This window comes from Callithrix jacchus, chromosome 4, assembly GCF_049354715.1.
Source record: "Callithrix jacchus isolate 240 chromosome 4, calJac240_pri, whole genome shotgun sequence".
Classification (NCBI taxonomy): Eukaryota; Metazoa; Chordata; class Mammalia; order Primates; family Cebidae; genus Callithrix; species Callithrix jacchus.
In genome coordinates this window covers 18,477,377-18,763,697 of record NC_133505.1, presented here as the reverse complement: position 1 = coordinate 18,763,697, position 286,321 = coordinate 18,477,377, and the positions used below count along the sequence as shown (strand labels likewise).

Here is a 286,321-nt window from a genome sequence, read left to right as displayed (position 1 = left end):
ACCTTGCTAATTCCCAAGTACCTCCTGAATCACAAACCAAAGGAGAAGCAGGAAATGAATGCTGAGCAACATTGAAAAACAGTGTTTTGTTGTACAAGAATAGAAGGATTGGGCTGGGTGCGGTGGCTCACACTTGTAATCCCAGCATTTTGGGAGGCCAAGGTGGATGGATCATTTGAGGTCAGGAGTTCGAGAGCAGTCTGGCCAACATGGCGAAACTCCATCTCTATTACAAATACAAAAATTAGCCAGGTGTGGTATTGGGCTAATTTTTGTATTTGTTTGTTGGTTGAGGAATTGCTTGAGCCTGGGAACCAGAAGTTACAGTGAGCCAAGATTGGGCCACTTGAACTCCAGTCTAGGTGACAAAGTAAGACCCTGTCTTAAAAAAAAAAAAAAAAGGAATTGAAGGATTTGGCAAATTAATTAATTTACCTTTTCTCTCTCTCCCAAATGATCTCACCACTTAAATTCTCCCTATACTCTGGAGTAGCGCTTTTGTATGTGCCAACAGCAGGGATGCAACCCCAAAATTTCCATAGCATTGAGATGCAGTCATTTACCATTTCAAGGACATTAGACAAGGATGTTGAGATGCATATCCCTGGGGCACGAACAATGTTAGTCATTAAAAGGGATATTTGAATTTGAGCTGTGGCATATCTGGGTCCTCAATCCTAGCCCGGTGTCTAAGAAGGTGCTGGTTACTCTTGATAAAGGTAAGAGAGGCTGCATTGAGAAGGAAGGTCACTGCAAGCATCCCAATCTCACTGGAGCCTGGTGCACCTCAGGCCATTGGCTGGACACAGCCACATGGACGTCTGGTGACCAAGGCACGGTGCACTGCATCTGAAGTAGCTGCCTGGGTTAGCTATAGCTCTGATCTGAATTAAACGTGTTCTGTCTGGAGCTGAGTTTCCTGCTGTTAGCATAGTAGAAGACCCTTGCAGGCTTAAGTACGAAATCAGGTAACATTTTGAAACGTTTAATGTTGTCCATGTGATTTTTGGAGGGCACCTAACCATAGATTCGTGTTCTGTTGATTGGCCAAGATCTATTGCCTCTTCCAACCCTTGGAATTAAAGAAACGCTTTTATTTATTTATTTTTTGGTAACTGACTGACTTACTCCTTCCACCTTAGACAGCCAATTCCTCTCTGTTTTCCAAATGTAGCAACATATACTCTTTCCTAGGGTTCCTCACATTAATGGCAGCAAGAACAACAGCAATAAAGGCAAGAGTTTCTGGAATGCTTACTGAGTGAAAGGCAGTGTTCCAAGCAGTTGAGATGTCTGCACTAATTTGTCCTTAGAGCAAGCCCAATAGATGGGCACAATTTTACCAAAGAGGAAAGTGAGGCACAGAGAAATTGAAGGGACCTGTCAAAGTAAGGTTGCACAGGCAGTCTAACTCTAGTTCAAGTTCTGATGCAATTTGCTACCTGATATTATGGGAGATGAAGAAATGGTATATTTTTTATCTGCCATAGACACGCTTGGTTGGTTTTACAGAAAAAATAGATTTTCCTGCAAATGGATTGAAAATAATACATACCAAGAAATAGCATTGCTATGTGCACACATGGCTTTTCCTTCTGGGAGATGATGCCGCTGTTGATACCATTAATATCAGAACTGCCTTCTATTTAGAACTCCTTGTTAGCATTTTTTTAAATAAAGGGCCTCAGGTGTTGATGTAGAAGAGTGAACAGAAGAAAGAACTCCATGCAACTCATCTCTGGTCAAAAATCTGCAAAGAACCTACCAACCTCAGGAATGTGTTTGCAGTGCCCCCGAGTGTCACAGTTCATGGGGCAGGAAACAGTTAAATAATTTCTCCCAAGGTCACCCCTAATGTCAGTAGAAGAGCTGGGCATGGAGCCCAGGCCCCTGGCTCCCCTCCCTGAGTTTCAGGAAGCAAACTACACTGACATTCAATTGGTGAGACATTTTGTTTGTGTTTAAGCATTCCCTCTCAATATTTGCAACCCAAACCCTGTAGCATGGAGTCAGTGCCTGAGAAACTGGGAAGAAAATCTGACCCGAAGCCAAACTGCCGGTCCTAGATGCAGGAGGAATAAAGTTAAATCTAGTCATGTTCAATAAATGGTGCCATTAAAAAATCATCTTTTAAGACTTTCTCCTAATCCCCAATGTAAAAACAAGTCAAATAACATTATGGCAGATGTGGTCATTATAATAAGATTCCTGATCCTCAGCCAATAGCCCTCTCTTATTTCAAGCAATATTTTACACAACCAAATTCTAGGATATTCTCTGAGAATTTGTTACAGAGGGATTTGATCTGTATCCTAGCCAGGTACCATCACACATCTTGAAGAGTAGAAGGAGTGAGTGGATGGCGACTATCTATTAACAGGAGGGAGAACTGCATGGTCTATTTTTCAGAACTCTGAGTGCTGAGCTAAGATTAAAGCAAGAGAACTGTCATGAAGGATTGGTGTGCTAGGCCTGAGGCTGCTTTGGTTTCATCTTGTCTACAGTTATGGAAAGGCCTACATCTTGCCTGTTCTGGGTGGAAGAACAGGCTGAAAAAAGTTTACCCACCTTACAAAGCAACTACATTTCCCTCTTGTTTTTAAAATCCCACCTTCCCCTTGGCGAAGACCCTGTCAATTCAGTCCCGAAAAGGTACTTTCTTTTAGAACAGCTTCTTCCTGGTGCTCTCAGTCCTTGACACTGGCCAAAGGTCCTCTTTGCCTCCACGGAATGGGTCCATCTTCCACCACCACTCCCCCACCTCCCACCATGGAGACCATGAGAAGAAACATGGAGACACGAGGAGGCCTCAGTTAGGCTTACACTGGAGTCATCTTGTTGGATCGCTTTGTTTTCATACAGACTGTCTGCAGGTTTCTGACTCTTTGTATCCCAGGGACTTTCTCTGGAGTCTTCATCACTGCCTGAACTGTCCTTTGGGCCCCAGGATATGCCTCCCTGGGTCTGTGGAAAGTCACTAAGCCCTGGAAGACTGGTGGACTTTCTCATTCATCTGATTCAGAGTGAATGCAACTTGCATATGTGACGTCCCAGACTGGGCCACTCTCAGTATATGCTGTCCAATCTTAACACAGTATTAGTGAGCAGGAGCCACCCATATAAGAATGTAACTGGAAACTCCATCATGGGCTCAACAATCCCCTGTCAATATGCGACGGTCACTTTGTGCCATATTGGTCTGCCTGACACCACAGAGCCCACCATTGTGTGCCCCATTGTATAGTAGGCATGCTTTAGACTGTCCCTTCAAAGCTCCTTCGTAGTCCTTTAGAGATTGTTTTCATGGCCTTCCCTGGAGTGTTCTAGTTTGAGTCTCCTTATATTCTCTGTTGGACGTAAAGTCAGTTGGTAAGTCTCCAAAAACACATGGTGTGTGTTTTCATTTGCATTTTCTACTGACAACACAACCCAGACAATTTGTTACCCAAACATGACAGAATTAAGTAATAGTTTAGTGTTTCCTATTAGCCATATGACTCTCATCTATTAAACAGGATACCTATTTTAGTCCATTTTCACACTGCTGATAAAGACATAGCTGAGACTGGACAATTGGACTTGTGGTTCCAGTGCCTGGGGATGCCTCACAAACATGATAGAAGGAAAAGTGGAACAAGTCACTTGTGCAGGCAAACTCATGTTTTTGAAACCATCAGATCTCGTGGGACTCATTCACTATCATGAGAACAGCACTGGAAAGACCCATCCCCATAATTCAAACACCTCCCACTGGGTTCCCCCCACAACATGTGGGAATCATGGAAGCTACAAGATGAGATTTGGGTGGGGACATAGAGTCAAACCATATCAATATCCAAATTGTTCATTCTGGGAATCTTTCTCCGGTGCCCTAGTTTCCTTCCTTTAAATAAATAATTGCTTTTTTTCTTGTAAATCCCACATTTAAAATGATAACATTGAACTATTTCCAATGTCCATTGGATGCTTAGATTTCCTTCCTTCCTTCCTTCGTTCCTCCCTCCCTCCCTCCCTCCCTCCCTCCCTCCCTCCCTCCTTCGCTCTCTTCTTTCCTTCCTTCCTTCCATTTTTTGTTCCTTCCTTCCTTTCTTCCTTTTCACAAATTGAATGGCACCTATTAGTCAGGTACCGGGAGAAGAGTCACTTAACATATGGCTGTATTTGAAAAACCTCCTACTTTTTAACTTAAAAAAATTAAATGTTAATTTTATAAGAAAACATAATTACTTGTTTAAATCATCATAAATAATTTATTTTAGATAATTTACACCCTCTGTTATGTTTATTAATTATGTTTGTGGGCTGATTGAATTGAAAGTTGCTATATTACATGCCAACCTATTGCTAGGTAACAACTAATAAAAAAATAACAGCTAATAACTAATAACAACTCATAATAAAAGTAATGTACTCCTGTGCACACACACACATATATATATATACACACACATGTATATCCTGATTTATACAAGTTCATGTCTACAGATGAATATCTACATATTTATACATACATATTTCTTTACCCCAATACTTAGAAATCAAACCATAGTTAAACCACACATGTATAGAGATAATTACAAATAGGTAAATACAGAATGTTCTCTTGAAGGTCACTATCATGGCCTCAGTAATCATTAAAATGATTCAGTTGATGCTATTTGTTAACTGCTCCTGATGCTGGCAGTGCATTCAAAGTGCACTCATCAGTAATCAGAAGTTCTGGACAGCCCTGTCAAGGTTATGTCGTGGTGTGTGGAGACATGGATGGTGGCCTTTGAGTCTTAGTCTTCTGTCCTTGATCAGTAAGCTAAAAAAGGGTATTTATTGATCTAAGTAGATATATATTATATATATTTGTGTGTATAATGTATTTATATTTATGCTTATACATAGGTATGGTTTTAGCGACTTTTGTTTTATTGTTGCTATTATTTGCTTTGTTTCAAATGAAGTTGATTCCTGAGCTAAGCAGTGCCTGCAAAATTGACTCACCCAAATGATGTTGTGACTTTCAGCCGAAAGAATAGTCTTTACATTTTCTGAATTCATTTTTCTTGGTTTACTTCAATGTGTGGGGGGTTTTTGGGAGGCCGGGGTAAATAATAGCAAATTAAAACTTTGTATTTTTTTGTAACTTTGTATTTTCATTTATTCCTCATAAATATATGACTTAAAAAAAAACCTAAGCATCCAATGAACATTGGAAATAGTTCCATGTTATCATTTTAAATGTGGAATTTATAGGAAAAGAAAATGTAATTACTTATTTAAATCATCATACATTATTTATTTATTATAAATAATTTATAATTTATCTACTCTGGGAATTATACTTAAAGCAATCTTTAAAAATTTTAATAATCTAGCAATTGTAATACTTCATTATATCTAATTTTATGGTTTGTAGAATAAATAGTATCAATTTATTCCTTCCTTCCTTTCTTCCTTCCTTCCATTTTTTGTTCCTTCCTTCCTTTCTTCCTTTAAGATACTTAAAGCAATCTTTAAAAATTTTAATAATCTAGCAATTGTAATACTTCATTATATCTAATTTTATGGTTTGTAGAATAAATAGTATCAATCATCTGAAAGTAAGAAGAAAAGTTAAAAAGAATTTGAAGGGAAATGTAATACTTTCTGAATAAGGAGCTTATGGAATATTTCCTTTTTTCTTTTTTCATATACTTTTTACCATTATCAAGGAAGTATGCTGTACAAAGTCAAACAGTAATCTATTTTATGATGAAAAACATGTTTCCAACCCCCATTCTTCCCCACACCCTCAGAGACTATTCATTCATATTTCTAAATAACATATTTTCTCAATATATCACTTTTTTTTTTTTTTGAGACAGAGTTTCGCTCTTGTTACTCAGGCTGGAGTGCAATGGTGCAATCTCGGCTCACCGCAACCTCCGCCTCCTGGGATCAGGCAATTCTCCTGCCTCAGCCTCCTGAGTAGCTGGGATTACAGGCATGCACCACCATGCCCAGCTAATTTTTAATTTTTAGTAGAGATGGGGTTTCACCATGTTGACCAGGATGGTCTCGATCTCTTGACCTCGTGATCCACCCACCTCGGCCTCCCAAAGTGCTGGGATTACAGGCTTGAGCCACCGCGCCCGGCCCAATATATCACTTTTAAGCCAGTCTTTCCTGACTTTCTGTTACAGTAGATCAGGACCTGGGTCTCTTACGTTACCGCCACCTTCCCTCCACTCTTCTCATTTCCCAATAAAGATGAAATGGCATGTTTGCTTAATCAATATCCAGCAATGACAGTATCTTGATTCTATAAATATTGCTTATTTCTGAGCCAAGATTATATTTTCTTACTCCAACAACTTTTGGGTTTATTTTTCTAATGGTGGTAATAATCACGTTACATTTTTATTGCTTAGTTTTCTGCATACCTAATTCTTCACCAGGGCTCCAACAGATTCAACTATTTGTTTGTTCATTCAAAAAATACACGAATGCCTCTATGTTGGGCACCATTCTAGGTTCTACAGATTCATCGGCAGACCAATGAAAACAAAAATCCCTGCTCTTTGACAGTTTACATTCTAGTGGGGGGAAAGTCAACAATTTAAAGTAAACATAATGACCTAGTAGGTATTATATTTTTAGAATATAAAATATCTTCTGGGAAGATGTCAGGCAAGTTACAGATGAAGACCAGGGCAAACCAATGAATCCATGTCCATGCTCAGTAGAGGTGGGAGAATCAGGAGTGCTCGGGAGAGTGGGGGGGCTACAATTGTAAATAGTTTGGCAGTATGGGCCTCATGGAGGTTGAAAGTGAGAAAAGAGTAAAAGGAAGTGAAAAAGTGAGCCAGGTAAGTGTGATGTGAAGGGCTGAGGCAGGAGGATTGCATGAGGCTAGGAGTTTGAGACCAGCCTGGGACACATAGTCAGATCCCATCTTTACCAAAAAAAAAGAGTGGAGAGGATTGTCCCGCACCTAGGGTATATCTAGGGCAATGTGGGCCCAGAGAAAGGGGCATGCTAGGGTGTTCAAGGACCTGCAAAGGGGCAATGATTGCCAGGACAGAGTGAGGGAGAGTGTCTGGGGTCCATTTTGTTGGTTTTTATAAAGCATACATTTTTATGCAGAGAGAGACTGAAATATTTTGTTTCAGCTTCAAACAAAAGTTGTTTCATCTGAAGACAATGAAATCTGCCTTTTATCTAACAGATTATAGCTACATCCAGTGGGTTTAATGGATAGATAATAACCCATCTACGTCATAAGTGGCCAAAACCTCCAAAAGTTCCATTGCATGCCATACATGAGATCAGTAGTTTCAATGGAAATAGCTGAATCATTCAACCGTGCATGTCTGTCTACACCACAGCTGGCATTCCACTTATCTTCCCTAGGTGCATGGCCTCCAATCTGATGTCAACATCATGTACATAATTTCTCTCTTCTCTTTCTGGAAGATGCAATCCCAGACATATACACAGTTATTTTCTTCTTAGCACAGACCCTGAACTTACTCTTCATCATGAAACTCATCAAAGACAAATCATACCCTTCAAGAAGCAACTGTGATGAAATGTGTTTCAGATTGCCCTTTAGAACAAAACAAAAGCTGCCTCTCTTAGTGGGGTAAACCTTTCTCCAGCTCCCTTGCTTTAATTAGTGCTACTTACATATATTAAAAGCTGTTTGTACAGGACGTAGACTCAGTGTCACATAAATAAAGAATCATGAAGAGACCAGCAGAAAGGTATAGCAGCAAAGAATTCGCCTTTTGGCTTTTTAACATTTTGGTTAATTCAACAAGGAATCTTTGCAGGGTATTGTCAGAAAAATGCCAAGACTCCATCAAACGCTATCTCTATCTCTGCCACTCCAGCTAACTGTGGAAGTCCTGTGGCCACTCACTCAAGATCTGTAGATCATTTACTCCAACTTTCAGAAGATTAATATAGGTTTGTTTTGTAAAAGTAAGTATGTGACAAGGTGGGCTGCAACAAGAATCAGCAGTCCTGGGTCCAGCCCTTGCTCTGCTAAGAAACAGAGCCCTTCTTTCCACCTAGAAAGCAAGGGGCGGTTGACCACCCTCCCTCCAAGCCCACAAAAGCACAATCCAATTACTTGCCCTGAATACTATGAGCTTCTATGAATACACTCCTAGGCACAAGCTTAGGACTTTATGGTCTCAAAACAATTAGTCCCAAGGACTCCTGGGAAAGAGGTTATTTGTGAGGCAATTTGCAGAAAGGAAAGATTTGTTCAAAATCAGTAGTATGATAAAGCACACTGAATGCTACAACTCAAATAATCATATTATTTCAAACAGAAGGATTTTAATAACCCTATACGTTGTCCTTGGATAACGAGGAGCCTGCTTGTCTAGCACTCCGAGGTCCTGACAGAATTCTTGATTATAGTTCAGTCAGAAATAAATTGTTCTTTCTTAAGGCCAGGACAGGAAATATACACAGTTTCGTCCAGAAAAACCTTGTGGGACCCTGTGCTAACAAGTCTTCTTAGCAGTTCACAGTACACCCACGTCATCAAGTGTACTATGAGGACCTTCGTTGTTAGTATGCATTCCCTAATGACTTCTGAAAAGTTGTAACTTTAAGAGACTTTGTCTTTTAATTGAGGCACAATTAGCTTCTAGTATTAGACGTAAAAAAAAAAAAAAAAAAAAAACCTGACAGTGAATTGAAGTGAAGGCTGATTTTTAAAGGGAGACCAGAAATGCTGTATATTTATGCCAATTCTGCTTTGTTGGAAGTTCCATAATTTCACCTGTTATGTGTTCTGAAATCCTTATTAAAGTTTTGATTCAAAACCAAAAAAAAAAAGGAAGGAAGGAAGGAGGTAGGAGATGAATGGAGGGAAGGAAGAAATGAAGGAAGGAAGGAAGGGAGGGAGGAGGGAGGGAAGAAGGGAGGGAGGGAGGGATTTAGAAACCAGAGCAGACTGACCATTAATATGTACGAGACTGTCTCCAACCTTTCTCTGGGTATCACAGGGTCAGTGGAAGGCAAGCTAGTCTTGGCTCCTGTCCAGGGGACTCATTCCTGCACATCTTGGAAAATATCTTGTCATAACAAATTTATTGTATATCAGAAACACCACTATGAAGAGTTAACTCAACAGACCTTTTATAGAGGAAAAGAGTTGAGGGCAATTTGTAAATTCTAAAATGTCTCAAAAAGGAGGGTACCCAGCAAAAGATTTTGCAGTCCCTATGTTTTAGAAATAATGTGATTCTCTAAGGTAGCCCATAATAGAAACCACCAGACAAGAGTCGTCCAGCTCCCCAGGGCTTAGCCTGATGGGGCAGAACCATTTAACTCAGAAATACCACTTCACAGTTCAGCACCAAAACACAGACATGTGTCCTAGGAAATAAAGGAAGGACACAAAGAAATGCTGTGGTTCTCTTTTTCTACCCTAAAAGATTCAGATATTTGGGGGTTTTCGCACAGCTTAGTTTCATAAATAGTAGACTAGGAAGGTTTGCTCAACCACTGAAGACTATCTACCATACCTCTCTCTGACTACTGTGAATTTGATGTTAAGTGTCTGGTGGGATTACTAACTGAAAATCTGTGGGCTTTAGTATCACCAAAAGCTTTCACTTCCCATCTTGAGTCCCAAAACGCGTCATGAACTCAACCCTGAACTCAGGCAGCAGGCTGCTTCAGAGAATTTTGAGGACTTTTCTCTCTAAACACAGGCGGCTTAGACAGTAGAGCACCTGCAAATAGGTTAATGAGCCTCAGCATTGCGGAGTTGTCAAGACCAACTGTTGAGAATTCCCGTGGAGTTAAGTAGGATGTGAATCCGGCTCGCAGTAGATATCATTACCTACGCTGTCTGACTTCCTGCTTACGGGTTTTGCAGCACACTTGGGCTTTTACCCTTCAGCTCAACTGTTTGGTGGCAGTTGGACTGGGGGTGGTTGGGAGTATTGTTTAAAATGCCTCTCTTCGTGGGCAGAGGCCCTGGTGTTTATTCTTGGAGCTGTCTTAGGCATAGAGTGCTTTTTGAAAAATTCAACACACTCGATTCATGTTTGTGTACCAGGAAAGCAAGCAATCGGCTTATGTTCTCAGATAAAGAACTGTGACTGGTCACTTACAGCATGGCATTTGGGTGTTTAATAGTCATGAGACACAAAAAAGAAAAACAGCAGCAATAACCTCTTAGGTCCAAACCCTCAAATCCTTACTATCCTTATGACCTGCGTGAAGACCATTTTCAGTGTCAACCTCTGAAGTGTATGATACAAACAGAAAGTGCACGTATTGTAAGTGTACACCCCATACGTCCTCATGAAGTGAACACACCCATGTAGCCATAATGAAGACCAAAACTCAGGACAGTATCAGCACCCAGAAACACCACTCACGCCGTTTCTAGTCTAGCCCCTCAGGAGTAATCACTACTCTGGCTTCCAACACCTGGGATTCTTTTGGTTTTGAACGCTACACAAATGGAATCACACAGTATATATTCTTTTATATCTGGCTTTTTTCAAGTATGTAGAGATTTTACAAATATGTCCTTATTAACAAGCCTTTTCCATCATTGTCCTGTTGACAAGGAAATCATTAATCTGCAACAGTTTGCTCTCTTCACAATGAGTAAAGACATTCACACTGGAAATAAATGTATATACACGGCTGCATTATATGCTTCAGCCTGCCAATAAACACATCCAGTCTCCAACAGGGGGAAAGGAACTCTCACAGTGCCTTTTCCAAAAGAGTAAGATAACATGAGCTTTGCTATGCAGCCACAACAAAAAGCTGAACGACAGGAGGATGAGTTGGGGAATTTTACCCTCTGAGCTAAAGCATAAAGCTAGTGACGTACAAGAAACTCAGATTTTGTGGTTGAATGTTGATGTTTCAGAATGGAAAATCAGAGCTTGCTGTCTAATTGCAGGGAGAGCTGTTTTCTACCACTTTATTTTAGTGTGTTCCCAATAAACAGGCTACTGGAGGTGATATCTGACTTCTTAGTTTGTAGCTGGCTTAATCAGACAAGTGACTTTTTTAGCCTCTGGTCAAGGAAGGGACAAGCATAATAATAATAATAAAATCTCTTTCATGCCTGAGCTCAATTAAAACAGTAAAGCTTTGTCACTAATGATAAAGCAAAGCAAAGGATTTAGAACAGCCTGTAATCCCAGCACTTTGGGAGGCCAAGGTGGGTGGATCACGAGGTCAACAGATCGAGACCATCCTGGTCAACATGGTGAAACCCCGTCTCTACTAAAAATACAAAAACTTAGCTGGGCATGGTGGCACGTGCCTGTAATCCCAGCTACTCAGGAGGCTGAGGCAGGAGAATTGCCTGAACCCCGGAGGCGGAGGTTGTGGTGAGCCGAGATCGCGCCATTGCACTCCAGCCTGGGTAACAAGAGTGAAACTATGTCTCAAAAAAAAAAAAACAAAACCAACAGTCAGAGTCATAATTGCAAGTTGCAAAATGATTAAACATTATTGCAGTGTGCAAAAAATATTTAGGAGCCAGCTTTACAGCAAATGAATTATGGGATTTTCTAATCACATGCACAGGAACAACATATGCAATTGTAGGTTTTTCTGACCATGCATCACACCTAACAACTGGGTTGCGAGTGAATCAAGCAGTTGTTTAAAAGAAATACAATCAAATACGGATTATTTCAACAACAGCCAAAGAGTTTCTTCCTGAGTTTCCTGCCGGCAAAAAGCAGGGGATTTATGCCACTCATTTCTGAGCAAACCACATTCCTCGTATGTGGCTGGTCCCTCCCAGTCTAAACATTATTTTTTAATGTGAAACCCTGCAATTAAATCTTCCTTCCTGAAAAAAAGAAAGTTCACTGAACAGAGAAACCAACTGCATCCCCCATTGAGAAGTCTGCAATGGGAAGGAGGAGCGTTTTCTGTGGAAAGACCCACTGACTGGGATGGAAACATAAGTGGGGAAGAGAAGAGGAAAATGCTTGTGCACATCTGGGGATTTCATGTATTCAAACATACACTCGAGTGTGTGTGTGTGCACGCGTGCGCTTGATCCTGAGAAACAGAAAACTGCTAATACTTAAAATGTTTTCTATGACAAGAATCAAACTTAAATAAGCGTTGTTTTTGATCATATTCCTTTGCCTCATGTTTCGCCTTGCTAAGGAGAAGCTTTACTAAGGAAAACAATGGATTTCTGAGTGAAATGATGAAGTGATTCATTGGATTGAAAATGGTGTCTTATGTTTCACAAACAAGATTTTCCCTTCTTGAGAATTGTACTTCCTTCACACTGAGCCATGGTGGTTGTTTCACTTTGGCTTCCAAAGAGGATCACTTTGCAAGAGGTCCAGAAATACGCTTTTTCTCCTGTCCATTGCATTGATAATAGCCAGGGGATGCTTGGAAACAAGGCCCACCCACTAGAACATAGTAAGTCTCATAAAAATCATACATATTTATGTCACCTCCCAAAAACATGCCCTCGTTATCTTGCTAATTTAGGAGGCCTGATTCCTCAAATGAGGGTAATTTAAGACAAACTATCTCTAGAATATCCCACAGTTGAAATATGTTCATTTTTCTCCCACTAGACATTTATCAGGCCACCAGGTATGTATGGGGCCAGGTATAAGGGAAAGGAAGAGAATGCATCAGTTGAGACAGCCACAGTCTCACCTCTGGGAGGCCTTTTTAGCTGGGAAGTGGCCTGATTTTGTATTTTAGGAAAATCACCAAAGTGGCAACTTAGAGGCTGACTGGGGATTAGGAGAGGTGAAACACGGAGAAGATTTGAAAAGCTATTGTAAGAGTCCAGGTATGTGAGGATGAAGGTCTGGTCCCAGGTAATGTGTTAGTCTGTATTCACACTGCTGATAAGACATATCCGAGACTGGGCAATTTACAAAAGAAAGAGGTTTAATTGGATTCACAGTTCCACATGACTGGGGAGGCCTCGTAGTCATGACAGAAAGCAAGGAGGAGCAAGTCACACCTTACGTGGATGGTGGCAGGCAAAGAGATAGCTTGTGCAGGGAAAATCCCATTTTTAAAACCATCAAGTCTCATGAGACTTATTCAGCATCGCAAGAACAGCACTGGAAGGACCCACCCCCATGATTTAACCATCTCCCATCAGGTCTCTCCCACAAATGAGAATTATGGGAGCTACAAGGTGGGATTTGGGTGGGGACACAGAGCCAAACCATATCAGTTAGTAATTACTGGAATAGGAACTAAGGTAAGAATTTGTCACATATTATAGCCTACACTGTTCATTACGGTAGCTACTAGCCTTATATGCCTACTTAAATTTAAATTCATTAAAATTAAATAATATTAAACATATTAAGAGCATATAAATTTCATAGTCACATTAGCCATATTTCAAGGATTAAATAGCCACACTTAGCTAGTGGCAACCTTACTGGCCTGTGCAAATATAGAATATACTGCATTTGCAGAATATTCCATTTACAAAGGTTATGTAAAGTTTTGTTCTTTCAAAAATTTATGACTAACTGTGAAGGAAGCCAAGAAATAGGAAATATAAAGTGGAATCAAATGAAAATTTCAGTACTGAATATACAATAACTGAAAATTTTTAAATGCTATAGACCGACTTAACAAAAGAATGGAGAGGACAGAGGAAAGATTCAGTGAACCTGAAGATAGAATAGAAATTACTCAGTGGTATCAACAGAGTAAAAATAGACTAGAAAAAAATGAAAAATGAACAGAGCTTCAGGGAAACATGGAACTATTGTAAGAAATCTAATGTTTGTGTCATGAGAGTCCTAGAAAGAGAGGAAAAAAAAGTTTGAGACTGAAAAATATTCAAAGAAATAATGACTGAAAACTTTCAACTTTGATCAAAGACATAAACTTACAGCTCAAGGAGCTGAGCAAAACCTAAATAAGATAAACCCAAAGTAATCCACACTCAGGTATGGAGTCAAACTTCTGAAAGCTAAAGACAAAGGAAAAATGTTGGAAGCACTGGGAGGGAAGCAGCTCCTTACTTACAGGAGGAGAACAATTGAATAATTATGGGTTTCTCATCACAAACCAAGGAGGCCAGAAAGAATCGGCACATTTTTCAAGTGGTGAAAGTAAAGAACCATCAGCCCAGAATCCTACGACCAGTAAAAATATCTTTAAGGAATGAAGAGGAAATCAAGACATTCTTAGCTGAAGAAAAGCTAAGTGAATTTGTTACCAAAAGATCTATTCAAAAATAATGTCTAAAAAAGCACTTTAGACAGAGAAGGAACAATGTAAAACAAACATACAATGTCCGTAATGAAAAAAGAACATAAGAAAAAATATAGGTAAATGCAATATATTTTTCTCTTCTCTTGAATTCCCCAAATCATATTTGAGGATTGAAAGAAAAAATATGACAGTGCTTACTATGTGTGCAACACATGTAAAGAAAATATTTTAAATAATTATGTTACAATGGGGGAGGGTAAAGGGACATAAAAGAAAGTAAAGTTCTTATACTTCACTTGAACTGGGAAATGGTGACACCAGTAGACTGTGATTACTAATGTGTATAGAATGCTATAACTTGAGTAACCACTAAATAATCTTTTTATTTATTTATTTATTTATTTTTAGAGGGAAAAAGAGAAACAGAAGGGGAAAAAAAGCAAAAGAGGGAAGAAGGAATATTACTTCATTCCTAAAATGGGTTTCAATAATGGCCGATCAATATTTTGAGTGTTTAAAGTGGTTAATGCATATTTTATGTGTTTAAAATGGAGACCTCTATTGTGTTTATTTGTTCTGGCTCTGAGTTCAAGTCCTAGATATCATTATCAATTTTTTGTCTCATTGAATCTAAATCTCATTATGTGTCTTATGTATCTGGGTATTAAGATCTCTTATTGTTACATTAATCCTTTTACCCTTGCATCCTTGTAGCTTTGAAATCTATTTTATTAAGTGTGAGAATTGCAGGTCTGCTTTTTATTTATTTATTTTTGCTCTCCATTTGGTTGTTGAGTTTTTTTCCATCCCCTTGTTTTGAGTCTTTGTATATCTTTAGATATATCATTAGATTTTATGGATAATGTATATTTTGTGTGTTTAAAATGGAGCGCTCTATTGAGTTTATTTATTCTGGATCTTAGTTCCAGTCCCGGGTATCGTTATCAGTTTTCTGTCTTGTTGAATCTAAATCTCATTATGGGTCTTATGTATCTGGGTGTTAAGATCTCTTATTATTACATTAATCCTTTACCCTTGTATCCTTGTAGCTTTGAAATCTATTTTGTGAAATATGAAAATTGCAACTCCTGCTTTTTATTTATTTATTTTTGCTCTCCATTTGGTTGGTACGTTTTTTTTTTTCCAACCCTTTATTTTGAGTCTATGTATATCTTTGGATATACCGTTAGATTTTGTCTGTATCTTTTGATTGGGAGATTTGGTCGATTTAAATTTAGGGTTGCTGCCATTTGATATTAACTGGCTATTTTGTCCTTTCATTGACGAAAATTCTTCTTTATGTTAATGCTCTTTAAATAATCTTTACAAAGAGATATATTTATGAATGCAACAAATAAATCAAAATTGAATTCTAAGAAATGTTCAAATAACCCACAGGAAGGCAGGAACAAGTAAACAAATGAAAACAGGAGCAGAGAGAAAACAAAAACTAAGATGGCCGCCTAGCATAATAATTCCATTAAACTTAAATGATCTAAACCTCCCAATTAAACAACAGAGACTGGCAGAATGAATTTTAAAACATGACCTAACTGTATGCTTTTTGTAAGAATATCACTTTAAATGTAATAATACGATCATATTGAAAGAAAATGGATAAAAACAGTCAAGCAAACACTACTCAAAAGAAAGCAGGAGTGACTTTAGTAGTGTCAGATAAATTAGACTGTAAAGAAAATTACCAGAAACATAAAGGGACGTTTATAATAATAAAAGTTTCAATTCACCAAGAAGACCTAACAATCCTGTATGTGTATACACCAAATAACAGAGCTGCAAAGTATGTAAAGCCAAAACTGATAGAATTTAATGGAGAAAGAGATAAATCCACCATCATAAGACCTTAGCACTCTTATCTCAACAATTAATAGAATGACTAGACAGGAAAGCAGCATGGATATTAAAGAGCTACTCACCCTCAACTAACAAAAGCTAATGGGCATCTATAGAACACTTCACCTAGCAACAGCAGAATGTCAGTGCCCACAGGACATAGACCAAGATAGACCACATCCTGAGTCATTAAACAAATTCCTCAAAATTGAAAATAATTGAGATGTAGTGTAAGACCTAAAATGAAGGCTCAATATGGTGTGCTGCCTTGCTAGCTGGTAAAATTGAAAGAGCTTCATCTGGCCTAACCACAAGTTCCCCTTCCCACTCTGCTCTTGTGGATAAGGTCCCCCTCTGCAGCCAAACAACCCTCCTATGCAGAGGAACGGTTGCAGTTTCTGCACATCCCTGAATAGCAAGCTACCATTCCAGTTATGGAATTACTCAAACATGCCAATCACATATGCCTGTGGAGATCAGGGGTTACCCCATCCTCTCAACACTACAAAGCCTGCCTCACATAACCCCTAGTTGTTCACTCTTTTCCCACCTGTATGGCCCTGGGTGGTGTGCAGTGCCCCTCTGCTGCAGGCTATGGGATATGTAACTGATAAACTGCTGTCAATTCATCTGTACAGTGTTGAGTGTCATAAGTTTGGCCATCACAGAAATCCTAGAGTAGAAATTTCTCCCTCGCCAATGGGATAAATAGAGGACAATAAAAACATGGAATTATTCAGAGCTGTGTTTTCCAATCACAAGGGAATCAACCAAAAATGAGTAACAAGAGGCCGGGCGTGGTGGCTCAAGCCACCAGCGCTTTGGGAGGCTGGGGCAAGCTGATCCCTTGGGGTCAGGAGTTTGAGACAAGTCTGGCCAACGTGAGGAAACCCCCGTCTCTACTAAAAATACAAAACAAAACAAAAATTAGCCAGGCATGGTGGCTCACACCTGTAATCCCAGATATTCGGCAGGCTGGGGTAGGAGAATCACTTGAACCCACGAGGCAGAGGTTGCAGTGAGCTCAGATCGCCACACTGCACTCCAGCATGGGCAACAAAGTGAGACTCCCTCTCAAAAAGAAAAATTAAAAAAGAACAACAGGAAGACCAAAACAATTTCCTAACAACGAAAAGGTAAGCAGCAAACTTCTAAATAATCTGTGGGTAAAAAAGAAAATCTGAAGGGAAGTAAAAAAGACTTGATGAGTAACCAAAGATGAAAAATAATAATGAAAGACAAAGGAGTTGAAGATGATTTGAAGTTTAGATGATGAGAGAAGATGAGCTAACCCTCATAGATCATCGTAAGAAATCGGTGCAGGCTGGGCACAGTGACTCATGCCTGTAATCCCGGCACTTTGGGAGGCCGAGACCTGAGGTCAGGAGATCGAGGACAGCCTGGCCAACATGGTGAAGCCCCGTCTCTACTAAAAATACAAAAAGTAGCCTGGCCTGGTGCTGTGCACCTGTAATCCCAGCTACTCGGGAAGCTGAAGCAGGAAAATCGCTGGAACCTGGGAGGCAGAGGTTGCAGTGAGCTACATAGCAAGACTGTCTCCAAAAAAAAAAAAAAAAAAGCCAAGGTGGATTTGTGAATTGCATCAACTAGTTAGTCAACTTTCCAAGTAGAAGCAGGTACAGAGTTCTGAGAGAAAAGATTGATAGGTGGAAGACAGAAGGAGAAAGCTGAAGCAAAACTATGGAATACTGACCAGAAACCGACCCTAGTGAGTTGCCTTTAGAGGACACAGCAATAAGGTCACTGAGGAAGGTGGGAAACAGCTGAAGTTGCTGTGTGACACTAAGACATTCTTCCTTTTCTCTGATGTCCAGTATCCCATTGTTTAGCTCTTTTTGGTTGGAATTCTGACAAGGAACGTGAACACTTTAACAATATGATGGAAGTTCTCTGCCAAGTGGTCCACTCTGGGCAAACGCAAGTTATTATCTTTCCTTTACCTTCACGGGAGATTAGGTCCTTTTACGTGTCCAGAATTTACAGATATTTGGGAGATTATTTTGCAATTATGACTACAAATATACGAGATGAGGCCAAAAAAACCCTCCACAAACAGTTTAATTAACATTTTTCATTATTTTATAATTTAGTACTTCACCCAATATATTCAACTTGACTTTTTATATTCCCATCAAGTAACCTTTGCTCAAAACAGACAAACGTTTTCTTGTTCATGAGTAACCCAAGCTCATTTCTATTCCCAAATTTCTGAAAGTTAATTAGTTTTATTCTCTGACAGGGTAGCAATGACTAACTTTTAAAAGCCAGAGTAGTGTAATTGAAATAGCACTGATTATATGCAATACATATATAATTATATGTATAATTATCTCTATTTAAATATGCATAAACCTATATCCAGATATATGCACAGGTTTATATGTTTACAATATTTATATGTTTATAACTGAAAGGATAATTATAGAATGTGATTAATATTTGTCTCTGGGTTATGGTTTACATGTTAATGCCAAAGGCAAAGAAGAATTCAGTCACCAACTGCTACACACATAACAGCCAAACCAACTAGTGCAAGAATGCCCATGGGCGTGTGTGCACACTCACATACAAGCATACATAATTCATCTCAATTCTCTTTCCAGTTTTCTTATAAACATCTCTATCTGCAAAAAATTCTAAAAATTTTTACAAAGTTATGACACACGAGTTAGGAAATCATAATGTTCATTATTGGTAACAACATTTACCATGATCGAATTATGATCTAAGTGTGTTGGAGTAATGGAGAAAGATTCATAGTCTCAAGGAGGATTATTTTATGGCTAATCTTTCTATTGTCCTTTCTATGCCATTCTAAGAATAGGTAAAATACTTTCATCCACTTTTCTGTAACTTTTCTGGTGTCTAATTGTGGTAAAGAACATCAAAAATTATTGCAGAGAAAATTATTCTTCACAAATCCACCATTTTTATGTTTATTTTTTACATTCTAGTTTTCCTTTAAACATATACAAAGCAATTTAACACAAAAACCCAATTTTAAACATTCAAGCTGTTTAAAGAAGAATGTAGCAGAGTCAACAGGTAAATAATGTATTTATAAATATGCATGTACATAATCTCTATCATAATATTATTTCTATTTAATTCACATTTTGGTAACTACCAATTATTTTCAAATATGTTGGAAGTGCTTTAGTAGCTTAAAAGAAGAAAGTGAAGAAGAGTGAAGGAAGGCATAATTTACAAAAGTTTTCCATATATTAAAAATGCTGATGATACAGTTCATTTAAAATGTGTCATACAAAATTGTATCAATATAAAGGAATTGTAAGATCATAGTTGTGCAAATCTAGGCATATAATATAAATAGCAAGAACACTAGAAGGAAATACATCAAATTATCATTTGTTATAGGTAGAAATTAGTGGATATTTTTCTTTAGCCCACTCTCTTGTAGTTTCAAAGTTTTTATTAATAATACACTTATCTTTTTTTCTGTTTAACAAAAAGATTGTCTTTATGTAAGGTAAAATAAAACCAATCTCAAGAGTTAAGATTGTTAAGTTAAAAAAAGAACATTGTCTGTTTAAATCTTAATTGGATATAGTTTCTTCTAGAAGAGATGTCGAACCTTGAGAAAACAATTTCTGGTGTAAGCCAATATTTTTGTACTCTAAGTTCTGTAACTAAAGCAATTTTATATTTAATCCTGTGGTAGAACTGGTTGCTAGGGTACTAAATTACCAGTTTATATAAGAAAACCTAAGAAGACCCAGCTAAGGCATTGATTAGAAATGAGGCAAAAATGTGGGGAGTGCTTTCTAAAAAGGGAAAAAAAGGAAAACCCTCATGGAAAAGGCTCACAAATTTTCAGAGGTGAACATGGTCATGATGAGACATTTTTGTATAATCAAAGCAAAGCCATGGAGATCACACAAAGGAATAACATGGGACAGTACAAATAACATAGACATTAGAGTCAGACAAGCCAGTGCTCAAATCCCTTTCCACTCCTTGCCATGATTTTCTACAGGTTATTTACCATATCAAGCCTTAGCTTTCTCATCTATAAATGGCAAATAATCATAACTGTCTCATGATAGAGTTGGGAAAACTAAATAGAGCAAAATAGATATATATGCCTCGTATGAGGTAGATATGGAGAAAATTCCTTCCAAGAAGGAAGCATAACCAGTGGTAAGTTTTGGAGAAGTTATCTCTTTGCCTGTTTACAAAAACCTTTTACCTTTTCTTCTCATATCAGTTAGGAATGCAGTTGTCTTCAACTAACAGTCTACTTTAGCTGATGGCACATTCATTCCAGCTCTCTTATGCTTGCTGTTTGAATAATACTTTCAGTCTATTTTTTGAATCAAATATGTGTCTCCTATGTATTGAACATAGTTGAATCTTGTTATTTTTCAATTCAATCTGGCAATCTCTTCATTTGATTGGATTGTTTAATCCATTCACATTTAATGTCATTATTTATATTTACATTTTGTTGTATTTACATCTGCCATTTTACTGTTTCTTTTTCCTATTTTGTTCCTCTCTTACTCCTTTCTTTTGCATTATTATCTAGTGTAACATTTTAATTAATTCTTTTAATGATTTTTCACTATAGTTTTTACTTTTTTCTTAATGGTTGCTCTAGGCTTGCAATATATACATTTTAATTTATCAGAATTTACTTTAGATTTCTCCCACCTTAATTCCAGTGGAATGTAGAGATGTTACTATTCCTTCTCTTGTACTTGCTGTAATTTATTATGTTTCATACATTTCAACTCCAAATATCCATTGTTCTTTTTAATGATTTCTGTCTCTGATTTTTATTCTCCACATGATGATATTGTCATCATGTCTTCTTTTATTTCTTTAAGCATTGTTTTCTTTAGTTTTTTTACCGTATCTATAATACCTGCTTTGAAATCATTGGCATCTAGGCCTTCTCATAAAACATTATATTTTTCTCCCCAACCCCCAACCTACAGGTCACACTTTTCCCATTTCTTTGTGCGTCTTGTATTTTTTTTTTAAACTAGACATTTTAGATAATATACTGTGGTGACACTAGATATTATCTTTCTCCCACAAGGGTTGTTGTTTTGTTTGCTTGTTTATTCATTTAGTGATTTGACTGGGCTATTTCAGTGAAATGTATTTGCCTTTTAGTGTGTAGCCTCTGATATTTCTCCTCAGAGGACATAGACTTGAGTGTGCCTATGATTGATTACCTTGGGAGGACAGTGGTTTTACCAGGATTATATTTAAATGTCTCCTTCCTGTGATCTCTCTATTAAGCTTCTATTCGTCTGCCTCTATTAGTATCACAATGACAGTTAGCCTCCTCTAATATCCAGCTGATTGCTCTACTGTTTTCCACAAAATCATGCATCACACATTTCTCCACAGAAGATTCAGGCCCCTTTGCAGAAATAGTCTTCGAGGCCAGAAGGTGAGATTTTTTTCTGACCCCAGAAGGGCTCTTCTTAGCTGTTTCTTTCTTTGGTTCTCTCTGTCAAACTTCTAGCTGGTCTACAGTTGAGCTTGTTGCTATCGTGAAGCTCTCCTCTTAATTGATTACCACCAAAATCACCATTGATTTAAATATCACACTTAGGTTTGAACTTCCCCATGTCTATTCTTATGGCCTGCCTCTCCCCTGAGCAAAACCTTTGCACCACAGCTGTGGTGCTAGAGGAACAATGGCACACTTCTTTTAGAGTAACACCCCTGATTTACAAGGGGTATACTGGATGGGGGAGGTAGCTCTCATGGCTTACATTAGGGTCACTTTTGGCATTGTGCATTCTAAGGATTTCAGCAAATGTACAATGACATGTATGCACCGTTATAGTATTATCCAGAATACTTTCACTGCCCTAAAATCCTGCATGCCCCACGTACGTATTTCCTCCACACAGCACCTGGCAGTCACTGATATTTTTACTTTCTGCATACTTTTGCCCTTTCCAGAATATCATGTAGTTTAAATCACAGTATGTAGCCTTTCAGAGTGGCCTCTTTCAGTTAGTAATATGTATTTATGTTTCCTTCATGTCTTTTTCTAGCTTCATATGAAGTTCATTCTTTTTAGTAGCGAATGATACTCCATATTCTGGATATATCTGTTTGTCTACACGTCCACCTACTAACGGATATCTTGATTGCTTCCAAGTTTTAGCAATCATGAATAAAGCTGCTATAAACACCTGTGTGCAGGTTTTTGTGTAGGCTTAAGTTATAATCTCCTTTAGATAAATATCAAGGAGCATGATTTCTGGGTCATATGTTAAGAGTTTCTTTAGTTCTGTGAGAAACCACTAAACTATCTTCCAACACGACTCTACCATTTTGCATTCCTACCAGCAATAAATGAGAATTCCTTTTGCTCCACATCTTCATCAGCATTTGTTCTCGTCAGTGTTTCAGACTTTTGCCATTCTAATAGGTATACAGTATTATCTCATTTTTTCCCTAATAATATGTGATGTAAAGCATCTTTTCATATGCTTATTGGCCTTCTGTCTGCCTTCTTTGATGATGTATCCGTTAAGGCTTTTGACTCACTTTTTAGAGTTCTGCCTCCTCCACTCACTAGAACTGGCTGGCTCTTTTGGGGTTTCCCAACAGTGAAGCTACATGCACTTGACTCACAACACTTCGCTGCTATCCTACTGGGCAAAATTGAATGTGAAAACACCTAGGTATACAACAGGCCGAGAAATGCAGTTTTTATTCTGGGTGAGTCCAGCTCAGCTAAAACTCAGGAGGTTTAGTTTTGAGAAACAAAGGAAAAAGAAATACTGACAGATTAACAGCAATCTTTTACATAAAAATTTTCTACCCGCAAGTGACAATAAGTAGCAGTTTCGCTTTATCAAAGTCTTTAGACTATTTTGTTTCCTAGAAATGTATTTACTTTCATTAATAGATGATGGGGTATGACCTCCAACTCAGATAAAGCCATTGGATTCCATTTGTTATTATCCCTATGAGTTCTAGCCTAAGAATATGAAATCATTCAAGATTCCATTAAGTCAGGCACAATTACATTTTAGTTGTATGAGCATTCTTTCATCAAAAGTCTTTAGAGTGAAAAAGAAAATACATAAACATATAAGAAAAGCCAAGAAAATGCAAAACTACTCATTCTGGGCAGGAGTCGCAGGTTTCTCTGAGTTCACAGATATTTACGTAAGATGTGCTTAGAAGACCAATATCTTTTTAAGTTTTGCATCCTGTGACATATTAATAGTATACTTTTTTTTTTTTTGAGATGGAATCTCACTCCATCTCCAGGCTTCAGTGGCATTATCTCAGCTCACTCCAACATCTGCCTCCTGTTCAAGCAATTCTCCTGCCTCAGCCTCCTGAGTAGCTGGGATTACAGGTGTGTGCCACCACACCCAGTTAATTTTTGTATATTCAGTAGAAACAGTGTTTCACCATGTTGGCTAGATTTGTCTCGAACTCCTGACCTTGTGATCCACTCGCCTCGGCCTCCCAAAGTTACAGGTGTGAGCCATTATGCCTGGTCCAGCAATAAACTTTAAAAGGGACTCAGTAATCAGCAAAATTACTATGTGAGAATGTTCACAACTTTTTTCTTTTTTTTTTTTTTTTTTAGGGAAAAAGAGAAAAAGAAGGGGAAAAATGAAAAAGAGGGAAAAAGGAATATTACTTCATTCCTAAAATGGGTTTCAATAATGGCCGATCAATATTTTGAGTGTTTAAAGTGGTTAATGCATATTTTATGTGTTTAAAATGGAGACCTCTATTGTGTTTATTTGTTTTGGCTCTGAGTTCAAGTCCTGGATATCGTTATCAATTTGTTGTCTCATTGAATCTAAATCTCATTATGTGTCTTATGTATCTGGGTATTAAGATCTCTTATTGTTACATTAATCCTTTTACCCTTGCATCCTTGTAGCTTTGAAATCTATTTTATTAAGTGTGAGAATTGCAACTTCTGCTTTTTATTTATTTATTTTTGCTCTCCATTTGGTTGTTGAGTTTTTTTCCATCCCCTTGTTTTGAGTCTTTGTATATCTTTAGATATATCGTTAGATTTTATGGATAATGTATATTTTGTGTGTTTAAAATTGAGAGCTCTATTGAGTTTATTTGTTCTGGATCTTAGTTCCAGTCCCGGATATCGTTATCAATTTTCTGTCTCGTTGAATCTAAATCTCATTATGGGTCTTATATATCTGGGTGTGTGTTAAGATCTCTTATTATTACATGAATCCTTTTACCCTTGTATCCTTGTAGCTTTGAAATGTATTTTGTCAAATGTGAAAATTGCAACTCCTGCTTTTTATTAATTTATTTTTGCTCTCCATTTGGTTGGTACTTTTTTTTTTTTCCAACCCTTTATTTTGAGTCTATGTATATCTTTGGATACACCATTAGATTTTGTCTGTATCTTTTGATTGGGAGATTTGGTCGATTTAAATTTAGGGTTGCTGCCGTTTGATATTAACTGGCTATTTTGTTCTTTCGTTGATAAAAATTCTTTATGTTAATGCTCATTACTTTTTGGTGTATTTTTAGAAAGGGTCACACTGGTTGTTCCTTTCTGTGTATAATGCTTCTTTTAGAAGTTCTTGTAAAGCAGGCCTGGTGGTAATAAAATCTCTGAGTACTTGCTTGTTCCTAAAAGATTTTATTTGTCCTTCAAATGTAAAGCTTAAATTGGCAGGATATGAAATTCTGGGCTGAAAGTTCTGTTGATTAAGTATATTGAATATTGGCCCCCACTCTCTTCTAGCTTGTAGGGTTTCCGTTGAGAGATCTGCTGTAAGCCTAATAGGCTTACCTTTATGGGTAACTTGATCTTTCTCTCTGGCTGCCCTTAAATATTTTCTCCTTCATTTCGATCTTGGTGAATCTAACGATTATGTGCCTTGGGGTTGGTCTTCTTGAGGAATATCTTTGTGGTGTTCTCTGTATTGCCTGGGGTTGAATAGTGTCCTGCTTTGCTAAATTAGGAAAATTTTCCTGGATAATGTCCTGGAGAGTATTTTCCAGCTTGAATTCATTCTCTCCGTCACATTCAGGTACACCAATCAAGCGTATATTAGGTCTTTTCACATAGTCCCATATTGCCTGGAGACTTTGCTCATTCCTTTTTATCCTTTTTTCTCTATTCTTGTCTTGTCATTTTGTTTCATTAAGTTGATCTTCGACCTCTGATACCCTTTCTTCTGCTTGATCCATTCGGCTGTTTAAGCTTGTACATATTTCACTAAGTTCTCGTGTTGTATTTTTCAACTCCATAAGTTCATTTGTATTCCTCTCTATATTGTCTATTCTTTTCAACATTTCATCGAACCTTTTTTCCAAGTTCTTAGTTTCTTTACATTGGGTTAGAACAAGTTCCTTTAACTCCCAGAAGTTTCTTATCATCCACCTTTTAAGCCTACTTCAGATAATGGAACACAGTCCTTTTCCATCAGGGCTTGTTCCGTTACTGATGAGTCCTTTTCCATCAGGGCTTGTTCGGTTGCTGATGAGTCCTTTTCCATCAGGGCTTGTTCCGTTGCTGATGGGTTCTGATTTCGAGTATACTCGGCCTTCTTAGGCTGTTTTTTCCCCTTCATTGCAGATGAACCGCCTTTCTAATTAGGTTTCTGAGTCGACGTCCGACTTATTGATTCCCAGTGCTGGGATCCGAGCAACCCACTGTGGCAGCCTAAATAGCAGCGATAAGACTGATGGTGCTCTTCTGCCCGGGAATCTCTGGTCTGGCTTCCCTCTTGAGTCCGCAACAAGCAGCTCTGACTTCCCGGAGCTCCAAACTCCGGTCAGTAGGGGAAGCAGTTCCATTGGCTCTGCATGAAGAGCTGCTGCACCGAGACGCCGGCAAAACCACTGCGGCGGCCACAAGAGTCGCTCTGGCGACCCGTGGGGCTCCTCCACTGGGAATCGGCTAATTGGTGAGTGATGAAAATTCTTCTAAAGATGTGGTGTCGTCTCGTTCTCTGAGCTTTCACTGGGAGCTACAATCCTGAGCTGTTAGTGGTCGGCCATCTTGGATCGATCTCCCACAACTTTTTTCATACTAACCAAAACCTGGAAATGGTCCAGGACACATTTATAGGTGAACAGATTAGTTGTAACATATGCATACGACAGTATATGCGTACTCATCAATACAAAGAAACAAACTACTGATACATGCAACAACATGGGTATGTCTCAAAAGCATTGTGCTGGATGAAATATGTTTTATACAAAACAGTACATGCTGGCTTTACTAATATTAATGGGTGATTCCACTAATATTAAGCTCAAGAAATGGCGAAATTAACCTATGCTGGAAAAAAAGGTAAAACAGTCTTTTTGGTGGGGGTAGGAATTGACTTGGAAGAGGCATAAGGAAACTCTAAGGGGAGATGATAATGTTTTATATCTTAATAATAGTTTTGATTATACATGACCATTGGTCAAAACTCAGTGACTATACATTTAAAACTTACGAATTTGACTGATTGATTGACAGTTAATTTCGTATCAAAAGAAGAAACTATATATCAATATTGAATTCTAGTTAGTATTATGTCTGCTGAAATACTTAGGAGGAAGTACATTTATGTCTACAATTTCCTTTAAAATACATGGAAATACTGAGGTGATTGGAGGACAGAGGGATGGATGAAGGAAAAACGGGATAAAGCATGTGTAGTAAAATGTTAATAGTATAGTCTTGGTGGCATCTATAGGAGTGTTCACTGGACAAGTCTTTTAATATTGCAGTTAACATTTTTTATAATATATTGGAATGAAAAAGTGAGTGTGGGGTAGCTTTGAGGCAAATATCCAGATAGAATTTTTAGCCAGAATAACTTCAGTAAACTAGGATAGTGTTTGTCTTCTTTAAAGTATGTGACTTTTTTAGCCTGTGGGGGAAAAGGGTATAAAAAGGATTATACAGTCAAAACCACAGTTTAATATTCCCAGAGTGAGAAGGGTTCTGTGCATATTTAGTATTTCATGTTAATATAATGTTTAAGAGAATGTGACCTAATAGAATGATAATCTCATAACTCCAATTTGAAACATGTAAGTAAGTAACTGAGATAGACTTCTAATTTTTTTGAACTTTTATTTTAGATTCAGGCATACATGGGAAGGTTTGTTACATAGGTAAATATGTGTCATAGAGGTTTGTTGTACAGATTATTTCATCACCCAGGTATTAAGCCCAGTAACCAATAGTTGTCTTTTCTGCTCCTCCCCCTTTTTCCACCCCCCACCCTCAACTAGACCCCAGTGTCCGTTATTTGTACGATGATGATGAGTTCTCTCATTTAGCTTCCACTTATAAGTAAGAATATTTGATATTTGGTTTTCTGTTCCTGTGTTAGTTTGCTGAGGATAATGTCCTCCAGTTCCATCCATGTTCCTGCAAAAGACATGATCTCATTTTTTTGTGTGGCTGCATCGTATTCCATGGTATATATGTACCACATTTTCTTTATCCAGTCTGTCATTGATGGGCATTTAAGTTGATTCCATAACTTTGCTATTGTGAACGGTGCTGAGATGAACTTTCACATACATATGTCTTTATAGTAGAATGATTTATATTTTGGCGTGTGTATAGCCTGTTATGAGATTGCTGGTTCAAATGGTAATTCTGCTTTTAGCTCTGAGGAATTGCCATACTGCTTTCCACAATAGTTGAACTAATTTACACTCCCACCAAGAGTGTATAAGTGTTCCTTTTTCTCCACAACCTCGCCAGCATCAGTTATTTTTTGGCTTTTTAGTAATAGTCATTCTGACTGGTGTGAGATGGTATCTCGTTGTGATTTTGATTTGCTTTTCTCTAATGATGAGTGATATTGAGCCTTTTTTTGTATGCTTGTTGGCTGCATGTATGTCTTCTCTGAAAAGTGTCTGTTCAGGTCCTTTGCCCACTTTTTAATGGGGTTCTTTTTTTTTCTTGTACATTTGTATAAGTTTCTTATAGATGCTGGGTATTAGACCTTTGTCATATGCATAGCTTGCAAATATTTTATTCCATTCTGGTCCTTTGAAGAACGTCATTGGTAGTTTGATAGGAATAGCACTGAATTTGTACATTGCTTTGGGTAGTATGGCCATTTTAATGACATTGATTCTTCCTATCTATGAGCATGGGATGCTTTTCCATTTGTTTGTGTCTTCTTTGATTTCTTTGAGCAGTGTTTTTAATTCTCATTGTAGACTTCTGATTTTAAACTAAAATTTTACTTAGTTTAGTATTGGAAATTTTATAATATATAAGACTTAAATGCTCAGAAAGATTTTGTTGTTGTTGTTGAGAAAATTGAAATACATGTCCTGTGAAACAAAATTAAACATGTCACATTTATAAATAAAATTTTAAATGTTTGATGGTTTAAACATTTTAGCAAATTCTGTAAATATGACCAAATTGAATGTAAAAATTTCTTAAAGTAAGTGATAAAATTTACTAGACTTAAAAATAGAGTAAGATTTGTAAGCTAAATTGAAAGCCTATGAATTGCATTTTTAAATCTGCCTTCAAGTTTTCCAAAAAGCTCATATCAATAGAAAGAAGCTTCACTTCCAAAATATTTTTCAGGGAATATTTTGGCTCTCAGAGGTAGGCTGACATAGCTAACTTTTCAATAGATTTTTTAATGCTCATAGAAGATATCAACCGAATCCTCACCTAGGATATCTTCTAAAGTATACAGAACTATATTTAATAAGCAAAATATTCCAGGACTCTTTTGAGGAGTTTAACAATATAGCTAACTTCAAAATCACTGCTACTCAATGTTAGCAAAAGTTAAGGGAGAGAAACACTATTTACGAAAGATTGCCTAAAGTATGTGCAATCCATCCATTTCTCCAAGTAACCTAAACCTTCTTCAGAATTAAGCCAGACCATCAGAAAGCTGAACTCCATTCTTCTTGTCCTTCCCATTTAACACCATAGAACTTCTTTTAATAGACTTTTTTCAAGATTGTGGCATTAACCTGCATGCATTGCATTGTGGGAAAGAAATCAATGAAATTTGATGTTGGGCATACTCTCGATTAACCAAGGACTCCATTCATTGCAACACATAGGGTCTTCTTGCCAGAGACCCACAGGAGGAAATTTGTTGGAGACGTAAGTACAAGGGAAAGTTATGTCTTGTCCTTAATTATTTTATGAATCAGGTAAATAATCATTACATAATCTTTCTCTGTATTGGCTGCTAGAAAGCTCAGAGTCACATCCAGGGACTTCTGCAAATTGTGGTGATTCTCATGGCCCACATATTATAGACTGATCTTTCCTTTGACTTGGCATGACTTGACTGTTTAAACTTACTTTTATTTCACTAAATCACATGTACTTATTTTTACCTTGTGTTATAATGTATTAATAAGTATACATAAGTATGTATGCTATAAGTCTGTAAATCTCTCTTAGAATGATTAATGGAATATAGTAACTCCTAACTCTATAGTTCATCAGTAAAAGCAAAATTTCAAAACCAAAGGGAAGCAATGCAGGCAGAGATGAGACAGAGGACTCTATTTGACAGCTGAAAGTAGGTTAAAAAACCTATTTAAAAGATGCATTGTTTTTAATTGTCTTCTGAAAAGAAAGTGAAAGGTTGGGGGTTGAGGGAGCAGGGCATATGTGAAAATTCAATAAACTTCTCCTTTCACACAACTACCACTTATTATTCTGTGCACATTTCATGTTTCAAAACATCTAGAGAAATGCCGATTTATATTTTTTCTGGGGTTTCAGGTACAGGCAACCTTCAGTTATTGTAAATCCTATCTCTTGCTAAATTCAGATTAATCCCACATTTGCTCAGGGAGGTCAAGACCAAGTCACAGTGCTGGGCCATCAGCATATAATCCTTCGTTTCAGTGCTCACCTCTTTCATGCAGGAAAAATCTTGTGGTCGTTCTTGGTCTTTCAATATTCAGAAGTGTTTCAATGTGTTCTAAAGCACACTCACTGCTATGATAAAAAAATTTTCAGCATACATTATTTCTAGTGGACAATCAAGATTTTATGTCCTGGGTAGACCACATGTGTTGCATGTTGTTTGCTAAACAGAATTTTCTTTGGAAAATCACAGCTATCCCACATCAGTCCACAGACTTCCAGATGGAGATGAGTCCTTTCCTAGCCCCAGTGATGGGATATCCCTGGCCTTTTAGCCAATTAACCAACCTGATACTCCTGGCCATAGTGATTGGTTCATATTACACAGCCAGTAATACACGTTGGCAAGCCTGCTGGGAAAGGCAGAAAGCAAACATTCTCTCTCTTCAGCTAGATTTAATGATGTGAGATTTTAACATTTGTAGCTGCTTTAACCAACTGGAGAAAGCCTAGATCTACTGGGAACACCACATATAGCCTGGCTTAAGGCTAACCCAAAAGAGAAAGCAGGCCTTGGAAGAGAACAAAGTGATATGTTCTGAAGAAGATAGTGCCTGAAGCTACCCTTGCCCATAAACAATCCTAGGTAATCAAGTCAATACATTTATTTTTGCTTAAACACACTTTAAGTGGATATTTCTGCCAATTGTGTACTACCTAAAGATATCCAGAGTTAAATTTAATTTTGCCTCCTTGCCTACCATTGGCAAATAGAAAAAAAGTTTATTTTCTTTTTCTCTGTATCTGTTCTATCGATGTCCACATACCATACTTGTTTGCATTATCTCCTTCATTCTTATAGCTCCTACCCTTTCAAAAAGGTGAGCTGTAAGTATGGCATTTTTCTTCTATCAAGTAACTCTTCTTCGACAGTGAGATTCAGGCAGTTATTTGAAGGCTGCTAAGAACAGGTGAGGACTTATGTATGAGCCTGTTGGCTGAAAATAAAAGGAAGCATGCTGAAGTCCTTCTCACCTTCCTTCCTTCCTCTCAATCTCTCTCTGTCTCTCTTTCTTGCTTTCAGGGTCTCAGTGCAGTGGCATGATCATGGCTCACTGCAGCCTCGACCTTCCAGGCTCAGACGAGCTCACTTTCTTAAATTGCTCTTACCAAGGCATTATGAGAGATCGTGATCCAGTTTGCAGCAAGTCTAGACTCCCACAGTTCAGAGTAGGCAAGGAGTGGTCCAAGGTTCCTTGGCATCACCATCACCTGGTGGCCTGTGACAAAGCAGTTCACCGGCTTTCTCCCAGCCTGGAAACGCTAATCCATAGGAGCCTAGCCCGTTAATCTCAGTTCTAACAACCTAGGTGATTCATATGCATGGAAATCTTAGAGAACTCCTACCCTAGCTTTATCCTGTCAACAGTAGCAACATGAAAATTACTTCCATAATAGTTTTCTATCACTGTGAAAAATGCATCCCCCTCATTTATGGGTAATGTAGCTGCTTTTAAATGTAAAAGTTATGTAATTACAGTAATGGGAGAATTTTAACTGGTTGGAATTGAATGAGATACAAGGAAAACTAAAGGACTTTCGAAAACACTTCGCACCAAATCACTTATTTTGAATGACTTTCTTTATCTAAATCAATTATTCTTAACCTCGGCTTTATGTCAGCTTTTTCAAATGCTGCTGTCTAGGCCACACACCAGAATGATGAATTCAGAATCTCTAAAGATGGGATTTAGTCTTTAATATTGGAACTATGGCCAGTTTAGTCTTTAGTATTGGAACTATGGCCCATAGAGAAGAGTATTTTCAAGATTCTAGAGGCAAAATTCATTATTAAGAAGACACCAGACCTGAAAATAACCCCAAAGAATATAAAACTCCATTGAATGGGAGATCCTGGTCTATCTCCATTACTGTAATCCCTGCGATTGCCTCCAGAATCTCTATCTCTTCACTTCTGTATACCTTTCCAAACCCAGTTTTTCTGAGATTATTAAGGCAGATTTCAGAGCGAATTACTACATCAGTTTCCCAAGCCCGTAATCACATCAGAAACAGGTTTATGTTTTTAAAGATTTACTGTACCCTCATCCAGTGACATTCATATCACAGAAATACACAGTTGACCCTTGGGGCTGGGATTAGGAGCATCCACGTCCCACAAGTCAAAACTCCACGTGTATCTTTTGACTCCCCCAAAACCTAACTGCTAATAGCCTACTGTTGAACGGAAGCCTTACCCATAACATAGTCGATTAACACACATTTTGTATGTTACATATATTATATACTATATTCTTAAAGTAAATTAGAGAAAAGAAAATCTTATTAAGAAAACATATTTACTATTCAGGGGTGAGGTGTGGTGGCTCATGCCTGTAATCCCAGAACTTTGGGCGGCCAAGGCAGGCAAATCACTTGAGGTCAGGAGTTAAAGACCAGCCTGGGTAACATGGTGAAAACCCCCCTCTACTAAATAAATTAGTGGATGTGATGGTGGACACCTGTAATCCCAGCTACTCAAGAAGCTGAGGCAGGAAAATTGCTTGAACCCAGGAGGCGAATGTTGCAGTGAGCTGTGATTGAGCCACTGCACTACAGCCTGGGCAGCAGAGAGAGATCCTGTCTCTCTGTATTTGTCTCTCTCTCTCCCCCTGCCCTCTCTTTATGTATAAATATGGAGGAAGTGGATGATCAAAGGTTTTCACCCTTGTCATCTTCACATTGAGTAGGCTGAGAAGGAGCAGAGAGAAAGAGTTGGTCTTGCTGTCTCAGGGATGGCAGAAGTGGAAGAAAATCTACATATAAGTGGAACCACAAAGTTCAGCTCATTTCGTTTAAGGTCAGCTGTATGTACAGACAGTCCCTGACTTAGGATGGTTTGACTTACATTCTCCAACTTTACAATGGTACGAAAGCAATACACATTAAGTAGTAACCTTTCTTCAAGTACCCACACAACCATTTCAGTACAGTATTCAATAAATTGCATTATATATTCAACATTTTATCATAAAAGAGGCATTGTGTTAGATGATTTTGCCCGACTGTGCAGTAATGTAAGTGTTCTGAGCGCATTTAACCTAGGCTAGGCTAAGCTATGACGTTCAGCAAGTTAGGTGCATTAAATCCATTCTTGACATAATATTTCAACTTATGGTGGGTTTATAGGGATGTAATCTTGTAAGTCAATAAGCATTTATATTTTTAATTCACTATTCCCACTTTAGCAAACAAAAACTGGAGGAGATGAGTCAGCCTTTCACAGAGCCATTTCAAGAGGCCGAGGATGTTAGATGGATAAGATCTCTGTCAAAGACCTAATGGCTTTAATGAGCTCAGCAAAGTAAAAGTACATAGGCAAAAATTGCTCAGAATGCACAAGTAGTTCCTTTTTCCTGATGTCAGAATACCACAGCATTATAGCAGAGTTATAGCTTGATTAATCGATTCAGAATGATTCCTGTTGAGCAATTGTCTTCTTGAAGGGAATGCCAATGCAATCTGCTAACAACTGTCACTTTATATTAAGTGTGAATTATGCTGTATAATGGGTTCAGGTGCTTGTATAAATTGACTGTCATAAAATCCTTGTGTGTGATGTTTCAGTGAAATCATCTCATTCAGATGATAAAAACAAAGGAACGGAAGAGGACCAGACTATAAAGGTGTTATCCTTCCCAGTGTTGATGAGAAAAACACGGTCTAAAATTGCACTGATTTATTGTTCACCCAGCTCGGTGATTAGCGGCCCCCTTCCCCAAAGAGTCTTGGGCACGGAGATGATGTTATGAGAAAAGACAAGATAGGAAACTCTCATGCACTGTTGGTGTGGATTTATTACAACCAATCATCAATGTGTGTCAAAGTATGCATCAAGGTGTAGTACTGCACACCCTTTGACCCAGTAATTTCTGCCTCTAAGTATTTACCCCAGGAGATAATACCACAAGTGCAAAAATGTTTATGCATAAGAGTCTTTATTATGGCATTCTTTAGATCAGTAAAAATCGACAAACAACAAATATTTTTGGTTTTGTTCTTTTGCTTTCTTTGTTTTTTTGAGGGTCTTGCTGTGTTGCCCAGGCTGAAGTGCAGTGATGCAGTCTCTGCTCACTGCAATCTCCGCCTCCCAGGTTCAAGCAATTCTCTGCCTCAGCCTCCTGAGTAGCTGGGATTACAGGCACCTGCCACCATGTCCTGCTAATTTTTTTTATTTTTAGTAGAGATGGGGTTTCACCATCTTGGCCAGGCTGATCTTGAACTCCTGACCTCATGATCCACATGCCTCAGCTTCCCAAAGTGCTGGGATTACAGGCGTAAGCCACTGCACCTGGCTGAGGAACAAATGTTTATAGCAAAGTGTTGTGTATAGCAGGGGTCCCCAATCCCGGGGGCCACAGTGTGATACCAGTTAGGAATGGGGCCACACAGCAGGAGGTGAGTGGTCAGTGAGCATTACAGCCTGAGCTCCACCTCCTGTCAGATCAGTGGTGGCATCAGATTCTCATAGGAGTGAGAACCCTATTGTGAACTATGCACGTGAGGAACCCTATTGTGAATCTCTGCTCACTGCAACCTCCACCTCCCAGGTTCAAGCAGTTTGCCTTATGAATTGCATGCTCCTTATGAGAATCTAATGCCTGATGATCTGAAGTGGAACAGTTTCATCCCAAAACTATCTTCTGCCCCCTTCTGGTCCGTGGAAAAATTGTCTTCCATGAGACCTGTCCCTGGTGCCAAAAAAACTGGGGACTGCTGGTAGAACATGCACATGAGGTATTATGAAAACACTAAACATGATGAATAACTATAGTAAATTATTCACATGGAAAGATGCTCAATACATTTAATTGACTACAAATGAAGTTTATAGAACAGTATATATGGTAATGCCTCGTTTGTATAAAATTATATACATGTATCTACATGTGAATATAAAATAATATCCAAAAGCATGGCCATTAAAATTTTAATGGTAGAATCTAGAGTGATTTCTACTTTTTTCATTACTTTTCTTTGTTGCTGGATTTTTTACAATGAACACTCAGCAATTTTACAAAAACAATAAAGCTATTTAAAAAGAAATGAATATGATAAGAAACTTTGTGTGAGTACAAATGAGGTGGAGGAATTTGAAAAGGTTCTAATGATTACACCTCCATTCAGAGAGGATGATAATGACAATGATGGATGAATTGTATAATAATCAGGTATGATAGCAAAAACATTAATTTACAATTTATTGGGAGTAACATTAGGCACTAAGCACTGTAGAAATAATAGTAATAAATGGACTTGGAGCTGAAATTAAATAAACACAAGCACAAAAGCATTTGCAAGCATATCAAATGGGGCAAGGGAGGCCATTCTGTGGGGGAAATACGACATGACGTCTGAGAATGGCAATGTCAGAGTAACAAGCCAGGTTTAACACAATTCAGGAGAGTTTGCCTTGGCACGGGAAGAGCTTTTGAGAGGAAATGAATGTGAGAGGTGAATTTAGAAGTGTGAGGTAGACAGCTTGTTGGAGAGGAAGCCAAATAGAATATTTCATAGATCCCAAAGTAAGGAAAAAGAAAATTTTTGCGTCGGGATTTCCAAAGAATAAACGTGAAATGTGTCTCCATTCTGTGGTCATGGCCGAAGTCCGCAGCCTAGCTCTCAGCCTTCATACTTTCCTTCAAATGCTTTGGCAGGTACATTGTATAGAAACTACTGGAGAGAGATTCCCCACGTAAGTGAGTCCTTCGGGAAGCCTGTGTTGTCTCTTTCAGACCACAAAGCTATTACCGAAGGCACAGCTGAAGCACTTAAAGGAATGTTTTGCATTACCATGTAACAGTCTTACAAGCAGGCTGAATCTCTTTCTGCTTAAGTGTTATTTCGATGTCCTCAACCATTTCCTTCCTTCCCTGGCAGTCCTTTGCTAGAGTCTGGAATCCCTTTAAATATCCCTTTTTTGGGAGCATGATATTATTGCATATCTAGACAGGGGTCAACAAAATAACTCTTTATCAGCCAGCAATGACTCAGCATCATTTCTTTCATGAGAGAATCAGTAGTAACCCCCTTATCCGTGGTTTTGCCTTCTTCAGTTTCCATTACCCATGGGCATCTGCAATCAGAAAATATTACATGGAAAATTCTAGAAATAAAAATTTATAAGTTTTAAATTGCATGTTGTTCTGAGTAGCATGATGAGCTCTCACTCCAGACCACTGGGATGTGAATCCCCCCTTGGTCTACTGGGTCCACACTGTATAGAGTACCCACCCACAAGTCACTTGTAGCCATCTAGGTCAGTGGTCCCCAACCTTTTTAGCACCATGGTTTGGTTTGGAAGACGATTTTGCCACACAGTAGGCTTCGAGCTCCTAGAAGAATCTAATGCCCCTGCTGATCTAACAGGAGGTGGCGCTCAGGCAGTAATGCTCCCTCCAGCCACTTACCTGCTGCTGTGCAGCCCAGTTCCTAACAGAACACCGACTGGTACCTGTCCATGGCCCAGGGGGTTGGGAGCCTGTGGTCTAGGTGATATGATCTGAAAAATAGTGTATATAGGGTTGGAGACTATCTGTGGTTGTAGGCATCTCCTGGTGGTCTTGGAACACATTTGTGTAGATAAGGGAAGCTCTACTGAAGCAAGGAAGTGGGATCAATTAAGATATTTTGGTGGATTTGGAGGGTAATGGCCAGTCCTTTGGATGCTGCCTAGCTAGTGCTGTACAAAGAACTAGAGGGGGAGATAAGTACAGCCAAGACTATTTTTTATCAAATACAATCTTTTAATATATACAATATATTTCAATTGAACATGTATATAATTTTGTTCAAATGTCAAAAATAGACAAATTAGTTTAGCAGCTCAGACCTAAGCACAGCACTTAACACAGTGTGTTGCTATTTAGTTTCTATATGATTATAGTTGTGATTATTCTCTGCCTTCTCCTCTAGCGAATAAGCTCAATGCAGGTTGGATTCCATCCATCATGCTCACCTCTGCACCCCACAGCCGCAGAGCGCACCTGGCAAAAAGTAGGTGTTCCTTGGAATTGAACGAGTGGTAGTAGAATGAATGGTACCCTGGGCAAAGAAGAGAGCAAATATTCAAGAATTGGGAGGAGTGGGGAGAAAGAAGTTGGTAGAAAGAGGGGCCCCAAGGTGTAATCACCTACTTTGGGATTTCACCAACTGGTATAAATATATGTATATATTATCCTGATTTTGTAAAAAGACAGTTTTTTTTGTTTTTTGTTTTTGAGATGGAGTTTCGCTCTTGTTACCCAGGCTAGAGTGCAATGGCGCTATCTCGGCTCACCGCAACCTCCGCCTCCTGGGTTCAGGCAATTCTCCTACCTCAGCCTCCTGAGTAGCTGGGATTACAGGCACGGGCCACCATGCCCAGCTAATTTTTTGTATTTTTAGTAGAGACGGGGTTTCACCATGTTGACCAGGATGGTCTCGATCTCTTGACCTCGTGATCCACCCGCCTCAGCCTCCCAAAGGAGCCAGTTTCTTTCTCCTCCCATATTACTTCTATTTTTTCCTGTCATGCAACTTTTAGATGACAGTTGCACTTTCCCTACAAAAATCAAATGAATTAACATTCACAGAATAGAATTCAAAAGGTCAAGGTCAAAGAGAATATGAGGCTGTTTAGTACTCGTGGTTCTTTTCTTTTAGATGTGTATTAGCATATATGTTTTGAAAACATTCCTCTTCCTTTCTTTTCTCATTTTTTAACCTCAAAATTTTGTTGTAGTAAGTATTTAACAGTTTATTTCCTGTATGTCAATAATGTAGATATCAGATTTTTCTACATTTCAAATACTGTTTTCCTAGAGCATGTCTTTATTCTCTGCTATATTATCTGTAGAATGACACATGGGGAGGGGGAAGGTATGAGAAGGAAGCGACAACACTGTTATCCCTGTCATGAGTCACCCCTTCCCAAAATACATTCATTTATTTAACAAATATTTATAAAATGCCCAATACTATATGCTGGGTCCTGGCTTTCGCACTTGGGGACACAGCTGAAGACAAACGAAGTCCCTGAGAGCTGCTAGCATCCCAATCCACTTGGAGCTAGTTTTCTCAGAGTGGGGATTTATTTCTTATATAAAAGTTTGCTGAAATATTGACAATTACTTATGTACCACTGGGTTTTATTTACATTTCACGTTGCAGAGACTAAAACAGTAGTGTCACAGGCAGCAGTTGTTAGTCATCATGCATTGGATGGGGGATACTTGTTTTTTTTGTTTTGTTTTGTTTTGTTTCTGAGATAGGGTCTCACGCTGTCACCCAGGCTGGAGTACAGTGGTGTGATCACAGCTCACTGCAACTTTGGCCTCCTGGGCTCCAGTGATCTCCCCACAGTGTCTCCTGAGTAGCTGGGACACAGGTGTGTGCCACCACACCCAGTTATTTTTTCTCTTTTTCTTTCTCTGTAGCGATGGGTATCTCACTATGCTGCCCCGGCTGCTCTCGAACTCCTGGCTTCAAGTGAACCTCACACCTCAGCCTCCCAACGGGCTGGGATTACAGGTGTGAGCCACCGCACCCGGCCAAGATACGCTTTTTAACCTGAAGATGAGGAAGAGTAGGGTTTGTAGTGAATCCCCAGAGCCTCGTGTAGGGAGTGACCTGCAGTGCTGTTTCCAAGGCGAGGGTGTTAAAAAGGATGCACCCTCTCCCAGGATGCCATTCAGGGGAGAGAAGGAGATGTGGGTGACATTCCTTCTTTTACGTGCCTCACCTGCAGCCTCAGGGTTTATCCTGAGGGCTGGAAGATCAGGGAAAAGAGCTAAGTGTTCTGATTCTCTCATCTTCTCCCATTCCCACTCACAGCTTTCCAGTGACTGGAAATATGAGAGCTTTCCATTTGTGCCTTAAATATCCCGATTCCTCATGTCTAGGTTTGTGTTCCCCTAGAAGCAGATCCTCAGAAGAGGCTTTGAGTTCAAGAGGTTTATTTGGGACTGATCTCGAGAAGCATGGCTGAGGGCGGGAAGAAGTCAGTCAGGAAAGGCAGGGCAGTGAGTTCCACATTTGTGTCTGCTGTGGAGAAAGTGCACAGCACGCCCCGCAACCTAGTCCAGCCCGGTGCTTGAGAGAGCTAGATATCAACACCTCAGGGAAGATGGTTTCCCAACGTGGGGACCGCAGTTCCTCCCAGCCCTGTATGCACGGATCTGCCATTCCTCCCCATGAGAAGTGGAACATACTTCTCCTCTATTTATACCCGGACTAGCCTGTGATATGCTTTTATCAGAAGGTAGCAGATACCAGAAGGGATGCTGGGCCCGTTCTGAGACATCTAGAAGCTTCCATTTCCATGCTGTCTGGGGAGGCCAGCTGTCATCCTGTAAAGAATCTGGACTCATCTACTAAAAAATGAGATACCATGTAAAGAGAAAGAGGCCACAGGGGCTGAGCACGGTGGCTCATGCCTATAATCCCAGCACTTTGGGAGGCCAAGACAGGCAGATCACTCGAGATTGGGGGTTCGAGACCAGCCTGACCAAAATGGAGAAACACCATCTCTACTAAAAAAAAAAAAAAAAAAAAAAAAAAAAAATTAGCCAGGCATGGTAGATGCCTGTAATCTCAGCTACTCGGGAAGCTGAGGCAGGAGAATTGCTTAAACCCAGGAGGCGGAGGCTACAGTGAGCCAATATTGCTCCATTGCACTTAATGCCTGGGCAACAAGAGTGAAACCTCATCTGAGAGAGAGAGAGAGAGAGAGAGAGAGAATGAGAAAGAGGTCACAGGGAGGAACACCCAAGTGCCACCCTTGTGAAGGAAGCCTCCTCGGACCCTCCGGTCCTCTAGGGTCCAGCTGAATGCAATTGAACGAGTGACCCAAGGTCACGGAGACCTGAAGCCAGCTGAGCCCTGCCCAGATTTCTGACCTACAGAATCATAAGAAATACAAAACTGTTTGTTTTACAAAGTTACTGCACATTATTTTTTTAGGAAGCAGAGATATCCAATACATACACCAGTGGTCAGTCATTGGCTGAGAGTTGCTCCCAGGGGTGTGAATTTTCTGGAACTTCTGGCTTGCTTCATAGGTGGGCAAAGCAGCCTTCACACTGTTCAGAGAAAGCCTCGGGCAGTGAAAGGAAGGTTCTCTGGCCGATGGAGGGAGGGCTAGTGTGCAGGGAGCTGGCAAAGGCATGGGGATGCCGGTGGGACCCAGAGAGCCAGAGGTCTCCACTGCTTCTGATGTCAAAACGCACTCCTTCCAACTGGGCAACTGCGTTCTTCATGTCCCAGGGCAGATTCTTGCCTCTCTAGAAACTGCAATGTGGCCTCTCCCTACTCTTGATCCCGTGAGGCTTCTAATCTCCCCATTTCTTTCCTGAAACATTTAACACTTCTATGCCAATCAGTTTAACAACAAATAAATTCTAACTCAGCATAAAGAAGTGTATGAGGTAATGTGGAGTGTGTGTGTGTGTGTGTGTGTGTGTGTGTGTGTGTGTGTGTGTTGGAAGAGCATAAAATCAAATATATATCTATACTCTCTCTTTTCTAAAGAGTCCAAAGGCTACAAAGAAACAAAAACCAATTCAGAAGCAGCTACCATCCCGCACTGTTATCAAGATAAAGTCACCCCGTAAATGTGTTGCTTCATAGATAAATGTAATGCTCCATCTAAGACAGAGTGCCTGCTATTTTCCTTGTTTGTCTGTTTGGGGCGATGAGGTCACCCAGAGGACTCAGTCTCTCCCCTCGTTGCCCTGGTAATCAAAAGCATGTAATTAAAAGCTGGCTGGTGAGAGCAACAAATGTGATTCTGTGACCCAAGAACAGTTTTTTCCTAGGCAAAGCTCATTAGACCACATTAAATTCACAATAGGTTTAAATTCACCAAGTGTACACTGGAATGATCATAAGCAGGGGGTTTTAGCCAGAGAATTCCCTAAACACAGAGCACATTTGGAGCCTGACTCTTTGAAAATGTGAAGAACCCAAGTAGAGTTCGGCTTTTCTAGCCCTTAAACAAGGCAGGAGTCAGGTGCCGGGGGCTCTTTGCAGGGGAGCCTGATTCTGAGGCTGGAGGCTGGGGTGAGGCAGGAGTAAAGGGATGAGGGACCATTAGCTGTCTCTGCCCAGAGGATCTATGGTGACGGATGTCTGGCAGATGACACAGTGGGACTGGGCTGGAGATGACTTGCTCCTGGATCACATTTGTGTTTAGATGATCAAGCCAAATCACAATTTACTATTTTCTATCACCTAAACAGCTGGCTCAGGTCACTGGGCCCAAAGATGGGGATATATGTGATTTTTTAAAATGCATTCACTTCTGTCCCTGAGGCAGTAGCCCTTCCTCTTTCATTGTAGTACAGATTGAATGCTTCTAATCCAACAGTCCTAAATGCTCAAAATTGGAAACTTTTTAGGTGCTGTTATGACACAAGTGGAAAATTCCACACTGCACCTCATGTGACCAGCAGCAGTCAGAACACAAGTGCACACCCCAGGGTTATCCAGTGTCCTTAAGGGAAAAATAAAAGAACCTTCAGGCTTATGCGCATAAAGTGTTTATGAAACATAAATGAATTTCCTGTTTAGTCTTGGGTCTCATCCCCAGGATATCTCATTATGCATATGCAAATATTCCAAAATCTGAAAAAAAAAATCCCCAAATCAAATGTAGACACTTCTGGTCCCAAGCTTTTTGGATAAGAGGTATTCAACTCGAAATTGTTTTTAAAGAAAATTTCGAAGAGAGAAAAAGCTGTGGAAGTTCCACATGCCTTTAAAAAATAGTGGATCCAAACTTTTCTGTTTTAACCAGATCTCTCTAATCACCCTCCTAAATGCTCCCAGAACGAACACCCTCAAGCAGCCACTGGATTTTCCTTCCCCAGATGTTTGCCCAGAGGGCAAAAAGGAGTGACTAGTGAGCAGAGCAGATATTGCAGCCTGCAATCTCCAGCCCAGCAGCCGTAACTCAACTTTCAAAGGGCCGACTATGGACTCCTCATGGAATTCTGCATAGAGTGAAATGGCTTCATAGCTTCCAGGGTTTGAACCTGTGTGACTTTGAGCCAGTTATTTAAACTCTCTCACTTTCACTTTCTCACCTGAATAAAGGGATTGATAATGATAGCTGCCTCAGAGAGGTTTTGTCAAAGTACTTTGCATGGTGCCTGTGAAATAGTGAGCAGTCGTCTGTGACGACTAGTCAACGCTGGTCATCTGTGATGTCATCTACGAAGTCATCTATGACGACTAGTCAACGCTGGTCATCTGTGATGTCATCTACGAAGTCATCTATGACGACTAGTCAACGCTGGTCATCTGTGATGTCATCTACGAAGTCATCTATGACGACTAGTCAACGCTGGTCATCTGTGATGTCATCTACGAAGTCATCTATGACGACTAGTCAACGCTGGTCATCTGTGATGTCATCTACGAAGTCATCTATGACGACTAGTCAACGCTGGTCATCTGTGATGTCATCTACGAAGTCATCTATGACGACTAGTCAACGCTGGTCATCTGTGATGTCATCTATGAAGTCATCTATGACGATTAGTCAACGCTGGTCATCCGTGATGTCTACGAAGTCATCTATGATGACTAGTCAAAACCGGTCATCTGTGATGTCTACGAAGTCATCTATGATGACTAGTCAGTGCATCTAGTCCATGCTGGAAGCTACTATCATTATTATTAGCACTGTACATGTGCTAATAATGTGTGGGGATCAATGGCACGGTGTGCTTTGAAGGGGAAATTTCTCAGTCAGCCTGTTTTTGTTTATTTGTTTAAGAGACAAGGTCTCGGCTGAGCACCATAGCTGACGCCTGTAATCCTGACACTTTGGGAGGATGAGGTGGGTGGATCACAAGTTCAGGAGTTTGAGACCAGTTTGACTAACATGTATTTCTCTACTAGAAATACAAAAATTAGCTGGGCGTGGTGGCAAGTACCTGTAACCCCAGCTACTCAGGAGGCTGAGGCAGGAGAATCACTTGAACCCAGGAGGCGGAGGTTGCATTGAGCCAAGATTGTACCACTGCATTCCAGCCTAAAAGATAGAGCAAGACTCCATCTCAAAAAAAAAGAGAGAGGCAAGGTCTTCTTCCAAAACCCAGGCTGGAGTACAGTAGCACAATCTTACCTCACTGCAGCCTTGAACTCCTGGGCTCAAGCAATCCTCCCACCTCAGCTTCCTGAATAGCTACAACCGCGCTTCACCACGCCCAGCTTCAGCCAACCTGTTCTCCATGCCTGCAGTCCCTTATTAGAGAATTTCTCTGGTTGCCTAAATATTGCTCCTTATTTAAAATGCAACTTGGAGTCTCTGGAAGTGCCTGTAGTGCTCCCTTGTCCCCATAAATGAATATGCTGTGTTCCAAGACATGTCCCACCATGGGCTGAATGTCCTGGGTTTCTCAAGACAAATGTCAATGTTAGGGCATATGTGTCCAGGAGGTTTTGGTGTGGCCCAATCTTCTTGTATATATCAGTGCATAAGCATGGTGTGACACAGAAATGTTTAACCAGTGGGGCCAAAAACAGGGCATTAGGAGATCTATGAGTCCCCTGATATTAGATGCAAAATTACCTTGGCGCCCTTGTACCTTACCTCTTTGGAACCAGGAAATCCATAGCTTTCATTGGATTCTCAAAGGGCTCTGTGATTAAAGAGCCACCACCATGGGAACAGCTACCTGGAACCAGCCTCCCACAGCCTCTTTCAGGTAGAGGGGGTTTGCTAGAGGGCCTGGAGATAGAGATCTTGAAGTGGTATTCCAGCCTGGGACCAGGAAAGGATGGGTGGAGAGGCAAAGTGATGAGATCAGTGACAGGCAGATAAGCCCAAGGGCCCTGAGTGTCCTGGTGTGCCAGGATGAGAAGCAGACAATCCAGGGCCATGCCAGACCCTGCTGACTCATAGCTTTCCTCTGGAAGCTGTGTTGCAGTGAGTGTGAAGACAGTGAAGACATAGCTTCCAAGCAGCCTTAGAAGGAACAAGCGCTTTCTCAGCAGGCAAGGGCGAGGCTGTGGCTGAGAGTGGAGCCTCTGGCCCTGGTGCAATCCTGGGCCTCAGGGGCACTGAGTTCTAGGACCAGCCATCATCTGATCTCACACCAGTTCCTCTATCTACAAAGAAGGGGATTGAGGGGCTGACACTAGAGTTTCCTTAAAGTTTCTTCCGATTCTAAAAGAATGATTCTAATGATCCCATAAGTTTCCTCCTTAAGTCTTTCTTACCCAGAAGGAAAATCTAGTAGATTCAGGTTTTGTGAAGCCTGAAGTATACGTAATTTGGGGATAGAGTTATCAGAGGAATTCCTGGTACCCCGTTAAATTTGAATTTCAGCCAAACAAATAATAAAATTTTAATATATGTAGGTCCCAAATACTGCTCTTGACACACTTATACTAAAAGGTTATTCACTGTTTACTTGATTTTCATATTTAACTGGGAATCCTGAATTTTATTTGCTAATTCTGACAACTGTATTTGGAATGAACTCCAAGTAAACAATGTAAAATTAGAATTATAGAATTAAATACAAATGTGAAGGTTTATTGGCATGAGAAAAGAAATCACAGCAAATCACTGGAGCTTTGAAGATTTAGGTCTATGTCAGCAATTGGAACATCCTGTAACTCCTGGAACTCGCAGGGATCCCTATAAGTGAGAGGCCTCAAGCCTCAGGTTTATAAGCATCACAGCCAATTCACATTTCCTGGGATGCTGGCATCTTTTCTAAAGCCTTCTCTATTACCCTCATTTTATTGGTTCTCATGGCAGCCTCTCAAATTACACAATTGTGTATTTTTGTAACTCCCTCTCTTCATCTCTTATTTTTTAGTCTTTTTTTTTCTCTATTGGAGTTTGGATTTTTAGCTTTTCAATTTCATGAACAAAAAAAACAGATTTTAAATAATGTTTATAAAACAGAATAAGCCTTTCTGTTTAGACTATTTTAGAAACATCAGATTATATTAGTTATATGGGAAACTGGTAATTTTTGTTTGCTTGTTTTTGTTTTTTGAGACAGAGTCTTGCTCTGTCGCCAGGCTGGAGTGCAGTTGCATAATCTCGGCTTACTGCAACCTCTACCCCCTGGGTTCAAGCGATTCTCTTGCCTCAGCCTCCTGAGTAGCTGGGACTACAGGCACATGCCACCATGCCCAGCTAATTTTTGTATTTTTAGTAGAGACTGGGTTTTACCATGTTGGCCAGGATGGTCTTGATCTTTTGACCTTTGATCCACCCACCTCAGCCTCTCAAAGTGCTGGGATTACAGGTGTGAGCCACCGCACCTGGTGGTAATTTTATTTTCTATATTTTATAAAGTCTAAAAAGAGAAACAAGAAATAATAAATTTTTCTTTCACTCAGAAACTGTTTTAGAGAAACGTTTAATTTTAACTGTAGCCTGCAGATAGGTCAAGATTTTTGTGTACATAAACACATATCCATATGTAAATGTTTCTGAATTCTATGCAGGATTATCTTAAAGCATAATTAAGGCCTCCAAAATGATTGACCAATAGGAAATCAGTCAAATCAGACAAAATTATTTTGTCCTAAGCATATATTAAAATTTTTATGAGTAAAATGTATGTATATTTTAATTATACATGAAGTGTCCATGGAAGATATTTTGTTATCTTTCATTTTAAATTTAAACTAGTAGTTTCAATTTTTTTCTTGTTGAAAGAAGGTATTCTTGGGCACTGTTACACTGATTTCACATTATTATAGCAGATAAGGTTTTTGGCCTTGAAAGTCCTTAATCTCTTCCTAATGGTGCTAGCAACTGGCTTAAAATGTAATATGATAGAAAATTAAAGTGACTCTAAAAGAAAATAAAAGTAATTTAAGATGGATAATATAAGCAATCATGGAGGGAGAACAATTCAGGATAAGATAAGCAGAAAGAAATAGAGATAAAATATCAAGAAATGAAACCTATTATGTAATTTTCAAAAAATGGTTTGAAATACGTTGTGTACTGTATTAATGGATTCACAATGGTAATTGGTAAACTAGTTCACCATTCTGGATATACCAGTTTAATAATGTCAAAATTTGTGCAGCCATTTACTCGCCTTTTCCCTCTAAAATATTTAAGGCACTCCACTGGGGTGTATGTGTATAAGCATATAATGATGGTGGTGGTGGTGGTGCTGGAGTATATAGCTGTGTGTAAGCATGTAGTAGTTGTGATGATAGTGATGTGTGTGTGTGTGTGCATGTGTGTGTGTAGTAATTGTGGTAGGGCTGGTGAATACCACATAATTTCTCTAATTACTTCATGATATTCATCTTGCTTTTTATTGTACAAATTAATAATTATAATTAGGTATTACTAAGGCTTTCTTTTTCTGAAATATTTAACAAGGTGTAGACCTATATCATCTTTAATCTTTAAATTTGCCTGTCTTTTTCAAAAGGCAATTAATTAAATGCCCAGTAGTTACCTATACTAACTTAAGGTTTCCACCTTGTCTGCTTGCTTTAAATTAGCTTATTTCTTGTGTAATTAATTATTTGGGCATCTTTTATACATGCATATGTAATGTTTGTGATTTTTTGTTCTTAAACTGAATATACAACTGCTAATGAAATTTTTATTCAGGGGCCACGGTGGCTCCAGCCAGTTGTCCTGGCACTTGAGGAGGCGAGGCCATGAGTTCAAGGCCAACCTGAGCAACGTTACATGCTCTCATTGATTGACGAAAAAATAAAAAATAAGAAATAAAAAAATAAATTTTTATCCATGTATACAGCTTTAGCTAGGGGAAAATAAATAGCAAATATTGCCTCACCAAACATACTTTTCCTTATTGTCTGGCCCAAAGATATTCTACAGCTTAAAGTTGCTGAAAATACCCCCTCTTCTTTTAGGACTATTATCTCTTTACTTACGATGCTGCTAATATATTTGTTTTTTTCTCTGAGTGTATCTGCCCGAAGTTTGGTTATTATTTAGTAGTCACTTGTCATTGAGGTCATTGCATTTTCAAAATTCTTCTTAATTACAGTTATTCAGCTTTAGGTATAGTGGATTTCTGGAAATCCTCTTCTCCAACTTTGCACAATAAATCCTAATATAACTTAGCTGCAGTAAATGATGTTTCACTGAAAGGCTTATAAATGTATATATATAGCTAAAGGCAAGGATTGCGGGATACATTTTCCATCTTTTAAAAATATGCAAAAGTCTAATCCGAAGGTAACTATTTGCACGCACAGAGATATGTTGTTTCAATAATAGCTCAAAAATAATGCATTATACAGCATTTGGACACTAAAATGAACATTACATTTAGCAATAAGAGAAATCTGTGTATCGGTCTAGAAAACGTTCAAGTCTTTTATTGTTTGTTGTGGGACTTTTCAGATGCAAGAAAATGTTTTTGAAAGGATAAAAGCTGCTTGAAGACATAGGAAAGAATAGTTGAAGAATCTGACAGTTTTTGCCACCATTAGATTGGTAAAATGTTAGCATTGGACCAGTCCAAATTTAAGAGGACTCTACTCCATTGATGGTGGGAGTGGAACTAAAACAACTACTTTAGGGATAATTTGACAATACCAAATCAGCTGGAAGATGCTTGTACCCTACAGCCCAGCCAATTGATTCCTAAATATATGCCCTAGAGAAATTCTAGCCTACGTACACAAGGAGATAAGAGTGCTCATTACAGTTATTTTTGCTATTTTTAAATAGTACAAAATGAAACGAACACTGAAATTTGATTTATAAAGTCATTTAGTATATTCATATAATGGAATGTTATGGAGCAGTTAATACGAATAAACCACATGGATTACTATAGAGAAATATCAGAAATATAATACCGAGGATGAAAAGTAGGTTACAGATCTCAGCTGAGAGTGAGAGCATTTATATGAAATTTAAAGCAACATAAGCAGTATTGAGTGTTTAACTGCTGGTCCTGCTAATATATTTGTTCCTTCTCAACACCAGGACTTGCAGTTGAAGTGTTAAAAATGTACAAGAGAAACAACAACATAAAATTAAAGGACGGTGGTTATTCCTGGGGAGAAAAGGGGGACATGGGATCTGGTATATAGCGTATGTTGCCTGTGTGTGTAATAGATAATTTCTTTTTTAAAAAAGGATACCTCAGCAAGGCAGCAGTCAGAGGGGAAAAAAGTGAAATGTTCTCCTTATCATGAATGAATGAATGAATAATGAGTAAATTAAAAAATGAATACAGATGAAAGCAGGCACTATTGATAAGAGAGAGATAACTTCATTTTATACACTTGATACAACAGAGATAAAGATGGCTAACCTTGCTACAAGTGATGATTCTTTATTCACTAGATTTGATCTGATGGACTGCTTTCGGTTGTGAAGGAGACACAAAAAAGGAATGACATGCTGGAAATATATCATCAAGCATTGTATCTAAAAGGGAAGTAATATTATTAAGGATGTTTTAAGAATTAATTTTTGGGCATAATACTTCTTCTCTATTAACATAGAAACCTGTGGTTTGACTTTATCATATCTGACTTTCAGATGTGTTTTCAGGAAACCTCTACGTCAGGAAGATGCTACCTGCCAGCTCCCAAGAGTTATTTTATCACATCTTAATAAAAACAGCAAAATGATGATCACACGTCCCTCCCCTGCCCTCAGCGCTATTTCTCTCCCTTTTCTCTGCCTCCTCCTCTCCCACTGCAGGCACTCACCCAGGCATGCAAGCTAGAATCTCAGGGCCCTGGCCCTATTTACCCTTCACCTGCCCCTGGGCTGCCAACCACAGTCTTCTTGCTGATTTTGCCCCCTGTTCCCTGCTTCCACCACAGCCTCTCTCAGGCACCAGCAGCACTGAATTGCAGGTGGTAAAAGCCCCACTAGGCTGTCCACAGCCTGAGACCCACATCTGGGTCTCTGATGTTCTGAGACCCAGAACATCAGAACGTTGCATGAGGGAGGGAGGGAGGGAAAGGAAATGCATAGTGGGTGCTATCCTATTGTCAAAATCCTTAAGTGATCAGGTGCTCAGCCTGCTTCCTCTTTTTCGGTTGTTATTTTGACTCGCCATTATCTTCTGAAATTCCCTTTCTCATCTACCCCTTACATTCATTTGAACTGAAATACTCATTTCCATGTATCTGGGCTGATAAAATAATTGCAGATTTTTCATGCAGTTAACTCAAAGAGTAGACTGTTGGATTTTCTATAGCATCACATACTGCTAAGTCTAATTTGCAACCATGCAAATCCATGACATGTTGGAATTTAAGGAGGTTCATTAGCCACAATGTTTACTCTGCAAAAATGTTTGCTGGAATTAAAAAAAAAAAAATAACCTCCTTCGCTTCACAGAAATCATTGACTCCCTTTCTGTTGCTTCAGGGCAGTCGCCAGATACACTTCCCCACTTGCAGTACAGAAATCTGGAATGTTGGTTGCTTGATCTTTTCTAGATATTTAAAAGGGGCTACAATGAGGCAGACAGTAAATCACACATAGATGAAACCTGTCTGTCCCACACTGGAGCTTATTTAGGTCACCATATTGTTGCTGGGTCTATTTCCAAGAAATCTCTTTGGAAATGGGAAGTTATGTATGGAAGTCAGGTGGCAGAAGGCCACCCGTGTGCCTCCTGTTTGGAAGTCAGGGATGGAGGAGGGGACAGGAAAGCACATTGCATTGGCACCACCAAAATAATGCACTCTAATCTGAGACCACACACACCACACACATACATGCTTCTACACGGTGCATGCCAATCCTCTAGGCACATCTCCATGCTCATTCATAGGTCCTGAAAGCCAGCCCACTGTGAGGCCAGGAAGGGTGTTTTAGAAGAGAATAAAAACACAGGATCAGGCAGTGATAAGGGATGAAAAGGATGAACAGAGACTAGTGATGAAATAGAATAAGGGCAGAGGAGAAATCTATTGAGTGTGTGGGCAGAACCATTAGGAAGTGTAGGATTGCAGAGGTACGTATGGTGTACAGGGGTCCCGACACAGCAGTGGCAAAATGATGCTCAGAGCTTCTGTGGCCAGGACGTGACTGTTGTCAGAAGAGAAGAACAGCTGCCAGGGACGTTGCTGACTGAGAGGGACAGGGCGCTCCTGCAGCTCTTTGGGATAGGGAAGTAATTCCCTCACTGGGGCAGTTCTTTGTAGCGAAGAGAAGTTCTGAGGTCAGTATTCTTATTTAAGAATATATTGAGGTTATGGAGATTCCATATTATTAGGGAAATAATAGTTGTGACATTTAGTACTTCTGTTAAAATAATATAATCAAGTCTATGTATAATAATAAAAAGGTTTTTATATATACAAGTTCATTTTTTTTAATCAAAGAAATTTTCTTCAAATTAGGCTTTAAAATAAAAATGGAGAAATGTGGGCATTAACTGCAAAGATAGGAAAAAGGACCAAAATTTCAAAATCTAAAACAAATCTTAATTTCACTTAATGTGCTTGAATACACACATTCTGATCAATTTCTGTCTACAAGAAAGTGGATTAGCTTTTAAATGTTGACACAGGTATGATAAAAAGGTCAGCTTTTTATTACAGTTCTGTAACTGCAGAATGGTTAATGGAACCTGCGTGTCTGGATATGAACACATACACATTTGCAATGAAGACATGTTTGCTATCACTTCTGATTGGGGGATAGCTGTGCATAGAGCAGAGGCCCGGAGCCTGTAGCCATCCCATGAGAAGACACCCTTACACCCTTCCCACATGCACCCTGATACCACAACTCCCATTAAAACCAGCGCACTTAACGTAAGACAACCTGACCCAGAAACTTTTTATTTTAGTTTAGATTATTGAGATGGCATCTCATTTTGTCACCCAGGTTGGAGGGCAGTGGTATAATCATAGCTCACTGCTGGGCTCAAGTGACATTCCTGCCTCAGTCTCTCAAGTAGCTGGGACTACAGGTGCCTGCTACCATGCCCGGCTAATTTTAAAATTTGTTTTATTTTGTTAAATGGGGGCTCTCTATTTTGCCAGGGCTGGTCTTGAACTCCTGAGCTTAATGATTCCTCTCTCCTTAGCCTCCCAAAGTGCTGGATTACAGGTGTGAGCCACGATGCGCAGTCCTTTTCTTTTTAATTGGAATGTTAATTACAGCAAAGAACTATATACACAGGTGTAGAGAGAAGAGACAAGTTATCCATCAACGAAAGCAGAATAAATAGGCTTGCCATTGGAATGCAACTAAGACACATTACTTTAAGCTATATTTTCCCAGAACCTTTTATACTTGTATCATGAACATGTATGTGTCACAATACTGTGAACCACTGCATCACACCCTCCAACACACACACACACACACGCACACACAGAGTTTGTTCTCATGCAGTTGTTATATTAGCCACAAGGTTAATTATAGACTTCCATGATTGCTCTATTCTTAATCTTCAGTGGACTGGGTAAGGGATATCCTTCCACTACTGACATTTATTTAGCAAGCAAAATCCAGCTGCTGTTCCATGACGCACCATTCCAACTCGTCAAAACTCATCTCCAGAGTGAATTATGCCCCAGGGAGTCGAGTGAGTCACACCTTCCTCCATCATTTATTATCAACTCCTAGATTCCTTATTTAATTCCCAGAAAGTCTAGGCTTTTTGAAATAGAATGTCGTCTTGAAAGAATCAACATGACATTAAATTCAACTCATGAAGATTATTCAACACAGAGACATTTGCAAAAGAAGATGATTTTCTTGTGGCCGAGTGTGGTGGCTCACTCCTGTAATCCCAGCGCTTTGGGAGGCCAAAGTCAGGAGTTTGAGATTAGCCTGGCTAACGTGGAGAAACCCCATCTCTACTAAGAATACAAAAATTAACCGGATATGGTGGCACAAGCCTGTAATCCCAGCCACTCTGGAGGTTGAGGCAGGAGAATCGCCTGAACCTGGGAGACAGAGGTTGCAGTGAGCCAGGATTTCGCCACTGAACTCCAGACTGGGTGACAGAGAGAGACTCCATCTCAAAAAAAAAAAAAAAAAAAGAAAGAAAGATGATTGGATTGCTCCACTGAACTCCAGCCTCTGTGAAAGAAAGAGACTCCATCTCAAAAAAGAAAAAAGATGATTTTCACACAACTGAAACATGTTTCTTTTAGGACATTCACAAAAGTGGGTAAGCTGTGTTCACAAAGAAAAGTATTCCAGTTTATCTACACATAAAGTCCTGTCCGTACAGGGCAAGACAGGAAGAGGGGGATGAGCTATCTAGTGGTTCTCAAAGTGGGGGTGCCAAGATCCCCATAACCTTTTCAGAGGCTCCTCAAGGTCAAAACTGTTTGATAAGAATGTCAAGACATTATTCAGCATTATAAATATCATTGCCCCATGAGTGTGTAGGGCGTAATCAATATGAACTGTGACATCACAACCAACTCAACTGACTGAATACAGAAACAGATATGAGAATCAAGCTCTCTTCTCTTAATCCAGATGTTAAAGAGATTGGTAAAAATGTAAAACAATGCCATTCTTCTTCCTCATTATTGTTGTTTGGGAAAATAAAATTATTTTGCATAAAATATGTTATTGACATGAAAGTAATGGTTTATTATTGTTATTTTAAATGAATTAAATAAAGATTGAAAATATTTCTTAGGTTTAGGCTCGGCGTAGTGGCTCACGCCTATAATCACAGCACTTCGGGAGGCTGACGTAGGTGGATTACCTGAGGTCAGGAGTTCAAGACTGGCCTGGTCAACATGATAAAACCCCATCTCTGCTAAAAATACAAAAATTAGCCAGGCGTTGTGGCACACGCCTGTAATTCCAGCAGCTCAGGAAGCTGAGGCAGGAGAATCGCTTGAACCCAGGAGGCAGAGGTTTCAGTGATCTGAGATCATGCCACTGCACTCCAGCCTGGGAGAAACAGTGAGACTCTGTTTCAAAAAAAAAGAAAGGAAGAAAATATTTCTTAGTTTTAATTTCTAATACAATAAATATTTATAGAAACAGCCTGTATATAATAAAACTCTCTGGGGTGGTCAATTATTTTTAAGAACATAGGCTTCCTGAGACCAAAAAGTCTGAGGATGGCTGAACCTACAAATGGCTGGGTACATTTATTGTCAACTTGGAAGCATTCTCTCCTAAAAAACAGTGTTTCGAAAAAATGTGTTCTGTGACTCAGAGGGGAATTTTCTGTAGAGTAGCCTCTCGCCTGGCTGTCAGTTGGCTGCACCAGGGCTGCTTTCCATCTGACCTTATCTCTAACATCCTCTATAGCTCCCTTCAGGCAAACAAAGCAGGACTTTGTGGGGGGTTGGACCCAACAGCGTATTATTCTTGGAAAATACTTGCCCTGGGTCTTGAGCCTCCTCAAAGCTTAATTAGTTTAAGCCAGTGTTTCCGAAGAAGCTCACCTTCTTCAACTGCCTATCTAAAATTCATCATATTTGAGCTTTTCTTGGAGTATAAGCAGCCATTTGAAAATATATATCTGGTTTCTGATTGCACTGGAATTACCTGGGACGTTTTTAAAATATGGAAGCTCCCAGGCGCCATACCAGACGTGAGTAATCAATAGCACAGAGCTGAAAGGAGCGTGTCTGCTCTCTATGACAAGCTCCCTCCATGACTTGTGATGCACATCATCCCCAGAAGGCACAGCCTCTGCCTGGAGATCAAAGGAAGTTAGAGACCCAGGCAGCTCCCAGCACCTACCAGTGAAGTCAGGAGCCGGCGCAAGGAAAGGTGGGCCAGGTGCTCCAGGGCTTTGGAGAGTCTTTTCATCAGGAAGAGTGACTAACAGAAGGTAAGAGGAAGAAAAGGGATATCAACACGGAACAAATACCAGGTCGAGAGAGAGGTTCCAGATACAAGGGCCCAGGAGGGCTACACTTTGAATATTCCACACCCCTAGTTTTGTTTAGAGCCAGCCCCAAGCCTTCATGTAGTGAACACTCAGTTTAGACTCTGAATTCAGTCCAAAAGAGCAGCTCTGATGAAGACTCCCAGGAAACATAAGCGGAAAAAAAAAATTTCTTATTTTCTATTTTTTTAAATTTGTGGGTACTTAGTAGGTGTATATACTTGTGGGATACATGAGATGTTTTGATACAGGCATGCAATATTAAATAAGCATATCCAATTATATTCTCTAAGTTATTTTAAAATATACAATTAAGTTATTATGAAGTCTAGTCATTCTATTGTACTATCAAATAGTAGGTCTTATTTGTTCTTTCTATTTTTTTGTACCCATTAACCATCCCCACCTCCCTGCCACAGAGAAAATTTTAAAATCAGGAAGAGTCATCCGAGAAATATGAGCCAGAATGATTACGTAAATAAGCATGAAAGTGGCCATGGAAAAAGTCCGACAGAAGATCCAAAGTCAACCACATTTTCACCTACAAAGTGAGAAAGAAACCCTGTGTCTGCATGTTCTCCTGGCCGAGTGGTACAGGAAGCAGGAAGCCAGAGGGAGAAAGTTCTAGGCTCCAGGCTCTAGGTCTCGCCATTCTGCCATTACGGATTGTTGGGTACCTTATAGATATATATATTTTTAAAAACCAAGCCAAAAATAGCCTGAGAGTGTGTATGCTTTACACACCTTCTTTGCTATTGGTGCCATGGATTATTCAATAATGCTTTAATGCAATATAGTTTGAAGCAATCAGGTTCTACATGTAAACCCTTTCCCAATCTTTTCAGTTGTCCTTCAATTGCAAATTGTTTCAAAGAAAGCTTTAACCTGTGAGCTCTTTCCTTGGTTCCTTCTGTTCCTTATCATCCTGTGAATGGCACACATCCTGAACATGTAGGCCATTCACATACTGATGATTTTTAAGTTAAAAATGTTGCATTTCCAGAAAGGCCTAGTGAATTTGGGAAGTATGGTAAAAAAGGTAGAATCCAATTTATGGGGATAACTTTTGGTTACCAGAATATTTTCAACCTTCACTTATTGTTATTGCACAAACAGGATTGGGCTGCCCTAGCAAGTCTTACCCAGGTTTTGCGACACATTTACAAGTACAAATCTGTGTGGCAAAGTGTACTTTTTGTACTATGGGCAGCTTTGATAACCAGCGGAGGTAGGAGGAACTCAATTTAGCCCAACCTGCAGTGCCTTTGCAAAACCCTTGCTCTCTGCCTTAACCTTCCCCATGTTCAAGGTAAAACAGAAAAAGGAAAGAGAAGAAAGAAATATCTACCTTGTACAGACCTTTCAGAAGATAGGTTGCACAATTACAGAATGCCTGATGAGATGTGCAATTCCTTTCTCACTGGCTTGCTGCTAAGAAGGATCCATCGTTCGTTTCGTTGGAAGATAGGAGATGCTTTTGACCACAGCAGATCTATTTAATAAATGACTTTTTCAGTGATTTCAGCAGTAGAAACTCCAAAAGCATTATGAGACATTTTCGATAAACATTTTTTTCTCCTCAAATCAGTTTTAAAGTACTTTTGGTGTGTGTTAGACATCACTAGTTTCATAAAACTATGCAACATCAATGATCCAGTGGGTTAGAACCATCAGTACTTCACTTCAGGATGAATCATTTTTTAGTCCCTTTGTATTCTTTTTATCCTCCACTTCAAGGGAACTTTCACATGATAGTTACTCATTGAACAGCAGATGAAGAAATGCCCTATATGGTAGCTTAGTTGAACATGACATGTCAGTGAAGTCTTTAAGATTATTCAGAGAGCTTTCTCCAGATGACATGCTCAAGGTAGGTGAGGTCCTTGGAATAACAGAGATCCCAACCTGCATCTAATGTGGAGAGGATAACATGCGACCCTAGAGCACCAAGAGGTGGACTGCACTCCATGGCCATGCTGCTTGTTGACATGCTGGGACAGGGAGAACCTAAAAACTCCATGTTCTCTGCTGGGTGTGGTGGCTCACACCTGTAAACTCAGCGCTTTGGGAGGCCAAGGTGGGCAGATCACCTGAGGTTAGGAGTTCGAGACCAGCCTGGCCAACATAATGAAATTCCCTTCTCTACTAAAAATACAAAAATTAGCCAGGTGTGGTGGCAGGCACCTGTAATTCCAGCTACTTGGGAGGCTGAGGTACAAGAATGGCTTGAACCCAAAGGTTGCAGTGAGCAGAGATCATACCACTGCACTCTAGCCTGAGTGACAGAGTGAGACTCCACCTCAAAAGAAAAACAAAAAGAAAAATCTCCATGTTCTGTCTCTTGAGATCACTCTAGAATTAGTTCTATTTTTTCCTAGATTTTTAAGATATAACATTGTTTTCTCCGAAACTTTATTTATTTTATTATGGAATCATGTTTATATTTTATAGTCTTTTTTAAATGTAGGTATGAATGAACTCATTTATAATGTACCTACCCTGCTGTGAGATGGAAGATCTGTTCATTTCTTAACAACTAAAAGGTATATTTGATTCATGTGGTAGTCTAGATGCATGTGTGTATCTATGCATGAGCTATTTGTTTGTTTGCATATTTATTCAGTTGCTTAGTTGTCTATATGTGAATTCATAATTGGCTTGAAGGCAGAAGCTGTTTCCTACTTATCTCTGTATCCTGAGATCTCATAGATAGTAGGTGCTAAATAAATGTTGAAATCATGTTAAACAAATCACACCAACTCTCTTCATGGAATTGAGACAAATTATAATTAAAATGTATATCCCATCAGTGTCAAATTCAAAGGATCAGGAAAAATCTTGCAGAAGAAATCAGGAAGGACATTAAGATGTAGTAAGTGCAAATTGAGGCTGTAAATTAGACTCTGAGCTTCCTAATAGCTAGAACAGATGGAAAATTTGCCAAGGTACAGTGGAAACAGCGATTATAAATTTAGAAATGTTAGGTCTTACATTTTAATACATTTAAGCCATTAATAGATGTTTATTATCATTTTACTACATCAGAGGTCTTTTTCATTTATAATTACACATTTTTCTTGGGATAATAAATATTGATTCCACAAATTACTTTTATGTTTTTACATATGCTAGATACTTAGAGTAAAATGGAAAGCATCAGATAATCTTATGAAAAAATGAAAGTTCATCTTCCTGAAAGTGAAACCTCCTTAGACTTTTTTATTAAGAAATAATTAGATTCTTTCACTGTTTGAGATTATAAACTTTACATATAAACTGTGCCTAAAGCAATCCAAAAGCCTATCCCAAATGCCTACCAATGAAAAATACCTCAGAACAAGATCAAAATACCTGGAATGGTTGATTGACTCCTAGAGTAGATGTGGGCATTACGTGTAAGAAATTTTTCTCCAATAGTGATGTATAGCAATTCTTGAGAAAGTACACGTAGAACCACTTATGAATGCTCAAATGAGGAAAATATCTAAACATTTTAATGAACAAAGAACTCTGGTTGCTAATTAAGAACTGACCTTGTGGAAGACAGTGTGGCAATTCCTCAAGGATCTAGAAATAGAAATTCCATTTGACCCAGCAATCCCATTACTGGGTATATACCCAAAGAACTATAGATCATTCTACTATAAAGACACATGCACACGTATGTCCACTGCAGCCCTTTGAACAATAGCAAAGACCTGGAACCAACCCAAATGCCCATCAACGATAGACTGGGCAAAGAAAATGTGGCACATATACACCATGGCACATTTATAGCCATAAAAAATGATGAGTTCATGTCCTTTGTAGGGACTTGGATGAATCTGGAAACCATCATTCTCAGCAAACTGACACAAGAACAAAAAACCAAACACCACATGTTCTCACTCATAGGTGGGTGTTGAACAAAGAGAACACGTGGACTCAGGGAGGGGAGCATCACACACCGGTGGCAGTTGAGGGGGTCTAGGGGAGGGACAACAGTGGGTGGGGAAGGTGGGGAGAGATAACATGGGGAGAAATGGCAGACATAGCATGCGCCTAAAGTAAAATAAAAATAAAAATAAAAATTGAAAAAAAAGAAAAAAAGAACTGACCGTAGAGGATTTTGATTTTTTTCTCTAAGATCACTTAACGTCAGGTGATCTTAGGGAGGTCACAAACCCTGTGAAGCCTCAGTTTCTTAAATGGCAAAATGAGAATCATGATACCTGCCTTATAAGAAATCAATGCAGATCAGTGAGATTATGTACATGGACAAAGTTTACAAATTATAAAGTTATAATTTTGGTCTTACAGATTCTAGCATTGACAGCAGTTAAATTTGAGTTGGGAAGTAGTTGATTTTTGGCAACCATGCGTATATGATTAGTCAAATTCATGTAAGTGTAACTAATTTCATCTACTGCTGTGATCCACTTAATTTTTTTCTCCATAAGTGTACACAATTTTAAAACCTATTTAGTTCGGTGGATAGAATGAATCTGTATTGCAATACTTACTACACAACTTGATATTATATTTTAAAAGCCTGTCTTCCGTAAGAAGGATGAATTCACAGTGTCTATCCATAGATTTAATACCTATTTATGTGCAATCATCATGCAGGATAGTCTTATGTGTGATGAAGTTCTACTTCTTTTTCCAGCATTTTCTTTTCTTGGCTTTATTTATACTTGGTCTGAATAAGCACATTTAGATAGCTTAATGGTACAAGTGATTACACCATGCTTTTGAGCTTTTATGAGGAAAATTGAAGTATATAATTATACTTTTGCACAAACTGGTTTGACCGTTCTCAAAACAAAACAAAAAGAAAAACCCTGACTCTACTAATTTTTCAAATGGCTGCACCAGCATGTTTAGAAGCAATCAATCAGCAACAATCACATTTCAGATAAACCTCAACACTAAGATGTCACCAAGGCGAATAGCAGAAAATGATCGGCTCCAGTGGACATGCACAAACAAACTTCTTGAACGAAGGCAAAGATCACAGAGCCCCCGACCCATTCCCTGGGGCAAAACAGTGAAAGGATGGATGCTGGTGAGAGCTGGAGAAATACTACAAAAGGAACCAAGCTGTCCCTTCTGGCCTGCCAGGCTGGCACACAGACAGGGCAAGAGAGCAGTTGCCAAAGGAGCAGAGGCACAAACAAGGACAGAGCATGAAGGACTTGAGAGCGTCCGGTGGCAGAAAGACAGGGAAATAAGGAACTTCCTTATCCCGACAACATCTGAACAGGCCCCAATGCTACAGGGGGAATAAACCCAGCAGTTTTGGTATCTGAGCACCACAGGTTATAAACCCTGCTGATCTCTTTTCTTGACAACTCCCTCTGTAAGGCAGAGGGTAGATGGCCCAGCACTCTCCTGAGTCCTTATCTCATTCCTTCATTCTCTTACAGCTAGGGAGCAACAGCTGGGATTGCAGATGTTTATTTATGTATTCATGTTTGTATTTTACAGTTTTTTTATCCAGGTGTGAATGAACTCATTTATTCAACAGAAATATATATATACATACATAGTGCCTACTCTGCTATGAGTTGAAAGATCTCTTCATTTCTTAAAAACTAAAAGGTATATTTGGTTCATGTGGTAGTGTAGACCCATATTTGTATCTATGCATGAGCTATTTGTTTGTTTGCATATTTATCTAGTTGCTTAGTTGTCCATATGCAAATTCATAATTGGTTTCATTTTCTTTAATCTAACTGCTTGTGTCCACCAAAAAAGAAACCCTACACTTGTATGAAAATAATTAAATATGGCTAAGCGTGGTGGCTCACGCCTGTAATCCCAACACTTTGGGAGGCCAAGGTGGGTAGATCACCTGAGGTCAGGAGTTCAAGACCAGCTTAGCCAACATGGTGAAACCACGTCTCTATTAAAAATACAAAACTTAGCTGAGCATGGTGGTGTGCACCTGTAGTCCCAGCGACTTGAGAGACTGAGGCAGGAGAATCTCTTGAACCCGGGAGGCAGAGGTTGCAGTGAGCCGAGATCGTGTCACTGCACTGCAGCCTGGCAACAGAGCAAGCCTCCGTCTCAAAAAATAAAATAAAATAAACACATTTCATTTAGTAAATTGACAACAATGCAAGTAGGTTTTTTGTTACGTGGATGAATTACATGGTGGTGAATTCTTAGATTTTAATGCACCAGTCACCCAAGTAGTGTACGTTGCATCTAATGTGCAGTATTTTGTCCCTACTCCCCTCCCGGTCTCCTCCTTCTGAATCTCTGAAGCCCATTGTATCACTCTGCATGCCTTTGCGTACTAATAGCTAAGCTCCCACTTACACGTGAGAACATACAGTTTTTGGTTTTCCACTCCTGTGTTACGCAAATGATTTTTAAATAAGCTCATGGACCATGGCTTTGTTCAGGAGGTCAATTCAATTACCTTGATGACAAGATTGCATTGTTTAGGTATCTAAGATCAGTGAAAAGAAAAACTGAGCTCATAGGTAAAGTAACACGTAGAACTTGGTAATGCATATTTACAATTCATTATTGTTGTTCAGGCTTCTACCTTTTCCAAATCATCGATTGATGCTTTAGAGGAGAAAATTAAATTTTATTTACATACTTTATTTCTTAAAACTGTATTAAAGCATGGGACTGATGAAATGGTTATTTCTTAGAATATGAATGCAGACGTCTATAATAATTTTTAAAAATACAACCCATGATTTTTTTGGCAGGTTTTGAAACCTTGAAATGTGAAAAAGCAGCACACAGGTGAGCAATCAAACAGGTGCTTTAGACAGCACATGTCAGTAGTTCAGAGGAAGGAGAGAGCACCAGGGCCAGTGAGGGCTCCTTCCTGGAGGAGGAGGCACCTGAGCTGCGCTCAAAGGGTTACTAGGATTTGGATAGTCTAACCAGAGAGCATCTGATATGAGCAAAGGCAGGAAATGACATGTTTGTGGGGAGGATCAGAGCTAGCGGGAACATGTAGGAAAAAACAGGAGTTATAATTGCAGAGTGGTTGAAACCGATATGAAAGACCTTGAATGTCAGCCTAAGTAGAGTTCAGATATTACATAGGTGAACAAGAAGTTTCTGAGCAAATAGCATGATCGAAGCTGTGTGGCACCGTATACAAGATAAAGGAGGCAATGGACTGATGAGGACTTATTGCAGCAGTCTAGGTATTACAGAAAGAGTGACGGGTGATGTGGCAGAGTGGTGGGGTAGAGTTGAGTGAGTAGGATTGCATCAAAAGAATTCTGATGATCTTGGTGACTGGAGTTATGGGACAGAGAAAATCATGAATGAGAAAAAATAATGCAATGTAGCAACAGGAGTGAGGGGAAAGAGGGAGAAGGCAGAAGAATCACAGGTCAAATTCCAGCTAATTACAATGAGAGTGAAGACTAATTCATCACTTCTATTCGAATTAGTCAAGATAGAATAAGGGGCTGGGTATAATGACTCACACTGTAAACCCAGCGCTTTGGGAAGCCAGGGTGGGTGAATCACCTGAGCTCAGGAGTTTGAGAATAGTCTGGCCAACATGGTGAAACGTAAAAATACAAAAATTATCTGAGCGTGGTGGCAGGTGCCTGTAATCCCAGCTACTCAGGAGGCTGGGGTGGGAGAATCTCTTGAATCTGGGAGGTGGAGGTTGCAGTGAGCCAAGATCATGCCATTGCACTCCTGCCTAGGCAACAAGAGCAAAACTCCATCTCGAAAACAAAAACAAAAACAAAAAAAAGAGAGAGAGAATAAGGTATCCATGGCTACAAATAAACTCCCATATTTCAATAGCTTAACACAACCGAGATTTACTATGTGTTCATGCTTTATATCCAGTGCTTATTAGAAAGGAACTCTGTTCCACTGATTCATTCAGGTATCCAGGATAATGGGTATTCCACCATCTTGTGATGCTACCACCTCAATAGGGAGCTGCATGAAGTGAAGAAAGAGCATGTGCAACTCACATCACTCTTAACTGCATCTAGCCCATTTGCCAGAACTAGTCACATAGCCCCAGCCCAATTGCAAGAGAGGTAATTGGAAAATTAGTAATTTTAAGGAAGTTCATGAACTATATAGTCAATTAGACCTGACCTGGGGAAAGAAGAGAAATTAAAAATTGGTTGAGTAATCAGATATAAACTAAGAAAGAAGGAGAAGTTTCGAATTGTTTGAGAGCTTGGCATTTTGACATCACATTGTCCTGGACTTTCTTCCATCTGGAAGAGACAGAGGACTCATCTGCGAGAAAAGCCAATAGCTCTAGGACGTGCTCATACTTTACCAAGAAGCAGTAAGACATGGACCTACACAGCAAGATTTCTACATAATTGCCTACAACTTCATTCAGCAATAAATATTTAGGAAGACCTACTATGTGTCAGGCACTGTGGCATGTGAAACTTATCAGTGGTCATATCCATATAGATTTGAATGTATGGCACCAAACCCTGCTACCTGCATAATACACAATAAAAACCACATATTGTTCAATGTAATTTGGTATTCTATCACGCACAATAGAATTACTGCTTTACATAAATGGCATTATGCTTCATGATTACTAGAGACTTACGTGGTTACAATCAACATAACTCACATGTTCAAAACACATTTTGTAGTTTATCTCTTCCCACTGTTAGTGTTGTTTTTGTAACTTATATCTCTTATGTTATGCACAGTGTAATCCATATATAGGTATGTGCACACATCTATACATAGCCACGTTCCCTGAAAAATAACCTGGAGTCCTACCTAACTCTATAAAGATTTCTGGGAGCTCCTGTTCACACACAATGCCCTCTGTTCCAGGAATGTTGGTTCTTATGTTTCCTCATATTTACTGAGCTTATTTTCTTCTGTCCAATTTCCACCTCACTCCTGAGGCTGTTAGGTACCACCTAGCTGTTTCCCACCCATTAATTTTTTTTTTTTTTTTTTGAGACGGAGTCATACTTTGTCACCCAGGCTGGAGTCCAGTGATGTGATCTCAGCTCACTGCAACCTCCGCCTCCCAGGTTCAAGCAGTTCTCCTGCCTCAGCCTCCCCAGCATCTGGGATTACAGGTGCCCACCACCACACCTGGCTAATTTTTGTATTTTTTTTAGTAGAGATGGGGTTTCACCATGATGGCCAGGATGCTCTTGATCTCCTGATCTGGTAATCCACCCACCTCAGCCTCCCAAAGTGCTGGGATCGCAGGCGTGAGCCAACTTGCCCGGCCCACCCATTTACTTTTATTCCCTTATCAGTTACTCAACCAGTCAGTTAACAAATATTTCCACAAGCTATGGACCACAAAACTGGATCCAGAGGCGTGTGCAAGGCTTGGTTTACACTCACAAGAACACCATTGTTCAGTACCATCCAGGAGAGTGTCTTCCTGTGTCCTGGATGCCATGACCTGAATGTTGGCATCCCCCCAAAATTCCTATGTTGAAAGCCAGCTCCCAAGGAGATGACATTAAGAGGTGGGGTCTTTAGGGAGTGATTAGGTGATGAGGGCTCTGCCTACATGCATGGCATCAGTGTCCTTATAAAAGAGGACTGAGGGAACCTATTTGTCTCTTCCACCATGTGAGGACACATAGAAGGCATCATCTATGAGGGTAGGAACATCGCCAGGCACTGAATCTGCCAGCACCTTGCTTTTGAACTTCTCAGCCTCCAGAACTGTGAGGACTACATTTCTGTTGTTTGTAAAATTGCCCAGCCTAGAGTATTTTTTAATAGCAGCCCAAACAGACCGAGACACTGGATATCAATGGGTTTGAAGCAATCGATGATCCAGTTTTCCCAGTGCTGAAAAATTGTACTGGGAAATCTGACATCTATAGCAATAACTCCATGCTGCAAAGAGAGAGAAGACAGTAAATTATGGATTTTTAATTGTGGACTCTGAGCCTTAGAAGACAAAGATTTAAATCAGTTTTTTCAGCCTTAGGAGAAAAGTGTAAAAGAAGGCAGCTGGTCTTGTGCTTTGGGAAAGAAAAGGAGAAAAAAAAATCTGGCATTTGTGGAAACACTTATACAAGGTAAAGCAGTCTCTTAATCCTGAGGCTGGAACTCAAAAATAAACAGATAAAACATCGAGCAATACCTCAGCATTCTCGTCATTCCTGTTAATAGGCTTATACTAAATCCAACTGTACCAGCCCAAAAATTATTTTTCCAGTAAGAGTGGAGCAGAGCTACACGTGGAAATAAGCACTCTTTCTTCTGTTACCTCAGTCTCCACATCACTCTAAAGCAACTCGTGGATTAGCCTTTAAGTCCCACCTGTAAAAGTGGTATGATTTCCACGGTAACAAGTGGTAAAACAACCCACCTTTATAAAAACAACAACCACCACCAAAAACAAAACCACCATTTGGTTAGCCTTACACTAAAAATGTGAACTTAAGAGACTTAAAGCAAGAACAATGCTGAGAGGCTATTTGTACTCTAGTGGAAACTGTCGGTAACAGATCCTTATTTGTTTTCGTGGGACATGGTGGTGAGACACCACAAAAGCAAAAGTCAGAAAGCTTGGAGTTTCGTGGTTCCAAAAGCCAACTCAGCCTGTATCACAGTTTGGTCACTACACTGTGAACTGTGAATTGCATATGGACATGTAGAAGCTGAGTCAGAAATATTTTAAATCACAGGTTCTGGCTGCTTATTGGAAATATTGCTAAAGAAGTTACAGTCATCTGCTCACGCAGCCACACTAAAATACTGTAGACTGTGTGGCTTAAGAGAAACTTATTTTTCACTGTTCTGGAGGCTGAAAGTATAAGATCAAGGTTGTGGCTGATTTCGTTTCTGGTGAAGGCTCTCTTCCTGGCTTGCAAATGGCTACCTTCTTACCGAGTTCTCATATGGCAGAGAGAGAGAGAGAGAGAGAGAAATAACTCTTTCTATTCCTCTTATTACAAGACCACCAATCCTATCGGAGTAGGGCCCCACCCTTATAACCACATTTAACCTTCACTACCTCCTGAAAGCCCTATCTCCAAATACAGCCACAAATACAGTTGAGGCTAGGGCTTCAATCTATTAATTTGAGTTGGAGGGACACATATCAAGATCAACTACTCATGGTTATTTGAGCCCTGCATGTTTAATTATATTTGCAGACAGCACTGTTGTAAAATACAGAAAATTATGATAATTAGTTATATTTTACTTGAAATATCTTAGAGCCTTAGCAAGTCCTTTTTAATATGAATTGTGGAGGGGCCAGTCACTTGGGTCTATTTCAGAGATCAATTTTTAAAGAAATGCTCTAAATAAGATTCTTTGGTAACAAAGTAAAATGTTACCTGACTTCTCATCCCTAGTATCTCAATTTTTTCCTAGGGCAAAATCTTTTTCCCCTGAAGACTGGAAATATTATCCATGTTCTTCTGAATGTTTTCAATGAATTACATCCTGTCAGCTCTAGCTTTTCAAGGGTCTACTCTCATCATCAACAGGTAGACTGGGTTTTACAAATGTTTTTTACCGTAACTTAATTTCCTGTTTCAAATGTGAAATAGATCAAAAATGAGAAGAGTAATGACATAGTGAAATTGATAGGACCCATTTCAGAATGTCATTTAGATACTCTGGGACCTATTCTTTTCTCACCATGAGGCCCCTTGATGTTAATGTGAGTTATGGGAACAATTTAAACATTCCAAATCCTTGTGAATTTAAAGAGAAACTTTCTCATCTTAACACATTTGAAAAGAGAAAAACACATAAAATATAATCTATTTGGAGTATACTTTTTTGTTCAATTATTATTGCAAACACATATGTATAAATCAGTTCTTCACCACCCTCTACAATTCTTCTTGGTGCCTTCCTCAAAATAACAGTATCTGGGGTTTTTGTGTGGTTTGTTTTTCCTTTCGTTTCTGTCTCAAGCTCACATGTGTTGTTATAAACATTTTTACTTTGAAAGAAAGAAAACATCCTCTGAGAAATATTTCTGTCCTTGACAAATAAGAAAAGGGATTCAGTAAAATACCAACGATAAAAAATCTGTAAGTTTTCTTAAAAAAGATTTATTATAGTGTCTTCTGTAACAGGAAGGCCCCTTTTAAAGAGATTACTACTTATTCCATGGTAAGAATTTTTATTTTGTAATTAAGCAGTAAACCCTTCAATGTTTTGCAAGGTGGCAATTTCATAGGTCTCCTTTTCAATCAAATGACTCGGAAATAACTGTCAGTTCTTTAAAAAACACATGAAGCAAGATCATATTTTCCACATCTCTAATTTTGATGTTTATAAATATCTTGAATCAGGATAAAGATTTATGACTAACTCATATCCCCAGAGTGTAGTCTTGGTTACAATAATACTCATCTCCACTTAAATATTTCATTATAGATGACATGAAGTTAAAAATATATCAAATGCAAAAGGATGGAGAAAAACTTCAGAAGGGTAACTATGCAAATCTGAAACTGGTGAGAAGTCGTTGATTTGAAGATGAAGATTATCTGTGAGACTACTGTAGATGGATGAAATCTTTCTAACTTTCCTTGGAAATAGATAGGTTCTTCTACCAGCTTTGCTGGGCTCCCAAAGTCAGAGGCAATTCGAGGCAATTTGCCATGTCCTAGGTCTTGTTCAACCAAGCCAAAAAATAAAACAAAAATGTGTCTACAACATGAATTAAGATTTAGGAATTTGGCCGGGCATGGTGGTTCACACCTGTAATCCCAGCACTTTGGGAGGCCAAGGTGGCAGATCATCTGAGGTCTGGAGTTCAAGACAGCCTGGCCAACATAGCAAAAACCCCATCTCTACTAAAAATATAAAAAAATAGCCATGGGTGGTGGCTGGCACCTGTAATCCTGGCTACTCGGGAGGCTGAGGCCGGGAGAATTGCTTGAACCCAAGAGGCGGAGGTTGCAGTGAGCCGAGCTCATGACACTGCACTACAGCCTGGGCAACAGGGTGAGATTCTGTCTCAAAAAAAGGTTTGGGAAGCTGGGCATGGTGGCTCACAACTGTAATCCCAGCACTTCGGGACGCCGAGGCGGGTGGACCATGAGCTCAGGAGATCAAGAACATCCTGGCCAATATAGTGAAACTCCGTCTCTACAAAAATACAAAAATTAGTTGGGTGTGGTGGCTCATGCCTGTAATCCCAGCTCCTCAGGAGGCTGAGGCAGGAGAATCTCTTGAACCCAAGAGTTAGAGTTTGTAGTGAGCCGAGATCGTGTCACTGCCCTCCAGCCTGGTGACAGAGCAAGACTCCTCAAAATAAAAAAAAATATATTTAGGAATAACAAATTATAAATATAGTAAAATAGAATTGTTGAAATTCTATGGATGAATGAAATCAACAGGGTGTCACCAATTATCAGCTGAGTTCCAAGTTGATTGCTTAGAAACATATTCCCACAGCAATAACAATATATGTGAAATTTAGGTTTCCACCCACAATATATATATGTTGTGTTATTAACAGATAGGAGAGCCTGATCATCACATGTGCCATTGTTTTATGGGAAAACAAGTTTCATGTTTCAGTTCCCAGATGCTTCATGAGCATCTCTTTCCATAGCTCACTTTCTAGTGAGAGTAAACTCTTCCTCTTCCCCAACCTCAAAGAAAATCAGAATCCTAAGACATCATTAAAACAGGATCCCAAATCTCCATAGCAGAGGAGAGATTAGACATTGAGGGGGTTTAAAGATCAGGTTTTCAGTGCATGGCATGTAACTGTCCATTTTCAGGCTCCAAAAACGAATGGCTTTCCAGGAGGCATACTGTTTGTCTCACCTTTACAACTTTCAATTGCCGTGACTGCAGTAGTCATAAAAGACAAGATGTTGATCATATTTATAAGAGAAAGAAGAAATAAAATCCCTACTTTTCGTCTGCTTCATGTAACCAGATCTGTAAACCTCAATGACCTCTGTAGATTAAACTGTATTTATAATTGTGGAAATTAGACATGGTAATGGAACACTAGTTCTTCCATTTTCCGGAGACTGTTTTAACGCAGCATGAGTAGTGTATCTAATTTTTCTGACCTTTGGCTATTTTATACACACAAGCCATGCTGATCAAATGCCTTACTTTGTTAACTAGAATGGCTTCAGTTAAATAGCAGTAGCAGAGGAAAGAAATGAATTAATGCCTCTTCTCAGCAGTGACCTGACTTCCTGTCTTTTCTAAACTCTCCTGTAAAATATATACAATATTAAAATTAAAAATCCCGACATCTATAATTCTCTTCTTCTAGTAATTTGTTTCTTCCCTCTGGCAGCTTAATCACTGTGGGCCTGGATTCTCTCATTTGTAGAATAAAGGAATTACATCAAATAATATCCAAGGGTTTTTTAAAATAAAAAAGTCCATAGTACTACTTAAGTTTATACTGGGATTGAACAAATATGTAAATATAATGTGGACAATGACAGTTGGGGTTTTCACTTTCGGAGAAAAAAGTTGCAAATAAGGAAAGTGGGGAGAATAAAATGAATTGTGTGGGATGGTATTAAAACTAAAGGTATTAGTATGAATTCATGGTGTTTAATATATACATATGTAAATATGTAAATATATATGGATGGATAGACAAAGATATATAGGTATGTGCCTATGCACAGATTAATATACAAACATATATTTCCTAGTTCTGTCTGCTGTAAAAACCTAGGAACTGTGACAACTTGGTAGAATTAGCATACCTAGAGCCAACATATTGGCTCTAAATATGATTCTCTGATAAAAAGAATAAAGACTTCTTGGAGAAATTAATGATTTCAGGGCTCTGGCAAGGAAGCTATAAGATGAACCCAGAACATCTTGTGGTGCCAAAAATAGACATGTTTGAAAAATGATAGAGCCATGTCAAAAGAACAGAGGAGCCAGTTTGTAAGAATTCCTAATGGCCAAAGCTGGAACAATTTGAGTGACAAAACAAATAATGATAATATCAGATTATAACCCACCAAATAAAGTAAATATCTAAAAGTCTATACTTACATAAATCAATCAACACGGAAGAAAAAGATACTCTTCCTTACAATAGAACTTCATTTCACAAACATGAAAGAAATGAGGGACACATAAAATGACTTTAGGCAAACACAAAAACAACCCAAGAATGATAAAATTATTGGACAAAGCCATGAATAGAAACTGAGATTAATATTTACATAGCATTAAAGCATCTTCTGACAAGATATGTATTAATTAAAAAGAGAACATCCTATTTTTACTCTAGAGAAACCCAGCAAATGCAACCTTTATCCAGTAGTGAAAGTTAACATCATCAGTTATAAGACAGCAGCATTGTGTATGTCTTGGTATGTTACACTGAGGACACACTATCACTCCTGCATTCAGCCTAGAAATGCAGCATTTCAATCTGATGCTGAGAAAATACCAAACAAATGTAAAATGAGGGACAGTCTACAAAACCATCCGCCAGCACTCTTCAAGAGTATCAAGGTCTCTGAAAAACAAAAAGAGAGAAATTGTCACAAATTAAAGGAGATTAAGGAGATATGACAATTAAATATCATCTACTCCAGGATCCAAACAGACACTAGGGAAAAAACTGATGAAATGTGAAGAAGGTTTGTAAAGCAATTAATTGTGTCACATCAATGTTGATTTCCTCCTTTCAATATTGTGTTGTGGTTATATAGGATGTCTACATTAAGCGAAAGGTAGGTGAAAATAGGAACTCTATGGAGTATTTTTGGAACTTTTTCCTAAGCCTAAAGTTATTCTAATTTTAAAAGCTACAAAAAGGATTGAGTTGTAATAATCTGCAGATTGTTAAGTGATAATGACATTTATTTCACAATTAATGATTGAATGGCTTCTCTCTGCTAGGCACCATACTAAGAGACATCTAAAGATGCACAAGACACACACACACACACACACACACTTCCAGTTATTTTAAGCAATTCTTAATCGCTAATATTAAGACAAGCATTCTTATTTTTCCAGAAATGAGAACCAAACATCTGTAATTATAACGGTTGTCTTGTGACAACAAGAGTAATCAAGATTAAACATATGTCAAATTATCTATAAATCTGATGGAATTCCAACTTAAAAATCTTCATCAAATTGTATAGGGCTTCATAAGTGAATTCTGAAGTTCATTTGGAAGATAAAATATGTAAGAATATCTAAAGGAATTTTAATAACTGGTCCTAGCAGATATCAGAGCATACTTGAAATCTATAGCTATTAAAATGGTGAGATAAGAGCAAAAGTAGAGATCAATGGAACACGATGAAGGGCCAGAAACAGACTTATCTGTTTATGAGAATTTAGTAGAGGATATTGATAATTTCATCTAGTGAAGATATGGTTACCTATTCAATAAATGGTGTTGGCATAGTTAGAATCCTCTGGGAAAAAATTAAGGTCATTTATTCATTCAACAGATATTTAAATGCCCATGTTTTGGAAATAGAAACTTGACTTCTAACTCCATGTACAAAAAATAGATATTCAATATAATAAATAGCTAAGTCATTTTTTAATCTATAAAAAGTATTAAGATAAAACACAGAATAACTTTTTAAAATAATTTCAACTTTTATTTTGGATTCTGGGGATTCACCTGCAGGTTTCTTACCTGGGTATATTGTGTGATGCTAAAGTTTGGAGTTCAATTGATTTCCTCACCCAGGTAATAAGCATGGTATCCAACAGTTAGCTTTTCAACCCTTTCCCTCCCTTCCTCCCTCCTTCCCTCCTCTATTAGTTCCTAGTGTCTATTGTTGTCATCTTTAGGTCCCCAAGTACCCAATGTTTAGCTCCTATTTCTAAGTGAGAGCAGGCAGTATTTGGTTTTCTGTTTCTGCCTTAGTCTGCTTAGGATAATGGCTTCTAGCTGCATCCATGTTGCTGGAAAGGACATGGTTTCATTCCTTTTCATGGCTATGTAGAATTCCATGGTGTATATGTACCACATTTTCTTTATCCAGTCCACCACTGATGGGTACCTACATTGATTCCATGTTTTTGCTATCATGAATAGTGCTGCAATGAACATAGGAGTGCATGTGTCTTTTTGGTAGAACAAATTATTTTCTTTTGGATATATACTCAGTAATGGGAATGCCGGGTAGAATGGTAGTTCCGTTTCAAGTTCTTTGAGAAATCTCCAAACTGCTTTGCATGGTGGCTGAACTAACAATGTATAAGCATCGCTTTTTCTCTGCAGCCTTTCTAGCATTGTTGTTTTCTGACTTTTTAATAACAGCTAGAGGATAGTTTTTACAATCTTGAGTTGAGAAAGAGCTTTCTACCTAGTATTAAAAAATCTACAAGCTCTAAGGAGAAAAACTGAAAAATGTAATTTCATAAAATTTTAAATGTTTACATGATAATATATACCATAAACAAATTAGAAGATGTAGAACAGGCTGACAGCATTTTAATGTGTATAAAAAATCAATTAGGACATAAAATAAATCAAAAGTTTCTATTAATAAAAAGACAACAGAAAAATGGGAAAGGAATGTAAATTGGCATTTTACCAAAAAAAGCAATGATAAATGTATATACTCAACCCCTTATGAAGAAATAAATACAAATTTAAACAATACTGAGATGCTTTCACAAAATTGGCAAAAATGTTTGAAGGTTATTCGTATTCAGGGTTGACGGTTGTATGAACACGAAGTCAAAAACTCACACAGACTCTTGGTGTAGATGAGATGCACATAACTTTTGACCAAAGAACTTAATTTCCATGACTCTATCAAAAATACTCAAATGTGTACAAAAGAAACATGCACAGGAAAGATCATTTGAACTGCTGGTGACAGCAAAATACTGGAAACAGCCTTAATATTCCTTAAAAGGAGAGTGGTTAAAAAAAAAGCTATAGAACATTCCAGCATTGAAATAATTTCCAGTTATTAAAAAAGAATGAGATAGGGCCAGGCATGGTGGCTCACACCTATAATCCCAGGCACTTTGGGAGGCTGAGGCGGGCAGATAACCTGAAGTCAGGAGTTTGAGACCAGCCTGACCAACATGGAGGAACTCTGTCTCTACCAAAAATACAAAATTAGCCAGGCATGGTGGCTCATGCCTGTAATCCCAGCTACTCGAGAGGCTGAGGCAGGAGAGTCACTTGAACCAGGGAGGCAGAGGTTTCGGTGAGCCAAAATAGTGCCATTGCACTCTAGCCTGGGCAACAAGAGCAAAACTCCGTCTCAAAAAAAGTAAAAGAATAAGATAGTGTTACATATATAGATACGGGAAGATCTTCAATGTATTTTGCTTTGTGCATGACAAACAAGTTGCATATCAGTTGATACACTATGATTACATACAGATATTTGCATATATACATATATAGAGATAAAGGAGAATTTACATATTTAAATCTAGATCTGTTTCATATAATTCTTGGTTTGAAGTTTTACATTGGGAATATATTCATTTATGATATATGTAACTAAAAATATAAAGTAAAAAATAAGCTTCTATATGATTTAGAGCAGCTTTATGTAAATATAGCTGTTCGTTTCAACTTTTAAGGTCAACCTAAAAAGGGGGAAAAATGGGCTAAAAGTAGAATGCGCAACCAAAAATATGTATTCCTTGGTTTAATCTAGGATTAAACTCATCTTAGATTTAATCTAAGATTCAAGGTTCTTTTGGTAAAGCTTGAAAATGTGAATGAACACAATTCATTGAGCTCTAAGTCAGGTAAGTTGATGGAAGGAATATCTATGTAATTTTGTGTTGGAAGGCAAAATAGGGAGGGAGAGGCCAGTGATCCACACAGCTCCCATTAATAGTCTAGCTGTTCTTACAGTGTGTTCTGTGCAACCACACTCCTAGAGTTCACTGAATTGGAATGGTAAAAGCAAAACAAATTTAATTATGTGAATGCATTTCTGATCTACACCTGGAAGTAAATATTAGACTAAATTAAAAAGCAAAAGATACTGGTTCTACAAAGCCAGGTATAAATAGACAATTAAGTAGCATGAAAATTAGAGAGTAAGACTACAGAATCAACAGAAAACTAGAGGAAATACTCGAGAAGCAGTGGATGATGATGAAGCTATGATCACACCCTTTTAAATCAAGCCTTTGTAATCTGTAAGAAAACCCGTGGGGGACATCTAGAAACAGAATTCTCCAGCCATCCAGAGATGCTCAAACCAGAAACTCGGGATCACATTTTCCATTTCCCTTCCCTCTCCCTCACATCTTATCCATCAATTCAACTTCCAAAACATCTCTCAAATCATTCTGCTGAGTTCTACCTTCAATGCTTGGTCCCATAGCTGACACATCTCACCAGGGCAACCACAGTGACCGCCCAACCTTCTCTCAGCTTCCACTCCCTTTCCCCTCCAGCCCATCCACCTAACAACCATAGCAATCTTTTAAAAATTTAAATAGCCTTGTCCCTTTCTGTTTAAGGGAATTGTGCTGCCTTGACCTTCAAGAGAGCGGTTCTCGCCCAGACACACCCTCACTCTCCACCTTCTTCGTAAGTTGCTCTCCTCACTTACCAAGCCAACATTGCTTCGTCTCTCTGCTTCCCTCCTTGGAGACTTCACGCTCACTTTCCCCAAAGTTTTACTGCATTGATTCCTTCTTATCATTCATGCCTCAATTTAAATATTTACCAATGGCTGCTTCCCTCATCACACAATCTAAAATAGCCCCACTTCCATCATTTTGATCTCTGATCTTTTCCTTTTCCTTCGTAGCACTTACAAACATGTATAATTATATATTCACTTGAGTATATACCTGTTTAATGCAGACGCTCCCGACCCCACTTCCCATATAAACTGCAAGGAGGCAGGAACCGTATCTGTCTTGTTTACTATTATATTCCCAATGCTGAGCCTTGTACCTGGTGTGCACTAGGCTTTCAATGAATGAATGAGTAAGCAAGCCAGAATAATCAGACCCAGAAACATTCTGAAGGGATATAAATGCCTAGCAAGTAGGTTAGTAGGAATAACTATCATTTGTGTGATTTCAAGATGCAAACGATGACATAGGGATGGATACAGCGCCCTCTCGGGAAGCCAAATGGCTGTACAAACAATGTGTAGGAACACAATGTGGCCACCGTGTCTGTGCTACACTTACTAGATCTAATGATAATTTTGTAAATGCACCCATGGGTGATCAGCAACTGGCTTTTACTGAATAAACTCATGACAGATTTATGTGTGCATTGCAATGCCAACTTATTATTTTATAATAAAAAATCTAACTATCAAGTCAACGTGCAGCTCAATCACCCCCTATAGGAGAGAGACTGATAGCTAAATTATATCCAAATGATTAACTGCTCAGAAAGGTTCCTAGTTAAATATTACCTATCCAGTTGATATGCCATCACCTTAGACTAAGCTACCATTGCCTTATGTGTGGATTCTTGCAACAGCCTTCTAACTGTTCCCTGCACTCCCCGCCTCTCAAATTCTTAAAGCATACAGCAGCAAAAGTGTTCCTTTTAAACCTCAAGTCCCGTCAGGCACAGTGGCTCATGTCTATAATCCTAGCACTTTGGGAGGCCCAGGCAGGAGGATCACAAGGTCAGGAGTTCAATACTAGCCTGGCCAATAGGGTGAAACCCTGTCTTTACTAAAAATCCAAAAGTTAGCCAGGCATGCTGGTGCTCACCTGTAGTCCCAGCGACTCAGGAGCCTGAGGCAGAAGAATCACTTGAACCCAGGAGGTGAAGGCTGCAGTGAGCTGAGATAGTGTTATTGCACTCCAGCCTGGGCAACACAGTGAGGCTCCATCTCAAAAGAACAAAAAACAAAAAACAAATCTAATCAGGCCCCTCCTCAATTCAAAACCCTTCAGCAGTAGCTCCCCATTTATAAGGTTTGGTCTGATCCGGCCCCTGCCTCCGCTCCAGCCTCATCAGATGCCCCTCTCCTCAGCACTCCAGATTCCCAAACACAGCAGTGAGCTTTCAGATTGGAGAGTCTGACTACACAAACGGACAATGGCCAGACCACAAATAAAAACAGAACTCTGACCCACAGCCTGCAGCAACCAGCCCATTATGCAGAGGAACCAACCCAGGAAGCCAGCCTGCTCCCTAGAAGCCAGTCTTTCAGGAAGTCAGACCACTGTCTCTAGCAACTGATCCAGGAAGCCAAAAAAGAAGGCCTCAAAAACAGGACCAAAACGGCCAGGACTTGACTGATGAATCCCTGGCAGCTTCCCTAATTTTTGTCCCTCCTTGCAACGGAGGAACAATCAGAGAAAGCCAAGTGTGCACCTGTAACCCAACCCATAGGATGCCCCACTTCCAGCGAGCCGCCTCCAGCTTCCCACGCCAATGGCTTTCACTCAGCACACTTTCGGAGCCTTCCCTTTTCTCTGCTATGAAAGTTTCCCCACTCCCCTGCCTGCTTTTGAGTCTCTGCCAAAACACAAGTGACGGTAGCTAACTCCCTGCTATAGCAAGCTTGGAATATACAGCCTTTGCTTTTCTCATCTGCTTGGTCTTCATTCGTTTCCACAAGATCCTTCACAGTGAGAAGCTGCTTCCTCCCTCGGAGGCTTTCTAACCTTGCACCCTCTGCGTGGAATGCTTCCTTCACCCTCCATGTGGTCAAACCTCTCCCTGTTTTCCAGATTTCAACTTGTGAATTGGAGACGCCTTCTCTAACCACCCAGTAAACACTCCCTTCTCAGCCTCTTTTTTGGTTCTCTTACGGTGCTTGCCACAGCTTGCAATCATTTCATTTATTTTTCTGGTTTGCCTCTTTTCTATCTACCACCCCCACTAGAATGGAAGCTTCATGAGGGTAGCTTCCATTTACTCTGTTTACTCTGACGCTGAGGACCTAGAATAGAACCTTACAGACAGCAGATACTGCAGAAATACGTTGAAAGATTGAGAGGGTGAATAAACGATTGCATGCCTAAGGTAAATGCAGACAGTGGAAAAAACGATTGTGCCCAGCAACCCATTGTAAGAACCAGATTTTGAATGAGTCCACAGTGCTGCAGATTTGCTGATTTCTTTTGTGGGCCAGGCCTAGGGTTGGAGGTTGGCTTCCTGTTGATCCCTCGTGATACGCAACACTCCACATCAGAGCAGTGGTTGACGAAGAGACATGGCCCCAGGATGCAGGGCTGAGTCTCAAAGACTCACAAAGTCTCTGAGCTCTGAGCGTCTGGGTCACACAGTTTCCCCAGCTATCAAATATTAGCCCTCGAGGCCTTCCCAGAATCCAGGCCTCAGTGTCAGCTACAGCTACCCAAGCTGCTGAGAGAAGAGGTGGAATTTCACAGCGTAACAAGCCACAGTCCTTGTCCTTGAAGGAGTTATCACATCTAATCACTGACCACAATTTCTTTGCAGCTGAGCACGTCAGTCAGGGCTCACCAAAGAAACAGAACCAACAGGATATATGATAAGAGATTTAATTTCAGGAATCATCTCACACAATTGGGAGGGCTTCCAGGTTCAAAATATGCAGGGCAGGCCTGAATGTTGGAAACTGGGACAGAATTTCTATGTTACGGTCTTGGGTAGAATTCCTTCCTCTCTAGGAAATCTCATGTTTCTCTTCAGGCCTTCGACTGATTATGTTAGGCCCACCCATGTTACTGAGCGCAGTCTCCCTTACACAGGGTAACCTGATTGTAGATATTAACCACAGCTACAAAATAATTTTCATCCGTCAAGCATGGTGGCTCATGTCTGTAATACCAGCAATTCGGGAGGCTGAGGTGGGAGGGTGGTCTGAGCTCAGGCATTCAAGATCAACATGCAAGGCCAACATCAAGAAACCCCGTCCCTACTAAAAATACAAAAATTAGCTGGGTGTGGTGTAGGTGCCTGCAATCCCAGCTTCTCAGGAGGTGAGGCAGGAGAACGATTTGAACGCAGGAGGCAGAGGTGCAGTGAGCTGAGATGGTGCCATTGCACTCCAGCCTGGGTGACAGATCAAAACTCCATCTCAAAATAATAATAATGATTTTCATAGTAGGATCTAGGTTAGTGTTCTCCCCCAAAACTAGGCACTATAGCCTAGCCGCATAGACACATAAAACTGACCATCACATCAAGGTTTCAATGTTAAATTCCTCATTTTTTTTAAGTGAGTCAGATTATGACATACTCTGCTTAACACCATCTGGAGCTAGCCGTCACTCTCAGTTTAAATTTCCTATCAAACTGCCCAGCTTGGAGACTTTGAAAAAAATACTATATTTATTCATTTATTTGTTAAATATGAACTTTATTTTCTGGAGCGTTTTAAGTTTTCAGCAAAATTTCCAACCCTATCGTGATTGGAAATGGCTCAGCCTCATGTGACTCAGAAGGCATTCTGGCCTGATCTGCTGCCCTACTTGTCTCTGTTCTACAGCAAGAACCTCAGCTGTCCCAGTCACTGTCCTGCCTCGAAGCCTTGCAGGTTTACCCCCTTCGCCTGGATGTTTTCTCTCCATCCCTATGGCTAACTCCAAAGGGAAGAGAGAAAACATGCCTCAGCTTAAATGTTTCCTCCCTTAAATGAGGGTTAGCTACTGTGTTGCATAAAGTGAGTTTCTTTAACTCTTGATCACATCACCTACTGTCTCCTTCATCACTACGTCACTATTTGTAACCACTGTTTATATAACTTGCCTAAAATGTAATCAGTGATTCTCAACCAGGGGCAAGTTTGGCCTCGGAAGACATTTGGCAATGTCTGGAAGCTTTTTTTATATATAATTTTTTTTTTTTTTTTTGAGACAGAGTCTCACTCTTGTCGCCCAGGCTGGAGTGCAATGGCATGATCTCTGCTCACTGCAACCTCTGCCTCCCAGGTTCAAGTGATTCTCCTGCTTCAGCCTCCCAAGTAGTTGGGACTACAGGGGCCCGCCACCATACCTGGCTAATTTTTTTGGTATTTTTTTTTAGCAGAAACAGGGTTCCACACCATGTTAATTTTTTGTATTTTTTAGTAGAGATGGGGTTTCACCATGTTAGCCAGGATGGTCTCCATCTTCTGACCTCGAGATCGGCCCACTTCTGTCTCCCAAAGTGCTGGGATTACAGGATGTGAGCCACTGTGCCCAGCTTGGAGACTTTGAAAAACAATACTATATTTATTCATTTATTTATTAAATATGAACTTTATTTTCTGGAGCGTTTTAAGTTTTCAGCAAAATTGAGCAGAGAGTACAGAGTTCCTACAGACCCTCTGCCCCTACACATGGTCAGTGCCTACCATTTTCAGTATCCCCCACCCGAGTGGTACATTTTTTACAATCAATGAGCCTGTGATGATACATCATTATCACACAGAGTCAACAGTTTTCATCAAGGTTTCTTCCCAGTTTTGTACATTCTGTGAGTTTTGACAAGTGTAATACATGTATCTAGTGTTGTAGTACCCTACAGAATAGTTTCACTGTCCTGAAAACAATCCTATGTGCTCCGCCTAGTCTTCCTTCTCTCCCCCACCAACCTCTGGTAACCACAGAAATTTTTACTATCTCCATCACTTTGCTTTTTCAGAATGCCGTGGAGTTGGAATCATACAGTATGCAGCCATTTCCAACTGGGTTCTGTGATGGTTCATTTTACCTTTCAACTCAACTGCATTAAGTGATACTCATCTGATAAAGCATTATTTCTGGGTGTGTCTGTGAAGATGTTTTCAGAAGAGGTTGGCATTTGAATCAGTAGACGAAGGAAGATCTGCCCTCACCAATGTGGGCAGTGCTCACAAAGGACAAGCAGGCAGAAGGGAGGGAAATTCTCTCTCTCTCTCCAGGAGCTGGGGCACCCTCCTTCTCTTACCCTTGGTCATCAGAACTCCGGGCTCTATAGCCTTTCGACTTAGGGACCTGCACCAGCTACCCTTCAGTTTCTCAGGCCTTTGGCCTCTAACAGAGTTATGCCATCAAACTCTTTGGTTTTGAGGCCTTCGGACCTGGACCAAGTCATGCTGTGAGCTTCCCTGGTCCTCCAGCTTATAAATGGTCTATTGTGGGATTTCTCAGTCACCATAATTATGTAAACCAATTATCATGATAAATCACCTATTATCTATCTAGCTGTCTAGCTGTCTGCCAATCTGTCTATTCCATTCATATAATCCATTATGTATATATTCATCCATCTATCTATCCCATCCACCAAATCTCTCTCCCTCTAATCCATCTAATCTATTTATCTATCGAGTCCATCTAATCTACCTATTCCATCCATCTAATCTATTATCTGTCTAACCTATTTATTTCATTCATCTGATCTATTATCTACCTATCTATCCCACACATCAAATCTATTACTGATCCATTGCCTATTTGTCGCCTCTCTGGAGAACCCTGATACCGCTTCCTTCACTTCGTAAAATGCATTTAAGGTTCTTGCATGTCTTTTAGTGACTTGATGGCTTATTTCTTTTTAATTGTGAATAATACTCTGTTTTCTGGTTGTACCACAGTTTGTTTATCTGGAACTAAAGAACATCTAAATTGTTTCTAAGTTTTGACAATTATGAATAAAGCTGCTAGAAGCATCTGTGTAGGTTTTTGTGTAGACATGTTTTCAACTCATCTGGGTAAATATCAAGGAGTGCGATATAGTCTGGATGTTTGTCTCCTCTGAATCTCATGTTGAAATGGGATCTTGAGATGGGACCTAGTGGGAGGTGTTTGGGTCATGGAGGTCGATCCCTCCTGAATGGCTTGGTGCCCTCCCCAGGGTAATGAATGTGGAGCTCTGAATAGCAGGTGAAGAATGTGTAAGAACATGGAGTGATTCACAGAGTCAAATGAAGGCTGAGAGCCAACCAGTGTATTTCACAAAGCAGAGGCCCTGATGACCTCAGCAAGAGGGGACTAGGGATGAAATCCTATTTGGATAGCATCTTAGTCTGTTTCGTGTTGTTACAAGAGAATACCACAGACTGAGGTATTTATAAAGAAAAGAATTTATTTCTCACATTTACAGAGGCTGGAAAATTAAATATCAATGTACTGGCACCTGGTGAGGGCCTTCTTGCTGCATCTTCCTATGGTGGACGGCAAGAGCGTGACAGCAGATGAGAGGGATAGATTAAACTTGCAGCCATTTTATGATTGGAATTACTTCTACTGTAGCAGCAATCAAGACATACATATCGGGCTTACTGAATGCCTACTATGCTCCAGACACTATGCTGGATATCAGAAATGCTGTAGGTAGCAAAACAGTCTTATTTCGTGCTGATTCTTTTCCTATGCTAATTCCTTTGCTGTTACTGCACAGCAAAAGCCTTTGCAAACTTTACGAATGGTCTTAAATAGTTTGACCCTCTTAAGTGAGACGTCCTAAGGAATTATTCTCAGCTAAAAGTGAAAGTAGACCAGATGACCCAAATGGAATCAGCAGAAAGAAGCCAAGAGATTTCCAGTAAATACATGGGAGAGTTTGGGCAAGATCCAAGCCCAAGAAGTCTGTCTCATTGTTATCTAAAGAAAGCAGAGAAAGAATGTGATTGTAACTAAGAAAGCTGGAGCCTAATGAGTATATTCTGTCGGGGCAAATGTATTAAGAGAAGATGGTCTGACTGGAGCTTTAAAAAAGGGTATTATAGTAGAGATCAGGAATTTATTAGTGCTAATGTAATACTGCTAACTGAAGCCATATATTAAAATTATTAGAGAGGTATAGGCTGCTGGAAGACAAGGGTGATTTTTTTTTTCTGGTTCATATGAGTCTTAAGATTATCCCACCCTCTTTATTTTTAATTCCATGTATTCCATGTCTTCCAATTAATATCTTTACTTTGGGATAAGAAACTGGGGTCTGGGCTGGGCGAAGTGGTTCACACCTGTAATACCAGCACTTTGGGAGGCCGAAGGAGTGGATCACCTGAGGTTGGGAGTTCGAGATCAGACTGACCAACATGGAGAAACTCCATCTCTATTAAAACTACAGAACTATCCAGGCATGGTGGCCCAAGCCTGTAATCCCAGCTATTTGGGAGGCTGAGGGAGAGGAATCACTTGAACCTGGGAGGTGGAGGTTGGGGTGAGTTGGGATGGCACCATTGCACTCCAGCCTGGGCAGCAAGAGCAAAACTCAGTCTCAGAAAGAAAGAAAGAAGGAAAGAAAGAAATTGGGGTCTGGATTTCAGACAAATTATTAAATTGTAAGTCTACTGTATACATCAGTCTTTTATAAATTTGATTAACCTAAGTCAGTTTCGGAAAAGATGCATAATTACCTAGGAAAAATCCTACAATCCTACAGTCCAATATTATTGACAATCTAGAGGATCACAGGTCATTTCTCAGGGTTTGGTCCTTAGATCTCAAAGAACCAGGAAGTAAAAAAATTGGATTTTGAAACTAAGAACCAGGCCTGGGAAACGTGGGCCACACCCAAGCATTACTATCTCAAGAACGCTTTTGAGAGATTGTACTTCTTCGATGTCATCATGATCTTGCTAATTGCAAAAATCCCTCAGAGAAAATTCTTTAAAAGTGAGATTACTAGTAAATAATGGGTCATGTCTGAAATTTACTTTCTTCTTAGTCACTTAAATGTTCTACAGGATTGCAGGTCTTCTCATCCTGGGACGTAGAGCTAGAATACAACTCTGGGGCTTCACTGCTCGGGGCTGCTTTGGTAGTTCTGGACTTTATCTGATTGAATTTATAGGATCTCCTTTTTGTGGGGAGGGGTGGAAACAGTCTCACTCTGTCACCCAGGCTAGAGTGCAGTGGTGCAATCTCGGCTCAGTGCAACCTCTGTTTCCTGGGTTCAAGTGACTGTAATGTCTCAGCCTCCAGAGTAGCTGGGATTACAGGCATGTGCTACCATGCCTGGCTAATTTTTGTATTCTTAGTGGAAACAGAGTTTTACCATGTTGGCCAGGCTGGACTCGAACTCCTAGCCTCAAGTTAATCCACCTGCCTTGGCCTGACAAAGTGCTGAGATTACAGGCATGAGCCACTGTGCCTGGCCTGACATCTTCTTTTGCACAGTGATCTTTTTAAAGAATTGGCTTTCCACATCCCTGAATTTTCAGTCAGAAAATCGAATCTATCCTGAGTGTGAATGCTGACTGAAAGGAGAATTGTCTATCTTGATCTGCAAATCCTCTGAATTATGTTTGTTTGTGTTTTATTTTTACTGGTTTATTATAAAGGATATTACAGAGGATGCAGATGAAGAGATACACAGGGTGAGGTATGAGGGAAGGGACAGAGAGCCCACATGCCTTCCCTGGACGTGCCATCTTCCAGGAAACTCCACATGTTCAGTTATCCAGAAACTCCTGATTTTTGTTTTTCTTGTATTCTCCCAACTTCGTTGGAACCTTACTGTTTAAGAGGCAGCATTTATATTAAAAACAACTGCTTTGACTTTCTATGGCAGCCAGTGAAGCTCTTTCACTGGCTACAGTCTTTAATTGAGTGCCCCAAATGAATCTTCTTTTTTTTTTTTTGAGACAGAGTCTCACTCTGTTGCACAGGCTGGAGTGCAGTGGCGCAACCTCGGCTCACTGCAACCTTCGCCCCCCTTGTTCAAGAGATTCTCTTGCCTCAGCCTCCCAAGTAGCTGGGATTACAGGTACCCACCACCACGCCTGGCTAATTTTAGCGGCATTTTGGGAGACATAGATTTTACACATAGGATGATCTGAAATGTCCTCCAGATTCCAACGTTGAAGTAAAGGACCACAAAATGAGAGCAATGCTTATGACTGACTGTAGATTACATTTGATGAATATAATGTCTAAATGATAGCTGATGAAGCTTATCAGCAATATGGCTTGTTTTGTTTTGTTTTTTGAGACAGGGTCTTGCTCTGCCACTCAGGCCAGAGTGCAGTGGCACAATTTCAGCTCTCTGCAACCTCTGCCTCCTTGACTCAGGTGATACTCCTACCTACGTGCGCCACTATACCTGGCTAATTTCTGCTTTAGAGACGAGGTTGCTCCATGATGTCCAGACTGATCTCGAACTCCTGAGCTCAAGTGATCCACACACCTTGGCCTCCCAAAGTACTGGGATTCAGGCATGGGCCACTGCGCCCGACCCCTCTACAATATGTTATTTGAAATATTTTACTTTTAATTGTGGTAAAAAATGGCATAAAGTATACTTTCTTGTCTATTTTTAAGTGTACAGTTTAGTAGTGTTAAATATATGTATGATGTTGTGAAACCCATCTCCACTACTTTTTCACCTTGCAAAATGGAAACTCTATACCCGTTATCAAATAACTCTTTGTTCCACTGTCTTCCCAGCCCCTGGTAACCACCTCGTTTCTATGAATATAACTAAGTACCTCACATAAGTGGAATCATGCAGTATTTGTCTTTTGGGGACTGGCTAAAAATATGCTTTTTTTTTTTTTTTTTTTTGAGACAGAGTTTTGCTCTTGTTACCCAGGCTGGAGTGCAATGGTGCCATCTCGGCTCACTGCAACCTTCGCCTCCTGGGTTCAGGCAATTCTCCTGCCTCAGCCTTCAGAGTAGCTGGGATTACAGGCATGCACCACCATGCCCAGCTAATTTGTTTTTGTATTTTTAGTAGAGATGGGGTTTCACCATGTCGACCAGGATGGTCTCGATCTCTTGACCTTGTGATCCACCCGCCTCGGCCTCCCAAAGTGCTGGGATTACAGGCTTGAGCCACCGCGCCCGGCCAATAATATGCTTTTAACAAAAAAACCAGTTTCTCAACTGCTCATCCCTTCAGCTGAGAATCAGCAGCAGACACTAATACCTCATCATGGTAACAACTCATCTTTGCTTCAGTGTGCCAGTCAGTGTGCTAAGAGCTTCATATTTAGGATCTCAGTTGGTCTTTCCAACAGCTCTGAGACACACTCTGATTCTCTCTGCTTTACAGATGACGACCTGGGACTGAGATATTCAGTAACTGGCTCGGTGTCACACAGGTAGTAAGTGTTAAAGTCAGCATCCACACTCAGCCAGTCAGGCCCCTGAGTCCGTGTTCTTCACCACAAGACCACAGTGCTACTCATCACTGCCGGTAATTTGCCTGGGATGCAATGACATTCTCTTCCAGAGAGGACAGACATTTCTCAGATGAGAAGGCCAGTAAAGCTAACATCCAATTTGCAGTATCTTCAAAGCAGTTGCCCTAAGAACAAGGCTTCCATAGGTTTCTACAAGGAAGCTTCATGCATTAGTACAGCAGATGCTCTATGTCCACCGCACCTGAGCTCACCTTGACATTGGCAGAGGTCCATTTCTGAGCACCTGGGAGATTCTCTCTCAGGGCCCTGCCTGGGGTTTTCTCAGGTGCCCAAGTCATGCCAGCTTGCCCAGCCAGCATGCTAGGCAGCTGCAGCTGTTGAAGATATAAGATCCTTGGGGTGGGGTAAGGGGACAAATGCCCTAGCTACCCAGGGCATTTACTCCTCTCCTTCGTCCTTCTCCACTGCCATTCCTCCCTTTCCCCATGTCCTTATCTGTATTTTCTGGGTTGACTGAGCAAAATACCTTCCTACGTCTTGGTCTCAAGTGTGCCAGAGAATGCCGACTGAGACAATCAGCAAACACGAAAGCGGAGTTGCAACGCCAGCTCCTCCTCAGATTGTTGTTGTTGCTATTTTTAACAGAGCTGCATCCTCAGACCAGATGTTTGTTGGAGTATCCAGGGACGCCCAGTCTTGACAGTGGGGCATTGAGCTAAACACCTAATTCCCCATAGCATGAAAATACTGGAATTCAAAGAAAACTGGCCAGCCTTGTGCAACAGCCCCCTGGTAAATAGAACAGATACTGTGTCATTTTAAACAACAAACGGCATAAATTAAATTTGGACCAAAGTGTATGTGCCATTGCTGGCTCTTTACAGAATAAATGAAATGCAAGCTGAGCAAATCTAAAAGGCAAATCACTTTCTCTCTTTCTGAAGAAGCCACCTGTGGGTCTCTGTGCATTGGTACTAAGCCTCACCCTTGGAGCACCATAAGTGGTTAGACAATGGGTCTCCATGTATTTCCCATTTATACCACTACTGAGATAAATGAGACATTCAACAGAAAACAAAGCAGTAAATGCACGTTACAAATCAATTTTATCAGAGACATTTTACTTCATTGAAAAAAAAAAGAAATAGCTACATTGGACTCATTAGAAAATGAGGAAAAACACCATTTTGTCACAGTCTTAAGCAGCTGCTTCTGGTTTCAATGATTAAGTGGAAATTGATCAACCATAAATAATCAAGCAAATACCCTGTTGGGCACTTACCTTGAAAAAGCAGTTGTCTACAACTAACACTACAGAAAGATGGCAGCCAAAACTTGACATGGTATGAGAGGGAAGATGCTTTCATATTTCAGGAGATCATTGCATAAGCTATGCTCAACACCTGAGGTTCAGGTCAAGAAACTCACAAGCAAAGATCGACCACTCAAATCAAATACAATGAAGTGATTCTGGAATGAAAAGTAGTGGTTTCAGTTTCTCAAAATAAGTTTAATTCAAGGGGGACATGTGAATGGGAATGAAGACAAAGAAAATTAAAATGCGGGATGGTTATGAGTGATAAAGACTTTTTTTAAAAATGTCAAAATTAGATGGAAAATTACCAAATCATCATTTTCACTGAGAAGTTTTCCTTAATCTCCTCCTGCCATGACCATAATGAAAGAAAAAGAAGGATGGGAAAAAAGTATTAATCAAAAGGTAAAATCAAAATAAATAATTCTTTCCATGAAAAAAAGACAAAAAAAAAGTTTTAAGTCAGAAGAAAGTAGAGAGCTAGAAATTTCTTAATTCAGTTTGGAATGTTTCCTTTGGAATGAAGTCAGAAATACTCATTCTGTTTGTCTACATCCTTATCTATCTCTAGGTGTGTCAGTCTTTTCTATTTTTAGAATAGAAGACTCTTAAGGATGAAAACCATGATTTTTTATGTGTAATGCAATAACATTTGGTGGATAAATCCAGAAACGGTTCTCTTTACACTATTTAGAAGAGTTATTGATTCACTCTTTGCCTTCAGATACATAGTTCCGTGCAATTATTGAGTGAGGCTGTTTAAAAATATGGATGGTCCAAACACCTCCTGACTAGAAAGGGCACCATCCTCAGGCCTGAATGACACTTTGAGGTGTTACTGCCAGTGACCTGCCAGCATAGTAGAGGAGTCTGATAGAACTTTACTCGGCATAGCCGTTAGGGAACAAACCATCCTATATAGGCCAGGACTGTTGATCTTTGACTACTAATATTTAAAATCTTTGAGCTTTATTAAAAAAAAAAGTGAAAATGCTTAATGTTTAAATACATTGTGTGGTATATAATTAAACCTTTTTGGGTTTAAAAGTATTATTTCAGCTCACAAATGTGTTTTGTGTTCAAGATAGTGCCTGAAGTCTTAGACATACAGAAATGGGTTTAAGACCTTCTTCTCAATGAGCTTGTACTCTGATGGAGTAGCTATATCAATTTTTTCCAGAAAGAGGCAAACAAAGATATAGATATAAACTTTAATCTGTATGTTAAAGATGCAAAGAGATATCTAGAATGACTTCTGGGTTTCTGGTCCAAGTTACTGTGTAGACTGTGAAGCTGTTTGCTGTCATGGGAATGAGAATGACCCTGCCAAGGATGAGCAGTAAGGGGGTGACCACGAGCTCACCTGTGAGTTCTAGAGATGATGATGTAGGATGTATAGCCCCAAGAGTGGCCCTAACATTGACTTATTAAGAAAGTCATTGACATGAGCATGCATTTTTGGCATCTGGCTTATTGTTATAAAAATGAAACAAGACTGGGCATGGTGGCTCATGCCTGTAATCCCAGCACTTTGGGAGGCCAAGGCAGGTGAATAGCTTAAGGTCAGGAGTTTGAGACCAGCCTGGCCAACATGGTGAAACCCGTCTCTACTAAAAAAGCACAAAAATTAGCCAGGCGTGGTGACACATGCCTATAATCCCAGTTACTCGGAAGGCTGAGGCAAGAGAACTGCTTGAACATGGGAGGTAGAGGTTGCAGTGAGCCACAATCATGCCACTGAACTCCAGCCTGGGCAACAGAGTAAGACTCTGTCTCGAAAGAAAATAAATAAAAGCAAAAGAAAAAAAACAAAATGTTTCGTACACCATACACACACGTTCACTCGTTACTCATGTCTCACAGGACTTTGTGTGTGTGCTTCAGGCCATGTGGCTGTCCCTTCAGAGTAGGAAACAGCTGCTCCAACTTCCGTCTTTGCCCAAGGTTGTCATCTCCTCTGCAGTGACAGCACTGCAGAGTCACTGCTTCTTTGATCACATTTAGATTGCTGCCAGGGCTAAAGTCACAGCTTACCTCCTCTTCAGCTCTCTACCGAATTGTATTTTCCTTGACTTGTTTCTTGCCAAAACTTTGTTTCTCCTGTGCTCCAAGTGAACAGCCCAATAAAAATTGGTCTTTTGTTAACATGCACCACAATGCTTTTCTTCTCAGAGCCCAAGGGACCTGCTTCAGCAACAGGGCTCTCACCTGCAGTTATGAGTTCCCAGTCCACTGCCTTGTTGCTCCAAAGAGGGCAGGGCGGGGGGTGCGGTCCTGGTTCTTGCCAATTTCAGTCATTTCACAACTCTGGAGTGTTCAAGTGCCTCAACTTCCAAAAACCATGGTTTTATGACACATTAATCTTGAATTTTGTGTTTTTACTAAAGGCAAGCATATTCAAATATAAAAGTCTTATTTTATTTATTGTTTTGTTTTTTTTACCTCAGTTTCTGCCAAGTTCTTGAAATGATGATTCTTGTGCCATAAGAATGTGTTAAGGTTAGACTTTACAGAGGAGAACTTGACATGACCCAAGGTTTTCCACTTTGCATATGAAGAAACTTGTTAGAGGTTTTCCCAATTCAGTAACAACACTAAACATTTATATGGTATTATCTATTATGAGTTGTGAAGCTGTAAGAAAAGTTTCCAGTCTATCAATTTAAAGAAAGTACTTTGATGACCAGGACAAAAGGACTGATGTATCTTTTTATTTTCTCTCTTTTTTTTTTTTGAGACAGAGTTTCCCTCTTGTTGCCCAGGCTGGAGTGTAATGGCACGATCTTGGCTCCCCGTAACTTCTGACTTCCGTGTTCAAGCGATTCTCCTGCCTCAGCCTTCTAAGTAGCTGGGATTACAGGCATGTGCCACCACGCCTGGCTAATTTTGTTTTTGGTAGAGACAGGGTTTCTCCATGTTGGTCAGGCTGATCTCAAACTCCCAACCTCAAGTGATCGGCCTGTCTCGGCCTCCCAAAGTGTTATTTTCTCTTTAGAAAATGATATTACAAAATCATTGTCATATGAGGATATAATCAAATACACAGTCCAAAGCAATAGAGAACAATACTGTATATTATGTTAATTTAAAAATGCTATGTTATTTTTCTGGGATTTGTGAGGTTATGGTATCGATCATACCATATCAATGAGCTTTGTTTTCTCATTCTAAGCAGATATTCAGTTTTGCTCTAATTTTGCATTTACATTTTGACATCATTTTGTTTAATGAAAGTTTTAAAATTGATTAAGCTTACTTCCCACAAAATCTGTATCCAACCCTTGTTTAAGGCTTAGAGAATTCTTGACTATAAATATAATTTATTTTCTGTATTCAAAATATTTAATCTTGAGGCCACAAGCAGTGGCTCATGCCTGTAATCCCAGCATTTTGGGAAGCCAAGGTAGGAGGATTGCTTGAGGCTGGGAGTCCAAGAGCAGCCTGAGCAACACAGGAAGAATCCGTCTCTACCAAAAAAATTTTAAAATTAGCCGGACATGGTGGTGTTTGCCTCCAATTTCAGCTACTCGGGAGGCTGAGGAGAGAGGATCACCTGAGCCCAGGAGGTCAAGGCTATGACAAGCTGTGATTATGCCACTGCACTCCAGCCTAGGCCAAAAAAGAAAGAACGAAAGAAAGAAAGAAAGAGAGAGAGAGAGAGAGAGAGAGGGAGGGAGGGAGGGAGGGAAGGAAGGAGAGAGGGAGGGGAAGGAAGGAAGGAGGGAAAGGGAGGCGAAGGGAATGGAGTGGAGGGGAGGGGAAGAGAGGGGAAAGGGGAAGGAAGAGGAAGGGAAGAGGAGGGGAGGGAAGGGGAGGGGAAGGGGGAAGGGGAGGGAAGGGAAAGGGAGGGAGGAGAGGGGAGGGGAGGGAGGAGAGGGGAGGGAAGGGAGGGGAGAAAGAAAGAAGGAAACAAGGAAACAAGGAAAGAAAGAAAGAAAGAAAAGAAAAATAGGAAGGAAGGAAGAAAGAGAAAGAGGAAATGTTTAATCTATCTGGAATTATTTTAGATTATGGTATAGGGTGGGAAATTTGTCCTATTTTTTCAAAGCAGGCCAACTGTTCCAGCAGCATTGCTAAGTAATATACATATTTTCTCATTGTTAATAAAGGTCACTTTAGCATATATTAAATTCTTAAGTATACTTGAAATCCTCCTAGGATTTTTGTTCTGTTTCTTTGTTTTATCAATTCCAGTACCATTGTTTCAATTGTTATATTTTGATAATATATTTTGAAAACCATTAGAGCAAATCTCTTCTCATTCTTAATTTTCAAAAATTTAATTATTGCAGTCTGTTTATTTTTCTAGTTGAAATTTGAAATCACATTACATGTTTTTTTTTAACTCACTAAAATTCTGACAACTTGTAATTAATTTAGAGAACCGATATTTTAACAATACTGAGTCTCATCTCCAGCATCATTTTTTTGTTGTTGCCTACGTCCCTTGGAAAATCTTAATGAGTCTCATCTCCAGCATCATTTTTTTGTTGTTGCCTACGTCCCTTGGAAAATCTTAATGCTTTCTAATGGATTTTAGGCATTTCTAATTAAGCATATGGCTAGGCAGTTGATATCAGTTGCTAGAAAACTGTTTTAAAATTAATGTCTGTATGATTTATAAATGGCCATTTTATTGAACTTTTGTATGCAAAGAACAGCAAACATTGATACTTCTTTGTTTATTTTGAAACTTATTTAGCTTTTTGCATTATATTGGCCAAGATTCACAAAACGGTAGTAACTGTTTAGACCAAGTATTTATAATTTCCACAGGAATACCTCTGAGAGAGAGACAGAGAGGTCCATTTTCATATGTATGTATTTATCTATGTATATATGAAATGTTGAAAGAATTTTCTTTCTAGTTTTCTTAAATACTCTGTCAAACGTGATTGTTAAACTCAGTTGGGTACTTTTGGAGGATATCTGTCAACACTATCTTATTAAAAATCATTTGTATCTATTACATTAACAGATTTTTTTATACTAAACTATCCTTGATTCCAAAAATAAACTTTAGCATGGGGGTAATTTGTTGCTCTTTTAATACATCTGGGTTGGTGATTTTATTTAGGAATTTTTATTCTCTATAATAATAAGTAAAATTTAGTTATAGTTTTCTTTCATTGTGATAATTTTATCAGGTTTTGGTATGAGGTTAAAATAAACTGGGAAGGTTTCCATCTTTCTTTATTCTCTGGAACATTTTAAATTGCAAAAGAAATCTATAATTTCAGAGTCTAAAATAACATCCATAAAATCATCTGGTTTTGGCAAATTTGAAGGGATAATTATCATCTTTTTCAATTTTATTCATGGTGGATCTTCTACATTTTGAGCCAGTTTTGGTTATTTATATATTCCAGGCAGACAATCTATTTCATCAAGATATTCTCACTCAGTTGCCTAAAGTTTTATAGAGAAGTAGCTTCCAGTGTTTTGTTCTTGCCTCCTATCAGTGAAAAATGCTTGAGCAGGCACCCCAATTTACTTATTTAACAATGGCATGTATTTACTACTAGACTCATGGATTATATAAAGTATAAAACAAATTTGTAAATAGAAGAATTTTAAAGATAAGATGAAATAAACTATTTAAAAGTAATTTATATTAGTTCAATCATGAAATAAAAAAGTTTTTTGCTTCTCTACAATAGCTTTAATATTAATATTTTAATAAGAATTGTGTCATTAAATAGGTTTTATTCTTTTAAAAATCTTGATTTAATAATTTGTAGCATAGTAATCAAAGATATTTTTCTAAATTCAATTTCTTTTTGTATTTCTTTTAAAAAGTTACCTTCCCTCTAAAGATACCTCACAAATACACATAGGTCCAAACTGGAAAAAATAAGTGCATCATTGTCAGTCTTGCTAAGTCATTAGATAAATTCTTTTTAGTCCCATTTACTCATCATGTAGGTATTGGTTGAAATATTAGAAAATGTTTGCTTTTCCTGATGTCAGTCAGAAGTTGTTGAATTTTTAAATGTTTAACAAATGAGTTTAAAACCCACTGGAACTGTACACAGGTTACAAAGCACGTTATATTTTTTATGGCCCTCTTTTTAGAGTATGCAGATTTAAGAAATTTTATAAGTGACAAACAGTGTTCTCAGCAGCAAAATCACATAATGATGGGAACATTTCCAAACAATTTCCAAAATCCCGTCTCCATTGCAGAAATTTGCTTGAAAAGCGATTATTTTCTATTTTCTTGTAAAAACATATCACTGTTACCTTTGAGTGGCAGTTTGTGCTAATATTTTTTCAGTGTTGGCTGGGTTCATACAACTGATAGCCATTTACCGTCACAGAAATGATCAGCAAATTTGGAACACTTGTCTCTATACAGGACACATACATAATTCACCAATAGCTTAAATCGGTAAACAAAATAGCTTAAAATTATTTTTCAAATTTAAATCCAAGACATCCTGCAAGAGGAAATGAAATTCTATTTATTCTTCATTAATTTTTTTTAGGTTGACATCTCATATTTGTATCAGAAGTTTATAAGCTTGCAAAGATATCATTTGTGGAATTTGATAACCACAGACATTAAAAAAATAAAACTTAAATCCCATCATATCCAATGGCAATTTGACACTCACCACTGTCCATTCTTAAAATATTATGAATCAGATTTGATTTAACAATGGGAAATTGTACCTTATCTCTTTTTTTTCCTGGACTTCTATACCTATCCCACTTCTAGCCCCCCTCCCCAAGAATGTATTTAGTATATATTTATTTTTGAAGCTCTGTTAATCACCATTATTTTCTATGATAAAAATATGCCTATAAATTGAAAGTTTAATTTTTTAATTACCTGTGAACATAAGGCTCTAAGTGTTAATTGCCTCTTAGAGAGCTATCATTGCGACTGTTAGTAGTACATAATTAGTCAAAACAACGTAACTACATTACAGATTTTCACAGATAATCATTAAGCAACAATTTTTAAATTATTGAAAAGAAAGCTTTAATGAGATTAATGGGGTCAGGTTATTTTCAGGAGCTTCTAGATAAATATTGTTCATGATTTGAATGAGACAGGGCTCACATCAATTCTGTTCATACATTTTATGTTTCCAGATGTAAGAACAAGGTTTGTATGAATAGACAGAGATGGAAGTTCTGTCAATGTTCAATGTGTTTACCCACTTCTGGATTAGGGATTATTTACCAAGAAGTTGTCGACTGATGAAATTAGTTCTAATAATCTATCTTTTGACAATACTAATTCATTCTTCAATTGTAACAAAGAACGAATGTGTTTTCCAGCAGTTAGAGTTTATTGCTTAAGCTTCGTTGAGATTTATCAAAGGATTGTTATATGAGTCAGCCTTTTCTGTGTCACTAACAAACAAAATTTCAGTGGCATGTAAAAAAAAAATAGTTATTTTTCTCTTTAGCAAGTATGCAAGTGGACTGGGGCAAACCTGGGTTTGGCTGCCAGTCAGTTCCAGCCTGTTCCATTTGTCTCATTCTGGGGTTCAGGATGAAGTCACAGTGGCTCACTGAGGCACACACTCCTTGTGTCAGGGGTCAAAGCACAGGGTACATCTTAAAGGCTACACTTCTTGGAATGAGTACATGGCCACTGGCCAAAGAAACTCAGAGACCATGCCCAGCATCAGTGGGCCAATGAATAGTCTTAGCATGGATGTGTGAGAGAGAGGAGTAATGTTTGCTGAATAATCTAATCTACCACACGTATTAGCTATTCTTCTTGTTGTATATATTGTTTTGCTTTTAATATAGTTTTCATTTAGCAATAACTTGTTCAAATCAATATATTAAAAAGAATTGGCAGATTAGGAAGAGAGATGAGGAGGGTTTCTGAGATGCTATTAATGTTCTTCTTTCTTTTTACCTGTGTGGTGGATGCATAGATGGGTTCACCTAGTGATAATTCAGTGAACTGTACATTCATAATCTGTGGATTCTTTCTGTATGTTATACTCCAATTAAAAGCTTATTCTTAAAAAATAAGTTGAGAAAATCAAATTACTCTTTATTTTAAAACTTTCCTAATGCAGTATCTTTATAACGATTCCTTTTACCTTATTACATGCTTTAAATATGTATTTTTACATATTTACAACTAATAACAGAACCAATTTATTGAAAGCTATAGTTTAGAGCATTCAGTCGGAAAGTGTCTGCTATGAAACCTAATTAGCAAAGCCATTTCTCATTTTGAAATCTATCAACTAATAGAGACCTAGTTTGCATCAGAAAATCACTCACTGCATTTTCAATTCAAATAAATGTCAATATTTATTTACAAGTATTATAAATAACATAAATAAACATGTTAATATTTCAAGGAATGTGATGAAAACACTGCAAAATAAATTATGGAGTGCATTTTGTAACACAGTATACTAAAGGTGATTAAGATTAAAATTTTATAGATTTCAATATAATGAAATTATCTACTTTGCAAGTTAAAAAGCAAGAGTAAATCTATATACTATTTCTTATATCTTAATTTCTAATAACAAAATATAATATACAAAGTGATGTTATTATGAAGGGAGTAATATAATAAAAAACATGATATTTATTATATGTGTGTGTATCCTATGTATTGAATTTTGGTATTTGGCTTTTTGGAATAATTAACTAAAAATCATATCTAAAAATCCAAAAATTGCTTCCTTAATTTTGTTTGCATTACTAGCAAACATTTTTTGTAATCAATGGAAGGTTTTATAAACTGCTAAGCAGCTATTACATAATAGAAATGTTTAATAATATAAAATGTAAACAATTTAGAAAACGAAAAAGATATTTTTAAGATCTGACTTGATAAGATATATTTTAACCAATAATTGAATAATACATACCAAATTAAAAAAAAAATCAGTATCATTTGAAACACCTGAATCCCAGTTACTTTTTAAAGCAAATGGTATCATCAATCTGCACTGCTTTTGTTCCTTGAAGATGGTTTTCTTCCCAGTCAATGGTACATCCTCAGGAGGAGAACTGAGAGTAACTGGAGAAAACTGCTCACATTTAAATAAGAAAATAAGACGGTCGTTTTCGGCATCAGTGTGTTTTACGAATACCCCCTTTGCTTTGTGGGGGCAAACTCTCCCTTAGAGAGCAATGCACTTTTTGCCTGTCATTTTGAGAAGTAAAAGGAGAGGTTGTAAAAGACAGTTGCCGTTCATTCCCCTCTTGGAAATGTCAGGTTTCAGGGCGATCCACCAAGGGCAAAAGACTCTGCTTCTAATATACCACTGTATCTTTAAAAAGAAATACGTATAAGAGAGTGAAATACTAGAAACCTTGTGGACTTGTATTGATCCATGGATTAGTCATGACAGGAAGCTTCCAAGAAAACACTATTTCCAGAACTCCCTTAGTCTGGTTCCCCGGAGGCGCTTCACATTATGGGCCAGATACCATTATGGTAAACTCTAGGAAAGGTGAGGGGTAAATCTTTCATGATGATCAGTGATGCAGTTCACTGAACTTTCCCAGGTTCTCTGCCTTCCAGGCTCAGGGCAGACTCTGTGGGACCAAGGGACTGCATCGTAAAGAGAAACAAAGACATTCTAAAGTGGTTGGTTTCCCACAACGTCCTGACAAATTCAACTTTCTTTCGTAAAATGGGACAAAGTTTACCTTGAAAGGTGAGCTAAGAAGAGAGTCCACGTTATACGAGGGAAGAGTATATACCAAAGTTGTGCCATGCATATTGAGACTTTTAAACTACTCACATTATATACCTTTTTAAAGAGTCTGTTTAGCCCAGTTTGAAGATCATTTGTCTAGGGTGAAAAACATTCTTCTTTTTCTTTCTTTCTTTTTTTTTTTTTGAGACAGGGTCTCGCACTATCGCCAGGGCTTGACTGCAATGGCGTGATCTCAGCTCACTGCAACCTCCATCTCTCGGGTTCAAGCGATTCTCCTGCCTCAGCCTCCTGAGTAGCTGGAATGCCCAAAAGCGACCTCGTGACACTTTCGGCCTCCCAAAGTGCTGAGATTACAGGCTTGAGCCACCGCGCCCTGCCAACATTCTTTTAAATACTTTCCAAAACATAGCTAGGGATGCTTTGTGGAAAACACATTCATGATAATTCCTCATCTCATTTCAGAGACTTGTAAACATTCTTTTTTTTTTTTTTTTTTTTTTTTTTTTTTAAGAAGGCTCTTGCTCTGTCATCCAGGCTGGAGTGCAGTGATGCGATCTCGGCTCACTGCAACCTAGCCTCCCGGGTTCAAGTGATTCTCCTGCCTCAGCCTCCCAAGTAGCTGGGATTACAGGCATGCATCACCACGCCCAGCTAATTTTAAACATCCTATTATTTTAAATAATCTAGTCTGCATACTATTTAGCTAAGTATATATGTCCTAACAAACTAAAGAACCAAGAGCATAAACATCAACTCCTCAGAAAAGTGAAACCCTCCCCTTCCCTCCTCTACCAAAGAGAACACAGGCCTGGCCTAGGAGCTGAGGAGGAGTCCAATGGGAAACACTAGTTTCTGTATCTAAACAGATTATTTTCCATTTTTAAAATAAAAAGCAGGCCGGGCGCGGTGGCTCAAGCCTGTAATCCCAGCACTTTGGGAGGCCGAGGCGGGTGGATCACGAGGTCAAGATATCGAGACCATCCTGGTCAACATGGTGAAACCCCGTCTCTACTAAAAATACAAAAAGTTAGCTGGGCATGGTGGCGCGTGCCTGTAATCCCAGCTACTCAGGAGGCTGAGGCAGGAGAATTGCCTGAACCCAGGAGGCGGAGGTAGCAGTGAGCCGAGATCGTGCCATTGCACTCCAGCCTGGGTAATGAGAGTGAAACTCCGTCTCAAAAAAAATAAATAAATAAAATAAAAAGCATAAAAATGGTGCCCCAATATTTTATTTGCATATTATTCTGGCATAGATCATCCCTTGGGATGCATCAACATCATTTCAGAAAAAAAAAAAAAAAAGACAAAACTAAGAGAATACTGTCTTCTACATTCTCATTAAATCTCCTTTTAATCTGTGGCTAAATATTATCATTCCTAATTTCAGGTCTTTATGATTTTGTTTTGGTTTTCTCTTTTTTTTTTTTTTTTTTTTTTTTTTGAGACGGAGTTTCTCTCTCGTTACCCAGGCTGGAGTGCAATGGCGCGATCTCGGCTCACCGCTACCTCCGCCTCCTGTGTTCAGGCAATTCTCCTGCCTCAGCCTCCTGAGTAGCTGGGATTACAGGCACGCGCCACCATGCCCAGCTAATTTTTTGTATCTTTAGTAGAGACGGGGTTTCACCATTTTGACCAGGATGGTCTCGATCTCTTGACCTCGTGATCCACCCGCCTCGGCCTCCCAAAGTGCTGGGATTACAGGCTTGAGCCACCGCGCCCGGCCTTGTTTTGGTTTTCTTAATCAACTTGGTAGATAAATATTAATTTTATTGGACTGTTTAAGTAATGGTCTTTTGTATTTATGACTTTTTTTGTCCTAATTTATCATACTTTTACATCTAATAATTATTTCCTCTTCCTTTTCTTAGATTTATTTTATCGTGATATCAGCTTCTTGAGTTAAACACTAGGTTATTTTCTTTTAGTTTTAATCTTTCTGGTTTTGTGATTTAAAAAAATTTAAGATGCTTTTTTGGTTAAGGCATGATTGACAAATACAAATTGAATATACTATATTTACTGTGTAAAATGTGAGTAATGTTTTGATATATAAGTACACTGTGAAATGTTTAAATCAAACTACTGAATATATCCCTCACCTCACACACTTATTCTTGGTGGTGAGAATAAAGATCTACTCTCTCAGCAATATTCAAATACACAATACATGTTTATTAGCTGTAGTCACCATGCTTACAATACTAGATTTCCCAAACTTATTTTTTTATTAAGAAAATAAAGGAACAAAATAACGACTATTTCATAGGCAGATTTGTGGTTACTTCTTGATGATATGCTAAACAAGGAGTGGATTCTTCATGCCTCCCTTTATTAGACCATATAGGTAACTTCCTGGTGCTGCGGTGGCATTTGTAAACTTAGACTTCCCAAACTTATTCATCCTGCCTAACTGAAACTTTGTATCCTTTGACCAACATCTAAAAATGATTTCTTTTCTCAGAATATAGCTTTTGTTATATTTGGTAAGAAATGTTTTCCTGATGCCACTGTCTGAATATGTTAATAATATTTAAATCTGTAACAGCATATTTGATTTCCTTTTTGACTCAAGTCTTATTTAGGAGAGTATCTTGATATTTACAAACAGTTGATTTAAAGGGAGAAAGAACAGTTTTGAAGTTTTTTTCTATTTAAAGTTTTTGATCACATTTATAGCACTGTGGTCTTCAAAATCTGTCTGTATCACTTCTGCTTTAGGAAGTGTATTACAATTTTTCTCTGAAACAGGCTGTCATGGCTTCTCTGAATGGGTCCTGGCTTCCAAATTTAATCTCTAGTTCTTCCTCACTAGCCTTATTGGAAAGTATATAGCCACTTTAATTCTATAGGTAGTTATTTTAAAAATGAATTTCTATTTATCTGTGTTCATGAGCAAGATTGTCCTGTAATTTTTTCTTTATATTTCCTTAGTTTTTGTTTTTGTTTTAAGGTTGTTCAGACATCATAAAGTAAAATTTTAAAAAACTCTTTTTTCTATTCTTCCTTAAAGTTTGGTGAAAGTCTCATCATTTTCTTATACAATTGAGAGCTTTCTATACTGGAAGGCTTTTAACTATAGATTCAATTTCTTTAACGGAAAAAGGGCCTATATAGGTATTCTATTTAGGCCCTTTATTCTATTTCTTCTTGATCTATTTTACTTTTTTTCTCTAGAAATTTGTCCATTTCATGTACATCTCCAAAAGTTTTGGGATAAAATTTTTCTTAATCTTCCCATAATCCTTGTCATTTTTCAAAATTAAATGATGTTATCATTTTTGACTTTTGATATTGGTTACTTCTATCTTGTTTCTCTTACTCTTGGTAAAATAACCTTTGGCTTTGTTGATTTTCTTTATAGCATATCCGTTTTCCATTTCATTAATATCTGGTCTTTTATTATTTAGCAAACAAAATATGTCAAAGTAATGTACGTTTCCAAGACAAGGCGCTATTTGTACATTTGGTTCTTTCTCTTGAATTTGTCACCTCCATCAAATAAAGATTAGCCTAGCCTACTAGAGGAATGAGAGACCATGTGAAACTAACAGGCCATCCTAGAGGAACAAACCCAGCAGCTAACCATACACAAAGGCGAACCCAGCCAATACCAGAATTATGCCCAGAGGAACCCACCCAATCTGCCAATCTGCTGCACCGTGAGCTACATAAATGAATGTTACTTTAAGCCTGCTAAATTTTGGGGTGGTTTGTTATGCAGCAAAAGGTAATTGGCATAGTCCCTATTCAAAACTTTTAAACTCAGGAGAAAGGGGAAAGAAAATGTTCAGATTTTTTTCAGTTTTTTTTTTTTTTTTTTTTTTGTTGGCTGCTTAGCATTCTAGCAATCTGTGGGCAGGTAGGCATTCTTGTAGGTGGGGAATTTCATCAATGTGCTAAGGCTGCATAGTGTTAACTGACTTTATTCCCAACTAGTAGTAATAAAGTGGTAATTAAGAGAAAGTCCGTGGGTCTGTGTTTATGGAATGTGGCCTTTGCTAGATGACCAGAGAAAGCTTCTCCATAGCATCCAATTACTGGAAGGTATGGAGATAAAACTGGATCAAGGAACTGGTAGCCATTCCACAGAAGCTACACCTCCACAGTGATCCATAAGGTCAAATGGGAGAAGAGAGTTTTGGAATTAGTTCAAGCTTGCAGCATGAGAGATGTCCAGTGCTGAATTCTGTTTGGACAATAGGTAACCTTGGGGCACCCCAAGAAAAGAGAATAACTTACTATTGATAAAGACACCATAGGCAGTTTTGTATAATTATGTTACACATATTCTACTAGAAAATGACACATATAATTGACTTGACCTATTATGCTGGCAAGAGTAAAGGAATGCAAAAGCATAAAATTTCCAAACAAAAGAATTATAAAAGACGATGAACTTTCAGATAGTGATTCTTCATGCTACAAACACCTTAACCATGAGTTATCACTACAATGCAATATAGCAGCAAAGTCTGACGGGTAAAGGTTTGCAGTTACTCATTCAACAAGTTTTATCGAGTGCCTGGTATCTGTAAGTGGTTGCGAGAGATAAAAAAATAATCATAATACATCAGAAATAGGAGCTTTCTTGTAGGGGTAAGTAGACTAGTAGAAAATGGTATGTTAGTGATAGTAATACCTTCTTAAAAGTGATGGGTACCGCTGAAAGTATGAATACAATTTTACAGGAATTGAGAGGAGAGTGGGATCAGGCAATGCTTCAGCCAAGGGGCAACATCTGATCTTCAAGGAAAGGCAGAGTTTGAATAAGAAGACACTCCACTGAGGTGGTGGAAGAAGATGGAGGCTACTTCATTCATTCATTCATTCATTTATTCATTTGGCCAGGCAGGGGATGAAGTTTCACTCTTGTTGCCCAGGCTGGAGTGAAATAGTGAAATGGTGGATCCCAGGTCACTGCAATCTCTACCTCCTGCGTTCAAGTTATTCTCTTGCCTCAGCCTCCCAAGCAGCTAGGATTACAGGCATGTGCCACCACATCCAGCTAATTTTGTGGTTTTCGTAGAGACGGGGTTTCACCGCATTGGTCAGGCTGGTCTGGAACTCTTGACCAAAAGTGATCCAACCCACGTCAGTTTCCCAAAGTGCTAAGATTACAGGCGTGAACCACCATGCCTGACCTAAGATGGAGGCTATTTCAATAAGAGACACTGGCCCAAACATTGAGTCCGAGCCAGCAGATCATTTATTTAGGAGGCAAATGAAGACTGAAAGAACACCAAGCTGAAAGTGGATAACTCGTTGTGTGACCGAAGAAAGTTCCCCAGTCAGGGTTTCCATTTCCTCCCCTGGGCGATCCAGGTGTTAAGTTGTCATTATTTCTTAGCTTCCTTCTGGTTCTAAAATTCTGTAGAGGTTGGAACAAAATGTGATAGTATTTTAAGTCATTAAAGAAAGCTGTAGTCATGGTTTCCTTTGTACAGCGTATCGTTGGTCATATCCTTACTTTATTTAACATCAAGTCTTTGAGAATGCAATAGCTAATTATGACACTAAAACTATAAAAAACAGGATTTAGCTGCAGCAGTGTTTTTGACAGGCTCTCTTAGAAGACTTTGTATAATAAAACAGAAATGTTATACATTAGTAATGTGTACAGTAGAAATTTGAAAGACATACTAGGAGGAAACAAATTGTTAGATATATCTATAAAACAAGAATTAAAGGCTCTAGGAAGATGTACTTATAAATAGAAAAAAATGAGGATAAAAAATAAAATGATTCATTAAATGTAAAAACAAGAGATAATACAGAAAGAAGAATGAAGGAAAGAAATGAAATTTTCATCAAAATTTATCTAATGGTTTGATTATACTGAAAAGAAGGACGTTTTGAAGCATGGTAATCATCTATAGTTTTGCCTGAATAAGAATAAAATCAGAAAGAAGTGAAACTTTGAACTTGAACTGAAGAAGAACAGGTCTTCTTCCATGCAAAATGACTGAATAGTCTGCCCTAACTACAGCAGTCTATAAAACCATAAATCATTATGATTTAGTACAAATAATTGAATCTTAAAAGTATTTTATGGTATTTCTGATATTTCTAAGAGTGCAATTTAAATCTATATTTATGTCCTTCTTTTTTTCATTTTTAATATGAGACAGTGGTCTCACTGTGTTGCCCAGGTTGATCTTGAACTCCCAAACCCAAGAGATTCTCACACCTCAGCCTCCCAAGTAGCTGAGATTACAGGCATGCATCACCATGCTTGGCCCTAAATCTACATTTAAATTTAAATGCAGAGCATTTATGGTTTAGCTAAAGTAGCGGTCATTGCCGTGACTTTCTCCAGAGATTATACCTAGGTGTATCAAATATTGGCCATGTACAGTGTCTCACTCCTATAATCCTGACACTTTGGGAAGCCTACACAGGAGGATCACTTGAGACCAGGATTGGAAACCAGCCTGGGTAACATAGCCAGATCCTGCCTCTACAAAAAATAGAAATAAAAATAAATTAGCCAGATGTGGTGGCACATGCTTGTAGTCCCGCTACTCAGGAGGCCGAGGAAGGAGGATCACTTGAGCCCAAGAGCTCAAGTCTTCAGTGAGCTGTGATCACATCCCTGCATTCCAGCTTGGGTGACAGATCAAGATTCCATCTCTAAAAAACAAAGTAATAGATAAATCAGTTAGTTAAATCAACCTAAATTGAATTAAACTAAAATATTACCAAGTCCACATGTACATTAATGGCAAAAACCACAACTGTCTATGAATCAACTTAACATAAAGTATGATGTATTATTGTACACGTTCTCACATTCTCCCCTGGACCATGCCTAGGAAGTCTGTTGGTAAAGCTAAAAATGTCGTCATTTCACATTAAAATGTAGGTTATTGATTTTTCTTGTTTCTTCCCACATTGTCACTGACCCATATCCTGTAAAGCAGCAAAAGTGCTTTGACATCAGAAGGTGGGTAAGGATAATAGAAAAATCACAAATATTTGGTAATTCTGTGCTAAAAAAGTGGATTGACCAACATGTAACTGGTTAAAGGATAAATTCCTGGACTGGATGAGATAGTATTTTATTCCAACACAAGTAAAACATTACACAAAGGAGGCGGACTCATTTTTTTAAAAACCAGACATAGATTTTCTATCCTAAAGCACATTTGCAACCGCTAGCAGACAAGTACAGGTAATTGCCTCCAGGTGGTTGCCTGCAGGAAATCATTGAAATTCAGTGCTTGTAATGACAGTTTTCTGAGCAGCAAAAACTAACCTGCAGGAACCTCAGAGGTACAGGTATATTTTAGAATAGCAATGCCAGCCATCTGAAAGGCCGTAGATGCAGAATGCCCAGTTTAACAGGATACAGATTAAATAAAACAAGAATGAAAGGATACAGATTAAATAAAACAAGAATGAAGCTATGTTAACGATTAACAACAATTTCAGAATTTCAGATTACAAAAAAGTTTTTCTTTAGCTTTAAAAAAACTTTAAACATTATTTTTCTTACATTTTTACTCATTGATGGTATCTGCCTAGCAATCATTTTTTCTCCCAGACAAAATGGGAATTACAAGAACAGCTACATTTTTCTTAAAGTTCTGTTTTCATGAAAGCTCATGTTCAAAATTAATTTATTATTAAACAATAACCCAAGAATTTTTTCCACTGTAAGTAGACACTCCAGGATATTTAACTAAAGGCGGCAGATTAACCGTTAGCATTTTAGCTCATTGCTACTGTTCAAATGACGGTAAGTTTTTTTTGAAAGACATAGCGTACAAAGACAAAATAAATAAGAATGGAAACAACAGCAACAGAAATTTGGAAGCTGGAAGCAGATCTGAGAAAGTTGGATTCTCAGCCAACTGCAGAGAGAGCTAAGAAGCTGACTGATTTTTTTTTTTTTTTTTTTTAATTTCAAGTACAGATCCAAGAATGGGCATCATTGGATATCTCTGGAAGTTCTGTTGCAAGTAGGGGTGTGGAAGAAGCAGCTGGACCTTCTGATCTCCTCCCTACTTCATGCAACAGGTCAACTACCCATCTTAGCAGAAGATCTAAGAGATTTATTTCCTGGAGACAGACACACGGAGGGTTCAAACTAAAAATCGGGGAGTTGAGCTTACAGGCTAAATGCAAAAACTACTCATATTTCTTAACCTTTTCTAGGCTGGAATGCTGGTTGCTAAGTATACTCACTCTTGTGAGTGCATACACATGCATACACAGACACATATGCTCTAGGCAGACAATTCCAAGTCTTCTCTGGGGAATTTGACTACCCCGGTAGAAAAAATCTGAAACTACTGCCAGTGAGGGCTCCACTGGGAAGAGCAAAGACAGGCCACTAGACAGTGAAGTCCCCGGTCAATGAAAACTAGTCACACACTTCTCCTCCAATCAGCTTTATATATATATATATATATATATATTTTTTTTTTTTTTTTTGAGACGGAGTCTTGCTCTGTTGCTCCCAGGCTGGAGTGCAGCAGCGCAACCTCGGCTCACTGCAACCTTTGCTCCCAGATTCAAGCAATTCTCTTGTTTCAGCCTCCCGAGTAGCTGAGACTACAGGCATGTGCCACTACACCTGGCTAATTTTTGTATTTTTAGTAGAGATGGGGTTTCACCATATTGGTTAGGCTTGTCTTGAACTCCTGACCTCATGTGATCCACGCACCTCAGCCTCCCAAAGTGCTGGGATTACAGGTATGAGCCACCATGCACAGCCTCCAATTGGCTTTAAGTGCACCCGTGCCTATGGAGTGGCCAACAAGGATCACTAGGATAGGATTCTAATCTGAGAGACAGTGAAACAAATAATGAGGGGGGAAAGTAATGGGGAAAAACAGAGGCAGGAGGGGAGGATGACATTTGAAAATGATCCTTAATACATTCCGATAAGATATTGCATACATGAGATAAGAAAAGGGTGCTATTTTAGAAAAGAATATTTTGAGGAGGAAGAGCTTTAAAATAATTAAAAATAGAATTGTGAAAGTAAAAAAATCAGTAGAAGAGTTGGAAGATAAATTAGAGAAAATATTCTAAAAGCAGAGGAAAAATAGAAAACAAGGAATAAAAGATAAGAAAAAATACAGGATATGTCCAGGAGGTCCAACATCTGTATGACAGGAGTTCCACAAAGAGAGAACTCAAGAAATAGAGAATAGGGACAGGGTGAGGTGGCTCACACTTGTAATCCCAGCACTTTGGGAGGCTGAGGTGGGCAGATCAACTGAGGTCAGAAGTCCAAGATCAACCTGACCAACATGGAGAAACCCCATCGCTACTAAAAATACAAAATTAGCTGGACATGGTGGCACATGCCTGTAATCCAAGCTGCTTGGGAGGCTGAGGTGGGAGAATTGCTTGAACCTGGGAGGTGGAGGTTGTAGTGAGCTGAGATCACACCATTGCACTCCAGCTTGGGCAACAAGAGCAACACTCCTTCTCAAAAGAAAAAAAAGGAAATAGAAAATGGGAAATCATTAATGAAACAACACAAAAACATTTCTCCCAAATGAAAGAACATGAGTTTTTAGGTTAAAATAAGCCACACAGAGTCCAGCACTAGAAATAATTTAAAAAACAACCTTAAGACACATCATTGGGAAGTTTTTTGGAACTCTGGGATGAAAAAAATATATTATGAGCTTCTAGAAAGAAGAGATTTCGTAAGAAGAATCAAGATTCAGAGTGGCTTGACATTTCATAGTAGAAATGCTAGAAGCTAGAAGACAATGAATTTAATGCCTTCAAAATATGTGGAAAAATTCATTTCATTCTAGAATTCTCTAGCCGGCCAAACTATAAATTAAGTGTGAAGGTAGAATAAAGACATTCTTAGATTTGCAAGACCTCAAAATCCTTTGTTTGCTGTGGATCCTTTCTTAGGAAGCCCTGGAGTATAGGACCACTCAAAATGCAGGAATAAACTTAGAAAGAAGGAAGGCATGGGATCTGGGAAATTGTGACCCACTCAACAAATAGAAGTCAACCCCAGGGATCATGGTGAAGGGGATCTCATGAAAACTGGTGGGTCAGGCCTAGGGTGTGACTCTTGAGAATACAAGACAGAAAGCTCTGGTTGAGAGCTATTGGATAGGAACAATGAATCCTATATTAGATGAATTTCAATGTGTTGAGATAACATTTACCCATCTTAGGTTGAATTCATAAGTACAGTCATGTGTTTTTTAATGACAGGGATACATTTTGAGCCCTGTTGCTGTTCTGCAAACATCGTAGACTCGGTAGAGCCTGCTATACACCTAGGCTGTATGTGACAGCCTATGGCTCCTTGTCTACAAACCTGGACAGCATGTCACTGTACTGACTACTGCATGCCACTGGAAGTAGTTGTTTATCTAAACATATCTAATCATAGAAAAGGTGCAGTAAGAATATGGTATAAAAGGTTTTTAAAATGATACACCTGGATAGAGCACTTCCAATGAATGGAGCTCACAGGACTGGAAGTTGCTCTGGGTGAGTCAGTGAGTGAGTGGTGAGTGAATGTGAAGGCCTGGGACATCACTGTACACTACTTCAGACCTTTAGAAACAATGGACACTTAGGCTACACTAAATTTATTTTTTAAAATTTTCTTTCCTCAGTAACAAATTACCCTTAGCTTACTGTAACTTTTAAACTTTAGAAACCTTTTAATTTTTTAAAGTTTTAGACTCTTTTGGAGTAACACTTAGCTTAAAATACAAACACAGGCCGGGTGCAGTGGCTTATGCCTGTAATCCCAGCACTTTGGGAGGCCGAAGTGGGTGGATCATCTGAGGTCAGAAGTTTGAGACCAACCTGACCAACATGGAGAAATCCCATCTCTACTAAAAATACAAAATTAGCCAGGCATGGTGGCACATGCCTTTAATTCCAGCTACTTGGGAAGCTGAGGTAGGAGAATTGCTTAAACCTGGGAGGTGGAGGTTGCAGTGAGCCGAAACCACGCCATTGCATTCCAGCCTGGGCAACAGAGTAAAACTCTGTCTCAAAAAAAAAAAAAAAAAAAAAATACAAGCACACTGTACAGCTGTACAAAATATCTTCTTTCTTTATATTGTATAAACTTTTTTAAATTTGTATTTTTATTTTTTACTCTTTAAATATTTTTGGTAAAAACTAAGACATAAACACACACATTAGCCTTGGCCTGCACACAGGCACAATCATCAAGACATCACTAGATGGTAGGAATTGTTCAGCTTCATTATAATCTGATGGGACCACTGTCATACAAGCGGTCTGTTGTTGCCTGAAATGTCATTGTGCAGTGTATGACTGTCCACAGACAGCCAAGCAAATACACAAACTAAGCAATGATGTTCTTTACGGAAGCACAAATAGGGAAAAATAATCACAGCGTATTGTACGGCTTAGCTGTGAATAGTGTTCTTAGTCTCAGCGATAATGCACCTATAAACATCAACTGTTGACCCAACCAAAATTATAATCTACATGGGGCACAGAGGGGACAGCAGTGTAACTGTGTGTGCTCAGGGACAGAGGGAGCAGCACAAAAAGACAGCTAAAGCTCCACATTTCAGAGTGAGAAGGCAACAGATAAGGCCTAGACTGAAAAGGCCAAAATTACATTTTATTTAGAGATGCAAATGTAAATATTAAAAAATTGGTAAAAGAGTTGAAAATATTTTTGTCTAGGGAGTAGGAAATAGTGCCAGCAGAGATGGCAAGAAATGGCTTTTTTTCTTAACATGCTATAAAACAATCTGACTCTTTAAACTCTGATGAAGTATTATACATTGATGTAAATTTAAAAACGAAAGAAAATATTGAGATGAAAAGATAGGCAGGGCGTGGTGGCTCAAGCCTGTAATCCCAGCACTGTGGGAGGCCGAGGTGGGGGGATCACAAAGTCAGGAGATCAACACCATTCTGACTTAACACGGTGAAACCCCATCCCTACTGAAAATACAGAAAAAATTAGCTGGGTGTGGTGGCACATGCCTGTAGTCCCAGCTACTCGGGAGGCTGAGGTAGGAGAACTGCTTGAACCTGGGAGGCGGAGGTTGTAGTGAGCCAAGATTGTGCCACTACACTCCAGCCTGGGCAACAGAGCAAGACTATGTCTCAAAAAATGAAGAAAAAAAAAAGAGACATGAAAAGATATATTTCTAAAATGTTTGGGTGAATCATTTTAGGTGAAATGGCTAAGCTAGATAACTTATCTGATAATGGTCATACCTTTCTACTTGTTAGTTGAATCATAGAGTTGTATGAATAATCATTTATTGAATGATTACAACATGCAGGGTTCCATGGGAAAGGTAAATAAGGAAGAAATACACCATGATTTTCTTCCTTATGTTGCTTGCAAGTGAATGTGACATTTATTTAAAATATGTTTTTTGTGTTTATATGAATAAATAAAAAAGAACTAGGGCAGAGAGGAAGGACCGTACATACATATGACAGTATAAAAGAAACAAGATCCAGAAATCTGTTTGTTGAATATGGAAATTTGAATGGACCATTGAAAGAAGAGGTAGACCAGAGAGCTGGGACTAGCATGAGAAAAATTATGAAGACAGGAAGTGTCTCAGCATGATCGGATGGTTGCGATTCATTAATTATAATGAAGAACAAAGAAAAGAATGTTAACTCCAAGAGAGCAGTTATCTTGTGTGTCTTGTTCACCGTTTCCAATACTAGAACATTGCCTGGCATATAACGAATACTCAGTAAACATTTGCCTAGTGAATGGATGGGTAAGATTGTAGAGATAGTTAGAGGTTGATAACAGAGGACTTTGAATTCCATGTTAAATTTTGAATTTAGACTGTAAGTAAATAGGAAAATATTGGAGGAGAATATTGTGACAGCTCTAATTAGACAGCTGAGTTTAGGACAAGTTAGAAGCATGCGAGGTATCGGGTCAGTTAGGAAGAAATGATAAATAAAGGTCTGAATTTTTAGCAACTAAATTAGAAAGGAAGAAACAGATCAGTTATTGCTGAAGCTAACCATGGAAATGTAGTAAATTTGAAGTTAGAAAAAATTTAGTTAAATCCTGTCTCTGTCATTTAATGGGTGTGAAGATCTGGACAAGTCCTAGGACACCTTCTAGAACATCAATTTCCTCAGTAAAGTCAGGAATACAGTTTGCGAATACTTCACCTGCTGTCTAAAGCATATCGGGTAACTCTCAAGGATATGTCAATACGTTAACCCAGGATTAATTGACGTAAGGATAAAAGAAGAGAGAAGTACAAGAGAGACATAACACGTAGCCAGGAGCGGAGCTAAAAATCCACCATCATACACAAAGTTATGTGAAAGCATTTTGGAAAATGAAGAGTTATATAGACGTTCGACGTGGTTGACCTGTGACATTTCTGATGTGGTGGAAGCTTGAAAGACATTATCACTGTGTCAGAGGAGAGGGCATGACATTGATGCAGAGGGAATGGGAGCCACGAAAGATTAAGCTTTTAAGAAGTTTGGAGGTCAAGAGACAACTGCAAAGACAAGTAAAATCTAAAAAGGTAAGCTTGTGATTACGTTTTATACTCTCAAAGTGTTTGATGAAAATATTCACCAATCTTTGAAGGAGAACCAACGATTCTTTAACCTAGAGTGGACTGTAGTGAGCTAGTCTAACGCAGACACCTTGCAGGTAGGAAAGTTAAACCCAATGAGGTGTCAATGCTAGCAGTAGAAGGTGCCACTTACCTATATTTCTCAACAGAAACAAAACAAACACACACATTTTTAAAACCCAAGATATAATAATCGATAGACTATGGGTCTCATTTCCCTAGAAGGGTGGTTCATGGATATCGTGTAGAGTTGATTAGTAATTAATGAATAAGGGAGACTTAAGGGAAGGGAAGGCTATAAGAATAAGATAGAATTGTGTTTTTAAACAATTTAGAAAGTAGAAACCTAGAAAAAGTGAAACAATAGCACTTAAAGGGACAGGCCTGATTAATTAACTATTTGGGAGTATGCCAATTTTATTTTATTTTGTATTTTTATTTTTTTGAGACAAGGTCTCATTCTGTCACCCAGGCTGGAGTGCAGTGGTGTGATCACAGCTCACTGCAGCCTTAACCTCCCTGGGCTCAGATGATTCTTTTCACCTCAGCCTCCCAAGTAGCTGGGACTATAGACACACCTGGCTAATTGTATCTTTTGTAGAGATGAGGTTTCATTCACTAAGTTGCCCAGGCTGGTCTCCAACCCCTGGGGCTCAGGCGATCCATTCACCTCGGCTTCCCAGAGTGTTGGGATTACAGGCACAAGCCACCGGGCCTGGCCTACCGATTTTATATAAGCCTTGTGGATCACTGCATGAAGTGGTCCTAGAAATGGTGCAATCCAGCTGGATCTTAGAGAGATTGGCCTAGAGCATTTGGATGAGCAATGAGGAGGAAAGCAAGCATTCTATGCCACGATGGTGACCGAAACAGAAGTGTGTGCAAAGGAAGCACCTAACTCTTTGCAGGAACAGTGAGTGGACCCATTTAGCTGAAGTGAAGTCTTCGTTTAAAGAAGTAGGTGAACACAACGTTTTGGGGTGATCACTTGCATCATATTGAGGTTTAAAGCCAGCTAGGGAATCTGTGCCTTGTAGTTAGAGGGAAGTGACTCGGTTTCTTCAGTGAGGGAGTTACATGATGACAGCATTCTTTTTAGGAGATAATTAGGGTGGTGTGTCTGATGAACAGAAGCTAGGAATGTTTGGACTTTAGCCCTGTCTTTTCCAAGTTGATGTCGTGGTAGACAACTGCATTCTCTCCCCAGACACTCTTAGATGTTAATATTGGCAACGCTGGGAGAATCTGTGGAGCACTTTTTATGAAATGTAATGTGAGAGGTACTTGCTTTTCACCTTCAGTAACTTTTCGAAGAAGAGTGAGGAAAAGTTTTTAAATATGTCACATTGGACCTCTACATTTTAGAGTAATAATAATAGAATCCCACATTTTCTAAATGAAATAAAGCAATGAGTTAGAGTTGAGAAAATAGGCAGAAAGGCCTTGGTTAAGACAAAAACAGAGGATTATGAAAACGTTTTGGGAATGATGTCAGAATCGTAGGTTATGGGTGGTTGTAAAGAGATAATTCTGATTTTAATCAGTCAGGTCATCTATGTTCCAGAAGCCGGGCGTCAGAGCAATACAAACTAGAGGGAAAAGAGAGTGTGTAGTAGTTTTCATCCAAGGAAATCAAAGCCATTGTAACTATTAATATTAATAGAAATAATTGTAAGTGAATTTAGGAGGGTAGATATCCAATTCACCATCTTCATAGCTTCTAGAAAAATACTGTCCTGAGTTTAAGATAAATCATTCATTTCAAATAAAGAAGCAGAGAAGAAAAAGGAAAATAGAGCAGTAGAATGGCAAGTAGTTACAAGTAGGTAAATAAATGCTTGCTTAAAGAGAAATCCAATTACTAATCAGTGAAAAAACGAGGATATAATGAAGAGACATGGAAGAAGAAGATGAAGGAGACCTTACACATAGGGGAAAATACAGAGGAAAGGAGCTATTTAGGTAGATACTCACAGAAGCAGATACTTTCAGATTACTTAATAAGCACTCATTGCTCTTTTGCAAGGTATCCCTAATAACTAAGGAGTAAGTTATTATCACCCCATTTTACAGATGGGGACACTGTCAAATGTCATTTAGTACTTTAGCATATTACACTTAGGTGGCTAATTAGCAATGTATCTGAGATGGAATTTGGCAGTGGTAAGAAGCATTAATATTTATTTTCAGGACCTTTAGTGTAACTTAGAAGACTCATTCCTTTGACTTATCTGCTGTACAACTGGTCAATATTGCACAATGACTTCTCAATATTACCATTGATTTAGATTGCCAGGAAAAAATCAAGCATGCTTCAAGGAGATTTTAGTATCAAGAAATCCATACTATTTGACACCTGCTATTATTTCCACAGCATCCCAGAATTTCTCATTTAAGTACTGCCCAATATTATTCTGGTATTCTTTGAATTTGTGAACACACACAAAAAATGTTTTGTTCTAATTTGTTGCAGAATGGCAGTTTGGCCTTTGGGAATATGAATCATGGGTCACTGACATCAAGCAGCTTACATTTGGAAACCAATAATAATTGGTTTGGGACAAGTCTTTTTTCCCCCTTAATAAGAAATTGGGAGATTTCTTAATAAGAAATATCACTGGAGTTTCTAATTTTAAATTGCATGAATTTGTTTTAATCGTATGAAAATGAATACAAAATAATCAGTTACTCAAAGTAGATAACCAAAAGGAACGGTTATTAAGACAGTCGAAGAACATTCATAGGATAACCATCCTCCTCCCCCAAATCAAACCTGAGGCAATAGAAAGCTATGCTTTCAGAATAATAAAACAGCAGAAAAGCTCCCGTGAGAGAATGTCTGGTTTACCTTTCTGGAAATCACTTTATTTTGTTCCAGAAGGGTGGACTATGGAACTTTCTGCGAGAACATGGTTACAAAACTGTTGTGTGATCAAAGCTCCGGAGGGAGGGACTGTTTTGACTCTCTTGTTACTATGTGAGGGATGGAATTTTGCAACCAGAAGGTTCCACAACAGTTGGAAACGACAGTTGTATGAGTAGCGAGCCGAAGACAAATGTGTGTGTCCTGTTACTCCTGCTCTGAGAACGACACACTGCCGCCGTGCCAAGGTTTCCGGCTTGCATCAATATTTTTTATAATTACCAAACCTCATGTGCATAACCCATTAGCAGCAAAAAAATCTTACAAGTAACATCTACACTGTCTTTAGGTTAGACAGCCATCTGGCTAGCTGATATGTGCGCACGCACACACACATGCACACACACACAGATAGCCTTATTTAGATGCCTTATTATAATCCGTGTTCCATTTTCGATCATCTACCATAAATCAAGCTCCACCTCCTTTTGCAGAAATTAAAACAGCTGAAATTTAAAAAGCTCTCAGAACATGTTAAAGCTCACCCATGGGCTATTATCATCCTGCTGTTCTAAGTGGCTTACTCTTATCTCCCATTCTCTGGCTCATCTCTCTCACTTGTGAATTCATGTCCCTATCATTTTCCTTACTTAGCTTCCGGAAAGTCCATTTTATCTGTTGCCCTTTCTCCGACTTTTCCCAAGGTGGACTTTGACTCTAGACTCATGGGTTACTTCATGTTGATGTCCACAGACATTTTGGCACAACAGGAACTACCATGAAAAGGAGATGCCAATAAATTCAAAACTGTAAATGAATTGTGTGCTTTTACAAACAAAATAGTATGGAATAGTATAGCAGGAAAAATGAGCGATTTAAGTGTTGTTTGCCAGAAACAATTCATCTGCAAAATTTAATCCAACAAGCAGACATCTGGAGAAAGCTTCTTGTGTTGGCAACATATTTACAGAGTCAGAAGCTGGTGATTTTAGGATCTGGTAAGGTTTGGGAAAACTGAGATGTTAATGTAGGAGGTAGATATTGGGAATTGAGATGTGTTTGCAAAAAAAAAAAGGCACTTGTAAAGCTAGTCGGGGGTGAAGTCATGGGGTTTGCAGTTTATTAACAAGAAGGAAAGGTCACTTATAATGAATGATTTAGATGAAATTTGAAATGCTTTAGGATTGTGTGGAATCCTGTCCTGTAGCCTGGGACACGTGCCTGGCATACCCACCTGATGATGCTAAAATCCCATAAATATAGACATACAGATACAGCCCTTATTAAAATATATGTACATATATAAATATATAACATAGGTATGTGTGCATGTGTATACATATATATATACAAAGTAGTTTCAATATGTTTATATATATATATAAAGTAGTTTCAAATTTCATTTATAAAATATGTTTTAAGACACCCAGTGGATACCTGAAACATATATATATATACATATATATATATGTGGGTTTTTTGTGTGTATATATGGTGTATACGTGTGTGTGTGTGTGTATATATATATATACACATATATATATATATACAGTGTGTATACACACACACGCACACACACATACACGCACAGTCTTTTCTTTCTTTCTTTTCTTTGAGACAAAGTCTTGCTCTGTAGCCCAGGCTGGAGTGCAGTGGCATGATCTTGGCTCACCACAACCTCCACCTCCTAGGCTCAAGTGATTCTCCTGCCTTAGCCTCCGGAGTAACTGGCATTACAGGCACACACCACTGCACCCAGCTAATTTTTTTTGTATTTTTAGCAGAGACGGGGTTTCACCATGTTGGCTAGGCTGGTCTTGAACTCCTGACCTCAGGTAATCCACCTGCCTCGGTCCCCAAAAGTGCTAGGATTACAGGTGTGAGCCACAGCGCCTGGCCTTCATTTACTGTTTTTTTTTTCTATACCTAAATAGCTATAATAAAGTTTAATTTAAAAATTAGGCACAGTTAAAATTAACAATAACTGGCTAGGCGCTCATGCTTGTAATCCCAGCACTTTGGGAGGCCAAGGCAGGTGGATCATCTGAGGTTGGGAGTTCAAGACCAACCTGACCAACATGGAGAAATCCCATCTCTACCAAAAATACAAAATGGTGGCACATGCCTGTAATCCGAGAATCACTTGAACCCTGGAGGTGCAGGTTGTGGTAAGCTGAGATCATGCCATTGCACTCCAGCCTGGGCAACAAGAGCAAAACTCCATCTCAAAAAAAAAAAAGAAGAAGAAGAAATTAACAATAACTAAGAATTGAACAATTGTAACAATATACTGTAATAAAAGTTACATGAATATGGTCTCTCTCTTTTAAAATACTGTAATATTTTAGGACCATGGTTAACGATGGGTAATTGAAACCATGGAAAGTGAAATATGAATATATACATAGATGCGTGCATGTATTTTTTTCATATGTACATATATGATTTTTTTTAACCTGAAATCAGGTTCTAGTAGACAGGTCATCAAGGAAGGGATTAGATCTCAAAGAAGAGAAAGGGAACTTAAAAAAAAACCTAATTGTTTCATAACTGTGTTTAGATCACACCTGCTTTTCCAGATCCCATCTTGCCATGAATGAGAATACAAAAGAAATCTCAGACCTCCTGGGCGGCGGGGTAGCCTAGGGATTGAAGACGTCTCCTCTGCAGGCGATCAGGGTCCCTGTGAGGCCAGGTCTATGCTACTTACCCTAAGCCAAGCTCCTTACTCAATAAAACATGGGTAATGGTGTCTGCAGTAGCAAGTTTTTTTTTTTTAAATAAACTTTATTTTGTAATAATTCTAGCTTTACAGAAAATTTACAAAGATTGTACAGAGAGCTACCATATGCCCTTGATGTTTACCTCACTGTTAACATCTTACATTACCAGCACACATTTGTGAAAAATAAGAAATTAACATTGGCAGCCGGGCGCGGTGGCTCAAGCCTGTAATCCCAGCACTTTGGGAGGCTGAGGTGAGTGGATCATGAGGTCAAGAGGTTGAGACCATCCTGGCCAACATGGTGAAACCCCGTCTCTACTAAAAATACAAAAATTAGCTGGGCATGGTGGCATGTGCCTGTAGTCCAAGCTATTCCGGAGGCTGAGGCAGGAGAATTGCTTGAATGTGGGAGGCGGAGGTTGCAGTGAGCCGAGATTGTGCCACTGCACTGCAGCCTGGCACCTGGCGACAGAATAAGACTCTGTCTCAAAAAAGAAAAGAAACTGACATTGGTACATTATTAACTACACTCCAGACTTTATCTGGATGTCACCAGTTTTTCCATTAATGTCCTCTCTATTCTAGGATCCCATCAAGAATCATGTGACATTTGGTTTGGGGTCCACCCCGGATAAGTCTCCAGAGACTTATTTCAAGGTTTAAAACATAACGCGTGTAAAGCACACTTAGCCTAGTTCGAAACATGTCACGAAGCACTGGTCAGCACTGAGGGATTGTTATAACTATGTGACAGGCACTGTCTTCGGCACTTTGGAAACACCAACTCATCTAATATTCACAGCAATTCTGTGAAGACTCCAGTTCCATTTACTTTACAGATGAGAAAAAGGAGGCACAGGAAGGTCAAATAAATGGCCCCAAACTATGCAGCTGGCAGAGCTGGGCTTCGACCCAGGCTTGCTGGCTGGCTCTGAAGCCCATGCTTTTCATCACAATGATGCCTCTCTGTGAGTGCAAAATACATACTCTTTATTGTAGGAGACTCTGGAACTGGGGAATTTTCTCTAGGGCAAAAGAGTGTTACTAAGTAGTTCTCCCTCTGTTAGTCACTGAAAATGTGCCTGATTTTTAACCCTCTTTAAATAAAAAAACTATAGCAATTCCAAAAGAAAGGTCAGAAATGGGGGTTGAATAAGCCAGGAGCATGGCTTGCATGGCTTTTCTTAAAATCACGTTTTTGAACCCTTACTCTGCCATACTTTTTCTTAATTTTTTTCTTTTTGGAGACAGGGTCTGACTCTGTAGCCCAGGCTGGAGTGCAGTGATGTGATCACTGCTTATTGCAGCTTTGGTTTCCTAGGCTCAAGGAATCCTCCCAACTCAGCCTCCTAAGCAGCTGGGACTACAGGTACATGCCACCATGCCTGGCTAATTTTTGTATTTTTTTGTAGAAACAGGGTTACCCCATGTTGCCCAGGCTGGTCTTGAACTCCTGGCACAAGCCCGCCCCTCTTGGTTTCCCAAAGTGCTGGAATTACAGGCATGAGCTACTGTGCCTGGCGTTCTCTTAATTTTACAAACATATCCCTCCCTCCCTCCCTCCCTCCCTCCCTCCCTCCCTCCCTCCCTCCCTCCTTCCTTCCTTCCTTCTTCCTTCCTTCCTTCCTACATGTTTAAGCCATGGAACATCTATCAAAAATACAGCACAGAAGAAACTTTTTTTAAAATCTAAGAATGAAGATTAAGAGCAAGCAAAAGGCAATGGAGTTTCTGGTGAGAATCAGGAAAGGCATAAAAGGGGAAGCATTTGGGAACAGGAAGAAGGGGAGAGGGAGGATGGACTGGGAGTTCTCCAGTCAAGCTCTGCCAGGAGCCAGCTGGTTACTGTGTCATCTAATTCACATGACTACTCCATATACTGGCTTCTCAGTCAATAAGATGAGCAGATCCCTTTTAACTGTGTCAGATATAATAACTTTGAGTCTAGAAAATTTAAAAAGGATTTAAAGAAAAATGCAAAAGCAAGAAAGTAGTTAAGTTGACATGAAAGTCTTAGCAACTAAACTGGAAGGTGAGCAGGCCTCTGACTACAACATTCATTCCACAAACATTTCTTTCAACAGTGTTCAGGTGCTGGGGAGACAGAGAGGAACAAAGCACGTCACTTCACTCACAGGCCCCATAGTCCAGTGGAGGACTGAGAGATAATAAACATGGAAACCAATGAGATACTTGTAGAATGTTAGATGTTATAAAGGAAATTAATGGAATGATGAGGCAGAGGCTATGGGGTAGGGGAGGGGGTATCCACACTTGAGATGGGACAGATCATGTTTAATTTACATATGTTCAGATTGTGACTACAATGGGGAAAATAAGACCCGCCAGCAATCAACAAAATCACTTTATTTATAGTACAATAAAGGTGTTCACCAAGACGGCTTTCCACAGGAGGTTTGAGAACCACTTTACTAGAAATGTGAAAGAGTAGATTACACAACAATTTTTTTTTTTTTTTTTGAGACGGAGTTTCGCTGTTGTTACCCAGGCTGGAGTGCAATGGCGGGATCTCGGCTCACAGCAACCTCCGCCTTCTGGGTTCAAGCAATTCTCCTGCCTCAGCTTCCTGAGTAGCTGGGACTACAGGCGCGCACCACCATGCCCAGCTAATTTTTGTATTTTTAGTAGAGACGGTGTTTCACCATGTTGACCAGGGTGGTCTCGATCTCTTGACCTTGTGATCCACCCACCTCAGCCTCCCAAAGTGCTGGGATTATAGGTGTGAGCCACCGCGCCCGGCCCCACAACGTTTTAAGAGTTATTGATGAGTAATTCTTCCAGGAAATAAGAAAGTCTAGAATGAAGTCCTTCTGCTCCTCCTCAAGCAGCTGACAAGCCACTCTCCTAGGCTGGCATTAACTCTATCTGCAATTCTGTGGAAATACACTCCTGGTATCTGCTATAAACTGAATTGTCCCCCTAGTACTGCAATTCATATGTTGAAGCCCTAACCCCCAATGTGACTGTATCTGGAGATAGAGTCTTTAGGAGGTAATTAAGGTTAAATTAAGTAATAAGGGTGGGGTCCTGATCTAACGGGATTAGTGTCAAAAGTACAGACACCAAAGAGCCAGTGCATGCATGTTCTCTCTCCCTCTCTCTCTTTCTTCCTCCCTCTCTCTGTGCATGCAGTATACCTAAGAAAGGCCATGTGAGGACACAGAAAGAAGGTGACAGTCTACGAGCCAAGAAGAGAGGCCTCAGAGGAAGCCAACCCTGTTGATGCCTTGATCTTGAACTTCCAGTCTCTAGAACTGTGAGACACTGTATTAGCTCAGGGTCTACTGCAACAAAAATACCACCTTGTTAGATCACAGATAAGGTTGGGTCATTTTCATTGAATGCTGTTCTTTCTCTAGGGTTACTCAGTATGCTGCTGTGGACATAGTTTATAAGGAATTCTTTCAGGAACTGCAAGCACCAATCACATCTAGTTTTCTTTCCCCTCTTTGCAGACTAGTACACCAAATAATACCCATTAAACTGTCATTACTTGCCATTGAACGAGAGTCTTTTCAATGAGACGAGGCTTCCTCTAATAGCGTGTCTCCTACAGGTAGCAGTGTAAGTACTGGAATAAATGTGAATTAAATTATCCTTCTAAAAACTAGACATGGTTGAAATTAAACACATTTTCTCTTCTTTCCCTTAAGCCTCACACCATGCCAGCATGCCTATCATTTTCATGACACATCAAAACTTGAAAAACTTTAAAAAATTCCCTTTTTTTCATCTCTAGCAAACTAATGCATAAAAATTCCCTTTTCTTATTCGCTCCATCGATGTAGAATATTAGGAAGTTATCGTAATCTGGTTTTCACAACATATAATCTTTAAACTTTGAGCATCTGACTATTTTCTGGATTCCCCCATCAGGGCTTTATCATTTACCAGCTTTGTGGCTTGCAGGAAACGATGCAGCATTTCTAAGCCTCTGTTTCTTCATCTACAGTGTGGGTTTATGGTGGGGATTAAATAAGTTCATACAGAAAAACCTGGCAAGTCGTAAGCTCTCAATAACTGTTCGTCACGACCACTACCATTACTACTACTGCTAACCAGCCTCCGTATGGACCCTAAATCCATCAGTAACAATCACTTTCCTTAAAAAGACCATTCTCAGGCCAGATGTCTCCAAATGGCTACCAACTGTTCGTAATATCATGGCTTAATTCCTTCCAAATGATGACTGAGTAGGCTCTTTGCTGGTTGCCTGTTGTCTGCCCATTCTGTCGTCCTAGCTCATTACTAGAGAACCCACCCTTCCCATTGGCCCGGGGCAATCCAGGTGTACATCTCTCATCCGAGTATAATTATTAATACTCTCCCTTTCACTCTTGAAAGTGTCCTGGTGTGGGTGTTACTTGTATCTCATTTGCTGAGACTTTCTGCTCTAGGTGGAAAAACCATCACACACAGTTCACTTGCTCTCACCTTCAAGAGATTTCCCTCCTCTGTAATGCTGTTCATACACCACTGCCAAATTGTGAACTTTCTCTCCTTCAATATCCCACTGAGAACTCACGCTCAGGATGGAACTCTGCTCACCCTGTCCTCTACTCAAGCAGAAGCTTCTCTGCGATCATGTAAATAACTGTATAACTTTAATTGGCTCTGTTTATAAGCCTCTTATATCTTTTTTCCCTCTAGGTATTTTTCCTTGTGTTTATCCTGTCTCCATTAATTTGTAATCTCCCAGAGGGCAAGGCCTGAACGCAGGATTCTGTTGGTGTAAAGTGTAGTCACAGGTAAGGCTGATTGCTAGACAGCGCCATCCTTTACTACCAATCTGTTAAAAAAAAAATCCTTTGTAGTACTTTGTTAGTGATGGTCCCGAGACTGCTAACCTAATGACAAACTATATTCAGTATCTGCTAGTGTCCAAGCAAGAGAAAATCAAGTTACACGCTTTCCATAATGTAATGGGGAGGGTGTGCGGATACTCTGACCCGTAAGGGAATTTATGATGAATGTAAAGCATGTTATAGAATGTGTTGCCTTTAGAGATTTATTCTTGTCTTTTCAAGGTTGCAGGACTGTCTCAGAAGGAAAATAATATTTATCTTCCAAACTGAGATCTAAAACCCGAACAAAACCGCAGGAAACATACTCCACCACCATCTTACAAGTTTGTGCTCGGGTGGAGGAAAACGAATCTAAAGTACGAGGCCTCCCTCTGTGCGTCTAGCAGGAAAGACCACATGGCGCAAGTCTCCAGGATCACTGGAGGGGTGGATTGTTCATTTCAGCCCAGGTAGCAACAGGAAGCCCGTGCAAATGCTCCTCTCTCGCTGCGGGGCTAAGGAGTGTGGGTCCTTAGCCGCGGTTACCTTCTCGCCTTTCTCGGAACCTGCAGGTGGAGTGCGGAAGATCAGTGTATCTTCTCGGCGCCGAGCCCAAGGTAGAAAGCGATGGAGGCGGTGCACTAGATAACATCAAAGCCCCCGGCAGGGGCCAGAAAGGGGGGCACCGGCAGCCCGGGGAATGAAGCGCCTCCCTCTAGCATTTCCTCTCACGCCCACTTCCAACCTAGGAGGCTTTTGGTTTCTGCTTTTGTTGTTTTTAAAATTAAAAGTTAAACCCAGGAAGCTTTGCATCAGACTTTTGCGGTGCAGTTCGGGTAAGTTTTTCTCCGGGTTCTTTTGTCTGGCGCCTGACTTGGGAAGAGCCTGGGCGTGGGGCAGAGTTGGCAGGGTGTGCGGAGAAGGTTTTGTCGCCGGGTCGCCCAGAAGGTTTTGTCGCCCGAGGAGGAGGGGATTCGGCCGGTGGACGGGAAAGCCCGGAGCGCGCCGAGGGTGGAGGGTGGAGGGTGGAGGGTGGAGGGCGGAGGGCGGAGGACCGAGGGGAGGGACGGGCGGCGTGACCCGGCGGCCGGCGGGGAGGAACCTCCGGGATCTCCGCGTGGCGGTGGCGGTGGCTGCGGCGCTGCTGGGCCGCGCTCTGGGCGGAGGGCCGGGGCCCCGGGGCCGCGCCAGGGGGGAGCCGGATCCGGGCTGGGGCGGGCGGCCGCGTGGGAACTGGAGCCGGGTACGCGGCGGCGGGGGCGGGCAGGGTGGCGCGGGGCCCAGTGGACGCGGCTCCGGGGTGGACTTGTGCCCTCTCCAAACTGTTTGGTAAGAAAAACGTGTGTAGATCTTTTCAGTGACACTGTCCTCCCTTGAACCGCACTCTCCCCCAGGAGGGGCTCCAGAAGCGTTCACGCGGACGGTAGAGATGGATTCCTAGAGAAATGGTCCCCTAGGAGCCCCCTCTTTTTTGGGGGTCAGAGAATGATCACTCGCTCCCGCATTGTCCCAAGATTTTTGACAGTTGAAAATGCAGTTTGCCATTCATATTCACCCTCTGCTTCATTTTTTCCCACGCTCTTTATCTGATACATTTTGAGAAAATATAATGGATTTGCCACAAAAAAAATTAAGCCTAAAGAAGATACTTTATAGCCTAGCCAGATTTCCTTGCATCCGGATATCTAGGAAGAATTGTAGACAGAGTTAGGAAAAGAAACTGCATTTAGAAAATTCAAAGACTTACCAGGAAACTATTCTGTATTGTATATATTTCAAATAAAAGTTTAATATCGGTTTGCTGCTCAAGGAAATAGTTGAAATGTCAAAAATTTACCTATTATGATTCAAAATTGCATGTATGTCTTGTGAGAAAATTCGTAGTAATGCTGAATCCTACATAAACACTGTGTTGACAGTATGGTATGCCCAATAACAATTGGGTTAAATGTAATTCATTCAGTTAGCATTTTTCACTTCGGAAGTGATACAAACTCCACTCATTATCAAATTACCTTTCTCCTGACAGATCCATAGCTATACGTTCACAGTTAAACGCATGTTTATTTTTTGATTCAAATAACCTAGTTGGGAAGTTACATTATATACTTTTTTTGGTGATATCATTTCATTTCAAAAAAGAGAGATGGTTATATCACATTGAAAATAGAAATTGCACTATTTCATTGTAGGGTTAGCATTAGTACGCTAGACATTCTTTTACATGTACACAGTTGGATGATCTTTGCTTTTATAACCAAATTATAGTAGGCATATTTCCCCCTTTAGATATTATTTTTGGCTACAAACTTGCCATTACCGAGTATTCCATTTTTAATCATTCCCATTCTGGTGCTCTGAGCTTTTCTTAGCTCAAATGAGCTAGAGGTAGGATTTCCTCAGGGGAATTTTAGGGGTCAGCTCTAGCAGGAAAAACCTAGACGTCGTTATGGAAGCCCAAGGGAACAAAACAATTCAAGTTTGCACAGATGGCCAGCTGTCTTAGTGGGTGTATGGTCGTTTGGCATTTTTATTCCTTAAAAGGGGAAAACAGTTTAGTTTCATCAGGGATTTTTTTTCTTTTGCATCAAATTTTTGGTTTCACCTTATTCCTCCCAAGTTCGAGGTGGCCCATTAAACCAGCCACTCCTGCCTGCTTCTTGAGGTGCACGGGTGGAATTTCTGTGCCCCAAACTGCGTACGTTCTTTAAGTCTAACCTTGAAACCTACGTTGCCCTGGTCCATACCCTCTTCACTGCTTTGCCGTGGATTTCCACTCCTTGCTTCCTCTACTGCTTTCTAGCAGCCGGGGTCACACTCTGGTTCATGCTAATTACTCCCTCTTCCCCTTTCACTCCCTCCCCAGCGTCCCTGGAGCCCGGTCCGACGCCCAGCCCCGCATCCCCATGTTCAGTCCCCGAAGTCCCCTCCCGGGGCGGCCCTAAGCTGTAGGGCTGGCAGGCAGGGGTTAATTGCGCTCGCAGCTTCGGCACTGGAAAGCACCAGCGAGGCTTTGGAGCGGCCTCTGGAATAACCTTGGCTTTCCTCGCTCTTTTAATAGAACATCCGCCACCAAAAAGTGGTTTCAGTTCAGGGTTAATATTCTGTCCCCTTCCACTCTCCAAACCAACACCCCTCCCCCCTCTGGTTTTTTTAAAAGTTGTTTTTCAAAGTTAATGAGTGTCAAGTTTCACAATGACTTTCCCCTTCCTTCTACGCGTTGCTGAGGAAACCCCCTTGGGGTCCCCCCCCCGCCCGCCCCTGTGCCTCCCGTGCCCCTCCCCCATTCTGCCCGGCCGAGGGGCGGGACCGGGAGACCCCATGACGTCAGCGGCCGGCCCACATCCTGCTGTAGAAAGTAAAGAGACGGTAAAGAGAAACTACGGCCCCGCCCGCCCCGCCCCTGTTCCCGGATCAACCGCCTCCAACTGCGCGACCCGGCCAGGCCTTCCCTGGGCCGCGTGACCGGCTGGGGCCGCCTCTCCGCCCCCGCCGGGTGCGAGTTCCCCTGGCTGCGCGACCCTGGGCTCCCGCCCCACGCGTCCCTAACCCCGCCCCTCCCCCCCTGGGCCGCGCCGCCGCCTCCTCCCTTGCACCCTCCTGTCCCTGCGGCGGCTTGGCCGGGCGGGGCGGGGCGGAGCGGCGGGTGGGTGGCGGGGCCGGCGCGGCCTAGGGCCCGCCCCGCCGGGGAGACCCGGGGCTTTGGCTCCGCGTTCGCGCCGGGCCGGGCGCCCAACCTGGCCCTGCCCCCGACAGAGCTGGCGGCCGCGCCGGCCCAGCCGGGCCCTGGCGCCCGGGCGTCCCCCACCCCTCACCCCGGTGTCAACCCCGTTCCCCGCGGGGACGCCCCCTCCTCCGCCCGCGCGTCGCCGCTACCCCGCCCCCCGCGGCCTCCCCGCCTCCCGCCCCCGGGGATCCCCTGCCGCCCCGCCCACCCGCGGGAAAGCCTACGACCTTCGCCCTGCCTCCCCCGCGCCGCCCGGCCCGCGTTCCTACCGCCGGCCCCAAAGACGCTAAACGTGCCCTACTCTGCCCTGGGGGAGAGGTAAAGCCCGCGCCGGTCCTACCCGCCCCGGGCCCCGCGGTCCCAGGGTCCGCCCGCCCGCCCCGCCGCGGCGCGCGCCCCCCGGCCCGGCCGCCCGGCTGCCCCGCGGCCGCGATCATGCCGTGGCCCGGGGCGCCGGAGAGCTCCGCCGCCTCCTCCGCCCGGCGCCTGCGGCCCCCGCCCGCGCGCCCCGCGCTCCCCCCCCCGCCCCCCGGCCCGCTCCCCTGTTTAATATTTCAGCGCTGGGTGGTGTGAGCGCCAGTCGCCGGCCTTCAGCGTGGCGGCTGCTGGGCGGCGGCGGGGCGGCGGACGGAGCGGGGTACCGGGGAGCGGCGGCCGCCACAGGAGGTTATGTTTGTGTATGGGGTTGTCAAGTGAAGGAGGGATCCCGGGCGCCGCCGACGCGCGGGGGTCGCAGAGATTCCGAGCCCCTGCCGCCGCCATCAGCAGCGCAGCTCCAGGGCCGGCTGCAGCGGCAGCGGCTCCGCCGGGTGTCCTGGCAGCAGGTTCGGCGCGGGCTCCGCGGCGGGGGCGCTGCAGCTGGGGAGGGCGGCGGGGCGGAGCGGGGGGGGGGGGCAGGAGCACATCCCCTCGGCGGGCGGGGGGCGTGCGGGCGTGCGTGTGTCTGTGTGTGTGTGTGTGCAGCAGCCGACCTTGCAGAGGGGATGGCTGCGTGCGGGAGACACTTGGCACTTCTGGGCGTCCTCGCCGCGCGCGAGCCGAGCAGGTACGGGGGGACCCAGCCTCCCCAGCGGTCTTCCAGCCGCAGACGCATTTTGCAAGAGGGTGGGGGGTGAGGGAGACCAGGCCTCGGCATCCCAACCTTCAGGCTTTGTGGCTTTCTTTCCCTTTCGTTCTTTGCTCTAAGTGCCTGTTTACTCCCGGCCACCTGGGTAGTTTCTTTCCGGGTTGGGAGTGCGCGCCTGCAGCAGTTGGGAAGGGGGCGGTGGATTGGGGCGCGGGTCCGCTCGGGCTTGCCTCGGGGTCGGGCTCGGGAATGAGTTGCTGGCTGGAGAGGGGAGGGGGCGGCGGCGGAGCTGGCGGCGAGGAGGAGTCTCAGGGCTGCCGCGCTCGCCTCATCTCGTCCTCCTCCTCCTCCGCTCTCTGCATCCACTCCAGGCTCCTTCCTGAGCTAGCACTTCCATTCCCCCTCCTCCTGGCATGCGGAGCGCTTTGTTCAGTGCAGCGTTGCAGAGGGGTTTTCCCAGGCTCCGCCCTCCACATTCATTCATGTTTTTTCGCCTTGCAACTGTCTTTACGCTTTTTGATCGTGTCATGTTTTTGCTCCATGTAGTATTTATTTCTTTCCCGTAAAGGAACGGTTTATCACTCGTCCTAGTCGCTACAATGCTGCTGTCTTTGGAAATCCCCACTTCCCCCCGCAAGGATTTAAACATGGGATGGACAGCTAGGGACAGTGGGTAGGCAGGGAACGGGGTAGCAGAAAGCCTTTACGGATTGGGAATGTGCCTATTTTACATTTATGCTCTGGATCTCATGGGATCACATGATTGGATTACAGTCAGAGTTCACGCTTTAAAAACTTCCAAATATCGTTACCATTTAAAAGCTTTAAGTTTAACAAGGAATTGAGTTAAGCAATCATACGATTTATTTGGTTCTGATGTGTCTCAATTCTTTATTGAATCAGAACCTTCCCGAATCAGATAGTGGTTGTTTCTTTAGTGCAGGGAGTGGAGGAACCGTATCTTTTATAGGTCGCTTAGCACCGTGCTAGCTGAAATACGTAGTTAGACCATCATATTTTTTGTATTGTTTCCCATTTAGTTAAAAATTGCAAATCATTTTGTGCTGAGCTGACATACAGCCATCTCAGGGATAAAATACTGAAGTTAATTGTCGCCTTATTTACCTTCTATTTCTTTATTATGATGAAACCATAAATTTCTAAAACCTTATGCTAGGATGTTAGACACATTCCTTCCCAGTGCTTAATACTTAAGCGTTTTTTTGTGACAGGCAAAGCGTGTACAATATTTAGTCCTCCTTATAAGGTGGGTAATATTTCCTAGTTTTACAGTTGGGAAATCTGATTTTCAGAGAAATTAACCTGAACAAGGCCACACAGTGGGTAAAGCCCACTTTAGGGGTAAAGCCTGGCTTGGAATCTACTCTAATTTGGCACCAAGATAAGTAGTCATGAGTTGCTGTGCAATACAGCCTTTTGGAAACAATCCTGAAAGTAGATTTTAGCTCCACAAAAGAAATAAGCACTGTTTGTGACTGAGTCAAATAGTACCGCATTCTTTAGTTGCTGATCTTGGGCAAGTTACTTATCCTCCCATTTGTGTTCTTTAATTTGTAAAATAAATAGGCGATAACTACCTTCTTAGTTATTGTTAAGATTAAATTAGGGAATGTGTAGAAAGTACACAGGCACATAGGTTCTCAGTAAGTGTTCTCTTGTCTTCTATGGTACCACATATAACAAAAGCTTTAAGCCTACTGTTCTATTCTGGTGTCTTTGCTTAATGCCTAAACATTGTTTCATGTTTAGCAGTGACATAATGGGCTTTGCTTATCAGCTTTCTGGCAATAAGTTAAAACTAAAATTTCAGCTTTAGGATCCTTGAGAATCTTGTGGAAGAGTCTGAAGTGGCTGATTTGGGCAGATACGTGATTCAGTTTTGGACCTTTCTTGTCTTGGCCTATTGTATTTCAGATCACTGTGTTTTAAAGTGTGTAAGTCAGGCCAGGCCAGGTTATGCTGCAGTAACAAATAATTCTCAAACCTCACTATCTTAAGCAAACAAAAAAGTGTTTCTTGTGCATGCTGTGTGATCCTGTGGGGTTATCGGGAGCTCGACTTTGTGGTGGTGTCAGATGATTCGCTGTCTGTAGCAGTCCTGATCCCATGGCAGAGAGAGAAGAGCAAGCTCAGGAGGAGCTTGCTGTGATTACTAAATGCTCCAGCCTGGAAGTGAAGTCTCATCAGCTCACAGGTCATTAGCTACAACTCCTCACACCAGCGAGGCAGAAAGTGTGGTCCTACCATGAATGTAGAAGGGAGGTCTGGGATAACTGGGAGCAGCCACAATAGCAACCCCATGTATTAACCGAGTTAACTCTAAAACAAGATGAACAGGACATTGTTCCTGCCCCTGTGAATGGGCAGCTTTACTATATGTGCATAACAATCCTTTTGTAGCTTGATGGGATACTTTACTTGTACCTGGTATTGTCATTTTAAAACAAAGTGAGTTTTTTTTTAATTCTTGTCTGATAAAGATATGATTTTTTTTTTCCATTTCTTAATGAGAAATCCCAGATATTGACCAAATGATCTGTGTTTAATTAAAAGTTACTGGGTAATCTTTTGCAGTGGTGACCAGCTTGGTTACTTTTTCTTGAGTTTAGGTTAGTGCCCTGCTAGGTAATAACTTTTAGAGTATCTTTTTCCTCTAAAGGTAGTAAAATGTGCTTCTTTGTTTTTTTCTTTTTCAGCACATGGATTAATTGATGTATGTTGAGTTTATGGAGCTACCTGTTGGTGACTTGCTTTATCTACAGTTTTTAAGAAGAAAAAGAAGCTCTTGAGTCAAAGAAGATGCCTCGAACTAAACAAATTCATCCCAGAAATCTAAGAGGTAAGGCTTTGCATTAAGTAGAAATAAGGCTTGCCATAAATCTTTCAATAAAGTATCTCTTTGGTGACAGGAATGGCAGTTTGTTAGATGTTGACTCTGCCTGGTGGCGAGCTCTTTTTCTCTCATTCATTTCCAGCTGTCCTGCATAATTCCGGTGTCTCAGTAGATACTTAATAAATATCTGTGAATGAATTAGTTGAATTTGATGAAATTACGGCACCATCCTTCCAAAGCATTAGATGAAGTATTCAAGGCTGATAGTCGCAGTTTCTTAATAGGGACCATATTTGGATCAAGGAATCTGAAATTGATGGTTAAATAATCTTTGTCAACTGGATCATTATGAATTTTATGCTTTTTTTTTTTTAACTCCGTTTCCATACTTTTGAGGTTTATTTTTGTACTTCTCTATCAGTTAGATTAACAAGAAGTGAGGAGAGTTGTAGGCATTCACTCAGACCGTTTGCAGAAGTCAGGCAAATTGAGTTTTTTTCCACGAAGAAGCATATATATATGATACACATTTCACACAAAGAAAAGTGTGTGTTTTCCACCAACCACGAATACTTTTAACAGTAGAAAAGTCAGTGTATTCTAACTTCTTGTTTAAAAAGATTTGTATTGATCTCATGTGTTTTATCAATGGTGAATAGTAATTATCTTTTATATTTTATTTCAGGAGATAAGAATGTAGTAGTGTTAAAAACTACTAAAGCAAATAATTCCAACTAAGTATCGTGTTTAATATTTACCATTACAGAAAAAAAGTTTCTGAAGCATATGTAGGGGAGAAGTGACTTAAAAATCAAGTAGATTAATTTGAAATGTTTCTTGGCGAAACCAATCTGGCTAGTCACCGTAAGGTGATTTCAAAATGCAGTCAATTTAATGACCTGTGTGAATCTGGAAATTGTGCTTGTTTCCTGTCTAGAAATCTCTGTTGCCACAGGTGGAAGCCTCAGCCCAAGTTCAAATTGATGATTGTAGTAACCAGTGTTCAATGAGGTCGATATTTAGATGACAACATTAAGTGTAGTATGTGGAAATTCGAGTTTTTTAGAGTCATAAAGGAAATGTTGAAAATTGAATGTGTGTTTGCTTGTCTCCCTCCCTAGAATCTGAACTCCCTAGAGACTCATTCTCATTACTGTAGGAAAAGCCTCCATACCCAAGGGTGCCAGCTGAGGTGGGCATTTGGAGACACGGGCCCTGCTTTATCTGTCTAGGGAAGGCACCCTGTTCCAGTTTGCACAAGCGCAGCTTATAGATGAGCAGCAGCCCTAGCCCAGCACATTCCTGGCAGCTAATGGCAGCCCAAATATTTGTTGAAGGAATGAGCACATGTATTGATCTGAAGGTATTATTTATTAGGTCATAATAAACATAGTAACATTTTTTATATTTAAAATATATATTCATAATATTCTAGATAAAATGACTGTCCTAAGAAGTGCAGGTTTTCAGACCATAGGCTCTTTTCCTTCCTATATCAAGTAAATGTTTGGCTCAGCATGTTTCTTACTACCTTCACGTACCACTCTGGTGATAGGGATAAAATGATGATAAAACACAGATCCCGAAAGGAGTATGGAGTTGAGGAGGGGATAGGTAAACATATAATTATGTACCATGGTGAGAAATGAACAGTATGGAGATTCCACAGAAGTAGAGAGCCATATTTTGTCCGCATTGTAGTGGGGGCAGTTTGGAGTCAAGCAGAATGATGATTTAGGGAAGGGACGTTAACACCTGGATTTGGTTCTTCATGCTGGGAAATTGTCTGTGAGGCTGACAAGGCAGAGCGTGTGCATTTCATCCTGGGGTAGGAGCTTGTGAAGTAACCTGGGGACTCTGAGCAACTTTAAATTGTTCTCCATTTCTGGAGCATAAGAAGTTCTATTCAGGAGGGATAGGAGGGAGACAGAGAGGCAGACGATTGGAGTGGGAGAATGAGGAGGAATCAGATCAGGAAAGGCCCTCAAGTTTGAGCCTACATTTCGTATGTAGAGTTAAAAGTTTTAATAAGAACACTTGCTTCTTTCCTGAAATTAAGATATTTTTAGAATTTTCAAAAAGAACTTGAAATCAATTGGGTCTGACTTGTCTGTGAGCGTCTAGAAAGTTTCTTGACTAAGGTGGTTAAGAACTCTCAGCTACAAAAGAAAAGATTGAAGCAGATTAGCACCAGCAAGCATACTAAAGCCCCCTCAGTGGGACTTCTGATCGGGCTGGGGAAGATTTCTGGGAAGAGGCGGCTTCTGAGCCAGTGTAGCTCACTCCATGGCAGGTGATGGCAGTGAAGCTGCCAGAGTAAGGAAAAGGCACAGAGGAGATGGTGCTAAGTGGTGACACCTGGAAACTTCCGCTCTCCTCAGTGTCTGTGAGGACTCTAGCACTGGGAAGGATGTGGGGGTGAAAGTAAGCAGGTAACCGTCAGCTACTGACATTAGTTTTTGAGCAACTCTCTTCTGTCTCATTGTGACAGTTTGGAATATCAGGTTCGTTTTGCCCTACTTGTGATCCACTGCTTTGGTTTACTAGACAGCATCTCTAATACAATGAGATAAGAAATGTGGGGAGAGGAAATTGGGAGACCAGAAGAGGCGTCACAGCTCAGCTTGCCCTCGCTGTTTCTGTGGTCAGCTCAGGAGTTTTCACGAAATCCATCGCCTCTTTTTTTTGAGACAGTCTCGCTCTGTCACCAGGTTGGAGTGCAGTGGTGTGATCCTGGCTCACTGCAACCTCCGCCTCGCAGGTTCAAACAATTCTCCTTTCTCAGTGTCTGGAGTAGTTGGGGCTACAGGCGTACCACCATACCCAGCTAATTTTTGTATTTTTAGCAGAGATGGGATTTCACCATGTTGGCCAGGATGGTCTTGATCTCTTAATCTTATGATCTCCCCATCTTGGCCTCCCAAAGTGCTGGGATTACAGGCATGAGCCACTGCGCCCGGCCCCCATTGCCTCTTTTGAGGCTTCCTGGGGAAATAGTTTGTGAAATATTTGTCTTGTGCTTGCTAATTAAGTCAGTATTAAAACACAGATACTTTATACTTTCTCAAATTATATTTTTTTAATACTTCCATGGCAGTTTCACATCTCAGAATATAATCTTTCTTTGATTTATTCTTGGTTCTCCTGCTGGGATAGATAAAGCCCTATGGATGTGCAAGGCCACGGGGTAACATGTATCTTTCAGGAACATGAATACATATATGGGGAAAAATACATATATGTGTCTCTGCATACACACATATACACATATTGAAGTATTAGACAAGTATAAAAATGTGCAATACTAGGATCTATCGTGGAAGAGTATAGAAAGTTTGCATGGATTTGAAAATTAGGCCTGCATAGAGTGCTTTCATAAGGAGGTGGAGTGTATACCTCTTTGCTCTTAGAGTTTCTTTACTAGAAAAAGTTTAAGAAGAATTGTTAGGTGAAGGGAAGGAGACAAATTGGGGACATAATGAGACAGTGTCAGATTTGATGGGTGACTGCGTTTTTGTTGAATTCAGTCTCTTCACCCTTGGCCCAGTAAACCAGATAGAATTAGTTCTCCATGCCTATTTCCCATCCGTGGGAAACAGGATGGGTGCAGTTTAACACCGACCTACATCCTTGTGAGGTTGAAGAATTTTGAAGGAGCATGAGAGAAAGGTGTTCAGAAGAAAGGTTTAGCATGTTGTCCTAGGTTCCGTGGAGAAGGATCACAGCTGACTGCATGGGGTGGCTCCTCCACATGGTCTTGGTGAGTTGACAGCGGGGCAGTGGGGCAGTGTTAACTCACTGTGTCCCCCAGCCATCATTCCTTACTCATTGTTGCCCTCTGGAGGGGTTGTCTCCACCACCTTCTCAGGTCTTCGCTTGGACTGTTGGGGAACGTGGAGCGGAAGAGTTAGTGACTTACAGGGGTTCCATGCCAGTTCTGTTGTGATAAAGGGGTCTGTTTGTGTTCTGCCACTCATTATTGCGGATATGTTTCAAAGCTTTGAAAAAAAGGGAAAGGAAGTGTTACCTATTTTAGTTGTATTTGGGCCTAAGGTTTCAAAGCCTCATTTCCTTTAAGATTGGAAGCCAGTGTGGAAAATACTAAGTATTAACCTTTTGCAAAACATATTTTGAAAATTTGGTGTAGCTGTTTTTCATTTTTATTGGTTGAGTTCATTTGGCTGTGAACACCCTGCCAAAAATGAGAACTCTTTTCCCGTCTGAGAACCAGATTTCTTTTTCTTTTCTTTCTTTCTTTCTTTTTTTTTTTTTCCAAGACAGTCTCATTCTGTCGCCCAGGCAGGAGTGCAATGGTGTGATCCTAGCTCAGTGTAACCTCCGCCTCCCAGGTTCCAGCGATTCTCCTGCCCCAGCCTCCTGAGTAGCTGGGACTACAGGCGCGCACCACCACAGCTGGCTAATTTTTCATATTTTTGGTAGAGACAGGATTTTGCCATGTTGGCCAGACTGGTCTCGAACTTCTAACCCCAGGTGATCCACCTGCATCAAAAAGTGCTGGGATTACAGGCATGAGCCACCGTCCCTGGCCCAGATTTCTTAAACCATGAGAAGTAGTGCCAAGGAAGGTGATCAGATCATGGCCTTGATGGACACGTGGGGTCACTTTCCACAGTTGACCTTCTTGTTCCATGGCATTTTGTGCACAGTTACTTGCCATTTCAGGAGCTCAGCATGCAAATCCAGTGTTTCTGTGCTTGGTCATCTTTCTGGAAGGTACCTCTTCTCCGTTTCCATTTCCATTTCTGCTATTTACTTTGTATGGGAGCTGTCTCTGCTAAAGATTTCACCACTTCTTTGAGTTTTTTTCCCCATTTCCTGTTCTCTTCTCTTGTCAGATACCCTCCTCCCCTCCACACACGTGCCCTGGGTCTCCTTTGTTTGTGTCCACATGTGCCTTCTTGTACTTAGGATATTACATCATAATCATTCTTCTTCAGGTCTGTTATCTTAGTGGGATTATAATATGTCAGAAGAGACCATTTTGGTCATCTGTGCACAACAAAAGAATATTTAGTTATGTTAACTCTTTTTTTGAGACGGAGTTTCGCTTTTGTTGCCTAGGCTGGAGTGCAATGGCTTGATCTCGGCTCACTGCAACCTTTGCCTCCCAGCTGCAAGTGATTCTGCCTCAGCCTTCCAGGTAGCTGGAATTACAGGCATGTGACACCATGGCTGGCTTATTTTGTATTTTTAGTAGAGACAAGGTTTCACCATGTTGGTCAGGCTGGTCTTGAACTTCTGACCTCAAATGATCCATCCTTGGATCACTTGAGGGTGTAATCTGTAATCTCAGCCTCCCAAAGAGCTGGGATTAGAGGCATGAGTCACTTTGCCCGGCCTGGTTGTGTTAACTTTTTCGCAAACTAGAGGGGTTGAGATGATTTACACTCAGGAAATTTGTTTGCATTTTTGAACTTGAGTAGGAAATGCTTCTTCCAATATTTTGTAGCTTCTGATTAAAAACTTTTGATAATTTTAATTGCCTGAACAGATAGGTGGTTATCATTAACTTTTATATGAAATTTTACTTCATACACAGATTTTCTATAGTTTATGCCTTTGGTACATGTAATTGTTATAAAGGTAAAGGGTTTGGCCTCATGCTGTTGCTGACTCGCTATGTGGTTTGTTTCCTTGTGTGTAAGATGGAGATAATGTGTGAAGATGAGATGACATGGCAAATGTAAGCATTTGCCACAGTGCCTGACACAGTGTACATGCTCAATCCAGAGAGCTACTACTTTCTATAAAAAACTGGTTTATGTCAAACTCCTGGGTTCCATATGCTTCATAAACACAGGAAATAGGAATATCTACATACAATCTGTAAATGCATAGTAGGCTGCACATGTGCTCAACATTGATTACTGACACGTTACATTCTTGTTCTGACTACTCAAGGCTTGGGATCTCGGGGGAGAGAGGTCAGCGCAGAAAATAATTTGGGACGGAATATTCTTACCCAATGTGCTGCTCCTTCCATTTTTCCAGTTAAACTCATTCAAGCCTCACCTCGTTTTTTAACAGTATTAGATGAGGTTAAGCAGAGTATTTGTCTTCATTTAGTTCTCAAGAAACAGGTTCTGAGGGCTTCTATTTTATTGTTGAACTCTTTTTAAAAAAAATGTCTGTATTGCAGATCCTGTGGGATTGAAGTGAAGTGCTCTCCTTAGCTTCCAAGATGGCAGCCATCTCTCTGTCCCCTTCTCCACTTCTGTGTGACAGAAGAGAAGCCCAGCTGGGGTTGCAGATTTAATCTGATTAAGATGAATGTTTTTATTTGCTATCAATTGTGGGCCTACTCCAGTGGTTGTTTTACAAAGTCTACTACCATGAATAAAATCTTAGGTTTACTTGTTATGTAGGGATTATCTTGTTTAGCTTATAAGTGGAGTAGGTTTAATTTTGATGATTTTCAGATGGAATTCCAGCTGTTTAAGCATCGTTTTTTCACATTTGAATGTTAGGTCAGCAGTTCCATGCTGACAGCCTTAAGATTTGAGAAATCAGAAATCTTGTAGTGGAAACAACCCCATGGCTTATTTCAAAAACAAAAACAAAGGAAATTCTCTATACTGTAGCTAGAAAGGAAATAAGTGATAATTAAAAGAATAATTTTTGTTAATATGGGTGAAAAAGTTTTTAGGAGCTATCGTGTAAATCGCTGACATTATTTAGTTTGAGTAGGACAAAAATATGAAAATGGAGTTAATATAGCAAGACTCCTCTTTTTTTTTTGCAGATAATTATTTTCAGCTCATGTTGAGAGCTTATTTGATGCTTTCTGAATGCTTATTAATGTTAGCCAAATGCTTATTTCTTTTTAAAAGCAAATGCAAAATGTAATAATATGATTAACCAGAGTAATGATTTTATTTTAGAACATCTTTGTACAAAATATGTTCTGATGAGGTACAATCTTATCTTACCAGAGAATAGAAAAATACATAATTTGTATAAAATCTCCTATCATAGAAAAACATTTTAAGCTTCACATTTAAACTGGTAATAATTTAAGCAAATCTGGGCTAAAATTGATTCTTGTATTATGCAGAAAAATATTTTATGAATCAAGTGCTTTACTTTCTCATTTACATATTGAACTCTACAAACATTTTTGCAGTGCTTTTCTGCATATTAATACTTTGCTCATTACAGCTAATGCTGTTAAACTGTAACCATTGTTCACTATAGCACAAAAACTTATAACCAAATAGAGACCTTCTTCTCAGTGCTCAACTCATCCTTTGAGAAAGAAGCTCTTTTTGACCGTGAGGCTTTTAGGCTTACGTTTGGTGTAGAATTACATTGATTTTGATTTTTTTTTTTTTTTAAATTGTAATGAGAAGTGGCCAGAAGGTTCTTAGAAATTTTCTATGATGAATTTTGTTCTAGAAAATATTCCAAGGCTGTACTATGATGCAAGGTATTGAAAAAATAGAAAGTGATAACAAAATGGTTGGCTACTATTGTAATTAGATAGCGGTCCCTAAGCATGAAATGGAACCCTACTGTTTAAGAGTTACACCTACTTATGAGCTTGATATTTATGGTCCTTACCTGTTTCTGTCCACAGTATTTCTGTGTGCCTATGTGAGTAGAGTATGAATTTAACCAAACAGACTTAGTATTTCGTACTTTGAAGTGTGCTTATATATGTTTATCTTCAAACTCTTTCAGATTTGCCAGTGAAGAAAAAGATAGGATGAGCATACGACTGCTTACTAGTTATAGTATCCAGATGGAAATAGTTTAAATGTGTAATTAGGGTAGTATTTGATAGTTTTAAGATAAATTAAAGAGAAAAATTAACTAGGCTGTTACACAGGGACTTGGAATGTGGTTGGTTAAGTCATGCCAGTAGTGAGCCAAGGCGCTCCCTTACGTTGCTGGCTTCTTGTGGCCTCTCTGAGAATTACACGCATTTTACAACAGGAAGGATGGATCTCGGAGGTCATTTAGTTCAGCCTCCTCATTTTACAGATGGGAAGGGCCAGTGGTAAGAGGCAAGAGGGAGGTGTTTTTTTTTGAGATAGTCTTACTTGGTTGCCAGGCTGGAGTGCAGTGGCATGATCTCAGCTCACTGCAACCTGGGAGGTGGTTTTATGAGGATAAAAAGAGCAAACCTTTCCACAGGTCTCTACTAGGCTCTGTTCAGAGAGCTTTTCATGTCTGCTCATTGGATTCCTACAGCTACCCGAGACAGGTACTATTATGATTCCCATTTTATAGATGTGGGAATGAGGCACAGAGATTGCTGTTTGCCCAGGGTCACTCAGCTAGGAGTCTGCAGTGCTTTTGCTCCTAACCATCATACTTATACTTGCTGATGTTGATAGTAGAAAGTTCTTTCCTGATTAGTAAGAGTTTGGAAATGCTCTCCATCCCAGTTAATGAAAAAAAAGCTTGCTAAGCATAGCACATAGAGCTGAGGTTATTTAGGAGGTCCGAATTTGAAGGATTTTTTTCCTTAAGCCTTAATTGTTCAGAATCTGTTTCAAGTTGTATGTGTATATATTACTCCAAGTTAGATTTGCTATCACAAACAGACTAGGGAATTTCCAAGCTCTTCAAGAGAGAAAGAATAGTCATCTCATCCAAGACGTTTGCTTACGTGATTTGCTTTGTTATATAGTTGGAAATAGAAATGTTTTACTTAAAATGGAGAATGCCAGTGTTTAAGTGGGAATTTCTGCCTAACAGTTGAAATTTTGGACATGAAGGCTTAGAAAATATTTCGGGGAAGCTAATGTGAAAACATTAAAATTCTAAGCAAAATAATTAACATGCTATAAGTCTTCATGTGGTAGATACAGTTGAATGTAGGAAAAGTGTCCTGTTTCAGATGTAGGGGCACACTTCTTCCACACTGCAGGTAAAGGGCAAATACAGAACCATTTTTGGCCAAGGTCAGTGGCTCATGCCTATAATCCCAGCACTTTGGGAAGCTGAGGCAGGTGGATCACCTGATGTCAGGAGTTCAAGTCCAGCCTGACCAACGTGGCAAAACCCCATTCCTACTAAAAATTCAAAAATTAGCCAAGCTTGGTGGTGGGTACCTGGAATCCCAGCTACTCAAGAGGCTGAGGCAGGAGAATCGCTTGAGCCTGGGAGACATAGGTTGCAGTGAGCTGAGACTGTGCCCTTGCACTCCAGCCTGGGCAACAAGAGTGAAACTCTGTCTCAAAAAAAAAAAAAAAGGTATCATTTTGAAGGAATCAGAGTTAGGGAATTCTATTTGTATTCCAGGAGCAGCGAAAATGCTAGTAGACCATGGTTAGACAAAAAAGCTGGTACCTGCCCTCTTAGAGTTTTTAGAGTATTTGTGTCTCCAAATACAGGAAAATAAAAGATCTAAGAGGAACATAAAGGAACAAATATAATTTCAGGTTAGTATGTGCAGTATGGAATTCTCCAAGGGAAAGTGGAACAAAAAATAATTGGAGTAGAGTAAAGCAATGAGGAAATACCTTGTGGAGGAGTCAGCCTTCTTCTCAACTAAAACCTGAGTGAGGAGGAGTTTTCAGATGGGTTTTTAAAGACAGGAAGGATATACTGGCAGAGAAAATAAGTTGTTTTTAGACTTTGGTAGAAGAATGAATGGGGGGAACTTATGCAGAAGTGATTGTTGGTTTAGTTTGCCTGGATGGAGTGGATTTCCCAGTGAACTTAAAACTCTAAGGAAGAAAAGAGGAAAGGAAACTTCTTAATGTGTGTGGTTGCTATTTATGGTAATTACAAAATTACCAGGTCAAAGTGTTTTATACTCCTAGGTGGGTCATAAGAGTTTAAAGAAGATCAATCAGTGGTTAGACACTGTCATGTTAAAATTAAAAAACAACCTTCACCCAAGGTCAGTATGATTTGTTGACATTTAGGAAACCTGATAACAGGGTGACAGAATGGGGCAGCCATTTTTATTGTTTTTCCTATTTCAGAAGATCATGCCTGTGAACAAACCAGCGAAAGAGTAATATGGCTTTGAGCGCATATCTTTATTTCTCCTTAGAGAACAAGGTGGGCAGGGGTTGGTGGCGTGATGTTGATCTGCAATTTACTTTTTAGTTCTAAATGGCTGTTATTCCAGGGTAAGGGTCAGTAAACCACTGACTAAATCTGATCATCCACCTGTTTTTGTGAATAAGGTTTTATTGAAACACAGCCATGCCCATTTATTTACATACTGACTGTGGCTTCTTTCATGCAACAGTGGCAGAGTTGAGTGGCTGCTTATGGGTCATGAAGCCTAAAACATTTACTATTTAATGCTTTACAGAAAAGTTTGCAGGCTCCTGTTTGGGAAATAGAGGAGAATCAACACATTTATATATAAACCCTTTTCTAGTTGGGAATAAATGAGAATGCTTTATCTTTCTGTAGAGGATTGCTATAGGAATGAATTATTACAGGGGAACCTAGGTGTACTGCTTTAGTTAGTATGTGAGGGTCCGCTGCCTGCCAAGCATAAAGGAATTCACATTTGTTTGGGAACAAGTCCCTTTACTTGTGGTTTTAAAATGAAGGGAATGCCTTAGAAGTCGAGTTAGTCTTGTGAGAAAAATTTAGTTCTTAATTTTCTGATACCAAGATCATGGATCTCAATCCAAAAGGCTTAAGATTGTTAGGGAGCCAACTGTTTCGTCAGGTAGAGAACTCTCCTTTTCAAAACTGTACTGTCTCCATCTAGTCATCTTTGTATTTAACTCAACTTGGCAGTAAACTACTGCAGGCAGTAGTTCCAGTGCTGTACATCAGACATCTTGTGAAGGACTGGTCTTCAGCAAAATAGAGCTGTCTTTGAGAGGAGCGCCTTCTAAATGAGACTGTGAGGAAAGTCTTCCCTTGTGAGTGGAGTGCCAGGTCTTGAGATGGACCAGGTCATCGGAGTGATTGATAATTGCTACTAGCACATGAAGCATTGCAATGTATACGTAGGCTGTGGGAAACACGTTTAAACATCCAGTATGTCTGAATTCTGAGAAGTCCCTAAAACACTTCCTGTAATATCCTCATAATTCTTTGTTTCTGGTGGTTTGGGGCTAGTGGGATGAGAGTAGGTAAATGATATTTTTGTATTATGGTTTTGTTTTAATTTATTTTGCTTAAGTTTAAGGATAGGCTCAGTTGACCTCATAACTGTTGAGTTGTTTGGGGAATACTTTTGAAAGCAATGTTAATTCTCCGCAGATGAATTGGATCGTTAACCTCTTTATTTTGGTACATGCCCGTGTAAGCATGTGGCTCAAAATAGTATGAGAATCAGTAACTGTTAACATGTTTCCTTTCTTAGCAACAGGAAGAGCCCATAGTGGTCACAAAATACGGTGGAATCAAAGGGCCACTTTGGGGGCTGTCACTCATAAGCCTGTCTGGACTTCTGTGGCCCGGCTCTGACGTCTTGGACATGTGTGGAGTTCACCACCTCTGTCTCTGTCTCCCAGGAAATTTATAGTTGAAGATATAAAGGCCATAATGGCTTACACGTGAAAGTCTAGACAGCTATACAAACATTTGATGAGTGAGCATATAAGGAAATATTCAGTTAACATATATAAGGAGATGTATGACTGCATAGCCAAGAGGTTAAATGCGTTATTTGTCCTTCTGTATGTTGACAGTTTAGGTTGATCTACTGTGTTTTGATGGAATTCATGCCATATGTGTGATGAGTTATATATTCAGCATTCACGTTAATATCTTCTTGGAAGAGCTAGCGTTTGCAGTAAGTTGTATTTGATGGATATGCTCTTTCATGGGAAGATTACCTTTTTCAGTCTCCAGGCTGTTGCCTCAGTCATGCTACTGAATAGTGTATTTGTTTTACAGCTTTATTAAGATATAATTTACATTCAATAAAATTCATCCATTTATAGTGTACAGTTCAATGTGTTCAGTAAATGTATAGAGTTGGGAAACCTTTACCATAGTTCAGTGTTAGAACATGACTGTCACCCCAAGATTCCTTGAGCTTACTTGCAGCCAGTCCTTGCTCCCACTGTCAGCTGCAGGCAATTGCTGGTCTGTTTTCTGGCTCTTTACATTTGCCTTTTCTGGATATTATACAGTATCTAGTTTTTACATGTAGCTTTTTAATTGACTTTAATGTGTTTGAGATTCATCTGTGTTATAGCATATATCAGGATCTTTCTTAACTTTTATTGCTGAATAATATTCTCTTCTATGCACTAATTGTATTGATGCATTCACTGGTTGGTGGACATTTGGATTGTTTTCAGTGTTTGGCTAGTGTGAATAATGTGGCTGTAAGCATATACTGTACAAGTCTGCAGTTGCGTGGAGTGTTTTCTAAGTCTCAGGTCAGCTGGTCATTAACATCTGTTTTACTAGAACTTACTGTAGAGACTCCAGCTCTCTTAGGGTTATTGTTTGCATGGCATGTGTTTTCCTATTCCTTCACTTTGGACCTTTTGTTTCTTTGAACCTTGGGTATGTCTTTTGTGGACAGCATGTTGCTGCAATAACTTTCATCCACTCCAACATCCTGCCTTTTGGTTGGGTGTTTATTCCATTACATCGATGTAATTTATTATTATTGTTGGATTTATATCTATGATTTTGCCTTCTCTGTTTGCTTCATACTTTTGTTTCTCAGTACTTCCTTGCCTTTTTGTGTAAATTTTTTAATGCATAATTTTGATTTCTCTCTCTCTCTTTTTTTTTTTACTATACTTTTGACTAATTTTCTTAGTGGTTGCCCTAGAGATAATAATATGCATCTTAATATATCATTGCCTACTTGAGAATAATACTATCAGAACACTGGTAAAATATAGAAACTTTGCTCCATTATCTCCTTTTTTTTCTCCTTTTATGCTATTGTAATATATGCTTGATCCCTTTGTATTATAAAGCTGGCTATGCAGTGTTAAATCACTGTTTTATACAATCTTTTAAAAAAATAATTTAAGAGAAGAAAGGAGAAAAATACTAATAGGTCTTACATATGCCTACATATTTATTGTTTCTAGCACTCTTCATTTCTTCCTCTGGATTCAGGTTATCATCTTGTATCACTTTTATTCAGCCTGAAAGATTTCATATAGGATTTCTTGAAAGTCAGGTCTTCTAGCAACAGCATTGCTTTTTTAATATTCATGATTGAATGTCTTTATTTTTCCTTCAGTTTTGGAGCATAGTTTTCCAGATATAGAATTCGTGGTTGGTAGGGTTTTGTCATTTTTCTTTCTGAATTCTGAACAGTCACTGCCATCTGGCTTCTGTTACTTCTGATAAGTCAGGTGTTTATCGTGTTGTTTTCTTTGCAAGATGAATTGTTTCTTTCATGTTTCTTTCCATTTATTTTCCTCATCTTTCTCCAATTTGAATATGATATGCTTAATTGTGGATTTTTTTGTGTTTATCTTATTTGGAGTTTTATTAACTTCTTGGATATGTAGATTAGTATTTTCGTTTTCATCAAATTTGGGTAGTTTTTGGCCATTATTTCTTCATAGATTTTTTCTGCACCTTTCTTTTCTCAAATCATGCATATATTGATTGGTATGTTTGATGTTTCACAGGAGGGTCTGTTAATATTTCTTTAATTTTTTTTCTCCCTGTTCCTCAGATTGGATACTTTTCATTCAGCTGTCTTCAAATACATGGATTCTTTCTTGTACCAGCTCAGATTTGCTGTTGAGTCCCTCTAGTAAATTTTTCATTTCACTTATACTTTTCAACTCTAGAATTTCTGTTTGGTTCTCTCTTTTTAAAATAATTTCTGTCACTTTATTGAGCTGCTGTTTGTTGTTATAATCATATTTTAGTTAATTAAATATGGTTCCCTTCAGTTTGTTGAACATACATATTCGTATAATAGCTACTATGAACTCTCAACCTATTAAATCCAGTATCTGGGGATACTAGTGATACTTCCTCTGGACTCCTTTTTTCCTCTGAGTATGGGTCCCACGTTCTTGTTTCTCTTCACGTCTCCGACTTTTTGTTGAATATCTAGGCTAATAGATTTTAGCAACTCTGGATTATGATCCTTGTTCCCTTGGGAGTTATTATTTATTTTCTTTTGTTTAGTAACTTTTCTGGACTATTTTTCTTATGTTGTGTGGCTGCTGATGGCTCTGCTGAGATTTGCTTTTTTTGTTGTTGTTTTTTTTCTTATGTTTTACTTTAAATCCTAGCTCTAGGGGTTGCCCTGTGTAGTTTTGTGTTCAAGCCAAAGGTTGATTAGAGCTCAATTCTGAGTTAGTCTGAGCCTTGACTATGGATCTGTGTGTGGGCTGGGGAGCACTTTCTAAGCACAGGCAGTTCTCCCATCTGTCCTGGCTTTAACTTTCAGCTGGATCCCCTTATGTCTTCTTTGTGTGTATATGCCCAACCTCTGTGGGCCAGGGGTGTGCAGGTGTTAGGAGCCTGCCCTAATGTTGGTGACACATGTGCAGAGTTTCTGGTTAACCTGGGATACATGTGGAGAGTTTACCCAGCACAGTGTACGTGGCTCACCTGCCAGAACTCCCTAATAAGTTTCTTCCTGGCTAGTCTGCTGATCTCTTGCTTGCCTTGAGTAGGACCTCAATCCACCTCAGGCTGACAGAGCCATTGATTCTCTGAGTTCTCTTGCTAATGGGATTGCCACTTTCACTGACTGTGCTCCAAATCTAGTGAACCTGGCTGGGAAATGCAGTGAAGTTGCCAGTTTTCACAGCCTTCCCCTCTTGGTTAAACTCTGTCACTGACAGAGCTGGGACAGGGAGGCAGTAACAGTCCGGGGCAAAAAATGCCACTGTGCTGGTCTTACCTGAAGTTCAGCACTTTTCATGAAGAAACGCCCCTCTATATGTATATGGCTTTGGGTGATTTCCAGAGCGCTGACAGTGGTTGCTCTTCGCAGTTTAGTGTGGCTTTACGGTTGTGTTTTGTGGAGAGGATTTGCAACTCCTCATTTTGTCCTTGCTGCGTTTCCTGTAAATGTGTACTAAGTGTCCTCCTGCAGCAGGCAGTGTCCTGGGCCCTGAGAGCATCAAGTTACACAATCTATTTTACCAGGCCTCTTACTTAAGACTGCTTGTAGAGACCCATCGAGCTGGCAGAAAATCTAGATGCTATTTAAAAGATACAAATAGTGTGATGATTGTGTTTTTAAAATAATTGTTGCAGACACTCTGGATATTTAAAGTCCATACTACTGATGCAAATGTTAGTTCATTGCTAACTTTTGTATTTAAACTTCTATAACTGAAAGTGTGGGTTTAGTGGGGAAAAAAAGCAAGAGTTGGAGTTTAGAGTTATGGAATTGGGATTGAATCCTTGTTCTACAACTTAGCGGGTCTGTGACTGACAGAATGTTAATCTCTCTGAACCTGTTTTCTCACCCTGAATTGCATATAATATTTTTACCATATGGGTTATTTTGAAAATTAAATATACATAAAACTAGTACTTAGTAGCTATTCAGCAGATGCTTGTTTACCCACCCAACATGTTGGTGGTGGTTGGTGTGTTTTTGGTAACTTTTTCTTTACCAGATTTATCTTCTCCTTGCTTTACCTAGCTTTGCTTCTTAAGTTTTCTCCTCTTTTTGTAGAATAATTTTGCTACATAGTAACTGAAACATAGAGTGTACTTCTTGCAGCATTCATTTTGATTGAATGCTCTTTCCAGATATCCAAAGGTTCCCAACGTTTCATAGTGATTTCCTTTCTAAAGTGTAAATTTCATGTGCTTACAAGTGACGATGAAACTTCACGGTCATTTTACAGTGAATGAACTCATATGTATATATAGGTGGTCCCTGACTTAATCAACAGTTTGTCTTATGATTTTTTTTGACGCAATACAACCATTCTTTTTTCACTTTCAGTACAGTATTCAATATGCGAGATATCCTAACACTTAATTACAAAAGCGCCTTTGTGTTAGATGATTTTGTACACCTCTAGGGTAATATAAATGTGCTGAGCATGTTTAAGGTAGGCTAGGCTGTTAAGGTGTTTGGTAGGTTATGGTGTATTAAATGCATTTGACTTATGACATTTTCAACTTACGATGGGTTTATCAGGACATGACCCCATTAAAGTAGAGGAGTGTGTGTGTACGCTCGTGTGTGTGTGCGCTTGTGTGTGTGTGTAAAAGATTATCCTGGCCGGGCATGGTGGCTCACTCCTGTAATCCCAGCACTTTGGGAGGCCAAGGTGGGCAGATCATGAGGTCAAGAGATCGAGACCGTCCTTGCCAACATGGTGAAACCCTGTCTCTACTGAAAATACAAAAATTAGCTGGGTGTGGTGGTGTGTGCCTGTAGTCCCAGCTGCTTGGGAGGCTGAGGCAGGAGAATTGCTTGAACCTGGGAGGCAGAGGTTGCAGTGAGCCGAGATGGTGCCACTGCACTCCAGCCTGGTGCCTGGCGCCTGAGCAAGACCCTGTCTCAAAAGAAAAAAAGATTATCCTGTGGAAGATCTATACAATGAGGGAAAGTAGCATTGTTATCCAGACATTCTCAGGCCATCATTAGAAGGGGCAAAGCAAGGTTTCTAAGAGACATTATCAATTTACTGAGCAACGCTCTATGACCTTGCTGGACCACAGCCCACTTTGCTCAACCTCAGCAGTTCTCTTCTGTGATATTTAGGTTATTATGGAAGAAGTGGTAACTTTGGTTACATCAGATTTTAATACCACCTTTAGTTTTGGGGTGGACACGATTGGACTCCAGTATGTCCAAACCCTCTTAAAAATACCATATTTTCATAGGATTTTTAGAACTGAGAATTGAATAATTTACTATTTTACTTAACTGACAGAGTACCTTATTCTAGATTTTTTTTTAATATTCATATTAAGTTTTTGAAAGTGAAATCTCTAGAGACTTCCTGTTCCTCAGAAGCCTTATTGTCTCCTGAAGAATACATTTGTTGTGGCTAGTGTGTTAATCAAGAGTAATTATTACAAATAAAATAGTTGGATAGGTTTAAATTTTGCAATATAGACATTGCAGAATTTAGACGTATAGGAAATCAGGATTCAGGGCTCATTTGTTGTAGGGTGAGATCTGGAAGTCTCTGGTTAAAGATTGGATGGGATTAAGCAGACGTTTTATAGGCAGTGTCCTCACACTGAGCCGTAGCCGTGTGCTGTCTAGAATGTGGTCTGACTTAATAACTCACCCATGCCAGTGACATACATGATGGAGCCCAAGTGCTGTAGTTAAATAATGGATTTTATAAACATTAAGTGGTCTTTTAGTACCTGCATTTTTTTTTTTTTTTGCAAGAGTCAAGTGCTAAGTTATATATGCATGCATTTTGGTCTGCATCTTTTACTTCTCTTAAACACTGATATAAATGTGTCTCTTGAGGCTTGTCTATAACAGATTTATAAAAATGATTACTGCTTCTCAGGCTTTAAAAATCACATTTTTGGCAACAGAATTTATATGTTTTATTAAATAAAGTAAAAGTTTAGATCTTTTATTCTTTGCAGATTGGGTAACTTTTCTTGTACACTTAGCAAATGTTTGATAAATAGCCCAGCGAGGCACTATGCCTGCTCAGTGCTGTGGGGGATACCAGAGTGACTCTGGCATACGTTGTGGCTTCAGTGACCCTGATGCTGCAGTTCTATAGGAAAGATAAGACAAGCCCAAAACTGTAACAAGTGCAAAGTGATAAGGGCCACAGAACAACGATAATTGTCAGGAGAGGCTGGGAATGGAGACAGTGTTTTCTGATTCCATGTGAAAGCTACCCCCTCAGCCCAAATAATTCGCTTTTCTTTCTGTGCTCACATTGAACTAATTCTCGAAGTCCCAGTTTCGTAAAACCTATGCATATATTTCAGATTTCTCCTTATTGTGGGTTCCTGAAAGGGAGGAAATAGGAATTTGGGGTCAAAGGCTTGGGTAAGGAGAGTAACCTGGCCAAATTGTGTGATTTCTTGACCTGGGCATTGTACCAGGCTGCATGTGGCATCCTGATCTGACATGCCACTGAAACAGCCTGGAAGTGCAGGATCTCAACAAAAATATAGTTGGAAAAATAATGTAGGTAAGCTTGGGGCTGGCAGCTTGTTGGAATTGGGAAAAATACCATTTGTGTAAATCAAGCCCTTGGTACCAGATGTATGAAGAGCTGCTGACACCTCATGGATGTGAATGTTATGATTTTTGGTTATGGAAAGTGTGTATATGTATGTACCAGAATCTATATATGGTAGAGATACACATGTTCTTGGCTAAAATTGATCTATGAGTTTAATCTGTGACTGAGAAAGCTGTTCGATATATTCCTCAGTTGCTTGAAAATAAACTTGGAGTGTATCTGTTCAGGAGTCACAGATTAATCTTTGTAAGTGTATCCTGATTTGTCCAACAGAATTCTGCAGATAGGACTTACTAGAAGGGAAGACAAGGTGTCATTTAAATGATGCATTATCTTTTACAAATTTAGATGTATACTATCTTAAGGAAAAATTGCAATCATGCTTTTTCTTCTTTTTTAATGAAATAAGAGCTGTTCAGAGTGGTGGAGTGTCAGGACCCATTGGCAGGTTGGGTCTTTCCAGATAAATCTGACTTCAGTGAAAATATACACATAGTACATTTTGGTTTTCACATATGCCTTGCTCTCTGGACCTGTGTGTGTATATCAGCCAGATTTGTTGTTTCTGAAATCTACTTCTAAAGTGAATCTTATTTTCTAACATTTACCATTTTAGAATTATTCGTATACCCACATGAGCTAACACATAAACAGGGAAGGATCTTTTAAACATGCTGTTGGGATTAATTGAGTGGATGTTTGGAGGGGAAAGTACTGAAACTCATCCCACAAATCAACATACATTTTTGAGTAGATATGTAGAAAATCAATCTATAGAAAGTAGGAAATACAGGAAAACAATTTGGACCTCTGGATAGATTACATTTTGAGGCTTAGAAAATTACAGCTCAGAAATAAGAAGCATGACAGATAGAAAAATATGCTTATTTCAGAACTGGTATGAAAAAGGTAGCCTTTTCTAATATGTAAGAAAAGGTGTAATAGGTAAATCAACAAAGGGAATGGAAAAATCATTTGCTGTGATAAAAAGCGAAAACAGTGTGGAGATAATTTTTATTTACCAGCGCATTTGCTGTTTTAAAGAAATGGCACCCAGGGCTGCTGAGATTGTGTGGAACAAGTTTACTCATTTATTGCTGATGGCATAGTAGAGCTTTAAAGGGTTTTATGTCTTGAAATTTATCCTAAGGAAATAATTCAGCTAAAGCAAAACGATATTTGCTCAAAGATCTTGAGTTTTGGTGTTAACTTTAATAGCAAAACAGTAGAAGTGCCTTAAATGCCCTTTAATGCAGACTAGTAAATTGATGTTATGCTGGCAGACATTAAAAATGATAATTTTTGAAATCCTGTGAAAATGTGAAAAATGCCCACTATGTGTAAAAATCTATATGTGTATAGAACATGCAGTTAAATGGTCTTTGTGGAAATACTTTCATTAGGGTGACAGCAATATAAGAATTTTAAGAATTTCAGACATTAATTGAGCATTTGCTCTGTGACTGTTCAGTTAATTCATGAGTCTGTGTTCTGGGCACTGCCGTAGGCCTCAGGGATGCCCAGCTTCTGGGGTGATCTTCTGTGGTCCTGAGATGGACACATAAACAGCTAACAAGACAGTATAAAAGAGCAGCTTTCCAGCCAGGAGCGGTGGCTCACGCCTGTAATCCTAGCTTTGGGAGGTCAAGACAGGTGGATCACCTGAGGTCAGGAGTTGGAGACCAGCCTGGCCAACATGGTGAAACCCTATCTCTACTAATAATACAAAAATTGACCGGGCATGGTGGTGGGCACCTGTAATCCCAGCTGCTCAGGAGGCTGAGGCAAGAGAATCGCTTGAACCCGGGAGGCAGAGTCTGCAGTGTGAGCCAAGGTTGTGCCACTGCACTCCAGCCTGGGCAACAGAGAGAGACTCTATCTTAAAAGAAGAAGAAAAAAAAGCAGCTTTCTAGGGAAGAAGATGTTATGGGAGCTGGGTCTGGAGAATGAATAGGAGTTGGCCACATCATCTGGGTGGAGATAGGCTGAACCAAGGCAACTGTCCAGATAAAGAAGTAATGTTCAAGTTGTGGGGATGTGGATATTTACAAGGGCCAAGTTATCTGAGGGTGAATTTACAGTCAGGAGCAGTGATGGAGGGGACAGAGTGGGGGTTGAGGACCTGATCGTGGAGTGGATGGGTGTAAGTTGTACTTAGGGTGGAAGAGGAGTGCCTCAGTTTCACAAGGCAGTTTCTTGGAGCTTTTTTGTCTTTCATAGTTGCAAATAATGCAAAGTATGCATTATTTATCTTGTTACTCATGCCCCGTTCTGATAACTTTTGAGCACCGTTTTTGGTTGTCTGGCTATTTAGTAAACATAAGTGTATAGAATCAAAACGAAAGTTTGTCGGCATCAATTTCTTTGTGTATTTGCTACTGTGGTCATTTATATATTGATCAGTGATGATTTTCCTGAGTCTGGTCAGTGCATTGTGGCAAAAATTAGATTTTCTGACTCCTGATCCATGGAACCATATTCCTTTCTGCATTTTATTGCTGGGCTGTAGGTTGTGTTGAATATAAACTTATTTGTGGATAACATAGTTGTATGTGGCTGAGAGGTTGTACTGGATATTATAGAAAAGAATTTTGTGTATGAAGTAGATAGCAGCAGTGAGTGTTTTCCTGTTTTGTTTTGAAATGTTCTTCAACATGGAGAATGAAATTTAAATGGTACATTCTACTGTTTATTGTTTTTTCCTCTTGTTTTTGAGACAGGGCCTTGCTCTTTTGCCCTGGCTGGAGTGCAGTGGTGTGGTCCTAGCTCACTGCAACCCCAGACTCCTGGGGACGAGCAGTTTTCCTGCCTTAGCTTCCCAGATAGCTTGGACTACAGGTGCATGCCACAGTGCCCAGCTACTTTTTTTGGGGTGGGGATGAGGGGTCCTCACTTTGTTGTGCAGGCTGGTCTTGAAGTCCCAGCCTCAAGTGATCCCGCTATGTTGGCCTCCCATGGCACTGGGATTACAGGCGTGAGCCACCGCACCCAGTCCGTGGTTTTTCTTTTTCTTTTTCCTGTGCAGGAAAAATTAAGGAACATGATAGATCTGTTAGACATTAATATCATGCAAATTCAGTGTGTTTTAGTGTTTTGATCTATTGATGTCCTTTCTATTGAAGGCAAGGAACAATAGTTATTAGGTGCTTTATTAGATTTCATTTAATGCTTTCATAAAGAAGCATAGATATTACTATTTTTCAACAGTGATTTTTAATATTTGAGAACTGTGTTTTGGTGTAACTGTTTTTCTTTTTAATCCTGTGTGTTTTATGCATTTAAATACATTCTGAAAAGGGCTCCATCGATTTGTCTAGACTGCAGAGGCATGCAGGGCCCACAGAAAAAGTTAAGAATCATCCTCCTCCATTCCCCAAACTCTAAAGCCAGGAAGGGAATAAGATGAACGTTAGAAATTAATAAATAGATTTTGGATCTCTACTCTGCCTTTTAGGAGCTCTGCGGATGGGATGTTTTACTTCTGAGCACCGTTGTCTGTGTTATAAAATGAGTATAATACGTCCCTCACAGATTTGTGATGAGGGTTAGAATGGACACTTTATGTCATATATCTGGCAGAGTAACAGGCACATAGAATAAATGTTGTTACCCCTTTGATCCTACTCTTTTCGGAAACTGGCCACGTTTTTGGCCAAATTAATTATCATTTTTTTTGGTTTTTGTTACATATTTATCTAAAAGGATTTAGATTTGTTTATTTCTACTTCAGCTAAAAAAAATCTGTGATATATGAAAAATCAGGATTACCTTTTTCAAATTGGAATGCTTGGTCAGCTAAGCTGACCTTTATTTTCTTGATTAAAGACATTGATCAACAGGCATTGTCTTTTGTGTCTATGCCACCTAACTATTCTCTACCAGTTGTCTTTCGTTAAATGTTTGTCAGTCACATTTGGTTGAAATCATGCTGTTTATCCAAGATCATAATGTAAAGTAAAAGGACAGTTTACTCATTTGCCTCAAATACCATTCAGAGCCATGTAGAAGCTCTGTGGGTAAACAAGCCTCTCTTTGGGGTTGGGTTTAGGTCTAATGAAAGTGATATTCTTATGTATTTCCAGTGGTCATCCTCTGTCCTTATCTTCAGTTCCAGTAGCTCTTTAAATCTCATTTGTTCTATTGACGCCAAGTTGGTTAGAAGGTTAGAGGGTTGGTTTGTGTGTAGGAGCTTAGAGGGAGGTCCTGGCAGAGGCTTAAAATCAAGTAGAAGTGTACAGACAGGGTTCTTGATTGCAAAGAGTAGAAGTAGCCTCTTTGACTCAGGGAACGATTTCACTGGAAGGGTTGTCAGGTTGCTGTCATAACCCCCAACACAGGTCATTATCTGTGTTTAAAAGACAGGGAGGAACCAGGGGAAGTGCTGTGCAGCCAGGATGGGAGCACCACCCATGAGCAGCCTGGGTCTCTGATGCTGCCTCCACAGGGAGCACTGTACCCCTGTGAGCACCTGCAGTGGGCCCCTGGCCAGAGTTCAGGAAGGGTGGGCATTTGGCCTGGCTGCCCCGCTGAGCAGGATGTAACAGCAGTGGATTCCTCAACTGTGGGGTGGTCAAGGGGAAATGTAAGCCCAATTACTGACGATTTTCTTTAGTTGGGTTCAGCAGTTGTTGGAACCACTTATTATCTGTGTGTGTGTACCTGCGTGGGTGTGCATGCATATCCCGCGTTTTGGAGAGGAAGGGATCTGGGCTTTCATCAAAGCCCTAAAAAGTCTTTTGATCCAGGACTTAAGAAACACTGTAATAAAGAGATTTAACTGTGTTTGAATCTTTGCTTTTCCACCAGGTGGTGCAAATCTTTTATGATGTTCACAGAAGGTGAATCCTCAAAAGATAAGAATAATTTAAAATTGTGTCATTTTCTCTGTTTAAGAGTTTAGTTTTGTCACACGACATGAAGCGCTGTTGATTTGATTCTTGCTTCCCTTTTGTCTTTAATAAAGATATAGATAGACTTCCATATATTTTTAAATAAGTGACTATAGGTTTAAATTATCTGTAGATTTTTGAGGCTATACTACTGTTTTGTTTTTTGTAGAAAGAAACTGTAATGACTGGGAAAAACAGTAATATATTCAATATGCTGATTGTTTCACACTCTTTATGAGCTAGAAACACCCAATTCTGATAACATTTTGTTCAGTGCAGAAAACTTGTGTGATTTAATTTTCGAAGATAAAAGTCATGTCAGGTTGGTCAGTATATTAGGCCGTTCTTACATTGCTAGAAAGCAATTCCTGAGACTGAGTTTTAAGTTTCCTTAAAACTCTTTTAAGAAAAGAGTTTTAATTGGCTTATGGTTCTGCAGGCCATACGGGAAGCATAGGTCCAGCATCTGCCTCTGGGGAGGCCTCAGGAAGCTTCCAGTCGTGATGGAAGGTGAAGGGGGAGCAGGCACATCACATGGCGGGGAGCGGGAGCCAGAGAGAGTGGTGGGGGAGGTGCCACACACTTTTAAATGACCAGATCAAGCCACAAAGGATCTGTCCCCATGATCCAGCCCCTCCCTCCAGTCCCCACCTTCAGCATTGGAGGTTACAATTCAACATGAGATTTGGATGGGGACAAATATCCAAACTGTATCAGTTTGTCTGTTTGTCTCCTTTTCTCCTCTGAGCTGTTGACAGTTTGCTCTCTCTCCTTCTTCATCTTTCTGTTTTTAAAAATAAATAGCCAGAGAAAGTAGGTTGCTAATCTGGGCTACTGTATACATTGTATTCTAGCTTACCTTTTGTTTTCTCCTTCATTTAAGTTTCCTTCACATGCAGATTTTAATTTCTTGATTTGTTACATCATCTCTAATAAGAATTTACCTACTTCATTTATTTCTTTGACAGAACAAATAAATTGTGTGTGGTTTTTTTTTTTTTTTTTTTTTGAGACGGAGTCTCACTTTTTCACCCCAGCTGTAGTGCAGTGGTGGGATCTCGGCTCCCTGCAACCTCCACCTCCCGGGTTCAAGGGATTCTCCTGCCTCAGCTTCCCTGCTATCTGGGATTACAGGTGCGTGCCACCATGCCCAGCTAATTTTTTGTATTTTTAGTAGAGACGGGGTTTCTCTGTGTTAGCCAGGATGGTCTTGATGCCCGATCTTGTGACTCGCCCGCCTCAGCCTCCCAAAGTGCTAGGATTACAGGGGTGAACCACCGCAGCCGGCTTTCTTTTCAGTTCTTGCTTTCATTTTTGCCATTACAAACAACCCTTACATCCTTTGTACATACATTTGTATGCTTTCTTTTCTTTCTTTCTTTTTTTTTTTTTAGGAGACAGGTAGGTCTCCCTCTGTTGCCCAGGCTGGAGTGCAGTGGCCCAGTTATGACTCACTGCAGCCTCAACCTCCCCAGCTTCAGGTCCCCCAGACTGCTGAGATTATAGGTGTGTGCCACCACACCACATCCTTGTACCTTATGGTACATAAATAGAACTTTATCATACAGAACTTTACCATATAGAATTTTAAAACGTTTTTCGTAGTTGAGTCCGTCAACATGTTTTCTATTCTAACCTGCAATTAGACAAATAGCCCTCCTAAAGTTTCTAATATTTCTAATACAAATAGGTTTAGGTTATCAAATATTGTATTGATTTCAAAATACATAGTTTTTTAAAAAAGCTTTTATATCTCTGAAGTTATTTCTTACAATAGCGTATCATAACTTAGCTAATAGTACTGTTTCTTTCAGTACATAAAATAATGGTTTCTGTTATAATTGATGCTTTGAATTCAGTATAATTGGTATTTCTTGCACTCAGATCTTTAATCTGTTTGTATTTATTTTTGTATATGTCCTGAGGTTATGGAGTCCATTTTCTCCTTACAAATAAAGCCAGTTTCTCAGTATTGTCTACTAAATGAAGATTCCTTTTCTCACAGAATTGACATATACTAACTTCAGACATATATGTTGACTCATGGGCTGGTCCACTAATTCATTTATTCCTGTGCTGTACTCTTTTGACAACAGTGGCTTTTTAATCAAGTTTTAAATTCCTAAAGGGTAAGTTTGCCTTCACTATACTTTTGTATTTTAAAGATTTTCTAATGTTTACTTGAAATCTCCTAACTTTTGATTCTTAAGTCTCTGTTTTTACCTACTCTCTTACAAAATGAGCTGATCCAGGCAGGCATTTTGTATGATATTTATATGCACGTGAGTGCTAATATGTGAGGGCATTTCTCCTCTTCCCACTTTCTAAGTGAATTTTCTTTTCTTTTCTCTTTTTTGAGATGGAGGCTCACTCTGGTGCCCAGGTTGAAGGGCAGTGGTGTGATCTCAGCTCACTGCAACCTTGACCTCCCAGGTCCAAGTGGTTCTCCTGCCTCAGCCTCCCAATTAGCTGGGATTACAGGGGCCTGCCACCATGCCCAGCTAATTTTTGTATTTTTATTAGATACTGGTTTTCACCACGTTGGTCAGGCTGTTCTCAAACTCCTGACCCTCAGGTGATCCACCCGCCTCAGCGTCCCAAAGTGCACGTATTTCAGATGTGAGCCACTGCTCCTGGCCATGAAATTTGTTTTTTAAGAAGGTTTATGATTTTCCTGGGTTTGTTCTTAGCTTGGTGGGCATCAGTGGCTTCAGCATCAAATGCAGAAGTTCTCGTTGAACTGGACGTTGATCAGCGACCCCTTGCTGTGTTATTAGTGGCACTTCTGTAATTTGTGTTTACAGACTGTCTGGGTTAAGTGGGATTTCTAGCAATTGTGGTGTTTCTGTCCTCTGATGCCAGTGGCATTCCAGTCATTATTGTAAACAAAAGTTTGCATAGAGTTTTGCTTCAGAACAATCTGAGGGGTGGACCTCGGGTGTGGAGGATTATATGGAGAATTGTTGAAAATGGAGAGTGTGAATATGGAGTTATTCTGGGCTCTCTCTTTTAATATACATTGGGAATGTTTATTTTTTTCAATGCCCTGCATATGTAAACAATGCTTTCCTTGGGGTGGGCCTGCCCCTGTGGAGACCACTATTTTAAAGCTGTGGATGGTAGCCAGTGCGAATGGGTTTCTGGGCTCCTGAATAAGAATTCTAGGTGAATCTCCACCCCCATAGAGCACTGTTATAATCAATTATTGGATTCTGTGTTAATATTTTGTTATTTTAAGGGGCAATTTATGGACTCTTATGGCCTGATCAAGACAGCAACCAAATGTATAATTTTTCCTAAGGGGGAAAAGATACTCTAAATTCTAAACAATGATATTTTCAGTTGAACTTTAAAACAGCAGCTTTTTAATTACAGACTCTATGTTGGCACCAAAGGGTACCTTGGGAAGCTTTCCTTCCCCACGCCTTCACCATCCCATCGCCCTGTTAGTCCCCCTCAAAGCATTCAAAGCCAGTGCACCTGTGTATAGCTGAGGGCTCAGTGTCCCCCACCTTCAAAGCCTGTGCAGCTGAGGGCTTGCTCTGCCCCCCCTCAAAGCCAGCGCACCTGTGTACAGCCGAGGGTTCACCGTCTCCTCCTTCAAAGCCAGCACACCTGTGTACAGCCGAGGGTTCAATGTCTCCTCCTTCAAAGCCAGCGCACCTGTGTACAGCCGAGGGTTCACCGTCTCCTCTTTCAAAGCCAGCGCACCTGTGTACAGCCGAGGGTTCACCGTCTCCTCTTTCAAAGCCAGCGCACCTGTGTACAGCCGAGGGTTCAATGTCTCCTCTTTCAAAGCCAGCGCACCTGTGTACAGCCGAGGGTTCAATGTCTCCTCCTTCAAAGCCAGTGCACCTGTGTACAGTTGCGGGTTCAATGTCTCCTCCTTCAAAGCAAGCACACCTGTGTACAGCTGAGGATTCAGTGTCTCCTTGTTCAAAGCCAGCACACATGTGTACAGCTGAGAGTTCACGGTCTCCTCCTTCAAAGCCAGCTCACCTGTGTACAGCTGAGGGCTTGCTGTGCATGTGTGTTTGCAGTGAGGTGCCTCAGCCAGTTCCTGCTTCCTTCCCCAAGCAGACTGGACCTACATCCCTCCTGTGTAGACATTTTGGAGCCTCCACTGTGATGCTTGCCTGTAACCCATTGATAGAGCTAAATTAAATTTGCTTTTTAAGAAGGTTCATGTTTATTTTCTTGTTTTAGGGCTTCTGTGGCTATTTAGATGAGTTGTTTGGAATACTAGACTGATGAGATCACCAGGGTGATGAAACATTTCGTGGATCTTGGCTTTCTTCTAGCACACTAAGCTCTGTTCCTAACCCTAGCCATCTACTAGGCATTTTTATTCATATGCTTGATGAGAAGTTGGCTTCGGTGCATGTGTGTGTGGATCCAAATACATCCACTGTCCATCTCAGAGAAGCAGCTCATCACCTGGGTCCTGGAAGGGTCCCCTGCACTGCTCACGGGATGGAGAGGCAGGACGGCTTTGTTTCACAACAGGCTTCTGATGTGTTAGATTCACCTGAATGGGGGCTGGAGCATGGTGGGGTTTATGTGGACACGTCAGGGCAGATGTATTTGTTTGTATATTTCCTTTAATGTTTCATGAGTTGGGCACATTTTTAAAGATGCTGTCGGGGTGGAAAGGAGGCCCAGGACCATTGTGCTGTCAGCTTTAGAATACATTGTAAATGGTGTCTCCTGGGATTGTGCAGTGGGCACAGCCTTGAGATAGCCCATTAATTTCTTCAGTAAATGCATGTTGAGTTAATGCTTGGTAATGAAGCGTACCCTGCTGTGTTCGGGAATGTTTGTTAGAGGCGATTGCTTGTGACCCACTGGTGCCATGAAAGATTGGTTAGCATGGTGATTTTAGCCTTTGATGACAAAGCTCAAACCTCATTGATTGACAATTAAAATTGCATTATAATTTTAACATTGTATGCCTGTTAAAATGTTCTCCATCACATCTGCAATGGTGAATATGTGCCTAATAAAAATTTGATAATGATGAATAGTCCCAAATATTGCGAAGCTAGTACTTGTCTTTAAATTATGCTTTATAATGACCTTTAAAATTCTACTCATTTGAAATCCAGCTGTCTATTTTTAATACTTGAAATTTTTTTATGAATGATGTGAGTCTCAAAAGTATCCTGTTTGAAATGTCAAGCAGAGAGATGAGATTCATGTGATTTGAATCACCCAGAATTCACTGGGAGAGAATGTTTAATAATTGTGGCAATATAGAAACTAATGAGAAAAATTACACCTTGGTTGTTTTAAGCATCTGAATTACCTCTGCAGATTGTATAGACTTTACGTTCAAAAAATAATGTTATCTGTTTGCAAACACTCTGATTCTCTAAACTTGAGTAGTCCAAAAATTAGCCATATGGTAATACTTTGTGTTCTAGTAGGGATAATGGCCAACATTTATTGAGTTCTTACTGCATTTCTGGACCTGTTCTAATCTCATTACCCCATTTAACCCTGTGGAAAAAAAGTCCTGTGGCACATTGCTGTGTTCACAGTCCCCAGTTTAGAAAGAGGAAAGCTAAGGTCTATAGAAGTGAGAAGCTGCAGCCCCCCCAGGAAGTGAATGTCAGGGCAGACTGGGGTTAGGATTCTGGGTGGCCTCATCTAAAGCTTTACACTGCTGCTTACTGCTGCCACATTGTTACAGGCATAAAATATACTGTTCAAATACTTTTAGCTGTAATTGGTACATTACATAAGTGATATAATCCTGAATGTTTACAAATATGTGTAAGTCTTGTAAAAGTTTGGGACCATGCTAGTGTCGAGTGTGGCTCTTGTATGGTCATCTTCATGGGCACTAAAAGACCGTGGAGTTTTAAACGACTGGAGACATTTTGCTAGTATCTTTTTTTTGAGACGGAGTTTCGCTCTTGTTACCCAGGCTGGAGTGCAATGGCGCAATCTCGGTTCACCGCAAGCTCCACCTCCTGGGTTCAGGCAATTCTCCTGCCTCAGCCTCCTGAGTAGCTGGGATTACAGGCATGCCCAGCTAATTTTTTGTATTTTTAGTATTTTGTATTTTTTGTATTTCACCATGTTGACCAGGATGGTCTGGATCTCTTGACCTCGTGATCCACCCGCCTCGGCCTCTGAAAGTGCTGGGATTACAGGCGTGAGCCACTGCGCCCAGCCCCTCACCAGAATCTTTACAGAGGAATCAAGAAGTTGGACGGCTGGCCAGTGGGTGAAATGGTGTTTTTGGAAGGCATTGGTGGGCAAAGGGAGGAAGCTGATTTGCCTGCACGCGCACTTTGTGTCAGGCACTGTCGCATATGCTACTGCCTCGTAATCCCCGCAGTGCTGAAAGACAGGTTCGTGGTAGCCCTGGGGAGCCTAGGTCACTTGTCCCAGGTCTCACAGCCACTGGGGCAGGGATGCCACTCAGAAGCAGGTGGTCTGCCACCAACACGTCTTCTTTCCATTCTGTCATACTGCCGATTGCTGTTAGAGTTTGGCCTTGCCCTCGCTCTGCTTTTGTGGTGGGATTGGCAGAGGGTGCGGATGTTTCCTTTGGTTTTCATCCTTACTACTTAGGCACTTCTGTGCACCTTTTCCTGTGGATGCACCCGATAGGAAGCTTTTTAATTTAGTGGTATTTCCCTCATGAGAGATCACTTGCAGTCATGGAACACTCTTAGTTTCCTGGATAAGCCAGTCAGGAAGGAATTTCAGACCTTTGTTTTGGGTTCATTGCCCTTGTCTTTTCAGGGCAGTACCCCCGTTGCTGTTCACATCTGAGTGGTGAGTAGTTGGCATGGTTTTGGCGTGTGCCTGGAGGCCCTCTGAGTTCGTGAGTGAGCTGTGTGCTTGACTCTTGCTTTTCCCGTTTCACAGTTAGGATGCATCTGGACTCTTCTGTTTTTCACCAGCTTTCCTGACCATGGATGTTTCAGCTTTTTACAAGATTTCTGGTAAGCAGGCATCTCCATTTCAGCCAGTTCTTTGTCCCCCTTGAAAAGTCATACATTTTAGTCACCATTGGGCCCAGTGATAAGAGCAGGTGGGCCACAGTGAAGCATAAGGCTGGCCGTGGGAAGGCACCTGAGTACCATCCGCAGAAATGGCACATGAGAAGACTGGGGAGCGAACAGCTTCTTGCTCCTTTAGATAAGGGAAAGAACAGTTGCTTGAATAAAGAATGAGGATCAGATTTTTCTGAACTTTGTCACCTAGACATTAAATGATCATTTAGAATTGAGAAGAGATGGCATGCATTCCCATACTCTACCTCTCTCCAGAAATCCTTGGCTTTCCAACCAATATGCCCGTCACCCCACCCCCAATCTTACCTTTTTTAGCACTTTTTTTTTTTTTTTTGGTAATCAAGATCCTACTTATGAGTCACAGGGTATTTAAAAATATGCACAATCTGTTTTTAATGGTACCTGGATACATTCTCTATTTGAAAATTCAATATTTAAGGGTGAATACAAAATGTTTGTTTTAAAAATACCTTTCCAGTTTAATTAAAGAACCATGGGGGGTAAAACCACATTGTCTCCTTTTTAGCGTTATATAAAAATTATTCAGTCTGTGAAATGGAGACACAGGCTTGTTTTGTGATGCTTTCTTTCCAGTTACTGGCTCACTTTTGAGCAAAATGGTGAAGCTGTTCTTTCTGCTTGGGGACATTTTTGTATTATTTTCCCTCCACTGCTCTGCACAATTCGAACCAAAATCAAGCCTCAGAGCATTTATGTGGTATCTGCTGAGCACACTTGCTGCTTAATGCATTTTAATATGATGTTAGTAAAAGAAAATGTTGAGATAGCTATTCACTGGGCATTACGAGATTTTAGATTTTAAAGTATAGCCAACTCTGGCTCACCAAAGGAAAATAAAAAAGGTGAGACTACAGAAAAAGGTGGGTGTGGGTGGGGGGGAACGGTATGGGGTGATCCTCCCAAGACATTTATAACCATAACATTTATTATGGGGTTTGGGTTACCAAATAACAGGAGCATCCTTGAAACATGCTCATATGTTGAAATCTTTTTGGTACACAGAGACTTGAGATTAATGACATTTCTTATGGCAGGACTCACCTGTTTTTAAGGTACAAGTAGTGATGGCATGCCCCCTTGTGAGCAGCCTCCCTCTGCCAGGGTTCTCACGCTCTCTCTCAGATTTGGCTGCTGAGTGGGTCAGCACCTGGAGAAAGGGGATCTGAGGGGTGTTTTGGCCCCTCAGGAAGCTTGCGGGTGGAGTGTGCAAGACCTGGCATTGGGAGGGCACCATCATGCCAGTTGCTCCGCCTGATCGGATGTGTCTCTTTAAATGCCTATAGGATATTAAAGTTGAAAGAGGGCTCTTAGATACTTAAATTTTATCTAGTTTTTTTGTTCACAAATCAACACAAATAACCAAAGATATTTTTCTCTCTGCTTGCTCAGATAATACATGCCATTTCTTTGTAAAAAGAAAGATGGAGGGATGATTTACAGATGACTCGAACTTATTTCAAAACAAATTTGTGGATTTTCACTAATAAGCTTATATTTTCATGGCACATTTGAGTAGTTTTATTAAACAAGCTTCCTTTTTCTAGTATGCTCTATTTGGGATTTCAACAATTTTTATTATGTAATGAGGGAATATTTCTTTTGTGAAATTTTGCTTCCTTTTTGATGTAACTTTTAGAATTTGATGAACTTGTTTGTAATATTAAAATGAGGATGAAACATTACAAGATACTCACCGAGCGAATGTCATTTTCTGTGGTGTTGCTGGTGGTGATGTGGGCTCTCTGGAGCGTGTGTATCCAGAGGTGCTCAGAGTCTGCCCCTGTTGCTCCTAGGAAAGTCAAAGCCTCCTATCTGATCAACTGTGTCCGTGACTCTGACCTGTTCTTACACTGACACCATCACCTGGTCTAAACCCCAGGGCACCTACTCCACCAGCCCACTGGAAACAAGCCTGTATTAGGAAACCGAGGTTGGATTTAGAATTGGGACTTTCCCACATACTCTGTTTGTCAAATAAGACTTAGCATTCTCGTCTGTGAATCATGAGAGTTCACGTCTGCTGCACATGGGCACTGTAAAGATTCATAGAAGGGGCCAGCTGGGCAAGTCCTACCCTCTTCTCTAGAGTCATAAACAGCTTTCTTTGCTTTCAAGATCAGCTGTTCCTCTTGGCAGTTAGGTCCTATCAGGCCCCTCTGGCCAGTCTCACTGCAGGTGCCCTCGCTTTCCAGCCCTTGGCCTGGTGGACCATTTGCTCATCCTGAGTAGGCCATTCCTTCCTGCTTCCCAATTTTGGCTCCTACTTTTTTGGGGTCTTAATCTCCACCTACTGAAATGTTCTATTGATGAAGGTAGAATGGCGCGAGATGGTATCTGGGAGCCACAGGCTGGGTGCTGGGCATGCTCATTGCTACTGGGCTGGCAGTTGCTTCCAGGCCTGTTCAGTGGACGCTGTGTGCATGTGTATAGCACATACACAAGTCATATATATAAATATGTGTCAGGGCGACAGGGTTTTCACTTCATCTCCTGGATCTTACGCTTCTATCTCCTTTCTCTCACAGTGAGAATGCTTGTTCTCATCGACTCCTGGAATGTCAGAATTACTCACTGGCTCCATCCCATATATACAAAGCAGTTCGGAATAACAATGCCAGCACCACTGCCACTATTTTTCTTGTGTCCTTAGGGTATGTCCCACGAGAATAGAGGATCAATGTGTTTACTGTCAGTTTCTCTGTGTGCTTATGCTACCACCTAATACGAAGTTCATTTGTCACATTTTATTTTTTAGTTTTAGTAGTTATATTTATTTAAAATTTTTGTTTTACAATTGCAGGAAATATTTACATGATTCCAAAGTAGCATCCAGAAAACAAGATAATGTCAAAAAGTTCATCTTCTATCTCTGTCTCCTCCCCTCTAATAAGTAACCATTTAAGAATATTATGTTTTATCTTTCCATTTTTACCTTTACTATATGTGTATATATACATACTGTATAAATGTAAATACTATATAATTTGTATATATTATTATTTCACCCAAAGCAAATACTATATAATATGTAGGTAAAATATAAATAATGTAGATTAGGTATCTCTGTGTATATTGATCTACACTTTGCTTCTAAAAGAAACTAGTTACACTTTACATGTTAACATGCAGTCTAACCTTTTTTTTTTCCTGGGGAAGGGAGGTGGTGGAGAGGGTGGTGCATGAATGGGTATTGCTAAAATTACTTTATTAGGTGGACTGAAGTTTTTGTTTATTTTTATATAAATCTTCATAAACTCTTATTCAGTGTGCTTTTTACTTTTAGTTAGCTTCTCTTTCCATATTTACACTTGTCCATAATTACACTTCAGGAGTCTTGGGAGAGAACCTCTGTGGCTTTCTGAAAAATTATTCTTTTATACAAACTTGCCCAGATGAGTTAGCAGGAACTGTTCTTACCAGTTTCAAAATGAGTTCAAATACAGTGTGGGGGGACTTTCCAACTGAGGATAGCATGTCGTGGTGTGTGGTTAGCCAGTACAAATCTAGGAGGCTGCAACAGCTGTTGCTAACTTGTGAAACATGCCTTTAATTTTAAAGCAGTCTTTGGAAAATCTACTTCCATTTGTACATGGCTTTAGATGAATAAAGACATGCTGGAATCAAGACCATGGTGTATACATATAGGCAGATTATTAATGTATTGAGTTCTTTTACTTTACATTATATTTATTTCACAAGGACACACATCTAAATAATGAAGTGCATCTTACTAGAACCACCCAAAGTAAGCCACGTAGAGGGCCACCTAGAGATAGCTTTGTGGAGCAGGATGGAATATCTGAGGGTTTTTATTAATACATTTTAACTTTCTTAAAAATCATTAAAAAAATAATGTTCTAAATATACCTGCAGTAGTACATGAAACTGTTACAATAGTGTCCGAACCTTATGTGTGTAAAGTTATTTGGTCAGTTTGAAACATTCGTACTATTTGTGAAGAAAGGCATAAGAACTAACATACATTGAGTATCTACTCTGTATCTGATGTATTCTATCGCTTATCTCTTTCAGGGATTAAAACTATCTTATGAGGCAGATAACACCGTTTAATTTAGTTTTTTGTTATGAAAGAGGCTGAGATTTGGAGAGTTGGAATCTCTTGCCTTGTATCATGTACCTAGTAAATGGCCAAACCAGGAATTGAGCCTCAGTTTGTCTGAAAACAAATCCTTACTATTCCCAGTGTACCGTATTCTCTCAATTTACTTTCTTTTCCTGTCTTAAAATGAAGGAAAATTTCATTTTAAGGATCTAATTTCACCAGATTAAGACTAGGTAACCACTTGTAAACTAGAAATTTTAATCGATAAAACAATCATTCCTAAGCTTTAAAAATGTAGGCTAAAACGGTTAGGAAATGCAGTCTTTTGGAGACTTGTAGAAAATGCTCAGAAAGTAATTTCCAGGGATTGGGAAGGGATTCTCATCATGATAATTTTTAAAATAAGTTGATTTTCATTATTGGAAAGCTGTGTAGTTCCTGTAATTGGAATATTTGCCTTTACATGTCACAGTTGTAATTTTCTTCCGGATCGGAAGACTTTCTGTGCAGCTCCTTTAATTTACTTCTGTTTTGGGGAAAATATAACACACATGTCCATAGTTTATGGTGTTTCATTATAAAAATTTGCAGTAGATAAGGTATAAAATTATTATAAATATTTTCCAATATGCTATTCGTGTGTGTGTGTGTATTTTGTGGCATATATAGTCAAATTTTATTTACTGCTCTTTAAACATTGAGATGTCCTGACTATCAATTTGTGGTTTGTTTAAAAGAAGAGTGGGATTTTTTTCTAGTCAAATTAGAAGATACAGCTTACCAAAGATAAAAATAAAAGAAGTACTATAGAAATGTATTACAAGCCATGGAAAAAAGATTATAAGAAAAAACCATTAATTATAAATTAAAATGTTAGGATTAAAAAAAACCATAAATAGGTACCTGTGAGTCTTAAAGGGGCAAGAAACTAATAGAAATATTCTGAGGCCCTTGTGGGGATGGTATGGGAGTTCTGAGTCTACAGCCCTAGGTAGGGGCGGAATTGATTCCACGTCTTGACTGAAACCAAAGTGATGGTGGGGTGGGAGGATGCTGTGTGGAGGGTTAGGTACTGCTTAAGCCAAGATATATTTGGAAAGGAAAGAAAACGTTAATTTTCCTTTTCCAGTCATATCAAGCCCCCTCCCTTACAAAACAGAAAATGACATGAGAACACTAGAGATAAACCCGCCAAGATTTGTTAATGCTGGCTTTCCGCTCTTTTCCAGGATCAACGTCTTGGTACATAATGTATGTTGTATTTAAGGTCACTATTTTTTTCAATAAAGAATAACACAAATAGGATAACAGAAAGGGAATGTCCATTTCATCCTTCTCCATGTGGAAATAGGAGCTATAACTTGTTAGTATCAGAAAAATAGGTTATCTTTCCCTTCTCCATTTCAGATAGTCTGTCATATTTGAAAGCTAATAGCTCTCAGGCTCTTACAGCCCATAACTCTCAGAAACATATAAAAATGTCTGCTCTGTGTTTATTTAATCTGTCAATTGTAATGCCAACTTGAGATATTTGGGATTATTATATTTGGTTCACTCATTTGCCTGATGACTATGCAAATAATTGGATTGATACCAAGGTTTATGCTGTGAAAACTGTGGTATGAAAAACAGTATGTAGTCCATTTTTCTATCTTCCTCCATAGGTAGATTTACAAGAAAGCATAAACTGTATGTTTGCTGCAGAGAATTTGTAAGTTCCACATACAGAAGCTGTAGTCACTCATAACTGTACCATCCAGAAATAACTATTATTAACAATTTGGTATCTTTCATTTATATATATACATATGGACATATGCACATACCCACATATGTATGTAGACTATATACACATGCACATTTACTCACATATGTGTGAATATGTAACTACACATACATGAATTTTAAAACAGTTGGCATCATACAGTATGTATTTTGAGATGCTCCCTGTAATGTTATCTGTTACTAGTATTTCTCAATGTCATTAAAATTCCCTGTGGACATCAGTTTCAAATGACTGCATAATTGTATCACATGACCTGATCATAACTTTTTGTTTGCAGTTGTAAGTTTAGTTTTTGTTTTATTTGGTTATCGTGAAACCTCTTTTTTCACTATTCTGATTAACATACATGATTTCATGACATCACATATTATTCGACGTTGTGCTTCTTGCTCATTAAAAAGCCTGAGCATTTGAGAATCTAATTCGGTGTTGTGATACTTATTCATGTGTTTATCCTGAAATATTTCTAAGGAAGAAAATTCTCTAAATGTTACATACCCATTTTAGAAAGTTGCTTTGTTAGCGTCAGTTTGACCTACTTTCATTCAGTTCCTCATGAGATGCAGATTTCTTCTTGTGAGGTAATCAGACTTCTGTGTAGAAAAAGATGGAGAGCTTACTACCTTGTGGGAAAGTATAATACCAAGTAATTACTAAATTATTATAGAATTATACTTGATTACAGCCTAAAGTTAGAGTATGTTTTTAGAATGTATACTTGAGTAATCTAAATGGAAAAGAAAATTCTTCAGTTAAAATCATTATTTTGTTATCTTTTGTTGTTTCTGTTTAAAATAGAAAAAAAACTTCAATGTCTTATCTGAGGAGCTGTCACACACCAGAGGCTACAGTGTGGACATTATATTTATATGTTTTTCTCTCACCAATATCCAGTTTAGAGGAGAAGAAATCTTGAACCCTTTTGGTTGGATATTTGATTTCTGAGCTGGAATTTTTTTTCTAAGCTAGCAAATTTCAGGGTACAAATTGCGTTATTTCTGCCAGCATTCTGGATTTGAAGCATGAGATTTCATCGCTATGATTAAAAGAGCCTTTCCCTGTTCACAACGCAAGTTAAACAAAATCAGCAAGATGATGGAGATAAATGGGCTTGCTCCATAAAGCGCAAGACAAGGGTTCTATTAAGCTAACACTGTTACAAAGTGAGCACAGTGAGATATGGAAGCATAGTGTGCATCATTTTGGGGAACTGTACTATATGTAATATTCATGGAAAAGATGAGCTGTTCTTTGTTCCTTTTATTTTACATGTGCTTGCTCAGCAACTTAGCAGGAATCATAAGTTGGACTAAATGGCTTGAGGCAGTTTTTCTAGGGGCCCTAGATTTATCCTTGATCTGGCAAAAGATTGGAATAGAGAAACTGAGATTAAAAAAAAAAAAGATTAGTTAATGGAGAACCAGAAATGAAGGGTCCAGAGCAGAAAATAAGTTTAAATGTCTTTGGAATTTATTTGGAGGTGAAATAGGATCAATAAATCACTCATGAGTTACTGGGGGATGTGAGGTTTGAAGATGAAAAAAGTATCTTGAATTTACTTATTGTGTGTGTAGAGCCTTAGACTAAGGTAGTGTGATGTTCCTAAAGAAAAGTAGAAAGTTAATAGTAATGACCTGTGTTTCCTTCAGTTGAATTCTTAGCAGTTGCCACATTTGCCTTATCTCTTTCTATGTACTTTTTTGTTCATTTGTTTGTTGTGCATTTGAAAGTATTAATCAGTTTTTGTAAGTTGAATTTGAATATGGCCACTTTACTTAATTCTTATTCATTCTTATCAGTTCAGTTGATTTTGGGGCATTTGTGTAATTAGATTATATCAGCTGCAAATAAAATGATTTTGTTTCTTCTTTTACAATTTTTATGCATCTTTTAAATTTTTTCCTATTTTATTACATTGTCCAGGACTCTAGTGAAGTGTTAAATACTTTCACTGGTAAAATCCTGACTTTAGTGGGAATGCTTTTGGTAGTTCACAGCTAAATACGTGTTAACTTCTCATAGACATTTTTTCCATATTTTTTGGAAACTATTCTCATCATAATTTTCTGAGTATTTTACCAATAATGGTATGATTTTTTTTTTCTTGGAAACAGAGTCTTGCTCTGTTACCCAGGCTAGAGTGCAGTGGCGTGATCTTGGCTCCCTGCAGTTTCTGCCTCCTGAGCTGAAGCAGTTCTCCCACCTCAGACTCACGGGTAGCTGGGACTATGGGTATATGCTACCACACCTGGCTAATTTTAAAATATTTTTTGGTAGAGATAGGGTTTCACCATGTTGCCCAGTCTGGGCATAGAATTTTTATCAGTATTTTGGTTTAATATGTCTGTATAGTGACTAGTAGGCATAGGTTTTTCTTATGACAAGCTAACCTTATATTCTTGAGCTCTAACTTGGTGATATTTTAATTTTTTAATATACTTGAGTACTACTATATTTTAAATAAGTTAATGAATATGGATGCTGTCGTGCCTAATGAAATAGGGGTACATTTAAAAGTATTGCCTATATTTTTATTGTTGACATATTTGCTAAATTAACAGATAGTAAAAATAAAACTATCATCTGGAGGACTATCGAATTCTTTGTTGAAAAGAAGTCCTCATGCTTGCAGTGGTTGACAGTCAGAAATCTAGATACTTAAAAAACATCTTTTCCTCCTCACCCCTTTTCTGATAGTTTTGTATATGGGTATACTGTCTAGAAATAATATTAATCTGCAGATTCTGCAATCCCAGAAATAAGAGGAAATTGAAGAAGTCATCTTCATTGTTCTGTTTCTGCTATCAAAGACTTTCAAGGATAATGACTGTGTTATAGTCTCATGAAGTAACTCATTCTAAAGCTTCACCATACGTTCGTATCTCCTAACTTAGATGTTCTGGGGTATTCTAGTTAGTAGTGTCTTCTGGTATGCTCAGGATTGGTTAAGATGCTTCTTTATTGAATATTTGATACTGTAACTCTTTCTAAGTAGATTAGAATGATACATATAAAATTTAATAATTCTTTGGACAATGGGAGGGGAGTTGTTACCTTTCTAGTAATTGTAAAGGTGAAGTAATCATACAGTAATTGTAAAGGTGAAGAATATTATGTCCCTGAGGCCAGCATGTTGAGTTGTCACATCTCTTTAGTGTGAGGAGGAAGGGATCTAGGTAATCAGATTGGTTCTGATTGTTTCAAACCAAAATGCTGCTGTCATGTTGAGGGGGTTTGGTCTGAGAGTGTTTGTCAGTGCCGGTACTGCCAGTGATTTGCAAGTGATTTGGAAAATGTGTAAAATTTATATATACTGCATTTATAAAGTGCTTAGTGGTAATTCTGAAAATGTTAGTGTTTTGAAAATAGCATTCACCCAGTCATGTGTTTAGAGAAATAGAAATAGTCAAAAGAAAGTTAAAGAAAGTAGTTGACGATGTCATTTACATTTTAGTTCCACTCCCAAGTAGGCTGGCTCTTTTGAAGTTGACTCTTAAAGTCCTAGAATCATTGATCTTACAGCTGAAAGGAACCTGGAGAGCATTGGTTCACAATATGTTTTTTGTTGTTATTGGAACAAATAGTGTGCTAGATGTTAAGTGTTATAAAAATAAAAAAAATATGACTCTTCCCCTTAAAGTCCGGCCTGAAAGACAACCTGAACAAATACTTTACTTTGGGGTAGTAAGTTCTGGAATGGAACCTTTAGGCAGCGGGTAGATTTTCCTAGATGTGGCTCCAGCAGCTTGGGCAAGCAGCCCAGGCGCAAACAGCGCCCCACTGGTGGTGGTGGTGCTGGAACCGGACTCCTGGTCTCTTGATACAAGTCACGTGGAGCTGACCTAGTAAGCTTTGCAAAAGAAAATTTACCAAGCATGCATGTATGCACGTGAGTATGTATGGAAGTATGTACGTATGTATTGATTTGGTACCTTGCTCTGTGCAGTTAACAGCTGTTTTATATGAGATGCATAGACATAGACATTCATATTTACTTTTTTTTTTTTTTGAGACGACATGTTACTCTGTTGCTCAGGCTGGAGTGCAGTGGCATAATCTTGGCTCACTGCAGCCTCTGTCTCCCAGGTTCAAGCAATTCTGCTGCCTCAGCCTCCCAGGTTGCTGGGATTACGGGTGCCTGCCACTATGCCCAGCTAATTTTCATATTTTTAAAAGAGATGGGGTTTTGCCATGTTGAGCAGGCTGGTCTCCACTTCTGACCTCAAGTGATCCACCTGCCTTGGCCTCCCAAAGTGCTGGGATTATAGGTGTGAGCCACCGCACCCAGCCAACATTCATACTTTCTTATCCGACATTTTTTGGGGGGTGGGGTACAGGGGTTGGGTGGGGATTCACACTAAACATTTCGAACCAAAGCAATTAATAATTTGAGTAATTTTTAATGTGATTATGTCATGTCATCTGAACCCTATACTCTAACCTCAGGATAAAGGTTTAGATTCTTTTGATGTTACTGTGTCTGTGATCTTGCCTGCTTCTCCTGGCACATCCCTCCCGTGGTGCTCCCTGTATTGCCCCTACCTGGGGTTCTCCTCGCTTACTGTGCTGTTTCTAACCATCATGCTTTGCCCTGAATCTCTCTGAGTCTTTTTCTGCTGTGGACCAAAACTTCATCCTGAGATTCACCTCTGATCTCTCTGGGCAGACTCCCAGAACACTCAGCTGGGATGGGTTGGAGCTGCTTGAGGTGCAGTTCCCTCCGCCTCTGAGTTGCCATCCATGAAAATGCCTCATGTCTGTATGTCCCTATACTGTAGGGCATGTAGCACATTGGTGGATACTTAGTAAATGTTTGTTGAAGAATTCAAGTTTTTAAATTCCCCCTTTCATCAGATAACTAAAAAATGTGTATGCATGGCTGGGTACAGTATCTCAAGCCTGTAATCCCAGCACTTTGGGAGGCCGAGGCGGGTGAATCACCTGAGGTTAGGAGTTTGAGACCAGCCTGACTAACATGGAGAAACCTTGTCTCTACTAAAAATACAAAAATTAGCTGGGCATAGTGGTGGACGCCTGTAATCTCAGTTACTTGGGAGGCTCAGGCAGGAGAATTGCTTGAACCCAAGATGTGGAGGTTGCAGTGAACCGTGATCCCGCCATTGCACTCTAGCGTGGGTGACAGAGTGAGGCTTCATCTCAAAAAAATAAAAATAAAAAAGTGTATGCATATATATATGTATATAAATGTGTTTAATGTTCTAATTATTCTTGTATTATTTTCCATGTAAACATAACGGTTTTGGATTTCAGTTTATTTTTTCTTGGGAGAATACATGTTTTGGAAGATATTAAACCCACCGCATTTATATTGTTCACTGGTAGTATCTTGTTCCAAGCTATTTCTATTGAAACTCTTATTATTAGACCATCACATGGTTATAAACCACTCACAGAATTTGATACTTTGGTGCATCCCATGGATTAAAACATACTTTAAAATTTGACATCTATATATTAGTTAATGTAATCATGATTTTGTTAATGGGGATTTATATCTGCTTTCCAATCTCTGTAGCCATATGAAGTGTAAACTAGCCATTATATTTGCTTCTTTAAATATATATCTGGGAAATGCAACTTCAGACAATTACAATATAAACTAAACCTGGTAACAATTGAATAATGAAACAATGAATTATAATCTATTCAGCTTTTCCCTCCTGTAGAATTATTAATAGATAGTTGGCTATTTGGTATAAAAGTAAAAATATTTTTAAAACCTTGACTTTTGTAAATAAAGGAGAATCTGCAGAAGAAACAATGCATATTAAGTACTGATTGTTTCTTGGTTGTCATAATGGATGGCCTCTCTCTCTCTGTCGTTTTTAAGAAAGCCAAATTACAGGATAGGTAATGTCTTAAAGGATTCTTATCTCAAAAACTAGGATGCCCAGATCTAAAGGGGCTTGCTGAGATACTGGGTGGGTAAATAAAGCTCAGCAAATCATAATCATCTTTGGATTCTCAGTCATGTTATGTAAGTGGTCATACAGATGGATTTTTAACTCTGATTTTCCTAAGTTGCTTTCCTATCCATTAAACGGTTGGGAAGGTGCTGTCAGATACAGAATAAGAAGAATAGCATGACTGTGACTTTAAGAAGGAAATTAAGTAGGGAGGGAAAATGGGGATGTTGTGACTGCTGACATTTGTGGCCTCCTTTCATTTGCGTAAGAGGTGGACTGGCTTCTCTGTGGCTGCGGTTGCCATGGAGAGGTAGTGGGGGAGGACTTCTAGGAGGCAGCCCATGAGCGAGTCTGCCTTAGAGCTGCTCCTAAATGTGACGTGAAGGGGCAGGGAGCTCAGGTGTGCCGCGGCGGCACAGATAATGGGGATGGCTGACCTGTCATGGCTGGTAACGTGACTGTGCACATACCCCGGGTGTGACAGATATGTTTGTGCAAGTGCCTGTGGATTCCTTATATGAAATGAAAGGATTGTAATGTTGTATGTGTTCCCACCCTTTGATGTGATTTCCTACACTTGATGTGATTTGATGAAAAGAGTTTAAACAATTAAACCAAATGTACACTCTGGTTATAGAAAGAAACTGACTAACTTCAGTCGGCATGTTTGCATGTAGGTAAACGACATCAATAGCAGGGCAAATAAATTTTTGTGGGACAATACACTCAGAAAAATCTAATATGGTAGATTAAACTATAACCAGAAATGACTGTATTACTAAGCTGGTATCATTAATATACAGATATTACAGAGTGGTGTAGCTGGCTTAATAGAAGAAAAATGAAGCAATGAAAGTTAAAAGATTTTTTTCTGCATAATGTAGAAGAAAAGCACTTGCATGTTTTGTAGGTAAAATGTTTATATCTGAAGAGACAGATTTTGAGAATTTTGATAATTATTAGTATATTTTATTGGAAATGCTTTTAAATCAAATAGAAAATTGTTAACGAGTTTGTACTATGATCATTTTATGGCTTTTGTTGACATAATTGGTAAACCGAATATGATGATTATATTTGTCTTTTGTTTTCTTGTGGACAACATTGTGGATATTGCCTTTGTTTAAAAATAAATGTGACTGGTAATTTTAACTTAAATGCCAAGCTACTGTTTAAAAAAATTTTCTAAGTAAAAATTTATTTCTCATGAGGAAATCGTATCATGTATTAAATTTACCCAGTATAAATAAACTTATTTGACTTCTTATTTTTCTGATGAAATTTGAATAGAGCCAAATATTAATATTGTTCTACAGTAGAGTCAGAAATGGTTTAGGTGAAATCATACATTGTAAGGTTGTTAGTCATTGACTGCTTAATGCATATTACAACTTATTTGAATAATAACTAGTTGCTTAAGTTAAATCCGTGAAAAAAAAAATGCCGAATCTTTTCTTTATAAAAATACAGTATTATGTAAAATCTAGGTGATACTATTACATAGTACCACTGAACAGATTTGTAGAACGTACAAATTTATTATGGCATTTACTTGGAAAGTATTACATTAAGTTAAAGTATTTCAGAAATTACTCAATAAATATTGGAGATTATATATATAAAACTATTCCTTTAATGATAATCTTGTGTGGCATCCTAAAACATACTTCTTTTTTATTTGGAATATTGTATATTAAGACTAAATTTCTTTATTTTTTGATTATGATATTTAAATGCATAGACATTTATGAGTTATTAGGTACAGATATTGTTGAAATTAAATGTTTCATTATTTTTCTTAATTTTCAAATTAATTCTAAGTTACATTTATTCAGCAAAAAAGCCAAAATTGGTTTTCTTGTTTTGCAATTACTTATGCAAGTCAAAAGGCTATGGGGAATAAAATATTTGAGTATTTGTTAGATAATAATAAGTAATGTTTAATGAGTGTCAACTGCATGCTGAGTGCTACTCCAAACTTGCTTGCTTTTTCTGAATCTCATGCAACTTTGTGAGGTAGGTACTATTTTCTAACCCATTTACAGATGAGGAAACTTCAGTTCAGATTGTAAGGTCATTTGCCCAATGCCATAAAGATAAGAAAAGGGTAGACTAGGATTTGGACTGAGAGAAGTTTTTAACCCCCACACATTACTGTTTTTTGCATATTAAAAGTAAAGTATAGTGTGGTCATAGTGGGAAAAGCTTTCTGTTCAGGTGTTCTGGGATGAAATCCCAGCTTTCCATGTCTTAGCTGAGTGACTGAAGTTACACCTCTTCATGCCTTAGTTTTCTCACAGCTACTTACTAGAAGAATACATGTGAGTACTTTTATTCTAGTGCTAAATATGAAGATTCCCCCTGTAGTAGTAGTTATTGCTAGCATGTATTATTATTCATGATTTTAAAATACAGTATGTTAATTTAAATTATGTTCTGATTGGAAACAGTTAATAGAATAGAAGGAATAAAGAGGCTATGATTAAAGTAATATTGAATACTTTTTCAGTTATCATTAAAGTATTTGTTGATTTCTAGCAGAATTTCTCAACCTGAGCTCTATTTATGATTTGGCCTGGATAATTCTTCGTCTTGGGGGCTGCCCTGTGCATCACGGGATATTTGACAGAATCCCTGGCCTGTACCTACTAGATGCTACTTGCAATCTTTCTCCCTCAGTTGTAACCCAAGATGTCTCCAGGCATTGCCAAATGTCTTTTCGGGGGCAAAATCACCCCAACCTAAAAACCACTAGTGGAGTTATATGGCATTGAACAAGATTGGGATGAGGACATTGGTAGGGAGGGCTAAGATGAAGATGCTCTAAGATACTAGAGGGAGGGAGGAACTGGCTCTTGTTGGCAGGTGTCGCTGCATATGGAACGTTGGTTGGAAGGCAGGGAAGGGCAGGAGCAGATGCCATGCAGAGGGCTGCAAAGAGGCAGAGGTCTTGGGAAGAGAAGGGGTTTGGATCTGAGTAGCTGAGGTGGGCAGCTTGGAGAGGTTTTTGGAGGAAAAATGAGAGGACTTGGGGATTGCCAGAGATTACACATTTGACAGGACGGAATAAAGAACAGTGGAGGTTTTGAGAGTGGTCACTGGGCAGTCGGCGAGACTGACTCTCCAACCAAGAGGAACCTCCTGTGTGCTGCTGGCTTCGCCATGCACGAGATTCATGTTTTTCTTAGCAGTGGTAGAAATCATTGCATGTCCTGGACCTTCATGAGCACTGCAAACCTTGGGTCTTAAGTCTAGGACTGCCAGGTGACTTCCATATTTAAAACTTCCATGATTTGCCTTGGTTTGAATATTAGATGTGATCTTGGGAAATGAGAGATCTCAGATTTTGACAAGGAGCATGCCTTGGCATAATACATAATATTCTCTCTTCCTGGATTCTTGCTTTGCTGCTTGCTCCTACCCAGTTTTCTGGCCTTGACTCTGGAGCTTTCTTCTGTAATGCATCTACTTGTAAATAATTCATTGGACACCAAATAAATATTTTTTTATTTAATGTGACTCAATGTTGTTGAGTCACAATTTTGGAGTTTACAGATTTCTGGAAGCAGTGCATCCTTATAGTGGGAACAGTGTATGTACCATAAATTTTGTAAATGATAATGATTAAGTATTCCAGCCCCTTTCTGTGGTACGACATTCAGGGAAACCAGATGAAATTTCTTTCTTTCTCAGCAAATAACCTCAGCAGGCTGTTTTGGGGGGGCTATTTCATTATGGTCATCATAAGAAGAACTTAATGATCATTTGTTAACAGCAGTGGGTAACATCACCACGAGTTGTAATTGCAATTTAAATGATAGTATTATAAGACACTTTTAGTGTGAATTATTTCAGTAGTCGTGATAAAACCTTTTTTTATTCTGCAAAACTATGTTGGTGAAATTGTATGTATCTGCATGTGTCTGTCTGTGATTTCTGCCATAGTAAAATGGACCTTCAGTTTTGAGCCAGAACTGAGAGCTCTTGGTTCTGAGGGCTAGCCTAAGAGAAGACAAAAGAGAAGAGAAGGGAGAGGCTACCTTTCCCGACAGCTTCATGGAGTTTTCATTTTTTGTGTCCGCCCCCACCCCATACACGCGCACATTTCCATTCCACTTCTGTGGCTCAGTTAGATTAGTTATGGGCTGCTGGATTTCTCTCCGCAAAAGGAATTTTTCAATTTGGTTTTCCATCCTGACTTTCCAGTGGGCCTTCATGAAGCAGTCAAGGCATTTTCAGTATGTTCTTTTCCTCCAAGAGATACGAATCCAGCCATATTGAGTACATACAGTGTTTCTAGGGCTGCACGCATACCGTGGGGTTGGCTCTTCTGTCTTCAGGTAGCTGGAACATCTCAGATGGAAAAGAGATTCACATGTAATAGATAATTTAAGGCCCAAATAAGACCTACATCATGTTGGACAAAAGGTCTGTGCAGCGTTTAGGGAGGCAAGAAACTGTTAATTTCCTGGAGTCATTAGGAGGTGTTTCTGAGAGTCGGGATTAAAGCATATCATGAAAAACTGGTGGGTTATGGATAAATGTTGGGGCCTGGGATAGCAGAATAACTATGACAGATTCTGATCATGGCATTTGATTTTAGAGGGTGATACGGACATGAAACAGGCAATGTCACATACATACATTTAACGCACGAAGAGGTGGGATGCTGTTGGTGCACTCTGGAATGCTCCCAGTTAGCATCAGGAGAGGGCTTCAAGAATGTGCGACATCGATGCTCACACATGAAAGATGAGAAGTTGTCAGGTTGGGCAGGATGCCCTTTAGATGCACAAGAGAATACGGGGGGTGGCGTAGCGTAGCACCGTACTAACAACTTCATGTTCTGAAGGCAGTCTGCCTGGGTTCAAGCTGGCTCTTCTGACGGGCTCTATGAATTCATTTCTGTGTGCCACTGTTTGCTCTTCTGTAAAATGGAGGTCAAGGGTGGTCTCCTTCTCTCAGGTGGGCATTTTTTTGTGGGGTGTGTGTATGAGGATTGAATGGTTGTTACCATATAATAACTGAAAACAGCTGTAAGTCCAGTTTTATTTTAGTGTGTTTTCTCCGTGATTTGCCTAACTTGGTTTCTATGATACAGTTAGTTTCTGCAAATGGCAGCAGCTGATAAATGATCAGAAAGCTATTTTTGGTTTGACTGGTTCATATGTAGATATTAAGTCCTCAGAACAGTGCTCAGTACATAGGAAGCTGTTGCTATTGGACTTCCCCAGTAGGGCCTGAAATGCCAGGGTGTGACTGTAAAGAGAATGAGGGCTTCCCAGACAGGTGTATGGGAACACTGGGGAGGCGATTCTCACGAGAAGGAACACCAGGAGCTTGAGGCAGCGGTCGGGGAAGGCAAGCTGTGTGCTGTGGGCATGCCTAAAAGGCAGTGTTGTTCATTCAAGAGGAGAATTTTCAAGGGGAGGGATTCTTATGCTGGATCGGAACAGATAACTTGTGCCATCTCCATTGGTTTTGAGAGCTGTGTGCATGTGTGTTGATTTTGTGTTTTGCTGAATATTTTATGTATATCTTAGGGAGTTTAAGAAATAGTCAATCTTGTTAAGTATGCAAGTAATTGAATGATGGCCATCCCTCTTGTGCTACCAGACAATAACTGAAAAGAGCTTTAAGTCTCAAGTTCAGTTATATTTCCGTGTGTTTTCACCATGAGGTGTCTAACTTAGTCTCTGTTGCAGTTAACTTCTTAGGCAAATGGCAGCAGCTGATAAATGATCAGAAAGCTATTTTTGGTTTGACTAGTTAAGATCCATACATACGAAGTTACAAGCTTAATTACTGTTATTTTTGCCCAGGGTCCTTGGAAGTGCTGGACTTAGCCAAGTACTTCTTTTGCGAAAGAAATGACATTTGTTCATTGTTTCAGTTGTGATGATTTCTCAAAGTGTATGAATTTTTCTGATTGCTTAGATTGTGAAGATTTAGATTGGGAATTTTATGCATTATACATTTTATCATGAATAAATATTTGTTCAGAACCACTTTAAATGTACTAAGGGCCCAATATTACTGTCCTCTCTGAGCTATTTCATCAAGGTAACAATGAAAACAAATAACTAGAAGACAAATACATGTTTATATATAATGGATGATGGATATATTTCAAACAAAAACAGACACTATTTGTGTGTCTGTATATAAACATATACACACACACATACACTTATATATATATACATGCACACATAGAAAGTGTGTGAACTGTTACTTATTTAGGCTAATGACTTTAAACAGTAACAATAGTAATATGGATTTCAGATAATTTATTTTCCTGAAATATAATTTAGTGTATTTTCATCAGCAGATTTGGTGATGTTTTCTAAGTGCTAATCATTGGGAAATCAGTTTAAAGAATGTATCTCTGAATGTGTTGGCTGGTTAGGGTTATTGTTAGGAGTAGGGTTAGGGTTTAAGTTTAATTAAAAAGCTAACTTTTAAATTAATAATTAATGATTAGTATTATGGATCGCACAGTTGACTACCTATAAATTTCTGCATTTTTAGACTTTTTCTATTTTTATTGAAGTATTTCACTTAGTAGTTACTATCATTTACACTTAAAATTATAGCCTGGAAAATTAATTGGAAAGTTACATATTTAATCTATTTCTGTGAAACTCTAGAAAGCTTGTGAACTTTTCTCATATGAATTCTTGAAAGGAAGTTGACTCTAGCCATTTAGCCATTTATTTTACAGAAATAATAATAAGGACTATTTAAACAATGTAGTTAATTTTAAAGTTTTTGAACTTGGACTTTTTTTAAGGTATATTTTTCTGGTGGTTTTAAAATGTGAATTCTTCCCTGCTTTTGAGTAGGCACATATGCTGTAGAATGGTTAGGATTTATTGCATTTATCTGATACCAAGCTGGAGATTACTGGGTGCACTGCCTGCTGTGTGTCTCGCTCTGTGCTGACGACAGTGGTGAGCAACTCCTGCCTGTGTCCGCAACTCCTGCCTGTGTACCCAACTCCTGCCTGTGTCCGCAACTCCTGCCTGTGTACCCAACTCCTGCCTGTGTCCGCAACTCCTGCCTGTGTACCCAACTCCTGCCTGTGTCCGCAACTCCTGCCTGTGTACCCAACTCCTGCCTGTGTCTGCAACTCCTGCCTGTGTACCCAACTCTTGCCTGTATACCCAACTCCTGCCTGTGTACCCAACTCCTGCCTGTGTCCGCAACTCCTGCCTGTGTACCCAACTCCTGCCTGTGTCTGCAACTCCTGCCTGTATACCCAACTCTTGCCTGTATACCCAACTCCTGCCTGTGTACCCAACTCCTGCCTGTGTACCCAACTCCTGCCTGTGTACCCAACTCCTGCCTGTGTCCGCAACTCCTGCCTGTGTACCCAACTCCTGCTTGTGTCCGCAACTCCTGCCTGTGTACCCAACTCCTGCCTGTGTACCCAACTCCTGCCTGTGTCTGCAATTCCTGCCTGTATACCCAACTCTTGCCTGTATACCCAACTCCTGCCTGTGTACCCAACTCCTGCCTGTCTTCCCTGGACCCTGAGTGCCTGGTCTGGGGAGGAACCATTATGATGAAGGGAAACAACTGCTCTGGTGGGGAAGGGATGGTATTAGGTGATGTGGGGTACAAATCAGTGCCTCCCACCATGTAGTCTTGAGGAACTGTAAAATGTTAGAGTGTTTGTTGGTGTATTTTCATTATAATTCTCCAAATAAAGATCATATCTATAGTTGATGACTAAAGCTGTTAGATTTTATCTGTTGTGTTCATTTTCTTTTTCTCCCCTCCACCAGCTACTTATATTTTTCATGTCCTTTTTAATTTCTGATTCTTGCTGGTGATGGGGGGCCTGTGCTTTAGAAGAGATGCAAATTTTGAGATGAGAGAGCAGACTGCTTCTATTTATTTATTTATTTATTTATTTATTTATTTATTTATTTATTTTTGTCTGAAACAGAGTTTTGCTCGTGTAGCCCAGGCTGAAGTGCAATGGTGCAATCTCGACTCACTGCAACCTCTGCCTCCTGGGTTCAAGCAATTCTCCTGCCTCAGACTCCTGAATAGTTGGGATTACAGGGATGTGCCACCATACCCGGCTAATTTCATATTTTTAATAGAGATGGGGGTTTTACTATGTTGGTCAGGCTGGTCTCGAACTCCTGACCTCAGGTGATCTGTCCGCCTCAGACTCCCAAAGTGGTGGGATTAAAGGTGTGAATCACTGCACCCAGCCAAGAGCAGACTTCTTAACTGACCTCAGAATACTTTTTATTATTTTTTGAGACAGAGTTAGAGTTTTGCTCTTGTTGCCCAGGCTGGAGTGCAGTGGTGCAATCTTGGCTTACTGCAACCTCTACCTACCGGGTTCAAGTTATTCTCTTGCCTCAGCCTTTCAAATAGTTGAGATTACAGGTGCACACCACCATGCCCAGCTAATTTTGTATTTTTAGTAGAGGCGAGGTTTCACCATGTTGGCCAGGCTGGTCTGGAACTCCTGACCTCAGGTGATCTGCCTGCCTCGGCCTCCGAAAGTGCTGGGATTACAGGCATGAGCCACCATGCCCAGCCTGACCTTAGAATACATTGACTAACACTTTTGACTAAATTAAAGGAATGTAAAGGGTGAAGAATCATGTTTTGTAATACTTGTAATAGTATTATTGTCAGTTAGTAGTTATTAAAATATCCTTAATTTGGAAGGAGGAAACAGGCATCAAATAAATTGGAAGTATGGAATAATGTATAGCGTTTAAGGGAGAGTACTTAAAAAGGATTCTGACAGTATGTATATATATTCGTGCATGTGCATACATATGTTTGTGAAGATACGTGTGTAAACTGTCACACATATATGTAATATGTGTGTTAAGCATATAAGCAAGCAGGCATTTATATACTTTTAGGTAATTGAGACACCCAAGTTTGTTTTTTATTTGACTGTACATATTCACACACACACACACACACACTCTACATACCTGTGTATTTAAATTAGTAAATAACATATATTTCATATGAGTAATACATGAACCTAAATCAACTAGTACAGAGGTATATACAGTAACAAAATTGGTGTTTTCTTCCTTTACTTGCCTCTACTCTTTATCCGCATTATCAGCCATATCAATTTTTTGTCACTTTCCCCAGAAATACTGCTATGTCAGCATTATTCTTTAAAACATGTGCGCACATACACAAAAATTGACTTATATAAGGTACAAAGTCATTAATCATTAACATGGGATATATTCTGAGAAATGTGCTGTTAGGTGATTGCCTCATTGGTCACTGGGCAAACGTCATAGGGTGTACTTACAGAAACCTGGATGGTACAGCCCACTACACACATGGCCTATATGGTAGAGCCTATTGCTCCTAGGCTGCAAACCCGCACAGCATGTTACTGTGCTGAATACTGAGGCAGTTACAGCACAATGGTATTTATGTATCTAAACAGGGTACAGTAAGAATATAGTATAAAAGATAAAAAATCAGTACAACCTCTGTAGGACGCTTACCATGAATGGAGCTTGCAGGTCTGGCAGTTTCTCTGGGTTGAGTCAGTAAGTGGGTGGTGAGTGGATGGGAAGGCCTAGGACATTACTGCACGCTACTGTAGACTTTATAAATGCTCTATACTTAGGATATACTCAATTAAAAAAAATTTTTGTTTTGTTAGTAATAAATTAACCATATCTTCCTGTAACTTTTTTACTTTATAAACTTTTAATTTTTTGACTCTTCTGTGATATAACATTTAGCTTAAAACAAACACATTGTATAGCTGTACAAAAATATTATATTCTTATTCTGTAAGTTTTTTCTACTTTTAGAATTGTTTCCTCTTCTTTTTTCTTGTTTTTTACTTTTATAATTTTATAGTTGAGAACTAACACACACACATTAGCCTAGCCCTGCACAGATTGAGGCTCATCAATATCACTGTCTTCCATCTCTACATCTTTTCCCACACGAAAGGTCTTCAGGAGCAGAGCTCTCATCTCCCATGAGAACAGTGCTTCTTCTGGAATCCCTCCTGTAGGATCTGCCTAAGGCTGTTTTACTGTTAACTTAAAAAAAAAAAAAAAGTAGAAGGGTACAGTCTGAAATAATAAAAGTATAGTAATACATAAACCAGTCACACAGTCATTTACCATCATTATCAAGCATTATGTGTTGTGCAGAGTTGTATGTGCTGTACTTGGACATGACTGACAGTGAAGCAGGTTTGTTTATACCAGCATCCCCACAAATACCTGAAGAATGTATTGCATTATGACAGTAGAAGGCCCAAATGTCTCTAGGCAAGAAGGATTTTTGAGCCGGGCATGGTGGCTCATGCCTGTAATACCAGCACTTTGGGAGGCTGAGGTGGGCAGATGATTTAGGGTCAGGAGTTCAAGACCAGCATGGCCAACATGGTGCAGCCTTGTCTCTACTAAGATAATATTTCAACTCCTTTTTAATCTTAGGGGACCACCATTGTACATCCAGTCTGTTGTTGACTGAAATGTCATTATGGGGTGCACGACTGGATGCTAACTCTGTTACTTAAAAAATTTAGGATCTTCATACTCTAAAAAGTTACTACCCAGATTTCTGCGGTTTGAACTTAAATTGAAAGTAAAAGTCATACCAGTAGGAAAATACTCGCTAGTGACCTGAACATTTATAAAATTTGGCTCCACTCAGCCACCCGCATGATTTTAGATTACCATTTATTCCCATCCATCTGGTCAGTATCTTTGTCAGTTTCTTGCTAATTTTTAATTTTCTCAGTCACAATAATTTTATTTACATAGTATGCATTTGAAATAGAATGAAAACAAAGCACTCCCACTTTTCTCTGGTGACCAAAGGTGATAAAACACAAACCAGGATCTATTAAAGTAAATAAGAACTCAAGACTCTGAATTACAAATCAGAATCAGTAGGTCCTGACTTGATCAGTTTATAGTATTCTGTTCCAGCATTCTTTTGAAGCATCTTTCTTGGAATAAACCCTCACCCCTTAATCTCATTTTCCAAATTCATTGTTATGTGCACACATTGACTTCTTATCCCTGATAGACCCATTTCTGGTTCTTCATTCGTTCATGTAGGATTTAACCTATTGATTCCAGACACTTCCTCGTTATGTGTGTTAGTCGTGCAAGCGACTGGAAGTACAGCGCTGAAAGCAAGTCACCTCCTTGACAGTAAGGGGCCGGCATTGCCGTCCCTCCAGCCCCTCAGCCGGAGCCCTCTGTGCCGTGTGAGACTCTGCTCACTCTCCTAATGTACTAACTCTTCACCACTCTCCTCTCACCTTGCGTATTTACTTTCTGCCTCACACCAGTGTTCCCCAAATACTGTCTGCCTTTTCCTATCTATACCCTTCTTCATGTGCTTTCCTCACAGAAGCGTTTACTGTCAGCCCTCACACTTTGCCAATATTTAACAGGTTGAAAGAGAACAAATTATTAACTTTTTAAGAAGCACTTTAAACAGAGAAGGTGCTTTCAGTTTTTCAAAAGATTTTCATAGCTGGTAACATACTTGCTATTTGTTGTGTGTGTTAGAAAATAGATTGGAAGCACACCATCTATTTTATTTCAGTTGGCGTTATTAATAATTAACCATTTCTGTCTAGTGTTCCAAGGCTTTTGAGAGGTAATGTGAAATAATATTCCTAAGATTTGGGGTTGTATGAGTTCATTATTTATGGGATGGCCTTGGGCTTAGGGCAATTTTAGATGAGTTAATTTTTTGTAATCCATTTCATTTATACACAAACTGTAAATACTTTAATTCATTGTTGTTGTTTTTTGCTTTGAACAATTATCTTTTAAAGAACTAAAGAAAAAGATATGGCCTTACATTTGCCTTCCATCTTTTTCTTGTTATAAATCAGGATTTGGCAGTCTTTTTATAAAGGAGAGAATAGTAAATATTACAGATTTTGTGGGCCTCATTGTCTGCAGTCTTTGTCACATATTCTTCTTGTTCTTGTTGTTTTTGTTTGCTTGTTTTTGTTTTTTCAATTAAATAATGCATGGGCACTACAGAAACAGCAATGGGCTGGAGTCGGCCTGTGGACCATGGTGTTCTGTCCCCTGCTATGGTGCTTATTTCCATCTGTTGTCATTTCTCATCAGCCTGAATCAGCCCCTTTTAGCATTGCTTATCATATTGGCAAGACATTTTCTCAACTTTTTTTCTGAAAATATCATCACTTTGCTTTACTTTCAAAGGGTAATTTGGCTAGATATAGAATTCTCGTTAGACATTTTTAAATCCTGTTGCCTCGCTGCTTCCTTCTCCTCTTCCCCTCTCCAACTTTGTGCCCCTCCCTTTCCGCATCTCCATTGCTATTTTAATCTGCTGGTTTGCTATGACATGTCTATGTGTAATATATCCTTTAGAGTCATCTCCCCTGGGTTCACTGAGCCTCCTGGATCTGCAGGCTGATGTTTTCCTTCAAGTTTGGGGAAAATTCTTCTATTCCATTTTTCCAGCTTTCTCTTCTGGGGCTTTCATTACATCTATGTTAGATTACTTGATATGATTCTGCGGTTTGTTCATTTTTTCCAGGCTTTTCGCTCTATGCTTTGCTTGGATAATTTCTGTTGACCTGTCTTCAAGTTCATGAGTCCTTTCCTAATAGCGGTGCCCTGTCTGCTGCTGTTCTCATCCAGTGAATTCTTATTTTAGCTGTTGTGCTTTTCTGTTCTAGTATTTCCATTCTTTTTAGAGTTCCTATATCTCTTCTGAAATTCTTCTACTCTTCGTTCGTCCTTTACTATACCCATCTTTTTTCTGTAACTTATTTCCCATATAACATAATTATTTTACAATTCTTGTCTGCTGATTACAACATCTTTGTCTAGTATAGGTCTTACTCTTTTTACTGCTTTCTTTATATGTCACATTTTTGTGATTTGCATGCCGAGTAATTTTTAATCATATAGAAAACAATGCAGATATGTTTTAGAGGCTCTGTATTGTCATCTTCATCTGAAGATTATCATGTGTTTTCTAAATTACTGTCAGATTATCTTATGGACTGGTGGAGGTTTGCTTTGAGACTTTTTAGGGTAGGTCTGTTGATCTGCCTGTAGTCAGAAGTTTCAGTGGAAACAGAAGATGTTTGCTTGGCTACTGGATGTTGGCAGGACTTGAGTTCCTAGCTCCTTGTCCCCCATATTGAGTCACTGCTGATATTATGCTCAGTTGTTCTAGTCTTCCTTTGGGTAGGTTCCCTTTGGGTTCCTTATCTTCTATAAAAGCAGTTGAACAGACAGCCAAGGATTTGAAGGTTTGTTTGTAGATTCTAGACACCTTCCCCTGAGTCTCCCTCTTTTCTGGGATTTCCTCTTACCGTACCTACCTTCCCCCAATTTCCAGCTGCCCCGGACTCCATCTCTGTGCCCTCCAGCTCAGTAATACTGTTCCTGCCTCGCTGTGCCTAGGGGACTGGGGATTGCCCTGGGGGAAGATCATTTAAATGTGATCTCACCTCCTTTTGGTCTCAGCCTTTAGAAGTCAACACGTCTAGTTTCTGCCAGCTGTTGGTCACTTTCCAGCACTTTAATTAAAAAAAAAAAAGACATATTTTGTCTGCATTTTTATTGTTATTAGAAGGAGGGTTATTCCATTACCAGAAGCCTGAGTCCTAAGTGAGTAGATACTAAATTCCTGGGAAACCTTTACCATCTAGATTTTCATCATATGGAGGGATTAAGACTCTCTGGGAAGCCGTCTGAGGTGGCAGGCGGAAGAATAAGATGGTGCTGGGATCCTTTTGGTTTGTGAATTTGGGCTCCCTCGGTTGGCTGGCAGTGTTTGTAGATGAGTTGGTGAGAGGTCCCTGCACCAGACGCTCTCCATCTGCAGGGAACAAAAGTGGATTGATTGGAGTAAGTGTGCACCAGGAGAGCTGTACTTCACTGTCCTTTATTCCTTCTGCATTTGTAGAAATCGCATTGTTTACTGTTATAGGCACTTATATACTAACACATTTTATTTGCTTAAAATATTTTCATCTCCACTAGAGCCTAGGTTCTAGAGAGGGGAATACTGCCTCACTCAAAGCTTGGCACATGGTCGATTCCAAGGATGAAGTGAGTGCCCTATGCCAAGCACAATGCCTGATGCAGTGATATCAGTGGCTTTTTCTTTCCTATCTACTCTCTTCCTCTTTGTGAGAGTTGTTAAAATAACTGGATTGGTAAATTAAGAATAGGAAAGATGACATGTTTCAATTACCTACTTTTTAAACTTATTTTTCCATATGGCAAAATAAGAATAGTATGTACTAATAAGAGCTATATTGTTATATTATTTGGGGAGAAATTTAACAACTGAAAAAATAAAAATGAGCAGAAAAGTTAGTTCAGTAGCACCATCAAAATATACTTTTGCATCCTCATTCACAGTGCAAGAATAGTGATAGTGTAGTGTATCAGAGGTTCTTGACCTGGGTTTAGGGGTCTCCGTAGATTGCTGTAGTCCTTAATTGTATGAAAAAGTGTGTGTGGGTGTGTGTGTGTGTCTGTCTGTGTCTGTGTCTGTCTTCCTGGGAGAGGCTCTACACTGGTTATAAGATTTTTTTTCTTATAGAGATCTTTTGAAGTTATGTTCTTTAAAAAACTACCACTTTTTTAATAGAAAAAGTGGTGGATCCGTATTGGAGCAGGATTATGAAGATGTTTTAATTTATAAAGATAAAAACAGTGTATCTATATTTTCTTCTGTCTTTTTCTTTTTAAAAGTGTGTGTGTATACATACATAAACATGAAAATAACCTGGAAACTAGTGTGATAATATATGAACAGTGGCAAATTGGGATAGTTGAAATACTTGCTGCTTGTATCATATATAGTTGAAATTTCAAAAACTAAAGTTAAATCTCACTAAGTTAACTAATTCAAACAGAAAAGGCAATAAGCAGGTAAAGTGAAATACATGTCTTTCTCACCCAGTCCCTTTCCTCAGGGCCGTCTCAGCAGTGACTGTGTATCCTTGCCTGCACACGCATAGGCATGTAGACGCGTGCACGACTCACATGGCAGTATACCATGTACACTGCTCTGCTCCTTGGGTTTTGCTTTTTAAATTTGTTATCTTGAAGGCTTTCTAATCTTCAGATTCTTAAAGGGGAGGGCTTTGACCTCCTGCCCCCACCCCATCAAAAGGCATGAAGAACATTGGCTATCATATTTATAGAAATTGTTTCTATTCTTTTTTGTTACCCTTTTCAGCTTTGGTGTGTGCAAACCTGACTCCTAGTGGTAGTTCAGAAATTATTTTCTTTCCTTTGGGCTCAGATTATTTTTAGGGGCAGTGACCTTTTTGAATGCCCACTATGCACTGGCCTTTAGATGCTTCGCCTCACTCATCTTGCACTGTTACATGTCATTTCTTGTTTATTATTACTGACATGAAAACATGTGAATAATACTTTGGCAATCTTTCAATTTTTAAAAAATTTCAGATTGGGCTTTAAAAAAATTGATTATGGAAGTTTTAAAATGGTTACAAAATAGAATAGTGTCATAAACCTCCATTTACCTGTCATTCAGCTTCAGTCATTCACAGCTGGTATCCAGTCTGGTTGCATTTACTACTGTGCTACTTCCACCCTCCCATATTGCTTCAAAGCTAACCTAGGGGATATCATTTCATTCATATGTCTTCATTGTATAAACTCTGAAAGATAAGGGATATCTTTTTACATCATCACAATACCTTTTTGAAACAAAAATAAAGAAGAGTAATTTCCTTTATATGGTCAAATACCCTGTCAGTGTTTGAATTTCTGGTTGTCCCCAATGTTGTAATTTTAAAAACATTTTGTTAGAATCAGGGCAAATAAGTTCCACATATTTTATAAGTTGATGTATCTTTTGTGTTCTTTGGATCTGTGGGTATCCTTTCCATTTCTCTTCTTGCTATTTTTGTGGGTTATTTGTCAAAGGAACTGAGTTGTTTGTCCTATAGAGTTTTTACCATTGGTCTTTTTTTCAAATAGTCAAATATATAAATATGTTTTATTAAGGAATTTTCACTGATTGCTTTTAAGTTTTTAGGTATTCTTTCAATAGCATCAGATTATATTTGAATATACATTTGTTGCACAGCGTATCTCTGTTTATGGCTTCCACTAGTATGGGTTACTAGTTAAGCAACATGTTTGTTGATTTGAAGTATGGTATACTTTTTTGAGATACAAATTCACAAAAAATAATTCAAAATCAGATAAAATTACTTTGAAGACAACTTTGAGAGACAGATGCTGTTTTAGTTTGTTTGTGCTTGCTATAATAAAATACCTAAGACTGGGTAATTTATAAAGGAACAGAAATTTCCTTTTCACAGTTCTGGGGGCTGGAATTCCAAGATCAAGGTGGCAGCACCTGGTGAGAGTCCTCTTGCTGTGTCCTCACATAGAGGAAGGCAGAAGGTTAAGAGAAGGACAATCCCTGTGTCTTCACATGGCAGAAGAGCAGAAGAGAGTGAGCCCACTCCCGCAAGCATAAACCCATCACGAGGGTGGAGCCCCCATGACCTAAACACCTCCTAGTCGGCCCTGCCTCCCAGTGCTGTTGCATTGTGGGTTAAGTTTCCAACACATGCATTTTGGAGTGGACAAAAATGTTCAGACCACAGGAGATACCCATACCTATGCAGTAAGTAGTGAGTGAATGTGTCTATCAAAGTTGTGAATGGGGCTGAAGGAAAGAGAATTCTCGTTTCATTTTTAATTAGGCTATGGTCAGCTGCTTAAATGTTACATGAGAGAGGCCTTTTCAGAGTCTCTGTGATCTGAGCACAGATGACCTAGAGTAAGTTTTCCATAGAGGTGGATCTTGCTGGAGGGATGATGTATATCAAATAGGAGGCTGGGGCCCTAAACTACAACCACCATAGCCCCAGGAGGAGCCTAGAAGCTTCTCTTACTGACAGAGTTTTCTTCCTAAGTGAATTATCTGAAGCATTGTGAACCAGAGTCACCTGAAGTGAGGTCCCGATTATAACTGGATTATGTAACAAAAATTCAGTTTTAAATCCTGGGTTTGGCGCCCAGACCACATTTGCCCTTAGTAACAATGTGTCGTATCAGATTAGGTTTTCCGCCTAGCCTGCAGAAGGTATTTCATTTGCGATGTGCCTGACTTTATTGTCACTGGCAATACAGAGCTGTTAACATAATCCCTGGTGGCAATGCCATTGTGTCCAGAGGGACGCTTTGTTCAGGGTTACATTCAGGACACTAGGTGGGTGCTCTTGTGACATGGGAGCCTGGACAGGAGCTTTGAAGTCCTTGGTGTCCTTGCCAGAAGTTATCTGCATTTGTAGCAGTTCCTAGCATGTATGGGAAAGTGAGAGCTTCCTGAAGGAAGGAGCTTCCTCAGGGAATGTGCCAGACTTACAATGGGTGGGTGGGGATGGAGATCCACCAGCTAAAGGCGCATACACAGTGGTGATAAATGCAGCGAATGGGGCTGGAAGGTCTTAGGTCTTAGCTGTTCCTTGGGTCTATAGTAGAAAACTTAAGTCTCAGAGTATTATTTATCTCAAACTGATTTCATTTTGTTGAGAATTCTAGAAGAAAGGTAATGGCATTCTTCCCTTTCTCGTTTTCTGTGCCTCTTAGTCTCCCTCTTCTTCCTCAAAGGAAGATTGGATGCTTATTTTCAGTTTCTTTTCTACTACTCTCACATTTTAAATCTTCATCCTCTCCTTTTTCCCTTAGAGAACACGGATGTGTTTGTATTTGTAGTAATTTGAGATCACAGAATGTGATGAAGTACCATTTTGATAAAGAGGCTCTATCTTGCTTGCTGTTGTATTTCCCCCACAGAGAATTACTGATTCTGGAAAGGATTACAAAAGATGAGGACATTGTTTAGGTAAGAAGAGGACAAAGAGGTATGCATAGGGCAAGTTAATGGGATAGTTGTGCATATCGGCTATAGGATTAATAACTGACAGGCAGGTCTGTTGATCTCAATACTCCTAGAGAAGGGATGTGAAAGATGCTAACCAAAGCACTGACTCAGCAATAATAGCTAAAAAACATAGTCACTAGTGCACAACTTAGCATTTAAGAACATCTGAGAGAATAGTCCTGGTGGTGTGTGCTTCTCTTTGGCTTGGTCTGCATCGTCAGGCTTGGTGCTGCCCTGTCTGTCTCTGTTGCTCAAATCTTCTGCCCCAGTACCAGTAGTCCAAGCTTTTCTCAGACTGCATCTTATTCCAACAGAACCAGAAATCTGAAATATCAAAATAGGATTTGCCCCAATCCGTAGCACGCTTCTCACGGTTCCTGGCCTGCAGTGAGCTAAGTACACAAGGCGCAGGAAGGTGAGTGGCTCAGGTCTGGAGAGGCACAGAAACTAAGCCAGAGTTCACTGCACTTAGTGGCTTAGTTTCTGTGTTTTTGCCCCAGGTAATAGTAACACCTTGTATCTCAGTCCTCTTAAAACAAAATATCTCCTTTTAAAGTTTATTATAGAGAAAAATGGATGTAGTTATTTGCTGACAAGGGTTGGGGCAGTAGCCTGCCTGAAAAGCTGGAGGAACATGCTGGTGACTTTTTTTTTTTTTAAATTCTTTGAGATACACACCTCCTGGTTATCTCCAAACCATCTGTAAATCTACATCCTTAGCCCCAAATTCAGGGTGTGGGTGCATGTGCGTGTGTGTGTGTGTGTGCGCGCGCGAGCATATGCATGCATGTATGAATCTATACTGGATTAGCAGCCCCCAAGTTCAGTAGACCCTGGCATGTAGCCTCTCAGGGAGAGAACGCTGTCTTCACGTTCCTTTCTCTCTCACCATATTATGATGGCTACCTCCTTCCATTCGCTACATCAGAAATCATCCACTGGGAAGAGGAAAGCAACGTTGTCATATCCTAATAATTATATCCATCCCACAGTGGGCAACATGTTGTGATTATTAGAACACTATATTATTAGAAACATGTATTGGAAAGCTTGTCAGTTTTCAACATCTTTATAACAATAGTTTATATATTTAAATAGTTTTTATATCTCCAAGCATTACATTTTCAGCTGGAATATTATGTTCTGGTTTAGGGCTGACAGTAATAATTATTAAATCTATTTTTGGTTTAATACCTATTAAGAATATAGGCTTTGGCTCTGGATTTTAGAGGTATAATTTAATTAGACATTCTTAGCCATGAAGTGCACATTGAACTCTTCCTTCCTTATCTTCCTCAGTATCCACTATCATCAGCAGCAGCTTTGATAAGGAAGACAGATGCTTCTGCTGCTGCCCCTGGTACTTGATGAAACATGGCTTCAAAGAGCCGGCTGATAAGACTTTTCTCTCTTAACTACTTGCATTTTATACAATTTTGAATTGTGACCAGATAATATCAGTAATTTAGAGAACATCAATTCGCACGGTTGGCTGCATGTTGGAATTACCTGGGAAACTTTTAAAAATGCTGATTTAATTGGTGTGGGTGCAGCCTGAGTATCAAGATTTTTAAGTGACTAATATTAAGTGACTCAAATATGCAGCAATGATTTAACAACCCTGTATGTTATAGAAATTAATACAACAGATTTGATTCTTATCCAAGGAAATACAAATTTGCCTACTGAAGATGCAATTGATTATTGCCCTGTAGATGTTGATTACTTTCACATAATTAAGCAAATTTATTTCGACATTCCTAATGGTCAATGTGTGTGTGTGTGTGTGTGTGTGTGGTCTTTGAATTATCCCTTGAATGAGTTTTAATGTCTTGCTTTTTCTCATTAATAAACGAGTTAAATCTTCAAAAAAAGTATGCAGCAAAAGTTGGGTTCTACTATTTTAGGAGATGCATCAAGGGTCATCAAAGCAGGAGCTAAAAGGGCGACGCTAAGAGAATCATCCTTGGGCTAAGTGGATTTGACACCTGTCTAAAGAAGGTGCTTTTGGACTTCTAGCTTGGCCCCTCACCTGGGCTCCTGTGGGCTCTGAAATAGCATGAGGTTTTGGGAAGCAGACTTTGGGATTTTGCTTTTATTTTTACGTCTTAGCGAATGTGTGCTCAACCATAAAAGACAGTACACTTCCTAGCATTCTCTGTGGGTAAAAAGATATTTAGTAAAAGTGGGAACTTCTTTCCCCAACTATGAAAAGTGCAGTTCAAGAGCGGTAGTGTCACACAGTTCTCAGATCAAGGCTGCCAAATGAAACCAGGTGATTGATATATACTGCATGCATAAATAATTAGATACGTTAAGAGACAAAATAATGTAAAATCCTTAGGAGGCTCAGTGTAACACATTTGTTTTTTGTCTATGTGCATTTTGTTATTTTCATGGTCTGTTTTGATACCAAGATGGTTTTCTTAAGAAACACAACATTTAGTTGACCTATGATTTTAAAAGCATAATGGACCTCATAGCTACTTTTCTCTTTGAACTTTTAAAAGGTTTTTTTCAGTATCACAAAGGAAACATGCTTTCTGAAAAGGATAAGTGAACAATTTTGCAAAGGGCAGACCATAAAAGTATAGCAAGATGACGCATTTCATTTTAAATTTTATTATAGCATGTTTTGTTCCTAATCATCTTTGCTATTGCACAGCTCATTATCACACTAGGGTAGACATTGTTCATGTCCATTTAACTTTTATCTCTACTCTCTTTTATCCATAACCACTCTGGATCTTCTAAAAACCCTTGAACCATTACCTAGAAATCAGTTACAACCTGCAGCTCCCTCTATCTCTGGGCACTCAGTCTCCCAGCTCCCCCATCCTGTTCAGCCATCTGCTCTTGGTACCTGTGTCACTCTTCACACTGCCTTTCTATCCTCTATCCATCCCGCATATTCGGTCCATCAGATGAACTCCTCTCTAGCACCTTCATCTCACTGAACTTTTTCGTCTTTCCTCTTGGAAAAATCCAAATGCGGCATTCCTCCTCTACTTCTTCATCCGAGTTGCCAAGCTTTGTAAGAGTAGATGAAACTGCTGTGCGAATTGGAGACACTAAAAATGCATGGATTTCCACATTCGCAGATTTCCTAGTTGCTGTTCAGCAGTGCTTTTATCCTCACACTTGGTCGGCTCCTGTGTTCCCATCGGTGACTTTGCTGTGTTTTCATCAGTCTCCGTGGCCTCTTACACACTCGCTAAACTCCTTTTTCTTTGTAGGCAACAGTGTCTCTTAACCTCAGTATAGGGAGGCAGTTGGATGTGTATTGCCTTAAATTCATCCATCCATTCTACTAGCAGACATTTCATTCACCCGACATACCTTCTGTCCTCGTTTCCTTCCCTCTGGCCTCAGAGAACAGCCTTGTGTCTTCCCGTTTTAAACCAATGCTCCTCCTGGACTCCTGATGCTCTGCTGTGCTTTCTGTTGCTCCCCACACCTCTTATTCTTTCCTGTATTTTCACTCTTCTTTTATTGGCTCCTCCCACTGGGCCTATAAACTTCTTGGAAGAAGGAAACAAATCACGCTCCTTTCCTTTGACCCTGTGTTTCTCTATCACTGTCTTATTTTAAGCTCAGGAGTTTGTAAGACAGTTCTCCGTTGCTTTCTTCTCTCGCCTCTCCCCTCCGGCCTGTCCCACACCTCCTCAGCCCACTTCCTCCAGGCTTTCCCATTCCCTGCATGCTTCAGGAAACACCACCAGTGGCCTCTTAATCGCTCCATTCATAGAAAGCTTTTTCAATCCTCACCGTTTGCATCCTCTGCTGATTTGACATTGAAACACTGTTCTCTTGACTTCTGTGGCCAAAATACTTTGTTCTCCTAATTTTTTTTCAACCATTCCTTTTTTGCCTCTTTTTTGGGTTTCTTTTCCTCTGCTTGATCATACAAAGCTGGAACTACCTCCCATTCTGCCTTAATTGGAGAGTAATTACACCACAGAACCATTTGTCAAAGCGTTTAAAATGTATACAGTCTGGGGTGTCATTCTGGAGTAGCTGATTCAGTATGTCCTTCTAGAAACCTGCAGGATCATGGCTCTATAATATTCTGTCATATACTGCCTGTATACGACAGAGTAGCCTTTGTTGCACTTTTTTCATAGTCTCAGTGTAGACTGAATTACTCTATCAAAAGATATGATTTTCTAAGAACTTGATACCTGTGGTCAAATTTTTCCCATAGAAAGCTCTATTTTTGCTTCTACCAACTCTAGGCTATGGTTTAAACTACTAGTTATGTAAGAAAGTGGCTCCCGAACTCTGTACCGCTAGAAACTGCTCTCTCTAGATTCATGTATTTAAATTGCTTTGAGTTCTCAGTAAACTTGCCTCCTTGCCTTTCCAAACCCTAATGCCCCCCTGCCTGAATGCCCTTTACTCTGTGGATGTGGTCACATCATTACTGCATGGCTGGGAATTGCTTGTTTACTTCTCTAAGTTCCTGCGTGCAAGGTTGTTCATCTTCGAGTATCCTTAGTGCTGGCACCCAGGAGCTAATGGATATATTCTGAGCCCAATGAACTCTGTAGATGAATGGTTCCATGTTTTAGGAAATATTCTGTAGTTTTCTGTATGATCTGGAAGTTTGCGATTTAGAACTTATAGCTAGCATTTTCTTAAAAAGATAACTTAGCGCATTGTTAGGTTTTATTGAATTTAAATAATATAGTTTATGTTAAGATATGTATTTATTATAGGTTCTTTAGTAATTGGAGAAAATATAAATGGTAAAATGAAAACTGTTAATGTACTACCCCCAGATATCCAGTTGGGCCTTCTTCATAGACATATGAGTGTATATGCTTGTCAAGTGTGTGTGTGTGTGTGTGTGTGTGTCTGTACATTTCTGCACATTCATCTTCAGGGCACAAAATGTTTAAAATCAGGACTGTTTTTTACATAATATATTTAGTATTTTCCATCAATAAGTATTTTTTAAAAATACATTTAATGGCTAAACAATATTCTCTTGTATAGAAATATATAAGTATTTGTTTAACCAGCTCCATATTGTTTTGTATATAGAATTCCTACCAAGTTATTATTAATAAAAATGCTGCAGTAATACCACGATAGCAATTCATTTATTGGACAGCTGTGGGTCAAGGGTCTAGTGACCCTGGCAACTATGCACTCTGTTGAGTAAGATACAGTTAAATGTGGAAAGCAAGCAAGTAGTCTCAGAATATGCTGTGAGGACCATTGCTGCTCTAGGGGTGAGAAAAGGGTGTCGGGGGCACAGAGGAGTTTGCAGGAGATGTCAAGGAAGGCTCCCTACCGGAGCTGCAGGGGACAGGCAACATGGTTGGTTAATATGATGAAGAATATCCTTTCCTATTTAATATTAAGGGCTTTTTGAAACATTAAAGATAATGTGATTTAATCAAGTTCATCTGGGACATGATTTAACTTATCTTTACTGCCCTTCCTTGTCCTGTTGCTGTGATAAATTATAATACGTTGCTTCTGAATATTGAAATAGCTTTGCTTCTTATTTTCTGTGAATGTGCTTCTTGATATAGATTGTTAATGCTGTGTTCACGTGTGGTGTTGGTTTTTCTGCACCTCTGGCTGGGTTTGGTATCTGAGGCGTGGCAGTTGTATAAAATGATGTAGAACGCCTTCTGTGTTATCCTGGGCTCTGGAGCAGTTTAGGACATGCATTATTCTTTAAAATTCGAAAGAAGTTGATAATAAAATTTTCTGCATCTGGAACCTGTTTAAAAAGCAAATTAATGTGTAATGCTGTGGCAACTTTCTCAGCTTTATCAGTGCTCTGGTTATTCTGATCAAGCTTTCCTCACTCTGGATCAGTTTGGGTAATTGTATGTTTTTCTAGGATTTTAGCACAGAGTTGAGTCTTTGCTTTCTTTTTCATTTATTGCAGGCAATGTTTTTGTTTGAAATACTGCTAGTCTAGACTATCATTTTCAGCATTATAACAGTGTGTCCTCTTCCTCAAAGAAAGGTAAGTCCAGAGGTATTCAAGATGTGAAACTTGTAGGTTAAAGTGGGTTGCTTGTAAAGGTGGGTTTACTTAGTTTACTTAGTAAGTAAACTAAGGACTTTTTTTAGTGAAGACTAGGAATAATCCTCACTTAGAAGAGCATGTATAAATGATTGTGTGTGCTGGATACAATTTTATTTTATGCCATTGTCATTTAGTGCTGTTGAAATACCAGTTACAGTTCACAGTAAGAGTAAGGCGCTTGCATTGGCGTATAATGAGAGGAAGTAGGAATTATGCTTTATTCAGTAGTAAAAATAGTACAGTTACATATGGTGATCTTTTTTCAATCAGATGGTACATCTTTCAGTAAACAGAGGTGTCTTTTGCAGTTCATTAGGATCTACTTCATAAAATGTTACCAGTGTGGGTTTAAAAGGTTGAATATGCACAAGTGCTAGTGCAGAAGCTGTATGGTGCTGCCCAGTGGAACAGCGAGAGAGAAGGATGAGCTAACAGAAGTGAGACGTGATTCGGATCTCTTCTAGATTTAAGGGAGTAATAGTTGACTCGAGTGCTTTTAGTGTACTGATGCAGCTTTCCAAATGTTGAAATCATTTATAATATTAAAGATGCTCGATTCTTAAGCGAAACCACCCAGTGCCAGTTTTCATCCAGTTTGCATGTAGGTGCTTTTTTCTCTTTTTCTTTTCAGAATGCAGGTTCTGGGTCACTTGGCAAGTTATTGTCCTGTCAGTGTCTATATGATTGGTAAACCACTCAGCTCCATCTAATTGCCTTTATTACTAATAATCACGAGCTATGCAGCTACAGAGAAACAGCTCTGTGGGTTCTATGCACAATATTTACTGGTGGTACAGAGGACAGAGTGATGGGCTTTGGACAAGGGTGTTGGGGAAGTTTGCCCAGAGAAGCCCCGTCTTGAAAGGATGCTGTGCAGAGAAGAGACAGTGTGGGAGGCGCCTTCAGAGAAGAGGACAGAGTGCTGTTAAGTCCCAGGCTCTGTTTGAGCCTGGACTTGACTGTGGCTGATCTTGAAGAGAGAATGGAAGTGGCAAAGGGCAAAGAGGTAACTAGATCACATCTCTCACCATTAAGTCTTGATTTGGGGGAGGGGGAGAAAGGAAAAAAAATTGTATCTTAGATTCTGAGACATTTCCCCAACATACCCTCCCCACAATCACTGGGATCTGGATTAACAATTTCACAAAGAACTACACTAAAGAACCTTTTAACCACACAGGGGAGTTTGAGCCTTATTTACCATCAAGTTGGTAGTAAAATGATTGTAAGGATACGGAAAAGTAGAAACCCCTCTGGGAGAGCCTGATGCCTTTGTCCCTGTAACTCTTCACATTATACCTGACACAGAGCAGGCATTCAGTATAATAAAAACAGAGCATTCATTGAACCAAATCCTAACAGCTTAGTGGGCTGGTTCCCTAACCTGTCATGCATGAGATCCCAAGGCTCTTGGGGAGTGAAATTCAGACCTCTGAGATGGTGAGAGAGACCCCCCGCACATACTTCAGCATAGACTGAAGAATGGCCAGAGAGCAAGGGCTTACGGTAAATCCTATTTTAAGATTATTTAATTTTTATAAATGATTTGTTTTTAATTATTTAGTCTTCTTCCAGAAGACCTAAAAGAAAGAATATTGTTTCTTAAGGGCTCTAGGACTTTTTTCTTTTGTTCAGTGGTTTCAGATAGTGTTTAACTAATACAGAGACTTCTTTTGTGATTATTTGTGAATGATGAAAATGAGATATTTTTACATCATTTTCTTACACAAACAAAATGTTTAATTTATTTAAGGTATCATATAAGATAGTTCTTAGCCTTTTTGTCATTAACAGTTTATGTGTTTTAAAGGAGAAGAAAGAAAAACTGTAAAAATGTATACATTTATAATAGTTGTAGAACAAAAATGTAATCTATGCTATTAGTTACTTCTCTTCTAGCCTATTGCTGTTTTAGCCACTGGCCTCTCTGGATCTTAAAGATTGGGGATTAGGCCGGGCACGGTGGCTCACGCCTGTGATCCCAGCACTTTGAGAGGCCGAGGTGGGTGGATCACGAGGTCGAGAGATCGAGACCATCCTGGTCAACATAGTAACATTTTTAGTAGAAACCCCGTCTCTACTAAAAATACAAAAAAATTAGCTGGGCACAGTGGCGTGTGCCTGTAATCCCAGCTACTCAGGAGGCTGAGGCAGCAGAATTGCCTGAACCCAGGAGGCGGAGGTTGCGGTGAGCCGAGATCGCGCCATTGTACTCCAGCCTGGGTAACAAGAGCGAAACTCTGTCTCAAAAAAAAAAAAAGATTGGGGATCCATTCATGTGTTTGCTGGGATTTTTTTTTTCTAAGTGACAACTCCTTCAAGTATATTTAATGTAAAAATGGAATGAATTAAGATTGCATGTTAATTTAAATACGGTAAGAACTCATTATAGTAAGAATGCATATTACTGGCTTCAGATTTACTGATATGGTATGAGTAGTCTTTTTGTCTGTGTATCTACATCTACTTTTATTTTTAGGTAACAGCAACAGAGAAGCTATGATTTATTTCTGAATGTGTAGTTCTTTGTGCAAATGTTAACCCAGATCTCAGTGATGGTAGGGAGGGCATGTTAGGGGATGTCTCAGAATCTAAGATACCTTTGTTTTCCGCCTTTGCTCTCCCTTCCCCAAATCAAGACTTACACGGGAGATGTGATTGCTGGGAAGTGTTATCCTTGGTAAAAGTTTGGCAAAAAGGATGTGTTCAAAATTGCCTCTTATATTGGTGAACTTCAAAGTGTAGATTTATAGACCGGCAGGGAGTTCCAAAATTAATGTAGTTGCAATAAGGGCAGAATTTTTCATTTTTAATAAGGAAGAATAGAAAGTAGAGTGTGGAGAGATTTGCTTCTGAATTACATGTATGCATAATATATATGTAGGTGTGATATGGATTGAAACGTAAAAATATATTTTTTCTGTGTCATGGTGAAAAAAATGTAAATAATGCTTTAAATATCAGTTAACTGTCTTGTATGAATTAATTAAGAGCATATAATAAATGACTACTTTCTCTGTAATTTTGGAGAGTGTCTTTAAAACACATATTTACCAGGAAAATCATAAAAACAGGCTAAATATAAACAGGAATTTTAATAGACCTTGCCCAAAGCGAAAGCTTTTATAATGGCTGTTAGAAGCAAATTGGAGATTGTTTACCTATTGACCTGGAGCTATAGGTAAAAGTACTTGAGGAGGTGCTTATTATAGTTAATGTAGTAGTTGTCCTAAATCAATACTCTAAATTTATATACAGTGATTATCAAGATAAAAAGGTAACTTGACTGAAAATTTCAAAAATGGAGACTAGTATTTTGTAAGCAAATATAAACAGATTATTTTGGTAAGAGTTTTGTTATGTTGAAGTGCAAACAGAAAGTGGCCAGACTTCAGTTACTAAATAGCAGCTATTCTGTTAAGTGTTCGTTAGTCATGATTTTGTTGCTTTAAGCCACAACTGATTCTGTTAAGAAAAAGTTGTTTTCATTACATAATGCAAAATTACGTGCACATAAACTATTAAGCACAGTTGTTACTACTGTGAATATATAATACATATATATTACTTATGATTCTAAAGTTTGGGTGAACTACTTGCAATAGAAATAACAGTGCTTTGGTAAAAAACTACTTTTAGATGTTTTTCAAGTACTGATGTGATTTGTTTATTTATAGTTCGAATATCTACAAGTAACTCATGTATTTCATTTTGTAAAAGGGGGCCTTAGCCTTTGATTGCTTACGCAGTGTTAATATAGATTTCATGCAAGCATTCTGTATTTTTCTCTTTGAAGCAGAACTACCACCGAACGCAAGATCCAGTTTCTGCATTTAATGTGTGTTTTTTCCAGGACTATTTTTCAGCTTCACTCATCGTTTCATGAGAAATCAGTAAAGTTTGTAAATGAGAAAAATTGTCTTATTCTAAAGATTGCCTGTAGTACTCTCAAAGTATATTCTAGATCTGATAATTTGCAGGAAGCAAATAGGACATTGCTGTGGGCGATAAATTTATCAGGATGAGAATTTAGTTATTTTTGACTATTGCTGAGATGTAATATCTCATATTTCAAAGTAGCTTGCTTCCTTTGTTCTGCGGCTCGCATGTTGCCTCGGCAGGTTGGATCAATATGCAGTCGAAGGACGTTTGATCTGTAAATAGAAGGTTCTCTGAATTTTTTGCCTTTTCTGGCAAGATAGGGAGAGAGGCAGGTAGATCATAGTTTGAAGGGCCCATGGTGTGTGGTGTCTGACTTTCATTTATTTGGGGTAGGATACCATATTGGAGGCTATATCTTCCATGGCCGGTGAGCAGTGGTAGGGTCAGCATCGGAGACCATTCTGAGGCTGATGCACTTATCTAAATTGTGTTTTCATATTTCGGATATCTAAAATGTTATATAATTACCAATATTGTCTTCAATTCAGTGCAAAATAGTACCTTGGGAATTTGTTCTTTTCACCATTTTAATAAGTACCTAGACCAGTGTGTTAAATTTGGAATTGATTACTGCCCATGTCATGAAGTATGTATATCCTTATAAAATTTAAATTAATTAGTATTGAAGTAGAACATGCCTATATTTACAAAATCCAGGTGTGCCCAGAGCCCCAGATCGAAGAACAGCAGGACCAAGGCACTGCTCCCAGCTCTGTTAGTTATTGCTCCTGGGTTACGTCTGTCTGGCAGAACTGTACATGAGTAACAGTTCTGCAGTCAGTTGTATATAGTATCTCTTTAATCCCTGCCCTCCCTCAAACTTCATAGATGCTGCCAGCTCTGTGCCGCCAGCAAGGGATAGACACTTGCTGTCATGCCACATTTCAGCTCATCCTCGCCTGTGTTTTTCCATCCTTTTCTGTCTTCTGTCTTAGGTCTTAGTTCTGCTTACTCTGGTTGTTTCTAAGCTAGTAGGTATTTTGTTATATCTCTAAATCGCTATTAGGTACTTTGTATGTAAAGATAGTATTATTTTTAGATACTTGTATTAGATTACTAAACTTTTAAAGTTGTAGTTTGGTATTTAAAGTGCACTCATTATTTGCATTATGGAAATATTTATTAATTCAAAGTAGTCCTTGTGACTAAGAAATGATTAAAATTATAAATTTAAAAGGAAATATATCCTTAACAGTTTATACATATCTGTTTCATAATTTATTCACCACATATTTATTACTATGTATCTGACACAGTTTAAGAGTAGTATGTTTGCTTTACTGTATTCTTATTTGTCTAAGGTAAATTAATTTATTTTTTTTTCTGTTTTTCTTAGACAAAATTGAAGAAGCACAAAAAGAACTTAATGGGGCAGAAGTTTCAAAAAAAGGTAAATTAAAGTCAGCTTGAATATAAACTTTATTCTTGCAGTGATGCCTGTACATATACTTCATAAATGCAGCCTTATTAAATAAGTCAATATGGACATCACAAAATTAGAAATCCCTTTGAACTTATTGATACTTAAAATTTTATGGACTTTGCTTTAGGAAACGTTTTAGTTACATAGCACATTCTGTAACTGTTTCCCCCATATTAATGTATGACTGGTAGAAGTATGAAAGGTTATTGTAGCTCTTTTTTCAAAAAAGTCCTGCTTTAGACTGTCCTATAGCAATGAGAGTACCAATATAAGAGACACAGTTGGCTATGTCCATGCATGTGTCTTCATGTGTGTGTTCATGTGATGCAGTTTTTTTTTTTTTTTTGTAGTGACAAAAACCTAAGACAACTGTAACAGCCTGAATACCAGTGAGTGGAAGAATAGTTGAATAATTTGTAATATACTCATATTTTGGGATATCATGCAGCTTTGAAAAAATGTTAATTACTTTAGTTGATGGTGATGACTTATCAAATAAGAAAAACATTGCAATGTACATGTAAAACATCCTATTTTTTTGTGAAAACTAACAAAGTCAAGTGTATATGCAAGTAGATATGTGTGTATGTGTATGCATACACACACACACAGGCTTCTGTAAGATTGGAAAATGTTGGAAAGGATTTATGCATAGATATGTGTATAATAGTGGGAAGAGGAGCAAGGGAAGATGACCCACTCATTTATATACCTTTGTATTATTTTACTAGCTACAATGGATATAATTTTGTATTAAAATTAAAACTTGAAAGGAAAAACTTGGTTTTTAACATAGAAAACAATTGACTATCTTTCCAAATAATATAAAAAAAATAGATGCGATGGAGAAGACCACGTAGGGATGATTAGATAGTGAGAGAATAGTGTTTAAACACTATCTATTAATGAGCAAAATTATGTGCTTTTAATATTGTGAGAAGATAAAGTTCTCTTTATGACATTTATATTCCATGATTTATTATTTATTTTGTCTTGTTATATCTTCAAATTACAGTAGACTGTTTTGACAGAGTAATTTAGCTAATTAGGATTCTAATGGAAAGCCTTTTTACAAAAAAAAAAAAGCTTTTAAATCTAGTTAGACTGCTGAGTAGGTATCTGTAGGGTAAATAATTTCTTGCCATCCCAGTTCTCCATCTCTTGGACCAGCCTGTGAAGCGTCCAAGGTAGTTTGGGGTTGGTCTTAACATTTATGAGGTGCTTTGTAGCACCCCTCATGTCTTCCTTCTCCTCACCCCACACTCTTTCCATGGGAGCTTTGGAAGGGCCATGCATATCCTACCCTCTAATACATTCTTGCAGAAAAGCAAGGATAGAAAGAGTAGAGATGTCTCCATGCATGGTCATGTTGTCCCTTTGAAGGGTTGACTGAAGGTTTCTTCCTCTTAAATGCCTAAGGCATTTATGACACTTGGTTTATAAGAGGCCATAATTTTAAAGTTTTCTTTGTCTAGAGCCAGCCTTTTTTTTTTTTTTTTTACATCTAGTCATGGTTTAGAGCTACTTCAAGTAGCAAAGTAAATGTGAGCTTGTCTTTTTTTTCCTTGTTACTTCTTTGGCAAAGAGTTTTTAGAACAGTGAACTAAATGCCTGATAGTAAGGAGGAAATGGAACAAAGGTTCGAGAAAGAGAAATTGGGTAATGAGGTTCAGAATAATGGATTGGCCTGCAGTTGGCAGACTACATTTATTTAAGAGCTAGGATGAATACCAAGTGAGCATTGTTCTGTGCAGTTCACTGCATAGAATTACTACTTGGCTTTCAATTTCGTACAGAAATTCTGGGCAAATTAAAAATAAAATAGTTTTCTCTTTCAAATGTAAGTAAGGAATAATATCAATTTCTCTTTAACCAGATGAAAAAGAAGTCTGAGTAACAGAGGTATTGAGAATTTTGAAACCTTTTCTTGCTGTTACCTATTTTATTTTAAAGGAAATTCATTTCTTCCATCAAAGAATATACTTTAAAAATATAGTCATTCATTTTAGATTATGGTAAGTCATCTATGATAGATCTCTTTTACATTGTTTTTCTGATGTACTTTCGGTTTTTTCACCCTCTAGGTTTAACAACATTGGCTTAAAAAAAAATTTTTTTTAAATGCTGCTTATAGTTCTAAGGCGTTGTCTCCATTGTAGGTTATGTAGTCTTTAACTTATATGAGGCTCTTTTTCCCCTTCCCTCTTTTTTGTAATTATTAGGACAAGTAACTAATTTATTTTCAGAAGTATCTAGCATAGTAGTAGGGTCTTAAAAGCAACTTGCTCATAAATATATTAAAAAAGACATTTCCTCCTATATTTTAACAATTTAAAGAGAGTTAAATCTGTTTAATATAATACGGAAGCAAAGAAACTGACTTTGCCTGTCATACACCAATAGAATAAAGAAATGCACTAAATTGTGTTAATGTACTTATTCTTTTTCTCTGCTTTCAAATGAAAATCGGATGACTTTAATTTGATTTATTTTGATTTTAATCAATTTGGGGATAAATATAAGGATGCAACATTCACACAATTCTCCGTAATGTCATTATGTTTTTCCTTACAATGCTGTCTCCTGATTCCTAACACGCATTGTGCGTGACACTATTTTTAAAATTATTGAGTGGGATTTAAATGAAATAGTGACTGTCACAGGTGTGGTAATGGAATATGATTAAAATTAACTGGGAAGAAATAAGTAGATCGATTAGGAGAGCTTTTATGTGCTGTCTCAAGCTTTAATTTTAATACCTTTTTTTAAACTTGTATCATATAATGCTTGACACATATAAGTTAATATACATAGCATATTAAAGTACAAACCATAAGAATGACATGGTAATCTTTGATTCTCACACTCAATTTAAGAACGGCAATATTGCCAATACCACTGTATCCGTCCACATGCTGATCGGCAATTCACCCCATTGCCTCTTCTGTAGAGGTTTTACTGTCCTCAGTTTTGTATTCATCATTTCAGTCCTTTTAAAAAACGATTATGTCATAAAAGTATGTATCCCAAATTATATATTTTCTGGTTGTGCCTGAGTTTGAACTTCTAAATGATAGGAAATTATACATAGTCTTCTGCAGCTTTTTTCACTTAACGTTGTTCCCAAGATTCACCCATGCTATTGCACAGAGCTGTAACTTTTCGTTGTTGTAATAATACTGCACTGTATGAAACTGTTGGCCCATTCTTCTGATAGATTTAAGTTATTTCCACCTTTTGTTATCATAAACAATGCAGGTATAAATATTTTTATATCCTGGTGACCATGTGTGAGTTTTCTAGAGCATATATAGGGAATGTGGATGCTGAGCTCTACAAAATGATACTATATTGTTTTCCAGAGTCTTTTTGGGGAAACTTTTTGCATTCCCACCATCAGCATTCAAGAATTCATTTCGTGCTATCAAGTACATAGTAGTTTTAGTCTTCTTAATTTTTTTCTAATTGAATAGATGCTAAATACTCTTTTATTCTGCTTTGACTTTTGTTTCCCTGATTACTGTTGTTAAAAGAAAAACTTTAGACACAAGAAGTTTAACAGATTTTATTTAAGCAAAGAATGATTCATGAATCAGGCATCTTTCAGAACCAGAAGAGGTTCAGAGAGCTGTGCTGAGCAGTGTGAGCAGTAAGCTTGTATAGGCTGAACGTGGAAACAAATTGAGAAATTACCTGATTGGCTGCAACTAGGCATCTGCCTTATTTGGGTAGCATGTGATGAAGCAGTTGCCTTATTTGGGTATGATCTGACCAGTTGGCTGCCTGGGATTAGATAAAAAGTAGCTATTTGTTACAAAAAAAATATTCTAATTTAGGTTGTATTTTGTTAGGTCTTAAATCAAGGTAAGGAGACAGCCTCAGGCAAATGGCCTCCTGCTCATTTAATTTAATAATGTCAAACATGTCTTCATTTACATTCCCCCTTACCGAAATGCTTGCTAGCATTGTTTGTCCATTTTGTAAAAATTGAGTTCTTTGTCTTTTTCTTAATATATTTTGAATAAGTATCTTTATTCATTTCATGTGCTTTATTTTTCAGCTTAATTTTATACTTCATTTAAAGTGCCTTTTAATAAATAGAAGCTCTTGGTTTTAATATTGTCAACCTATTAATCTCTTGCTTTTGTGATTCATTGTTTGTATTTTTATTTGTCTTAAATTCTCTACCACAGTCGCGCGTGTGTGTGTGTGTGTGTGTGTGTGTGTGTATTTATTTATTTTCTATATTTTCTTCTAAAAGACTTCCACATTTCAGATTAAAAATCAATCTGGAGTTGTTCATTTTTAAAATAACATTTTTAGTTTTTTAATGTAGTGCAAGTTCGTATTTAAGTATCTTTTTTTTTCAAATGGATAACCATTGCTAATATTGTTAAATGTCCCTGAAACATTTAGTATGTTTTCCCTTTACAGTTTCATATTTTGATTTTTGTATGGGTTTGTTTCTTAGCACTCTGTTCTGTTCTGTTAATTTGTTTACCCATGTGCTAATATCACAATGTGTTAATTACTACTTCATTGTCTTCACATACAGTGTACAATAAACAGTGTGAACTATGTACAGTAGGGCAGATTCCTTGTGTTATTTGCCTTCAGGAATGTTTTGACTATTTCTAGTTCCTTGCTCATTTATTTGAATTTTAGAATCAGGATTTTAAAAAAACTTGGTGGAATTTTGTTTGAGTTTCATTGGGGCAAACTGACCATCTTCACAGTTTTTAGACCTCCTATTAAAAATATTGTTATTTCTGATACTTGTGTTTTATTTAGTGTCTAATACTTTTCTCCATATGAATCTTTAATGTTTTTTTGCTCTATTTTTTTAGAATTAAGTGTTTTGGCCATTTTAATGATTTATTTTGTACAATTGTTTTCTAGCTCCTGGCAAATAAGAATGCAGTGTATTTTTGAATATTTATTTTATATCCAGCTACTTGGCTGGTGAACATGTGAACATTGTCTGCTGGTGTTTTTAGATTTTCTTGTCATATCAACTGGGAATAATGAAAGTTTTGTTTCTTTGTTTTAAAATCATTGTTTCTTTTATTTATTTTTCTTGTCTTGCTCAGTCATCTCCAGTAGAATGCCAACAGATATCAGTAGTATTGGCATCCTAGACTTGTTCCTGATTTTAAAGAAAATGCTCATATATATATATATATATATATATGTATGGTTTTTTTTGTGGGAAGATAGTCTATATATTTTTTGGTTGCTTAAAGGTGTTATCTTCTGTTTTTTATTTGTTGAATTTTTTTAAATAATAAATTGATTTTTATTCTTATCACATATGTTTTGTTTGTATGTAAAGATGATCTTATTATGTCTTTTATTCTGATGTTTAAATCTGACTTACTTGTCTTTAAACCAATTTGGTCATGATGGTTAATCTTAATCACTGCTAGATTTGATTTGTTAACATTTTATTGAAGAATTTTGAATCCGTGTTCAAGACATTGGTCTATATTTTTATTTATTTTTTCTAGTTTTCTTTGCTTGATTTTAAGGGTATACTGGTTTGATAAGACGATCTGAGTACTATGTGCTTCTGATTCCCAGGAGCTATTTGTTTAATATTAGAATCGTACCTTTGTAGGCAAGTCTTAGAACATATTTTGACTTTTGGGAGCGTCTGGGAGGGACTGCAGGGTAGGCTTTTAACTCCCGATTCAGTTACTTAACAATAAGAAATTATCCAAACATTCTATTGTCTATTTTTTATTGCTTCTATCATTCTTTTGTGCCTTTCCTCATTTTCTTGATTAGTGTTGCCAGCTTTCTATGTTTTACTTTCTTTTTATTCTGCCAACATCATTTTCATGATACTCTCTTGTTTCATCCTTCGAGTTTCATTAAATTTTGTTCTTTATTGTCTTTTCCTGTCTTTTTCTTTTGGTTTATTCTATTATTCAAATTTCTTAGCTTGGAATTCTCATTCATTTTTAAGTCTTTATTCTGCTCTGTTGCAATCACTTAAAGCTGTTAATTTCCTTTTAAGTATTGCTTTAGATGTATCATAAACAAGCTTATATTTGTTTCATTCTTTTCTTCGCTGGTTTCTTCTCTGACCTTCCGCCTGACCCTAAATCATGTTTGAATTTTTTTTCCCCACATGGATGGGGATCTTATTTATTTTCAGTAATTTCTCACCTAATTGTAGATGTTGTTAATTTTTTTTTTAACCATTTAGGATATCCAAAATTATTTCTTCTGTTTTTGAATATTGTGTAATCAGAATTTTCTGAGAATGTGATATAAAGTACTAATAGATTTTATGTTCGAAATTGAGCATTTTATAAGTAAATTGATCATTTTGCCGTGATGAAGAAGCGGAAGTTGAATGATGTTAAATAACTTAACCCAAGGGAGTGCAACCAGAAAGCACATGAGGAAAATTAAGCCCATGCCTTGACTGTGCTGTTCTGATAGTATTCCCTGGTATAACGGGATAAGATCTGTGTTACAGTGATAGTTGAATTTCTGGTACAGTTATCTTTCTGTTCTAACTTACCCTTTTGAATGATGAGATTAAGATAGCAGTCACCTATAAAAATGTTAGAATGATCCAGAATAAAATAGGATTCAGACAATGGCCATAGAAAAAGGTAGAGATTTTACATCAGCTTTGCATTATGATTTTTTTTTACATTATTCTCTCTCTCAAATAAAAACCTACAGTTGCCACTATCGTTACCAGTAATTGCTTTTCAGCAACAGTGGCATCACTCTTACATTATATATTTCAGCCCCAGAACATTTTTATTTTTTAAATAATTTCTGTGAATATTACCATCTATATAAGTGTAAGAGGGCCTAAATATATATAGGTAGCTTATGTGGGTTAAGAAATATAGCAAGGAAATCTGTTATAGTGGTACTGAATGATATTCATATTTGCTCTGAAAAGGCAGTTGATAAGTGGGATTTTTGTTAACATAGGCACAGTTTTTGCCCTGAAATACCCTTCTCTTATCTGGGGAAGCTTGAGGGAATTTAGGTTCCTGTGTAAAATGAGACTAAGTCAGAAGTGAGAGTGGGACTCCACTGGATCAGTGTCAGTAAAAATGCTCCTTTCTTGCCTACTTTTCTACATTAAAAAAAAATAATAATAGTTTTGATATTATAAAAATATTATAATAATATTTTTTTGACGATAACATGAATGAGTTTCCAAGGGGTGAAAAATAGTGACTCTCATTTAGAACAATTTTAATTACCACATATAACATTTTTTTAAATGAAGGCTAATTTTGAATAAATATTTTATGTTGATAAGACAGTGCTTTATTGCCAATGACACTCTCTTTCTTAAAACTTCTGCTGAGTATAATTAAGAAAGTCCAAGAACATATTCTTCTAATTAGGGATGACAGAGTCCTTCCCATGTAACACTGAAATTTAGGTGGTATAATAGAAAAGTTGGGCATATTTTATAAATTAAAATGAAGAATGTCAGTACTATAAAAGATAAGATGAAAATGTTTTAAAACTGCGAGAACATTTGTACAATAAAACAAAACTTAATAGGCTTACCTTAGAAGGGTATTGACAGTTTACAAAGTGAATAGCGGAAAGGCTAGTGAGGTATTTTTGTGAAATGTCTGAATGATAGAGTATTTTTAAAGGAATGCAGTTTTATTATTTTAATATTATATTGATGCTAACTAGTGTATTTTTTAACCAGTTATGGTCTTTGGGTTTAATAATTAGGAAATAATGTATTTTAATGATCATGTTTAATAGAGGTTTATTTTAAATGGCAGTATTTGTAGTTCCTACTCTCTCAGTATTAAATGCCCTAAAAATTATCATATTTTCTCCTTGTAACTCTCATAATTTATTTAGTAAATTATTATGCATCAGCATTTTTTTTTTTAGCCCTGAGAAGTAGATAGGGAAGAAAAAGTCTAAGCCCTAAAGGAGCTCCCAAGCGTTAACCAGCTCTTACCCAAATCATCATAAATCCTGAATGGGTTGAGCAAAAATTCATGAAGTAGACTGGCAGCCGTGCCTAACAAATTTCCCTTGAGAAAACAGCAACAGATTTTTTATTTTTTGGAAAAGAAACTCATCTCCTTCTTTTACTATTAAAATTTCAAATTTAAATATTCATGTCTTATGAAGTATATTCTCTTAGTATAATAGACAGTGAATGCTGTGAGCTTGAATTACAGAGAAATTAGTATTATTTTAATTATTTGTGTCATCTGTATAAGTTAAAGGTATCATGTGCTAACCATGATACTTTTATATTGTCAATATTTTGGGATTTAAAATGCCACGTCAATATTTTGAGATTTATAAATGCCAAATCCCAAGAGATCATTGCCTTTCACAGATAGACTGCCAGCTTTATAAAAGATGATTTGCATAATGATATAAACAAAGCATTTTGTAGTACATTAATGTAAAATAAATGTCTTCAAATATCCTGTCCTTAATGTGTTTAAGTTCAGAATCACAAAACATTGCTCCTTAAGAAATATGAAAGGCAGAAGTTCTCAATATTTTCTAACAGTGTTACCACCGTCTGTTGAGCCATTTATTAAATTAGAGACTTAAGTAGCTAACCTGATTTTAATTTTATAGGATGATTCATAGACTCATATTCTTGTGCATACTTACAGCATATTTCATTGACTTCAAAATGCTATTGATTGCAAGATGCACAATGATTTTATGCATCCTTTAGCAAGGAGAAAAGTCACTGCCGATTAAGTTATGACACAGTGCTCTTATAATTGATTAGAAGATGCATCCTGATTTTAGAGAGATTAAAATGTTTTTTAAAATTTGTCTTACATTATATTAAATACATATTTATGTCCACTGCTACATTCTTTGACAAGAGAGTTAAAGTAATTAAGGTCATGGCGTGCGGATTTGAGCTGCTTTGACAGCACCCCTGAGGACTGTGAAAAACAAAGGAATGAATTTTATCTTAGAGGCTCATTTGAGGATTCATAGAAGAGATACAAGGGGGAAAAACCCAGGTTTCGTTTGTTTCACTTTGCTTCTTAGGTAATTCACTTCATGCCATATGTCGCAGTATTTTCTGTATAAATAATGCCACAGGGTGACTTATAAGGATAATATGTGTTGCTCTTCATCTATTTAGGCTTTTCTCCAGGTTTGCTACTGTATTCTCTGTGTAAGACCAAAAAGAAAGAAAGAGGCAAGCTTGTATATATATTTTGCCTTCATAGAGACTTCTTGTCATGTTTCCTTAGAGAAGAGAGCAGACATGTTGCATAAAGATGAAGAGTATAATTTGCAGGGAGAAATAGTAGAAAATAAAAATGAGAGAAGGCAGATAAATTGAAGACAGATAAAGAACTAGGAAAGTCTAGAAAATGAATTTAAAAAATTTAAAGAGCAAAGCATGGAAATAACAAAGTATCATTTAACCAAAAATATGATGTTCTTTAATTTTTTCACTATAAAAGAATACCTTTTATTGTTTCACTATACAATAACACCTTTTATTGTTTCACTGTATTATATGGGGCTATGCTGTACACAGGAAATTTATCAAACTTTGAAGGATGTATCTTAGAATTTTTCCCTGAATACCAAGCATGGGGTATAAAATTATTTTATTTAAGAAAACAGTTGGAAGTAGCAAATTAGAGTCTGTGGATGAGTGGGAAAGGGCAGGAAGAGGACGGAAGAGCATGGCAATGGAAACAAATGTATGTGGTAACATTCATGCATGGCCTCATCTGTGGTGGGAGATGGACTGCTGGAAGCGGAGGGGCAGACTCCATGGGAGTCCAGCCCACTGCAAAGGAGGAGCGGAGCCTGAGGGAAATGTCACTGAGTTTTTGGCCTGGAGGAGTGTGTTTATTTCAGCAGGCCCACCCCACAGCATGTGGTTAGCTATTTAATAACTGTTTAACATGTGAAGGAAAAAACTTGGTAACAGATGCAACCTATTGCTGCGCACCCTCACCCTCTCACCTCTGCCGGGGTCCCCTCTTGTTTTCCCCTTAGAGTTTTGCCTACAGTCATAGTGCAGCACTTACTACAGTTACTAGTGCATGTAGTAGACGTTCGACAAATGCGTATTGAATCAATGATGACGGAGGTTAGAGGGGTCAGAAAGGATGGATTCCTTTACAGGCAGGATTTGTAAACAGTGTTTATTATTGCTTTCTTTTATTTCTTAAGTGTGGTTAGATGTGTAATCTAGATTGCTTTTCTGAAGTAAATTGTTTCTTCCATCATATTAAATTATCTGGTGCAGTGATGTATACACATAGTTTGTGTATGTCACTGTCACAAAAATAAAAGCTTCCTTCTTTAACCTTGAATAGAGACCGAACAACTCCAAATGGAGCCTTTCTTCCCACATCGTTGAATCAGGAAGACTAAGACTATTCTCAGTGTAGCTATTTTGTAATATCATAACACCTTTGTAAACCTGGTGAGAGGTTGTGATAGTCTAAAGAACTGAGGAGTCCAGGTTTCTGGTGTTAACACTACAGCTCAAATGTCCTGGTGGTGGAAATGTTTATCAAGGGGCGTTCACATTTCCCTGTCCTGTTAATAGACAGCATTGCCCTGGATTGAAGCTTTTCTTACTGATGTAGGGTCCATGGTATGCTGGTAAACCAGCTGGGCCAGACTTTGAGGGGCAGCTTGGGAGGGAGATAACAATTTGCAGCATTTTTCAAAGTGTGGTAAATACTCCCCACCATGGTTGATTTCAACCTACCATGTGGTTGCAGCTTGCAAAATTCTTGAATATTTATTTAGTAGTGGAGTGGTCCACAGCACACATTGGTTGGAGAAATCATTATCATACTATATTCTTGTGGATTCAACTACTGTATACTCTCATAAGAGAGAGACATAACACTGACTGGACACTAATCCGAAATTTAGAGATCCTAGAACTTTCTTAGAAAAATCACTGAAATCTTTGGAATCTTTCTAATGAAAGTGGAGCAAGAGAATATAAATTTGAAAGACTCAGGGCAGAGAAATATGACTCTTATTCTGTAAATCTGGCCAGTGTTTTAGTTGAAGGCTGAATCAATCTTCTACAAAGTGATTTTCTTAAACTTGTAAAAATACGTTAGAAAACAGGGTGAGTATTCCTAATCTGAAAATCTGAAATCTAAAATGCTCCAAAACTTGAAACTTTTTGAGCACTAAGATGATGCTCAAAAGAAATACTGATTGGAGTATTTCAGATTTCAGATTTTCAGAGTAGTAACTGGTGAGTATAATGCAATATTCCAAAATCTGGAAAAAAAAATCAGAAATCCAAAGCACTTCTGGTCCCAAGCATTTTGGATGAGTGATATGTGTTTGGTTTACTCATCAGTGTCAGTTATCTTGTTAGCAACATTCAGATTTTTGTCTTTCAGCTTTCTGCCACTTTTGTACAAACCATGCTATCCAACGTTAGAGCAAGTTATAAAAATAGAAAATGTATTTATTTCATGACACATCATCAGTTGTCACGTTTCTATTACCTTTTGTGTTAACCCAGCTATATTATAGCCAAAGAGGACCTGTCTTGAGTTGCAAAATTGTTCTTACCACTTTCTGTGAAGTGGCTGTCAGGAGTCAGGCAAAGTGCTTAATTGAAAAGGCAAATAAGAAAGTTTATTTATTTATTTTTTGGCAAATATTCTTAAATATATACTTGCGTTTCTTAGTGGAGTCTTTAAAAGACATAGTTAAGTAATGGTAACAGTGTATTTTTGAACTGTAACATTTGTAAATATGTGTAACAGTAATACCAAAAAGGGGAAAAAGGAAAATAGAGCTATATAGGCATAGTGTTGCCACATCACACTCTGAAGATGTGAGGGAAGTGCTAGAGCTACTTCAGGAAATAAGCAAAAATCCCTGTAAGTGAAAAAGTCATAAATAATATATTTGAAAATATTCACTTAATGTAAAAGAAGATGTTAAAGGAGAAGTAGAGGAACAACAACAAACAGACCAAGAAGTACAGAAAACAAAAAGTTAAATCGCAGGCATAAATCCAGCGATGTCAATAATATCAGTAATGTGCATGGATTAAACAGTCCAATCAAAAGGCAGAGATTGTCAGACTAGATTAAAGAAACAAGATCTGACTCTGTACTGTTTGCACTGGCGCTCACTTTAGATCCAAGACACAAATCTATTGACAGTGAAAGGATAGGAAAAGATATATCATGCAAATAACAGGCATCAGAAAGCTGGAGTTGCTTTGTCAATATCAAAAGGGACTTTAAAATTTACAAATGTTATTAGTGGTAAACAGGGACATTTTCTAATGATGAAAGTGTCAGTTCATCAGGAAGGTATGACAGTTGCAAACATGTATCCACCTGACAACAGAGCCTCGACATACATGAAGCAAAAACATAAAAATGAAGGGAGAAAAAGACAATTCAGCAATAATCACAGTTGGAGACTCAATACCCCACTTGTAATAATGATTGGAATCTTCTAGACAGAAGGTCATCAAGGAAATAGAAGACTTGACTACCAACACTATGAGCCAAGTAGACCTAAATACTCCACCGAAGAACAACAAAATACGTATTGTTCTCCACTATACATGGAATATTCTTCAGGATAGAGCATCACTTAGGCCATAAAGCAGATGATCATTAAATCAAACAGGATTGAAATGATACAGTTTGCTCCAACTGCTGTGGATCAAAGTTAAAAATCAGTAATAGAAAGGTGTACTGATGTGAAAAAATTCTTCCAGTCCCACATTGTCCCTAAGAGGAAGAGAAATATCAGTCAGCAAAACAATTTCTATTGTACAAATGACACCAAGGCTTTCCAGACAAGTAGGCTGGGAACATTGCTGTCATACTGATAACAGGTAATTCTGCATTTGAATCCCTCTAAATGAGGAAACTAACAAAGCTAAGTGCTGCTGGAAATGTTTTCTTTGAAACAAGAATACAGCTTGACGTACAACTGCAATTCTTCTAAAAAAAAAAGAAAAAAAAACTCAGTAAAAAAGCATCTCCGTAAGCATCAAGCAAGAAGCGGATTATTTGAAGATGCAGAAATATATGTGATCTCATTTTCTTTCTTTTAAATAAGGTAGAGTCAGAGCATGTTAAGAGTTGAAACTTTTAGTATAGAAATATACTTGTGACCCAGTGTTGTCAATTCTTAAGGGCATACTTATAAAATGATTATTATTTTGTTTTTATGTTTATTTTATTTTAATATTCAGTTTAGTTTAAATATTAATTTTGTATTTTAATAGAATAATAGCTTTTTAAAGAAAATTATTTAAAAACATTAAATAAAATATATGTTTATGAGTTTTTTTTTTTAATGAGAAGGGTATTATTAAACATTTAGTTTCATTGAAGCTAAAATACCAGTATTAATCCCAGCCTTTTGGTGGTAAACAGGGACATTTTCTAATGATGAAAGTGTCAATTCATCAGGAAGGTAGAAATATACATGCTGAAATGGTGGTGTGGCCATCTTGTTCTAGTATTGCAATTGAAACCAGGGATGGTGTTGATTATGTAATAATGATAATAATATCAACAGAAGCAATAATAATGAACTAAAATTGAAGTTCTGGGCACAATGCCAAGCTGTCTACATGCATTATCTCAAATAATTCTCAGAACCCCATGAGGTGCCATTATCTGTGTTTTACAGATAATGAAGGCTGAATAATAGAACTTACCCAAGGTCACATAGCTTAAGCGGCAGAGCCAGAACGTAGACCCTGGCTTCCCCATCTTCAGAGTTCACAAGAGGACGTATTTGAACAATGATGATTTGGAGAAAAAAATGAGCAGAAGTGGTAACTGGCTGCAAGAGTCCAGAATAGTTCCAGTTTAGACAGCTGCATAAATGGCTGTGCCACACATGGAGACTTGTTTTTTTATCTATCTGGACTTAACTGTATTAGATAGCTGTTGCTATATTTAATATTCTAGAAAATTTAATATATGTTACTTGAAAGTTTTGAGTGTTTTTGAGGGAAGGAGAAGAGTATTGTGTCGGTCTTGAATAATGTATTCTTATTTTCTTCCTCAGTCTTAGGCCTGTTCAAGTTTTTACTTTCTTGGGCCAATTTTATTTATAGTTTAAGTTAAATTTTATGTGTCATTCAAGTTGTCCAAATAAATTAAGATAGAATAAAATATTCTCATAATTTTAAAGAGGTTTTTTTTTAGTTTTCCATTTGTGCAAGTCTGTTGTGACAAATTCTTTCAAGTGTCATTTATTAGAAAAGTTCTGCTTCCTTTCACTCTTGAAAAATATTCTTGCTGGGTTTGGAAGCACAGAAGTCTAGCTGGGCATTTTATTTTCTTGAGTACATTGTTGGTGTAGAGGTATCAGTCCGTTGTTTCTTTGAAGGTAATCTGGCTTTTAAAAATTACCGGTAATTTAAAAAATTATTTTTAAGATTTTGGGCCTTACTTTGACTTTTGCAGTTTCAAAGTGATGTGTGCAGGTATGATTTCTCTGTATTTACCTTGCTTGTGGTTTAGAGTGCTCTTGGATCTGTACATTCATGCATTTCATTCATTCGTAACAATTTTTTGACCTTATCTCCTCACGTATTGCCTCTGCCCCATTGTTTATCTTTCCATCTTCTGTCTTTGTTTTGTTACTTTCTGGATGTTGTATCCTTTGGTCTCCTTATACTTTATTCTGTGTTGTTTTCATCTGACTTATCCTTTATTTATTTCTGTCTCTCTTTCTCCCCACCCCTCGCTACCAAGACGGGGTCTTCTTGCTCTATTATCCAGGCTGGAGCCCAGTGGTCTGATCTATAGCCTCAAAACACCTGGGCTCAAGCAGTTCTCTTGCTTTAGCCTCCCAGGTAGCTGGAACTACAGGCATGGGCCACTGCACTCAGATTATATTTATATTTTTTGTTTTAGAGACAAAGTCTTGCTATATTGCTCAGCCTAGTCTCAAGCAATCTTCCTGCCTCAACCTCCTGAGTGGCTGGGAGTGGCAACGTCTGTGATCCACTGCACCCAGCAGCTGTCTTTTTCCATTGTCCTAATCTAAACTTAAATCTGTCTTAGTTCTATTATGGTATTTTTTTCAGTTCTGTAATTTATATTTGGCTTTTCAAATCTGCTATGTCTTTTATACTTTTAGTTTTCTGAAATTTTCAGTATTCTTGTTTTTATTAAATTAGCACAGTTATTTTAAAGTCTTCGCGTATTCATTCCAGTATATTGGACCCTTGTAAATCTGTTTATAATGTTGGTTCTTTCATGTTGAATTCTTTTCTCAGATGCCTGGTTATCTTTGAATATGTGATGGACATTTTATTTTAAACATTATAGAAATGTTTCAAAGCCTAAGTTGACAGTATCTTCCTTCAAAGAAGATTTCAATTTTCTTCTGCCAGGCTTATAGGAGAACTGACAATCTAAGATTCATCTTAATTGAGTTTTGGAGTGTGAGATTCTTGGGACCATTGAGAATGAGTTGCAGTTTATGTGAAGCTTGATCTTTATCCAGTTCTCCCTTATTCCCAGAATGAAGCCCTTTACGTTCTCAACTGGAAACATGCAGGTTTTAACATGGACTCCATGCGTGGCATGTCCTGGGTTCTGTCCTTTGTACCTTTAGCTCCTTTAGTTTGTCAGAACTGCCCAGCATTTTAGCTGCTCTTTTGAATAGATAAAGCCTCCCTGAGCAAAAGGAGCCCCACATACCAATCTCCCCTTTTTGGACTTGGTTATCCTCTCCTGGATCTTATCTTAGTAACTCTCTTTTTACTGCTTGATTGCCTTCAAGCTGATACTATTTATATTTTGTCTAGGTGATCTGTTCTCAGAGGAGGATCATCTGAATTACTTAATTCTTCATTACTATAAGTCCCTTATAAAAGTTCTTTGTGTTATCATATTAACCCTTGCCTTACATGTTTCAGATACTTTCTCAATTTGTCACTTGCTTTTTAAAATGAAAATTACACACACCGGTCTTTAGTTTTTATGTATTCAAATTGCTTTGCTTACTTTTTTGCTTAGAAAATATAATCGGCCGAGGCGGGTGGATCACGAGGTCAAGAGATCGAGACCATCTTGGTCAACATGGTGAGACCCTGTCTCTACTAAAATACAAAAAATTAGCTGGGCATGGTGGCGCGTGCCTGTAATCCCAGCTACTCGGGAGGCTGAGGCAGGAGAATTGCCTGAACCCAGGAGACGGAGGTTGCGGTGAGCCGAGATTGCGCCATTGCACTCCAGCCTGGGTCACGAGAGCGAAACTCCATCTCAAAAAAAAAAAAAAAAAAAGAAAATATAATCCCAGCCCAAAGTGAGCTAAATATTTATCCCTATTTTTCTTGTTCTTTCTGTGGTTTTACTTCTTACATTGTATTATTGAACTTATTTTGCTACATGTGTTTGCTTAAGATCTGCTTCTACTTTACCATCCATTGGATGAGACTTGAATCTTACCTCTTCTCCCCCAAATGCTGAAATATGGCACCTTTTTCATTTGCTAAGAGAGAGAGAGAGAGAGAGAGTGTGTGTGTGTGTGTGTGTGTGTGTGTGTGTGTGTGTATGATAGGATCTTATTGATTTTTGGTTTAACCATTGATCTGATCTTGAGAAAATACTGACTTAATCATTGAATATCTTTCCCATAAGTTGTCTCTACATAATTTTCTTTCATAATTTTATTGTTTAATTTAGAGTGATTATTTGCTCATGAAGATTGGAGGCATGTTACATTTCTGAAAAGAGTAAAATTTGTTATTGTTTGAAATTTGATACAACTTAGATGTTTGCAAATTGATGTATTCAAAATATGATTTTCCCCTCAGGGGCATGCTGTGTTTCTTTATTATGTAAGCCATTAAAAAAAAAAAACCTCATACTAAAAACTTAAAAAATTTTCTGTATGTTTAGAATATTCCATGCTAAATTATGTCATGGCATTTTAATATTTTTATTAATATTAAAGAATATTTTCCATTGTGTCTTCTAACTAATCATTTATGGCATAAGGAAAAAGACTGATATTTGAGTTTCTGTACTGAACTCTCTTGTTAGGTATAGATTTTCAGTGATTTCTTTTGAGTTCTCTAAGAGACCATTTTATTATCAAGAAATAAAGCTGTTTTCTTACCGTCACTTATATTTTATTTCTTTTTATTCTTTCATTGTGTTAGCTGAACCGGTCTACAGAAGCGATTAAAAATAAGTGGCTGTTGCAGGAATCCTCTTATTATCCCAGACCTCAGGAGGAGATTTTTCTGGGATTTAGTTTTGAGTATTGCATATCATTGGCATGAAGTAGATATTCTTTATCATAGTTTCTTAGTTTGCTAGTTTTATTTGGATTTTTCTAATTGCTCTTGTGACCTCCTGTTTGAACCCTGGGCTATTCAGAATTGTATTGATGAATTTCTGAACAGCTGACGATTTTCCATGTATCTTTCTGCTATTTGTTTTTAGTTTAATTTTGCTGTGTTCAGGGAACGTACTTTCTGTGTTCACTTAACTTTGTTGAACTGCATGCTTTGTTTTAAAATGTGACTAGCCAATAGGCAGTGTGCCTAGTGGCTTCTTGAATATGTATACGGTGGAGATGCTGTGGGTTTAGTTCTGAGACCACTGCAGTAAAGCAAGTTGCACGCATTTTATTATTTTCCAGTGCATACCAAAGTTATATTTACACTATACTGTAGTCTGTTAATTGTGTAAATGAGTATTGGCTTTCATAGCATTTTGTCTAATAAAACAATATACATACCTTAATTTAAAAAATATTGCCCAAAAATGCTAACAATCATCTGAGTCTTCAGCCAGTCATAATCTTTTTGCTAGTAGCGAGTCTTGCCTCAATGCAGATTGCTGCTGCCTGATCAGGGTAGTGGTGGCAAAAGATTGGGGTGGCTGTTGCCATTTCTTAAAATAAAGCAATGACGGTTGCCACATTGGCTTTTGCTTTCATGAAAGATTTTTTTGTAGCATGTGATGCTCTTTTGAAGCATTTCACTCAGAGTGAAGCTTCTTTCAGAATTGGAGTCAGTCCTCTCAAACCCTGCCACTGCTTTCTCAATTGTTTTTATTCGTACTGTAAATCCTTTGTTGTCATTTCAGCAGTGTTTACAGATTTCATGTCAGGAAACCACTTTCTTTTCTCATCCATTGAAGCATCTCCTTATCCATTCAAGCCTTATGATTGCGGCAATTCAGTTACATCTTCAAGCTCCAGTTTAATTCTGGTTCTCTTGCTCTTTCCACCACATCTGCAGGGACTTCCTCCACTCAATTCTTGAATCCCTCAAAGTCATCCATGAAGACTGGAATCGGCTTCTTCCAGACTCCTGTTAATGTCGCTATTGTGACCTCCTTTCATTAATCATGAATACTTTTAATGGCATTTAGAATGGTGAATCCTTTCAAGAAGGCTTTCAATTTACTTTGCCCAGTTCTATCAGAGGAATCACTGTCTTTGACAGCTATCACCCTATGAAATGAATTTCTCAAATAGTAAGGCATGAAAGTCAAAATACTCCATTAGAGCTCTTGGATGACAAGGTTTATTGTCAATGAGCAGTGATATTTTTAAAGAAGTCTTTTTCTTCTGAGTAGTGACTCTCAACAGTGGGCTTAAAATATTCAGTAAACTGGCTGGGCGTGGTGGCTCACGCCTGTAATCCCAACACTTTGGGATACTAAGGCGAACAGATCACCTGAAGTTGGGAGTTCAAGACCAGCCTGACCAACATGGAGAAACCTTGTCGCTACAAAAAATACCAAATGAGCTGGCCGTGGTGGCACATGCCTATAATCCCAGCTACTCTGGAGGAGGAGGCAGGAGAATGGCTTGAACCCTGGAGGCAGAGGTTGTGGTGAACCAAGGTTATGCCACTGCACTCCAGCCTGGGCAACAAGAGTGAGACTCTGTCTCAAAAAAGAAAAAAAAAAAAAAAAAAAGAAAGCAAATTCAGTAAACCATATTATAAATAGATGTGCTGTCATCCAGGCTTTGTTCCATCTGTTGAGCATAGATAGAGCAGATTTAGCATGATTCTTAACGGTCCTAAGGATTTTCGGAATAGTAGATCAGCATTTGCTTCAACTTAAAGCCACCAGCTGGCTTAGCCCCTCACGAGAGAGTCGGCCTGTCCTTTGAAGCTTTGAAGCCAGGCATTGACTTCTCCTCTCTAGCTATGAAATCCCTGGATGTCATCTTCTTCCAATAGAAGGCTGGTTTATCTACATTGAAAATTTGTTTACTCTAGCCACCTTCCTCAATTATCTTAGTGAAATCTTTTGGATAACTTTCTGCAGCTTCTACATTAGCACCTGCTGCTTCACCTTGCCCTTTTATGTTATGGAGATGGCCTCTTTCCTTTTATCTCTTGAACTAACCTCTGTTAGCTTTCAGCCTTTCTTCTGCCGCTTCCTCACTTGTTTCAGCCTTCATAGCATTGAAGAGAGTTAGGGCCTTTTTCTGGATTAGGCTTTGGCTTAAGGGATGTTGTGGCCAGTTTCATCTTCTGTCCAAACCACTAAAATTTTCTTCATGTCAGCAATAAGATTGTTGTGCTTTCTTATCATTTGTGTGTTCACTGGAGTAGCAATTTTAATTTCCTTCAATAACTTTTCCTTTGCATTCGCAACTTGGCTTACTGCCACAAGCATCCTAGTCGACGTGCTGTCTTAAGTAAGCTTAATCATTTCTAGCTTTTGATTTAAAGCTAGAGACATGCAACTCTTCCTTTCACTTGAACACTTCGAGGCCCTTGTAGACTTATTAACTGGCATAATTTCAACCTTTTTGTGTCTTGGGTAATTGGCAGGTCCAAGGAGAGGCAGAGAGACTGGGGAATGGCAGTTGATGGAGCAATGAGAACACACACAACATTTATTAAGTTCACGATCTTAACATGGGCACAGTTAATGCAGCCCCAGAAAAATTAGAACAGTAAAAACAAAGCTCGCTGATCACAGATCACCATGACAGATATAATAACAGTAATGCCAGAGTTTGAAATACTTTGCAAGAATTACCAAAAATGTGTGTGACACAAGAAGTAAGTTCATGTTTGGAGAAATGGTGCCAAGATAGACTTGCTCCCTGCAGAGTTGTCACAAACCTTCAATGTAAAAAGCACAGAATCTGTGAGGCTCAGTAAAGTGAAGCTCAACAAGCAAGATATACATGTATTCATTTTCTTTTGCTACATAACAAGTTGCTGCAAATGTAGCAGTAGACACAGAGCTTACTGTCTTGTGGTTCTGTAGGTCAGAAGCCTGACCCAGGTCTTACCTTGCTATAGTGATGATGTCAGCAGGGCTGTCTTCTGGAGGCCCCAGGGGAAAGTCTGTTTCCCTGCTTAGTCAGGTTACTGGCGGAATTAAATCCTGTAGCTGTAGTTGTCATGTTCTTGTGAGCTGTCAGCTGAAAGCCGTTCCCAGCTTTTAGAGGCCACCATGTTCTTTGGATGACAGCTCTCTTTCTCCATCTTAAAAGCCAGCAATGGCAGATCAGGTCTCATTTCCAGTTTCTCTCCTGCCTCTTCAGTTGTTTGATACCTCTGACTTCAGCTCGAAGAGATTCTCCATTGTTATGGGATTTTGTAATTAAATTTGAGAGTCCTGCCATAACCCAGGATAATCTCCCCATGTGAAAATACATAATATTATCACATTTGCAGTGTCCCCTTTGCCACATACAGAAACGTTTACAGGTTCCAGAGGTTGGGCTGTGGCCATTTTACAGGGCCATTATTTTACCTGCCATGCTGCCATGTTGGACAATACAGCTTTCCACTGTATCATCTTTTACATTGGTGAAATTTTGAAGTGATAAATTTAGAATTTTACTATTTTCAGAGCTTTTCATTTATACATATAGATCCCCATTTAAGTTTTAACATTTCAATATAGGTCTGAAGACAATGAAATCTCTCAGCTTTTGCTTTTCTGAAAAAGTCTTTCTTTGGCCTCCAGTTTTGAAAGCTAAATTATTTCTCAGTATGAAATTCTGGGTTGGACAGTTTTCTTTTTCCTTTCAGTAGTGTAAAAATATCACTCCATGGTTTCTGTTGAGAAATCTGCTTTAATTTTTACCTTTGATTCTCTATGTGTAATGTTTTCTACACTCTGGCTGCTTCCGGGAGTTTTCTCTTTATGTTTGATTTTCAGGAGTTTGAATATGATATCTAATTTTTTTCCTCCCTTTTCTTCTTTTTCTCAGTATTTTAAAAATTCCTTCTGTATGTTTATTCTTTCATATTCTTAGTCATCCTCGCTGTGGGTTATTGAGGCTTTTTGGATGTGTGGTTTGTTGTTTTCATTATTTAGGGAAAGTCTGTGACCACCATTTTTTCACGTATTTCTACTGCTCTGTTTATTCTTTCTTTTCTCTCTGCAAAACCAGTTATATGTCACACCATTTGATGCTGTCCTGTGGCTCCCAACGCACTTGTCTATTTTCATTCTTTTTTTTTTCTTACATTTCTTCCCTCTTCTCCCTTCCCCTCACTACCCTTTTCTTACCTCTTTTTTCTTTCCTCTTTGTGTTTCTGATTGGGTAATTTTTATTGGGCTATCTGTAAGTTTCTTACAGATTCCTTTGTTTTCTCAAGTCTCCTAATAAGTCTGTCACAGGCTTTCTTTATCTCTCTTGCTCTGATTTTTATTTCTAGCATTTTATTTGATCCTCTCTCTGCCTAAATTCCCACTTGTGAATGCATGTTATCTACCTTTTCCTCTGGATCTTTTAGCATATTAAACACTGTTATTTTTAAGTCTCTGAGAGCTCCAACACCTGGGTCATTTCAGAGTCTGGCTGAGGTGACTGCTTTGAGAGTAAAAGCATGTACCTCTTGTGTGTGTGTGCGCATGTGTGTGTGCACGTGTGTGTGTGTATTTAATTTTGGTTATTAACGGTAGATACTATTGACCTAAAGAAAGAAATTGAGGCAAAATGAATATAGGGAGTTTATTTGAAAGCCAAGGTTGAACACAGCTGCCCGGGGCACACTTTCCTTGGACGGTGCTCTATCTGGTCGTTGTTACAAGCAGGTTTTATAAGGCAAGAGGGTATGAGGGGTGGGCTGAATAGTTGTTTGATAGGAATTCCCATTGGTTTACAGAGATGACATTGGTTAGTGATTGGCTGGCTGTGAGTTACAGTGTCCGGTGTGTGGCATTTTATGGCACTTGGCTTCGGTTAGTGTAGGGCACACATAGCAGGTGGCTTCAGAAGGTAATTATTTAGCTTAAGGGGAGAGTAAGACACGGCTGCTGTCTCACACTGCAACATCTCCGTGCCTCTCTGAGTCTGACAATTAAAGGGGACTTGCGTTCCTCAGAGAAAGAGATTCTTTTCTTTCTCACTACTGAAGTGGGTAGCTTGTGGAGGCCGGAAATGGGCACTGTTCTGTCAGGTGATCGGGAGGACAGTTGAGCCTGCCCATTCGAGAGTTGAGCTGGGCGTGGATGTTCAGTGTACACTCTGGCTTTTCATTCTTCCAGTGATGGCCTGCCAGTTCCTTGTGCTTCTGGTGGGGACAGGGACTCTGGGGGCCTTTCACAGTGCTAGTGCCCCTGCTCAGCTTGCAGCCTCCTGCACCATGGGCTGGGGGCGTCCCTGCCCACCTCCTCACCGCCCCCCTGGCAGTGGGCTGCTGCTGCCTCCTACTCAGGGCTGGGCTTCTGTTTGGGGGCAGGTGGGGGGTGGGGGCTGCTCCATTCTCCTGGTCTGGCCTCAGTCTGTGTTTCCAGCTGTTCCCCCATGGGAAGCCACCGAAATACTTTTGATGTGGTATTTTGGTCTCACAACAGTTTCCTGCCTCTGTGGTAGAGGGTCTCCTCCTCTGTCCTTCCCCCGGCTACAGGGTGTTTCTGTCTGTCCTTGTGGTGACGTCCGCTGCCCTTTCCCCAGCGGCTTAAAGCCCAAGGCTTTGCTCAGAGGGAGGAGGCGCTCTGGGATGCTGGCTTCATGCCTGTCGGCTCTGTCTGCATGCTCGGGGCGCTTCCTGGCCTCCTGTCCTGTCCCTCGTGTGAGCACCTGCTGCAGGCCCATGTTAAAGAGCCTGTGAGTGAGTGTGGACTCCCTTAGCCCATCCTAATCCAAAGGCAGAAAAAAAACATGTAAACAGGCAAACAGGGTGTTCTAGGTTGTGACTGTAATGAGGAAGGAATTGAGGAAGGCTGGGGTGGGCGGGACAGGAACACCGACTTTAGGTAGAGAAGAGGAACAGCCCAGAGGTGACGCTGGTGCAGTGAGTTGAAAGTTGAAAATGACCCTGTCATTTAAAGAGTTGGGTGTAGGGAGGGCTTTTCAAGTTGAGGAGATGGCAAGTACAAATCCCAGGGGCAGGAATGAGATGGGCTAGTTCAAGGAGGAGAAAGTTTACCAGAGGCTGAAGCGGAGTGAGCCAGGGGAAATGGTGTAGAGGGAGGCTGGAGGGTCGCCAGTCAGATGACCCTGCAGTCTTGGCCATGTTAAGATGCTTGAACTGTATTCCATGAAGAGTGGGAAGAACTTGGTGATGAATCGAATGTGGCTTCCTCTTGCTTGCTAAGTGAATTCCAGTCTCTTCTGCTTTGCGTTCAGGGCCAGAGTAAACTGGTTCTAGAATCCCTCTTCCATCCTATCTCCCGCTCTACTAACAGACAGACAACAAGACTAGCTTCCTGCTCTGCACGAGGCTTCTGCATTTTCCTGTTCGCCTTGTTCCTGCCTAACTGGAAAGTGCTCGTCCCCCTGCCAAGGGAGGCTCTAGTCAGATGTGCTGCCACCACAGAGCTTTTCCCAGGCATTTCCTCACCTCCATCATAATCAATTGGTCCCACATCTAGGTGGTAGCTTCTTGAGTATACCTCTTTATCACACATTATTTGTTTAATTTTTCTGTCTTGCATCTTCATCTGGTTCTACCTGTTTATAATCACACTCAACCCTCCCACATCCTAGAGAAGCCTTCCTTCACCCTCCTTTCCCCTGACTCTGACATCTTGTCTTTCTCTTTTCCTTTACAGCCGCATCCCCAGAAGAGCGCCTGTGTTTGCAGGCCCTCTGCGTCCTCATCACTCCCTCACTGCTTACTGGTGTATGATAGGGCTTTTACCTCCACAGCCCTGCCGCCACTGCTTTCAGAGATAATGTCTTCCTAATCCCAGTGGCCGCCAAGCCCAGGGACCTCTTGTGAATTTCCATCTGTGTATCTGATTTGATAGTCAACACTATTGGTCACGTCTTCCTTTTTAAAAGTCTCCAAACCCCCACTTCCTGGCCATTTCCCTGTCACATGTTTTCTTCCATCTTTCTGATGTCCCCTTGTTTCTTTTTGTTTCTAGCTCGCCCATAAGTGTAGGGATTACCTATCCTTCTCGTGTGAGACCTCCTCTCTCCACAGCATATTGTCTTTGGCTTATCATTTATGTCCTTTTACAAAAACGGCTCTCACTGCGTATTCCCAGATCAGTGCCTCTGGCCCAAACCTCTCTCTAGAAGAAGAAAAGAATGTGCACGTATACTTAATGTATCATAATTTTCATATTGCTATGTAATCTTTGTAATTATTTTAAATGGATGTATAATGTTATGTTAAGTGGCTGTGCCATAATTAGCCTAACCATTTTCCTATTGAAAATTTCTTGTCCTGAATTTCCAGCAACAGTTTACAATTCTATGCATGTATATTGAGTTTGAGATTCAGTGGAATAGAAAGTGAATGGATTTTTTTCTTTTCCAAACTAACTCAGTGCTCAGACGGGAAACCTCAGCAGAATCTTTGACACACCTTTTTCGGGCTTTCTTAGTTTGAATCAGATAAAAGACCACTGTCACTCCCTGAGTTCAGGGTAGCATTTTAACTCTTGCACAAACTACTGAAAAAAGCCTTCTAAATGGTCCCCCTGTCTGATCTCTTGACCTTCTGACCCAGCATGCTCTCAGTTGTTAGAAAGTAGGTACCGCGTATATTCCTAAGGCCCAAAAGAGATCTGAAGTTTTCCACCCTGACATCATGTCTCTGAGTAAATCTGAAAAGAGAGATTTACTCAGAGGTTCACCTTTAATCAAGACAGGATTTTAAACACACTGTGAGTTGTGGTTTATCATCCCTACTACTTACCATAAGAATATGCTTTGCCACACCTCGCTGGCAACTAAGATGCACTCTTGAGCCAGGAAACTTGCTTGCTTTTAATCTGTTACTCTCTGGAAGTAATCCTGAAAATCAGCTGACTGATACTTCAAACTCCTCGGTGCTCTACAAAGAAACATAGACGCCCTAATAAATAGATTAGTGCCTTGGAAAATAACGTGTCAGTGACTTCACAGAGAACCCAGGAGTTTTCACTTATACTTCCCTAACTATTCAACTTTTTTTCAGCGAAGAGGCCCTTGTGGTCTTTCTAAGCTGTTCTTGACCACCTGCCTGAGGGAGAGCTCTGGCTTTTCTTTCGAAGCCCAGGTCGGTGACCTGACAGGGGCAGTGCTGCTGATTTGGGTCCCTCTCCCGAGTGTGCTTTGTATCTGTTAAATGAAGTCATGTTTAGATTTTTGATGTGTTGATATCTCAGAGTTTCTGCCTGATTTTTCAGCCATTACCAGTAGCACGCTGACAAGTGGGATAATACAGTTTTCAGTGGCCGGCTGACTCCTGTTTTGAGTCTTCCTCCTCCCTTCCCAATCTGATTCTAAGCCCTCCCTGTGTGTAAGGAGAGAGAGTTGTGTTTCAATGCTGGTGTGCACCAAGCATGCCCAACCTTAGTAATGGTAAAAACACATAACCAAAATGACAGCATTTCTGGAATCAGGGTGGTGAATCGAAAGCAGTGTCCTTCTGCTGAGACAGAGGGTTGGTGGGGCACTGGTTGGCGGGCTTGGCAGGGTTGGTGGGTGGGGTTAGAGGGGAGTGATCCCACTGCGTAGGCTCCCTGGGAGTCCTTGAGCTGCCTTCCACTGCTTGGTCTTTGTCTCCTCTAATGTGTTTTCTATTGTACTTCACCTTAACAACAATTTGCCTTTAAAATGATAGAAAAGCACAAGTGCTGATGGTGAACAGCTGTCTCCTTCTCCTCCTCACACTGGTGTCATTTCTGCTTTGAAGCACTATGGTCTGTGTATCCTCTTAACTATTTTGTGGACACAGCCACAAAGTTTGATGATTGTGCTCTTTGCTATGGGTAAGAGGACAAGAGAAAATAACTCCAGTCATTCTATAATAGGTAGATTTTAAACAAATCCAGATGAGGGTAACTTTAAAAAACTTCCAGGTATTTCATTCTCTGAAAACCCAAGGGTCTGCTGCCTTCTACTCTAGGGCCTTTGGTTCTCAAGAGAAGATATTTGTCTATATTGTAGCCTGATGGCTTAGCTGCCCACTCTGAGCAGTTCAGCCCCAGATCTTGAGAATCAAGGGATGAAGAGTGAAAATCTGTGGAGAATTAGGCACCTTGCTTTCACTTCCACCTTTAAAGTGACAGTGCAGTATTCTTCTGGACATACACCTACTGTCGTCCCTCTGTGTGCACCTTTCTCGTCCCCTCCACTAGCCTCTCCCCTCCTAACAACCACAAAAATGTCCTTGAACTTAGACTGATCCAAGTTCCAGGACCATCTCACTACCTCCTCTCCTCTCAAGCATATCCCTTGAACAAGGACAGTGAACCTGTTAAAGAAAGAAGATCCAACAAAACCTAGAAGAATGAACACAACTCAGAAAAAGACTGTCAGGAGTATGTTCTCAGCTGAGTGCTACTCCCTCGCCATCCCCCATGATCTCAGGCAGTACAAGAGCCTTGAGAATGTGGAAGACAGGCTGAATTCTGCCTTAAAGGAAATATTACCCTAGAAACAGAAGTGTTCTTAAGTGCAGAACTAAAGATCATAAAAGTATTAAAGCAAGAGCTCAAACTTAATATGACACAATAAAATGAGATGAAATAGGGAATAAAATGAGAACAAAATAACATCGGTCTAAAACTAATGAATAAATATGAAGCAGTAAAGAACTTAATGGCCCGACAATTCAATTATTGGCATAAAAGGAAAGCTTTAGAAAATTGTAGAGAAAACAAAGGTAAAAACCCAAAGAGAGGAAAGCAATTTAAATTATCGTTCGGGTGATCAGAAAAAACATAATTGATGTCCCTAAAGAAAAGAACCTTATTCCATAAAAAGTTGACCAGAAAGCATATATGAAGATATCAGAGAGGAAAAGCTTTCTGAAGTAAACCAGGTTGCCAGAAAGCAGAGTATGCAAAGTTTTGAAGGGAATAGCACCAGTCATTCGATAAGGTTAAATAGAGAACTAAGTATAAACAATGATACAGGTAGAATGTGTTATAAGCTTTGGCAAATGAGAGAGGAATCTGTCTATATCTAAAATTGAACCATGTAGTTCAGAAGTTCTGTTTAAAATATTCAAATTCTTAACTCCCAGTAGATTTTTAGGAAACAGTTCTCTTATAAAGAAATATGGATCTTAAGTTTAGCAATTCCTTTATCTTCAACGTCATTTTCTTTTAAGTACAAGGTTAAATTTGTTGTTGTTTAAATCACATACAGTATTTCTGGGTTGAATTTTTGCATTGTTCTTTGGAGTATAAGACATTGTTTAAATTACATAACTTTAACAATGAAAGTTTATTCTAAAATGTTTGCAAAACAGAGCAAAACAGGCATATCTCCTGTGTCCAAGATTCTGGTTGAATAGGTCCTGGATGGGGCCTGACATGGGTAGATTATGTTTAAGTCTATGATGTTTCAGCTCTGCCAGCCTCTCAGCCAAGTGATTTCTCATCTCTGTTTTTGTGTTTATTTTAATAGCCTACTGACTTTCACACCTTTATGACACCCACCTCCAAGCTTTTGGAAGAAGGTAGAGAGACTACTTGCCCCAGGTTGATGAGCATCATTTTTCACTTGGCCTACTTGCCTGATAGAGTTAATGAGAGGCAAAAAATACATCAATGACTTTCTTACATTCATCTTAATAAGGGAAAACTAGTGGGGAAACATCATTTCATGAGTGAGTGTTTTGGAGAGTAAAAAAAGATTTGTTCAACATTTTGTAAAAGTGAATAATACTGAGACTTTTTTTCTATTTTTTTAGCTCAAATATTTTAGTTATGAGACCCCCCCTTCTGTTTTTCAATCATGGTGGGTAAATGTATCTTTAATGAAATAGTATGCATTTTTTCATTAAACAATGATATGAGAGCATATAAACTGATGTCAGAATATGACTAGAGTATTTCTAATATAAATTTTATCCTCAATAAGTAGTTATTACAGTGTAGTCATTTTGGTCCAATATGAATTTCAAATATGTACTTTGCAACAGCTATTTGAAAATAGTGGAGAATTAAGTAGTTGGCTTTTCAACAAATAGAGTAATATAAGGTTGAATAATTTTTGTTCATATGCCCAGCAATCCAACAATGGAAATGAAACTAAATCATGGCAAGGAGTTGTTGCCCCAAAACACAATAGTTGATAGATTGTGGGTATTGTCACTTAAATACTGATTTATTTCCAGCACAGCTAAAAATGAAGGTGATTTCATTTCTCTTGCAATAAGTTTTACCTTCTTTCTGCCTGACTCCCTAACTGCCTACCTGCCCTACCTATTGCTAATGACAAAGAAACATAGCCATTGAATATTTTGTTCAGTGAAAATGGTGATTTTTTTGTTTTAAACCAAGGGCTACTACAACTTTATGACTTCTTAATTTTGTTGGTAAGAAACCACAAATAAGTGAGTTATTTTAGTTTTTATTTATTTATTTATTTTTTTCTTGCATTTTAGGTTTTGGGGTACATGTGCAGAACATGCAAGACAGTTGCATAGGTACACACATGGCAGTGTGTTTTGCTGCCTTCTTCCCCTTCACCCACATCTGGCATTTCTCCCCATGCTATCCCTCCCCAGCTCCCCACCCCGTGCTGTCCCTCCCCTATTCCCCCCAATAGACCCCAGTGTGTAGTGCTCCCTTCCCTGTGTCCATGTGTTCTCATTGTTCATCACCTGCCTATGAGTGAGAATATGCAGTGTTTCATTTTCTGTTCTTGTGTCAGTTTGTTGAGAATGATGTTCTCCAGATTCATCCATGTCCCCACAAAGGACACGAACTCATCATTTTTGATTGCTGCATAATATTCCATGGTGTATATGTGCCACATTTTCCCAGTCCAGTCTATCATCGATGGGCATTTGGGTTGGTTCCAGGTCTTTGCTATTGTAAACAGTGCTGCAATGAACATTCGTGTGCATGTGTCCTTATAGTAGAACGATTTATAGTCCTTTGGGTATATACCCAGTAATGGGATTGCTGGGTCAAATGGAATTTCTATTTCTAAGGCCTTGAGGAACCGCCACACTGTCTTCCACAATGGTTGAACTAATTTACACTCCCACCAGCAGTGTAAAAGTGTTCCTATTTCTCCACATCCTCTCCAGCATCTGTTGTCTCCAGATTTTTTAATGATCGCCATTCTAACTGGCGTGAGATGGTATCTCAATGTAGTTTTGATTTGCATTTCTCTAATGACCAGTGAGGATGAGCATTTTTTCATATGCTTGTTGGCCTCATATATGTCTTCTTTTGTAAAGTGTCTGTTCATATCCTTTGCCCATTTTTGAATGGGCTTGTTTGTTTTTTTCCTGTAAATCTGTTTGAGTTCTTTGTAGATTCTGGATATCAGCCCTTTGTCAGATGGGTAAACTGCAAAAATTTTTTCCCATTCTGTTGGTTTCCAATTCACTCTAGTGACTGTTTCTTTTGCCGTGCAGAAGCTGTGGAGTTTGATTACGTTCATTTGTCTATTTTGGCTTTTGTTGCCAATGCTTTTGGTGTTTTGGTCATGAAGTCCTTGCCTACTCCTATGTCCTGAATGGTTTTGCCTAGATTTTCTTCTAGGGTTTTTATGGTGCCAGGCCTTATGTTTAAGTCTTTAATCCATCTGGAGTTAATTTTAGTGTAAGGTATCAGGAAGGGGTCCAGTTTCTGCTTTCTGCCCATGGCTAGCCAGTTTTCCCAGCACCATTTATTAAACAGGGAATCCTTTCCCCATTGCTTGTTTTTGTCAGGTTTATCAAAGATTGTATGGTTGTAGATATGTTGTGTTGCCTCCGATGCCTCTGTTCTGTTCCATTGGTCTATATCTCTGTTTTGGTACCAGTACCATGCTGTTTTGATTACTGTAGCCTTGTAGTATAGTTTGAAGTCCGGTAGTGTGATGCCTCCCACTGTGTTCTTTTTGCTTAGAATTGACTTGGCTATGTGGGCTCTCTTTTGGTTCCATATGAAGTTCATGGTGGTTTTTTTCCAGTTCTGTGAAGAAAGTCAATGGTAGCTTGATGGGGATAGCATTGATTCTGTAAATTACTTTGGGCAGTATAGCCATTTTCACGATATTGATTCTTCCTAACCATGAATATGGAATATTTCTCTGTTTGTGTCCTCTCTTATTTCATTGAGCAGTGGTTTGTAGTTTTCCTTGAAGAGGTCCCTTACGTTCCTTGTGAGTTGTATTCCTAGGTATTTCATTCTCTTTGTAGCAATTGTGAATGGCAGTTCGTTGTTGATTTGGCTCTCTTTAAGTCTGTTATTGGTGTATAGGAATGCTTGTGATTTTTGCACATTGATTTTATATCCTGAGACTTTGCTGAAGTTGCTTATCAGTCTCAGGAGTTTTTGGGCTGAGGTGATGGGGTCTTCTAGGTATACTATCATGTCGCCTGCAAATAGTGACAATTTGGCTTCTTCCTTTCCTATTTGAATACCCGTTATTTCTTTTTCTTGCCTGATTGCTCTGGCTAGAACTTCCAGTACTATATTCAATAGGAGTGGTGAGAGAGGGCATCCTTGTCTAGTGCCAGATTTCAAAGGGAATGCTTCCAGTTTTTGCCCATTCAGTATGATATTGGCTGTTGGTTTGTCATAAATAGCTTTTATTACTTTGAGATACGTTCCATCAATACCGAGTTTATTGACGGTTTTTAGCATAAATGGCTGTTGAATTTTGTCAAAGGCCTTCTCTGTGTCAATTGAGATAATCACGTGGTTTTTGTTTTTGGTTCTGTTTATGTGGTGAATTACGTTTATAGACTTGTGTATGTTGAACCAGCCTTGCATCCCCAGGATGAATCCTACTTGATCATGATGGATAATCTTTTTGATGTGCTATTGCAATCGGCTTGCCAGTATTTTATTGAAGATTTTTGCATCTATGTTCATCATGGATATTGGCCTGAAGTTTTCTTTTCTTGTTGAGTCTCTGCCGGGATTTGGTGTCAGGATAATGTTGATCTCATAAAATGATTTGGGAAGGATTCCCTCTTTTTGGATTATTTGGAATAGTTTCAGAAGGAATGGTACCAGCTCCTCTTTGTGTGTCTGGTAGAATTTGGCTGTGAACCCATCTGGACCTGGGCTTTTTTTGTGTGGTAGGCTCTTAATTGCTGCCTTGACTTCAGACCTTGTTATTGGTCTATTCATAGTTTTGGCTTCCTCCTGGTTTAGACTTGGGAGGACACAGGTGTCCATTTCTTCCAGATTTACTAGTTTATGTGCATAGAGTTGTTTGTAATATTCTCTGATGATGGTTTGAATTTCTGTGGAATCTGTGGTGATTTCCCCTTTATCGTTTTTTATTGCATCTATTTGGTTGTTCTCTCTTTTCTTTTTTATCCATCTGGTTAGTGGTTTGTCTATTTTGTTGATCTTTTCAAAAAACTAGCTCTTGGATTTATTAATTTTTTGAAGGATTTTTCGTGTTTCTATCTCCTTCAGTTCTGCTCTGATCTTAGTTATTTCTTGTCTTCTGCTAGGTTTTGAATTTTTTTGTTTTAATCTTGCTGGTCTAGCTCTTTCAATTTTGACGATAGGGTGTCAATTTTGGATCTCTCCATTCTCCTCATATGGGCACTTATTGCTATATATTTTCCTCTGGAGACTGCTTTAAATGTGTCCCAGAGATTCTGGTATGTTGTGTCTTCGTTCTCGTTGTTTTCGAAGAACTTCTTTATTTCTGCCTTTATTTCATTGTTTATTCAATCAACATTCAAGAGCCAATTGTTCAGTTTCCATGAAGCTGTGCAGTTCTGAGTTGGTTTCTGAATTCTGAGTTCGAACTTGATTGCACTATGGTCTGAGAGACTGTTTGTTATGATTTCAGTTGTTATGCATTTGCTGAGCAGTGCTTTACTTCCAATTATGTGGTCAGTTTTCGAGTAGGTGTGATGTGGTGCTGAGAAGAATGTATGTTCTGTGGATTTGGGGTGGAGAGTTCTGTAAATGTCTATCAGGTTTGCTTGTTCCAGGTCTGAGTTCAAGCCCTGGATATCCTTGTTGATTTTCTGTCTGGTTGATCTGTCTAATATTGACAGTGGAGTGTTAAAGTCTCCCACTATTATTGTGTGGGAGTCTAAGTCTCTTTGTAAGTCGTTAAGAACTTGCCTTATATATCTGGGTGCTCCTGTATTGGGTGCATATATATTTAGGATCATTAGCTCTTCTTGTTGTATCAGTCCTTTTACCATTATGTAATGGCCTTCTTTGTCTCTTTTGATCTTTGTTGCTTTAAAGTCTATTTTATCAGACACGAGAATTGCAACTCCTGCTTTTTTTGCTCTCCATTTGCTTGGTAAATCTTCCTCCATCCCTTTATTTTGAGTCTTTGTGTATCCTTGCATGTGAGATGGGTTTCCTGGATACAGCACACTGATGGGTTTTGGCTTTTTATCCAATTTGCCAGTCCGTGTCTTTTGATCGGTGCATTTAGCCCATTTACATTTAGGGTTAATATTGTTATGTGTGAATTTGATACTGCCATTTTGATGCTAGCTGGCTGTTTTGCCCGTTCGTTGTTGTAGATTCTTCATTATGTTGATGCTCTTTAGCATTTAGTGTGATTTTAGAATGGCTGGTACTGGTTGTTCCTTTCTATGTGTAGTTCCTCTTTCAGGAGCTCTTGTAAAGCAGGCCTGGTGGTGACAAAATCTCTGAGTACTTGCTTGTTCCCAAAGGATTTTATTTTTCCTTCACTTCTGAAGCTCAGTTTGGCTGGATATGAAATTCTGGGTTGAAAGTTCTTTTCTTTAAGGATGTTGAATATTGGCCCCCACTCTCTTCTGGCTTGTAGAGTTTCTGCCAAGAGATCTGCTGTGAGTCTGATGGGCTTCCCTTTGTGGGTGACCCGACCTTTCTCTCTGGCTGCCTTTAGCATTTTCTCCTTCATTTCAACCCTGGTGAATCTGACGATTATGTGCCTTGGGGTTGCTCTTCTTGCAGAATATCTTTGTGGTGTTCTCTGTATTTCCTGGACTTGGATGTTGGGCTGTCTTGCTAGGTTGGGGAAATTTTCCTGGATAATATCCTGAAGAGTATTTTCCAGCTTGGATTCATTCTTTTCGTCACATTCTGGTACACCTATCAAACATAGATTAGGTCTCTTCAAATAGTCCCACATTTCTTGGAGACTTTGTTCATTCCTTTTTGCGCTTTGTTCTCTAATCTTGGTTTCTTGTTTTATTTCATTGAGTTGATCTTCGACTTCTGATATTCTTTCTTCTGCTTGGTCAATTTGGCTGTTGAAACTTGTGCATGCTTTGCCAAGTTCTCGTGTTGTGTTTTTCAGCTCCTTCAATTCATTCATATTCCTCTCTAAGTTGTCCATTCTTGTTATCATTTCCTTGAATCCTTTTTCAAGGTTCTTAATTTCTTTGCATTGATTTAGAACATGTTCTTTTAGCTCACAGAAGTTTCTCATTACCCACCTTCTGAAGTCTGATTCCGTCATTTCGTCACACTCACTCTCCATCCAGCTTTGTTCCCTTGCTGGTGAGGAGTTATGGTCCCTTGTAGGAGGCGAGGTGTTCTGGTTTCGGGTGTTTTCCTCCTTTTTGTGCTGGTTTCTTCCCATCTTTGTGGATTTATTCACCTGTCGTCTGAGTAGTTGCTGACTTTTCGACTGGTCTCTGAGTGGACGCCCAGATTGTTGATGATGAAGTATTTCTGTTTCTTAGTTTTCCTTCTAACAGTCTAGCCCCTCTGCTGTAAGACTGCTGAGGTCCACTCCAGGCCCTGCTTGTCTGGGGTGCACCTGTAGCAGCTGCAGAGCAGTGAGGGATGCTACCGGTTTCTTCTTCTGCTATTTTTGTCCCAGAATGATGCCCGCCAAATGTCAGTCTGATCAGTCCTTTTTGAGGTGACTCTTTGGATATACGGGGGTCAGGGAGCTGCTTGAGGAGACGGTCTTTACTTCATAGGAGCTCAAGTGCTGAGCTGTGAGCTCCGTTGTTCATTCAGGTCTGTTAGTCACATACGTTTAAGTCTGCTGCAGCAGAACTCATAAAACCCCTTTTGTTCCTCAGATGCTCTGTCTTGGGGAGTTAGGGCTTTCTTTATGAGTATCCGTTGCACTGTCCTACCCAGCTAGGAGGCAGTCTAGTCACTATTTGCCTGCGGAGGCTCCGTCCTGCTGCTGTGGGCTCTGCCCTGCTGCGTGGGCTCCGTCCTGCTGCCCTGGGCTCCGCTGCCATGGGCTCCTCCCTGCTGCTGTGGGCTTTGCCTTGTTGCCCTGGGCTCCACCCTGCTGTTATGGGCTCTGCTCTGTTGCCGTGGGCTCCACCCTGCTGCTGAGTGTAATTCCCTGTAGTCCTGCTTAGATGGGTGTGGTTAAAACTGCTGTGGTGATGGTGGCCCGCCTCTGTATTGGCGGACTCTCTCTGTTATGGCGGGTTGCCTCGGCAATGGCAGGCTGCGTCAGCAATGGCAGTGTACCTCAGTAGGGGCAGTATGCCTCGGTAATGGCGGTCTCCCCTCCCCCACCGAGCTGCACCGTCCTGGGTTCAGCTGTGCCCTCAGTGAAACTCTCAACCCCGAGCGTTTCTAATCGCCGTTTTGTTTGTCCCTGTGGGGTGGGACCCGCCGAGCCTGATCACCTGGCTCCCTGCCTCAGAGCCCTCTTTTTTTTTTTTTTAAGTTGAACGGTTGACTCTCTCCCAGGTGTTTCAGTCACCTGCTGATAGGGCACCGGGATCTGTGTGATTTCCTGTGCAGTGACTGCACCGGCTCAAACGTCACTTCCTGGGAATCTCCTGTCCTGGCTCGGTGTCCACGTCCCGTTTAATTAGATGGATATGCTAATCCGCCCTCCCAAATCTCAAATTGCCAGTTTAACAGGGCACCCAGACCAGTGCGTTTTGTGTGGAGTGCCGCTGTGCTGCGGCGCTGGCCTAAACGGCCGCACCAGCCAAAACATCTGTGCTGGCATCCTGTGTTTCTCCTACACCTGGGAATTTCCCTGTTCTGTGGGCAACAAAGATCCATTTGGAAATGCGGCTTGCATTCACCCTCTGTGCCCTCACTGAGAGCTGCAATCCTGAGTTGCTTCTACCGTGCCATCTTTCCCCACTCCTGCAAGATTCTTACTATCCTGCAGTGGAAAACAAAAAGTTGTAAGCACCCAGCATTTTAAAATAGGATAAATCCTGTTTTAATTTTATAATTTTCTTCTTTTTTTTTTTGAAATGGAGTTTCCCTTTTGTTACCCAGGCTGGAGTGCAATGACGCGAGCTCGGCTCACCGAAACCTCCGCCTCCTGGGTTCAGACAATTCTCCGGCCTCAGCCTCCTGAGTAGCTGGGATTACAGGCATGCGCCACCATGCCCAGCTAATTTTTTGTATTTTTAGTAGAGACGGGGTTTCACCATGTTGACCAGGATGGTCTCGATCTCTTGATCTCGTGATCCACCCGCCTCAGCCTCCCTATAATTTTTTATTCATTGACACAATTGCCATATCAGCAATATTTCGTGGCGGTCCTGACTATGGTCTTCCATAAAAATTATATCAGCAGGCCTTTTTCTCATGAAGAATATCAGTTTTGCATATTTATAAGTTTGCTGAAAAGTTTCTTTTTTAAAGATCCTTAATGAGATAAGACAAGTACTCAGCATGAGAGGGTTGAATTTTCTTCTTTGTTGGCCAGCCTTCTCAGACCGTTGTGTAGACGGTCAGGTATTGTTACCAAACCAATCTAGATCCATTTGCCTGCACACAATGAAAAGCCAAACACTGAATCACTGGATTTTTATAGAGAGAAAGGTTAATGACAAGTCAGCCATGCAGGAGATGCTCAAATCTGTCTTCCCTCACCAACTTAAAGCAGTATCTAAAAGGAAGGGATGCTAGAGGAGGGGTTTTGGGGTTGATTGATGATTGCTGGAAAGGGTGGGGAGGTTTGGAAAGTCCCTTGAGCAGGCACAGTTATCTCTTCGTGCTTCTTCATGGGTTGCAAATTCAGAGGGAGTCGGTGTGAAACCCGTGGTGAAAATACGGGCTGTGATGTCAGAAGGTCGGTCATCTGGCAAGTAAGTCTGTTCTGTACAGGTCCCGGTCAGCCATGCTATTCCAAACAGTTTCAGCCAGTCAGCCAGTTTTGTTGCAAGCATAGGGAATTCTAATAAGCTGTTTCCTTATCTGCAGTGCTGTCAGACAAGCTCAAGACTTCTTGTTAGTCACCACTTTCTTTAGCCCTGTGAAGCACTGTTTGAGGGTTAGAGTGACAAGGGAAAAGATAATTCAGTTCTGAAAGATCTGATTCCAGGATGTTGATTCTTCAAGAAAGGAACAGAAGCATTCCAGAAATGCACACTTAGGTCTTTGCATGAGTGTTTCAGTAGATTTTGATTGGTAACATTTTTCAGTTTCTGGAACACAGAAGTACAGTTTTATTTAAAAAATAGACTTTCCTTAAACTACTTTCTTCGGTTACCGTAATGATAGTAATCTTAATTTTCAACAAATTATAGTTGGTGTATGTACAATGTTACCAATAGTTTTTTTTTTTTTTTTTTTTTTTTTTTTTAACAGAAATCTTAGAGGCTGGTGTTAAAGGAACTTCGGAATCCCTTAAAGGTGTGAAACGCAAAAAGATAGTAGCTGAGAATCACCTGAAAAAAATACCAAAATCCCCACTGAGAAATCCTCTTCAGGCAAAACATAAACAAAATACAGAAGAGTCATCTTTCACCGTTTTTCATAGTGCGTCAGAGTCTCAGAAGAAACAGAATTATATTCCTGTAAAAAATGGGAAGCAGTTTATCAAACAAAATGGAGAAACACTGGGAATAATTGCTGAAGCCTCAAAATCTGAAGAATCAGTCTCCCCAAAGAAGCCCTTGTTTCTGCAGCATTCATCTGAACTGCGTAGATGGAGATCCGAAGGCACTGACCCTGCCAAATTCAGTGTCCTCGATGAACAATGTGACTCGAATTCCTTGTCAAGTAAAACCAGGACTGACAATAGTGAATGCATCTCTTCTTGTGGCACTACATCCCCCTCCTATACAAACACCGCATTTGATGTCTTACTGAAAGCAATGGAGCCAGAACTGAGCACCTTGTCACAAAAGGGCTCATCTTGTGCAATTAAGACAGAAAAACTGAGGCCAAATAAGACTGCACGATCCCCTTCCAAATTGAAAAACAGTTCAATGGATGCCCCAAATCAAACTTCACAGGAACTGATTGCTGAATCACAGTCTTCTTGTACCTCGTACACAGTCCATGTGTCTGCTGCTCAGAAGAACGAGCAAGGGACAGTGCAGTCAGCTTCTCATTTGTATCATCAACATGAACACTTTGTTCCCAAATCCAACCAACATAATCAGCAGCTTCCAGGGTGTTCAGGTTTCACAGGATCACTGATGAATCTGCAAAATCAAGAGAATGCCAAACTTGAACAGGTTTATAATATAGGAGGGACATCATCTGTAGGCCTAGCCTCACCTTCCAGTAGATCTCAGGTTACTCCTCAAAACCAGCAAATGGATTCTGCTTCACCTTTGTCAATAAGTCCAGCCAATTCTACACAGTCGCCCCCCACGCCAGTCTATAATTCAACCCATGTTGCCTCTGTTGTTAATCAAAGCGTAGAGCAAATGTGCAATCTTCTTCTGAAAGATCAGAAGCCAAAAAAACAAGGAAAATATATTTGTGAGTATTGCAATAGAGCATGTGCAAAGCCTAGTGTGCTTTTAAAGCATATCCGCTCCCACACTGGAGAGCGACCCTATCCCTGTGTGACTTGTGGATTTTCATTTAAGACTAAAAGTAATCTGTATAAGCACAAGAAATCCCATGCACATACTATCAAACTGGGTCTTGTCTTGCAACCAGATGCTGGTGGCTTGTTCTTGTCCCATGAGTCCCCCAAAGCACTTAGCATTCATTCAGACATAGAGGACAGTGGGGAGAGCGAAGAGGAAGGTGCCACTGATGAGAGACAGCATGACCTCGGCACCATGGAGCTGCAGCCTGTGCACATAATAAAGAGGACGTCAAATGCTGAAACTTTACTAAAATCAGGCTTCACTCCAAGCAGTCCAGAAAATGTGGTAGGTGACTTTTTGCTACAGGACAAATCTTCAGAATCACAAGCTGTGACAGAGTTACCGAAAGTTGTGGTCCACCCTGTCACTGTGTCCCCCTTAAGAACTGACAGTCCAAAGGCCGTGGATCCCAAGGCTGAACTTTCTAGTGCACAAAAGCAAAAGGACCTTCAGGTGATAAACGTACAGTCACTTTCAGCCAACATGTCCCAGGGTGGCATCTCCAGGTTGGAGACTAATGAGAAGTCCCACCAGAAAGGGGACACGAATCCACTGGAAGGAAAGCAAGACTCTCACGTAGGAGCAGTACACGCCCAGCTACAAAGGCAGCAGGCTACGGATTACTCCCAAGAGCAGCAAGGGAAGCTCCTGAGTCCTCGAAGTTTAGGAAGTACAGATTCTGGTTACTTTTCACGTTCTGAAAGTGCCGATCAAACAGTGAGTTCACCGACTCCCTTTGCCAGAACGTTACCCAGCACAGAACAAGACTCAGTAAGGAATAACGGACCCTCTACAGCTCGTGTCAGCACATCATCAGCACCCTCTGCTCTGCCCACAGGGGAGAAGGCATTGCTTTTACCAGGTCAGATGCGCCCACCCTTGGCCACAAAAACACTTGAGGAGCGGATATCGAAGCTTATCTCAGACAATGAAGCCTTGGTAGATGACAAACAACTGGATAGTGTGAAGCCGCGGAGAACTTCACTCTCAAGACGAGGAAGCATTGATTCCCCCAAATCATACATATTTAAAGATTCGTTTCAGTTTGATTTAAAACCAGTGGGACGGAGAACAAGTTCAAGCTCTGATATACCGAAGTCCCCTTTCACCCCTACTGAAAAATCAAAGCAAGTGTTTCTTCTGTCTGTACCTTCGCTTGACTGTTTACCTATCACAAGGAGTAATTCCATGCCGACTACAGGTTATTCAGCAGTACCTGCAAATATAATACCTCCTCCTCATCCACTAAGAGGAAGTCAGTCATTTGATGACAAAATTGGCGCCTTCTATGACGACGTGTTTGTATCAGGACCTAACACTCCTGTACCCCAGAGTGGACATCCTCGTACACTTGTCAGACAAGCAGCCATAGAAGACTCTTCAGCAAATGAAAGTCATGTTCTCGGTACTGGGCAGTCCCTGGATGAGAGCCACCAAGGATGCCATGCCTCTGGTGAAACTGTGTCTGTGCGGAGCAAGGCATTGGCACAAGGCCCACATACAGAAAAAAAGAAATCTCACCAAGGGCGAGGGACAATGTTTGAGTGTGAAACTTGTAGAAACAGGTATAGGAAACTGGAAAATTTTGAAAATCATAAGAAATTTTACTGTTCTGAGTTACATGGACCAAAAACAAAGGTAGCCATAAGAGAACCTGAGCACGCCCCTGTGCCTGGTGGTCCGCAGCCGCAGATTTTGCACTACAGAGTGGCTGGGTCCACTGGCGTCTGGGAACAGACGCCCCAGATAAGAAAAAGGAGGAAAATGAAAAGTGTTGGGGATGATGATGAACTTCAGCAAAATGAAAGTGGAACTTCTCCAAAAGGCTCCGAAGGCCTGCAGTTTCAGAACGCTCTGGGCTCTGCTCCCAGTTTGTCTAAACATAATGTTACCATAAGAGGTGACCAGCAGCATAAAAATACACAGTTGCAAAACTCCCAAATTCAGCTTGTTGCCAGGGGCCCTGAGCAGACCATGGATCCCAAGCTGTCGACCATCATGGAGCAGCAGATAAGTTCGGCAGCCCAGGACAAGACAGAACTGCAGAGACACAGGACTGGGATCTCTGTCATCCAGCACACCAACTCCCTGAGCAGGCCCAACTCCTTTGACAAGCCTGAGCCTTTTGAAAGAGCCTCCCCAGTGTCCTTCCAGGAGCTGAATAGAACAGGGAAGCCCGGGTCTCTGAAAGTGATAGGAATCTCCCAAGAGGAGGGTCACCCTTCTCGGGACGGGTCTCATCCTCACCAGCTTGCACCATCAGATGCCCTCAGAGGAGAACTTCAGGAAAGCTCCAGAAAGAGTCCAAGTGAACGACATGTGTTAGGACAGCCCTCAAGACTTGTCCGGCAGCACAACATCCAAGTTCCAGAGATTTTGGTCACAGAAGAACCAGATCGGGACCTGGAAGCTCAAGGCCACGATCAAGAAAAGTCAGAGAAGTTCAGTTGGCCCCAGCGGAGTGAAACCTTGTCAAAATTGCCAACAGAGAAACTGCCACCCAAAAAGAAAAGGCTGCGTCTGGCTGAGATAGAACATTCCTCAACAGAATCGAGCTTTGATTCCACTCTCTCCAGGAGTCTAAGTAGGGAGAGCAGTTTATCACACACTTCGAGTTTCTCAGCCTCTTTAGACATAGAGGACATTTCTAAAGCAGAGGCTTCCCCAAAAGTCGATTTTCTAAATAAAGCTGAGTTTCTTGTGATCCCAGCTGGCTTGAATACGCTGAATGTTCCTGGAAGTCACCGGGAAATGAGGCGTGCTGCATCAGAACAGATAAACTGCACGCAGATGTCGATGGAGGTCTCTGATCTCAGAAGCAAATCATTCGATTGTGGAAGTATCACCCCATCCCAGACGACGCCGCTTACTGAATCGCAGCCTCCGTCTTCACCTTCTCGAATGGGAGTGACTGGGCACGTGCCTCTCATAGAAAGAAGGAGAGGCCCACTGGTACGGCAGATATCTTTAAACATAGCTCCAGATAGTCATCTGTCTCCCGTAAACCCAACATCTTTTCAAAATACTGCTCTTCCCAGCGTGAACGCAGTGCTGTATCAGGGGCCTCAGCTCACCAGTACATCTTTAGCTGAGTTTTCTGCACATACTTTGTACTCTCAGACTCAAGTTAAGGATCTGCAGGCAGAAATGTCAAACCCTGGCTCTACCAGCATCTTTCCCGTTCAACAGCTTTGTGATATCAATTTGTTAAATCAAATCCACGCACCCCTTAGCCACCAGAGCGCACAGCTGTCTCTGCAAGTGTCTACGCAGGGTGGCAAACCAGATGCCAGTTCCACTTTATCTGGGTTTTCTAAAAGTGAGGATTGCTTTGCTCCCAAATACCAATTGCATTGTCAGGTTTTCACTTCAGGTCCGTCTTGCTCTTCTAATCCTGCACTTTCTTTGCCAAATCAAGTTATTTCAGATCCAGTTGCAACAGATCGTTGTGTGACATCAGCAGGTTTACCAACCAAATTAATCGATACCATGTCTAATTCGCATCCTCTGATACCGCCAGAGCTCAGGCCCCTTGGAAGTCAGGTGCAGAAGGTGCCGTCGTCATTCATGCTGCCTGTACGTCTGCAGAGTAATGTTCCTGCTTACTGTTTTGCCGCACTCACGTCCCTGCCACAAATACTAGTGACCCAGGATCTGTCCAGTCAGCCAATTTGCCAGGCTAATCATAGTGTAGTGCCAATCAGTGAAGAACAAAATTCGGTGCCAACATTACAAAAAGGTCATCATAATGCTTTGCCAAACCCAGAGAAGGAATTTGTGTGTGAAAATGTTCTTTCAGAGATGGGCCAAAATTCTTCTCTGTCAGAATCCTCACCCATACCTCAGAAGACATCTGTTGGTCGACTTTCCCCTCAACAAGAATCTTCAGCTTCGAGTAAAAGGATGCTTTCCCCTGCAAATAGTTTAGACATTGCCATGGAAAAGCACCAGAAGCGGGCCAAAGATGAAAATGGAGCTGTTTGTGCAACAGATGTGAGACCTTTAGAGCCTTTGGGTTCGAGAGCTAATGAACCTAGTAAACAGAAGAAACCTGTTTTAGTGAGGCAGGTTTGTACTACAGAGCCCCTGGATGGTGTAATACTGGAAAAGGATGTTTTTTCTCAACCTGAAATTAGTAGTGAGGCCGTTAATTTGACAGATGTTTTACCGTCTGATAATTCGTTATCAGGATGCTCTAAGTTTGTCGTTATAGAACCTATAAGTGAATTGCAGGAATTTGAAAACATCAAGTCATCCACATCATTAACTCTTACAGTTCGAAGTTCACCTGTCCCTTCAGAAAATACTCTTATTTCTCCTTTGAAATGTACGGACAATAACCAAGAAAGGAAGTCTCCCGGGGTTAAAAATCAAGATGACAAAGTGAACATCCAAGAGCAAAGTCAACAGCCGGTCCCTTCTCTTTCACTGTTTAGCATCAGGGACACCCAGCAGCTGGCTTTCCCTAGCCTGAAGACTACAACCAACTTTACATGGTGTTATCTCTTACGGCAGAAGTCATTGCATTTGCCTCAGAAGGACCAGAAAACTTCAGCCTATACTGATTGGACAGTAAGCTCCAGTAATCCAAATCCACTTGGTTTGCCCACAAAAGTTGCACTTTCTCTCCTTAATTCAAAACAGAACACTGGAAAATCACTATATTGTCAAGCAGTAACTACCCATTCCAAGTCAGATTTATTGGTCTATTCAAGCAAGTGGAAAAGCAACTTAAGCAAGGTACTTGAAATGTAATTTATCTTCAGATACGGTTTGTGCAAATTTGTTTTAACGTGTCTTGATACCTTTAAATATTTTAACTGGAAATATTTTAATTTTGAGTGACAAATTGTGCTTTAGGTGTCTTATTTGAAAGACAGGGTGATATATTTACCCCAGGAGTTACACTGATAGGAGTTACCTGGAGTCTCTCAGTGATTCTATCTTGAAAGATCTTAGAAATAATCTGCCCTGAGCACTTTTTTTCCTCAGCTAACTATGTAAGTCTTTGCTTAGTAGTACAGAGCAAAGACTCATGGTTTTACTTTGATGTTTTACTTATAATAGGGTTTTGTTTTTCTTGTTAAGTGAGAGGAAATTATGGTTATGCTTTGTTCCTGCTAATGCAGGGAAACTGGTAAAGATGATCAAAGATAGTTGCATTTCATTCTGAAATATAAGCAGAGAGCCATTTAGACTCATTTCGTACATACTGACTCCACTCCCCTGCCATGCCCTTTCCAACTTTCTTCCAGTGTAGCTGTGAGGACCATTAGCACTAGAGAGAAGTTTCACAAAATAATTCATTTGTATACTTGATAAGTTGATTTGATCAAGATTTATAAAGTAATTTAAGATCATGAAACTATAATTTGGGGTAATTTATGGAATCAGTTTCATTAGAATTGTCAGCTTTATAAAATGTGAAAAACTCATTTACCTGATTAGAAAAATAGGTAAGGATATCACGTTGGAGTGTGGATATTCAGAATGGAGTATCTGACCTCTACAGATTTATAAGCATGCAACACAAGTTCATAAACATTTACAGATCTGTCAATAAGAAAATTTTGCCATATCATATTACCACAGAAGTATGAACAATTCTAAAGAAGGAACTTTCTAACATTGCTAGTAGGTGGAAGAGAGATGAATTCAACAAAGACACTCCAAAGGTGGTGATGCTTTAGCTGAGTGTTCAAATTTGTTTTAAAAATAGGAATTTTTCAGGCAAAGAAGAATTTTTTTTTTTTCTTTTTTTGAGACAGAGTCTCACTCTGTCACCCAGGCTGGAGTGCAATGCACAATCTCAGCTCACTGCAACTTTTACCTCTCCAGTTCAAGCAATCCTCCTGTTTTAGCCTTTCCAAGTAGCTGGGATTACTGGTGCCCGCCACCACACCTGGCTAATTTTTTGTGTTTTTGGTAGAGATGGTGTTTCGCCATGTTGGCCAGACTGGTCTCGAACTCCTGACCTCAGGTGAGTCACCCACTTCGGTCTCCCAAAGTGCTGGAATTACAGGTTTGGGCCATCACACCCGGCAAGAATAAAAAAATTTAATAATACACTAAATTACATGGAAGTGAGAACAAACTTGTTTCATTTAAAGAACTCTAATTGGTTAGAAAGTGTTGTAAGTTAGAAACAGGTAAAAACCAAAGCATATGTATGGTGGAGAACCAGTGATACTTTTCTCAGAGAAGGAAGCTGTGTCCAAACCACCTGTGGAATTAATATTAAGTTCTCAGGCTCTAAATCTACTAAATCTTGGAAGATAAGACCTCATCGTTAGAATTTAAATAAAACACCATGTGTGTTCCTGAAGTGCTTGTGAGAAGTGGCTCTCCTCGAACACCAGATGCCTTGGGAGAAATGTCTGGAAATGCTTATCTAGATTTGGAGCTTAGGAGACAGCTCCAGGTGTAAGTGTAGAGATTCTTTAGGGCATACGTGTGAATTATGAGATTGCTCAGGATATAAAGAAGAGAGGGCCCAGACTGGATCCTAGGGATCACTGCTATTTAAAAGGTTGAATGGATGACGAAAGTCCACACTTCTGTGTGGAAACTGAAAGAGATTGTTCATAGAGGAAGGAGAAATGTGAGCAAAAAATGGCATCACACAAAACATGGAGGAAGATATTTAAGGAGAGTTGTTAGAGAGGTCAAATAAAGATAAAGGCAAATGGGCATATCTGGACTGTGCACATCGCTGGAGAGTTGAGTCTGTGAGGAAGGGGCTATGGAGGATGGATTACCGGGCTGTTTTCCACAACCCGAAAGTTAATGCATTTATGATTCACAATGGGAAAGACCAGACAGATGCTGTGAAGTAAAAGGATTTCTAGGCAAAACACGGCACCTTCAGCATATAATACGTAGAGTGCTCAAGCATGTAAGGACAGATTTTGGTATTTAGCTCATTGATAACTTTGGCAATTAGAAGCCAGATTTAATAGTATGAAAGTGAGCAAAAGATAAAGGGGAATTTGATATTGGAAAGAAAATAAGGAACAGGGTTTACTGGTAAACGGATACGGCCAAAGGAAGGTGTGTGCATGTATTCCAAATTATGTGGAAGTCGATCTGTTTGCCAGGAAAAGAGGAGACGTTGCATCAGTAGCTCTTCTTGGTGCCTTTTTGAGGAATGTGGGCCAGCAGCTTCTCTTTACTCCTGTCTGTGTAAGGATGGGCCTCCCAAGTTACCACACAGACCCCTCTCTGCAATGAACAAGGCTCTCTTATCACTTAGGATTATTAAGTTATCTCAGCACCACAGCCTACTTGACAATGTAATTTCTTAAGAGGTTTGTATAAAAGACATCCTTGATAGGAAAAGTTGTGCATTGTGTTGATTCAGCCAGAGGATGAGAGTTTGAGCCTTTGCTCAACACTTGACCTGGGACGAGGAACTTTACCCCGAGAGTCTCCTTCCTCACTGGGATGTATAGTCCACCTGTGCTGCCTGCCTCACAGGGACCCGAGAGAATGGAATGGCACGATAAGTGAGATAAAATACTGGTAAAGGGCTGGTAGCATAAAATCGCAAGGTGGTATTATTATATTGTTCCTACAGGAAAATCACACATTGTTTATACATTTTATTTTGATTTTCCTTACCTTTTTCCAGAGACTTACTTGTTATCAGGCCAAAACCTAACTTCTTGGCCAGACCTGAGTTTCACAGTCACCAGTATTCAGGAAACTTGAGAAGTTATAAAGAATTACGGTTTTAGCTGGGCATAGTGGCTCATGCCTGTAATCCCAGCAGTTTGGGTAGATGGGGTGGGAGGATCACTTGAGGTCAGGAGTTAGACTAGCCTTTGCAACATAGTGAGACTCCCATTTCTACAAAAAAATTTAAAAGTAGCCAGATGTGGTGGCTCACGCCTGTGATCCTAGCTACTCAGGAGGCTGAGGTGGGAGGACCTCTTGAGCCCGAGTTTGAGGCTGCAGTAAGCTATGATTGTACTATTGCACCCCAACCTGGACAATAGTGAGACCCCATCTCAAAAAAGATTTATGATTTAAAATAATGGAGGAAGAAAAAGTAAAATATTGGGAAATGGGGCTTCTGCTTTACCTTATAATGCACTGAAGCTGAAGGAGATGTAGTGATGTTTCTCGGGGGTATGAGGCATTATTTTACCAAAAGGGGTGACTAGCTCTTTTTCTTCTCCAAAAGTAAACTCTTTAAGAACTGTATTTAAATGGTAGTGTTCTGAGTGGTTGGTTAAATGGAAGAAAAAATATTTAATTTACTTAAAAAAAAGTTCCTGTTAAACTTATGAAATACCATGGTCTAGGAGTTATAAAGCCTTTATTTGGGGATGTCAGTGAGCTGTGGTGGGATTTTTAAGTAACAGAAGATTTATCAGTTTGCTGTGATTGAGACAGATTCATAAAGGAAGAGATAAAGCAAATGCCCTTTGAATCTTTTGCTACTTTGAAATGCATTTCATTGACCATATGCTCTATACTCTGCCATGTTTTAATTTCCAGTGTAAGATTAGCGTGTTTGTATTTTCAGTTTTATTAAATTAGTTTCTCTCTTTTTTTCCTTTCAGAGAGCATTAGGTAATCAAAAATCCACAGTAGTTGAATTCAGCAATAAAGATGCCTCTGAAATTAACAGTGAGCAAGATAAAGAAAATTCCTTAATCAAAAGTGAACCAAGAAGAATTAAAATATTTGATGGAGGGCAAGTACAAATTTTACTTTTTAAATGTACATTTAAACTTACTTTTTAAATGTACATTTGATTTCATGTGAATAAAGGCTCAGTGCCAATTTAATATCAATGTTGCAGGGTTTCTCAGCTTATTAACAGAATCTCCATAGCAAAATATGTTAGCATTACGTCAAATTTATTTTGATGGAGAAATGATGACTGTTTGGGAAATACTGTATGACCTTGAAGGCAGCTAAAAACTAAATTATTAGAGTGAACCTTGGGTTTCACATTGATTTACAATAAGGAATGACCTAGAGAATCTGCTCTCAGATGAATTCATTGCCTATTTGATATCTTTGTGTATTTTGTTATGAACAAAAACATTGTAAAAGCCAATCATAGTGAAGCTCCAAAGTATTTCAGTACTTAAAATTATTGTGATTGAATTTACCAATGAAGAAAAAATTTTAACCAGTGATGTAGAAACAGGGAAGTATTTTAAAATTACACACAGAAGTGGAGTGCAGTGGTGCGCTCCTGTAGTCCCAGCTATTCAAGAGGCTGAGGCAGGAGGATCATATGAGCCTGGGAGGTTGAGGCTTAAGTGAGCTACGATCGCACCACTGTGCTCCAGCCTGGGCAACGGAGCAAGTCTCTGCCTCTAAAACAAAACAAAGTATAATATTGCATAAGTCTTTTTGATTAGAATTAGCTATATTAAATGTTGATGTAAAGAGATGGAATATTCTGTTACTTACACATGCATAAAATTGTTATTGGTTGAGTATGAAAGTTGTGCTTTGTTTGATTTTTGGGTTGAATTTTAATCATCCATATTTTCTCAAAGACAATCTCTCTATTCATTTTTTCTTTAAATTAGATATAAGTCAAATGAAGAGTATGTATATGTCCGGGGCAGGGGAAGAGGAAAATACATTTGTGAAGAATGTGGAATACGTTGTAAGAAACCTAGCATGCTAAAGAAACACATACGAACCCATACAGATGTCCGCCCCTACCACTGCACTTACTGTAACTTCTCCTTTAAGACTAAAGGTATGAGATGCATATTGCTTCAAGGTCCTTTTATAGGCATTTAGGTGATAGGGCTAAAACCCAGCTATGTATGTTCTTTGACCAATGAAATAGTAGCTTAAATAGACTAGTGCAAATTACATCTTGTCAATGTTGTAGTCTTATTTCTTTATATTATTTTAGACTCATTGGGAAAAAGTTTTTAATTGCACAGTTTTAGAATAAATATATGATAAAAATAATATTTTTAAAAGAGCAACTGCCCTTTTAAAAAATTTCACTCCTTACATTGCAGTTATACAATGCGATGATTAATATACATTTTCAAAAATATTTAATTTGGAGCTGAAGAAGAAAAAGGAATTTTCGTAATCACAAGTAAATTCACTGGTGCTAACGGATTGAAGAAAGATTTAAAATAACTACAGTAAACTTATAATAATTACACTTTTGTTTTATCTAATTTTAGGCAGATGTAAGCCATTTTTTCATGATACTTTTTTTATACAAATATTGTTAAATTTTACTTTCAAAAATTTTCTAAAGTTCCTATTAATGTTTATGAAGAAATCTCAGAACTAATCATTAAAACTATTTAGGACCCTTTCTGGTTTTTAAAATATGCTTTTATTTATAATCCTTACTCATAGTTAATTTTATCCTGAGCGAGTTTCTTAATACATATAATAGAGACACTACTTTAAATGTCTGCTTTCTCCATTAGGCTTCTTATTTGTGAACAATTTGTTACTTGAGATTTTAATTTCATATGCCATTCTCTAAAAACCAAGAATCTCTCTTTAACAAAGCAAGATAATTGTGAAAATACATCTGAGAGAACAATATTTGTCAAAAAAAATTTTGATTTTTAAAAATAGCAATTTTTATCATTTGACTTAACATTTACTTTTTTCTTATTATGTTGGTTGTCTTTGCAGTTTTTTGTTTTAAAGATTGATGAACTCCTTAGGAAAATTTATTACATTTTTTGGCTAGTATTTATGGGCATTTAAAGAGAGTTATAACAACTACATGCTTCAAATTAGTTCTCTTTAAGTGCCATTCATGTCTGAAACAAGAATGATGGAAAAACAAAATATTCTTCAGGTGGTTTTGAATATTTCAAAAAGTTTCAAGAAGTGAGAGAGGTGGGAGGGATACTCATGATACAGTTCTTTGATTGTGATGTAGAACCTTCCTCGGTAGTTGGAGGGGGGGTTTAAGGATTACTTTGCTTCCTGGTCCTGAGGGAGGACTCTGATAGGGTACAGTACTTTGGTCTTTTAACTGAATTTATTGCTTTTTCACTTGGTTTGCTTTGATGATTAGGAAACACCTATTAACTTCCTTTATGAGACAAGAAGCATATTTAAAAAGCTAATATTACTAATAAAAGATTATCATGTACAAAATGATGTTATCAAATACAGGAAGATCAAGATATAATAGGAAATGGGTATTTTTCAATAGATAGAGTAAAAGGAATCAGTATTTTAAAAATTAGGTTTATGAAATAAGAGCAAGAAAGGAAGGACAACCTGGATGCATGGTAAACCAAATGAAACCACAGTGATTTCTTGGCAAGGAAAAATACAAGTCACAAGATATTAATCTTAGTGAAATAACTCAGTTATTTTAGATAATGTTAACTAAATGGTCGAGAGTCATAAGGACCCCTGCAGAGCGAGTATTACCTCTTAGCACTTTCCATGTCTTACATATCACTGATATGCTATGTATCTGAATTTGCATTAAATTTTTTGTTTTGTAAGACGTCATGTGGAATTATATGATAAATATTTATTTGAAGGAGGCTATCCTTGCTAAGGAGACTGGTGAAGAAAATATTAGAAATTCAGTATTTCCCTATTCTTGGCATAACACTTCTTATTTTTATGGTCAGTTTCCTTTTTGAAGTCTACCTGTTATGAATCTGTGTATAACAGATTCCACAGCACATTTTAAAGGTAGTTAAATAATAGTAGACCTTTTGTTCAATTAGGCTGTAAATTTTCACCTTCTCTGCTTTACTTGATATCCTAGCCAGTAGGAATCCACTTAGCATCTGGTTACTAACAGAAGGAAATAGTGATGTGGTGGCATGCTATATAAATACGACATGCCAAAACAGCAAAACGCTATTAGAAGAATACTCTGTAGAGCTAAAAATTGATGCTTCTGGTGATAATGCTTACAAATCCATAATTCATTATTTGCCCTCTGAGTTTATTTTCTGAGTACATTTTCAAAATAATTTTAATTGACTTGTTTTCGTGGTTCTGCTTTAAAGGTCAGTCAACAGAAAATATGTAGACAGCTTGTATCTCTGCAAGATTGAGTCTTATTTATATCAAAGAAAGCTAGACTGTATGTAGCTATAGGAATCCAGAAACAAAACCTCTCATGCTTTCCAGAGGATTTAGAGAAATGTTTATTAAATCTATCAGAAAATTTATTTATTAAAGTAATACACAAGGTTTACAGAATTGCTAGGAGATATCTGCATTTCAGTATGGGCATACTTTCAATATTTTGTACATTGAAATGCAGATTTTTGTTTATTTTACATTATTTAGGAAGTTGATTAATAATAAGTAATAGTTGAAGTTATGAGAAAATATGCTTACTAAAAGCTTGTATTTCCAGATTTGTCTAGTTACAATTATACATTAACTTTTTAAAAAGTAAATAACCTGCAATAACCTCTATTTAAGAAGCAAAAACATTTCAAAAGAGGGCTGGGCGTGGTAGCTCATGCCTATAATCCTAGCACTTTAAGAGACCAAGGTGAGTGGATTGCCTGAGCTCAGGAGTCTGAGACCAGCCTGGGCAACACGGTGAAACCCTGTCTCTACTAAAATACAAAAATTAGCTGGACACAGTGGCAGGCGCCTGTAATCCCAGCTACTCAGGAGGCTGAGGCAGGAGAATTGTTTGAACCCCGGAGGTGGAAGTTGTAGTGAGCCAAGATCGTACCACTGCACTCCAGCCTAGGGGGGAGACAGAGCAAGACTCTACCTCAAAAAAAAAAAAAAAAAAAAAAAGAGAACTTTTAGTGGACCTTATAATTTGGTTTGTAATATTGTTAGTATTAATATACGGAAAACATTTTGACTTACAAGTGGAAATGTCAACCATAGTAAAATATCTAAATCATTTTTATAACTTCTTAATGTGAAGCTCTCGCATAAAGTAGAGATCTGTATAATGAACACCATTGTGCTCGTAATCTTTTAATAATAGCGAAGGTTTTGCTATACTTGCTTCATATTTTTTTCAGTATATTTAAGGTAAATATCAGAGATAGCCAAGTGTTAATCCAGGTGTTATCCCCGGAATCACGGAAGTCAGGGTTTGATGGATCTTAGCCATCATCTGGTCTACACAGCCTCTTAAGCCTGACCTCCTGAAGTACTAAGCTCTGGGGTCCTGTGTGGTTGGCTCAGACAAAAAGGTACTATGTAGTGCAAGAATCATCTTGTACAGGAATGACCAGTTGCACAGACTTAGTCCATTCATCAAGAAATTGAATAAATATAGCTATTTTCCATGTGCTTCAGCCACTGCAAGCCTGAAATTTGAACCAATGATTCAGAAATTTTGAGCTCTTCGAAAGGCTTATTCTCAAATACTAGTTTACCCCTGCCCATGAAATTCAATATTTAGAGTTGTTTTTGTTTCTCAAAAAAAGATGACTTGCCCCTGTTGGCAGTGTTTTTGTGTGCGGCCTTGTCCGGTGTAGATGCTTGTTATCTTCAGAAGAATCTGAGCTGTCCCCACTGGATTCAGTGTTCACTTGAGGCAGGTGTGCCTGGTGGTTCTCAGCATGGTCATACTTAAAGAGGTCGATACAACAGCTGCCAGAGGAAACACTTTTACTGGGACTATTTTGAGACTTATACTTTATATGTGAAGTGGAATTAATACAGGATATTCTTTTTCTTGTTCCAGAAACACTGTTTATGAAGTTACAATGACCCAAAATAGTTTTTCATAGATAGTCAAGCTTGAAACTTTAAAACGTGAATTCCAAGGTACCAGAAATAAGAAACTCAAAGCTACCAATATGAGCAGATATTAACAACAACAAAAAATTAAAAGGCCTTAAAGGGAATCAATGCCAGATATATGCCTATAGGTGTACCTGTCCTGAGATAGCCTCTGAGGCTCCTGAAATAAGCCTGGACCTCCTGTCCAGTGACTTTGGGCCATGTGGGAAAAACCCTATCTGTTTAAAAGCAAAACCCTCTATCTATAACATGCAAAAACAAACAAACAAAAAACTGGTCCAGAATCAGTTTTCTGAAACCAATGAAACTGTTAAGGTCCCAGGCAGAAGCAATTGGAAAACTGCTGCATAGAGATGTTTCTGCAACCCAGGGGACTTAGAACTCCATGGAAAGCAATCTTGCTGAGGATAAACTTAACAAAAGTGAAAAGCATGCAAAGGAACAAAGTACTATGAGAAAGAGTCAGCAGACATAACGAGTGGAGAATTCACACTCCGAGAACTACAGAGTAGTCTGAATAGGACTTTATGTATAAAAAAAAAGTCCCAAGAAATAAATAAGGACTAGAGAATCGAAAACATAAAGTAAAGGAGATATTGTCAAAGTAGAGGAGGTAATTTTAAAAAGAAATTATAGATAATAAATAACAAGGTATTATAGCATAGAGATACCGCATTTTCTTTTGTCCAAATTTTAGTGATTGGAATTGTATGACCACAATCCGTACTTTTGCTTGAATAGGCATGAAATTTGCCAGTGTTTACAAATGCAATAGCAAAATAATACTATATAAGCTTAATAAACATTCTTTTCCCTTAAGGAAATCTGACAAAACACATGAAGTCCAAGGCGCATAGCAAGAAATGTTTGGATTTAGGCGTCTCAGTAGGTTTAATAGATGAACAGGATACAGAAGAATCAGGTAAGGCTTTATACCATATTTTTTCATAAATGCTATTTATAATGTGTGTACAGTTTTTTTGCATCCATACCCTTTCCATTCCCACTGATAACTGCCTAGTTCCTGTTTTCATTACCTCTTATTTACACTATGCAGTAGACTCCTAATTAGTTTTCCCATGTCTGGATTGCCCTCCTTCCTATCCATCTATCCCCAACAATGTTAATCTTTCTGAAGCATGCGTCTAATCATACCTCTTCTCTGCTCAGTTTCCCATTACTTCCCATTTGTCTAGAAAATAAACTGTGAACACTTGACCTTGATCAAAATCGTTTGTAATCTGCTGCTTACTTACTTCTGTACCCTTCTTATTTCTCTGTTTCACCTAGCCATATGCTTGAATTTCCTGCTGACGTGTCACTGATTGCTCTTCACCTTTACACCCCTCCCTTAGAACCCCAGCCCTCACTCCCCACACAAATGTGGCTCCCAGTGCCCTGGTCAAAATCTCGCTTTCCGTCAAATCTAGCCAAGTCCACTGCTGTCATGAAGCCTTCTCTGATTTTCCTTTTCCACACCTCTTGCAGGAAACAATTCTTTTTCTTGGACTCCTCTAGTATTTTAGAATTTCCTCCCTGAAAGCATTTAATCCCCCTCTCCCTTGTTCTGTGATTATTGACGCACTCACCTGAGCTCCCACCGCGATGATTCAGTATGAGCAGAGCCAGTGAGCACAGAACATGTACTCACCCGCAGCACTTAGTGCAGTGCCTTGCGCTGTGCACCTGCTCCGTAACTGTGGACTAAAACATTTGTTTACTTCTCCTAAGTGTTTATTACTCCGAAAAAGTTACATAGCTGTTTTTTTAAACAGTGTTAACAAATTTAATTATTTATCTCTGACGAATTTTGAGGAAGAATAAATCTGTTCATCTGTTCTAACTCATCAGAGAATAGAAATATCTTTTTGTAAAATTTGTTTTTAACCCAAGAATTTATTGATAAAAGAAAAAAAATTTTGAAAAAGTATCCTATTGCTTTTTAAAATGCCCTAAATTAAACATTTACCTGCTTGCTATATTTTTCTTGACATATATTAGTTTGGTCTAGAGAAAATTTCCAGAGAGAAAGTGTTGAGGACATCACTGAATATATAGGTAAAAATTCAAATGCATTTAATCCCTGTAACACATGAAATGAATCAGCCTGAATTTACTTCTAAATATACAAGAGATATGACTCACATCTTGAGTGGTACAGAGCAATTCCGTTGTAAAAAGCTAGGAAAAATGTGTAAGAGTTTCAGCAAGGCTATTTATTACCCACCGTGTAGAAAAGGACAAGGTATTGGTATAATTATAGTACACTCGTATGTCTTCTTCAAGAAGATGAATCTTAGAAAAATTAACTAATGTGTCTATAGAGTTCTCTAAATTTTTAAGGGAAGGTTGTACTTTTATCTCAAATTTGCATAGGAGAATTATAGTTTCTGTTAATTATCGTGGATTGTTTACATTTGCTGATTGACCTACGTATGTATTTATTCATTGTTGTATTTTTTTCTAATTCCAAAAGCATTTGAAGTCGGTCTTAGATTATTACTCAGAGTTGATGTCCTAATTCCCTATTCAGATTAGAACTTCTGATAAACAATGTAGTTTTACCTTTTTCCTTTCAGTATATTTTTTTAAAAACTATTTTTTTACAGTGTTTATGAAATAATGTTGAAGTAGAACATATAGGTGGAGTTTTGCCAAGTGCTGTGTCATGCTGTGCTAGAGACCTAACATTCTGTTTTGCTTCACCAGCAGAATTCATTCCTTTTGCTTTATTATGGGTTTGCACTGTAGGTATAAATATAGTAAACAATTGTTGTTTTAAACAAATGATCAGCTGTTTTATTGTGCTTTTCTGTGCTTTTAAAACATTTGGAGATTTTTTTAAATACAAAAAGATACAAAGAATTTTATTGTGTGTACTCATGTATTCACAGCAGGGTTGATTATAAATATTTTCTTATATTTGCTTCAAGTTCTTTTCATAAATGCAATATATTTTTGAAAACCAGCTCAGTGAGGTATTGCAGCTAAGGGGCAGCTTCCCTTACTCCCCACTCCTTGCCATTCTCCTCTCCCTCTCAGAGGCACTCTCTCTGCATTGCGGGTTTTCCTTTCAGTTCATTTAACATATGTGTATATATCTGTGAGTAGAGCGTGATTTTATGTTTGTATTTTAAAGTCGCATAAACAGTGCCACTTTATATGTCAATACCTAGAAAATGGTGCTTTATAATTTTACATTGTTCTCCAGAAGAGACTTTCCATTTCCTCACCTCTTTATACTAATACTGTTAGAATTTAAATTTTTGGTCAAGTTGATGGATTTGTTCGTTGTGTTTCTGATTTATTGATTACTGAGATTGGGTCTCATTATTTTTTAAAACGAACTTTTACTCCTTTAAACTAATGATGGCTGGATATGTGATTTTGCTTAGCATTTCTGCGCTTGTCCTTGTTTGCAGGGGGCAAGACAGGAGCCTGCAGCATGATGCTGTGTCTGGAGGGTGCACTGTTTCTAGCCTTCCACTAGCCCAGAGCGGCACCAACAGTTCTTTTTCAGTCTTCTGTGCTGGCTCCTCCTCGCCTCCTCAGCCTCTCTCGTAGGCTCCAGGGCTGTGGCCTCTGATCTCTTCTGTTCCTGTCTGTGCTCACTTTTGTAGGTAGTCTCATCTGGTCTCCTGACTTCAGATATTGTCTCTGTGCTGATGATGCCCCAGTTCATTCCAGATGTGGGTATCCTTCGGACTTAACCCCCACCAGTCTCTGCTGGGGTGTCTAATGAGTATCTCAGGTCTGATGTGTTCCAGACCCCTGCTTTACCACTTACCTCTTAAGAAGCACACATCCCCGTAGTTTTCTGTCATCCCTTCCAGCTGCTTGGCCAGAAATCTTGAGGTCATCCTTGATGCCCATCTTTTTCACATGTTGCTTTTAATCTACCAGTAAAACCTTTTGGCTCTTCACTTCAAAATGTCAGAATCCATCCACTTTTAATCACCTCCACCACCCGACCCCAGCCACATCCTCTCTCCTAAATTGTTCTGGAATAGCTCCTGATTGGTCTCTGTGGTTCTACCCTGTTTCTTTACAGACCGTCTTTAACATAGCAGCCAAAGTGGTCTTATTAACAATTGTGTCATTCCTTTGCTTAAAAGCGCCAGTGGTTTCCTGGCTCATTCGGAGCACTGCTCGGCCACCCACCAGGAGTTCTGTCTTCCTCCTTGCCATCTCCCTGAGGCTCGGCTCCCCATCCTTCCTCCCTCGCATGCTCAGCTACAGCCATACCGGTCCCCTGCCTCTCTCTCGAACACCCCCAGCAGGCCCCTGTCTCAGGGACTTTGCGTTCCCAGGCATCCTTAACAGGAAACTCTGTTAAGAATGGCCTCGACCAGATGCTGTGAGACTTACGCCCCCCTACCTTCAGCTCCCTAGCAGATGTCCCTTATCAGCGGGGCCTTCCTGAATATAAATACGTATAAATATAAATATATACAAAAACAAAAGGCATCTCACTCTCTTTACTGCCATAATCACTTATGCCCTCTCTCCTGTTTTCTTTTTCCTCGTATGTAGCACTTACCACCACCGGATACGTGTGTGTGTATTTATTATCTATTTCTTCCAATCAGAAAATGAGTGACATAAGGACAAGGGTGATGTTCTGCTCCCTGCTGTATCTCCAGCTCCTTGGGATTATGCCTGACAAATAGGAGGCAATAAACAGCTGTTGACTGAATGACCAGAAAAAAATTCTTTATAATCTTCTAGGAAATAATTCAATATTACTAAGTTTAGAATTAGATATAGTCGTTTTCCATTAAATTCCTTCACTAAAATCGAATGATAGCAGTGCTGCTTGATACCTTTACTTGTACATAGTGCTTGTATTATATGGCCAAGATCAGTCAGTACAGGAATTGTTAAAGTGATAATGGCATTTGTTTGTTAATTTGTTATTTTTTGGCTGTTGGATCAGATGACTAGAACTCCCCTGAGTTATCTGAAGTTAATTCAAGTTCTCTGACTAGTCCATGTTCTCACCCTCAGTGATGATCTTTCCAGGTTGATAAAGAGCTGTTCTGTTTTTTAATAGTTCCAGAGGAGAAGAGTTTATTCTCCTTTTGATTGATTTTTTTTTTTAATGTATCACTTCGGTGCCTATTCGGTGTGTGCAGTTACTATCCTCCAGGAGCTCCTGGCCAATGGCTGTGATGTAGCATGAGCCCAAATTTGGCAAGGTTCGCTTCCCAAGCCTGTGATGGGAAAGATCAGCGATGGCCAAGTTTGATCCCAGAAGAAAGGGAAATAATTTATTTATCCCTATGCTGCTTCATTTGGAGGACTGTTGGTGAGGTGGGAACGGAAGGGCAAGCATTCTAGACCAGGGAGTTGCATGGGCAGAGACACACAGGTTGGGGAAGAGGAACAGGTTATAAAAGTGTGAATGGGACAGAAAAACAGAGAGTTCCACAGGGCCCAACACTGGGAAGCGGGCTGGGGGACAGGTAACAGATGCTATGCAGGACAGTTTCAGCATAAGAACTGCCATTTTGGGTTTAAACTCTACTCACTGGGTCTAGATACAATCAGCACCCCTCTCATGCCAGTTTATACCCATTTCTTCATGTTTCTGACACTTGAAAACTATTATTTTTTAAATAGTCAATGACACATACAGTGTTTCTTTGATTACGAAAGTCTGAACTAAAATTGTTTAAACCCGTTGTCTCTTTAGGGACCACATATATCTGACTTTAATTCTGGACTGTGTTCTCAAATGTTCTTGAGACAAGATAAAAGATAACAGGGCTTTTAATCTGTGACCCTTGAATTTTCCTTATTGAGGTTTGTTGTTTGTTCGTTTTTTGCTGTTGCTGCTGTTTTATTTTGTAGTGGGAATTTAGACAGTAATGACAAAAAGAAGCATTTTCATTAAATGGATGATCCCAGTCAGCAGCAACAATATTAAATATTTCCACAGAGAAAAGCCTTTTTTCTGGATGGATGAGTGGTTTACAAAAGAAGTACCTTAGGAGTTCAGCCTCTCCCATTCTCCAGCAGATGGAGTTTAACAGTTTAGACAGGAAGTCTGAAATAATTTTCCCTTGTGGTATCCTGTTTGTATGTCTGTGTGTACATGTATAATGGCTGATTTGGAAATATTGCTGTCTGTGCATTAAACTAGGAAGCATTATTTCCCCTGGAATGAGTTTCTGCTCTGGGCCTGGACCACTGTGGTATAGAACTTTTGCCACAGAATAGGCCTTGACTTGTCCTGCTTTAACGTTTCTGTATATGTTTTCAAACCTTGCCCCAATCAGCTCTATAAAGATGTTATAAAGGAGCGATGTGTTAAGAAAGCGTTTCATCATGCTAACAGTTTTATTCTCCAAGGACAAATGTAGATGATTACTGTATTAGACATATAGGAGGAGTAGAAGGAATGGCTGGCTTAAAACATGATGAGGGAGAATACATGTTTCTGGTACTACAGTTTTAAGTTTTGAAGTGGACAGCCCAGCAGAACAAAGCTAGGGAGGCCTAGAGGCTGGTCTCTGTCGAGTCAGTTCACATGCCTGGTTCTCCCCCGCATCCTCTTCACACCCCACATCTCTACCTCCCCCATCACAGAGAACACCTGCCCCTCTTAGGAATCAGGCTCCTGGCAGCAGCTCCTTTTGAGAAGTGAGCCACTCTGTAGGAGCCTCTGCCATTCTTGAGAGTCTGGCCTGACAGTGTATTCTCCACTGTCTTAGCCCAGTAAATGAAGATAAGTAAGAACATCGCATCGTGTAATGTGGGATATTTTAACACATAAACATGCTCTCTTTTCCTTTTAATGGTGAACAACCTTTTATGGGATCATGGGGTCTTGATATCATCTCTCGTCTTCTTAATCTAACATAATTCGAATACTAATCCTGCTATACAAATATACTGCTAGAAACCACACTGGGATTTCATTTGCTGTGTGTCAACAGTCAAAATTCAGGAAAATGCTCTAGTTTTGTCAGCAGTAAGGTGCCACAGCAGTTATCGAAGTCATCCTCTTACTTTTATTTCAAACAGTGATTTTAGTGGCTTTTCAGACACCTTCCATTACGCCTTCACACCTACAGTTATCGAGGGCTCTCTGTTCTAGCTGTATGAGAACTGAAAATCCAGAATAATCCTGGAAACTCGTTTATTCCCTAGATTCTCCCAAACACAGTTGAAGTTTGTTGTTTCATCATGTTAACAGATTATAGATGACTATTAGATAATACAGTGCTTAAAGAAAAATGGCCTACATCAGGAGCCACGTGTCTTTTCAGAAACCAGTACGATGAAACAAATCTTGATCGATATGAAAACTGTCTTCTCTGTTTTGGTAGCCACTCCCTATTTCCTAACAACAGGGTGGGAGTGACATCAGTAGTGGAGTCCTGCTGCGCGTGAAGAAGGAATATTAGACTCGTCCTGCTTTTCTGAAAGTGATGTGAGTCTTGATGATCTGGGTAAGCCTTTTTTTTTAAAAAAGGACAAAATTTGGGAGAAAAAGAAAAGTCTCAACACCTGCCAATGTCTGCAGAACAGCACCCAGAAACCTAAGGACTGTGTTTTTAGATTTGTAGGACACCTTTGGGGGCTTAGTCATTTAATTGATCTTTTCTGTAACGTAAAGATAATCATCACCAGGAAATGTCTCTGAGCTTTCATTCATTGAACAAAATGTACTAAAAACCCGCAGGCAGTCAGGCAGTGTTACTACAGAGCACCCCAGTATAGTATTTATTTTTTAACATCATCACCACTTTGTAATACTTCGGTCAGCTCAGAGCGTTCTGGAAAAAACACAGGCCTTGTGGTATGTTTATGATGAGTTACTCTCTTACATGTACATCTTTTGGTTTTTCACTAAAGGTTTTCTCCAGATTTATTTCTAGTTAACATCCGTGTTTTCCAGGCCTTATCTTCAATCTTTTCTTTTAGGGATCCTAGACCTGTTCTCTACTCTGCCAACCATGCCATACTCAGATGATCATTCACCATCATATTGTGGCTGGTCCCTGGTTGATAAAGAGTGTTCATTAAAGGGTGATGTGAAAATGACGTGATGAAAGGCCACAGGCCCCTTCTGAATTCTTTACCACCCTGAGCAACAGCAGGCTGTGTGGCTGGGCTACCTGTCTTATCTTTTAGCAGATGGAATTCTTGTTCTGATTCTCAATGGAATAAATTAAGGGGTGTTGGGACATGTTTATTTTTAATTAAGCAAGAGGAATTATAAATTTTTATAAGCCAGCCATTAAAATGTGGACACTTGGCATTTAAAAGAAGTTTCTATTTAGTTTAAAACTAGCAACCTAAGCTGCAGTGATAAGAAATGCTCATGGGAAGCCTAATCCCTCAACCCTGCTGCATGTTTTCCTGTTTTCTTGCCATAAAACATGATATAGCCTCAGGAATTTTGTTCTTGTGTTCATGGGGTATTAGTGACTACATTATAGTTTTCACCTTTTGTGTCAAAAATCATGCCGCCAGCAATTTGCTTTTCATCCTTTGATCCAAAGAATGTTTTCGTCAACAAATGCTGGACTTCAATGCAAGGAATGTTAATGTGTACCCTCAGCTGCCAGCCAGGAGGACCGTTTAACATGACGAACGGCAGTGAGAAACATCTTTGTTGGACTTTAATTACTTACAGTAAAGATGATGTTTCATCACAAGGTTTTAAAACCTGTATCACATTTACTCTTAAAAATAATTTAAGTGAATTTTTAAAAAATTACTACCAAAGCTTTTTTTTCCCCAGATGAAACCTGTAGAATATATTATCATCAGGATTTTTATAGAACACATTTATTACTCTTTTTAAGAAACACTTCCATGTGTAGAATATGAAACCGTGTTAGGCCTTAGGGTTGTTACTTAAAGCAATGCTAATACTATTTGAACGACACACACATGACAGTCTTTTGGTGTACTTCCTAAAGTTAACAAACATTAAACTCTGGCCCATTATGTTCTGAATGATGTTTTCATCTTCAAAATATATATATTATTATATTCACATGCTTTAAAATTTTTTCCCTAGGTTTCCATTGTTTATCTGGCTTTCAGAGTAATATTTCTAAACATATGTGAAAAACAGAAGCAGGCAAACTTTTAGCAACAATAGAAGGCTGCTACTGAGTGTGGGTGGACTGGGGATTGGTACCCTCGGGAGCCCCTTCTCTCAGGGAGCTCCTCCTGCTGCTTTTGCGACTCTGGCTCTTCCAGCAGGTGTCACTGTCTGGCAGCAGTGGCAGGCAGGTTGTGGTTCACCTGACTGATCTTCAGACGGTACCTTTTAAAAATCTATCTTTAGGGAAGTTGTTTGGTATAACAACAGCTCATAATTTTATCAAAAACTTTACTTTGAACAAAAATGTTCCTACATTATGTGCCTGCTTTTTCCCTCATGAATTGAAATTCACAGGAAATAAAGGAATTAGTCTTGTGCTGATATAAAATTTTATTGAGTATTGAAAACATTTGTTTATAACGAGAGGGGAATGTGTCTGGGAGGACATATTTAAATGGAACTTTTAGAACCATTTATTTATGAATTTGCTAAGCAAATATAGTTTCCTTAGGTCTGTTTTGGAGTTATCTGATGGCTGCAAGGGGGTAAGCCACAGTGCTTACCCTCTTGAAGTATGAGTCTGTATTATACACTATACACACCAAGAAAGTAACAATTGTAATAGAAAGGGAGAAAGTCAGTATCTGTTACAGGCGTAGTGATAGGGCTCCTAAATTCGCAGAAACCTGTTTTACAATCCCGGCTTTGATGCATTCCAATCAGAAACAGTGCAAGCTTCTTAGCTTGCTTGTGGAAGATGGGTGTAATATCCACTCTGTCATGGGGTGGTGGTTAGGTTTAAACGTGGAAGGTAATGTGGCATAGATGTTGGCAAACTTTTTATGTCAAGGGCTGGATAGTAAATATTTTAGGCTTTGCAAGCCATGTGTTCTCTGTCATGACTACTAAACTTTGTGATTGTAGCACAAAAGCAGCCATAGACAGTATGGAAACAAATGAGCCTGGCTGTGTTTCAGTTAAACTTTATTCGCAAGAACCGGTGGAGAGTCACATGCAGCCGGTGACCATAGTTTGCCAGTCCCTGATATACAGTTACTCAACCTACTGTCATAGTCATTATATTAAGTAACATGCAGTAGCAAAGTAAGCAGTGTCACAGAGTCAAATATGACAAGCTTTCCGAGTCCAGAACATGTCCTTGTTCTTGTCTTCGCTAGCTTGTTGATCATAGGCAAGGCACTTTTCCTTGCTGGGTCTTACATCAGTATGACTTCTGATTCAGCAGCAGTGTCTTCTTTGGCGGGCAGGAGCAGTGTTAAGGGGGACAGGGAATTACATAAAAGACTTTTATTCGTATGAATCCAAACAGAGAGCAGAGTTGTCTGGGCTTTGTTTTGGTGCCATGAATATTTAAAAGGATACCATTGACTTCTGTTCATTTATGCTACCCATTTTATCTTTTCTCTATTACCCCAGAATATCAATCCTGCTTAACAGATATGTAATGCTTCAAAATTCATTTGTAGGTTTGTAAACTTTGATGGTGGTCTCTTCTAGCAGAGATTTCAGATACTATGTATTCAGAGACAGAAAACAACATTCTGTGCTTATCTCAGTGAAGGAAACCAGGAAAGGAATCTCAGCCCCTCCCACATCCTCTGCAAGCTATAGGCATGTGACTTGTCCAGGAGGGGAGAAAGGTCCAGAGAAGCCACCCTGCGTGTCTTCCTACCCATACTACGAATCCTGACCTGAAATTGGATATAATCAAGGCAAAAACAGATTAAAATGGAGCCAGTTTTACACTCCCCATTAAAAATACATGGTGTTCATTTTAAATTATTAATATTGTACATATACTAAAGAAGAAATCAGCATGTTTCTTAAATATATAAATAAAAATTTAAAATTCTTATAACTGATTCTTAAATTTTATATAATGTAGTGTATTTGAAATTCTAAAAGTTCCATTATTTACATTCTCTTTGGGGACTGCATTCTATATATTCTCTTATTTGTAATCAAATAATTATATGATGCTTTAAATATCTGTACCTACAAACGTTGAATTCATGCATATTTACAAGCTAGCTTATTGCTGTAATTCATTGTTGACCTTTCTGATAATTCTGTGGTTAGATTTTTAAAATAAGATTGAGTGTGGAATGTCTAGGTGTAGACTAACATGAGTTTGAATCTCAGCTCTGACATTTACGAGTTGTGGGCTCAACACTTTAAAAGTAATTAACTGCATTTTTCATCTTTAAATCATTCAGTGAGAAAAAGTCAGCTCCTTAATTGGTCCTCATTTTAATTGTGATCAAATAGTATTAGTCTGCACAGAGTGGTGCTAACTTAGGATCCAGGCTATGGATGGCTGCCCCCGTAACAGAGCCATTGAATCATCATATGTACAATAGAATAAGAAATGCAAAATGTATATATAGACACAAGATAAGAGCACTTTCAGGTAGTAAGAATTTAAAATGTGTATCTAGGTTAGAGTGAATTTAGGTGAAATTTTCTGTGCTTTCAAATTAACCAATAGAAGTGTTGAAATTGATTTCAGGAATTGATAGTGCCCTATTAAACAACAAGAAGACAGAAGGTACTTGTGAGGAGTCTTGATTTGACTATGAGGCTAATGGGGCGGGGGGTGTTTGTTGTGCAAGCTTATCTGAGAGAATACTGATATCAGTAGAGTAAAAGAGCCTAGGGCATTGGCAGATATTTTTTTAAATTCTGCTTTGTAAAGGATAATTTTAGTCTTAAAGAAAAGTTGCAAAACTAGCATAGAGAGTCCCCTGTCCATTCTTTGCCTCCCCTCGTCTGCGTCCGCCTCTTACATAACCGCAGGATGTTCGTCAACACTAAGAAATTAACCTTGGTTCAGTATTACTAACTGAACTCCTGCAGATTTCACCAGTTTTCCCACTACATACATTTTCTGTCCCAGATTTCACATCAAGAATATTGAGGCCTGGCATGGTGGCCTGTTATCCCAGCACTTTGGGAGGCCAAGGTGGGTAGATCACAAGTCCAGGAGTTCAAGACCAGCCTGACCAATATGGTGAAACCCCGACTCTACTAGAAATACAAAAATTAGCTGGGTGTGGTGGCGAGCACCTGTAGTCCCAGCTGTTCAGGAGACTAAGGCAGGAGAGTCGGAGAGTCGCTTGAACCTGGGATCACGCCACTGCACTCCAGTCTGGGCAACAGCGAGGTTGCCAAGGTTACCTCAGACAGGACCTTACTTTCCATGCCCTTAGCGTGGCTGTGCAATTCATCCAGCTGCAGTCAGAGGCATCTGTCTCAGCTTGCATTCCTCCTAGGTATGCCCCACATCCTAGTTGATTCTTTTTTTATTTACTTCCGGTAAAATTTATTTACTTACACGTTCTAAGGTGTATAGTACGTGGTTTTTGACAAATGTATAGAATTGTATGTTCATCACATGGACACAGGGAGGAGAACATCATATATTGGGAGGTAGGGGGCAAGGGGAGGGAGAGCATTAGGACAAATACCTAATGCATGCAGGGCTTAAAACCTAGATGATGGGTTGATGGGTGCAGCAAACCACCATGGCACTTGTATAACTGTGCAACAAACCTGCATGTTCTGCACATGTATCCGAGAACGTTAATAAATATAAGAAGTAAGAATCATACATTCATCCCCCCTTTCTTTTCTGATATTGTTAATTTGTCTTGTCTCTTCCGCTCTGGACTAATGTTACCAGAGAATTTTTCTAACAACCCAGCTGTCTGTTTCATTGCCTTTCTCTTTTTTTTTTTTTTCAATTTTATCTTTTCTGTTCTCATTTTTATTATTTTCTTCTCTCTCCTTGCTTCAAGTTTAGTTTTATCTTCTTTTTCTGATTTCTAAAACTGAAAATTTAGGTTTATCTGAGACTCTTCTAATGAAAGTGTTGAATATAATAAATTTCCCACTGACGACTGCATTAGTTATATCCCACAAAGTTTGACTGTTATATTTTAATTTTCATCAAGTTGAAAATATTTTGAAATTTTTGAGACTGAAAATTAACCCAATGAATATTTAGAGACATGTTCTTTTTTTTTCCTTCTACTAATAAGTTTAGGGGTACATGTGTAGGCAGGATTACAGGTTTGTTACATGGGTAAACGTGCTATGGTGATTTGCTACACAGATCAACCCATCAGCTAGGTGTTAAGCCCAGCGTCCATTTGCTCTTCTTCCTGATGTTCTCCGCCCACACCCCATCACCCCCCAACAGATAGTCCCCAGTGAGATTTGTTCCCCACAGTGTGACGATGTGTTTTCATCTTTCAGCTCCAACTTATAAGTGAAAACATATGGTATTTGGTTTTCTGTTCCTGTGTTAGTTTGCTGAGAATGATGGCTTCCAACTCCAACAAGGGATATGATCTTACTCCTTTTTATGGCTGCAGAGTATTCCATGGTGTACATGCACCACATTTTCTTTATCCAATCTGTCACTGATGGGCATTCAGATTGATTTCATATCTTTTCTATTGTGGATGAATATATGCATACATGTATCTTTATAATAGAATGATTTCTGTTCCTTTGGATATATACCCAATAATGGGATTGTCGGGTCAGATGGTATTTCTGCAGAGTTCTAAGTCTTTGAGGAATTGCCACACTGTCTTCCACAGTGGTTGGGCTAATTTACACTCCCACCAACAGTGTCAAAGCATTCCTTTTTCTCTGCAACCTCGCCAGCATCTGTTGTTTTTTAATTTTTAATTAATGATAGCTAATCTGACTTAAGAGATGGTATCTCATTGTGGTTTTGATGTGCATTTCTCTAATGATCAGTGATGTTGAGCTTTTCTTCATGTTTGCTGGCTGCATGTATGTCTTTTGAGAAGTGTCCGTTCATGTCCTTTGTTTGCTTTTTTAATGGGGTTTTTTTCTTAAAAACTTGTTTGAGTTTCCCGTAGACTCTGGACATTCGACCTTTATCAGATGGATAGATTGAAAATTTTCTCCCATTCTGTAGGTTGTGTGTTCACTCTGCTGATCGTTTTTTTGGTGTGCAGAAACTCTGTAGTTTAATTAGATCCCATTTGTCAATTTTTGCTTTTGTTGCAATTGCTTTTGGTGTTTTTATCATAAAATCTTTGTCTGTACCTATATCCTGAATGATATTGCCTAGATTTTCTTCTAAGGTTTTCATAGTTTTAGGTTTTACATTTAAGTCTTTTTCCATCTTGAGTTAATTTTTTTTTTTTTTTTTTTTTTTGAGACAGAATTTCACTCTTGTTACCCAGGCTGGAGTGCAATGGCGCGATCTCGGCTCACCGCAGCCTCCCCCTTCTGGGTTCAGGCAATTCTCCTGCCTCAGCCTTCTGAGTAGCTGGAATTACAGGCACGCGCCACCATGCCCAGCTAAGTTTTTGTATTTTTAGTAGAGATGGGGTTTCACCATGCTGACCAGGATGTTCTCAATCTCTTGACCTCGTGATCCACCCGCCTCGACCTCCCGAAGTGCTGGGATTACAGGCTTGAGCCACCACACCCGGCCTAATTTTTGTATATGTTGTAAAGAAGGGGTCCAGTTCCAGTTTTCTGTGTATGGCTAGCCAATTCTCCCAGCATCATTTGTTAAACAGGGCCTCTTCCCTGTTGCTTCTTTTTGTCAGATTTGTTGAAGATCAGATGGTTGTTGGTGTGCAGTCTTATTTCTGAGATCTGTGTTCTGTTCCATTGATCTGTGTGTCTCTTCTCATACCAGTATCATGCATGTTCTTTAATTTTGAAATAATTTGACAGTTTTTCAGATATCTTCCAATTAATTAATTTCTGATTTGATTCTGTTTTCATGGAAAAACACATTCTGTATGGTTTCTACTGATTAAAAATAGTTGAGGTTTGTTTTGTAGCTCAAAATGTGGTATATACTGGTGAATGTTCCACATACACTTATATGAAAAGTATGTTCTGCTGTTCATTGCAACATTTCTATAAATGTCTTTTAGGCCTTGGTAGTGTTTTACAAGTCTTTTATGTTCTTGCTGATTTCCTGTTTACGTGTTCTGTCAATTACTGATAGTGGATTATTGAAGTCTTCAACTACGATTATGGATTTATTTATATTTTTCAGTTTCCGCTCTTTATTGTGAAGCTCTGTTTAATTTCATACACACTGAAAATTGTTATATTCATAAGGATAACCTATATCATTAGGTAATGCTCCTGTTTATCCTCCCTTATATTCAAAGTCCACTTTGTCTGATATTAGTATAGTTTCTGCAGCTGTATTTTAATTATTGATTTATGGTATATCTTTCTCTAGACTTTTATTTTCAACCTATTTATGTCTTTATATTCATATTTAAAATGCATTTTTATATACAGTTTATACATGGGACTTGCTTTTTGTTCAATCCTAGTCATTTCCGTCTTTTAATTTATGTATTAGACCATCCCTTTTAATGTTATTATTTGACTAGTTGGAATAAAATGTACCATATTGGCAGCTGTTTTCTGTTTGTTTCATTTTGGGTTTCAGTTTTCTTTTTATGCCTTCTCTAGTATTAAGTGTTTTTTATGATTCTGTTGTATGTCCTCTATTGACTTATTAATACCTTTAAACATTTTTAATTGTCTACCTTCAAATAATATTCCATTGTTTTGCATGGAACCTAAGGACTTTACTGCAGTTTATCCACAGCTCCTCCTTTCCATCCTTTATGCTGCTGTGGTCATACCTTTTTACATTTACATTTACTATGAACGCACAGTACATTGTTACTGTTTTTGTTTTAGACATTCAGGTATCTTTAAGAGCAATTTAAAAATAAGAAAAAAACCTGTATCCTCATTTAGTCTGTTTTCACTGCTCTTCGTTTCTTTGTGTAGATCCAGGCTTCCCATCTGATGTTACGGTCCTTCTGCCAGAGGAACTTCCTTAACATTTATTGTCCACTAGGTCAAGCAGCTGGCCATGAATCCCCTCAGTTTTTGTTTTTCTAAGTCTGTATTTCTCTTTCATCTTTGAAAATTGTTTTCAATGGGCATAGAATTCTGGATTTGACAGTTTCTCTTGATGTTGTTGCTGTATTTTTTATTTGCACCGTTTTCATTTTATTGTTTTTAATTGTTTTAATCTCTCAGCTCAAAGTCCCATCTGTTATTGTCTACGGTTCCCTTTAGAGCCTTCAGCATATTAATCGTAGCTATTTTTAATTCTCGGTCATTTCTAACATTGGTGTCGTATCTGACTGTGGTTCTGATGATTGATTTGTCTCTTTGGAGTATATTCTTTTTTTGCCTTCTTGTATGCCTTGTAGTTTTGGGTTGAAAGCTGTACATCTTGTGTAAGACAGTAGAGACCCATGGAAGTGGTTTGTATGCGTAGAAATGGGCATGCCTCTCCTTCCTACAGGCCTTTAGTATGGGAGTTCCAGTTTATCTGCTTAGGAATGGGCTGGGTATGAGAGATTTATTGTCACAACAGCTATCCTCACTGCAGCAGAGGCTTCACGTTCCTGTAGAGATACCTTGTGTTTTGGGTGGGGGTTGGATCACAAGAATGTCATCCGTTCAGTTCTAGTTTTAGGTCTTCCTTTTGCACTGCGCCTCAGAAAGGGGGTCTCTGCACATTCTTGTTCTCCTGTTTCTTTTCTAGCACTATTTTGTTGCCTGTAATTCTAAACTCCTTAGCTTGGCATTGTGGAGTGAGGAGGAGGATGGGGTGCTGTCTCTGTTCCACTTGAGTTTCAGTCTCATACCTGCACCCTTGTCTTAGGTTTCCGGGCTGTGGCCTTTTCAGTTCTGCTTCCCCTCCCCCAAGTGTTGCAGGGGTTTCTGTGTAATCCTGTGCCTCCCCAAGGAGTCAAGGTGTGTGTGTATGTGTGTGTGTGTGTGTGTGTGTGTTTGTTTTTCCTGTTCCCATTCCCATAGTGAAACATGCAGTGTTTTCATTAGTGTCCTAAGGACAGCCGTGCATGTTGCCTTTCTCACAGGCTAGGTCTTCTGTTTTCCTGGTGGAGAGAGGGGAGATGGATCCTGGTGGAGTTCTTTGCCACTACTGTATGGTTACTGCTTCTCTCCCCCATATCCGGACCACACTTCTTACCACTCCTTCCTGTAAGCACTTGGGTGGTGATCATGACATAGATCCTGTGAGAAAATGTAACCCCCAGAGGTTTCACACAATCTTGGCAACTCACTCTTGACTTTAAGCAGATACTTGAGCAGGACTCTTCTGACCAGTATTCTGTTGTGTCTGCCCTTGATGACACAAACTTGTGTCTCCTTACATATTGGGCTGTTGATTATCTGGGACCTCAGCTTATTGATGGTTTGGGAAAAGCCTTAAATTTAGTTAGGCTGTGTGTGTGTGTGTGTGTGTGTGTGTGTGTGTGTGCGCGCCCGCACGCACGCGCATTTGTGTGTTTAACATAAACAAGTCCCATCCTCATTAGACTTTATAGCAATATCAACCTTGAATGAAATCATCGTTTCTCTCCTGTAACTTGTTCTTCTAGTCATCCAGTTCTCTAGTCTTTTTTTAAATTTTTCTTTCAAAGAAGATGCATCTCTAAAAAAAATACCTAATTTGCTACTGATGTGGCAAATCCAAGTCTAATTGAGGATGACTCGAATTTTAGAATGCCAAACATCAGGCAAGGTAGAGAAGCAGCGGAGACGCAGGAGTCGGCATTTACCCAGAAATCACACATTCTGTCTTTGCATAGGCTCCTAGAGCCATTCAATACATTGTTATTATTTTATTTCATTTCTTATTTTACAGCATAATAGTAGAACCGTAAAAGCAACTTGTGAAATCACATGCTAAAAGAACCTAAATGCATGTTTCATCTTTGAGTTTTTTAATTATAAAAGTAGCACATATTTGTGATAAATTATGTAAAATGTCAAGTTCTTTCATCCTCTAGGAATAATCACCCTCAGATCTTTTGTATGGGTCCTCTGAGACTTTTCCCTAAGAACTTATTTTTGTCATATACAAGGAAAAAGTAGTCAAAAATTAATATCTAGGCCATTTGGGAAAGGAAGCCTATTGCTTGTTGCTCTGTTTATATTTTTTTCTCTCTTCAAAAAATACCTGTAAGTGCAGAATGTTATCACAGCTAAACTGTACATTGTCTTATGTCATCTTTATCATGTCTCAGTGACATTCCTCCCCATAACTAAAGTTTATTAAGCTTTCTGTGGAAAAGAACCTCTAATTTGCAAGGTTTTTGAAAATGTGAAGAGTGTAAAAGTTCCACATGAGCTTATGCGAATTCCTGTATGTATCATCTTGAAGATTCCTTGTTAAACTCAGTCTCACATAGTATTATGAGGCTGATATTCACGACTTTTAGATAATATCCCCCTTTCTGTGAGAAATGGGTGGAATCATATCACAGAAAAAAAATGGCAGGAAATTTTAGCATCTCTCTTAGTAAATTAGAAGGCTTACACATTAGGCAAATATGACGACGTGAAGGACAGTTGAAACAGGCCTGTGTCAACCAAAGGACGAAGCCAATGCACAAAGTCTGATTGAAATAGTTGACTTGAGCCAGAGTAAGGACAGATGACTCAGCCAAACTGCTTGTTACAGGCAGGTTTTTAAAGGCAAAGCAAAACAAAATAAAAACGGGGTAGGAGGGCAGGCGGAGGGGGTTTGGTGTTACCAAGTAGACCATTAGAAAGTTCTGTTGGGGATTCCCATTGATATACAGAAGTAACAGCGATTAGTGACTGCCTACCCGTGGTTAAGTGATAAGAGTGTGGGAATGCCTGTGCTGTGTTACTAGGCGAATTCACAGCTACGTGTGGCAATGGGAAGCAGTTTCAGTGAAGTGGGGAGTAGGATGTGATTGCTGTCTCATCTTAAGGCCTCTCTGGGGCCTAGTAAGTTGAAAGGGCCCGCATTCCTCAGATAAAAGTTCTCTTCTTTCCTCATCTATAATACTATTCAAATCTGAAGAAAATTTATTTTGCTCACAAATACCACAGCCATCAGTGTTTTGTGTTTAATTTGTTCAATAAAAAGAAGATACAAAATAGAGAAAAAGCTCAGGAAAAGAGTTGCGTTTAACTCTATTAATTTTCTATACAGTTCACTTGCGTTTTAAAGATTTTCAAGTGCAATCTTAGAGGCCTTCATGTCCTTGTCTCTTGATTACCTTCCGCCTGCCTCATTCCCCTTCTGAGTCATGTTGTATTCCTCATTCCTGACCTGGCCCTTCCCACAGAGCCGCCCTCCTCTGAATCCTGATGGCCGATTGCCTTACTCTTCCCCAGGGCCTTCTTCTCAGCCAGGGCAGAGGCTTGTTGTGGGCAGGGTCCTTGTCTTTTATAATCCTCACAAAGCTGCCAAGCCAATAAAAAATTTTTAAAAACAGCATTTGTGCACTTGCAAAGCATTCTATTACATACCCTCTTGGTTGTTCTTATTAGATGAAAAACAGAGATTCAGTTATGAGCGGTCTGGATATGATCTTGAAGAATCTGATGGCCCAGACGAGGATGATAATGAAAACGAAGATGATGATGAGGACAGCCAAGCTGAATCAGTCCTGTCAGCTGCGCCCTCGGTTACAGCCAGCCCACAGCACCTCCCATCTAGAAGTAGCCTTCAGGACTCTGTGAGTGCTGATGAGGACAGCAGGATCACCGATTGCTTTTCTGGGGTACATACAGACCCAATGGACGTTCTGCCCAGGGCGTTGCTCACCAAAATGACCGTTCTGAGCACGACACAGTCTGACTACAGTAGGAAGACACTCTCTCCAGGGAAGGCCAGGCAGCGCGCCGCAAGAGATGAAAATGACACGATTCCGTCTGTAGACGCTTCCAGGTCTCCTGAAGCTGCACCCAGGTCCCCGTGTCATCAGATGTCTGTGGACTACCCTGAATCTGAAGAAATCCTGAGAAGTTCTGTAGCAGGAAAAGCTATTGCTGTAACACAGGTAAATGATTGGCAGTTTTCTTTTTAACCTATTAAATATGGGAGCTTAATGGCTTAAGGAAATAATGCACCTAAGTGATTTATTTAGGCCAGATTAGTTTGCGTGGCTTTATTTTTTTTTTCTTGTATTTAAGGGCAGAGGACATTTTCACCCTTTGGAGTCTAGTTGAGTATGCTAAATAGTTAAGGTATTTTATTGTGAATCTGTGAAAGAACCAAAAGGTTCTTAGAAAAATATACCCACTTATTTTTATTGGCTTTTTAAAAAATTTCTGAAATTAAAAAAAAAAAAAAAATGTGACAATGGCCAACACAAGTCCCGCAACTGATGTATCCGCTGGCTCCTTCTGAGCTGTTTTTCCGCTGGTGCTGATATGGTGATAGCTTTTCAGTGAATTATCCAAACATGTTGGACTTTGCCCCCATGGCAAGACAGCTACCAGTTTCTATGGCAAAGTTAATGTGACCTGAAAACACATCAAGAAGTTCACTTTGCTTGAATGATCACATTGCTACAGCAGCGTGGGAGGGCTTTCTGCCCAAGAACTAGCTCAGGGCAGACACAGGCCTCCAGAAAGTCACACTCCTTGTGCTCCTGCTCTACCTCTGGCTGTTTCGTGACAAATGATTAATTCTGGGAGGAATACATTCTTCTCTCCTTGATAGTTCTCTTACCTCTAGTATGTATTGAATATTGCAGTAGGATTTATTTCTAATTGTGGCAGATTTTAGTTTGCTAGGGAAGACTGGAGAAAAAATAAAAGACTATATAAAAGCTTGGATTTCTATAGGCTATCTAGTCCAAATTCATATAGTTTAGTTATATTACACTGATGTTTAAATTACCTTAATACATTAGATTAATATGTAAATTAATGTAGCTCTTTAATATAGATAGATATTATCAAGAAAAAGCTAATATTTAGATAATCTTGTTGGAAGGGAGGATGGGCTGGATTTATTTCATCCGGTTACAGTTCATTTCTTTAATACTGGCTACCTGTGCTGGAAGTGTCTCTATACCAAACCCTTTCAGACACTTGCTAGTGCCTGGAAATCTGGTTTTCAGCAGACATTTCATAAACTTGCGAATGAACAAACATCCGGAGACCTTTTTCTTAAAAACACCTCTTCACAGATACTTCTTGGGTTCGTTTTTTTCCCATTGACTTGACACAGCCAACTAAGATCTCTCAATTTCTAAATAACTCTTAATCTCTAAAATAAGGTGGAGCTGGTAGTGCCAGAAACAGAAAGACTAGCAAAAATAACAGCACAACAATATAGCTGTGTCCACTTCTCAGGGTTATTGTCTGTGTACAACGTGACAAAATCCAGGAAGTTTGCTTGAGACACACAAAAGACCATACAAGATGTATTGCCATTATTTCTACTAGAAAAGAAAAAAAAATAAAAATGTAATAGATTTTTTAGTTGGAAGTTTATTTCTAAAAATCAAAAAATAATTTCATTGCAGCAACCATGATTTTTATCGATGCAAATATACATACTTCTATCTCCTTATGAAGAAGTAGATTTAGTACTAGCATCATAGCTCAGTGATTAGGAAAGACCTGTCATAAAAGAATTGTTCTCTCGTCATTTAGAGCCCATCATCTGTAAGACTTCCTCCTGCTGCCACCGAGCACAGCGCCCAGACAGCAGCGGTGATGCCTTCTGTGGCCTCGCCACATCCTGACCCTCAAGAACAGAAGCAGCAAATAACTCTACAGCCGACTCCAGGCTTGCCTTCTCCCCACACTCATTTGTTTAGCCACCTTCCTTTGCATTCCCAGCAGCAATCAAGGACACCTTATAATATGGTTCCAGTTGGGGGGATCCATGTGGTACCCACTGGCCTCACCTACTCCACGTTTGTGCCCCTTCAGGCTGGACCAGTGCAGCTCACGATCCCTGCTGTCAGTGTCGTCCACAGAACTTTGGGTACTCCCAGGGATACGGTCACAGAAGTGTCTGGCACTACAAACCCCGCTGGAGTGGCTGAATTAAGCAGTGTTGTGCCATGTATTCCTATTGGCCAAATCCGCGTGCCAGGCCTTCAGAACCTGAGTACCCCAGGCTTGCAGTCACTCCCCTCGTTAAGCATGGAAACCGTCAATATTGTAGGCCTAGCTAACACCAATATGCCCCCTCAAGTCCATCCACCGGGACTGGCTCTGAATGCCGTCGGACTGCAGGTTCTGACGGCAAACCCTTCCCCGCAAAGCAGCCCCGCTCCTCAGGCACACATTCCAGGTCTCCAGATCTTGAACATAGCATTGCCCACCTTAATCCCCTCGGTCAGTCAAGTAACCGTTGATGCACAGGGAGCTCCTGAAATGCCAGCTTCTCAAAGCAAAGCGTGCGAGACACAACCCAAGCAGACTTCCGTAGCCGGTGCAAACCAGGTCGGCAGGACCGAGTCTCCTCAGGGGTCACCTCAAGTCCAGCGGGAAAATGCAAAAAAAGTTCTGAATCCACCTGCCCCCGCAGGTGACCAGGCAAGGCTTGATGGCCCGAGTCAAATGGACACAGAGAAGGCTGCCTCGGCAAATCATGTGAAGCCCAAGCCTGAACTCACTTCCGTACAGGGCCAGCCAGCATCCACATCACAACCTCTGCTGAAGGCACATGCTGAAGTTTTTACAAAGACCTCAGGCCAGCAGACTCTCTCTCCGGACAGACAGGTGCCCAGGCCCACAGCACTGCCCCGGAGGCAGCCCACTGTGCATTTCAGCGATGTGAGCAGTGACGATGACGAGGACAGGCTTGTGATAGCAACCTAATGGGTTTTATTTTTTATTGCTTTTTTTTAAGTAACACTTAAAGGTTTCTTTGAAAACCCTCCTTTCCTTAAAGCACATTTTTCTGGCATAAACTCATGACTAATCTTTGTGCAGTCATGAACTTTTGACCAATAATTGTTGTTTTGTGTCAGCTCCAGCCATTTTTGTACATGTTGTATAGACAATCGTGCCTTTTAGGAGCTTTATGTTTAGAAACTGTACAGATTGTTGAATATCTATATACATAAAAATATATATGTACATGAAAACCAGGTAGTTATTTGTGTTTAGTAAGGAAAACCTGTCAAATAAATCAAATGATTAAATTATATGTTCTACTGTTGAATATAAATTTTATGGCTATGGGGCAGAGTTTCTGTGTATAAATTAGTACGTAAACTCCATATTTATTGTATTCATATTAGTCTTTGAAAATGAGTCTGTCCTCCTTGTGTAAGACAGTAACTTTACACTTCAGATTTTCTGTGTTATGAAATGTTCCAGTAAAATATTGTTTACTGCCTTTACCATTGCTTAGTTGTGCCTTCTTTACATCATCCAGTGATCAGTGATCTGCATTTGGAAAATCGCCCTGGGTTCCATTCTTTCCACATTCTCCTCAACCCTTAGGTTGTTTTTTTAATAAACAGAGACTTTAGTAGCCTTTCTACCATGTGAAACTGGAACTAAAATCCATACAACGGAGAGACCTATTTTTCTTATTTGTGAGAAGTCATTTTATAGTTATTATTAGAAGACTAAAGAGGTAAGAATACTTTCCGTAAGTACATAAAGCACATAGCCTAAAATGGGCAACCTTCCTAGAAGAGGGTGTGGAAATTTCTGGGGAACATTTTGCTAGTATTTGAAATATGCAGCTATATAGGAAATACTACCAAAGACTAAGCCATTACATTTTGAAACTACATGCACGAAATAGACAAGGGAATCGTTTTGTGCTATTTCTCTAAAGTCATCTTTTCCCAAGGAGCAGCGTGCACTTGATATTCCCAAATAGAAACGACTTGCAAATAATGTAATTCGGAGAACTAGTGGGACTACATTTTACTTTTATTGTGTTGCACTGTCATGCGTGGAGACCCAGGCCTGTAGAGAACTGGGATGCAATGACACAGTAAATCGCTTTGATAGTTTATTGACAAAGCAGGTGAAAGTTATAACGTGTAACAGTTTCAATACCTTGTATGAATACAGTGTGATGCCATCATCAGAAGTATTGGAAAAAACAGCTGAAGAACCAAAGGTCGTTTTTGTAGTTATCAAAGATTATTATATCTGGCTGATGAAAATTTATTATAACAGATCAAGGGCATTCAAATAACTAACTTTTAGTCCCTAAAGTTTAAGTCAAAATAATTAACCGATGGTATTTAATGTAACAAATTTTGTTTCTCGGTTTTTTTTCATAATATAGACTCGATTTTCCTTTCACAGAAAAAATATACATAACATACTTCTTACAAGTTAATCCCTGAGCTGAATTTTAAATGATAGCACTTTATAAGGATTGTGGAATATCGTCATTATTTTTGTTGGAAGACTTGTGGTTAATAGATCTTGATGCGTGCTCTGTTCGAATGATAACATCGGGGCTCTTTTTGACTTTTCTGTTTTCACCTTATATTTTGCAGTCAACTTCAAGTAATACCAGAAAGGTGATTTTTATTAATTTTGTTTCAAAACCATCTATAAATTCTAAACACAGGATGTATATCACCTTAAGACTCTTCTCTCAAAGTGACTTCCCATGGCTTAAAATGTTAAATTTCCTATTTAATATTTAAAGGAGGTTATTTTATATATATATATATAAAATAACAGCTTAGTATGGTTCAATTTAATGATTTTTCAACTTTACAATGGTGTGAAGGTGATAAGCATTCAGTAGAAACCATACTCTGATTTTTGATACCTTTCTGTGCTAGCAATGGGTGGTTTGATCTCTTAGGATGCTGGACAGCGGCAGGGAGCTGAAGCTCCCAACCAGCCACATGATCGTAGCCACAAACACTCTACAGTGCACTGTATTCAGTACATTACACGAGATAGTCTAGACTTTATTTTTAAATAAATAATTGTTAGATGATATCGTACAAGTGTAGGCTAATGTAAGTGAGCACATTTAAAGTGGGGTAGGCTAAGTTATGATGTTCAGTAAGTTAGATATATTAAATGCTTTTTTTCATTGTTGAGACAGAACCTTGCTCTTTTCCCTAGGCTGGAGTACATGGCGTGATCTCGGCTCAGTCTGCTCTTAAGTGTTCACTGTATCCTGAATCAGGCTTGGGTTTGAAGAAAACTCTCAGATATCCAAGATCCAGTAATAATTTAAGTACCAACCAACTCCAAAAGAAATTAGAAGGTACACTTTGTACCCCAGAGGAGGATCCCTGCTTAAGACAGACTATATAAACTAGGACGTGATAATAGAACACGTCATAGAAACCACAGACTTCAAAATGTATGAGAGTTAATAAAATTACTGTCTTAATAAATTAAATAATGATTTGTGTATATTGGGGATTGCTGTATTTTGAAGGAGGTATAAGATTTGGGACTTTAGAACAGACATGATGCCGAGGAGTAGAACAAAAATAGCAGAGCCATGAAGTCTAAGCCATGAACGTGTGCCAGGACCAGTCTAAATGGAAGAGAAGATTCACTCAGGCATTCAATAATATTGATTGTGTACCAACAGTGTAGAATGCAAATTTGATGCAAATTAAATGATGCCTGTCATTCAGGAGCTTAATTTCTAGAAGACGAGTAAGTGAGCAAGATGCAAGCTATCTTGAATGGCAAAAAGAGGTACCAGCCAGTGCAGGAGGAGTGCAAATAATGATGAATTCCTGGCTGAGTTGATGAGGGAGTGCTTCAAAGAGAATGAAATGTTTAAATATGGCCTTGAAGGGACGTGGTTAAGCAGAGACAGTAGATGAGACAGAACAGACAGAAGAACAGTGGAAGAGAATCCGTATTTATCCCTACTGTGTGCTGTCTATAATCTTATGTAATCATTCCAAGCAGGAAGGATTATCTCCTCGTTTTATAGGTGGAAAGGCTTTAACTCATAGCTGTGATGAAGCCTTGCTTTGCAGATGCGTGGATTTGAAACCAGGATGGTGTGATGCAGCAGCCTGACACATAAGCAAACCGTAGGGAACATAAAAGGGCTTGAGACCAAGGAAGCAGACAACATTCTGGGATTTAGCAAGGCATCTGACAAAGCCACAATGATATGGATTTGATTTAAGGATGGGATATTAATGATTTAAAGATGATATTAAAGATTTGATTTTTATGGATTTGATTTATAGTGGGCTTATCAAGTGGAAAGAGCACTCAGTGGGTCAGAGCACTGTGGTGAAAGGAGCATGGGCTGTGGATTCCAAAAGCTATCATCATTCCTTATCTAATGTGCTAATAACTTATGGGAGGATGAGGCAGTCCCAGAGGACAGAAAAGTAAGGAGGAAAGGAAAGTAATGCAGAGGGGGGTGGAAACAATCACGTTACTCAGTGCTAAGCTGGCCATAGTATCCTTTCTTTTTAGTGGGCCGACTCAATAAAATATAGGAGACATTTGTTGATGACACAAACAGGTCAGGATCAGTGTCCAAGAAGATTCAACGAAGAGGAGAGATGGGCTGAATATGGATAAGACAATTTAACAGGAAAGCAAAAGCCTTGGCACTTGGATTGAAAATTTAAGTATATTAAAAAACAGCACTTTGCTTCCTACAAAGTTCAATATGTGCTACTTTCATCCCTCCCTCCCCCAAGAAAAAGCACGATCTCAGGGATAGTAGAAATGTGTTATTTATTTATCATTTTATCTTAGTAGAGCTAGGATTTTGCTGTGTTGCCCAGGCTGGTCTTGAACTCCTGATCGCAAGCAATCCTACTGCCTCAGCCTCCCAAAGTGCTGGGATTACAGGCATGAGCCACCACGCCCAGCCAAAAATCCATTATTTCGGCATTACGTAATACCACACTCTATGCCCTCATGATCAGAGCATTCTGGGAGCGTCCTCCATTATCAGACTCCAGGCTTGAACAAGATACAGACAAAAGAGCACATTTTGAGGCTATTGGGCTCTGAGGCCAAGTTCACAGTGGTCCTTGTGAGAGAGGCTGGAAATAGGATTATCTGGAGGGTTCCTCATGATAGCTAAGGATGCACCTAGGGAGAGTCACAGAGCAGAAATATAAAAAATAAGTTGTCTTTTTGGTGGAAGGAGAGAGTTCAGGGATTAGCAAAGAAGAGAAAGTGGGCTATTGTGAGGGAAGTGCTGTGTCCCCATTAATTTTTGTGTAAAACTAAGATTAACCTCACAGCAAGAAGCTAGTGGGAATGCATGGCTCACAGCTAAAGCTCATATTTGCATATTAGTCAGATGTAAATATGGAGGAACATAGTGATTTCTCTTCAAGGAAGACTGCGAGGAACATTCTAGTATTATTCATGCCAATCTAAAACGTATTGGAATCAGATGGGGAGGGAATGCTTAGGGATTCACCCCTCCACTTGAATCTCAAGCCAGTTCTGAATGGACACCACCTCCGAGAGCTTGGACTCTGACAACTGGCTCTACTCTAAGGGAGTAGATAGAGGCAGCTGGGAAGAGCCTGAGACTCAAACCCATGACCCACCCACATTCTATCATCAGGGAGAAGGATCAGGCAGACATTTCTCTAAGTCAGGAATCAAGTTTGTTCATTTTGTAGATTTGGCCTTTAGACATAATTGAAATTAAAAGTCCCCATGACATTTAACTAAAGTTTTCTAATTACTCTGCTTTTGTTCTCTGAGAAGGTAGGGTTGTCTCATTCCATCATATCTGAGGTGTACATTAGATACTGTATTAAGAGTTTATTTCAGCACCCTGAAGAATTATTCTTTGAGGTGCTCGATTGTTACTGGGAACCAGATTGTTACTGGGGACTGCATGCTCAGGTAATGATGGAAAAGTGGAAATTAAGGATATAAGTAAGTTTTAAGTTTTGTTTTTTTCCCCATCACCTAAACCATAAACCTAATTCTGAAAAAAAAAAAAAAAAGTAGCTGATTTAGGTCATTATGAAAACACCTCAGATTAAACAGGAAATTTTCCTGGCTCTAAGAGATACTGATAACTTTTCAAAGCTAGGTAAATTTTCTCACTTAAACTAACAAGATATTCTTATTAGATTTAAAATTTGAGATTATAGCTCATGTTCTGTTGGTATAATATTTTATAAAAAACTCATTCTATAAAGTACAGTATTTTTAATTTTAACAGTTACAACAAATATTGCATTACATGAAGTCATTCTCACATTGTGGTTGAGAAAATTGCTCAGGGTTGCAAAGCTAGTTAAGTAGTAAGGCTGGGAGTTGAAACAGGGTCTTTTTTTCCCCTACTGTTCCTTGCTGCTTTTTCAGTAATAATTTATGGTAATTGGCTTGTATTGTATTCATTTCTAGGTGAAAGTCTATTTAGTATTCATAAAACATCCCATTTAAATTTTCTACTAAAATGAGTATGTCCAGTGCCATGCATATTTGTATAAATAATAGATTTTGTAACCTTTTTATTTGCCCTTTCTCACAACTGATATAATAGGAGCCATAAAAATATTTAGTGAAGAAACATTTAACTTAAATAGCAGGAGATAAAAGGGTAATCCAAAGTGACAATTCTAATCAAGCATAAAACATGTAAACTTCCAAGTATATTAGGTTTCGGTTCTTAACCATTCATTATTCAGAAAAATGTCTTTGTTACATGTCTTATGATATAAGATTGGAAGGAAGAAAATTGAGCATGGATTCACATTGTTTTGAGTATTGATATGGTTGGAACACAGCATATTATGTTTATTATATTATATCAAAGTTCCTGAGTTTGATCTTTTCAGAAATATTTCCAAAAAGAAATGGACCAATTTCCCATTACATTTTATAAAGAAGATAATTATTACAACATATTTCTCCTATGGAGGGGACAGCAAATTGCACTGCTTTTTATATGCAGACTTTATGATGATTGACCGGAACTTGGAAATAAAGGTATTTATACATTTTAGTTATAGTAGATGTAAAAGAGAAAAATATTTGTTCTATGTAACAGGTGATTCCCTATTTCAGTATAATCCAATAGAAGTCCCTATATGTGACTTAATTTTTTCTTTGTCTGGTTCTTACTTTTGGTTCTGAAATGCAGAAGTGAATCATTAGATATCTTTTATGATGTCCATATATTTGTGGGTTTGAAAAAGATATTTCACCAAGACCAATAGACATTTGTTATGTAGTTGGATTTGCTTGGGACAAGGCATCTTTCATTCATTTGTTTTCAGTTACTTGAAAGACAGTATGTTTGGTTAGCTACCTGTGAATGTTGCCAAGTGAGATCTAAGGAAACCATGATACGTGAAAGACATCAGGGCTTTACATTCCTGGAGATCAGTCATGGAAAGAAAAGCCAGCTCTGAGGTCAGTCAATTAGCCAGGCATGCTTAGTTTTCTCTGCTAATAGCGAGGCTTATTTTTGCCAGTAGGGTCAAATGTTAACACTAGTTTTGATTCAGCAGTGGTACCCTATAATACATTTGAATTTAGTTATTTTAGAACATCTCTGTACATTCATTACACAGCAAGACATTTTCTGGTCCTTCAGCATTTTTATTTGTCAGAAGTAGTTTCTGACTTCGTGCAGTTTACTTACTATTTATACTCAACCATGTGCAATCACAATAATTATTGATTGAACAATCTAGTCTTTGTTAAAAGTATGTTAAGTATTCTGATGAAATAGTATGCACCATTTCATAATCTACAAGGGTTGGAACCATTTGAATTCATAATATTGATTATGAGAAGCCAAATTTCAAAAAATAGTCTGTGAGGAGAAAAAAATAATTTCTAAAATTTATTTTTTAAAAATCAGACCCAAATTATTAAAAACTTCACTTAACTAATGAAGTTAAATGCTTAATGAAAGCTATTTGTCGTGGTTTCAGCCTCTGTTGGAAGTAGTTGTAAAATATTGAGTACATGGTACGTCAACCCTCTTTGATGCTTAAGCAACCTTACTGCCCCCAGGTCAGTGCTCTGAAGGTCCTTTAAATGGAGATAAAGATCAGAACTGACACAGGGACCCCAGGGACCAATCCTGGAAAAATGTTCTGTTTGTTTTGTTTTGTAACTAAACAAATTCCTGTGAACCCTTTGTTGTCATTTTTCTAATTCCTTCAAAACAAGAAGAAGCATTTGGAAGACACAACAGATTCAGGCGACAAAACATTTCAAGTTTCTGCTACAGGTAGTCATATGTTCTTTAGAATTTCAGTTGAAATAGATAAAATGTTTCCGTGACGGACTTCTGTTGTCTCTTGGAGGCACTTACAGCTTTCACCGTTGTAGTTGTCCTTGCCGTTGCTATTTAAATAACTCTCTTCAGCACGTAGCCTACATGCCAAATATATTTGTAAATGATTTGTAATGTGAATGATTTGTAAAATCTGTACATTATATTACTTCATTACAGAGTTAGAGCCCATTTAGAGCTAGTGGCTGGTGCTAATGAACATAAGTTCCATCTCTGTTCAAGGTTTATTTCAATGACCATAGATTGTATCTCTGACTATTATGAGTCATCTCATGAATTTATGAGCAAGAAAGAATAGATTTGCAAAAACTATCTCAAAAGTTATGATCTACATATTGCAACAGTAGTATTAGTATCAAATTAATAGTAATTAATTGATGTCTAATGGATATTAATATTAGCATCTAATTACTATTAAAAAGTGCAGAGGTTTTCTAGTTTGTCAAATCAAAACATTAGCTTTTTTTTAAGTATTATATATGGAAATGATTTACCAGCTAATTGTCAAATTATTTATTTTCTGTGCTTCAGTTTTCTTTAAGTTAGGGCAAAAGTAAGTGCCCACATGAGAGGGCCTTTGGGAAGATAAAAGCAGATAGTATGAAAAGTAGTGAACAAATCTTAGTGCATAGTAATATCGGAATAAATGTTAGCACTAGTTATTCGAGTTTTTCAATAATTTTTTTTCTTTTGAGACAGAGTCTCACTCTGTTGCCCAGCTGGGGTGCAATGGTGCAATCTCGGCTCACTGCAACCTCTACCTCCTGGGTTTAAGCAATTCTCCTGCCTCAGTCTCCTGAGTATCTGGGATTACAGGTGCACGCCACCACTCCCAGCTAATTTTTGCATCTTTAGTAGAGATGGGGTTTCACCATGTTGGCCAGTCTGCTCCACGGAGCAGCAGTCGTGCCCTTTAAATTTGCCTTTCCTTCTTCTCTTGCTCTCTCAGTTCTTCTGAGTGTTTCATGTATCTTATTAATACTACAGAGGATGTTAGACCAGTAAAAACAACAGCTTTGCTCTACCTTGTTTAGGAATTCACTCGTTCTCAAGTTTTCCTGTTTCTCAGAAGGATTACAACTAGCATCGGTAGACTCCTAAAGTTTCTCTTGTTTGATTTTGGCTTAAATTTTTACCAGAATTTTTTTAAAAAATCATTTTTCTTAGCTGTTCTAGTTGAAAGTACATTTTTTAAAAAAAATACGTAAGTTTTCTCCCTTTAAATGTCCTGTGATACAGACTCTCCTATAAATAATGTTACACTGCAGTTTGGTCTCTGGCATCATTTTTGCTTCTTCACTTTAGAATAATCAGATCTCCTTCGGTGCCACTGTGTGATGGACACCACATCCTGCAGTACACATGCGCACAGTGTCACCCTCATTTGTAATCGCAAAGACATTCTGAGATCATGTTGGCCTTGTGATCTGCCTGGCTCGGCTTCCCAAAGTGGAGTTTTTCAATAATTTTAAATGCATTCCAATAGGATAGATACTAATATTCATTCAACAAATACTTATGAACCACTTACCACATGCAAGTCCGTGGTCTGATCTCTATCTGTGACCATCTTCAAAACCATTTACACCCTATTTTTAAATACTGTGCTGTGTTTAAAATGTTTCCTAAGTGCTTTGCAGAAAAACCAGACAAGGCAGAAGTAAAACAATAAACCAAACAGGTTGTCTCTAACAGCTTACGTGAAGTCTTCTTTCTAAAAGTTCGAAAAGTGGAATCTTTCTGTACATCCTCAAAGGGAAGATGGGCTGTCAGCAGGTGGAAGAGTGTGTGAAATCTTTGTAGATGATGTGGCACCATCTGGAAGGGAAGGTATGTATTGCCTGGGCTCTTCTGGGGTTGGCTTTATTCTTGGTGCAACCTAGCAGGGAGTGGGCACAGAGAGGAGCGGTCTTTGCTGAGATCGCTGCTGAGCCCTCCACAGAGCCCAGGCCTATCCAGAGACCAGCGAACGCTGGTCTAACAACAATGATGAAGCCTCCTGAGGCTGCGAGGAGCCCATCAGCCACTTAGTGGGCTGCCTCTGCATCTCCAGTTCTGCTGGGAGCACGGATGCTTATCGTGGCCTGGCAACCTCCAGGTTACAACTGGCACAAGAGGGTATCTGAGTGACATTGTTAAACTGTGATTAGAAACAGTTGATTGGAAAGAGTGTGGGTAATTTTGTTTTTGTAAGTTTTGGGTATGTTTTTAAGAACTGTTGGACTTTAGATGTAAAAAGCAAGCTTGAGCTAACTCCTCCAGTTCCTCCATTTAGTATATGAAGAAAGCAATGTTCAAAGAGGGTAAATACTCTCATACAAAGGGTTCTTTGTTTTTTTCTTTGTAAATTTAAGTTTCTTGCAGATGCTGGATATTAGACATTTATCAGATGGATAGTTTGCAAATATTTTCTCCCATTCTGTAGGTTGTTTGTTTACCCTGTTGATATATTCTTTTGCTTATTTAATTAGATCCAATTTCTCAATTTTTGCTTTTGTTGTAATTGCTTTTGGCTATACACAATAGCAAAGATATGGAATCAACCTAAATGCCCATCAATGGGAGATTGCATAAAGAAAATGTGGTATGTATTCACCGTGGAATATGACGCAGCCATAAAAGAGAATGAGATCTTGTCTTCTGCAGAAACATGGATGGCGCTGGAGGCCATTATCCTCAGCAAACCAACACAGGAACAGAAAAACAAATCCTGCATGTTCTCACTTATAAGTGGGAGCTAAATGATGAGAACTCATGGACATGAAGGGAACTACAGACACTGGGGTCTACTTGAGGGTGGAGGGTGCTAGGAGGGAGAGAAGCAGAAGCAAGTAACTATTGGGTAGTAGGCTTAGTACCTGGGTGATGAAATAATCTGTACAACAAACCCCTGTGACACGAGTTTCCCTATGCAACAAATCTTCACATGTAACCCCAAAAAAAATACAAGTTAAAAACATAAAAGGATACAAAGGGGCCATGTTCATGGCAGCACAGGCTTTGGAGACTGTGCTTGGAATTATATTCCTCCTCTACCCACAAGCTTTCTAAACTTGAGAAAGTCATTATATCTTTCTGTACCTCAATTTCTTCATCTGTAAAATGGGCATAATGATCATATCAACCTCAGAAATTGCTGTCAATAAATAAGATCTTATGTAGGTGTTTAGTAAAGGACCTGTGTAGCCTGTATTAAGTGTTCAAAGTTCCCTCATTATTATCATTACACTGATTGATTTGGGGAGACCACAGTTAGAAAATTGAAACCAGAAGACAGTAACTGACAATCAAATGTCTCTTCTTGCTCTGAAATTTTGACTCTAAACCACAGTGTATCTTTCTAATAAGCTAGATAAATGATAGGGAGAATTTTTGTATTTAGTAAAGTTTGTTTTTGTTGCTTTGTTATTAGTTTGTATGCCTCCTATGTCAGCATTCAAAGTACTTCAGCAAATCAGATATTAATATATAAAATTTCCACTTGTAATGTAACATATTTATAAGAATTGGATTAATTTATAAAGAATATTCGAAAGTGTGTTGGGTTTATGTTTCTTGTGACTTTTATTTGAAGTGTTTAAGATAACATTTCAAAGCATAACTATAGAAAGGGAAGTTGTAAGTTTACTAGGGAAAATATATAGTACAGTCTTTATGACATTGAGATAGGAAGAGGCTTGCAGGTAGGAAACAAAACTCCAAAATCATGAAGGCTTATAAATTCAAGTTCATAAAGAGGCAAAACTTTGGTACTCCCCCAGAACTATTAAAAACTAGATTGGAAGGAAACATTTGCTTCATACATCTGACAGGATTCTCATCCAAAACATATTTAAATTATTTTACATGTTGATCAGGAAAAGTCAAATAACACACTAGGAAAATGTTCAGACTGTGAGACTAAGAGCCAGGCATGGTGGGTTCCCAGCTGTAATCCCAGCACTGTGAGAGGCTAAGGTGGGAGGATTACATGGAGCCAGGAATTTGGGACCAGCTTGGTCAACATGGAGAGACCCCATCTCTTCAAAAACATTTTTTAAATGTAAAAATATGCAATTCATGGTAGAAAAAAATACATCTTTAATAAAAATTATGGATATGCAAGTTAAAACAAGATATGGGTTTTGTTGTTGTTGTTGTTGTTTTGTTTTGATTTTGAGATGGAGTTTTGCTCTTGTTGACCAGGCTGGAGTATAATGGTGCAATCTCAGCTCACCACAACCTCCGCCTCCCGGGTTCAAGCGATTCTTCTGCCTCAGCCTCCCAAGTAGCTGAGATTACAGGTATGAGCCACAACGCCTGGCTAATTTTGTATTTGGAGTAGAGACAAAGTTTCTCCTTGTTGATCAGACTGGTCTTGAACTCCCAACCTCAAGGCCCACCTTGGCCTCTCAAAGTGCTGGGATTACAAGTATGGACCACCGCGCCTGGCCAAGATATGGTTTTTATAACCAGGTAGGCAAATATCAAGAATCTAAGCACATCTGGTGTGGCAGGGCTGTGAAGGAAGTAGTGTCTTCAGACACAACCAGCAGAGGGAGGCCTGAGTTGATGGAGCCATTGGAAGAACAATCTGGCAGTATTTATTAGAGTGATACATGCGGGTTCTATGTTCCAGCAATCCACACTTACCCACATAAATCCTACAGGAACAGTTGCCAAGGGGACATTAACAAAAAAATTCATTGTGTGGTGTTTTTCTCTATTGAAAAATTGTAAACAACCTAAATACCTTTCAATAGAGTAATGTCTGAATAAATGATGGCATTTTCCTTTTCTAGAATACTAAGCAGAACTAAAAAGAAAGCGTTAGATAGATGGATGGATCTCCAAGACATGTTTTGAGAGAAAATAACCAGTTGCAGAAAATGTATACGATGGGATTCAATTTATTTTAAAAATATAGAAAGACATAAACAAATGAAGTATAAAGTGATGGAGTCATATATCTGTATGTAAAAGCACAGGAAGCAGCATGGCATGATACATATAGCTCATAGCCGTGGGTGTCCCTGGAGAGACGCTGAAGGTTGTAGGACAATCATTCAGAGGGGTTTTATGAGGCAAATAAATAATGCAGTTGTTTTCTACCCGAGCCGAGACCAGATTAATATATAGATAGGGACCCAAATGTCAGCTTTGTGACTGATGAAGGTGATGATGGAGCAGGTGGCTTGGCTTCACAATCAGGTGGGCTTGCAGCGGTCCTGTTCTTCACCTCCTATTATTTTTTGCTCCCCTGCCTCCCCTCCGTACCACCCGTCAGCAGGCTAAGCTTTGGGGCAGTCCATGAGGGAGCCTAGTTCTGCATAACCTCACATTGATCAGAGCTAGAGAATAAACAGACTAGTATCTCAATCTTACAGCATTTTCATAGATTGGCTCCACCCTCCTTAAAAATATGAGCCAGTGGTCACCACCAACAATTAGGTAATGCGTTGCTTCTTCTCATCCCCAGGAGCAGGGAGGATGAAAGTCGTGGAACACAGGAGCTCAAGGCCAAGGCTGCTCTCCAGCTTTTACCATTATGATTACTATTGTTCCATGAAGGTGAGTATCACCTACAAATAGTTTCACCTACAAGTGATGTTTTGATGTTTTTTTAAAAAAGAAAATGTATCCATGTAATACACATAAGCAAAACCAACAGTTCAATAGAAATCTGCAATGATAGTAGGCATTTTTCCCAACAGTAGTTTCTTATAAAAAATGTTTTATTTATTTATTATTTATATTAACTTATTTATTATTTATAAATAATGCTTCCAAAAATGAGCCTGTTGATGTAAAACAAATTAAGATACAAAACATAAGAAACTAAATAGCTATGACATGAATTTTCTTTTAAAAGTCTAGAAAGCATGTATCTTGTAGAAATTTCAAATAAGCTTTACGTCGATATCAATATACACTCAAGATATTGAATAGCATTTGCAAAATTAAAAAAATTATTATTATTATAAAGACTCAGTCTCACTCTTGTCTGCCAGGCTGGAGTGCAATGGCACAATCTCAAATCACTGCAACCTCTGCCTCCCAGGTTCAAGCAATTCAGCCTCCCAAGTAGCTATAATCCATAGGTGTGCACCACCATGCCTGGCTAATTTTGGTATTTTGAGTAGAGACAAGGTTTCTCCATGTTGGCCAGGCTAGTCTCGAGCTCCTGACTTCAGGTCATCTGCCCGCCTTGGCCTCCCAAAGTGCTAGGATTACAGGTGAGAGCCACTGCACCTGGCCCATAAAAGAAAGTTTTTAAAATGTCTGACCATTTACTGTGTGCCAGGTATTCTGCTACACACTCTACATTTTTTTTTTCATTTAATCCTTCCGTTAATACTATGAGGCTGGCACTCTTTTTTCAGTTAAGGAAACTGAGGTTGAGAATGGATAAATATGTGCCTGAGGCCCCAGGAAATAAGGGCCCATTTCTACTGTGTATTTATCTTACATTTTCTTCATGCACAGTCTTTTCCAACTACAGGCCCATTATTTGCTAAGCTGAATATGAGCATTTAAAATTAAAATAAATTCAGTTGTTTTCTTGGCATGTACATTTGCAGTGATTCACAAACTTCAATCTTCATCTACTGAGGAGAAAAAGTTCTTTATTCGTATAAACTATAATTATAAGCATTCATTATTTCTAGAGAAAGAAAATGTGTCTGTTTATACTAGGTATTTAAAATCACCTACGGATTTGCTCTAATTGTCAGTTTCTCCCAAATTATTATTATTTCTAAATCTCTTAACAAGTAATTATAAATAGATGTGTTGGCATGAAAAATAAGAAAGATATTCAGCGTTTCCTGTATTTCATAAACACCGCATCATTTTCTTTCATCAAAATTTCCATTGAAAGATTATCATAGTGTTAGGACACTTCTGGGCTTAAGCAGGTATGAGAAGAAGCCACAACTTCTTTTCCTTCTGGATCACCTCAG

At 39.2% G+C, this 286,321-nt stretch overlaps 1 protein-coding gene across 6 annotated transcripts; it reads left to right on the top strand.

The window, feature by feature from the left end:
* Nucleotides 1-118,991: 118,991 nt before the first annotated feature.
* HIVEP1 (HIVEP zinc finger 1) lies at nucleotides 118,992-272,514 on the top strand. Of its 6 annotated transcripts, XM_078368358.1 has the most exons (10): nucleotides 118,992-119,080; nucleotides 119,183-119,446; nucleotides 126,121-126,263; nucleotides 197,331-197,384; nucleotides 234,269-240,249; nucleotides 244,077-244,210; nucleotides 245,064-245,239; nucleotides 250,049-250,150; nucleotides 268,691-269,202; nucleotides 270,809-272,514. In XM_078368358.1, the coding sequence occupies exons 3-10, from the start codon at nucleotides 126,224-126,226 to the stop codon at nucleotides 271,985-271,987; spliced, it is 8,178 nt and encodes a 2,725-aa protein (XP_078224484.1). In that variant the 5' UTR covers nucleotides 118,992-119,080; nucleotides 119,183-119,446; nucleotides 126,121-126,223; the 3' UTR covers nucleotides 271,988-272,514. The 6 variants fall into 6 exon arrangements, with proteins under 6 accessions (XP_078224484.1, XP_035150808.3, XP_035150809.3 ...); XM_035294917.3 differs by having other exon boundaries at nucleotides 118,992-119,446; XM_035294918.3 differs by lacking the exons at nucleotides 118,992-119,080; nucleotides 119,183-119,446 and adding an exon at nucleotides 122,532-122,655.
* The last annotated feature ends 13,807 nt before the right edge of the window (nucleotides 272,515-286,321 follow it).

Bases quoted from the DNA above. Each gene is read 5' to 3' on its own strand.
- HIVEP1 (XM_078368358.1), top strand. From the start codon at position 126,224: ATGCCTCGAACTAAACAAATTCATCCCAGAAATCTAAGAG. The intron at 197,385-234,268 runs GTAAATTAAAGT...TTTTTTTAACAG, and splicing joins GGCAGAAGTTTCAAAAAAAG to AAATCTTAGAGGCTGGTGTT. The intron at 244,211-245,063 runs GCAAGTACAAAT...TCTTTAAATTAG, and splicing joins ATTAAAATATTTGATGGAGG to ATATAAGTCAAATGAAGAGT.